This window comes from Acipenser ruthenus, chromosome 1, assembly GCF_902713425.1.
Source record: "Acipenser ruthenus chromosome 1, fAciRut3.2 maternal haplotype, whole genome shotgun sequence".
NCBI classification, from domain to species: Eukaryota; Metazoa; Chordata; class Actinopteri; order Acipenseriformes; family Acipenseridae; genus Acipenser; species Acipenser ruthenus.
Window position 1 is genome coordinate 33,769,961 of NC_081189.1, and position 288,358 is coordinate 34,058,318.

Sequence of the window (288,358 nt, forward strand, 5' to 3'; positions counted from 1 at the left end):
CCTGTAACTTCCTTCATTTCCGCTCACCGTAACTCCACCACACCCAGCATCAACAGTCCCTCATGAAGATTGCTCCCTGCAATATGCAAATCGACCACGCCATATTCTTAATCAAAATTGCTGGGAAAAACGCATGACTGGCTAAAGCCAATATATCAAACACATTTAAAATCATGCCCATTGAGCCTGTCCTCAGGGGATTGTATTTTTTATATTTCCACTTTTCTGTCCGGTCCGGTCCCCCCCCCCTACTAAACGCAATCTTCTGTCCCTCCTAGGCCATTTAAACTACATGGGAGCATGGGAGGATTTGCAAACAAGAGGAGGCCATTCAGCCCATCTTGCTCGTTTGGTTGTTAGTAGCTTATTGATCTCGGAGTATCATCAAGAAGCTTCTTGAAGGATCCCAGGGTGTTGGCTTCAACAACATTACTGGGGAGTTGGTTCCATACCCTCACAATTCTCTGTGTAAAAAAAAAAAAAAAAAAAAAAAAAAAAAAAAAGTGCCTCCTATTTTCTGTTCTGAATGCCCCTTTGTCTAATTTCCATTTGTGACCCCTGGTCCTGGTTCAAAAAGTCTCCTGGGTTGACTTTGTCAATACCTTTTAGGATTTTGAATGCTTGAATCAGATCACCGCGTAGTCTTTGTTCAAGTCTGAATAGCTTCATTTCTTTTGGCCTGTCTGCATACGACATGCCTTTTAAATCCGGGACAATTCTGGTCGCTGTTCTTTGCACTTTTTCTGGAGCAGCAATATCTTTTTTTTTTTTTTTTTTTTTTTTTAATGAAGTGTCCAGAACTGAACACAATATTCTAGGTGAGGTCTTACTAATGCTTTGTACATTTTTAACATTACTTCCCTTGATTTTAAATTCAAAACTTTTCACAATATATCCGAGCATCTTGTTGGCCTTTTACAGCTTCCCCACATTGTCTAGGTGAAGACATATCTGAGTCAACATAAACTCCTAGGTCTTTTTCAAAGATTCCTTCAATTTCAGTATCTTCCATATGATATTTATAACGCACATTTTTCTTGCCTGTGTGCAGTACTTTACACTTCTCGATTAAATGTCATTTGCCATGTGTCTGCCCAGTTCTGAATGCTGTCTAGATCATTTTGAATGACCTTCGCTGCTGCAACAGTGTTTGCCACTCCTCCTATTTTTGTGTCGTGTGCAAATTTATCAAGTCTGCTTACTATGCCATAATCTAAATCATTATGTAGATTAGGAATAGCAGAGGACCTAATACTGATCCCTGTAGTACACCACTGGTTACCTTGCTCCATTTTGATGTCTCCTCTTATCAGTAATTACAGTTGGGAGCGGCTGCTCCCGCGTTCCCCACCCTCCATCACTGCAGGCCCCTGCAGTGACCTCGCTGGCCACTATGGGCGTCCAGCAGGCCCCCATAGTGCTCCCTTCACCTCCAAATATAACCTTTCAGGTTACCTCTCCTCACTGCAGGCCCCTGCAGTGACCTCGCTGGCCACTATGGGCGTCCAGCAGGCCCCCATAGTGCTCCCTTCTCTGTCAAATGGTTTTCTACCAGCTGTGAGCTTCAACAGGGCCCCACAGCCCCTTCTATTCCTTACCTCCGCGGTCTTCCAAATGTAACCTTTAGGTTACCCTCCCCTCACTGCAGGCATTCAGCAGGCCCCTGCAGTGACCTCCCTGGCCGCCATGGGTGTCCAGCATGACCCCATAGTGGTCTCTTCTCTGTGAGATGCTTTTCTTCTTTCAGCTTATCTGCAGTTTATTCAAACACTTTCAAAACCGTTCCCATTTTTTTGAATATCAGTCAGGGCCGCAATACTGCATACTCTGGAGGCCTTCTGTTTTCTACATGTTAACTACTCCCTAATCCACGTGCATGCATTTCATCGAATCCCTACTGCGTTCAATATGAGAAATTAATCTTTTATGTGGGACTTTGTCAAAAGCTTTCTGGAAATTTAAATAAACCATGTCATATGCTTTGCAATTTGCACGCAATGAGGATAAATCCTCGAGGCAGAGCTTTTATCTCCTACCTTCTCTCTTTTTGATCCTTTCTGTCGATTCCCTCAATGATGTCATACTCATGGTTTGGTTCCTTTTTTTCGCAAGGAACTCCGCCTGTGGGAGCTCCTACTAAAAGAAAGGAATGGCAGTACTTTCTTTTACGACAACTGTCTCCTGCTGCACAAAGACATTCAGCCGTTCAAAGATGCAGCTCCCTCTCTTGGCTTTGGAGGATTCTACAAGGGAAAATGGTTTGGTTTTCTGCTCCATGGCCCAACGAATTCAGCATTATTCCTATAACCGATCACTCCTCGTCATTGCGCAAAATGTGTCCATTTGCTGTAGCCACACTCCTTTTGGGGGTCTTCCTGGGCTCAAAATCCATTCTTCTCCACTTACATAATTCACCTACAGTCTAAATCTTTAACAAGATCGTTCATTCTCCCACCATATAATGAGAATATTCAGAAGGATTACCTGTTTATCTGTTACTCATCAGTTCATTTTCAGAGCTCAACACATTCTCGGCCACATGAATATAATCGATTCTCTTTCTTGTTTCCAAACGCAGAGATTCAGAGCATTGGCTTCTGAAGATGACCTCCTGCAAACTCAGATTCCTCATTTTTCAGACCTGACATTCATGTGAGCCACCTGCTACATTCCCTGATTTCTGCAGGCTCAAGAAACAACTCTTCTCAGCATCACTCCCCGCTCACTGCAAATGTACTGGTCATCCTGGAATTGCTTTAAAATTTCACTTTGCATTCAACATTCCTTTCCATCATTTTCAGTGCCCGTAGCGTCATCCTATTTTATGTCCCTTAAGAACAGAGCTATAAGATTTGAATTTCCGGCATCAAGTTTTTCTACAAACTCAACTCAATTTCGGTGTCCCAGCTCTACACTGTGCAATTCACAAATTTCACTAATCCTGAAAGGGCTTCAACTATCAGAATCTCTTTCTCCTCCTGCTTGCCTACCTATTGCCATCAACGTACTCTCTTGGTGCCTCTCATCTGCTCCAGCTACTCCTGCCTGTTTTAGATAAAACCTTACAGCTCTTTCTCTTAGCCTTCTTGGGTTCCCATAGGTGCTGGGAGTCTACATCGCTCTCAAATTCAACCCCCAGATTCACCCCTTAATCTCTGACCTAGCAATCCCCTCATCTGATACCCTTTCCTTCCTGCTCAAAAGAAGTAAAACAGACCAGGAAGATTAGAGAAAGCTTTTCAATTTGTTTATAAATTAAACTCCCATGTTGGCCCATATGACCCCTTTCTCTCTTGTCCATCTCCATCTTTCTCAGGGCGCATCACCCTCAGGCCCGCTGTTTATTAACGAAAACTGAACAATCGTCACCCAACATTTGTTCTTTCACCTTTTCACCTTTTCAGCAGTTTTCCGGTCCTTCCTTCAGAATCGTAGCAGCTTTTTTCCACTGAGTTCCAGACTCTCTTATCAAACGGTTAGGTTGTTGATCCTCCAGTGCTTACCAAGTTTACATTATAACAAATATTATGGAGCCTAAAAAATGCTTTTACAGAAATGTGCTCTTAAGTGTTAGTAGCCTGCCTGGAGGAAGGGCAATCGAATCAGCCATGGATTCCCAGAGGTTTATTTCCCAAAAATGGGTTTTGTTTTCCTCTCCTGCGTGCTGATGATCATTTGTTAAAGGTTGGCTAAACCTTCAAGTGGGCTATATTCAATTCTAATTGTGGCATTGAGACCGGCTTGTTCTTTTTGGGGGTCTCAGCCTCGTCCAGTTGGCCAGGCAGCGAACCCTCAAACCAAGTTAGGTTTGATGCCAAATGAATGTGTATATACAGCATACTTTTCTGTTAAATCGCATACTCCGCATTCTCTACAATAAATATTTGTACTAAAACATTTTGTGATTGGTGTTTGTCCCGAACTACTGAAATGAAATTTATAATTAAAGTTCGGGAGGAGGGTCAGACACCAATCTCCGCATCACCAAATTGAATCATTCAATTTACACATTAGCTAATTTAAATTGTTAGCACTATAAATACCCTCTTCACTTATCTCTCAGTTGCGTTTTGATTTCATCGTAACCCACCACCTCCCCATCTCCACCTTTCTTAATAACAGTTTTTATGTTTTATCAAATGGGGGTCTCAGCCTCGTCCAGTTGGCCAGGCAGCGAACCCTCAAACCAAGTTAGGTTTGATGCCAAATGAATGTGTATATACAGCATACTTTTCTGTTAAATCGCATACTCCGCATTCTCTACAATAAATATTTGTACTAAAACATTTTGTGATTGGTGTTTGTCCCGAACTACTGAACAATAGTTAGATTGAATTCAGACACCAGCACCTGGGAATTTTAAGGACTCGCTCTTGGTTGTGCAGTGGGTCTCACTTTATAATTTGTTGCTATAGTTACTGAGCTAGCCCTACTCCCTTTTTCATATTCTTGTTACACTTTTGAAGGTGCAGTACAATTATAAATAAGTTTCACCCAAAAGAACAGGGACCTCACTGTATCTCTGGTTGTCAAAGAGACAAGGCCAGCTAGTCTCCAATTCCTTTCTTATTTGTCATTTCTAGGTCCTAGACATACATTATATCATCTACATATATGATAGGGAAGCACACCAGCCTTGCACATGGGAGAAGTATTGTTCACTGAAACCTGTGCAACGCTAGTGTGCTTTCTCACCTCTTTTCCGAAGCAATTTCTGTTTGAAAAGTAATTAAGGATGGCAAATGTTGATCTCAGAAGAAACAACGCCAGAAAAACATAGATAACAGACATATATTAAATAGTAGTAAGAAATTAAATATTTGTAAAATAAATATAGTATCCCCTTAAGGGTCTCATTGGCATAGTACATTACATGATACTACAGCTATGGCCAAAGGTTTTGCATCACCCTATAGAATTAACTAATTGTGCTTCATAAAGTTGAATAAAACCTGCTGAATAATGCTACGTTAACATATTGAATTATATACCACTTTGTAGTTCTCCATAAACCTAACATGAAATAATGTACTCCTATTAGTAGCAATATCATGTTGTAGTTTCTTTGATAACATGATGTTAAATAAAATATCTAAATTATGTTTATGTAGTTTTTTTTTTTTTTAATCCTAATCTCAATCCTAAAATTCTAGTTAATGCAAACCTTTTGGCCATAGCTGTAGATCTAAAGGAGGGAATAGTGGGGCATTTATATGGATCTGGTAATAAGGAGGGAGCCTGCTCTATGTACATGACCCGTCTGCCAACAAAATGAGGAGATAATTATAGCAAAGTGTATGGCGCTGCCATAGTTCTAACTATTATTATGTAAGTGTCATAATTTTGATTTAAATTAGGTCAGTATGTCCCAATACTTCCTGATGAACTGTATGTATTTTATAATATACATTTTTATTTTTTATCATCAAATATGTCTATTGTATGTGTTTTGTTCTTGTGATTAATAGTTTCTGGACAATGTGACAATCTAACTTGTTTTAGTGTATACTGAATCAAACTTTAAATTAAACACACACTTGATATGTTTGCAGAGGTATAAAGTGTTCTAGGTGTGACTGTTTTGATTCCACATATGGGATCTGTTTTTTTTTTTTTTTTTTTTTTTTGTTTCTTTTACAAATTTTATTGATTAAATTGTTCTTTATGAGTTCAAAACCCTTACCTGCCTGTCCAACAAAATATGAAATAGCCTTCAAAAGGTTTTATTATTAGAAACCCACATTCTTTCTGTTAATCCAGGCCTTTTGTATTGTAATACAAACACACACACACACACAGACACACAGAAAAGAGATGCCTGCTACCTGACTACATAAGAAAGTTCAATCCTGGGGTAAGCGGCTGAATAGAAAATTATTCAGAAACCAGACTCATAGTTATAATAAGGTGGTAGAATATTGTGATCTGCCCTTGAATACACGTTCACCCAAATACGTTATAAATCATTCATCTTTAAATCCATATATACCACAATCAGGTGCACCAGTGGGTACAGTAGTTGTAAATTATGCCTTTAAAGGAGTGATAACCTTTTTTTCCTTATTCACATTATCAACATCCCTGTCTCCTCTGTTCCTGTGCTGATTATCTATTTGCTTTTTATTTTACTTGAATGTACATCTGCATATTTTTCTTTAATGAGGTTAACAGCTATGATTAGAAGCTCTTTTTTAATTTTCCTGAAGCTAAGAACAGATAATGGCAATAGACTAATATCTAGTTTTGTCATCCGTAACACTCAATAAAGTAAAACTGCAGTAATCATGTTTTTAAGTGATAATAGTATGTGCAGTGAAATACAACATGGTTTAAAGACATTGTGGTGTGAAGAACACAAAACCCTGATCTGAAGCCTCTTATTTCTTTATGCTTAATTTAAAACCAGACTGATGAATTGGTAAGAAATCTGTTCAAGGGTGCGAGGTGGCACTGCAGGCTAATTCTCAAGATTAGCATGGTTTTCACCCTGAACCCTAGGTTCAAATCCTGCTCAGGTAAAGTGAAATGTGTTTGCCCCCAGTGGACATTAGTACACATAACAATCTACTCATTTCAAACCAGTTTGGCTTGAGAGAGGGTCTGGACAGCAGAGTGGTGTTCTTGTAGAGCTCAGGGTGACTGTCACTGAGCCTGATTGAAGCCAATGTCATTTTCCCACAAGAAATATAGGAATAAAGAACTAAGCAGACATTCACAAATGTCACCAAAAGGTTAGAGATCAAGTTTGTTTAGGTATCTGGTCTCCAAGGCAACAGCTGAGACACATGGAAGTGTCTGGACTGAGTGGGTATCTTTGTGGGATGGATGCAAAATGAACCATTGTAGGTGACATTGACCATGGTTTCCTTAATGTAGTCTGACACTTAATAAATGACGAAAGTGGCCTTTGTTAATATAGATTCTTCTAGAAATCCACTGAAAAAAGTACAGTATAATGTAAACAATGGTACTAAAATACATGTTTAAACTTTTTTTTTTTTATTAATAAAACCGTAATAAACTTCTTTATATACAAGATTATTTAAAAAAAAAAAAAAACATGTTTATATAAAACAAATATAAAAAAGTGAATTCATCATGTAAACACATTCAGGTATGACAGCTGAACAACAGTGGTTGCATCCTTCAAAGTCAAAGCAAATAAATACATTTTTAACCAGTGGGGTCCTTGTCTGTCTAACAGCAGCAACTTAATTTAAATAAATACTCTTTTTCTACAAATCATTTTAGAATGGTTGGTTGTTGTGAAAAAAACACAAGGGTGTAACTGCATATAAATAAATACATAAAAATACATGATGTAGATTTTTTTATCCATACTTTTGTCTACACTATAATAACGTAATTAACACTTTTTTTTCTAAGATGACATTTAAAGGACTAACCTACTATGTATACAACCAGTTTGAGAGGTTCCTAAGTGCGGCAGTGCAAAGTATAATGCAATATATACAGTATATATATATATATATATATATATATATATATATATATATATATATATATATATTGCATTATATAATCTGGTCAGTGTAGTTAGCTGAAATTTCAGTCTAGTTTGGAACCCATCGGAATTTATAGCCTCCACAAGGTTTCTTTGTGGTGAATGCATTCCCCTGAGGAAAAGCCAGAGTTTTGATTGTGCAGTGGTCTCTTATCGAGGTTCTAAAGAACATTCCGTCATCCATGTCACTGCCGCTCAGGGTGACTGAGCTACGCGTGGTACAGGTCTGTAGTCCATTGAAGGCGCCATACATATTTATAGTTTCCGTGCTTTGAGTTGAGTTTCCCATTTCATGCTGCAATTTTGGATGCTTAGCGTTGCGTTGTAAAGCTGCATGACATGTATCTGTAATGTCTCTTAACATATCATCCACAGCTTTACTGTCTGGGACGGGCTCGTACAAGTCTTCCAGCCTCTGTCTTTTCATGCCAGTCTTGGGTGGAAAATCTTCGACAGTTGTTTCGTTGGTATTTTTAGATTGCGTGATAAGTTTCTAGAAAGAAAAAGAAAACAAAAGAGACATAAGTACAAAACAAGAGCATTGCAATAATAAACACAACTAGAGAACCAATGTGATGGCAAGAACTGGTACACTGGGATTGCAGTACAACATCACCACCTGCAGTCGGCTCATGTAATTGCAGCTACATTTTACATTCAACACTTGTTTGTAGATTTAGACAAAGCATTGTATACATTTAGCACAACTCAAAAACTAAAAAAGTTGAATCATAATTTGATGATATGGTAAAAGGATTAATGTACCTTAGCTACATCCAGCCTACATGCATACAAATATATATTTTTTAGTGTGCAGGTTTGATCTACAAGTGCAACCTTTTAATATCCCAGTCCCAATTTATACATTAACAAAAACTTCTCACATTAAATATAACACTTACATCAAGTACTGAAGCCAAATGCTTGGCTTGGTTCGCAAGTTCCTTCAGTTTGACATTTCTTTCCTGCAATGAAGCAATCTCCTCTTGTTTTCTGTTCAATGTAAGGTGCAGCTGTGATAAAGAAAAAAGTGTCAGTACAGATAGACATGCATGCTTAATCGTCAAACGATCCAGCGCGACAGTAACTCTGGGTAACAACACTTGATTACTTTAAGACTAAGCTTACAGGTTTATAGTTTCCGTTAATTTTAAACATTATAATTGCACACTGCTTGATATACGAGTAAACATTGTTTTCCTCTTGTCATGCAGATACCACGCACATACCGGTACGTTGAAAATGAATTGTTAAAAACTGCTGCCTACCTGATTGTTAACCACCAAAGCATCCCCCAGCGCTTTCTGGTTGTGGCCTGCCATGTCCATCCAGTATTGCTCAGCCAGTGGTTGCACATTGTCATGGTGAACATGTGTAGGGGACGTGTATGACATGTTCCTGTTGAGGAGATGGTCCTGTGGAGCGGGGATAGGAGAAGTGATACAGGCTTCAAAGTCGGACACATCGCAGCTCGACATCTGCATGTCAATACCGCCAATGCAGGGCTGCATTAACGCAGGATGATCTGTGGATACATAAAGAGACAAATGAAGCATTGGTTACAGTTTTTATATTTATATAAGTTGGTTATAAATCAGTAACCTCCCGTGTATTTAAAAAGACGTAATTGAGGTATTTAAGCAATTTATTACAAAGACGGTCAGTATTTAAATATAGCCGAGTAGTATGCATTTAAATTTTAAAGATGAATGAACACGTACTTACCGGGAATGAAATTATCAACCGCATCCCTGAAGTCTTGAAGATCAAAATCCGAAGTGTCTGGCAGGCGAGCATTCTTTAAAATAAGATACATGTCAATATTATAATAAGCTGTAAACCAAAAGGGCAATCCATTTTCAGTTAATTTCGCTTTTAACTCAACAACAACAACGACAACAACAACAACGTTTAGTGCATCCAGTGGATCATACCTGGAATTCGAATCCCCATGATGGAAATTGCATGTAACAGGTCCGGACTGCCATGTCTTAAAGTTGTCGGAATGATTTATTTATTTATTTATGTATTTATTTATCTGTGTAAGAAAGGTCCTTTGATAGGTCCTGCAGAGCTGCCCTATCCCTTTTGGACGTGAACAAAGTTTTAGTCTACAGCACTAGTTCTAGCTCTATGCAACTTGTGCAAGCAGATATCTGTCTCTGGTTGTCAAAGGATTATATATTTGAGGAAGAAGCGTGTTCAGAGGTGGCACGCGTTGCACAAACTGCCACTCGTCTGTCTTTGCAGATTATACATCGGACCTGCTGTGTTCCTATAGGCTCGCCACACGAGCCAACCACAGCGCCCGACCTGCACATTCCTTCACTCCTTTACAAACAGTGAGATTAACCCCAACACCTCCTTCACACAAAAGAGGCAGACTTTACCTCGCGCAGCATTCCACCACACCCTTCGGATTTTATATTTGGTGTCGGATTGCTTACGTACTTCTCCTTGCGGTGTTTTAACTGCACTAAACAAAGAGTAACCGTGGAAAGGACGTTATGCTAATGTTATAGTACTTTCACATTAAGAAAAGTGTGCAGCAAAGACCTTGTATTAAAAAAAAAAAGAAATTACCGAACTAGTTGCTTCGCTGTTAATTAAGTGGCCTTGTGTAGCATGTGATAATAAAATTACAAGTAACTCCAGGTTTCTGTAGACCTCACTCTCTCAGTGAGTAACATACTTACAAAAACTGTCCCAAGTGTTAACCGACCTTTAATTGCCCATTCCCTGCATGAAAAGGGTTAATATGAATTGATCTACTGCAAATTAAAGAATGGGTATTCAGCCGAGGGGATGTTTGTTGATCTTTACTGTCTATACAAACGACACTTCTCAGCCTTGATAGAAACACCTGCAAAGAGCCACTGATTAGTACTTTAATACTGTACTGAATGTCATTTGCCATGTGTCTGCCCAGTTCTGAATGCTATCTAGATCATTTTGAATGATTTTTGGTGCTGCAACAGTGTTTGCCACTCCTATTATTTTTATGTTGTCTGCAAATTTAACAAGTTTGCTTACTATACCAGAATCTAAATCATTAATGTAAATGGGAATAGCAGAGGACCTAATACTGATCCCTGTGATACACCACTGGTTACCTCGCTCCATTTTGAGGTTTCTCCTCTAATCAGTACTTTCTGTTTTCTACATGTTTACCACTCCCTAATCCATGTGCATGCATTTCCTTGAATCCCCACTGCATTCAGTTTGAGAATTAATCTTTTATGCTGGAATTTTTGTGTTTGGAAATTTGAAAAAACACCATTTCAAAATTTTAAATGGGAAATTGTTTAAACAACAAAGGCTGCAGCCAAAAAACTGTACAAGTCAGGGTGCCTTTGAAGATATTTAATTAAAATGTAATCCTGCATTCTTAAAGGCTCACATAAATTAAGACGTCATTCAGGAGATTTATGCATTCATATTTGCGTATTGCATACAATTCATCAATTACTCATGTTTGAAAACACTGCCCTGCCCAGGGCGCAGGCTGCCACTGTGCCAACAAGCAGAATGAGAAGCGTGTAGCACCCACTGGTACCCAGGAGAAGGCTGGCTCCATAAGTCCATTCTTCACAACCCCCCCTCCAGCACCATTTACTGCAGGCAGGATTACTGACAACAATCTGATGCACACTTTTTATCTCAATCTGTCAACTGAAGGTGGAACATTTAATGTGCTGCACTGGGCTTTGCAAAACAATAATAAAAAATGACAGAAACTTAGAAACAATAATACAACCAGCACAGGGAACTATTTTGTGTGTCTTATTAATATCTATAATAATGTCATGGGTGAGTGCAACTAACCTCAGGCATTCTCAACCCTAAGATTTGATTTCTCAAATGGAAACTCTTATTTTTAAACTATAAATGAATCTGTTGAGCCTATTCCTGGCTGGGTATGCTGCCAAAAAAAAACTGCTTTTGTTACAGTTAAGGTTTATAATTCCTATGTGCGTTGGGAATAACACGACAAATCAATACAAGCCTATCATATCTCAATGAATTGAATCAATATGAAATGATTACTTTCTAAAACAAATAGTATCCAGTAACTTTATAAAGACACCAGATAATGGGTCAATTTATGAAATTGTCACTACAGTTGTGAAGAGTATACAGTACAAGAGAACACAGGAATCCTAAATAATATTTTGGATACTGCTCTTAGTGAGCAGTTTTATGTAATGTTCCATACTCCAACCCTGAATTGGTGCTCCAGTTTTCTTAAATTAATTACAATATATAACAGGTTCTTTCTTTTAAGGGGGTTGTATTAGCTTGGGATATACACAATCAGTTTACTGTTACATATTCTTTGTTCATATCCCTTACCATGGCTAAGGTTAAATGTTTTTGCCTAACATGTATTTAGGCAAGGTGAATATTAGCTATACTGTATTTGAAATGTATGCTGGACACTTTTGAGTCTTGGGAACAGCATTTCCTGTATGTAAATTATTATTTGTTTATTTAGCAGACACCTTTATCCAAGGCGACTTACAGAGACTAGGGTGTGTGAACTGCATCAGCTGCAGAGTCACTTACAAGTGCATCTCACCCGAAAGACGGAGCACAAGGAGGTTAAGTGACTTGCTCAGGGTCACAAAATGAATCAGTGGCTGAGGTGGGATTTGAACCGGGGAGCTCCTGGTTACAAGCCCGTTTCTTTAACCACTGGACCACACAGCCTCCTGTACTACTTAACTTATCTTATTTAAGTAGTACTATAGGCTAAAAAACAACAACTGACCACAATCTTGTGCACATTTACTGTGTATAAAGAAGGCAGATGTGAAATGATTAAAAACAATCTATTTCTTCTTTTCCCTTCTAAATCTTTAAGAAATACCTTTAAGTGGCATAAGAACAGCCAGACTTTTTTCTGACCCAAACCTTCAGATATTGCATAGCTCTGCCAGCAGTCCTCCTCAGAAGATTCTGTTTTCTTTGTATATCTAAGCACAGATTTAAAAAAAAAAAATCCAATGTGCTGTTGCTTTTTTGCACCTTTTCAAGATAAAAAGCACAGCACCCGACTTTGTTATATTGCTTAGATGTTCAATTCATTTCACAATGGGGCGATTCAGAATAGCTGCAAACAGCTTTGATAATGCTATGGTTTTATACTGGTTTCAAATCATTTCATGAAGTATAAATAGGAACCTGGCCTCACTAGAAAAGCGTCGACTCAGGAGCGCAATTTGTCTTTCAATTTACGTTCCTGTGAGCACGCATTCTAGCCGCTACCAACAATGCATCGCGGCTGTTTTTACCATGAAATCTTCGGATGTACTGCGAAATGAAACGAAAATCAGCCATTTTGCCCGCCGAATGTTTTCAAAACGTAGGCCTATATTCCAATTGTTGCATTTATACCTTGATGTTTTCAAAACGTATACTCCAATTGTTGCATTTATACCGATTATTGATTTGATTTAGAACGACCAATCTGTTTGCTTTTAAACCAATTAAATTGTTACAAAAAATGACTAGTCTATTCTATGTCCTTTCATTTTAATTCCGTACATGGGCTTGTTGTACTAGTGCTAAAATATACACTGGGTTTTTTCTTTATACATTTACACGAAACCTCGCTTAACATAATTGTAGGAGTGTCAGCACTGTACTTGCATCCAGAGCGCGTCTGCCGATGAAAGTAAAAATACGGGTAACAACAAAACAGTATTCGATTCAACAGAGACAGTCAGAAGCTTAAACACATTTAAGCGATGTGCTCCGTGTTTCTGCGTAGTTTGAAATTTGAATATGACGCTAGCTGCTTGCTCTGCGGCGCTCAGCCAATAGACAGGGACAGGACGCTGAAAAGAATTTTGGGATATGTGGGATCGAGTCATATAGAAGCAAAGATATATTTCAAGGTTTTAAAACGACATATTCCACAATTCTTTTCTATTAGCTTGCTATTGTCAATAAAAACAAACGAATAGCAAGCTATGTTACTCTGTATAGATGAGACCTTGAAGAATACCTTGCTAACAAGCTAGTTGGCTATCTGTATTGCTAGATAGCAAATTTGTTCTCATGAAACAGCTTTTTTCAGTTCATTTATTTTAATTATTACAGGGACAGGTGACAGATTGTGTAGCATTGCAGGCTATATCCCTGAAAAGTGAATTTGATTACGGGTTTTAATTTTAAATACATTTCTTAATATTTATATTCACTTTTAATTATTTGATTTTAATATATATTTACATATCACAGTTGCATTGGTTAGTATTATGTTGTGTACATAATTATATTGCTGTTAATGCAGAAGATAATTTGTATGTTGGTATTGCTGCTTGGCTGAATCTCCTTTAAGAAAAGGAATAATAATTGGAATTACATTTTTAACTCTTTATACGCGGGTTAATTCTGCCTAGTTGCAATGTTTTCACTTTATTATGTATATCTTCTCTGGTTTGTGCTACATATATGTTGGTCAAATGAAAGGCAACAAAATTAACTTTTAAATGGTGTAAGAGACAGGGTTGTACATTGTGAATACATATTTCTAGCGCTGACAAATGATGACGCCCTTCCCTGGCTGTGAATGATGACGCTGAAGTGTGTTCCAATTGAAACACTTTTGCGACCCTACGCCCTACTTCCCTTCGAAGTGATCACTCCTGGAAGTGATCACTTTAAAGGGAGTAGGGCATAGGGGCGAGGTTTTGGAATGAAACATAGCCCAGGTTGGAATGGGCGTACTGGAACTGAAGTAAAAGCAGTTAGCCACGCCTGTTAATTAATAGACACGTGTGCCAAAACTTCAACCCTTACACAAAATAATCTCAGATAGCCTTTGTAAAACTGTGATTTATGATCAAATATTCACTGTGTTTCCTGGTAAAGGTGACACATGCTGCTGCTTTGATTCCCGTTCACAGTCTAGAAACTAAAATCTTAAACATAAACCCCCACTAACGCCAAAGGGGATTAACAGTCATTTTTTATCAAGATACTGTGTTTATGGAAGTACCACATTTAAACATTTTTCATGACCTGACAAAAAGTTAATGTCATGAACTTAGAACAGTTCTTATCGTTTTACTCACTGGATTTCAAAGCCAGACTATTTTTCAGTAGCAATTTTATTAGAAGCCATGGCACGTCTGAGCCAACTGCTGTAAAATATTGTCCAGCGTTTCCACAGTTCAGCCACAAGTTCCTATAGTAACGCCTTGACTGTTTCCAAAACATTTACAGAACGCACGTGGAGCTATAGGGATTTAAATAACCTTGTTTACAACTGCAGGATTTTCTTTGTTCTGTGTTCATATGAACTCTTACTTTTGCATGTTGCTGTTTCCACCTGCTGCAGTTATTATAATCATACATGATTGGCAAAACAAAGAAAAAAAATACCCTTATTAGAAACAAGAATGCATATATTTGCAACAGAGTGGATGCTTTCGACCACTTCATTTTAGCTATGCGGTTAAAAGTTTAATGTCAGAAGACCTAAACATCAGTGATCTATACTATTTAAGAGACCATTGTATTGTATTACATATTTTGCATGTAGTACAATAGTTTTAAGCTTAGTATCGTACAATACTATAATAGGTAAACATTGCCAATTCTAAATAATATGTTGCCTTGTGGTTTCAAGTCTTGCCCAGTAGTAATGTCTTTAATTTAACAGTATACTACATTACGTTGTCTATCAGTTAGATATCTTACCTGCTGAATAGAGTTACTTTCTCTTTGAAGAACTGAGGTACAATCTTCTAAATCTTGCCAGGCGATCGTTGCAAAGGCTGAAAAGGAGAAATCAGAAGTTATACATACACTCGTCAAAACGAGACATTTAGGTCAATACATGTGCTGATAACAAAACTGTACCTTCATGTGAGATACTCGTTGTCTCTTCGATGTATATTGGTATTGGAGCATTGTTCGTGGAAATTTTTGGAACGTCCTATACAGATATAGATGGGTGTTTAGTAAAGCCACAATGTGATTTGGCAATCCATCATAAAGTTTTAGAAAGTAGGCTATATTATTATTATTATTATTATTATTATTATTATTATTATTATTATTATTATTATTATTAATATTATTAAAATATCCAACAGTACCTGATTATTCCGATCTTTTGAATGTTTTCTGTCTTGACCTCTAGCGAAATCCGCTATCCTGTTGGGGCAAATTCTCCCAAACGCTTTTCTTTCATTTTGCATTTTACTGCAAATAAAATAATAGGTTTCAGAATAAAATTATTATTATTATTATTATTATTATTATTATTATTATTATTATTATTATTATTATTATTATTATTTCCCAGTGGTTAATCCTGCACCATTTACCACGAGTTTCTGTCTATCTATTGCTCTTATACTTGAACAATTGTCGTTATTTTTTCTTAACCCAATCAACGTTCTTTAACAAGTCTCCAAGGTAAAAGCGTCCCTGGAGATTTTTCAGCTTGTGGAAAGCAAAGGCTAATCATTTTCACAACTATAGAAGCTGAGTGAGCGCCAGAGGTGGCGCCTCTTGGATGAGACAATCTGTGCAGAGGAGAGGCGCTAAAATTTAAACAGCCACATTGTCCACTGGGGATCACAGGAGACTATGGCAGTTTATTAATGCAAGCTGAAGATTATAGAGTGCGCCCTTTTGTCGTTTTATGGCGCGTGGTCAGCTGATTTCATACTTATAATATTAAACGTTTGCGTTCATTTAATAATACTATAATATATCATTATTAAGGCAACTATTAATTTCTTTTTTAAAACAACTTCTCAGTCAGGTATTTAATTGGTTTTGTATGTAGTCTACTGTCATATTATGCTAATTTCTTAATACAAAAAGGAACCGATAACTGAGAGTGACATTAACTGTTTTGTTTTTGTTGATTTAAAAAAAAAAAAAATTTGGTTCATGTTTGTCCAAAAGTGTTACCAACATAAACAATAATACATTGTGTTGCATATGATCTACAGAATAGCGTTATTGAACACGGTAAAACAGGCCTATCATTTATAGTGTTTTTTGTTTTTTGTTTTTTTTTACATGAGAGGGTGATATCAGTTTGAAAAACATATATAAGTTTTATTAATGTATGATAATGTGACACATTTCAAATCGAAAAGTAGACCACAAACAGAAGTTGGTGTAGCCTACTCTATACATCTCGGGTAAGGGTAATGGCATTGCCAGGTTGCCCATCCATGCAAGAAACTGCATTTATAGGAGATGAGAAAGGGAGGGTTATGGGGTCGCAATATAGTCTTGTGATGGTCGTTGTGTGATGTGGAAACTTACAAATTCATTCCAAATTATGACCTGGTCTAAAACAATCGTAAGACACTCGGTTACACTAAAAAACAAAAACAAAAAAAAAACCTTTACCCTCCAGACAAAAAATCTTTGTGTTGCTTAATGCACCTGTCTATCCTGTGCCATAAACAACTACTGTATTAGCCCTTTAAATCCTGAAGACATAAACGTACACTGAGGTACATTTTAATTATTATTTTTTTAATCCACACGGTCAAGCCAGCAGCTCGTTTTCTTACAGGCAGTCTCACCGACAGTACAATCATACATGAAGTGACCGAAGGGTTTAAATCCGTTGCATGTAACCTTTTTTTTTTTTTACACGTAGCCTATAGTAATTAATGTATTAATTTAATTATATGTTTTGATTATATTAGACAAAAATACAGATTTAAAATGTTATTCTTGTAAAACGTTTCAACTATGAATTTTTATTTGACAAAACACACTCAGATGCTTTCCTTCCCCCACCTCATTCTCTTCCAGTGAAGTATTTTGCTTGATTTTGTTGAGAAAATTCCAGAGGGGAATAATACCAATAAATAGATAAGGCGATGAGTTAGACTGTTCTATAAAGTACTGGTAAATTAATTGTTTAGAGTATTGGTCACATAGGAATTGCTCTACAGAGAGTGCACGTGGAGCAGTTATACAGGTTATGGGGAAAGCTTGAAGGAAGACTTTATACCCTCTGAATTTGCATTTGTATCTGTTTAGTGCCTCATTAGTGTTATTTGTCATAATTTATTACTGCAGCACACTTTAGTGTTTACCTTGTTTAACAAACTCACCAACATATTTATATCTTTGAGGCTGACTTTGAGCAAGCCTGAGCATGGTGGAATGTCAGTAATGAAGCCAGTATAAAATCACCACCAGATGAACACAAGGGGTATGCTCCCCTGATACTGTGAGTTTGGTAAAGACTTGCCGTGCACCCGTGGTCTTTTTTTATACTGGCCTTGATACAGAAATTCCATCGAGGCTTGATCAGAGACAGTCCCAAAGGTAAAATAAGCTGGTGACATCATGCCAACTATCCATGAGTCCAGAAACTGTAATAACTGGTGATCATGGGATAATAAACAAATAACATAGTTATTTGTATCAGTTTTGTTGGGTTTATTTCATTCCATTTCTTGTTTTCTTAATACTACTACGACTACTACTACTACTACTACTACTACTAATAATAATAATAATAATAATAATAATAATAATAATAATAATAATAATAATAATAATAATAATACATACATACATACATATTTTTTCACATTGTAAATAACCATTTATTAGAGTGCACTTCAAATTGAGTGCATAAATGTGCAAAAGTTTATTACAGTACATCATTACAAATTCAACATATTCACTAGCCTATAAATAAATATAAATATTACTATTTACAATGTGTACATTAGCCGAAAGTGTTATACAAGTGACAATATTAATTTCAGTGCTCCTCATTTAGGAGTTCTCTGTTTTTCTTCTCAGTAACAGAAAATAAATGAGCTATAACTATGGTAATACTTCAGGAATTCTGTACAAGACATTACACCATTGCATTCCTGTATAGGGATTGCATAATATACATTGATTTGAAATTAAACAACCAAATAAAACTTAAAATTAAGTCTACACAGAGTGTCTTAGAACAAGACTATTTTAGTAACACATGATTTACAACAGAATTCTGTTAGAATCTGCACTGTAAAATATATAAATTAGAACAAGTCCATGGAACATTGCATAAACAATATACATAGGTGCATTATAAATTATAATTCAGCCAAGGAATGTAATACTTCTCCATTGAGTGATACTAGCATCCTCAGACTTTCTGTACAGTCCTCCACCACACTCTCTGGATATCCACTGAGATCCTGACTGATCGTGTAATGAAGATCCATCATTTGGTCTGCCAGCCTTATTGAACAGATGGCCAGAAGGGAAGCAGGGTACCTATTAAATGCATAATCTGCCAGGCTGAGCTCAGCGATCGTCCTGGCCAGGTTTTTTGTTTGTCCTGACTCTGAGAGTCTTCGTTTGCATAGCTCATCACCACCCTCTAGTCTCTGTTTTGTGAAATGCTCGAGGAAGAAAGCCAGTGTCGGAGCTGTCAGGCTGAAGTTCAACTTGATCAGGATAATGCACTCTAGGTTGCAAAGCTGATCCTTTGTAAAAGCATCACAGCACAGGGCAAGCAACTGCTTTATCCGTGGTGGATACACCTCCACCTAGAAAAACAAACAAATAAAGAAAAAAAAAAACATTGGTCAGTTCCACAATATTAAAAGGGCAGCTAATTAATTAAGAAAATACGTTTATTATATGTTTATTTATTTTATTGTACTGTACAAAAGGATGTATTTTTTTGCATCACGTTTTCAGAAAGCTGCAACTGAATGCATACTTACTTGCTTGCACGCGATGAGCAGTGACGTGACGCCTAACAACTGGAAACAATCTGAGGCAACTGGCGTTGTCATGAGAAAACGGTCCATGATGTTGACTGCAAGGCAGAACGACTCAAAGCACAGGTTGAAATGTCTATGGACGGGGATCAGCCAGCTGATTAGCTTGCATCTAGCTTCTGCTGTAACCTAGAAAAATGTACCAGGTTAAAAAATATAAAAAATAAATAAAAGTTCATTTTAGAGAATGGAGTATTGGATAGACCAAATTAACTTGCATTGTTACTGCTGTTAAGACATGTTCTATTTTTCAGAATGTACTTTGTAGCAAAGACTATTACAGCATTTTAGACTACAAATAAATTAAACTACTCTTACTATTAAATTCACTATCGAAATAATCATAAAAAATGAACGGTAACTGAAATAAATGTACAGTTATAACAACAAAGGTATAGACCCGGCGTAAGTTTAATTCACAATTAACTATATAAATTGCAACTCTATATAAAACATTTGGTGTTTACCTGCGGCTGAAGAGATAAACAATTGACTGCACGATACCGCTCTTCGTTGTTCCTTTGGTAGTAGTAACAAGTATCGCCATATTCTCTGAAATTCTGCCAGTCTATTAGCGGTGTGGACAGGTGGGATTGCCCCAGCATCGGGCTATCACACCCTGCATCTGACGAAGGACTGGGACTAGGAGTCTCAAAATCTTCTTCAATGCCGGAGTCGCTAAGCATAGACTCTATTTTCTGCTTTCTGTGTCTTAGGTGCCTGGCTTTTTTCACGGGAGCCCTCATATTGGCTCTGCTGATGAGTGCTTCGACTCTGTCTTCAGGGGTTACGTCTTCGTTCCCACTAGCATTTCCATGCCTTTTCCTTTTACTGGGACTGATCTGCTTGGTTGTGCATTCATATAAAGTAAAGACGACCATTGTGCTGTCTTTTCGATGAGGACGGACTCGATTGTGCACACTGAATAAATGCACTCACAGAACCTCCTCTGTCCATATGAGTTTATTTACATTTGAAGGCACACTTTATTGGTTGCTGATGGGTGTTTTCTCCTGGATGACGTCAGATGAGTGGGTTTCCCGGTTAAGTCAGCGCGCATTGCCACTCATTTAGATATCTGATTACAGGACTCGCGGCAGGACCTGCTCCTGCCACGCGCCCTGGAGTTGCCAGAGTTACATGCGGGTGCCTTTATAGTTTTGCATTTTTTCTGTCATTTTTTGCATGGCAACATTATCTGTCCAGTATGCAAGAGTTATGATTGGAGAATAGGCTTATCTGCATCAGTGAACTTTGTTTGTGTTGTTAGAGTGTGCAAATGATGAAGACTGAAAGGATATCCTACCTCCCTAAAACAAGATTATTGAAACCATGAAATATGTCAGTCAGACACCGTGACTGTGTAGAGCCCCAAAATAGGGAAATTCAGTTCTGGAAAAAAAATTCAGAGAGTAAAATTTAAATTACAGTCGCATAATTTAAGGTAACAGATTAAATAAGGACAAGCACAGTACACGTTAACCAATTTTTAATAAAACAAAATACATAAATAACATCTAATTTTTACTGAAAAAAAAAACATGTTTCATTTAAGTATTCGTTCATGACAAAAGTATTGGCTCCCCTGTTTTAGTATTTCTTGTGTCCTTTTTTTATTTCAACTTTCAGAAGTTTATGGTCATTCTTAACCAGTATGTTAAATCTTGTTGGTTTCTTTCAGCTCAGTCAGATCAGATACACACTGTCCTTACAAAGGTAACATGAAATTCTCCTGTCAGGACACTGCACTCTGATTGGCTATCATATTATTGTTACTAAAACAATGAATAATCCTCTCCCTACACCGAAACCCTAACCTTAAGGTCAGTATCCTATACTGCAGTCATTGCACATCTAAAGTAGTTCATGTTTAGTAGTGAATAAGCGTTTTTGTTACTTTAAAAAAAGTGACCGGAGGTGCTCACTTCCTCAGTTGTCCTGACGGGAACATTTCGTGGTACCGAAATACTTTTATCATGAACAAATATTTGAAATTTCTCAACTGTTTTTTTTTTTTTTTTTTACAACGATTGTTTGTTAAACTGCCAGAAATTGTTTATTTTGGTCTTTGTCATATTAATTAGTGGCTAATGTTCCTAAAGGTTTTGTATTTAACATGTGTTCTTGAATTATGTTATCTTAAGTAGGGTGCCAATACCTTTGTCTGTGACTGTATTTATCAACGGTTAATTGATTTGATTCGTTATTATCAATAGTGTAAACATGTAGGCTGACAAATAGGATTTTACTTTGAGTGATATTAGAGAAACAGAAAGTTAGGTTGATCGTTTATGATCAAGCTAATATCTTATTCACATTGCTTACATTTCATACAAAATTACAACGAGGCACGAGTGGTTACGTTCTTGTTTACACACATGGTCTGGACGACTGGGACCACTCCATCAAGGTGGTCCAGACTGCTTGCTGTGTGGTTATATTGTGATTTCACAGCTGTATTATTCATTTTCTTGATGGCTAATTACTGTTTCATTTCCTCATACTTACTTTACAGTGATGTAATAAATGCCAGTGTTTATATCTAATAATAATGTGTTTCGGACAACCCAATCAGTTCTCATTCACTGGCCTGTGTACTGCGCAGTGGTCCCCACTCGGGGCTATTTAATTAATAGTGTGCTTGGAGAACTGATTTTTCAGTTGTACTGTCAGAAATGTTCTTTTTTCCATTGGGTAAATATTTCCTTTTTTAAAAACCTAACTTGTTGGTTATAAAGGGTCGTATTTCTGTTACGGGTCATGTGTAAAATTGGTAAATCTATAGATTAACTGGTATATGTGTAGATTTACCAGCAGTAAATTAACATTTGTTTTTTTCAAGAAACATTCACCTAAAAATTACTATGTTTTTTTTTTTTTAAAGAGTTCATTATGGAGAATGAAGTAGTCCATGGACCAATTGTTAGTGTTGATGGCTTTTATGTCAGCTACCTGTGTTACTTTGTAAGAGTACATTATTCAAACATGGTTTTACACATTGTGTATTAACTTATCTAACTATAAAAACATGGTAGTTGAAGTAAGTGTGCAGTTTTAACAACACTTCAAACTACGTCATTCAAAATTAGTCATTTCAAATTCACAATTCTTGTAAATATTAATTATCAGGCATTCTTAACATTTTTATGTTATGACAAATATGTACATGTTCTAGCACATAAATATAACTAAAGAAGTTGCAAAGACAAATGACAAGAAGATAAAAGCTTACTGATTTGGAAATAACATCGTGAACTGGGCAAGGTCATTCCTCCATGCTAAACCGTCCAGACGTATTCAAAACAATAGGGAAACCTGTTTTGTCAGAATGCATATAATGCATAAGGAAATGCATACTATTGCTAAACTAATATATATATCTCATTAATATTTATTCAATACATAGCTGAACTTCCTTATACATATCCTTTTTTGTTGAGAGTTAACCATTATTATTTTGAAATACATTTAATATATTTGCAATTGGAAATGCATTTAATAGTATTCCTGTTAAAACTTCACATAGTTTTTAAAACTCTCATTTAAATGAGTTGCAAACAAAAACGTGGTGGCAGATTTGCCCCTGTTTCCTTTTCTGCTTTTTGGTAATTTGTACACCCTGAAAACTAATCACTGCCCCCTTTGGTCCGCCATATATTGCACCATAGAATTTGCCAGAGTTAAACAACCAGTTTGGAAATGGTGAGAATTTCCATTTAAATAAAAAGCTTATTTTTTGTTACTAAATCGTAAATTATAAGGGTGTACAAAAGTACACATTTTAACAATTCAACTATACTTTGATGGATACGAATATGGAATTAACTGTCCATGACCTCAATTGTATGTTTTAGTATTTGTTTAAGGAGTGAACAGTATTCTGTTATTCATGGCTTGATTAAACTAGAAATTAGACATAACATATCTCATGTCGAATTGCAGAAATGTTTTACTGTCCCAAACACTAAGCAAAATCTTTAAAAATTAAACAGAAATATTATGCAACAGATTTTTAACGTTTACATAGTTTGCAATGATTATTTTGGTGACATTTGCGTTTTTGTGGGCCTAGCATATATTCTCAAAGAATAAAAAAAAACAATAACATGTGTTTAAAATCTTGAATTCCTAAATATCTGGATGTACTACTCTGTACAGTACAGACCAAATTTATTTAAAAATCCCAACATACTACTTTAATTACAATTTAGGATAATTCATTTGTTAAGCTTGCCCGTTTAGATTTCCCCCCATATTTAATTGCACACTGGCTTCTTTGTGCCAGCCTGTTCTAAAGGCCGCTGTATCGTTTAGACACCTATTGTGGAGGGTGACAGGCTGGTGTGAGCCTGTGCGATTTTGTAAAAAAGAGTAGATAGCAATATAAAGAGATTGGCGCGTATGATTGAGGGAAGGAGGGCTCTCCCGGGGAGTGATCTCACACTCCAGGCACGGCCATTCAAAGAACGCAGCCAGTTTGCAATCTGAACTCCCATTCACCACACATTAACAACATCTTAGTTTTGGATGCATTTCACATTTAAATACTCTAGGCAGTAAGCCCATCTATTTCCATACAAACTGTAGGTCTAATGCTCTTCACTGGATGTAGTTTGCTAAAACATTAATTAAATAACGAATAACATATTTTTAACATCTTTTCAAGGTATGTAATCTACAAGCAGAGTTAATGGCCAGCCACATTACCTTTACCCACACTGTAAAATTCAGAAATGTGCCTGGCACAGCATTATAATATGTTTTCAGATGCATGAAAAAATAAAAAGCATCCAACATCTGAAGTGCTTTAAACTTTAATCCAATGTTGTTGTTTACCTTGTGCTCCATTACCTGTAATGATTCCAAGGGAGTTGGAGGGGTGAATCACATCACAGATAAATGGTGGGGCTGGTTCCAGGCAAGGAAATACATGTAGTACATGAAGGCATCAAACCCTTCAGCTTTTGGAAGCTGACACCAGCAGCTTTCAAAACATCCACCATAAAACACCCTATGGTAGCATCTGTAGTAATATTAAGTTTATGTTCTTTTAGTATTACTACGGCTTTCAAAACTTGTAAACTTATATCATAGGAGGGATAACATAACATCCCCCTTGTCATGGTTAAGCAACCATCCCTAAAATAACATACTCCTTTATATGGTCACGCAACTTGCACTCCTCAATGGGAAACCCTTTACACAGAGACCACCTGCAGTAAAATGCAAGCCCTCCCACACTCTACTGATCCAACTGGGTGCATTATCCTTCTGAAGCCTCAGTATTCAAGATTATTTCTGTATCCAAATGTTTTGATAAAATTACTAAACTAGAACTAGGCTGTTGTTCACAGCAAGTCAATGTTAATAGACAAGCTCCAGACTATTACTGCCTAATTAGAGACATGCATGAAAAGAATACCCAGATATGCAAGCATTACGTTCTCTGCAGGGTTCACATCTTTCACAGCGTGGGAATAGGATTAAATCCCCACCACATGCCGCAGCACTGCAGTTGGGGCTCCAGCAGGATTAGTGTAGTTCTAGGAGACCTGAAACTCATGTTTTCAAATAGATTTCACACTCTGAATCAGGTAGTCTTGCCAGTACCTCAAGAACATGTAAACTGACTGCTTTCACTTTACATACAATCTCTTGCCAGCTTCCACATTCAATCAACAAAATATTGTCTGATATACACTCTACATGATATTGTGCAGCTGTATTTGTTTTCTATTAGGCAGATAGCATGTCATTGTTCGTAATGGTTTGATGAAGAAAATAATCCCTATCTTCATCACACCATTAGTGATTCATGTTGAAATTAAAAAAATAAAAAATGTGATATGGGAAAAATTAAGTTCTATAGCTCCTGCCTGGGTCAACATGTTAATTAAATAACATTAGGTTGCAGTTCTTTTAAAGGAAGTAAAAGAGTTTCACAACATTTTCAGTTTTACTTGATGCTACTAACTGTATTTTGGTTGTTTTACAGCCTACAGTCTAGACTTTGATCCACCTGGAAATCTATATTATTATTATTATTATTATTATTATTATTATTATTATTATTATTATTATTATTATTATTATTATTATTATTATTATTATTTATTTCTTAGCAGATGCCCTTATCCAGGGCGACTTACAATTGTTACAAGATATCACATTATTTTTACATACAATTATATTATTGTGGCAGAGCAGGGCTCTGCCCTTGTAAATATTGTCAGGGATGGGGTTAAATTCCCCTCCCTGCCCAGGTTTATTGTGTCAGGTGGCTGGGGGTTGATTGGAGTAATTAATAATCAATCGGCACCCAGCCACCTGACATAAAAGGCCTCAGCTCCTCATTAGAGAGAGGTAGCTGATTGTGTGTGCTGTTTTTTGAATTTTTGCAGTCCAGTGAAGGCAAAGCTCAGCCTGGAAGATTTATTTTCTGTAAGTTTTACTCCGTGTTTATTGTTTGTGTTTTAAAACTTTTGTTTGGCCCTCGTGCCTGTTTATTTTGTGTTTTTTATTTAATAAAAGTATTTTGTTTGAACTGCAGTCTGTCTCTGGGCCTCATCCCTTGCACCGCCCTGTCACAATTATTTTATACACATTATTCTTTATATACAATTACCCATTTATACAGTTGGGTTTTTACTGGAGCAATCTAGGTAAAGTATCTTACTCAAGGGTACAGCAGTAGTGTCCCCCACCTGGGATTGAACCCACGACCCTCTGGTCAAGAGTCCAGAGCCCTAACCACTACTCCACACTGCTGCCCTGTATGATTTATATTGTACCATACAGTATCTGAAAGTATGCACAAGACTGCCTAGCAGTAACATGAGAAGAAATGCATCTGTCCCTCTAAGAGTAATGCAGTCTCTCTGTCCACTTAAAATATATCTGAATCTAGCATACTTAAAGAAATGAGAATTGGTACCAAATCTGACGCTGATGTTGTAATGAACCACTAGTCCACTACTAGGTAAGAAACTCCCTGAAGTGATATCACATGTGTGCCCAGGAGCAATCAAAACCTAGTCGTAAAAGCACTTATGCAGTCCGGGATTTTTATTAACTCTGACGGGCTGCCATTGACAGATCATCATTAACACTGAAAGACCTTTCATTACCGTTCCCTAATTACTAGGTATGATAGTGTTTAGGAAAGCCCCTGTGTCATACAACAAATGTTTCTTTTTGTCATCAGCAGAAGTGCCCATCATCAGCTATACAGTTTACATGACATTTCTGATAGAAGAACAAACAGGGAGAAGTATTTTCCTTCTCTTTTTTGTTTAGAGCATTCATTATCTTCACTACAATGGCATACTTAAAATGTTTGGGATATATGGAAAACTGCTGGTTAAAAGTCTGTTTTGGGTTCTATTCCCAAAGCTTTGACTGCTGAGATATTAAAGAGTGTTTATTTAAATGATATCATGTTTGATTCATGAAACTGTTCTAAAGTATTGGTGGCTTCTTTGACAGTCTAGAAACATTTTATGAATGTCAAACTTGATCCCCAGTCTTTAAGGAATAAAGCTTTGTGAATAAGGTTGCAAATCTAAAATCATTTATTTAGTGTATATGTATTTTACATACCAGTAGTATAAGTTAATTACTAAAACTCTCAACACTTGTTGTATAAAACGATAGGCACTTTAGCAGATTAGGAAATACCAATACAACACATTTATATGACTATATAGTAATTTTTTGTTCAACGCTTGTTGTGGTTGCTAGGTGTATATAGAAAACTCTGTTGAGACAGAGTCATGTATGATTATAGAAATCCCTAACAACAGCACCCGCTAACAACTTTTACAGAAATAGCCATGCTAATGACAATGACTTCATTTAGATGCCATTGGGAATGTTAATTTGAGTTGGAATCAATATTTAACTCAACCTTCCAGTGCTAGTCATTGCTGCAATTTGGTCAGGCTTGGTGGTTTTCAGCTGTACAAGCTGTTTCAGACTTAGTGCTGGATGAGGAGTTCATTTAAGATACCTGTACTGTACATATCTAAAATGTTTGTGGTCTGTCTACACTATCAACACAAATCAATTTGCCTTAAAACACTGTCTGATTTTTTTTGTTTTTGTTCCAGTTTCCAGATCTTATTAGTAGCCAGTGCAAAGTTTTCCTCCATTTCTAAAAATAATAAAACAATGTAAATACTATATAGGTAACAAAAAAGTACTGCATCTGAGTTTTTTATACATGTGTTATAGTATTTATGTATTTTAATTAGAAAAAAACGAACTTTGCACACTTCTAAATCATCTTTATGTGTGTGTACAAGTGGGTAATAGTTGGGTCATTTTTATATGATTGTTGAACATAATTGAATAATAAAGGTTAATTTAAAACCTAAAAAAAAAAATCTATTTATCTATCTATCTAGTTAGTCTTTTCATTGTAACTGCTGGCAAACATAAAACACATTTTAATTTGATTTAATATTAAATTATATTTTAGAAAATATGTCCTGCTTCAGTTTGTTATAGCACATAAGTGATTATTATTATTATTATTATTATTATTATTATTATTTTGTGTTCATGAAATGTGAGGAACTGTCATTTGCGATGCTTGTGATATTTTTGTAATATGGACCACTAAACTAATTTAGCTTATTGCCTAGACTAGACTGAAACTAAAGTTCCCAAAGGTGAAACACTAGTTCATGAATCTACTCTAACCCCATGAATCAGGAAAGAGTTAAATAAATAAATAAATAAATAAATAAATAAATAAGGATGATAAGCAACTGCCTAAATAAGCACCATATGATATTATACAGCTTAAAGGGTAAAGTGGAGCCTATAATTGAAAAAAGTTGATTTGAGAATATAAAAATGGACAAAATGACCTTGAGGCTTACAGTTGCTGGAATGTGATTTCCATGGAAATACAATTCAACTGTGTTGCTATTGCTGGCCAATATCAAACTTGGCAAATTAACACAAACACTAACTGCAGGCGATGTGCTAATAAACCAAACGTTTAGGAATATAACATAAATCTTGTGCAACACAGTTTAAACACATATTCGTTATTATTTTAATGGTTTGTGAGTATGCATGTACTTTAGAAGAACAAAGAAACACCAAAATAAACATTACAGTATAAAGTACATCAATACAAAAATGTGTTACAAGGTTTGTACTGTGAACAAGCTGTATGATAACAGCACTGTACTGCAGCACTAGTGACCAGACAAGATTGTATCTTCTTCCTTGACACATACATGTAACTGCCCATTAAACTGAGAAATAATGGGCTGCCAATTCAAGTAATTACTACTGTTGATACTGTTTTACTGAGGGGTCGACTGTTTCATTCTTCCACACTTCAAGGAAAGCCACCACCCTTATTTATTTAAACCTGAATTGACTTCTCTTTTTTGTTTTATTTTCCAGGAAAAGTTCAGCAACTGGAAAGATAAAAAAGCTGCCGCCGACGCAGGTTTTTTGTTAACAAATAAAAGCTGGTGAAGTATGTGTGTTTTTACTATTCAGACAGAAACGTAGATAGACTACAGTGGCACACCAAACCAAAAGATTGTATTGTGTATTTAGCGCTCATGAAAGGTGCTGAGACTGACACTTGTGTGGTGGTTTTCTGAAGTGGAGTAATTATTTATATTGGGGTTTAGGTTGAGCCCACCGATTTCGTTTCACTTTTGACATGACCACAGATATCATTTCAAGCATCCAAAACCAGCCGTTGCTTTTATAGACACCACTTAGAAAGCTCATACCTTTTTCAAATGTATTTATGAATAGACTGGCAAGGTAGCCCCATTTTTTAGTGTAATCCCTAATCAATCGGAAAAGATGACCGGAACACAAGTTGCTCTATGCTGTCCTTACAAATATGATTGGTTATCATATTATGGTTAATACAACAATGAATAATCCTCTCCCAACACCAAAACCCTAAACCTAAGGTCAGTATCCTATACTGCAGCCATTTATACATCTAAAGTAGTTCATGAATAAGCGTTTTTGTTACTTTAAAAAGAAGTGACCGGAGGTGCTGACTTCCTCAGTTCTCCTGACAGGAACATTTCGTGGTACCTTTGTAAGAACTGCTTGCTCTACTTGGTGCTGAATTTATTTTCAAACAGGAAATTCCCCGTGGCTCTGTTACTATTCACAACGGGAGTAAATCCAAGCAACACCCACAGTGCCCTCTTGTGTTAATCAGGTGTAATGGCAATGAGAAAGCTGACGCACTGCATTATGTTTTTAAAAATGGTGTATGTATAAAATAATACACTACTAAAATAAATTCATATACATTGAAATGTGCTTTTGTTTCATCAATCTGACTATCCAGGAAGGGGCTCTAATTACACTTTTGTGAGTAGTATATAGAATACATCCTTGAAACATGACGTATATGTAATCTTTTCTTTGATATATCAGGCATACCAGCCACTGGTTATTAAGATTGGTTTGCTTTTAGCTCCTTGAGCACTATCAGATACAGCAAGGCACTAGCTAATGCTGAACTAACTGTACTTATAAAATACAATATAATTACCTCCATATCATTTTCTGGTTTCCTATCAAATATGCTTTTATGATTTTACCAGCTTCTGGTGCCAGCAAGACAATAGATAACACTGAGCTAACTGTACAAATCAAAAAAGTCAATATAATTACCCCAATATAATTTAGTGGTTACCTATAAAATCATGTTTTACAAGTAATTAAATAAATACAAAATAATGGTTAGAAACCTTGGTGGTCTTTATCTCACCCTTGTGTAAAAATAATGTAATTTTTAACAAAGGTGCACTCAGTGAAAGGATAGGCCTATACAGTAACAACATAATGCACCGTTAGATACAACACATGCATCTTTGTTCAGACTTTATCAGATACAAAAAAGGGCTAGTTTATTATGTCTTGAAGATGGCTGTCAAAAGGGAACAGGATATCACTGTGAGGACGGTGTGCCCATTGGTTATAGTGGCCTGGGCTTCTTTTTGTAGATGGAGTCCAAGCATGACTAGCAGTGGCAGTACAGGTCTAAAAGTAAAGTCTATTGAGCACAAACTATTTATATAAAAAAGGGGGTAGTAAACAAAAAGAACCACAACAAGCAAGGGCTTCATCAGAAAGCAGTTGCCAGTTCAGTGTGCTTACATTCCCCATAGCAGTTGACAGCCTAGTGTAGTTGCAATCCTTGCCACTACATCCCTCTGTAAGCCAAGCAAGCCTGCTTCTGCTACAGCTTGCAGCAGTAGTGGGTCATTATAGGACACAAACCAGAAATTAAAAAGGGTGATGCATTGCTTTGCATGGTACTGGAAACACAAATTAAGCCAATATTGCTTAGCATGAGTGTCAAAGTGAAAACCCTCCTAAATGTATAAAAGGTATTTTAAAATCTTATCATTTTAAACAAGCGTGAAAGAACAGATAACCTTTGAAAGCAAATAGTCAACACCATAAAGATACAGGTCTGAAAATTACCTGTTTGGAAAAGAAAAATCGAATCCAAGTGCACTTTGAACTGTAATGAAGGAATATATCTTGTGCACTATAATACACTAAATCATGCGATTCGGCCAATCACATACATTTGATCAATCTGGCATCACTAAGTGCTCAGTACTAAAACAAACATTAGGGTATGAAACCCACATCTCAGCCAAATGCCTAACTGAGTCATTGATTTGGCATTTTTTTATGTCACCATGTTCCAGCAAACCGGCAAACAATAGTCATTGAGGAAGTCTTGTAGGAGGGGAATATTATTTTATGTAAATGGACCCACAACCTAAAATCTCAAAGAATAATACATACATACACTTAATATAAGAAAACATGTTAAATACAAACAGTTAGTGAACATTAGCAAACAAATCAAGATCAGTTGGTTTGGACAAATGAACTGCAACCTCCTCTTGAGATTATGTACCAACCACTTCAAACAAAAACTGTGAATTACAGTTACCTTTTGTTGAAACTGCTAAAATTCACTGAAATGAAATTGGTTATTTTTGTTTGTTTTATACAGTAATTTTTGGTATTTCATTAAAGACACTATAAGGATAGCAGCCCTCAATTAAAATTAAATCCGGCACTAGTGACCACGTTTAAACAGCAAAGGTATTTAAATATTTCTGACCCTCCAGATTAATGATTAGACTTTCCTCCTGCTAAAGTGAAAATAACAGTCACTGAATGTGAAGCTTGGTCAGTGTCCTGCTAAGTACTGTATATTATTTACGTGCTCCACTCATCATCTACCTAAGCATTTCAAGTGTAAATACTGCCTTTAAAAAAGTGTAAATGACTTATTTTTGTGTGTCCATCCCGTAGCACAAGACTTAGGAGGTTATATTTTATGTCATATAAGAAGCAACTACTAAACTTAGGGTTTCTGATGTTTATTAGGGTTACCAAATATAAAAGTTATCTCATGGTTTTTGAGAAATAATTAGGTTTGTTTTACTAACAAGATATTGTATTTTCTTTTTATCCAACATTAGCAGGAAAACCTGAATAAAACCTAAAAGTGAGTATTTCATGTTTCAACCTGTAATTCAAAACATAGTCCAGTTTGAAAGAAATCCATCAGTTTACAGTGGTCTTCTAATTCTGTTCAAATGCAATCCAATACGTACAATATGAGAACTTTGTGCAGTTCTTTAATTTCCATAAATTGTCCTTGGAACATTACAAGGTTATATCAAAAGTATATGTAGACAGCTTCAGCTAATAATGCCACCCAGCTGTATCTAAAATCCATAAGGCATGCTTACACACACCCACGTAGTAAGATTATCCTCAGGTGGCAGAAAGTACTTTTTGTGGCATCTATTCATTGGCAATGTGCTATCACAAGATTTGTGGCAGAATCTGCTAAATATTACCCATAGTTTATATTTGCATACATTTATTCCCATTAAACCCTAATAACATGCAATTTATCATTCAGTAAAGGTTAACTATTAAACAGATATATTTACGTCATGTGTAGATTTAAAACAAGGACATTACGTATTTAAAGATATAATTGTGATATAAATATAATTGCTTTAAACTACATAATTAACAACAATGTTGTATGTTACTAGTATAACGTGCAGGATAAGACTATCCAGTCTATTTTAATCTTGTTGTAATATCTGATGAGTATCTTACAACCATGGTCTATTAATGAAACAGTTAGCTTACTGTAATGGATTCAGTAACAGCAATTCATAGAATGCAAAAATTAAGTCAATCTTATTTTTGCTGTTTTAAATAATACCCATTATTTGGTATTATTAGTAGAACAAAGGTATGAGTCACAAATATGAAGAGATACACTCACTGTAAAAAAAAAAAAAGCAAGTGCTTTTATAACAAGGTAGCGTCACAGCCCAGGCTGGTTACCGGCAGAATATAGACCCAGAGACAGAAAGCTGCAGTTTTAAAGCGCTGTTGCGCACTTTATTAAACAAAATAACACATAATTTGGCTCCAGCCACGTGGTATTTAAGGAGGAGAAAATCCTTTGTTTGGGGAGAGTCTTGAGAAAGGAGTTAGGTGAGTCTTGCTGTGTGCTGTGTGCTGTGTGCTTTTGTATTGGTCTATGAAGGTGACTGCCCAGCCAGACATAAGTATTTTTTTGTTTTGTGTCAACCTTTTATTTTGGCCCTTGTGTCAGTTGCTTTGTTTCTGTGTTCTTGTTTTTATTTAATTAGGTGTGCGCAACAGCGCTTTAAACTGCATCTTTCAGGTCTCATTCTTGACGCTATCCTGTTACATTTGGTGTTAGAAGCCCCCTACAGACTCAGAGAGGAACTGCAGGTTTTTTTTTTTTGAAAAAAAAAATGGTTATGGAAGACTGGAACGACCAGCAATACCATCTGGAGGCAGAAGGGGCTCCAATCTGTGCCACCTGCACAGAGTTTGGGCACCGCTTCAAGGAGTGCCCATATGAAGACCCCCTCTTGGATGCCTTCTATAAGAATGAGGTGGAGTCGGCTGAGGAATGGCTCAGCCTGAAGGTGCTCCAAACACCGGTCTCCAGCACCACATGGAGAAGTCCAGCTGTCTCCACCGCCACAGGGCACTCTGGCAGTGGCAACACAGGTAGCGATGCTGGGCACCGGCAGTGGACTCTGGACATAGACGTGCGGCTGGCTTTCGATGTGCTCCCCTCAGCAGCAGGTGTAGTGGCTGTTGAGGTTGGCTTCTCACCCTTTGACACTGGAGATGGCAACAGCTCCTCCCTTTCCAGCTCTGGAGACGGCAGAGTCTCCTCCACCTTCCGGCTCTGGAGACGGCAGAGTCTCCTCCCCCTTCCGGCTCTGGAGACGGCAGAGTCTCCTCCCCCTTCCGGCTCTGGAGACGGTAGAGTCTCCTCCCCCTTCCGACTCCGGAGACGGCATAGGCTCCTCCCCTTCTAGCTCCGGAGACGGCATAGGCTCCTCCCCTTCCGGGTCTGGAGACGGCAGAGGCCCCTCCCCTTCCGGCTATGGAGATGGCAGAGGCTCCTCCTCTTTTTGCACTGGAGAAGGCTGAGCTCCCCTTACGGCTCTGGAGATGGCAGTGGATCCTCCCCCTTTTGCACTGGAGATGACAGTGGCTCCTGCCCTTTTGGCTCTCAGGATGACAGCGCCTCCCTCTCTGGCATTTGGACAGGCAGCACCTCCCTCTCTGGCGCTGGCACCGGCTCCTTTCCTCAACCTCCGAGAATGGCCTCTTCTCCCTTTCTTTTTTTCTTTCGTTCAAACAAAAACAAAATAATACAGGCTGGGCATTCACCAAACTCTTCCAACAGACAAAGGATTTCGGATTCCTTTTTATGTGGCCACTTCCCAATTAGTACCAATTACCCAATTGGGGAATGGCCACACCTGCGATTGCTGGCAGGGACAGATTTAACCCCATTTACAGCAGCAGGACTTTTGCCCTGCCAGTTTTATTATTATTATTATTATTATTAAGGATTTACATCTTGGTAGGTCTTTTCTTCTGGCTTATCACTTTCCTGTTTTATCAGAATAATGATACCATAGCCTTGTCAATAATTGCCAGTTATAGACCCAATTTTCCAGAAAGCCTGTATTGTTCCTTAAAAGCCACCTGCTGATAAGACTATTTAAACTAGCTTTACAGTAATTGCCAGATAACCACCTGTAAGTGCCAGGACTGGATGATACCTACCTGTGGCTTATACAGTACGCAGAAATTAAAAAAATAAAGAACTTAACCATTTTGCCAAATAAAAGGTGCAAATATCTAAACGCTAAACAGTGAACGATAAAACGTAATACCCCGAGCAATTAATCTGTGTATACCACGTCAACATTTACATTTGCAGCTGTGGTTGCAAAGCATTTTGCTGTTCTTGCCCAGGTGAGCTATTCTTTTCATCAGCTATATTAAAGGTTATAAATGGAAGCAAAGAAACACATTCTGCACCCTAGAACTAAATAATTGGCCATTTAAACCAAAAGAGAACATAAGCCACCAAACAATATTCATGATTATGGTGGCAAGAAAGTTACAGCAATACCTAATATAATCTGCTTTTGGAGACATAGGGGACTGGTTTAATAACCTTTTGTTTTCATGCACAATTTATTTTTATTTCAAAATCAGAATATCATTTTATTTTTCCTACAATAAGAGCTGGTAAATTATTTTGTAATATCATCAGTTTATAAATTGTGCTTCTGAAGTAGAATAGATTGTTTAAAATACGTAAAAATAAAATAAAAATAAAAAAAGCATTTGTACCTTTAATAAAATGCAACAATTATTTTTGTATTGTTTGGCTCAAGAGTTGTAATAGCTTCTTAGAGGAAGCTTAGACCTTAATACCAACGGCGTTCACATACCACCTTGATTCAGGTACAAAGCAACTTATCCAGCTATACCTGCAAAAGTGAATCGGCAGACATCTAAAAAGCATGTGTTGGACAGTCAACCAGCAGCTAAAAATCTTTCTCAAGACAATAAAACTACAACAATCACATGTAACAGAGGAAAGTAATCATCAGTGTTCCACAATAATGTCTGATTCTACACCAAAATGTTTCCAACATTTTTTTAATAGTTCAGCCTTCTGTGTGCCTTATCAGAAAGCAGGCCTTGTTTGTTATGTTTGTTAACATTCCCCAAAGTAGATTAAACTGTAGGAAAACAAGCTTCTTCATCCATTGAAAACTGTTGGTCACCATCACCCTGAAAGCCAATTTGGCTTGTTCCTGCTTTATGCTACCAGAAGCAGCAGTAATAAGTGAGGAATCTCCAAGCTCTGTTATAACCTAGGGTGCATTGGGGCCCATAAGGCATGACTTGTTTCACCACCCTTTCTGTCATTACACTCGTTCACTTCTATTATTTACGTTCCTTAAATCGGGGGATTTAACTTGAATGAAGGGGTATTTTCAACGCAACTCATTAAGGGGAAGAGGAAAATACAGCCCATTATCTTATTAAATTGACTTTTTGGTATTTTAACATTTTAAAGGAAACACCAACAGAGAAAATAACATAGATTTATAATGTAAGCTTCTGAAATTTTGTTAACAATTTCAAAACCCAAATGGGATACTCCCCTTAAAGTTAGCCTTACCGTACCTGTGTGCATTTCTGTTAATTGGACAGATTCCTAAAGGATTTCTTCATCACACATTAGCTTATCTGCTAATGTACCTCTGCAAACACACAAAACAAACAGCTTGTGGCAAAGAGTCAGTTAAGCTTCTGTAATCAGTGTGAGTGCAGCCACCTCAATGTGTTTTTTTTATCTCCCTTTCTTTTGTATGAGAGAATTTACAACAGCAGAAGTTAATAAATGACGATTAACAGGAATCTGATGTTGAGGTAATTCATGTTTATTAGACATTAACCACATCTATCTACAAAGACACACATATTGTATATCTATCTAACTACATACATTTATAGATGGTATGTAGTTCTCGTCTCTACAACAGTAAAGATATGGTTACAATCCAAACTCAATGTAGCATGGACAACACTTAGTAGTGTAGAAGATACTGGTTGTACATTCCAGTCCAATGGAGAAAGAATGGGTATGAAATGTCTGTAAAATTGTATTTTTTGCATTTTGTGGCTTCACTGTTCATAGGCATTATTACAAGCGAGTGAAAATGAACCAATATTATATATATATATATATTATATATATATATATATATATATATATATATATATATATATATAGTGGCGTGGTAGCGTCACAATAGTTAGGGTTGAGTAGGCAGTTTAATGTTAAACCCCAATTTCTGTACTTTAATAACTTTGACCCTGTTCAATGTGGCCTTAATGTAATGGGGGCTAGAGGTTCTGCAATGGCCTTTCTGTATTGTTCTAGCATGGCTTGGGTCCCATCATCCAGAGACAGCACATTCTAAACCTGTCCTGTATCTCTTTAGTCATTTTTTTACCATGATTTAAAATCCCATTTTTGTTTTTCATACTGGATACACAAAAGATCATGGGATTTATTACTATGCTCTGGCCTTGTTTCGAAAGTATATTTTGCTGTTGCTCTCAACATGCTCTTAATTGAAACTTGAAGGATAAGGACAGGATTACCTGAAACTCAGTGGGAGCTGATATGGAGTAACAGGGGAGATAACCTGGATGACAGAAAATCACTAGAATTCTGAATGGGTTCCACTTTACTCAAATGAATGTGCTCGTAGCTGCACCTAACCCATAAAACTCTGGGTAAACATAATTTATTATTGAGGAGCCAAGAAAAGTCGAGTTAGATTAGAAAACCTTTTTTTTGTAACAGTTGCAAAGTTATAATACAATAAGGGACATCTTTAAAGTCCTTGATGACCATATCACTTGTTTACCATATCCTGTTCTACCTGCAATTACCAACTGGATATGGAAACTTTATTATTCTACAATCTTGAGACAGAAGCACCTTGTAATCTGGCCTCACCAAGTGTCATGGTTTGACACCCATTTATTTGACATGAGGAAAAATAGACAGACAGCCAAGCAGTATTTCAGATGGGTATATTGCATACGTTCCTTCTACATAAGATACCATCATTAATTCTAGAACATTGTTTTGGGCTTTGTTCTTTTAATCCATTCTCCATCAGCTGTAGAGCCTTATGCCAAAAACAGTCAAAATCCATTAAAAATAATAACAAATGGTACAATAACAATGAATGGAGCATATATTCAAAATATAATAATTAAATATAACATAATTACCATGAATGGTATTTTTTATGGCAATAGTAAGCCCACATACTGCTTCCAATACCTGTGGTTTATTTTGTTCTGTGCTACAGTGAATGCACCACAGAAGGCAGTTACAATATAGTAAACACTATTATTTTTCTCTGTGACTTTGGCAAGGTTTGAAGAAAAACATACAACACATACTCAATATATTCTGGATGTTTTAAAGAAAGTTGTGATTTACGGTGTCATGCTTTTTCTCAAAACTCTGCAGCATCAAGCTCAGCACGGTCATCACAGGACATTTTCACTTTTAATCAGTTCAGTTATAATCTGTATGGTCTTGTTATCTGAAATAAGGAAAGAACAAGGAAACATTTTGGGAATTTGTTAGCAAATAGAGGAAAAAAATGTTGGCAGTGCGACAATTCAGCAATTAGAAGCAGTGAACAATGAACTTGCAAGCAATATCTAAACCAATTAACTGTACAGGACCAACTGAAAATAAAATTGATAGAAAAAATATTAATACAATATTCTAATTACAACTGTAACTAAAAAAGAACAAAGTACCTTCGAGAGACATTTGGGGATTTTCAAGTTTCTGCTGAAGGACTGTGTCTATCAATGCTCTTAACTGTTTAAAGATGACTCCAATTCTCACAGGTGCCTGAAAATGTAATGATGGATAACAACAGTCAAGAGGAGATACAAGAGAAACATTCTGCTTGCTAGAATTTCCAAAGAGCTGCAGTGGACTGCTGAACAGCACGCATGCTGTATTCAATAAGAGGCATGTGCCAGCATAGTTTCAAAGACATGAACTCCCCAGTTCCTAAACAAGAATCCAACTTAGTGAGTAAAAAGAACAAATTACTCAGAGACGAGCAGATCACACCTTGTCCTTAATTAAGAGTCCAGTGGCTATTGAATTAATGGATGAAAAATCTGTATGAATGGTCACTTGAAATAAGCAGAACATTTTCTGGAAATTGAAATGTTCTACAGCAAAATGATATGGGTCGATAGCAAATGTTTTCAAAGAAAGATTTTCACTCAGTGCTAAACAGAAAGGTATTGTTTTATGACGTTCTTGCATTGATGTTTACATGAAAAGGTTTCATTGTTTAATGCACATAACACAGCTTTTCAACCTTAATTATTATACCTTTAGATGTCTGTTCTGATGATACAGCATGCCAACTACAGTCCCAAAAACCTTCAGATATAAATATTGTTGAAACACATTACTTCTCTTGAATGGGGAAAAGTATTTCCTGACCTGAAACTGGATCCAACTATCCACAGAAAGGAGTCTCTCTCGATGCTGCACGTCAATGTCCCATCCAAACAGCAGGATGGGGAAGGGTGATATCAGTGTGGTGTCCCGAACGTACACCTTGGCATACTTTACCTGCAAACACACAGGAATTTAGGCAAAGGGGGAAAAGAAATGTAGAATTGGAAGACAAGAAAAGCCATTGAATTAAACAGCCGAAATTGGTTCACTATACTAACCGATACAATTGAGAAAAAGGGTGGATACTTTGGGGGGGGGAGAAAAATTTTCCTGCACTTAAAATGTCTTGTGTTTTTATGTTCAAAACTCTTTCAGCACTAGCATATTAGTGACACTGATCCTCTGCAAATTGGCTGTAAATACACAATTAGAGCTCTCAGTAACATGAAAAAAGATTACCTTGAACAACTTCTTCAGCACGATTAATTACAATTGGACAAGCTGTTCTCTAAATATATGCCTATATGCGTACATATGTTCACCCGCCTCCACTTTGTCCAATCAGTCCTTCTGAGTGGGGTGTAGAATATCTCAAGTGCTTTTACTGTTCCACCACAGGGTAGCCATGCACTGCATCACTGAGAAAGGCAATTAACAAGCCAGCACAATGAAACAGGTCTCGAAGGGGATCTTCTTACCTTCTCCTGGTAAAGCAGCCAACCGTAGGTCTGCAGGACTCTGTTGACCGAAGAAGGATGGACCTGGGCTTTGCCTTGCGCAGTCTCTACAGTGCAGGCAGCTTTCTCAGTGACATCGACGGACGGGGTGTAGATAACCTTTCCGATGTTGTCATAAAGTCCAGCCGTCAACACAGCTTTCAAAAGTGAGATCTCCTTGGGAGACTGTTGCTCCTTTAACCAGTCGGCAGGCTGATCTCTGGACTTGCCTGGCTTCGATCTGGGAGACGAGAAGCCCACCACTTCAACCATCTTCATCAGCTCCTGTTTTACATCCTGTGTAGACACACAACAAACACATCGTTTTCATCCAGGCAATTTTTCGGATTAAATTTTGTGTTGAGTTCAGAGGTGTTTTTTCGGTTTTTATTTCGCAAAATTTGTTATTTTCGGTTATTAAAAATAACAGTCAAAACGCATCAATTTTCAGTTTCTATAATAAATTGCAAGTACGTTTTACTAATACATATACAAAGGTTAATTTACTGTGATGAAGTGAGATTGTCCACATTAAGGATTCAGGCAATTTAGAACTCTGGATGCATTTTGAATCCGAGAATAGAGCTATTTCGTTTTACTCCCTATACCGCCTGCATATCTATCACTGTAATGTTGGGGTTCGGCTGTGGTGAAGAAATAACTCTTAAACAATAATTCAGCTGGATGCAGACAGATTCCAATCTTACATTTGTATTACTGCAGCTCACACGTTGTACACATTGCTTTCCAACTTCCACTGATTTCCTGGTTTGTCAATAAAGCTTATTTAATGCATGACCCTTAAATAAAATGGGTTTAGAATTTAAATCTCTTACTTTAGAGAGAGTTCACAAGCCCTTGTTAAAGTTAATACTATTTAATTTCTTTCCAATTGGATATCCTTTATTATGCATAGTCTTTAGCTTAGATCCTAATTTGCCATGCTTATGAACTACTCTAACTATTCTGCTTGAGAGGAAGTGAGGTGGGGAAGCATATAGGCATCGTGCTGTGCTCTGCTGTCCATAATGAAGATGAAGCATTGTACAGTGAAGCCTGTGCAACACTGATATGCTTCCACACCTCACAAATCAGCCTTGTGCAGAGTTCTGGAATATTTAGCAAACATTTCAAATAATGATCTAGGCAGAAACAGCAATAGACACGCATTGCAGGATATTAAAAAGGAAAAGAAATTAAATATATATATGAAGAAGGCACTTGTTAAAACATCTGTCTACTGGGGCTCCCCAGTAAAAGCACTCGCTAGAGTGCAGGATGTGCTCTATAGCCTGGACGTCGCCGGTTCGAGTCTAGGCTATTCCACAGCCGACCGTGGACGGGAGCTCCCAGGGGGCGGCGCTCAACTGGTCGAGCGTCGTCCGGGGGGGAGGGAGGGTTAGGTCGGCCAGGGTGTCCTCAGCTCACCGCGCACCAGCGACCCCTGTAGTCTGGCCGGGCGCCTGCGGGCTTGCCTGTAAGCTGCCCAGAGCTGCGTTGTCCTCCGACGCTGTAGCTCTGAGGCGGCTGCACGGTGAGTCTGCAGAGTGTGAAGAAGCGGGCGGCTGATGGCACACGCTTCGGAGGACAGCTTGTGTTCATCTTCGCCTCTCCCGAGTCAGCGCAGGGGTGGTAGCGGTGAGCTGAGCCTAAAAATAATTGGGCATTTCAAATTGGGGAGAAAATAATAAAAACTAATTGGCAACGACTAAATTAAAAAAACAAACCAAAAAAAAAACACACAACATCTGTCAACTGTAATTTCTAAGTTTTAAAGTAGAATTTTGATTGCGCTTTTAAAGTTATGGCTGTTTTAATACAAAACATATTTAAAAGGATAAACAGTAGACATGCAACACGATATTTGATAGCTCTTACAAAACGTTTAAATTCAATCATTTGCAACCTTCTAAAAGAAAATAAAGTTATGTATATATAGTAAGCAGTAAGCAGCAACTGCAAACCTCAATTGTCAAAAGTGCTGTCCTGTTCAGAAAGTACTTCCTACAGTATGCCATTTCAGCACGAGACCCCTCACTGCGTGCATTCCTCCACCTTGAATTGGATAGAAGAGATAGCTTTTTTATAAATCTAACAATGTAGGAGACCATTTTAGGTTTGTAAAATCAAGCTTTACTTAGAAGTGAATTAGTTTAAAAACATGGAACATTCCAGTCTGTAGCCGAAGCAAACACCTGTGAGTGCATACATTCCTGAATATCAAAATGTGAAAAAAAAAAAAAAAAACCTTTCCACCCTAACATTGAAGAAAGTAGCTTAGTGGAGAGAAACACTTGCAGCTATGGCCAAAGGTTTTGCATCACCTACAATTTTAGGATTGAGAGATAATTAAAAAACAAAACAAAAAGAAACCTAATATATATATATATATATATATATATATATATATATACACACACACACATACACACACACATACTGTGTATGTATAAATATAAATATATATATATATATATATATATATATATATATATATATATATATATATATATATATATATATATATATATGAATAATTTAAATCTTTTATTTAACATATGTAATCAATTAAACTACAAAATTATATTGCAAAAGTCTACCGGAAGCCATTAGTACAGTATTTCATGTTAGATTTCGAAATGTCACATTTTTCAATTTTCGTTAAGTATATGGAAAACTACAAAGCGGTGTGTAATTCAATATGTAAACGTAACATTATTCAGCAGGTTTCATTTGACTTTTTGAAGTCAAATTAGTTAAGTCTATAAGGTGATGCAAAACTTTTGGTCATAGCTGTACCCCTATTGTATGCTTATTAATACATACTTTTACTGGACAAACTGGTCCAGGTTTATTAAAGCTTGTTCTATATATTACCAATTAAAATTTAAACATATATTTAACTGGGTATAAGCAACATAGAATTTAATAATGGAGCTTGATTACAGGTTTACATTTAATTTAGAAAAATAAATACATAAGTAAGTATACACTTTGCATCTGGTGCAAAACCTTAGTAAATCTGTGTCATTGTTCACTGTCTGTAGCTATCTTATGGTAAGGCAGCCAACACCCATAGTAAGCTTGCATTTAAAAGACAATAAACCAATCCTGGTAATTCTTTTACAGTTAAAGTTTGTTTTCAGATATAGAGCTAAACAAAGGGTTATTTTCTTGGTGCACTGTGTAAAAAAGATTATGGGTCTATATTTAGTGCTGTAAAGCTGTACTTTAACATGATTTAATTAATTTAAATATTGTTTTTATTGAATTTTAGAGAAACGTCCTCCCCCGATATCCCGTTCCACTGGACTGGTAGCCGTTACTTATGGAAGATAAGAATGATTTATAACACCAAGCTATGTGACTGTAATGACAAAGCAAACAGAACCTACCCTTTGTATGCATTGTAAATGGTCAGGTGATCCGAATTGGACAAAGCCAAGGCTGCCTTTGCCAGGTTTGCCTCATCTTTTCTATTCATTGGTGTAGCAAAGGGGGACTTTTCTGAAATTGCTGCTGCTATAATTGCCTGTAAAATATATGTATCAATGAGCATTTCAGCCGGTGCCAGCTGTATTGATATGAATATACACAGTCAAATACAGTATCTTGTCTTGCTTTAAACAAGCCAAATAACAAATAGAATAAAAGCAAATCTTACCAAGACAATCATCTTAATAACACAGTGCTTCCTCATTATTTCACTATTTGACAATTCACTACTTCGGTTACTTAATGGTTAAGCCATGTTGACAGTAAATTATACATGTACTACATTTTACTGTTTTAGGACCATTGACAAATTCATTATTTTCAACATTTCATGTTTTTTTTTGATGTGCAAGTCAGACAGCACAATAAAGAGGGAGCACTTTACTTAGTAATACAGATAATTTTTGTTTTGGGTTTAAATATGTTTTAACATTTTAAACTCCAATTAATAACTATTACTGCAAATGGGACAAGATAAGGTAAATTAAATGCAGCACAATTTAGAAATCTATAAACATTTATTTTGGTACCTCTGTTAGAAAAGGTTATAAGTTATATCAACACTGTTTAAAATTGAACACACATTTTGGTACAAATTGGATTCAAACATAAAACGTGCTTACAATTGGTTCTAAACAGCCAAATATAGCCCCGAAGACCAGCATTTTCCCGATTTTGACATTGACTGGCAGGGCTGCAAGGTGCTGTCCCAGTGGAGTGAGTTTGGGGAGGTCCAGCTCACAGGCCCCAATCCTCCTCAGCAGGTTCATAGCATTGCTGACAACCTGGGGCTGGGGAGGATCCAGAGCTCTGGAGAGGAAATCTTCTGGAGAGCCGTACTCACACTTCTGCAAGGGAAGAAATGCCAGAATTAATTTTTTTAAATATGAAAATGCTGCATTAATATAACAGAGCTATAATGACAATACATAAGAAGGCCCCAGTTATATAATGGGAATTCTGTAGTGCTGCATGAGCAACAAGAACAATAATTATATTTTTACAGTGCTTTTAATTTCAAGGCTTCCCACAGTACAGTTAAGTATCTAATTTCAAATGTGTGAAGGTCAGGTAGTTATAAACTTAGCATAACTTAGACTAATGATAAAAGCAAAGAGATTCTGGGTTGAAATTACTATCAATACCATACTGCACAATATAAATATGTGTTTTACATATCAATAATCACTGAATGGGACGTAAAAGAAACGTTACCATGATATGGAGACAAAGCTCTTCTAAAGGCACTCGTAGAATTTCTGGGTCTGAGTAATCGCTAAAGCTTCTATACCTGTAAAAGTATATAAAAAAAAAAAAACATTCAGTATGCAAGTACTGAATTTAAATCACCTTATGACGGCCACAATTAAGCCAGTTACATGATTAATCTTGCAATTGTTACATCTGTTGTGACAGGGCAGAAGCCCTGCAGAAGTAAATTGCGTGGTTTTTAAAGCTGTGTGAATAAAAATTATATATTTGGATTCACACAACTTCAAAAACCACACCATTTACCTGTGCAGGGCTTCTGCCCAGTCACACTGTTGTTGCTACTGTGTATAGTATAGTATGTGTTTATTGACAGAATCTGGCAGAATTTATGCTTGCTGTATTTTCTTATATTGCCATTTGTTTTGGATATTGCTTTTGTACTCCCATATCTGCATTTTACTTTCTGATTCTGTGTGGAAACAGTTTAAACAGATTTACCTTTCCTTGGTGAACAAGCGGAAACAAACCCCTTCCCTGACACGTCCAGCCCTGCCCTGCCGCTGCAGAGCGCTAGCTTTACTGATGAAGGTCTCCACCAAGGAGCTCATCTGGCTGCTTTCACGATACCTACACAATTGAGGCAGACAGGGAAACATGTCAGTAAATACCACATAATAATACAGTGACGATCATCTCAAAAGAGCACCCCTATTTAAATATTTGTAATCTTTGACCTTTGATGTTAAGAGTACAAAATTGATCAATCATGTGTGTAAATGAACGAGTTAACCAATAAGCACAGTTCGTTAATGCAGGTACTAGCAGCTGTATTATACTGCATAATATATACCTGTTCTCCTTGGTCTTCCCAGTGTCTATGACAAAGACAACATCAGGGATTGTGACGCCTGTTTCTGCAATGTTTGTAGCCAAAACAATCTGAAAGGAATTAGAATATTATGTAATCTTCAGTAAATAATTATAGTGCACATCTGCATACCAATCAAAGTTTGATTTCTTTAACCCACTTTCATCTATTCACAAATCCAGGGGAAAGGAGCAAGGGCGGTGTGGAAGAAGAACCTCAGGAATTGAAATGGGAGGAAGGTGGTTGTAACTTAGAAAAGAGGACAGGGTCTCCCCCTGGCTTGCGGAGAATGAGGCCGTTACACCCGGGCCTCTAAGGCTGGGAAATGAGCTTCACTTGCCCCCAGAGGGAGACTGTTGCAGAGGTGGCAAAGCATAGTGGAGGAGGAAGGGAGGATGGAGGAAATTAAAAAGCAGACAGTGAATAAGGGCATGACCTGAGGTCTAAATAGGGAGATTGACACATATTTTGGAGCAGAACAGGAGTGAGGAGCCCTAGCTCCTGCCTCTGAACCACACATATATACATATATACATATATATATATATAAAACTTAGTCAATCTCTATCAGAAACATAATTAACTCTACAACACTGCAGACCTGTAGAGGAAAAAAGGGAAATACAGTACCTCTGCTCAAAAAAGCAGAACAGCAAACTAATGGTATGTATACCCAGAAAGTACCTTTCTAACACCAGGAGGGGGCACTGTAAACGCTGCTGCCTGATCTTTTGATGAAAGTGTGGAGTGCAAGGCAATTAGTTTATATCTGTAGAGCAAAGCAAAACACAGAAAGTCTCAATACATCTAAACAGAGATCCTTTTCAGGTGAAGAGTATCTGCATGTTCCTTTTATAAAACATAAAAAAAACCTTACTGTAAAGTACAACACATGAAAAATACAATTTGCTATTGGCATCACATTTAAACATAAAACAGCACACAAAATGTACCTATCTTTCACCCGGAACCTCTTGTCTGTAGACAAGAGGTCATACAGTTGCTGTATATGTGCCAGTCCAGGCAGGAAAACCAGCACGGCTCCATCCACTGCTCTATACTGTGGACTCTTATCTAGAACATCAAGCAAAAACATGGGGCAAAATATTAGAAAGCATTGCCACATATTGCAAATACTTGTTTAAACACACTGCTCCAATATATAATGTGAAATATATAAAGGCTGCATTTTCTAGATGCCTTTGTAGCCAAGACCCATTACTGACATCAGAAAATAAAGTGATCACTATATTCTGGAGAAAATAAGGTCAATGTCTACCCCAGCTTCACTTAAGTAATTTGAGGCCACAATCAGTGAGGCACATATTCCTCCAGAACAATTTAATTAGGCGACTGTGTTTCCAAAAACATTTGTTCAAATACTCTTAAAATAGTCCTGCAATGAAATACTTCTAGTGTTATTAATTCTGTCAACTAGCTGTATGAAAGGCTATTATATACTATACACTCTACAGCAGTAATTAAAAAAAAAAAGGACTAAGGACTCTTTTTCTTAAAGGACTCTTTTTCTTAAGTGCCGGCGATAACAAAGGTTTTCTTTAATACAGAATAAATGGAGCTTAAGAAAGGTTTTTATGCCGTTTTTTCCCCCTTTTTAATCCATTCTTCATTTACAAACCTAAGAAGTCTAGCAGATCCAAGATGAGATCCATGTTGATCTTGTTTGGGTTCATGTACTGAACAGCATGACCTGTGCGGCTGCTGTAGTTCTGAAGATCCGATCCCAAATCCCAGATAGGCCCAGTGTCTTTAACAGTAAACTCCTGATGTAAGTGTTGAAGAAAGAAAAGACATGCACCTTTTCAGACAGCTACAGCAACAACTAGTAACCGTTTATGAATGCACTGTTAAAATTATGTTTATATTTTCTGTGTGTTACAATGATTTTAAATAGTAGACACCAACTCACTGGAACTCATGTTTGGCTATGCTGAGAAGTTTTTTTTTTTTTTAGTATATATTTGTTTATTTGTTGCTAACATCACACACAACACATGACTTGCATCTCATGGTTAGTCATTACCTGGTGTATCTGAGTTTTCCCTCCCTTTCCAGTGACATTCACATTGATTTCTTCTTCCTCTTCAAGAAATTTTTGACTATAATCAGAGTCTTGCTCCAAAACATAACCGGTTTCCTCTACCACATCTTCAAGGTTGTAAACCTGCCAGAATAAAGAACAGGATGCTGTTTATTTCCATGCAAGCAAACACACACACACGTAATGCTAAGAATTACATTTTCTCCAACACAGGAATGTCAAATTATTTTAAGTATTATTATCTTACCTCTACAGGAAATGTTCTGCCCGGAATTCTTACAACTGGGCATCGGTCAAAATAGTTTGAAAACTTGTCACAGTCGACTGTAGCACTCATTAAAATCAAGTGGAGGTCAGAGCGTTTGCGCAGAATCTCCTTCAGGATTATCAGCAGGAAATCTGACTGGACGCTTCGCTCATGAACCTGAAGAGCAGAAATAAAACTTAACAAACTGTGTAATTTCTTTTCAACACCTTTCCGTTAGTAGAATATGTCAGCAACAAGTGCCTCTTACAAGCTACACAAGCTACTTTGCAACCATAAGTAACTGGTTTACACTGTCTTTACTACTGTTGGATTACACCAATATGGGGCAAAAATTAAATGCTGGATGATCCAGTAAACCTTTTGTATGCTGAAAAGTAGGGTCTACGAGGTAGGAGCTAACATCATTAATACATAGTTTTACCTCCAAGTGTACTTGTTTTTTACCCACCTCATCAACAATGACATGCGAGACACGATCAAGAAGCCCATCCTGTTGCAATTTCCTGAGAAGAACTCCAGTGGTGCAATACAGCAACCGTGTAGAATCTCCAGCTTTAGTCTCCATTCTTATCTGATAACCGCACAACGAATTCTGAAAACAAGTTAATATAGTGGAACTCATGATAGAAATACAACAACAAATGCCTTATCACCTCACCAAAATGTTTTAGATCTGGGTACAGTAATCTAACATGATATAGTTAGTGTTCTGCGTTTTCCATTTATTCAGAATTTTACCGAAAAATTACAGGATTTTTTTTTTTTTTTTTAACAGGATGTCGGTTTTACTGATTTATATCTGATTTTTGTCTATTATTCCATATTTTTTGGTACTATTTTCTAGGAAATAAACAATATTTTGATTAAAATGCTGTTTTATTTTGACTGTGACATTGTAATAAGCAGCCCTACACTTTTTAAAAAAAAATAAAAACCAAAAATGCGGAACACTAGATATACAGACCAATTCCCTTATACCCAACTGGTGTTTTCCAATAAGAAACATGGAGGTTTAAAAAACGGACACACACATTAAATGTAAAGTCATATACTTTTCTGTAACATAATAACTTACTCTTGTCCCTGGTCCCTCTTCACAGCCAAGCTCCTCAGACACCCTGACAGCCAGACTCATCGCAGAGATCCTGCGGGGCTGAGTGCAGACTATTCTGCATTTCTGGGAGCCCAAACTGCCTGTCAGCAGCTCCTCCAAGATGAACTGAGGTACCTGAGTGCTCTTCCCGCTACCTGTCTCACCCGCCACCACAACTACACGGTTCCTTCTAATAGCCTCCAGGACCGTGTCTCTGTGCTGAAACACTGGCAGCTGCTCTCTGTCCCTAAGCAGCCTCTGAAACAAGGCAGAGGACTGCAGCTTCCTGAGCAGTGCCCTGGATGATTCAAGGTCATCTGGTTTCTCATGGTGGATAGATATTTTGCTGAAGTCCTCGTCTGTGATCAGGTCTTCCCAGGATTCCCCTGGCTCATCCGCAGCCTCCGATGCACCCTGGGATAGCTGCTGCTGCTGCTGTTGCTGCTGCTGCTGCTGCTTCAGCTTGTTAAGCAGCTTGGTGATGAACTGATCACGGGGCTTGTTGGTTTCAATTTTGGTTTGTTCTTCCTTCTTCTTCTCATTGTCCTTCCATTCCAGCCAGACTTCCCTGTAGGTCGGAGGAAGCAACTGATGCACTGACTGAAAAACAACGGAAAGCAAGAGTATAAATGCATTTTTAAACATCAAAGCAAAACCAAAATGCAAAAATTCAGGGACTAGGCATTATGTCAAAACGATTTACGATGTTACTGGAAAACTGAAATTCTAGGAAGTACCAGGCTTCATGTAGAAAAAACATTACTACTGAAAAATCACTTTAAAAAAGTATAAGGTTTTAAATGCCATGTTTATTACACAGTATCTATACAAAAGAAGGTCAGAGTCAAACTGCATTTTACATTTTACCCAGTGAGGTTCCATAACACTGGAAATACAAAGTCTTTATCTTAAATAGGGCTGCAACCTTACCTGCCCCTTAACCAGGGTATACAGTGCCAAAGTTGCCGCCACATGCTGGGCCTGCATACTGTCTTCAGTAAGGATTGTAGGGCATACTTCCAATATGCCATCTTCTAACTTGTTAACCCGAACTCTGAAAGAAAGAAAGATGTTAATATGAAAAGTCAATTAGCAATTTACCACGTAAGGCTTGCATTCAGTTTATTTGACATTGACAACTGACTGATGCTCATTAACTTTAATTTTTTTTCAATGAGAAGTCTGCCCTTTTCTGAATAAGGACCAGTGACTTAGGGAATCAGTAAGTTGGCTGTCATGACATACCTTTAGCTAATGGAAGAATGAAAGCAACTGATAAATAATGTACTTTTGAAACGTAACGAAACTGGAGCACACACAGTACCTGCATCTCCAGTGTCTGCCAGCAGGAACCTTTTCAAATGAAGGTTGTGGGCTTTTGGGAAGGTTCTTCCTGCACCAGTCAATCAGAAACTGTTTGGGAGTCTTGCCAGTCCAGCTTCGAGCAGCATAGTCAAAGTTTCTTATGTCCTTGGGCTCCTCCTTGTTTACTGTAATGCAAAGCAATTATTAAATGCATCTATTGGAACGGAAACACTGCAAGCTAATAAAATGTATACACAGCTTTTTCTTCCCCAATTTAAATGAACTGCAGTGCCTTTCCTAAAAACAAATACAATGGATCTTACTCGCAAAACTTTAAGGACTATTTTGAGGAATGTTTCTTTTAGGGATTGCTTCTTGAAGTGTTTATAAACAGTGCTTGGAAAAGTTAGCCCTCTCAAACAGTGGACCAAGGTTTCATGAAATTCAAACCTGATTTAGTTGATCCAAATGGTTTTTAAAAAAGCCTTCAACAAGACTGTGACAGGGTGACTGAGTCGTCTGATGTCAGGCAGAAGCAGGAAGGGAAAAAAATACTGACACCACCAGGCAAGTACTGCAGTTTAAAGTGGCGTTTGCCGTTTTATTCAGCCAAACAACAAAAATAAATAAAATATTTAAACAAAAAGACTTTGCTCACAGAGCGAAAATAAATATTTTAAACAAAACAAATCTCGAACACAAAATAAAACACAGGTCAGGCTGGGCTATAGCCTTAACTGATCCTGTATCTTTTTAAACTCCTTTTTCTCTCTCGGTTCTCTCCACTCTCGCTCTCTCCGCTCCTACAACACCCACCTCGAGTGCCGAGAGCTGCAGGCTTTTTATATCATGGCCGAGGGGTTTAACTAATTAGTAATCATCCTATTACCCCTCGGCCACAATCTGCACGGGTTTATTAATTGTGTTGTGGATGGGGCTACCCATCAACGCTAAACAAAACAATCGGCTACGCCGTCATTTAAACAAAACAATAACAAAACATACGGTGCTTCGCCAACATAAAAATAAACAAACACAAAACAATCTGCACAGGGGCGGAGGGGGAGACCCCGATCTAAAAATAAATAAACAAAACAATGTACAGGGCACCTCGCCCTGTTACAAAGACAAAAAAGGTTTGTGAATTGGGTAATATTGGATCTACTTACACATGCAAATCAGTCTATTCCACATTGAATGCAATAAAACAGATGCATGAAACAGGCTGACACAAGAATCTTTGGAGGACTGCCTACGTATCACTGTCACGTCTATCACACCTGATGTTCTAAAGCTGATCGCAGAAGGAATGTGCCATTTTTCTCATTAAATTTGTCATAACGCAATGAAGCATTTAAAATAAAAATGTATGCTACATTTGAATTTTTGTTTTATGTTATTCTGCGTTCCTGTCTATGTAGGAAAGTGCCATTTGACGTTGGTGTTTTGTAACTGAACTGTATCCCATTAAGACCGCACACGCAGCATTTGTCAGGCTGCACAAAATGTCAGTTTATCAGCCGAAATGATTATTGGTTGTCAGTTGCGTTGGAAATTAATTATATACTGTGGTTACGTAGTAAAGCCCGGCCACGCAGCATTTAACAGGCTGCACAAAACGTGACAATAAGCGGGATGATATTAAGACAGGTAAGTTTTCAAAGAACCAATGGTGCATGGCGAGTGTTTTTTGAAGAATCGTGATAATAAACAGGGTATAATATTAAGTGAGGTGATCTGTACTTTGGAATTGATATTGCAAATCACTTAATTTTCTGCTTACTGCAAGAAATGTAGGTCATACTGGTAATCATGACAGCCCCCTTGCGGCAATATTAGAATGAAGTTCCGCTCTTGCTCAGTCCTTGATACAGCCCTACCAAGGAGGCTTCCGCGGGCCGCCATTTGCTGACCACTGATATAGAGGATACTGGTCGATCGTTTGTGGTATGCAGTTTTTATTCGCCACAGGAGGATGTCCCAGTAAATCACATGGGACATATAAGGGCATCCTCCTAAGTGGAATGAAAACCATATACCATGAATGACCATTCAGTATTTGGTTTATACCACAAGTATATATTTAAAATAAATGTACATTTTTTATATTAAAATCAATTAATTCAGGAAATGCTTTATCTGGCAGATCTTTACTTTCATTGTCAACAGACTATAGTATGTAATTTCGAAACTTGTTTATTGCCTCTTCGCAATCGTCTTTTCAGACAGAAGCATGAGCTCAGTCTTTCAATTTGTAGTGTCTCTGTTTTGTATTAATATCAGTGTTAATGAAGGGACAACAGGCCATTTCCTTTACCGTATTTTTGTTTTCATTGGTTTTTAAGGATACTTTTCATTTTGTCAGTATCTACGATATAATTTTGTATTAGGCTGGTTTCTGTTGTTTCTTAATGTTACCTGTGTTAATGAAGAGGATACTTACAGGCTGTACTGACAAGTCAGACACAAGCAGATCCGTAACTGGCATTTCTTGACAAAACTTGTTCACAAGGAAATTGGGGTCCAAATCAAAACAACAATAGAAAGTCCCGGTAAGCATGTTTTCCCTCAAAAATGTACCCCATGCTAGACATACATATTTATATATGAGTCAGTGCTTGGAAATTCTGTCCTGTGATTGGTTAAAACCTCATCATAGGAGCAAAAATAGATTGAACTATTGCTCTAACATCCTTACACCTCCGAGCAATCGGTATGTTGAACATACTTTTGTCAAGGGAAAGTGTGTTTGAAAACAAACAGTGGATGTTCTTACAGGCTTTTGATACCATGGTAACTACACTCACTTATTTCTATTTAAATCCATGAATGTGTTGTTTACTACATTAATGATGTAACAATCGACTATTCTTCTTCTTATTTATTTCTTAGTAGATGCCCTTATCCAGGGCGACTTACAATTGTTACAAGATATCACATTATTTTTACATACAATTACACTATTATTATTATTTTTTTTACACATTATTTATTTATTTTTTTTACATACAATGACCCATTTATACAGTTGGGTTTTTACTGGAGCAATCTAGGTCAAGTACCTTGCTCAAACCCACGACCCTCTGGTCAAGAGTCCAGAGCCCTAACCACTACTCCACACTGCTGCCCCATGATCTATTTGCAATTTCTCAATTTGCAATTTCACTATTTGCAATTTCACTTTTATCGCTACAAAAATATTTTCACCCTTTACATGTGCTCTTACAGGTCTTAATGTTCTTTAATTCCTATGATCCGTTTATGTTTACTGTGGACCAAAATTTGCATCCCATCTAAAAGTCACCACCAGTGTATTTGGATTTTTTGGTGGGATCAATTGGGGGGAAAAATACAACCAAGGTGTATGTGTTGTTTTGTTTTTACTTCACATTTTCACACAAAAGGACAGCTCTGACCAATAATAAGGTGCGATTCGAAGCAAATTCCCCACTAAACTGTTTTTTTTTTCTCACCTTTCTCCTCTGGAGGTACCGCAGCTTTTTCAAACAAATCAAAGTTTAGAGCACCATTGTCCGCAGGAGGTGCAACAGGCTTCTTGGCTTCTTTTGGGGACTCTGTATATTTTAGGGTGGGATTAAACATAGGATGTGCTTCCAATGGTTTCATCTCTGGAATGGAAAAAAAGATGATTAGAATAGTATATGAACACTTTCAGTAGTTAAAAAAAAGAAGAAAAAAAACACAAGAACAGCAGGTGTACTTTCTTTTTTTGTATTAAATACTCAACTTCTCTCATTAACATGTGTTTGTCTCTGTTTTACAGTTTACCATAGTGTAGAGTCAGAGACACTATCTCTGCTTGTTGTTTTCAACACAATGAAAAAGGGACCAGTTACTTTGGACCGTGTTGTGTAGAACTACTCATGCAGTGAACCATGCAAAACTGTTATCTCACTGCTGAAATGAGTTAAGGCTGTGTTCACGTGCTCAGTACAGTTCAGACAGTTTGGAGTGTAGTGTGAACAACAAAGTTCACTTTGCAAATGAAACAAAGAGGCAGTCTCAGTTTGTTTGGCAAATTAACTGATTTCAGTTCACTTGCTAAACTTCAATATGAACAACAGGGGAATCCAATGTGCTTGCACACAGGAAACAATCCATACACTCTGACATTTGTACAGATATATGAGGTTATTTCATTGTATGCTAGGTTTGTAACATTGCATGTCTTGCGTCTGGTATTCTGCAAACATTTTAAGTATAAAGTCTGTTAGCAAATTGCTTCCCTGTTTTAAACCAAAGAAACTGAACTGAGACTGTTCACAATGAACCCAATGTGAGCACAACCAAAGACAAGGATCTAAACCCAGGCCTGCAAACACTTGTAAAATGATTTCAGCTGTGTCAGGCTTACCCTGCTGTATTATCCTAATCCTGTCTTGAGCAGTCCTTTGCCCCAGCTTGTCCTTTTTCTGTTTCGAGGAAACTGCCAAGTCTTTTGCATCTAACAGCTGAGCCGTGAGCCGCAAGTAACGGTCATTCTGTGCAACACAAAGGGACAGGCAACATGAAGCAGAAACAAGGGAGAGAGTCCAAACCTTCCAGTCAAAGAAAGCATACAAACTAAGATTAAAATAACTTTGTGGGAACAAATAATAATAAAAATGGAAACAGACAGTTAGAAAGACAATACTACAACTAATAATCACAATAATAATAACAACCTTCGAGATAAAAAGTAATGTTTTCATTATTCTTACTTACAACACAAATCATGTTATTATATATCTATCTATATCTATATCTATATATACTAGTAGTACGATACTATTTTGAATAACCTAACCATAGCATGTTTTTATGTTATAAAAGACAGCTGGTAAAGATAAATTGTGTTGTGGAAGATAAGCAAGGGTCCAATATAAAAGGAATTCCTGAATAGTATGCATGTTACATGTACAGTGGTTGTAACATTCGGCACAATGAAAAAAACAAAAAAAACAAAGGCCATCCACATCAGCAATCTGAAGGTGTTAGAAAAACAAATCTCTAAAGGGAATACATGTGGCCAAAGGATGGTACTTGATCTTCTTCAACAACAGATTTGCTAACGTACCTACTGTAGTTCTACATTTAGAATAAAAGTCTGTTATGAAGCTGGAGTCATTCTAGGGTTCACATTTAATAAGTCCTTGGGGTTTGTCCAGGTACACATATATGAATTGGGAAAAATTAAGAACACCTGCCATACCACTGTCAGTAGGGTGTATGGCCTCTATGATCAGCCAAGAATCAATTAACATGATGTGCAAGGTTTTTAAATTATTCTGAAGGGAACATGACCATTCCTTATTGATTACTGCCTGTAAATGGGGGTCAGGTAACTTACTGGATCAAAACGCTCTTCCTGCTCAGAGCTCTTTTTAGATTCACCTGGCTCCTCTCCATCATCTTCTTCACTCTCTTGTTCAGCATAGCGTAGTATCCACTCTTTCATTTTCACCTTCTCCTCTTTGACACTTGCCTGCTAAAGTAAACACCCTTAACTAGAATTATATAAATAAGTGTTACCCATGGTTTTAAAATCCACATTCTTACCTTTTGATTAACTTGAAATTGATTTCAAATCGTAAATATTTGACAGACTGCAGATAACGTATACAGTAAATGCCAATTATACAAAACATTTGACATACAATTGATCTTTGACCTTTGTTTAAAGCCTAGCTGCAGACTGGATTGTAGATGGCCGATAAAAGAGGGATCAGTAATAATGTTAATAAAGCTAGTAAACATTAGTTATCATCACTCCTTATATATTCTAAGTTTAATTTAAACTGATACAGTTGCCTAACAACACACTTCAAACAGCTTCCGAATTCCACGAGTATGCAAATGAGCATGCTCTTTGTGAATATGAAGCTTGAGTGTTTACAGTTTATAGGCCTTTACTGTAGATTGCATTTTGTAGTACCTTTGCCTCAGGTTTCTCGTCAACTCTCTTGGTCTCTGAATGTGGAAGTTCCTTCTTTTCAGGAGGCGGCTGAAACTGTGACTTTGTGATCTGTTCTTCCGTCTGCATTTTTTGACTAAAGCCTTCCGGAAGTTCATCTTGAAAATATAAAATGATTTAAAAATGATTTAAAGTACTGCAAAAAATGTTGGGCTATCTTCTTTAGGCAAATGTAGAAAAAAATGTACTGACACTATAAAAAATAAAAATAATTTTACAGATTTACAGATAGCAAACTAAACTGGCTGCCAGATTCCGAAATGCAGTGTAACAGGTACAGTATTGCATCAATAATGCAAACGTTGGCTGTATTTATTTTAAGTGATAAAAAATATGTATTTAAATTATTCTTTCAGAAATGGGAATTTTCACTGGGACCTACATATTACACAGCAATGTGTTAATTTCACAGAAATCATGACATCTGTGATAACCGTTAAAAAAAAATACAGCCTTAATGATAGTGTAACAGTTTAACTAGGTTCCAGAAAACAGGTGTAGGCTTTAAATTCAATGACTTAATTACAGAACTGTCCTTATAAGATATATATGTATATAGATATATATATATATATATATATATATATATATATATATAGATATATATATATAATCCTCTAGATTTTAATAAACTTAGAAAAATGTAAGTTGACAAAACTGTACTTTGTATACCTATAAACAAGCACCAACAACATACCATGCAAATTCCCTACAAAACTTAACATGTTCATTCTCAATTGCATAATAGGCTTTCTAGATACATGTAAAAAAATGAAGTGTAAGTGTATGCACACACTGGGAGATAATACCTGTTTTAGTGCTACTTCCAATATATTTGACATATTTCTAATTGATTGCAGTAGGAGTAACAGGTTCTCGTGCAGAATTGAACCATAAACATGCGCTACTCAGAGAGGTTTGATATCATGACCAATCAAACTGATTTATGCCTACTGTTGAGCCGCTTACTTTAAAAATGTACAATAAACTGCACATACACTAATGTCTTCTTATAATAATTACTGTACATATGGATAAATACTTAAATGAATGGGTAGATTATTCTCACCATCCCGAAGGTTTAAGCAAAGCCAATCCAGGGCAGAATGAAGATCACCGCCACATAAAACTGTGTTTTTCATAGCGTCTTCAATGTGTTCAGGCTTGAACGAAAACCCTTGTAAAGCCATGTACAGGTCCTACACAAAGAAGCAAAAAAAAACTGTATCTAGGAACTTAAGCAGTAATGTAACAGACACAAGTTATAAAAAAAAAAAAGTTTAAAATGCTTCTCAATGTAGCTGCACCAAATAATCTCAGACATATTAGGTCAATATTAAAATGAACTGATACAGCGGCACTATGTTTGCACCAGGTGATGATAAACCAGGATATTATTTTAAATGGCCTCAAGTACATCACTTAAGGAGGACACTGAAAATCGAAAAGGCTTTGCTGATCAAAAGGATTTCAGAATATATAACACACTCATTTTGATATTTGAACCCCAGTCAGGGATATCAAAAATGTCAACCAATAACTGAATAATTAAAGAAAACCACACATAATTCAAACAAATTAATCACACCAGAAGCTTTTTGGCAGTCAGTCTTCCAGATATGGATCCCTTGTCTCCATGTTGTTTCTTATAGTCATTGATCACATGTATTATTCTTTGCTCCAAGTTACTTTGAATCACCACCTTTAAAACAGAAGGGACAGGGTAGAATTACTTACTGATGCACGTCAAATGCACTTGAACTTTTACTGTAGCAAATGTTTTAAGTAAACTCAGTATCTAATATGGTAATTATCATATTTATTTATTTATTTATTTATTAGCAGACGCCCTTATCCAGGGAGACTTACAATTGTTACAAGTTATCACTGTACAAAGTATTACATTATAAAATAACAGATAACACCAGATATTACAATAAAATCAAACAAAACACATGCACGTTATTTGATCTACATATTTTAAAACCATCAAAATAGATCCAAGCTGATTACATGGGTGTGTGTTATTGTTGTATTAAACAAATCACTGCATTCTAAGCTTTTTTTAAACAATTGGTTACTACAGGTATGTCACTCTTACATTTTCACATGTAAATAATGTGGATGTAAGTCATGGTCATCTACTGTTTCATCATAGAGTGTTAGAGCTACTGTAGCAGTACTTACAGAGGTGGTGTGTATATGTATGCTACTGACTTGGTTATCCTATCCATGACAGATACATTTACAGTACCTTAAGAATAGATTTGTCTAGATTGGAAGCAGTCCCTGGGTCCGTTGGTGGTGCATTAGTGAAGCTGTAAGTCTTTGGACCTATACGAGAAAAGTAATATAATGAGTTTTCTTGATATGGTAATACACGATACAAACTTTCAAAGTGTTGTATGACATTACATAGGAGCAAAAACGTTATCACTAAAGCAGTTACGTGACACGTTCAAACATTTAGCACTGACACAATGTGTAACAACTATAACAAAAATCAATGGAAACGATTCCACATACCTTTAAGTAAAACTCCAACAGGGATGCTAATAAGAATTAGATTAAACATAAAGCGCTGTATACCTTTTGCTTTAATTTCTTTTGCGGCAGATTTGGCTGCAGGTTGCCTTGGATTTTTCTTCTTGTTCAGTGATGCGGTGGTACCTGAGGCTGCAGCATCACTACTTCCAACGCTGGCTGTGGCTGTGGCTGGTGCCGCCGGGGATGTAGCTGGGTGAGCTTCGGATTTCTTCTTCTTTCCTCCCATTATGAGTGTGAATCTGATAACACGTAGTATCGAATAACTTTCAAAAATATCAAACACTAGCGTACTTTAATGTTGTGTAGCGTTACAGGCCCTTCTGTATTGCACACAGCAAGAAATTAATATTTCCATATGCATTCAACTCACACACATTGTGTGTGTGTGTGTGTGTGTGTGTGTTTTAACAAGCTACATTGCAAGTTACATTATTTTGAGTTTGAGATAGGGATGGGTCCTAAAAACAAATCTGTTTTCAATGTTTCAATTTCGATATGAAACATATATAAATAACATAATGTATTTGTAATTTTAAAACCCAAACATTAGCGCTCTAGCACGTCATTGTAATTTGCAAAAACAGTTCAAATGTCAACTTGCAGGAAATTACGTATAACTTGCGAGTCAGACGGGGGAAGTCGCGTAACAGGCTAAAATAAATAAATAAAAATGATGTTTAAACACGTTGAAAATGCCCGTCAATTGAAATTGTAGATTGTAAGGTGTTTATTTTACAACACGTTCCGAAAGTTGCTTTATTTAAATTAATACAAAACATCCTGACTGAAACTGCTCAATCGTATCATCCTCTCTGGCTGCCGTAGTTAATTCAAGTTTCACTTGAAGAAGTGCATTTCGGGAATCTGTGTACTGCTGGGCTTCTCTCTGGAAAGATGGCGGACGCGTTTGGAGACGATTTGTTCAGCGTGTTTGAACAAGAGGAAAAAGCAAGCACCAAAAAACGAAAAGAAGTCGACAGTGGAACCAAGCCTGGGTATGGAAAGATATGCACACCTGTTGTGGTGTTTTTTTTTTTTTTTTTTTATGATTCCTGCTTGGACAACAGTAACATCCAATTTTTGTCTACACAGTTGAAGAGGGAGATGTGCGTTTAGCACTGCTGCAGTGCTGGATGAACACGTGTTGTTGTATCTTTATTTTTAAAACAAATTCTAATCAGTCACAGTAATAGTCATTTTCAGGTGTTAACATTTAATAAATAATATACTTGACTTTTATCACTGTAGACTACTACCGTACTCAAAATCAAATACGTCAACGTGTTGACGTAAAGAGTAACCTACCGGTAATCCCAATCATTTCATATTAGTACACAGTAGTACACGCCTGCTCCAAATACCAGTTGCTACTCTAACAGCTATACTCAAAACAGCTATACTCTAGCTGGTTTATAAAATATTAGTAATTTTACAATGCATATAGTCTACAGTATAGCACGAGTTGAGTTCAATAACTAGACAGTACGTGTCCCGCCATGCCATGGTCCTGTAAATCCACAGTGTCCAACATAAACAAAGCTGGTGCTATGGAATCTTTTGAAGTAAGAAAAACCAAGCAATAAAACAGTGAAATGCTTCAAACTATCAAGAAACAATATACTCAGGATAAATGTTATATTTGTAGCGGTTTAAGAACAACAAAAATACAGGATAACTTTGTTATTTAGTAGCAGCAGTCAGGATAATACAGGCATTAATCTTCTTTCCATAAGAGTGGCATTAATAACAACTAGTTGCTTTTAAGTCACCTTTTCACCAATTTTGTTGTTCACATATGATTCTTACTAGCCAGCTTTACCCAAATAGTTATTTGGACAATGTATTTCTTTCTTCTTATTTTTTTACCATTACAATTATAATTCCTTTCTGACAATTTAGTTAAATTGTATCAAATCAATGGATCATTTTGTTAAATACCAGTACATCACCTTGTACTGCACAGTGTGTATATACTTTTATTTTTTTTTAAAGGAAATCTCCACATGGCAAACCTAAAGCAGATAATATTGATTCCACTGCAAAAAGCAAGCGTGACCTGGAGAACGATGGAAATGATGAAATAATATTTGGGAAGAAGCCAAAGCTTGAGACAATATCTGCAGAAGAAATAAAGTAAGTTCATATTTAATGTGTTTTTTTTTTTTACTGTGTTTGCTTCAGTTGATACATGCTAATGATAAGATTTGCTCACACAATGGGGGGTCTTAAACATTTGTGTATCGTGATTTTATTCAAAAGGTGTTTTCTTTTTCTTTCATTCAGATATACATAAAATGAGATCTTGAAAAATAAATAAATAAAGCAAACAGATTTGCATTAGAATGTTGCTCTCAAACATTACTAGTTTTTGGCATCCTTCAATTAGAAGTCGCTAATCTGTAGAAGGCACTTTTACTGCTTACTTTGTGTGTGCATTGCATACATTGTGTATTTTCAATTTAGGTCCCAGAAATACAATTCCAACCATTAAAGTGATACTTAAAAATAACAAACACTGACTTGTTTTCAAAAGACTGCAGGAATCAAGATTTATCTGCTCATCGCAATAGAAGTAACCTGTCAGTGGAGGAGAACAGCAGGGTTAGCTTTTTTATGGAATGACTATTAACAATATAAGTTCTTAGAATCATGGTTGTTATGAACATTTGCATTATTATTTATTGAGATGCATTTAAGACCTGTGATTCTGACCACTGTCGAGAATAAAAGGATAAATATAGGCAAAAAATAATGCCTTGTCTACACATATGCTGATGAAAGGGACAGTTATGTTGTAGCCCTAATTATTATTTATTTCTTAGCAGACAGCCTTATCCAGGGTGACTTACACTTCTTACAAGATATCACATTATTTCTACATACAATTACCCATTTATACAGCTGGATTTTTACTGGAGCAATCTAGGTAAAGTATCTTGCTCAAGGGTACAGCAGCAGTGTTTCACACCTGGGATTGAACCCACGACCCTCCAGAGTCCAGAGCCCTAACCACTACTCCCCTAATAATACATGTTGCTGCCACAATATACAAAGAGTTGGTTCATAACTCAAAAGTGTTTAAGTCTTTTTTTTATTTTTATGTTCTAACAAAACAGGAATTTAAGAATACAGAATTTAAATTTTGAATATTTGTATGCATTTCATTTTGTTTAAGTGTATTAACACAAACTGGAGTCAACTTTTATACTGAAGTGTTACATTCATAGCTTAATTTGGAACCTTAAAGTGTTTCCTTTTTGAGACCCCTGCTTCACATGTAGGACGTCAACATGGGATATTTACTGGGCTTTGTCCATTTGCTAGTTTCCTATTACAGTGTTTAACCTGAGAAATCAATTTCAGTCTTGCAGATCTCATGCCCAAAGTTAAGGTGGAACAGGTGGAGACTGTAGAAGGCTGTACACATGAGGTAAGTCAATGCATCACAGTTATGCGATTATCCAATTAATGGTGAGACAAAATGGAACAGTAATATTCAGGTTTAAAACAAGACAAATTCATCAAGTATCATATACAACAAAAAATAATGGGGACTTTTACAGTATGTGGATCACAATTGTGCTATTTGTCATATTTTAACACCACGCCCCACATTAATCTGAGGTGATCCTTTACAAACTGTTACGCTGCTGGTATATCACCTTTCATCATTTAGTGTTAAAAAAAAATAAATAAAAAAAATACTGGTAAATGGAACACACAAAAAAAAAGCCACAGTGGTAAAAGATATCTCGTACTGCATATTAGTTTAGTGATATCCGTAAAATCAAATTCTTAACATTGGAGTTTTCTGGTGTTGGTTTTTTTTAGCCTTCTCCTTTTAGGTGCAAAGAATTGTTCAAAGAATGTTTGGTTATGCCCTCAATATTTCTGTATTTAGGTGGCTTTGCCTGCAGATGAAGAGTATACTCAGTTGAAACCTCGTGTTGGAAAAGCAGCAAAGGTATTAAACATTTTGTATACTTCTGTTTTTATCTGTTAAATTTGCTCTTTTCCAGATATTTTAAAATATTGTTTCTTAATTGGGCAGTAATGGACTCCACTCATGTACCAAAGGTGAGTGTGGCGTCCATTACAGCCCAGCAGATTTTACGTGAGTAATCTTTTTCTTCAGAATGTGCCTGATAGTAACAGATTTCATATGAAAATTGAGTAAATGTTTATTCAAACATGAACAGTCTGCAAGTAAGCAGTTGGTTGTATATCAATTTCTTTGATTAACTTAATATGAACAGCGTTACATTTTTCTGATCTTAATCAGGCTTAATAGCAATAGTAATTTTTTTCACAGATGACTGCACTAGATAACATCCTAAAACCATTAAGCAGGTTTAACATTACTGATAACCCTTTTGGGTGACTTACTTGACTACTGTGGTTCCATGAACAAGTGTAATATTAATATTATCAGGTGAGAATTTCGAGGGTTAAACCTGAGTATGAAACAGGAAGATAGATAATAAATGAGTATAAATCAGGGGTTTTGAAAGGGTGTTTTGCGCACTCTTGTGGGCACTTCGAAGGGTCATAGAGTGTACACAGGATGACTGAAATGCAAAAATGAAAGTGAAAGAAAGTAATCTTGACTTGATTTTAATGGTAATATATATTTTCTAAACCAGTGTGCATAAATATTTAGCAGCTCATAGGTTAGTATAGTTTCAAAATGATCATCCACCGGTACGCATGTGTGATTTCGATTGAGTGGATTTCCACTCTGATATTAGGGTGAGTGAAGCGGGCATCTGCCGATTGCCAATGAAGAGCTCTGGGCGTTCTGTGCTGCTCAAGAACTTTGCAGTTTTCAACTTGTTGTGTAATTGATTACTAATCAGTGAAGCACAATTTTTTGGTTTCTTTTTTAGAAGTATAAATGCTTCTGTAAACAAATAATAATCACAGTAATTTGACGGTATTTGTTTTATTTATTAGGCACGGCTGAATTTTAGTAACAGCAATAGCGGCTGGTTGAATTTCTTTTCGATAGAGTACATCCAGATTATCCTGTGTGTCATTTTGAGTCAACAAAGGATACATTTCCTGCTTGCGAAAGAAAAACGAAGGAAGAAAACACGAGTGCAGAAAGTGCAAACAGTCCTTTTGGTTGTTAGCGTTAATAAAACATTTTATTGTTAAGGCTGTTTTTTGTTTTTTTTTCACTGTTATCGCAGATTTCATGATTTCCGTGAAAGTATTGCCATATAATGTGTAGTTCCCTGTGAAAATGTCCATTTCTAAAAGAATTATTACTTGAATAAATACAGCAAACCTTTGCCTTGTTGACACACTACCTGTTACACTGCATCGGTTCAGTTTGTTTCTACCTGGTAGATGATTGAACTCACTTCATAGAGCTGCACGATTTCAATGAAAAAGACACTGGCTGCATCAAAGACCGGAAATAGATTGCTCTGTCCAGTACAAGGGGACCTTTCATGTGTTATTTTTACATATTTGTTTTTGTTTTGTTTTGATAATTCACTGATGGTGAAAATAGAATGTCTAAGAGGTGGACATTTAAAATACATTTTACAATTTAGCATTTGCTCTTTCAGGTAAGCATTTAAATATTTCGAAGCACTTGTTGTAAAATAACTGTTAATTGTTTGTTTTTTCTGCTTTAATAAATATTATATTCATGAAATATCTTGAAATACCTATTTTTAGACCATGAAATAAGACTACTTTTTTTTTTTACTGTGAACAAAATACAGCCCTAATTATTGTTAGTCATTATAGTTTTATCTTGAGGCTAATGTTTTTGTATTGTAAACATTTCAAATGGAACACAATTATGCAGACATGGGAAGTAAATGGTAACATGATAAACATTTAGGCTACAGTGCAGGCTATTTTGGATTATTTATAACAACTTTGCCGCATAGAAAGCGAGTACATGTGTTTCCGAAGAGATTCCTAAATACTGTCTCTTGATTCTGTGCATACAAAGTTATTAGAAGTTTTAAGAATTACTGTTTGGTATTCTGTTCTAAACCAGCAGTTTGTCAGTCCCAGATTGTTGCGACACAAATGTGTACATTACATAAACCGGGGGTGGGGGGGGTACATATGTTAATCAGATTATTCTGCCTTTTATTGCAACTGGAACCAACCATTCATTAGAGCAAAAATTGTAGAGGGGTACTTGAGCTGAAACCTCCAGACAATGTTGAAAACCACTGGTATAAACATTTGCCAACCACTGGAGGGTGTAGTTTACCTTGTAACCATATCTCACAGTGGCTTTTTTCTTTTTTGTAGGAGTATCCCTTCATTCTAGATCCTTTTCAGAGAGAGGCTATTTTATGTATTGACAATAACCAGTCTGTCCTGGTATCTGCCCATACTTCAGCAGGAAAAACAGTATGCGCTGAGTAAGTAATTTTTATCACTGTGCTACCATTATATATTATAATAGACAGAAATAACCTTATGTGTTGTAACTTGTAAAGTATAAGGTAATTTACAGTTGCCCATTTCTCTTCCATTTAGGTATGCTATTGCCCTTGCTTTGAGAGAAAAGCAGCGAGTTATATTCACCAGTCCTATTAAGGCCCTGAGCAACCAGAAATACAGAGAGATGTATGAGGAGTTCCAAGATGTAGGCCTAATGACTGGCGATGTCACCATTAATCCCACAGCTTCATGTCTTATTATGACCACAGAGGTAATGTGCTCCTCAGAACTGGTTTGTTGAGCATAAACCATACAATTGCTGACAGCACTGGTTCAAATCTGCTTTTGGCTTTATTTGAAACCAGTGTCATCCTTCATCAAAGGTTGTCTGAAGCAGTTCCGTTACTTCATGAATATCTGTTGTCATCTGTAGCCATTCTGTGGTATCTTTATTTAAAGTGGGCGCACACTCAAATGCATGAATTCTGCAGTTTGTTTTTCTAGATAGTGATTTCCAGAGTAAAGAAATGAAATGTTGCACTGTACATCCTCTACACTATAACAGTGCCTTAGAGCTATATGTGCCCTCCTTGTGGGATTGAATGTCTTTTATTGTAGCAGAATACTTGGTTCATCTGCAAGGTGGAATAAATTGAATTCATCCATGTCCCTATGATTACATATTACAGCACCAGTCTTCACAGTTTTACTTGGGATGTAAATGTAAAAAAATAAAATACTTCTACTGTATACCCATTAAAACAAGGGATAATAACTATTCAGTGCAGTGCTTTGTCATTTACTGGATTTCTATTGCATACAATTGTGCGGTATTCTTACAAACATCTAATCGCTATTGTTTTCCTCTGCAGATTTTAAGAAGTATGCTCTACAGAGGATCGGAGGTGATGAGAGAAGTAGCATGGGTTGTATTTGATGAAATCCATTACATGAGAGACTCAGGTATTGTATCTGCAAAGTGACCCATTTTACTATTTGTAAACAGTGTATCATACCTTGTCTTCAAGGAATAACGGATGAAGGCATTCACCAAAATGTTAGAATTTATTAGTTTTACCTACATTTTTAGAGTAGAGCATTTAACGTGATTTATGAAGAGCAAATATTTTGATTGTTCCCTGCAAAATTTAATTTAGCAACATTACAAGGTAGAGCTGAAACAAAACCATAAACCACTAGTAACAAATCCACAGGCAGGATTTGTGAAAATGAACTCCTAAAAATTAACATGCTATGATGCAAGATAACTTCAAGAGCTGCACCCTTTTGAATTAAAATGAAATAAAACGTAATCCTTCATATGGGGCAGGCACAGTGTAAATAAACTGGCAAATAGTCGATTACTGATAATCGGGATTTCTGCTTAAATGGGATGGGAGATGGTTCTTCCCAATGCTATTTATGTTGTTTAATTGGGACGTCACTTAATTTAATACAGTAAATAATGGGATACAGTATTTTCAAATGATGAACGGAGATCGCTTTTCAGAGGAAGACAGGTTTGCGTAGCACAGTGCAGAGATTATGCTGTGACTTGTGTAAACCATGATGAACTCTTGGAGGAGCTGGAGTCACCTGTGGTTTCTCAGGCTGCTGTTGCAAAGAAAGTTGGCGTATTAACATCGCAGGTGCCTTGACTTGTGATAAGATGTGATTTTCATCTTTATTTCAGTTAGAAATAAAAAAACATTTTGTTTAGGAGAAAAACAAACAATTGACTCATATTTTAAATGTTGTATTTAACATGTAATCATAATGTTGTGTGATGTCATTATTTCTTTTCATTTAGAAACAAAGTTTAATTGATACAGCTGCTTATTCTGGATATTTTTACTTCTCCTGAGGCATCCCGATTATGCCGCACCGACACTAGTAGTAAGACAGTAATACATAATGCTAATTATGCTTCATTCCATCAAAACTCTCCCAGGATACATTTAACTCCAAACAACTGATTAATAAAATATCATATCAAGAGAAATATTTTTAACTAGCAATACTTTTTTCTTTACATTTCTTCAACCTTTAAACTGCTGTGGCTTTTTCTTGTAGAGCGTGGTGTGGTTTGGGAAGAAACCATTATTCTTCTTCCCGACAATGTTCACTATGTGTTTTTATCGGCCACCATCCCCAATGCACGCCAGTTTGCTGAGTGGATCTGCCATCTTCACAAACAGGTATTTCACTCTTTTCTACTAATATGGAAACATTCTCAACCTCAATGTACAGTAAACTGCTGAGCCAAATATGTAGGGGTTAAATCCTGTGATTTTTGTTCTGATTGTAACAGCTTGTCTATATACACACTATGCAACAACCAGTAATGTGCTTTCTTTGCTGGGAAAATGACATGTTGCATGAAAGTAGAGTAGTGCGCATCTTTTACTGCCACTAAAAAACAGCTGCGTACAAGAAGTTGCGAAGGGTTCATTGTAGTTCACAGAGCAATTTGTTGCATGCAGCTTGATCTGAATGCAAGTAGTAAATGTCATGAGGTTCTTTTTTTCTTTTAATTGATCAAATATATTTTTGTCTTCTTGCAGGCCTGCCATGTAATATACACAGACTATCGACCTACACCACTGCAACATTATATCTTTCCAGCAGGGGGTGATGGACTTCACTTGGTTGTGGATGAAAGCGTAAGAACTTATATGTATTAAATGACATCAATCCAAACAAATATAGATCCTGCTTCTCCTTACCTCCAAATTAGTGAATATCTTTGGGAACATCTGCTTTTGTAGTAGGAGTGGGAGGTTTTGAGTTTAAACAGGAAGCAGTTCAACTAATACTTTTCTGTTAAGTAGATAACAGGCAAGTTTTTCAAATTGCAGGTTTTTGCTCTTTCTCGAAATAAGCCAGCTGGAAATACGAAATATGCCAAGAATATCCACTTGAAATAAAAGGGTTGAATTAGTTTGTGAAGCATAAGTTATAGCACTCTTTTTGGCTTTAAATTGCCATCAATATTTTGTAGTTGTGTGTGTGTTTTTTTTTTTTAATACATGATAATTTCCATCATGCTGTGATTTATGATGCTGCTTAAATAAACATTAAGAAGAGAGTAGTTCATTCCAGTCTGAGAGGGCAGCAAAAGCTTTCCTTCCAATAGTATTTCTCACTGTTGGTATTTTGAAATATTTAGTATCCCCAAAATGTATTTTTCTTAAAACTGACTATATAGATAAACCGGCAGCTTATTTGCCCCTTTTAAAAAATGATCTGGTTCCAGTGAAAGCTCCTTCTATTCTCAGGTGACTAAGTTTAGCCTGTTGTACAAAGTGAATGATGTTCTAATGGAGCACACTGAAGAATAAATCTTAAAATCCTTGTATCTATTTTCTTTAACGTCACTTTACTTCCGGTCATGTATATCACATCACCATAATCCAGAGTTGGAAACAGGATTTGATTAAAGTATTGTATTAAGCAGTGATGTAGATCACACAATAAAAGTTTTGCTCCACTTTTCCTACAACTAGCCTTAAAGTGCTTTTCAATTTTAAGTGGTGTATCAATATGAACACCTACATATTTAAAACTGTCATCTCCCTCCAAAGGAATACTTTTGTCAACATAAGTGACGATATTAAAATGTGAACGGATATTTTGCACCCTTTTCTCTGAACCAAACAACATGGCATTAGCCTTTTTTTTTTAAATTCAAAATCAGACCAGTCTTGAAGTTCAATAAAAATCACTAATATGTTGAAATGTCATGTGGTGATAACCTAATGCTTCCCCCCCCCTCCCCTGCAGGGAGAGTTCAGAGAAGATAATTTCAACACAGCGATGCAAGTGTTGAGAGATGCAGGTGACCTGGCAAAGGGAGACCAGAAGGGCCGTAAAGGAGGAACTAAAGGTGTGTAGAGATTTCAGTTTGGAGCTTATGTTTTCTGTCAATTTAATAAGTTCACCTATACTACTAAATTGTATCTTTAGGTCCGTTGTCTGTTGTAAAGTGGTTATTTACAACAACAGTGAAACAACGACTACACTGTTGTGTCACTCACTGACTGCAGAACAAACTGAAAATTGTAATTATCTAAAAATGTCTCATCGGTTATGAGGCTGTTCATTTCTTTAACGTAGGCGTACCTCCGACCTGTCCCAGTTTAAAAAAAAAATAATTATATAAACTACTTGCTGTTTCTAACTACTAACAAGTTTTGCTGGTGCGAGTATTATTGTCCCTGAAGTATTTTAGCAGAGAGGAAACCATGCAGTATTTACACAAAACACATTACTGTACCTGTGCTGTATTCCAGAATGTGGACTGTTTTTAAGGGAAAAAAATTCTCATGAAAAATTCCAAATTACTGACAAATGGTCTGTAATCTTGTATTTCTTCTGTGACAAAAATGGTTATTGTGACACACGATAGTAAGAGGCATGAGTGTAACATAGAAGCAATAACATAGATGCAAGTTTTCCTTTAATAGCTGTGTTTTTCTTTTGTAGGGCCATCAAATGTGTTCAAGATAGTGAAGATGATCATGGAAAGGAACTTTCAGCCTGTCATTATCTTCAGTTTCAGTAAGAAAGACTGTGAAGCCTATGCACTGCAGGTTTCTAAGCTGGACTTCAATACAGGTATTGACTTTTTAAAAGCACTTGACCTCCTGTAGATGGGAATGGAAAAACAGATTTTTGTTCATTGCTTTTAAGGTTTGATAGTTGATTTGCATGTGTTTTCTTTCAAGTCTTATCTTGCAACTACAAGGTCTTGCATTATGTCAAGACCTTGTAGTTTTTATTTTTCCCTCTCTCCTCCAAGGTATAGTATAGCAGGGATGTAAGTGTTTAAGCCATACCAGGTATTATTGAAAAGTTAATTAAACCTATCTTGTTACCTATACACCGGCAAATTATGCTCATAGTCAAACCTGGAATGGATCAGTGCTATGCAGTGGGTCTTATTTCTGACCATCTATAGCCTCTCGTGCCGAGTCTGGTACTGGCATAGAACAAAGCCACAATGATGTTGAAACCCATATGTATTACATGAGCCGTTTGCTGTGTTAACTTTATTAAGGGATACAATGCTGAATGTATGACTGAGATGAGGCCTCAGCTGTATAGCTGTTTATAGTTAATTAACAATGTGATCTGCACAGATTGGCCCCTCGTGTTCCCCGTGGATTTTTCTGAACCTGTACAATAATTTAACAGTCTATGCCAGCTAGATGAGCAACAGCATTTGATGAGCAGCAGCATTTGAAGATCTGCCTCAAGCGTCTTTGTCAGCCCTGTGTAATGCTTAAGAGTTAAATGTTCCAACCCCCAGTAAAGCAGTCTAACATTTACAATAGAATGCACTGTTCTGTTTACACCAAACTGCTGAAGCTGTCTTGCATGCTACTGCAGTTTTCTTCCTCTATGATCTGCCCATTTGTTTATTATTGTTTTAATAGTTTTAATCTTTCGTATTCACATATTTGTTTCTGTCCCATGCCTGTGTCATGTTGTTAAAAATCAGTTACTGTAAAGGCTGCCTAAAATCTTTTCTTGTGCTGTGCATAGGATTAAAAAAAAAAAAAAAAAAAAAATCCATCTCCTATTCTCCTTTTGCTCCTGCAGACCTATTTTTGGAAGAGAATTCTGTCAGGCTTGCATTTTACGCATGGACTCCCAGCTCCTAGTACTGTAATATGGAGATGATGTAAAACATCTGAGTCTGTTTGTTAGTATTGCCTATTCCATGTCCAGCATCCAAGAATGTTTTTGACATGCCAAGAAAATAATAAAAAAATAATAAAGTATGGTTTAGCAATTGAGGATCTTGGATGCAAGTCTCTATATAAAATGAAATACACAAAAATAAGACAGGAAACATGTTGCATTCTCCTGTATTGATTGTGTGTGTCCAGCATTGGAGGTAATGTTATGGCTATAGATGCATTCCATTAATATTAAATAACTTGTTGAGCTTGGAGGCAAAGCAGAATTATTTTTCCTACACACACTAAAGTTTCTTTCCTAATTTGAATATCACACTTTTTAAAAGTGTGAAGTGACAGTCTGTACCCACTGGTTAATGAGGTAGTCTGGTGCTGTATGTAGTAACGTCTTTTTTGGCAAGGAACATGTATGCCATTTCCACATTGGAGTTATGTGCAGGCCAGTTTAGAGTGCTTCTTTCTATTCACCATCTCTAAACATACTGTTGTGCTTTTACTTAAAAGAATGCATTGGCCGTGATACCTGCAGGTGCCTCTTGGGCTTTCCCTTGCATCTCTGCAGACACACCTCAATCCTGACCTGAACACCTCCATTCACTCCTGGCCCAGAGACTGACATATTATGGTGTAATGTGATGTCCACTGGTTTCTGAGTTGAGGAACGTAGATCTCAAAGTTTAAACAGTAGTTTTTTGGTTTTTTTAAATATGTTTAAATGCCTTTTTTATTCCATTTTGTTTTAATACAGAACTGGTTTGGATAGCTATACAATATTTTACTATATGCATCATCACTTTCAATACTACTCTGTCTCTTCGTCTGTGCGTTCTCATGTTCAATTTTAGGCAGTTAAACTTAAAGCATTATTTAATCCCCTAGTAAAAAAGTAATAATGTAGCTTGTTGGTTCACAAAGAGCTGTATTTTCAGATTGAGATCCCATGCAGTACAAACACTGGATAATAACTAGTATTTTAGGTGGTCCCTTTAGGTTCTTGCAAGTGGGGTTTGACCACACATCAGCTAAGGCCAAAAACAATATCAGTGGAAATAAAGTACCAACTTTAACTCTTAGCAATGCACTATTTGAAACACCAATATTGAGAAAGCATACAACCCTTTAGGGAGATTAATTTTCAGCTCCCTCTAAGTCAATATTTTAATACCTTAAATGCCTTGACTTTAACATACAATAACTCTTTGCTGAACAAAACCCAGGAGGCAGCAAAGGTTAGTCAGTGCAGAAAAGCCAAGTGGTTTATGAGCATGACCTCGAAGCATGCAGCTCAATTTTGGTAAACCTAGAGGTTACTCAGTGTAGATAATATGGATACAAAAATGAAACCAGCTATATATTAAATGCACATGCTGAAATGTATAGAATTAGTCAAATGCATCCATGCCTAATAAAAGAAATCATTTTTAAAAAAATGTCACACGCATGGGAATTTCCTTTGTAATTTATTTATATAAACATAAGAATGGGGTTGTTTTTTTTTTTTTTTTACATCAGTCATTTATTTAGTAATGAGTTCAGTACGCTGTTAAATGTGACTTGCATAGTCACCCATGCATTTGTACATATAATTGTTTGCTTGCCCTAAATACAGTACAGATTAAGATTTATTTGTAAGTGTTTGTTTTGTTTTCTTGCAGTAAAGTCATTTATGTGCTTTTCATGTACTGTCATATACAGTACTAAAATAAGTGCAGTATATTGTTGAAGGGTCCTTACATCAGTAATGTATAATTACATCTACAATTTATATGTCGAAAGGCCTTGCTGTCAGTTGTGGACCTCCATTTTAAATCTGCCTACAATTAACTGAGCTGACTTGTCAAAGAGCTGTACTACTACATTAACAAACAAGCTATATATATATATATATATATATATATATATATATATATATATATATATATATATATATATATATATATATATATATATATATATATATATATATATATATATATATATATATATATATATTTTTTTTTTTTTTTTTTTTTTTTCCAGTGAAATCAAAGAACCAATTTAACGGATTTCAGTCTTTGAAAAAAAATAGTGCTGCTGATGTACACATTAGTCATCTGAGGCAAAACTAGTAAAATAAAATCAATTTCAGAGTTTTGACAAAGAAGTATCCCATATTGGTAACTGTAAATTACGTACAGTGTTTGATTGTAGCTAGTACTGGGCAACAGTGTAAAATATTAGAAGGAACCATGCCCAGGCATCTCTTTATGGTGCAGGTGTGTGATTCCCTAGAGTAACCTTCGCAGTGCAGTGTTTTTCTGATGAAAGCCTCAAACAAATAAATCGGGAGCAATATCAAAAATACATTTCCTTTTAAAACGGGAAACTAGGCTCTGCTTTTAGATCAAGGTCGAGCTTTTGAAATGGGTTGTAGCCCTTTTCCCAGAAGAAGCGGCTACGACAAAATTCACTGCTTTTACTAAAAGCAGCTGCTCTACAGTTGTGAAACTTCAGAGATTGAGCTGTAGTACTTCTGATTTCCTTTGGTATGTGTGCCAGTGACATTATTTGGCTGACTCTTCATCAGCACCATGTGTTCTGTCATTTACTTACTGGTTATAAATGTCAGTATTCTTGCACAAAGTGGTCTTGTTTACAATATTTCTTGTTTTGAAAAACTCTCTTTGTGAATGAAGAAATGACGCACATATAGCTTCCATATTTGCAATCTTAGTTTGGTACAAAACTGTGTTCTTTGATTTTCTTGCTTAAGATACATTACTGATGGTATCCATAAAAAATAAACCTATTCACTGCCAGATGTTTTTACCTCTGGCAATATTCAAGATACAGACGACATATTTTCACACAACTGTATTTTATCATTCTCTGTTTTATTACAGGTGGTTTCAAATTCAAATGAACCATTTCATAGCAACATTGTTAACTTCTGGACGACATGATGAGACAGTTTACAAACCATTTAATCTGACATTCCATATTATGCCCAGAGAATGTCTTGTTTTAGTTCACAAAAACTTATTTATTTTAAAATGAATGTTAAGTGATGCATGCTAGCTTCTGTAATTAATCCATAATTAATAATCTGATTTAAAGTGTGTGTTCCATTTCAGAAACACAATCTGCATGCAATGCTGTTTTCCTAAACTACCAGATGTATAAATATGCCATGATGCTCAGCATGATTTTATCGGCTGTTTTCTTGTATACATGGAGTACCTTGACAGAATAGTTTCAAGATCAGTTGACAAGTAGTATGCTAACGTGACTTTTTACATAGAATTGCCCCAAACAATTGAACTATTCTGATTTATAACTGATGTCTTATAGATGAAGAAAAGAAGCTTGTGGAAGAGGTCTTTAACAACGCCATTGACTGCTTGTCGGATGAAGACAAAAAACTTCCCCAGGCAAGTCAGCTTTCTGTTTATCAACAGGACTATGAATAATTAGTACAGTTGGTGAAACGTTTGAGTTGCAAATTTAATATAATGCTGTTCTTGTTACTAACCTACGACAGTGCCTTAACAGTTCAGTATTCAGCAGTCAGTCACTGTGTTTCTTGATTATAGGCCAGGGCAAGTTCATTAATTTTTTTCACTTAAACCATGGGAGTTTGAACTTTGAGTTCTCTCAGACCTCCACAATTTTTTTCTGCATATATTGCCATCTGAACATGTGTGTCCTGTCAGCCAAATGTGGTTCTTTGTTTGTTTGTGTCCCAATGTCTGTCAATGTTATGTTGCTCTTGGCAGGGAAAGGGTGACTAGAAGTTTATAAGCCACATCATAGACCTGAAAAGATTTTCCTGTGGTGCTGTACTGATTTATAGAGTATTACATTAAACTACTTTACTCATATTTAAATATTTTCAAATAGTTCTCTTTTGATTTATTTTCATCTTGCAATGTTAATTTGTTAAATACATTTCCTGTTGGTTCTTCACTGCTGTATGGTAACACACACACCAAAGCTGGGAAGTGGTTATTTTGTGATGAAACATCAATCCCTCAGAGAAATGCATAGAAATTGTATTTTAAAATGTGTTTATTTATTAGTGCTGGGACGAACAAAGCGGATTTTCATGTTAGGATATTTGCTTATAATTGAATTATACGTTCGTTCTCAAAGTAATAAAATCCATTATATTGCTCTGAATGCAGGCAGACACAGCATAGCAGGGGGGGGCGTGGCCCCTGTGTGTGTGCCTTTTATTTTACAGCAAGGCATTACACTATGTAACACATTAAAATAAAAAAAATATCCCAGGAGTAGAGAATACGTAAAATTGTTTAGGCCTTTACCCCAGTGAATTACGTAGATGGCTTACGGTATTTTTCTTTTTAACCAAAAAAGATTGCAAAATGCACATTATAGTAATCTGTGGCAAAATATCCCCCCGAAAGAGGGTAAATTAGTGGGGTTTAATTTTTATTTATTTTTTAATCTGTGCCGTCCCCATTATTTTTTACCCACCCACCAGATAATCGTAAACCAGCATTTTTTAGTCGAATGCCTGCTGAATAATGCTACGTTAACATATTTAATTGCATTGAGTCGAAATTACGCCTTTATTATCGCATCTCCAACTCCCAGCATAGCAAAAACATGACCTGAACACTGACCTATTGCCAGAGCGCTCTCTCTGCGTCCCGCCTCCAGATAGACAATCTGTCAGCTGTGATTTACGAATTTGTGTTTGATTGTATTGATTGTATTGTATTGATCCGCCAATACCACCTTGCTATGTTTCTTTTCTAATCCCAGTGGAGTAGACAGCACCTATATATTTTCTTTACGTTGTAGTCATTTAAAGTGGGCTCAGAAAAAACACAGGTGGCCGTTATCTGCAGTATTGAGTGACCAAAATGTCACAAAAGAAACTCGGCACTTCCTTGATCTCAAACCAGAGCAATGGGATCTTTTAAACAAGCTGCTTAAAGTGTTGTCCCCAATGGAGAATGCTACACGTTATCTCAGCAGTGAGTGCAGTCTTACGCTGTCATCACAAACTTGGTTGACAATTAAACCAGCAATGAGTGATTCAACTGCTGTTAGACAAACAACAACTTTGATCAAAATTGATCTGGAGAATCGTTTCTTAAACAATTTAAATTCAAAATCTGTACAAGTGCTAAAAACTGCTCTTGATCCCTGATTTAATATGCTTAATTTTCTTTCTGATGTGCAAAATCAAGAAGTCAAGAGAGAATTGGAGTCCAGATTAGGATGTGCACGCAACCCAGAACTGCCAAATACTGCTCTAGCTGGAGTCTCAGGTGCTGTTTTGGATTTGGGAAGCGAGACAGAATCGGGATCGGTTTCTGTCTGCGATACCGATGCACTGACCTCATTCCAAAATACCTGTGGCCCAAAGAAAACATAACATTACAGCTGTTTGGGGACGAAGATGAGGAACTACCGAGTTGCAAGAACCCAAACTATCTGTCACAGAAGACCCGCTCTTATGGTGGAAGCAACATGCCTCGCATTTTCCATCACTGTCCCAACTTGCAAGGGATATGTTTTGCAAAAAAGTCCTACATAACGTATTCATACTCCTTGAAAATTTTTCTACTTTAAATAAAGTGTTACATTTAATGGTGTTTATTCCCTTTTGAAAACTAACGAATATCTAAGTCTTGGACAGACATAAAAACACCATGTTCGTGAGATTCTGACTCTCTCTAAAGCAGCACAACGCCTTTTTGATCCAGGTGGCCTTAGAGATCACTATGCCTATGCGTGCATAATCTGGTTTGTTTTACTTTTTGCTGTCTAAACTTTGAGGCTCAAGAGCTGTTGTGTTGATTTTATTTTTTTTATAATATTTATTAATCTCACATCACTGAGCTCTTTTTTTCATTTGCCATTTTTTAAATTGTCACACAACTAATGGCGAGGTGGTGAAGTGCAAGGTATTTTTGTCATTTCTAGCGAATACGAACATTTGATTTCTGTATCTGAATACATGTAGTAAAAAAAAAAAAGAAAAAAAAAAAAAAATTGTTTGATTATTCGGATATTTGTCCCAGCACTAATATATATAAATGTATTATTTCAAAGGTTGAGCATGTGTTGCCACTGTTGAAAAGAGGAGTAGGGATTCATCACGGCGGTTTGCTTCCTATCCTGAAGGAAACTATTGAGATTCTGTTCTCTGAAGGCTTGCTGAAGGTTAGTTGTAAAGTCTGTTATTTGCAATTACACAGTACACACGAGAAAAGAGTTCCTGCTATCTATTGCAACATATACCGCAGTGCCCTTGCAGTGTGTAGCACACTTTAGTGTAAATGGGTTGCCCCTTGTAATTTGTGTTGCAAATGAAATATTACATTTGCAAGTAAGTTTGTCATAAAGGGCAAGAATACTTACTTGACAGACTTTGATAGAGGACGAATAGGAAACTGCTTGGTTGGCAGTGAAGATTATATGTCCAACTCTTGCATACTGTAAGTACATAATAGTTTGTTTATTTGTCTATATATTTAAACTGAGCCATGCTAACATCTAAATAATGGATCCTGATTTCTTTGGTTGTTTCAGGCCTTGTTTGCAACAGAGACATTTGCCATGGGAATCAACATGCCAGCCAGGACAGTTTTATTCACAAGTGCCCGCAAGTTTGATGGAAAAGATTTTCGTTGGGTAAGTGAGGAGCCTTTTGGTAAATTGTTTCTGTTTCAAGCTCTATTAACAGCCACTAACCGCACCCCAGAATAGCTGTTTTATTACTTTGTGGGAGGGGTGGATTTAGAGTTCTTAATTATACTTTTTGTTTTTTGATTTAATGATCTAGATTACTTCAGGTGAATATATTCAGATGTCTGGGCGAGCTGGCAGACGTGGCATGGATGAAAGAGGAATAGTTATTTTCATGGTTGATGAAAAGATGAGCCCAGCAATTGGAAAGCAACTTCTTAAGGTAAATAAGAAATGGTGAGCTCACATTTTAGAAACCACGGAGTGGTGATGTAATAATAATATTCAGCCGTTTTGATTAAATATTGAAAGTACTGGCGGTCCTGAAGGAAGCTGTTTTGTATTGATTGTCAGCCAATTAAGACATAAACTGAAGACATTAACTACTGGTTTAAGAGAAATGCATTAAAAGCAGTTTCAGTAGCATAAGGGATTCAGCCTCTCCCCACTGATTTAAGATTGTAGCTGACCATCATTGATGCAGCAATTAAAAAAAAAAAAAAAATAATAATAATAATTCTTATTAAACAATAAGGAGTCATAGAAGTAGCACAGAATCCTGGCCCCTTTGGCTATCTAATCTACTGCACTACAGACCTTTTAAAGCACAGAAGTTGAGGGTATTGGGGTGCAGAGATAGTTTAGTTATTGTCTGAGCAGGGATTTGAGCCCAGGATCTTCTGCTTAAGACCCTTACTCTGATTATTAAACCAAAACTGCCTCCAAGTCCCTTGCTTGTGAAGCAAAAACAATGCGAATTAAGTTATGCTACATGCATCATGTTACAGTGCAAACCTACACACAGCTGTTTATGGAATTATGTGCATGTAATACATACATGTTTGGTTTGTTTTCTTGCAAGAGAAAAAGTAGTTGGTGTTGCCTGAGCTTTTGTTTGTGACTCATTTCATAATGAAGTGTGTGCGTGAGATCTGCAGACTTTGTGGTGCCTCTGGTGAGCTTAGCGGAAGGCACCCACAAACATTGAGCACAAGCTGGAACCAGGCCAGATTAATGAAGGAAAAAAGAAACAAGATCTCTCATCGTAGTGTAACTTTTTTTTTTTTTTTTTTTAAACTTTGCTGTGTACACTGTTGCTCCTCTCTATAAAGGAGTTACATTACTAACTAAATTTATAACGTAACTCCTTAACATTCTTAATTAAATGATCACGTCCCCATTAGAACCTAATAGTAGCAACTACAAGTATCACCACAAGTAGTGTCTCGCCCTCAGAATGTCATTGAAATTCATCATATTTAGCACATTTAATATTTTATATAAGCAGCTTAAATTAAAGATGCCACTTTGCTACTTATCAATTCCAAAAGGAAAAAAAAATAGGTTTTATAATTAGTCATCTGTCTTCTGAGCTTACCACATTTGTTTCTTCTGTATGTGGTGCATATAGTATTTAAGCTGTTTATAAATCTCCAGGTGTTAAAGCAATGTTTCCTGCTCCAGGCACTTAAAACATCCGCTCATTCAACATTTTCAAGTTTGCCGAATCTCCCATAGTCGTTTTGAAGTGATTCAACACTTGGATCAGTATTTAGGAATGTGTTTGTGTGCTCGAGGAAGGACTTTATGCTTCATTTGAATTCCTTGCTAGGACAGAAGTCAAAGTTCATCCCCTTGGAGATCTACAAGGGTGGTGGGACAATGTTGAAAAAAAATGTGGTTTGGCAGTATGAGTGAAAGTCCCATGGCGGTTATATATCCTGTACTTATTTCATTATTATAATAGTACACTTTTTATATAGCAAAACATTTCTGCTTTTTCCTTGCCAAAAACATTTAATAAAGGCCGTGGATGGTCACCAATCAGTCATTTTGATTGGATCCTTGTGACATTAATCAACACATTTTATATATCACTAAAATGACAAGGAAGCCATTGAAACCTCTCCAGGCTTCATATCTTTACAAAAAATAGTCCCCAAGATACAGCGACAGCCAATGCATCAAATTGAATAATAAGAAGGAACATGTCAGGCTGCATTAGGTTACAGCTTGTAACAGCAAGCTAATCATGTAAAGTTATTAAGGAAATGTGTTCAGGTCAAGCCATTGAGGGAAAACTGCAATTGGTTGGTAAACTGATACTGGTTTAAACCAGTTTCAGTTTTTAGAGTTCAAAGGGTTACTGGGGCTCAAAACAGCAATAAAAAAGGAAAAGGTTAGGCCTCAAAGACTTGAAACAGGAAAGTAACTACCTTACATTGTTGAGCATGACGGCTAGGAAATGAAGGCACTCGGCCAATTGTGTTCCAGTTACTGAGCTTTTGTCACCATTTGTATCGTTACTGACAAAAACATTCATACGCTTTAGTAGTAAAACATTGAAGCAATGTGTCTTTCACTGTCACTTTTGGTATGCGTTTAATTGACTACAAATAAAAACACTGAAACGTATACATTAAACTTAGGATTTTAAAATGTTCCATATAGTCTTCCAAATTGTATTTAATTTTTGTAAATCAGCCAAAAAAAATATATATAGAGGCTTTGTAGTCAAATGGTTAAAGCCAAAATATTAGAACATTCCAAGTTTGGATGGGCTTTTCTTTCCTAGCTATAAAATTGTGTAGAAGGAGGGTTCCACAAAATATTCGTTGCAGGGGTCTTGGGGGCAGGGTATTTTTTATTTATTTCATGGAAAATGTTGTTGTAAATGCAGTGTGGTGCCAATGTTTTACAGACAGGTTTCCACATGTGGTGCATACATAATCGCTGCTACTAGCTGCTCTACTGTAAACCTTGGGTGGTTTTAAAAATGTAAAGTTTAAAGTTAAATCTATATAATGTTTAATTGCAGACACACCTCTCTTACCACAAATATGTTTTTCCATGGCAACTCTATGGCTGCTTAAAGATACCAAAAATACAACCTGTAATACTTCCAATACAACTGTCCTGTTATATAAAGTGTGCATGTTTTCAGATGATTGCAATGTGTTTGTTTTCTAGGGTTCTGCTGATCCTCTCAACAGTGCTTTCCATTTGACCTATAACATGGTGTTAAACTTGCTGCGTGTTGAAGAGATTAACCCTGAATACATGTTGGAAAAGTCTTTCTATCAGTTTCAGCATTACAGAGCCGTCCCAGGAGTAGTGGAGAGTAAGTATCAGCCTTAAGTAACAGCCGAATGGCTGAATGCACAGTTTTCATTGTATTGGAATTTAAAGGTCATTAGGGGTCAACTATGGATGGGCTGTGTAAGTGGCATAGCTCCTGTCCTCCACTCCATGAAAGGAGCAAGGTTTTGCTGAAAACTGCAGAAAGATATGAGCTTTGTTAGTATTTTACTTTTTAAAATACAATAACGTTTTGTAAATTGAAAGTACTGCATCTACAGTGGCGCTCAGAAGTACTCACCCCCCTTTTCCACATTTTATTGTGTTACAACATGGTATCAAAATGGATTTAATTAGGAGTTTCTGCCACCGATCAACACAAATAAAGTCCATAATGTCAAAGGGAATAATAGTCATTTTCTATACTTTTGAGGCATAAGCAATTAGGAAATAACACTACCCAGGAACCAAAAAAAAAAAAAAAATTGTTACACGGTGTAATACATCGTAGACAATCCAAAACTTCATATAATGGAGAGTTTATAGACTTTTTTTTTTTTTTAAACGTGGAGATAGTCTCCATGTATGCATGTTCTTCCTGCTTCTATAGCTGAAGTTTTAGGGTCTCAAATTTTAGGTTTGCAATGGGATGTATAAACTATGCTGCCACTTCCTTTCCGTAATTGTGTCCTTTCTGCAGACCACAGATTGAGAACCACTGCTATAGATAATGAATGATCCCTTGTGTTTAAGATGTCGGCAATCATTTTGTTGCACCAAAATTTGTTAAATATTTGTTTCACTATCATTCAACTTTCAGCTTAATTCCCTCATCTCTGTCCGACTGCCTGTTATGTGCTATAGTATGTAAGAGTTTGCTTGTACAGTATCTAATCAGTACACGTTCAGACAGATGGTATACATCAACTGGTTTTCATGTTTTGATTACATTGTAATGCATTGTAGATTAATTAGTTGGCTCCAAACACTGTACCAGTGGTTTCCCTTCACAAAAGTGTTAATGACATATTACAGAAACCAAGTCTCTGACACTGATCAAATACGAGTGTGTGTATATTTGTTAAACAAAAAATAAAGAAAGCAATAGAAACTGGAGCAAACCATGGAAACTATAGTTCCTCTGAATGCAAGAGGATGTTTTAAGGTACCATGCTTAAGCTGTCATAGATGCTGCCATTTTTTTATCCTAGATATGCCTACCGGTGTAACTGGTGTTAGAATCCTTTTTTTATTTTTATTAACTATATACATACCGAATTACTTTGAATTACCGCTGCCGTTGAATAAGTGCTGCACTCGGATACCATATTTGTAATACACGCCACCCTCATAAGCAGCGCTCTCTATAATGAAACACATTTTTTTTCCAAAGCACAGTATGGCAAAACATTACAAATAGAAAGAAAATGTGTTGAATACACTTGAATAAAATGTATTTTAATACAGTTACAATCTGGAGCATACCAATATTCTACTGTAAAGTTTATGGAACCCAAACAAAAAAAGAATACCGTAGGTACACAGCACTACGTACTGATACTAATGTAGGAGTAAATACAGCAGCACTAATATATATAACACACAAGCATAACAATAGTGTGTAACGTCTTCATGTAGGGTTTAAAAAACAAACAAACAAACAAAAAAATTGCTTCAACTATTGCTTCAGCATTCTCCTCTGCTGTTCTGGGATTTTTTTTGTTAAATGCCCAGATGACCGAAACAAGATTTCCATTACACGAGAGTAGATGTTAAAACTTCATGCTGATTTGAACTTGGCTCTCGCCAAGATAAGCACCACCTAAGACGTAGCTTTACAGTAAACTAATGTGATCCATATGTGTCTCCATCCATTTACGTTTCCTTCCATATGATAATGTAGATATCCTTCTGTCTGGTGTTAATGGCTGAAGTGTAATGCTGGCTCCAGGGATCAGCTTATTTTGCCTCCCTGGCGCATCAGCACACACAGCGGCTGCGATGCTGGCTCCGGGGATCAACCACAGTGCGGCCTCCCCAGCGCATCAGCATGACAACCGTCTGGATTGAGCTAAGTAGGGTACATCTCTGGAGTTTTCAAGTGGGCACCTTCCATCCTCAGTGTTTCGTCGACTAGCCCACGACACCTCAAGAGGGCTCGACGGTGATTCTGGCGTCCCAGCATCACCCCCCTCCGTCCCCCACTCAACTCAGCCCAGCTTACTTACCTGTACATCAGCGTTTCTTTCTTTCGTGCTTGAGATCCCCAGCCAGAATCTTTCCGTCTCAACCGCAGCCAGTTGCTGCTCCTCTCTGCTGCTTCAGATAAGTTCTTCACTGTGCGACGCAACTCTTGGCCACTGAATCCGACGTCTCTGAGAAACCGGGTTGTAGAGTGTGCCACAAATCCTCGACAACCCACTTCCACTGGGTAAACCCGAACTCTCCATCCTCGCTGTTCCGCTTCAGTGGCTAGTTGAGCATACCGCAGTTTCTTCCTCTCATACGCCTCATCTACAGCATCCTCCCATGGCACTGTTAACTCTACCAGGTGAACAAGGCGTGCTGATCCAGACCACAAGACAATATCTGGTCGAAGGTTAGTGGTGGCAATCTCAGGTGGAAAAATAAGCCGTTGACCAACATCTGCCAGCATATTCCAGTCTCTAGCAGCTTCCAGTTGTCCTGGGCGAGGATTGGTTTTAACACCTTTTCTTGGTGGTTGCTCTCCTGGGCGGAGGAATGTTGTCTTTTGTGTGTAATGTTTTGATGGAACAGGTGGCAACTTATTGGTCATGTTACGCTTGTCTTCCAATGCTAAGGCCAAACATTGCAGCACCTGGTCATGGCGCCAAGTAAACCGTCCTTGGCTAAGAGCCACCTTACATCCTGTGAAAATGTGCCTTAATGTTGCAGGTGATGAACACAAAGGACATGAGGGATCCTCTCCTACCCAGAGGTTTAGGTTCTGTGGTGATGGGAGAACATCATATGTTGACCTGATGAGGAAACTGATCCTGCTCTGTTCCATTGACCGTAGGTCTTGCCAGCCAATCTTGCGTTGTTCCACACTCTCCCATCTCATCCATTCTCCCTGCTTGGCCTGGGAAATGGCCTTTATACACCTCATCCTCTCCTCCTGCTTTTGCACCTCGTTGACTACCAGCTTCCTCCTTTGAGCTGGGGCTGCCTTGTGCCATGTAGGAGGAGCTGAACTGAAACCAAGACCCCCTCTTCCATGCTGAACTTGCCCCATGATATCACCAATTCGAAGGGCAGCCTTTGCATCTTCCACAGCTTTCTTTGCCGCCCACTTTCTTCCAGTTTTCAACACAGGTGCTGCCTCCCTTACGCACTTATTGCGTGACTCTACTAATGTCATTTCCAGTCTGACCTTGGCGCACTTAAACTCCTCGGTTAGAGCAGAGACTGGTAGCTGCAGTATTCCTTTACCATAAAGTCCCACTCTGCTGAGGCAGCGTGGAACTCCCAACCATTTCCTGATGTATGAACTGATTAAAGCTTCCAGCTTCTCTACTGTTGTCAAAGAAACCTCGTACACAGTCAGTGGCCACAGCAACCTCGGCAGTAGACCAAACTGAAAGCACCAGAGTTTTAGTTTACCTGGTAGAGCGCAGCTGTCTATGCTCTTCAACCCTTCCACTGCTTGTTGTCTAACTTCTCCCACACGAACTGTGTCCTTTAGATCCCCGTCGTACCATCTCCCAAGACTCTTCACTGGCTTCTCAGACACTGTTGGTATTGCCTCACCATTAATGAAGAATGTTTTATCTACTACTTTGCCTTTAATTATAGAGATGCTCCTTGATTTAGTGGGCTTGAATTGCATTCGTGCCCATTCAATGTTATTGGTTAATTTGCCCAATAATCGATTAGTGCAGGCTACTGTTGTAGTCATGGTTGTCATGTCATCCATGTATGCTCGAATTGGTGGTAGTCGCATTCCAGAAGCCAAGCGCTCTCCTCCTACTACCCATTTTGATGCCCTAATGATTACTTCCATTGCCATGGTAAAAGCCAGTGGAGAAATGGTGCATCCTGCCATTATTCCAACCTCTAGGCATTGCCATGTAGTGCTGAATTCTGAAGTTGAAAAACTGAATTGCAAATCTCCAAAATAGGCTTTCACTAAATTTGTTATTGTCATCGGTACACTGAAAAAATCAAATGCTGCCCAAAGTAGTTCATGTGGCACTGAACCATATGCATTAGCCAAATCCAGGAATGTCACATGGAGCTCCTTCCTCTCCTTTTTAGCTGATTGAATTTGTTGCCGGATCACATTGATGTGTTCTAAGCAACCTGGGAAACCTGGAATGCCCGCTTTTTGTATTGAAGTGTCAATGAAGCAGTTCTTTAATAGGTAAGCTGACAATCTCGGAGTAATAATGCTGAAGAAAATCTTGCCTTCTACGTTTAATAGGGAAATGGGACGAAACTGACTGATGCTTGTAGAATCTTTTTCTTTAGGTATAAAGACTCCACCTGCTTGGCGCCATGCTCTTGGTACAACCTGTTTTTCCCATGCCACTTTCATCAATTTCCACAGAATTTGTAGAACTCCTGAAGCACTCTTGTACACTCTGTACGGAACTCCATTAGGCCCTGGAGATGATGAAGCCTTTGCTTTTTTCACAGCTTGCTCTATTTCTTTCCACTTAGGTGCACAGTCCTCCATTTGGTATTCTGGTGGATTGATAGGTGGGATGTCTGACGGAACTGACATAGGCTCCTGCCTTTTTAAATCTGTATGTGTTTCCTCCAAATATCTCTCCAGCTCAACCTTAGATGCTTTTAGTGTGCCATTCATCTCACTGGTGAATAACTTCTTTACAAATTTGAATGGGTCTTTATAAAAGTTGAATGCAAACTGTGCAAGTGATATATCATCGAGGCACAACCAATCTCTGGGGTCATTTGACAAGCGTAAGTTCATATTATTCCTTTGGTAATGTGTTACGAACCTTCAAAGGTCAAGATGTACCCTTTGTTGCAGCCCTAATTTAAACACTAAGCAGATTCATTTATTCAAATTCATTCAAAACCAAAATGGCATTTGCTCAGGTGCAAAGTTTGCACCACTTGAAATAACATTTAGCATACAAATACAAAATACAACCAAACAAGCCATATTTTTCCCAAAAGGAATCAACCGCTAATGCTTAATAATGGTATCTTTCGACTCCCATTCCAGCCGACAGTTGCAAAATCTGCACATCATTATTTTGTCACCCACCGTCAGCTGCAAACATCCCCTCATGCTAATTATTTGCAGCGTCGTTTAATTGTTATGCATGGTTTAGTTATTTTAGAAATGTCTCTTCTCTTCTATCACAATTCTCACTCCAAATTCTACATTTGCGCAAGTTCTAGACAGAGCTTCCCTTTCCCTTCAGACAGCATCTATGGTAATGGCTGAGCCTTGACAACTACGATTACAAGTATTTATTTAAAGTGTTTTTTATATAAACCTCCCAATTTAAAAATGTTATTCTATGTTTGCTTTATAATTTTTAGTTATTTCATTTTTATATGTTGCATATAGTGTTTTCGCATTTTGTGAAAAAAACAGGGCTCTAGTTATGACCTAATTATAGAATGATTGATTCCCTTTAGTAGACACATTAATAAAGAGCAAGTAAGAACTATGACTCAAGTTAGATCTTTGATAGAACACCCTCCCACTATGGTATCACATCCTTGGTAAAAAGGATTAATGGGACCAATTAGATATTTTTCAGGTACTAACAACGATTTGCATAAGAGTTGGAAAGAAACTATGCTAATAGTATTGTCACTACAGTAAACAAATAAACAGTACAGCGTGTCAGTGGGGAGAGTCTGGTGTAATTGCTTAAATGTACTTGTGGCTTACCCAGAACGAGTGTGTGTGTGTGTGTGTTGGCGGCTATTGTTTCAACATTCTCCAATGTGCATAAATGTCAGGAAAGAGACAAAGATAAATAAAGGTTACAGACTTTCAGTGGAAAAAATGAAAAGGTACACACAGAAGGACCATCTTGAGGGTTGAGTGATTTGTAACGGATAGAAAACTTTAAACCAGGGAAAAGCATTGTTGGCTTAGTTCATAATACACTCTCGCCTACGAGGTCAGAAGTGAGAATCTGTACTAATAATTAACTGTAGGCAAAGTGACTCACCGTGATGTACTGTAGGAGGAATGTTTCTAGAGGGTTCACCTTCAGGAAAATTCATAAATACTCTTACTACCCTATTACTAATTCCTAGAGCTTACCAAAGAAACACAGTAATGACCTTGGTTCTGTACACTTTTTATTATTCCAGTGGGGGAAGGGAGCTTCAGCTAGGGAAATTTATGTTCTGACATAAATTGCATAACTTTCTTTTTTTTCTACAGGGGTGAAGAAACTAGAAGAGCAATACAATGAAATTGAAATCCCCAATGAAGAAAGCGTGGTCACCTACTACAAAATCCGACAGCAGCTGGCTAAACTCGGAAAGGAGATTGAGGAATACGTTCACAAACCAAAATACTGTTTGCCTTTCCTGCAGCCTGGAAGACTAGCCAAGGTACATTCTTAAGCTTTTCTTTTTTTTCATATTGGTTCACACTGATCATAAGCCCTGCCCCCACCCCACAATCCAATATGTTGCTTGATGAAGTACATTTTCTCCAGTTATCACATTCCAATACAGATCACATGTAAAATATTATGTGCATCAAAGATTAATGGTGAGCAAGATAAACAACTCAATTTGAATCCCCTCTGTAAAAGGTTGAATTTGCATGCTGTGCTTCACAGCATATCCATATTAAGCCTGTGACACAGAAGGCAACTTTCAATCAGTTAGTCCTTTTTCACTAGACATTGAAAAAGACTTCTTGTCAATGTTTGTCATTGAATTTAACTTTCTTTTAGTATTTTGAAGTGCAGCCCTTTAGTGTTTTGAGGAAGGCACTAGCCTAGGGGTGTACAACTCCAGTACTTAAGGGGTGTTCCATGTCGGGTTTTAAAATTTGTTATGCATGTAAACAACTGTTTTACTTATTTATTTTTGAATTTTGCTTTGACCCCCAACTAGTACAAACAAATAAGGTAACAAAAATAATTAATATATTTTGTAATTACTTTAATCCATTTAATATGCATAATAGTTTTGAAAGCGTTACTTGCAATGTTACACAGTAATCCACAGCTCCACATGTGTTACTGCGTTTTTTTTTTTTTTTTTGGGGGGGGGGGGGGGGGGGTGGTGTTACCCTTTCATAACATCGATGCATCTGCTTTTTTGTACAACAATATGTCGATAGTGAAACTTTAGGCATCGCCCCAGCCATAAATTCAACCCCAATTATATTTCGGTCCCACTTGTGGTTTGTCAGCTTTAATTTATTTTGAATTTTATTATAATTCTGTCGTCCTTTTTATTTTCTCAGGTAAAAAATGATGAAGACGACTTTGGTTGGGGAGTGGTTGTAAACTTCTCCAGGAAATCAAATGTGAAGGTAATTGTGCCTCAAATGCAACATTTTCAGTTTTCATTTGTTGATCTTAAATTCTGAGATGTCATTATTAATGCTCTGAGATATGCTTGTCGGCAGTATTAGTGAATTAATTATGAAAAATATATTGAATTAACTACATAAGAACAGGTTTGAGAATTTATCATTAACTTTTATCCTACAGTTTTATGGTATGGGTTTCAATCGTTTTGAAAGACCACACACTGGCGTAGTCTTGTTTTTGGTAGATACTGTACCTGTATTCTAAGATTATTTCAGTCAAGTTCCATTACCTGTTGTGCCCACTAAATATGAACCTTGTTTTAACATCTGGCCATTTCTATTTTTTGCGGATCTTTTTCACATATCAATTTTGACTTTCTGATGTAGTTTCAAGCACTACATTTTCCCATATGGGATGTGGGTGCTTTATGATTCAACATATCAGTAATAAACTCATTTCATGGTTAGTTATCTGTCCTTCTATATCTTTGGACATTTGCAGCCTCCTACGGCAAGGTTATCAATCTTATTTTTAATTGGTGATTAGTCAATGTATCTGATCAATTAAAATTGATCATGGAATTTAATAGGAATCAGACTGACAGGGGCCACTTTTTGTATTTTATTTTTTAGTTTTGAGTGTTTGAAATTATATGTATTTTCTTTCTACCTGAGCTCCATAATGGATGCAAATAAGATGATCTGCAAGTAGGCAGTTTTTTTTAAGATTTGTCTGTCTGTCTGTGGAAATGTTGGAAATTGTGTACAACGGAATTGTTTGTATTTATGCCACAAGATGACGGAAGGATCGGTCCTTTTTTAATGTCTTTTTTGCAGATTTAAATCCTAAGAACTTGAATGTGGTAATGAAATGGCAACATGCCAGAGCTGGTTTATGTGCATATTGGAGGCAGGGTGGAAACTAAGTGTTTTTCCCTCTGCAGCACAGTGCACTTACCACTGGGCTTCATAGGGAACACAGACATAAATACTGATAGTATGTTAAAGAATTCTTACACGTAGATGTGTTTATTTATTTATTTTTTTGCAATATATGTTGGGTCTGCATTTGGTTATCCTCAGTGGGGTCTAAGTCAACAGCACTAGATTTTACTCTGAGTTGGTTTTCTGCATGTAGGATTCATTACCTGACACTGGTGTATTGACTGCAACTGACACAAGGGTTTTGAAACATAAATCAAACCAGCTGCTAAATAAATACCTGTTGGATTTCAAGCCATGGATAGGTGCAAGTTCAACAGAAGACTCTTTCTCCTATTTTAAAGAATATTACATTTCTTGAACTTGATGCATGGTTCATTTTAGTCAAATACAATTATATAGTGCTGCCAGAACCAATCATCACCTCTCTCCTGTGACCTAGAACAGATATTAAAATAATATTGTTGTAAATTTGTTTTGTATTTTTAGTTTAGTTCACCTATATACATTTTTTTTTCCCCACACAACTCTTTACTGCCCTTTTGCAAATATGTGTAAGTAGCAAGGGTTACTTTCCCAAAAATTCTCAGGGTATGCTCCCTCTAACTGACAAAGTTGGTGCCTCTAATATCTAATCTATTGTACATGGGTTAGTTTTCAAATGTTTATTTGTTACAACTGTTTAGAAAGTCTGTCAGCTAGTTAACCGGCATTACAATTATCACAATCTTTGAGCAGCAGGACAGACTTGTTGCAATATTAACCCTCATCAAGGCGCATTGAAAACTGTATAGAACTGGGCACCTGGGGTCTGTTTGGACCCCAATTTAGATATTGTATGCAAGTTACTTTTTTGAATTGGGGGGGGGGGGGGGGGGCAAATACTTCAGATGCAATCATGAAAAAGCTGCCTGCACACAACCTTATAGGGACGACCGAAGTTAATTAAAACATTCCAGCAACGTCATTGAAAGGTGGCGTCAGTGGGAAATAAGTTTGTATTGTACACCTCCAAGTATAAACTAAAGTGTATATATGCAAAACATTGGAAAATGAACAAGCAGAAGAACGAATCTGTATTGCAAAGCTCAATTGCATGTACCACTGTTAATAATAATATAAACAGAAAATCCACTAGACAGCCCGTAAATATTGAAACATAAGGTAGGCTTGCAGCACAATAAATTTAAAAAAAAAAAAAAGGTTTTAAAAGTATTAAAAGCAATAAGTATCATCTTTATTAACACTTTATATTTATTGTTCACCCTCAAAACGTGTACATTGGTAAGCATGGCCAATCGACGAAAAATTAACCAGCAACGAATCTTCTTTGCAAAACAACCGCATGAAATACTATGTTAATACAATGAAAATGCAACCCTGTAAATATCGAAAAATAAGTTCATACTGTTGGCCCACAACAAACAAACTCGAATGCTTCAAACTTTAAGATTAACAATAAAATCAATACAAGTACCAGTTTTATCACAAAATCAAAGCAAAAGTGACTAATTTGTTTTTATATGCCAGCATCCTTCTATTTGCCCAGCGTCTGTAGGGCAAGCTTCGCTCCTGGCTGATGGATACTCCTTGGGTTTTGCAGACTCTAACACTAATTTGTGAGTTCATTCCCTAGCTGCAGTAGAAAGTTATCTTCAACCCCTTGTTTTTCAGCCATGTTGGTCGCAAAGATAGCCACGCAACCAGGGCAGCCACTCCAGCTGAGTCGAGCTTTTTGTAAAACAGGACCATTGGCCATCTGTTAGTCTTTCGCAGACAACTGAAGGGTGTTACCAGATGATCAAGGTTGTCTACACCTCCCTTATTCTGATTGGCATCGTAATGCTACGTTGATAAAACCACAACAGCTTTGCCTTTTAAGAACGTATGATGCCATGGTGAGGTTGCCAGCGAAACCGAACACTCTGCTCTTTTCTTCTTGTGTTACTAGGTTTCATTTCTTTTGGTAATTCTGTTTAGCCATGGCCGAACAGTGTTCATGACCACTGTTTTTCCAACTGCTGTTTGTCTCTTTTCTACTGGTTGTCTGCCTAGATACACTTCACCTTTCATTCATTTTGCTGTGACCAAAGGGAAGACAGGGGTTCAGGTGACCTTTGTTAACTCCTGCAAGTAACAGAAGTCCAATGAATACCTTCACTTCAGTAATATTTGTCGCAGTCCACTGTTTCTGGTTTTCTGGGCGTGCATCATTCCCCTGTTTGGACACATGTCTAGCTTCTCTATTTGTCTTACAATTCTATCCAGTATTTCAGGGGTAATGAAGAGCTCATATGCCGCCTTGATGCGTGTCACTTTCCCATCTCTAGTAACACCTTCCTTGAGGAGGAGGTTCCTGACTCCAAAACTACAATAAAAACATAATTCACATTTTGAATAATTTTCATCACATAACACATTTTCACTCTACTGCAATGTTATGCTGTTGTCCGGAAAATTCAGTGCAGACAAACAATTACATACCTTCCCATTGCGTCCAATCATTTCTGTGAGGCTGTTCCACATCTCCTGCATCTACAGCAACTCGACGACCACGTCTCCTAGCCCTCCCTCAGCCTCTTCCTCTGCCCTGCAGTGGTGCTTCATTTGGAGGTGGACCATGTTGCTATGCTTGCATCACCCTCGTCGCTATGGTTACCACTGGTCTCTGGCTTATTAGGTTCAGTGTGTGTACCTGACTGGTGATCCTTGGCTTCAGATGTCTCATCTCTTGTAGGTTCAAACTCTTCATCAATGTCAAAGTCACCATCAGACTCGCTGTTACCATTTAGATAGAATCCTCTGCAAAGTTTCTGCTTTTGTATATCTTGCTCAGTGTGTAGCCATATTCATGACCTATAAGAGACTGACTACACACGAGTCATGCTTGTTTTTCTAGAAACCCAGCAGATTTTCAGGAAATCACCTTCGTGATTTCACACTCAGTTTTTGGGAAGCTGCCTTTTTGTAGTTTCAGTTTTTGGGGAAATATCGAAGAATAGTGAACTCTTTGTTAGCAAAATGCATGGCGGAGGAAGCAGAAGATCCAATAAAAAATAATTAATAAAAAGTTTAAATTGATCCACAAACCAAACTTTCTATAAGAACACTGCAGACATAGTTTCTGACAGACTTTAGAAGTAGATCATTAGAAATGAAAAAAAAATGTACTGCTGGGGTTCAAAAGGACCCCAAGTGCCCTGATGAGGGTTAAATATGTTTGTTATAAGAGAATTGTACTGTGAAATGTGATTTATTTATTTATTTTTATTTATTTATTTATTTATGGTTAAACATTGGTATTGTAATGGTTATGAGAACCTGTGATGACTAAAGTTGCTTAGACTGCAAGCAAAATGCGTGTTTTAATTGTTTGATTTCCTTGCAGTTGGCATTCACACATGTTCTGTATGTTGTAGGCTAGTACTGGAGACCTGGACCCCTTGTATGTGGTAGAAGTGCTAGTTCATTGCAGCAAGGAGAGTGTGAAGAATGCTGCCACAGACGCTGCCAAGCCAGTGAAGCCAGGCGAGAAAGGGGAGATGCAGGTTAGTGTCTAATAACTTCAAGGTCATGTCACGTTGTGTCCATTGGTAATAAAAATGTATACATTTTAAATATCCAATCCCCTATCTGAATATGAAACCAAGCACATGGGGTGAAGATTAAAGTACATATAACTAACAGAATAATGGCAGAAAAGAATACCTTTATGTTTTGCCATCATTTTGTAGGTCTCATGTTTTCCTAAAGTCACACACACATGGTAAAGGTGATTTTTTTTTTAATGTATTTATTTTTATTTTTTTATATGTAAAAGCTAGTGCTGATAAAATGAATTGAAACATCTTTGCAAATACTGGGAGTTTTGAGTTCTTATACAGCAACTCAACCATGATGTCTCGGTATACTGTACAATAGCTACTAACTTGAGACTCAAATTTTCACTGTTGACTGTTTTCCTTCATGATCAAAAGTGAACCACTGGAAGGCATTGCCAATTGTTTCTTTGCCCAGTATTGTAATTTGAATTTAACCATAATGTGTGCATCTTTCATTTTGGATAATGTACAGTGAGATCTACAAAGGGCTGGTAATAGTTATTGGGTAAGATTTACTGGAATCTTGTTAGCTTTATTTATTTTAATAGTAAAATGCATTGTCAGGTGGTGCAAGATATTAAGCAGAAAAAATGGGAATTTCTTAATTATAATCTGGGGAAAATAACTAAAGAAAAACAGGCTTATGTGACTGCAGTGCCCTCTCCAATAGTTGTCCATATGCAGTGAAATATGACTAAGGATGCCTGTGATCCTGGCATTGTCACTACTTCCTGTACTTCTTGCACTCAGTTCTGTGATGTTGCTTGTCTGTTGGCCCTTTGGGAGTGAGTGTTTATTTATATTGGCTGGAAGAGCTTCTCTTTATGGAGGGTCGTATTTATGTTACTAACTCTCTTCTGCTGTGACTTCTGACAGTTTTTGTTCTGCTATTCCCTTTTGGCAGCCAGCAGCTCCGTATGGAACTGAGATAGCAAGGATTGCTTTGGAAATTGTGTTGAAGGAACCATTGCACAATACATAAAATTGTTTCTTGAAAACCCTTCAGTGTTCTCCACAGCTTTGACTAATTTGAGCTAGGGATGTGTGCCATTTTATATTTAAAAACTAAAAGCAAATGCATTTGAATAGCTGGGTAATTGGAATAGATTTTCTTTGTAAGAGTAAACTTAATGTCTTCCTCCAGGTACAGAACTCAAGTTTTGGTTCAGTCTAGCTCAGCATATTTATTTGAAAAACAGGCCCAGGTGAGGACCTATGAATTTAACCAGGTTATTCTCCTATATAGGTAGTGGTAAAATGTAGTAACATTAGTGTAGATTAGTGTAGTAACATTTCTATTGCTCCCTAGAGGCCAGTTTTATCTAGGTTTTACACCATTTTTGCTAATTACACTTTTAAATAATGGAAACTAATTATTACAAACCTATTGTGCACACATATCCCTGTACGTCATTTCCATACATATAGCTAACTACTTTCACAAGAAAACAGATGTAAAAGAAAAAGCAGACTTTTGTAGTTATATTTAAACAAAACACAACAAACTTTTTCATTTATTGGTCATTTAACATGAACATGTTTATTAAATGGTGCAAATTGTACTTTGACTAAAGACGCTGACAGATCTCCCAAGATGTTAAAACAAAGCATGCATGTACAATAGAAGACATCTTCTAAGATTTAAAGCTCTTGGGCAATCACGTATGAAGAAGCAGTTTTGCAATAAGTGTGGTCTCAAGAAAAAATGAGTTGCACATTTCAATTGTATAAATCTTTTAGCACTCCTATTTAAATGATACTAAACATTTACGCAGTATAAGGCTTTTATTGTCAAATCTATTGAAAAAATACCAGACAGGAAAATAAATTGAACATTTGACTTCCATGCTTAATGTTAGACATTATATAAATGCTTTGTTTTCTTCCAGAAAGTGAGCCAACCATACTTTTCTACAGTAATTGGTAATGTAGTACTTTGATTAAGCTTGTTCTGTCACTTACTGTATGCCTTAATGCTGCTATTGAAGGAATCACAACGAGCTACTGTAGTTTCCCTCGTCCTTTCCTAAATCCTAGCCTGCCTTATACACTTGGGGGTTTAAATAAATACTGTTAACTATACTGCACGTTGCAGAATTTGGGCATTTCGCAAATTAGTGATAATGGGAATTGGGGGTTATTTATTCCATCTTGACTGTTTGTTTTGTATTGGGTTTTTTTATTCATGGTATGATTTTTTTTTATTTGTTCATTTTTTTAAAATAATTCTGTCCAAATGGCTTGTGGTTGGCATCTTCCTTTTCCACTGCATATTTTGGTTAAGCTTGATTTTGTCTTTGTTTACAGTAACCTAAAAGGTAGTCGATCTGCAATATGCTGCAAAGTTTACAATTCCACCCTTGGAGTAAGTTTCACATTATTCCATACGTTTTAAGGCATGTCGGCTTTGAAGAAGTAGGAACTAATGTTACGTTGTTAAATGCGGAACACAGGGATGGATTTTCATTAAAATTAAGTTATATTTTATTATCAAACTGGAAAATATTGACCACAGTGACACACAAAACATGCTTCACAGACCACAATTAGCACTGATCTTGGGCTACCTAATATGTCCTTAGATAGGGTAGTCCAAGGTTGGTGCCAAGTGGGGGGTCTGTTAAACTAATATAGCTGATAAACGACGTAAAACCGGGAGAAGTTATGACATTTTTACTGTTTGCACAGATTAATTAAACTTCTTTGTGAGTTTGCAGATCTGCTACGGTACCAACTGCTTCTGCAGTACATAGTCCTAATAGTTAGTAAACAGTTGTACTGTATGATCCCCTCAAATAAGTTCCTTTACATCTGATGTCCTTGGATCTCCCATGGAAGTGCCTGCAGTAGCACAAAGTTATGCACATGCAGAGCTACCCTTTGAGCAGCCCTATGTCTTGATAAAAGCCCAGCCCCCCATTTTATTGTTTAACCATTATTTTTTAAAATGGCAATTTATTCATGTAGCTTTTTATTGCATTCACTAATCCATCAGTATGGTGTATTTTAAGAAGTAGGTGGCCACATATTAAAACCATTGAACTTTGACACATCTGCAGTTTGTTGATAAAATGTTTGTCCCTGTTAATATTATGTACAATTAATGTGTACTTTATCATCTAGAAACTTACTGTAGGTCTGGCTTGCATATAATAAATATGAATGATTTTCAACTTCCAACCTGGGTGGTAACTGGTCACTACAGTATATAGCAAATACCACCCAGGCAGCTTGAGTTTGAAAATCCATTTCCTGTTTTTGGGGAGTAAAGATGGTCTGATTTTGATAGGTTGATCCTCGTCAGTAAGAGGAAGATGGGCTGGGGGAGGTATATAGCCAGGAACAGGGTTAACTTGTTGAGTGACGATTACTGGATTATGTTTATCCTCAATTTGTTTTTAATATTGCTGCCAATTCAAGGCATATGGGTTCCCCATTACTTGTTATGGTGTGGTGTAGTGTAGTATCTAAATCCAGTTTGTTGGCGGTTGTATTTCTTCTGCAGCATGTATTCACTTTGCATTTTCAAACCGAAAGAACAGTACCATCTAATAAGCTTATTAAAATATAACAATGTTCCTCGTTAAGGTTCAAATCAATCACTCAGGTCTGACTGGCAAAAAAAAAAAGTTAATGTCAATTGCTATTCACTATGCTGATTTGTTTTGACACTTCACCTATTGAGACTATTGCTGATGTAATGTAATGTTCAGTAATTTCTTTCTACATGCTTAATCGCTTGAGACTAAGTATTTCCATGCCCTCCGTCTCTGTACCCTTGGTTTCTTCTGCAAGAACGAGGTTTGAAAAACGGGAAACTTTTTTTGGTTTTATTTTAAGTTTGTATATTGGTGTAATCTACCCACAGTGCCTTGTTTTTGTAAGCATGAGTTGCTGTTGATTTTATTTACAGATACAAAATTAATCCAAATGTCCAGCGGTCTGCACATGCATATTTATGTAACGTGTAGGTTAAAACCTGTGTGAAATAAATACACCAAAAAAATATGAACTTGTTGAACAGGGCGTCATGCATACCTCTTGAGTTTTTATTTCTTATGGTTTAACACATTGACTGAAACTCTACAGCATTCACTCAAATTACTTCCGAAAGCTACATTTCATTTCCAACTATAATGTCACAATTTTGTTTAGGAGTAAGTTGGCAGTTAGACAGCTTTTTTTTACTCTTTGTAAAAAAATAAAAATAAAATAAAATGATACTGGCAACACAAATATGAATTCACAACCCAAAGTGAAAATGAAAAAATAAAACCCTGCTCTTTTGTTTTCTGAAAATGCATTAATGTCAGGAAGAGCTCTTTTTGTACAGAGCCTTACTGTGCCAATATTGTGCAAGTAAGGTAGTTTCCGTCTTGTGGACTTATGCAACAAATCTGATTAAAATGATAATACAAACCAGCACTTGAAGGATATCCACAAATTATGAAATCTTGCATACTGAATTCTCATTTGTTTTGCTTTTATATTCCTCTACCTACATATGCGACTGGTTCACAGACCCAAAATTAACACTAATCTTTGACTGTCGTAACGTTTGGTAATTCCACGGTTAGTGCTTATCTGGGTCTGTGAAACTAAATAGTGTACACCTATTTTTTTTTTTTCTTTGCCTGTTGATTTGGTTAAAAATGAGTCTCCTGACTGTGTGTTTAAGATTGTACTGTAACAGGGAGGTTAATATTAGAGGTAAAGTTTTTCCTAAATTTAACCAGTCAAAAGCAATGAATTTATTTATTTATTTTTTTGTTTTTATAAAAACAGGCTGAAAATTGATGTACATTTGAAAGGGCCCCAATGTGCACCTACATTTTTATTTTGAGAAATACTATTACAATTCCTAGTAACATGATATAATTTGGTTGAATATTAACCCCAGCCTGTTTAATGGAATTAAATTCTGTTTGGGTTAACTAGCACAGTTGTAAGTTATGTGCAATCACATCTAGGCTACATACAGCCACAAGTAAATTAATCCTTATATTTTCTTTTATTTGCATACTCGGGCAGTGGTGTGTTTTTTTTTTTTTTTTTTTTCATTGAGCATCTCAGTTGCATCCCAGAATACAAAACTTGCTTTGTTCATCACAGTTTTGATGTTATTTCCTCTTAGTTTTTAGATATTGACTCCCTAACTGAGTGATTGATCTTGAGACTGGATTGTGGTCAAAAGGATATTCATCATCTTTATTGAAAGTAATCTTCCACCTTTAAATTAGGATTGCTCCATGTGTGAAAGTCTATATTTTATACATGTAGAATATCCTAATACAGGAAAGTAGCACACTTCTCCATATCTAAATGGTTTACAAGTCCACATAGACCTCAGTGTTCTTGCTTAAGCGCGACTAACTGTATCCCCCACTACTACTGCTAACATATCATATGTGTGGCTATATTATTAATGTGCAAGGAAATAACCCCTTTCTCTCTCTTCTATTTCCAAGAAAAATATAAAAATAAATAAATTTGATTTCACTCTGCCTAGGAATAATATTTTCAAAGAGCCTACTATCCAACAACTTGCAGTGAGCAATTATCATCGAAATATTCCCCTTGATACATTCTAAAAAAAGCTTTCAATGCCCGAGAGAAGCCGAAAAACAAGAGGCGGATCTGAGCAATACGCGTGACTACTGCAACTCCCTCCTGGCTGGCCTCCCTGCGTCCGCCACCCGTCCGCTCCAGCTCATCCAGAACTCTGCTGCCCGCCTGGTGTTCTCTCTGCCTCGCTTCGCCCACGCTACTCCACTACTCCGCTCGCTCCACTGGCTCCCGATCACCGCTCGCATCCAGTTCAAGACTCTTGTACTAGCCTACAGATGCCTTGACCAGACTGCACCCAGCTACCTCCAGACCCTCATCTCTCCCTACACCCCCACTCGACCTCTCTGCTCCGCCTGCACTAGAAGACTGGCTCTACCTCCGCTACGCTCCCCTGCCTCCCGAGCCCGCTCCTTCTCCACCCTTGCTCCGCAGTGGTGGAACGACCTTCCTACAGATGTCAGGACTGCCCAGTCCCTGACCACATTCCGGCGCCTCCTTAAGACTCACCTCTTCAAACAGCACCTGTAGAACTCCTCTGTTGTATCCTGGGACACTATCACCCTTCATTTAAATGTGCTTTATTTTGCTCTTATCTGCCCCCTATTTTACTGCATTTAATCCTGTACTTCAGAATATTGTAATCTGCCAAGTGTTTAACCTGTAGTATTTTGTACTTAATCATATCCTGATGTAACTATCACTATTTAATCATACCCTGATGTAACTATCACTATTATCTGCTGTATTATTGAATTGTGGTTTGTCACACTTGAACAAAAATTATTGTATTTCTTGCTCTTATTGTAACACTTGAATGTATTTGCTTGCGATTGTAAGTCGCCCTGGATAAGGGCGTCTGCTAAGAAATAAATAATAATAAATAATAATAGTCCCTTCACCACAGACAGACTTAACATGGACATAAACAAACAAGATAGTTGCTTCTGCATCCAGCGCTCAAAGTATATTGCGGAAATTCCCCAAGCTTTTTGAGATGTTATAGTAATAAAATAATGACTTGGATAGCATTATTGAGGAGTTTGGTGATAAAATGAGTGATCAGGAGATGATTTGTCAGTATGCACTACTATGAAGAGATATGTGATAAATACAGCGAACAAGAATAACTGGACCACAAAGGGTTAATCCTATAGAGGAACAGGAACTGCTGAATTTATCCTGAAATCATGTGAATCACTACAATTTAACACAGATGGAGGCAACTTAACTTGTGTGTGATTTAAAGGCGACTGGTTACACCTGAGCTAATTTAGGATTGCTATTACAAGGGGGGTCGACACTTATCCAACCAAGCTATTTCAGTTTTTATTTTTAATTAATTTTTTGCAAATTTCTAGAATATTTTTTTCACTTGGAAGTTGTGGGGTAGGATCTGTAGATAAATGAAAAAAAAACTATCTTAATGCATTTTAATTCCAGCTATAAGGCAACAAACATTTTGACAGGGGGTGTAGACTTTCTATAGGCACTGTATTTACTTTTGTGTCTAGAGAACAGCTTATCCAATAGTGGTAAAACTTGGTTACTACATTCCTCAACACAAGTTTTGAGAATATTTGGAGACATGCCTGTTTTTAAAACAAATTATTAGCCATTGCTGGAGTTATTTGACCTTGAAAAGCAACCCTGTTTGCTGCATGAACAGATTTCTTTCTTTTTTTTAAATTGCAATTTGTAACACTGATCTTTTCTTCAGTATAAACTGTGATCACCTCAGTTGGCGTTGCTCCATTTTATTCTAATCAAAAAATCTAGAAATGATATAATTTCCAAACAGTTTTTATATTGGGTATATATTGTTTGTTTATCTACAGGATATAATGTGTGCGTATTTAATTTATTTATTTCCCTTTTCCTTGAACAGGTTGTTCCTGTCATGCTGCATCTTCTCCGTGCAATCAGCTCTGTCAGGCTATACATTCCAAAAGATCTTCGTTCATTTGACAACAGGCAAAGTGTGCTCAAGTCCATTCAGGTGAGAGATTTACCTACTATCATAGTTTTGTTGTTTTTATATGCTTAGTAAATCAAGACTAATAATAAGGAATTTAATCTCAAACCTTCTGGGACATAATGTAGCTTTTTGGCACACGTTTTCTGGCAGTGTGTAGTTACTGTTAACATGCTGGCATTATATAAAGTATCTCTAATATTTACTATTGGATAATCTTTGTGCATTACACATTTAGACATGTGATACCTGCTAACTACAAAATTGTTCTTGGCTGACTTAATTATAACCTTTTTTCAAAAGTTCTTTGGGAGATTGTTGGTAACTTCCACATATGGCATGCAAGTGATCTGTCTTCACTCAGATAGGGCAAAGGAATGATTAAAATATGGTAGTTTGGTGTATATAAGAGTGCCTTGTTGAGGTTGAGCTGCATTGGCAGAATTAAGAAAAGAATGTTGGGCTCTGACTATCTAAACAGTTCTTTGCCAACTTTCTTGTTGATTTTTCCTGTTTTAAAAGGCAACAAGACACAGATGCAATATAGATTTATTTGTATCATTCTGTTAGCATAAACCTTTATCCTACTGTTCATAAAATAGATAGATAAATAGATAGTTTGTGAATCGGCACTGCTCAAGGGAACCAACGAGGGTTACTTGACCCCTTATGCCGACCGTTAAATATTGGGTCAAATGCTAATTTTACCTCCTTTAGACACTTTTTTTTACCATGTGTGGCATGCATTACACAGCTGTTGTGCATTCATAAAACATGTGCTATGGCACCATTTTCTCAGTCACTTGTAACTTACAGTATGTATCCTTCACCACAAATAGAGGAAATACTGTTCCTCCCCAGAATTTGTTTCACTTGAGCAGGAAAGACCCATTATATTCATGTTCATTAAGTGTTTATTTATAATTATTTCTAAGAGATTGTATATATTGTAAAACTTCTTGATTTGCATTTTATTTTGTAGCACTGTATTTCTTTTTCACTTTTAGGAAGTCCAGAAGCGGTTTCCTGATGGAGTACCCCTGTTGGATCCTATTGATGACATGGGAATCAAAGACCAGGGACTGAAGAAAGTGATTCAGAAAGTGGAGGCCTTTGAACACAGAATGTACTCCCACTCTTTACACAATGACCCAAACCTAGAGGCTGTGTACAATCTCTGTGAGAAGAAGGCACAGGTAAAACATAAAATGCAACACTACTGCTAAGTCTTAGATGAGCAGAATGTTGTTTGGATAAAGGCGTCTGCTAAATAAACAAATAATTAACAGTTAAACACCTAGTTATAGCTCCTTGGCCTAACTTTAATTTACTTGCATTCTACATAGGTTACTCAGTATGTATACTGACACATACAGTATGCATACTGTTTGTTAGCTATTGTAAATTTTACTGTATAACAGTTGAGCTTTAAAACAGTAGTTTCAATGGAAGAGCGAAGAATGTGTTCAGGGGAAAAAGTGAATGTAGGTTATAAAATCAACATTTTACTGGGTTATACCAATATAAAAGACAGTGGGACACATGTTTGGAGAATAAATTGTAGACCGTTTGAGCATTTGTGGGGGTGTTTCTGTTAGTGTTGTGTGTGTTGTGTTTTTTTTTTTTTTTTTTTTCCACTACTGTAACCTCAATTAAATTTGAGTGTGAGCCATCAGGCCCCTGTATATTCTTTCCCTATAGCTTCAAGCTTATGGAGGTGGGTGACACTTATTCATCCTGTGATAAGTGTGATAATTTCAGAATAGATTTAACAGGGCACTGATTGCTCAGATTCTTGCCATCTGGTCATTTCAATAACATACCTAAATAGGGAGAGTTCTGAATTCCAGGACTGGATGCAGGGCTAGTATGAATTTCAAACCCTACTACATTTAAGATTGACAGTTCAGTTTAATGGATGTGGATAATAGAAAAATAAGTAATTTTAAAATGGTAACTATTGTATAGTAAAGGACAATCTGAAATGGACATAACTGCAGAAATTGATGAAACAACAAATTAAATAATTATGTCTTAATACCTATCAATAGCAATAACAATTATCACAGAATTCCCAAACATTCCTTCTGTGCTTTCACACAGAGGAGTTATGACGGTTCAGAACCGCCACTGAAGCAGCTTATAGGTCTGTGTGAATTGCCTATACTGCCACAGAACCGTCATATTTTATGCCGTCTCTAAACCACCTCGCGAGGTGGTTCAGAGACGACACTGAACCGTCATAACTGCCTGTGTGAAAGGCTATACCATCACTGAAGCGCTATAGTGGGTGTGGTTTCAAAGTCAACATGCAATGTCAGCGTAGGTAGGTAAGGGGCGTGCATGCAGTGCTTAATTTGTGCCGGGGCACAGCCCTGGAACCTCTGGGCATGTAGAGTCATAGCGCCGGTACCTCTAGTTAAAAGTCTCATAAAATGCTTTATTTTTAAATCTCAACACAGTTGTATTAAGTTTGCAAGTTCTTGCGTGCGTGCTAAAGATACGCTGTATGCTGCCACGTTTTGAAGATTTCAGCTTGAGTGTCTTTAAAGATGACACTGGCTGCAACTCTATTGACATTTTTTACGCACAAATAAGCTTACTTGATTTGAAAAGCGTCATGAACGATACAAGCAACTTCTTACACTTCTTGGTTTGATTAAATGAGTAGTACACAACAAAATATGAATGCTGAACGTTAATTTTAACAAAGAACGAAAACTTTTTAATGAAAACAAATATATTGTAGCCTTCTTCAATAGGAACATTAGCCTGCTATATTATATTAAACCAAAACAATAAAAATAACAATCTGGTTCTCTTGCCTTTTTCAATGAATATAATTTAATTAAAAGAAAATAAAAACATACTAAGTTAACAACTACCTAGCCTAAGTTTCATTAATCGTTTTTGTAATCTACCAGCGGTTTCTGTTGCATACACATCGCCATGGGTCAAACCAATGTTCGTGTTGGGGTGCGTTTTTTCATCAATGTTGTCTTTCTGGAGTGCCTCTGAATGCCTTTTTAATTTGTTTGTTTTTTTAACCATTTAAATGCAAAACCATAAAAAACATGTATACAGGCTGCTTTTTTATTTAATTATTTCTCCTGCGGTTACCTTTAATTAATTTCTCTGCACACACTACTACTTTGTATATGATGTAGAATACGTGATTGTAAACATCTAACACAAGTACGTACAATACTCTTTCAAATAAACATGTTATGATTTTGAAAATGCACTTCTTAGGGTTGGTATTATTGTCATTGCTTGCGCCCTGGCACCTCTTTACAAATTAAGCGCTGCTTGTATGTGTTAGGTCTTGTCAGTGTTTCAGATTGTACGAGAGTAGTCTGTTGTTGCCATGAGAACAATCTGTTGATTTGACAGGTTTGAAAGTTTGGCTGTGTGAAAGGGTTATGACGGTATTACACCGGCATAGATTGCGCAATTTCATGCTGTGTGAAAGGGTATTTTACACACTCGTTAAAACGTTTGAGATGGCACAGTAGCTGCGTTTCTGTGTGAAAATGGTGATTCCTTATTCCAGTAATAAGGCGTGATCATCACATGTTGAATGGCAATCCCATGGTTTCATTGTGTGTGATATTGTATAGTGTGGGTAGAGTATAAGATATACAGTGCTGTGCAGTCCTCCAGTGTAGGTGTTCTTTGAAACACTGACATTTATTGGTGCATTTGCTCTGCTATTAGTTAACTGCAATGTGATTTTGAAATGTTCTACATTCATTTATAGTTAATGTTTAGCGTTGGTCTCCCTTTATTCTCGTGTCTACAGTTGTTGGTCCTTTTTTTGAGAATATTTAGGAATTGATATGACTGTAAAACATGTTTCGATGTCAAGCACCTTTGTCAAAATTAGGTTAGATTTAGTGTGGTGGGACATCACTTAATAAAATATGCTTTTTTTTAAACCATCAAGCTTGTTTTGTATTAATATTCTGTATCCTAGCACTCCCAAATACACCATTAATTGTGAAAACAGTACTTTTAACAGGCTGTCGTGTTTGCTCTTAACTTATATCAGAATCGGGGGGTCATCAAGGATTGCAGTTTCAACTAAATGCATAAGCATGTGTAAAAACAAATGTTCATTTAACTTGTTGTTGAAAGTCTTTCATATTACCATCTGCGTGTTGATGATATATAAAGTGATCCAAAGATGAAAAGTGAATTAGTTATTGCTTTGAATAGTCCATTTTAATTTGAAGAAAATGTAAACGTACTCCTAGTAAAGCAGGGTTCCAAAACTTCCTTAGTTCAAGGACCCCCATAACTTCAGGCATCCAGAGTGAGGACGCCCCATCCCACCCAATGAATACATTGCTTTAGAATGGTTTGGTTTATGCTACTAAACCGACCCATTGTACATTAAGATTTATAAATGTACAATAAACTTGAGGTCAGTGTAGTAACCACAAGCTCATAACAGCAGTGCTCATGTAAATAAATTGATCCCCAGGCTTGGGAAACTGCGTTTATCAAGGTGGTTTTGTCCCAGGATATCAGTTAAAGTATGTATTCAAGGTATTGCTTAAACTTGCTGTTTGTTTCAGATTGCTGGGGACATTAAGACAGCGAAGCGTGAGCTGAAGAAAGCGAGGACAGTTTTGCAGATGGACGAGCTCAAATGTCGAAAACGGGTTCTAAGAAGATTAGGGTTTGCAACGTCATCTGATGTCATTGAGATGAAAGGGCGTGTTGGTTGTGAGATTAGCAGGTAACTATCATTTTGGGGTGGGGGAATATTGATAATATTTACTATTTTATAGACTTATTATATGAGTAATGAAATTAGAAAATGTGTTTGGAGGGGTAAGGGGGAACAAATTCATCTTTCAGTCACTTGTTCAATGTCTGTGACCCTGTGTACATTTTGTAGTGTAAATTGTTTTCCCTTGATTACTACTTTCCTAAAATTGTATGGAGATGATTGATTTGGGATCTTAGTTATCACTAGTTCAAAGGGAATTAAATCAAATGAACAGAAGTCCTTTGGGTCGCAATATCATGTTGCCAGAAATAAAGAGCAACAACAAATCTGGGTCCAAAAAGCAACAGCTGTGGTGGTGTTATTTTTTACTAAGTCCTTAAAGGTCTATGATAGGAGGCATTGTGACTCAAATGATTCATTGACTTCAAACACAGAATAGTAATCTCTGTTTTTTATGATGCTTGATTTTATAACTGAATAAATCTGTAGTGTAATAATAATGTAATAACACATACTTGTGGTCTCTCTTATATGGGTACTTTTAATTTGTCTGTTTAACGACACATTTTAATTATTTTCTACCTTAAATAACATCCAGTTTTGTACATTTTTGTCTTTCAGTGCTGATGAGCTTCTCCTCACCGAGATGATCTTCAATGGACTCTTCAATGATCTTACTTCAGAACAAGCCACGGCTTTGCTTAGCTGTTTTGTATTTCAGGAAAATGTAAGTTGCTCCTAATTTCTGTAGAAAATTGGCTGTTAAAGTATGCATTGATGACAATTATGTTTACATATACTTTATACCTGTAGATTGCCAATACAGCTGTAATATTGTGTAATTAGTCCAATTAGCAACCATTTGAGTTAGCTGTTATATAAAGTTAATATGGGAATGACAAAAACTAACCAAAAAAAGCACAAGCTGTGGCCATATCCCAGATTTAACAAATTATTATGGGCAAATGATGTAGTAATTGTAGCCATATTTGTGCTACTGATATAAACACTAAGGTCAATTTTCTCACCAGTAATTCAAAACTATCTAAAGTAGTTGTCTGTTCAGTATAGCTTCTGTTTTACCTCATTTCGGTCCATGTGAAATGTTTTGACTGTCCATTTCAGGTAAGTAAGGCTGTTTTGAAAGTAATTACTGACAATGTATGTTAGTCCACATATTGGTGCTTGACAATAATCTTAAATTATTACCTTTTGAAAAAAGAAAATAGACAATGCTGTATCATTTATTTTGGGGATGATGCTTAATGATGCATTTACCACTATTAAGTCTCGATTTAAAATAAAGTTCATATTGAAACAGTTTTCTTCAGTTCCCCACCTGTGGTAACCAGTTTTAATAGATTTTTAAAAATGCCAAGAGAATACATTTACTTAAGTTTTGTACAGTATATGAGACTGTGAAGGATTTCATTGTCCAAAGTAAATATTCAATAGTTCACACAGAGTGCTAAGCTATAAAGTTGGTGAAGAACTTAATTGGTTTCCTCAGCTGACCCAGTTGTCATAGGTAATCTTGAATGTGTGGATTATAGTCTCGGCTCAGCTGGCTGTGTGTCTAAAATGGCTTGCATAATGTTCTGATCATTTTTTGGAGTTTCGAAGCAGATGTGTTTGTGCAGCTGGAGGAGGAAGGCTTCTTTCCATAAGTGGTTAGCAGCATGGTGCAGTGTTGGTCCACACGAGACTTGTATTGAAACAGGATCATGTGAGGTTCAGGGTCCTAGGACTCAGTATGATTATGTATTCCCCTGAGGGGAGCTTGTATGTTTTTGTAAACCCACTGCTGCTGCTTCAACTGCTAGTCTCTCAAACCTTTTGAGATTCATATTTTCAGTTTCATGGAAACAGCCATATCTTCTTTCAGGCAGTATTACACACAATCTGTATTCTGTGATTCTCCATTACTGGTTCCAGTAAAAATGAGCTCAGTGCCACATTCCTTTAACTGTCAACACCATGTCACATACTGTAGTTTCCAATTAGAGCAATTTTCCCCCAGTCAGTGGCCTGAACACTGGCGAGGAGCAAGGAGTAAAATGGAAATATTTCAATGAAATACGTAAGAGGGTTAATGGTGTTTTAATGTTGGAATCAAGAGAGATCAGTCTTCTCCGGAAATAGCTTAAGCATTAGAGTTGCGAATGACAGAGGAGAAAATAAACTTAGGAATGCTGGCTGAAATTGAAATGGGTTGTAATAGCTGAGATTTGGTTTATAGAAGATGAGACAATATAACAAAAATAAGACATTAATGAAGTGGGTTTGTGAGTTCACATATTGTTCATAGTATTTATTAATTTAAAACAAATACTGAATCATACTAACTTCCAATTTTATTTTTGTAGAGAACCATAAAAAATAAGGATGATTACGAATTGTAGAATTACAATTGTAATTGCAGTTACAAAGTAATTGTAATTCAACCTTGGCACACCTGTGTAATTGTAATTGTACCACACAATTTATTGATTACAGTTCAGTTTCACATTTGTCATACAATCATTCTTGTATTTTAAACACTTAGTGAGCCCATTTGTTTAAAAAAAGTTATATATTATGTTTTCATATTTGTATCCGATTTATAAAGAGTAACGTTAATGTGTGTAGTTTGTTACTTTTTTAGTGTAATTTAATTGAATAAAATAGCATTGTGATTGCTATTTCCATATTGACACTGAATCAGATTTTAAAGGTGCAGCATTTGAGGCTACTGGATTCCTTAGATTTTGTCCAGCATGTGAAAGGTCTTACTCATAACCATGGCCACACTATAGAGTTCATAATTTCTCATGGTTTAGTTGTTCAAAAGATCCTAACTATTGACTTTACCATTTCTGATCATCTGGCCATTGTTTTTGAGGATTTTTTTACCATCAGCTACTAAAAGCCTGGAACGTACAATTAAAACTCGGGCGGTTAATTAAACAACTCTGGTTAAGTTTTGTGAGGCTTTTAACTCGCCTCTATCTACTGAGTCAGTATCACTGCATGAGTTGGTCAACACTTATAATGACTAGTATTTTTGATTTTGTAGCACCAGTTAAAATGCCATGGTTTAAGTTGCCACTCGAAAATAGAAATGTGAGGGATGTAAATTGGACCGTAGATGGAAAGATTCTAGACTGCATGTTCATTATTTGGTTTGGAAAAGTCATCAGGTGAAATATAGGAAGGCTCTGGCCAGTGCTAGATCTTCATACTATTCCAATTTAATTGAAAGAAATAAAAACAATCCTAGATTTCTTTTTGCTTCTATAGATAAACTAGTAAAATCAACCCCTAATACTTCTACCCTTACTTACTACCATTGGCTCCTCCCCATAGCTGTGATGACTTTTGAATGTTTTTTCAAAATAAAATTCTAGATACAGTACACCCTCTCTAACACCCTTCATTATAATGAACGAATTAAAACATGAGACTAACAGGTTCATGTAATTCTACTTGTATTCACAATCTCATTTCATTAACTTACACCAACGGTTTATCATTCATTGTGATTGTCCTTTCGCTATAACGACCCCCTCGATATAACGAACAAAAGGCTTGGACCCCAGAAAGCAAAACAGAAGATTAAGGTCATAATGATTAATTATATGTTACTAACTGTAAAAGTTCTGTTTGAATTAAGGTAATGTTTCTCTTTCAGGCCAGTGAAATGCCGAAACTGACCGAACAATTGGCAGGACCTCTTCGACAGATGCAGGTAAAACAGAACTTTGGAAATAACGTGTGTGTGTGTGTAAAATATCTATATATATATATATTTTTTTTTAATGAAGTATAGTTGGTAAAGCAGAAGTGTTTGCTTTAACTGTATGTATTGTGTGCATCTTGAAAGATGGAAACTTTTAAATAATATTGTGACATATTTACTAAAATACAAAAACTATTGCAAACAGCATATTTCCATGTGAATCTGAAAACACTTCAGCACTGGAACTAAAACCTGGAAACGTTGTTGTTTTGTTTTTATTATTATTATTTATTTATTAGCAGACGCCCTTATCCAGGACGACTTACAATTGTTACATATACAGTAAACTAATCAAGTCAATCAAACAAAATAGAAAGTTGTCTATCTTTGTATTTAAAACACACAATATAAAGTGTTTTGCTGTTCTAATTAACGTTCAAAACCCCATGTCTAAAACTTTTTTCAGGAATGTGCTAAGCGTATAGCCAAAGTATCAGCAGAAGCTAAACTCGAAATTGATGAAGAAATGTACCTCAATTCATTCCGTCCCCACTTGATGGATGTGGTCTACACATGGGCCAATGGATCCACATTTTCTCAGATCTGCAAAATGACAGATGTTTTTGAAGGTAATCACAGTTTCTGAAATGGGTTGGTGTATATTTACCCAGCTTAAGACTCCTGCAGTGAAGTTGGTGTAATGCAAGTTTCTGTACAGTTTTAACCCTTTTGTTGCTTTTAAAGTTGCTACCTGATGACCCATAATCCACTTCTGGGCAGTTCTGTGAAAAAGCATCCAAAGAGCTTTTGACTGATCTTTGATGGTTAGGAATTTTTAAAGTTGGTAATATTTAAGCTTGTGGCACTTTCTCTCTTCTCTCTCTCTTTCTCTCTTCTCTCTCTCTGTCTCTCTCTCTCTCTCTGTCTCTCTCTCTCTCTCTGTCTCTGTCTCTGTCTCTGTCTCTGTCTCTGTCTCTGTCTCTCTCTCTCTCTCTCTCTCTCTCTCTCTCTCTCTCTCTCTCTCTCTCTCTCTCTCTCTCTCTCTCTCTCTGTCTCTGTCTGTCTGTTTAGTTTAACACTCCAGGGTGTATATAATTCTGTAGATTATTCCGTAATACAACACAAGCCAAGCCATTAATCATTTTCTTGTAAATAGAAAAAAGGGGTGCACAGAGTTCATGAGACATGGGTCAAGGCAGTGCTATAATTGATATCAACAGTATAACCTCTCCATGATGTTTCAGAGATCACCTATCCTACAATAGGTCATGCAAGTCTTTGAATTGCACATGCTCTTAAGATTCTTAATGTTTTTCCTTTAGTGGTTCTCTGCAGTGTAATAGGTGATTAGCTTGTCGCCCATGAATGGTATCCAGGCATACCCTTTTTGAAAATCTCAAGAAACATTAAATGAATAGAAAAGGCAATTGACTGACTGAGCTGTAATACCTGGTGATGCTCTGTTGGGTTGACAAAATTGGGTAATATAATTGCATTACTTTACATATATCAAAAATCTAAATCCAACATGTTTTTTCTCCATTTGCTTTTGTTTTAATTTAAGACTGAAATAATAGTTTATAACTCTTTGCTGATTTAAAAAAAAAGCTAGATTCTAGCACTAGCTTTGTTGAGATTTCTGTCCTTGCTTTCCTGTTCCATTGTGCAGGAACTGTTTTTGATTTCTTTAGCTACCATCTGGGACTTGTCCTGATGCTTGCTGGCAAAGGAAAGGCAATTGCAGTGAGCAGATCATGTTACTGCGCTGCTAATCTAACTTCCAGGAACAGTGTGTGTGTTTTACTTAGTAGGCAGATAGTTCTCGTCAACATAGAAATGGTGTTAGAGTATTTGGACAGGAATCTGACATTTAGCTTGATCTGTTTACGCAGGTCAATGCTCTTTATTTATTTTAATTTTAATTTTATTTTTTGCTTTTACGCTGTGAGATTTTCATTTATTCTACAAAAGTTGACCTGAACAAATTAGGTTTTTTTGCATCCAGAGAAGGTTTTATAATTGATTTAGTTCTTACTTAGGTGATATTTACAGTCAGTAATAATTGCTGTAGTGTTCCCCAAAGTGATGGGATTACAGTAAACAGAAAAAGGATCTGACTCTCTAGTATTATACGCAATACCTTTTTCTATAGGGAGCAAAGCCTGTAGCCTTTAACCTTTTGTGCTACTTTCAGGAGTCTTAAAGTGATACAGTGCTGGTTTCTCAAGATTGTGTTTACCTATATCAAGTACGACAAGAGCCTTTATGTTTTGTGGTACTATTCCTGTAGCTGTAGGATTTACAACTTTGGACCAAAAAGTCTTTACTAAAATTGCATTAGTCATGGGTTTTATAAAGCATGTTGGCACTTTATAATACACTCCTATTTCGTGGTTCCTGGGGTCAGGGTTATACATTTTATAGGAAAAATCTCTGGAATGGCACCCAAGACGGCTGTGTGTAGTAAATAGCTGCACTACATTTGAGAAACACTGGACTAGATGAAATATATATATATATCAGATATATTTGTTTGTTTGTGATTTGATTGCATAAAAGATTCACAACTCCCAAGATTTATGGGGAATTTAGTTTGGATAAAAAATTAAAACAAATAATTTGAGCATATCGAACCAGCTATGAGGATGTCTGATTTAACAGGAAAGCCTTTCATCTTATAATTACATTTTAACTTAATGTGACTTGGCAAATTGTGTTTGAAAGAACAATTCTCAGGTATGTTCAGTTTCACATGGCACAAAATACTTGGCTTCAAGCACAATAAACATTGAGTAGTGCTGTAGTGCATTGATAGTTAGAGGCCTAATGATACCAGGGATCAGCTTTTTGGAACAGTATAATGCTATAATAAATTAATCGTGTGTATACTGCGAATTATAAACATTGAGGCAACAGTGGCAGTCAAGACCCTTTTGTATTGTGTGTAAATGGGTGCATTTATTTTCTGTCTAGTTGATGAAAGCAGTTGGTTAAATAAGTTAAAGTGCTGTTTTAATGGAAGTAAAACATTCAGTAGTTTAAAAAAATAAAATAAAAAAAAATACATATATAGAAAGGGAACTGAACTATATTAGGGATGCAAGTCCAGTTATGATGGGTTCAGTTTATCAGCTCTTTCAGAAGTTTGACGTCCAATTGGTTTTCAGTTTTTAAAACCGAAAAGATGTGTTTAAAACTATCCTCACGTTCCCACAGGTAGCATCATTCGTTGTATGAGGCGCTTGGAGGAGCTGCTGAGACAGATGTGTCAGGCTGCAAAGGCCATAGGAAACACTGAACTGGAAAACAAGTTTGCAGAAGGTACAGTGTTTTGTTTGTTATTGTTTCCAACCAAATTAATTACACTAGGCCTTATTTGAAACCACTGTGATCTGGTATTTCAGGTAGTTAAGGAAGTGGTGTTCACTTGATACAATTCTGATTCAGTTCTATTGCACACGTACTTTGCGGGGTGAAGTGGTTTTACTCAGGTTTCCTTTCCTACACAGTCTAATCATTTACAGAAGTAAAAAAAAAAAAAAAAATGATGTATGTCAAGATTGTTGTGGTGTTATAATGCAGAACTTAGCCGTTCTGATCAGTGAAAGTTTGATGTTTTTACAAGGAAAAGTTTAATATTTCATTAAATTAATTCTAAAAGGTATATTTTTTTTTCCTCCCAGGTATCACAAAGATCAAGAGAGACATTGTGTTTGCTGCCAGCCTTTATTTGTAGAGATGTTGCTTTTATCTGAAATCAAGAAGCTAGGGGGGGAAAGCATTTACATATTTATGGACTGTTTGGGTTTTCTTTTTTTGTTTGTTTTTTTAAATCAATGATACCAGAAAAAAGTTAGTTCAGAACTAGTTTATTTTATTTTTTTTTCAGTTAAGAAGCACAAAGCTCAAACAGACATTTGTACATAAAAAGCTTTTACCACAATTTTTAATAAACAAAAAAAAATGCATTTTGAATATTGTTTGGAACACTTTTCATAATGATTAGATATAAAAGGATATACAAGTGTCATTGCTAGTACATGTACATAATATCGGTATTGTGAGATACATGGAGATATACTATATACACAGTGGGCTTGGAAGTCACATAGCAGCAGCAGCAGTCCTGCCAAGGCAGTATTTTACATAGGTAATCAAACAGTCATAAATCAGACCATTCATTCTCTGGGCTCGAGACAAACCTTCTTAGAAAAACAAGAAGCAGGGTTACATTCACAGGGTGTCCACATCAGTCATTTCTTGCCTAGTGAGTACTACCGTAGTGATTTCCATTTGTGGGAGTTTCTTGTAAAGTTGTGTGGGTAATGTCCTCCTCTTTTTGGGGGAAGGCAGTAACGCGTGTCTTGAAGAAGTCAGATACAAAAACCACCTGGATGGGAGGGGGAAAACAGCATAAGCTGAAACATGTGGGGCAAGTCTATCATAAACAGCCACACATCAGGTTGACCAAGTTAGTACATATCCAAATCTGGTAGCCACTTCAGAATTGTAATTGGCTACTGGATCACAAAATAAACACCATCTCTACTAGGCTGGTAATGTAATTTATGGAATTTCTTAATTGCACTCCAATATGTATCTATCAAAAAGTCTACCCTAAGATAAACAGTAAAGTAGTACAGTTTTATACTAAAGTTTAATCATATGTAGACCAAAATATGTAAACTCTGCAGTAATTTTAATATATTTTTTTTTTAACTAAACAAAAAGAAAACACAATATTAAACAACCTTTTGCTTACTTGCACGCTACTTGCAATTGAACTAGACCTTCAGAATTATCAAACATTAGTTTTCCATAACGAGAATTTGAAGTCTATCTCACAGTTTGAGATATAAGCTATCGAAAAAGCGGCAGACTACTCTATCCCACCAATTTACATGTTAGTCCTACTGACAATTCTGTCAAGAGGAAGCCTGATCCTCTGTGTGGTACTTCTCATGTAGGTGTTTGAATGAAGTTAATAAACTACATCAGTACAGGTAAGCACCTCCATACACATGACGCACAGTGATGATTAATTACTTACAATCAGTGTTGCAACAATCGCTCCCTGGATCAGTCCGGTCAGCACATCACTCCAGTGGTGCTTGTAGTCAGAAACCCGAGAAAGGCCGACGTAGATGGATGCCGCAACCAGGAAGAACTGGATTGTGGGACGCAGTAGTCTAGCCCAGTCTTCCACAAGTCTTGCTTGAACATAAAGCTAAAAAGAGGGGAGGGGATAAAACACCCAAAAAGGTACCAAGTAATTATTTTAGCAGTTCATGAATAAAACCAATATAAATATATGTTAAACTCCTAATTCTACATATGTTGTTAATCTAGAACATTTGCAACAATTGAAAAACTCTCACAATAAACACAGAAATGTTTAATGTTTTACACTTTTGTATGCTTTAAGAAACTTGTGGATTATTGCCCAAAACTAACTTAAACTTAACTTTCTCACCACAGTCTAGAACTAGAACTCTTAATGGGTGACTCGCCCATAAACTTCTTTATTCAAGGCTTGGTAACCATATCATAGTCATCTTTGTGTCATGGCCTTCATTGTTGGGTGGGATGCTTCCACAATCCGTGGAGGGCTGTACATACAGTGCCATGAAAAAGTATTTGCCCCGTCTGATTTTCTGCATTTTTGCATATTTTTGACACAATGTTATCAGATCTTCAACCAAAACCTAATTAAACAAAAGGGACCCTGAGTGAACAAATAATACAAATTTGATACATATTTCATTTATTTATTAAAGAAAGTTATGCAACACCCAATGCCCCCGTGTGAAAAAGTAATCACCCCCTTAGACTCAATAACTGGTTACGCTTCCTGTAGTTATTGATTAGTCTCTCACAGCGCCGTGGAGGAATTTTGGCCCACTCCTCCATGCATGAACTGCTCGTTTCAGGTCCTGCCACAACATCTCAATGGGGTTTAGGTCTGGACTTTGACTAGGCCATTTCAAAACTTTAAATTTCTTGTTCAACCATTCTGATGTAGACTTGCTTGTATGTTTCACATCATTGTTATGCTGCATGACCCAGCTGCGCTTCAGCTTCAGCTCCAGCTCACGGATGGATGACCTGACATTCTCCGATACAGAGCATAATTCATGGTTCCTTCAATAATGGCAAGGCGTCCCCAAACTATGACACTACCACCACCATGCTTGACTGTTGGTATGAGTTTTTTACGTTGGAATTGGGGGGGGGGGGGGTGAATTGCTTGTTTTTTGTAACTAGTGTTGCAGGCTTTTTTTCTCTTGGCAAGCTGGACTATTTCACAAGTTTTATTTACGATGCAAGTTGATAATACACAACCAGATAGTTATTGTATAGGATACAGCAGATGGAGTCAAGCTGTTTTTCTGATTTGTCACATTTGCACTTTTACATGCACAGCCATCACAGCTGGAGAATTTGTTTTAAGTTGTTTGTTAGTGGGAGTCCATATTCGGAAATGCCAAGCAAATACAAAACAGCCCCAATGAAATGATTTATGTATTTTCAAACAAAACTATTAAACTGTTTATCATTATATTAGTTACAGAATTGGATGTTTCAAGCCCATCCAATACTCTTGCCAAAAGTACATTCTTAGAGCTACACTTACTTTACAGTAGGTAATTGTTTAACTCTGAAGCATGCTACTAAACTCCCTAACCAAATCTTTAGAATAAAAAATGCGTAACTAAACTTAAAAAAACAGCTGATATTAGTTTATATTACAATTCTATTAAAATACTATTTATACATATAAAAGCAGGGACTACTATAGACTTTTAAGAACATGTGTGAATACAATTTACAGAGGATGAAAGCATTTAAAATTGCTAAAAGAAATAAAGCAAATATATCTTCAAATACAATTAGCCCACCTAAACACATCAATGTCACACTCCATTTAATTCTTACATTATCTCCCAGTGGTCTTGATTGTATCTATACTCACATATATAACACATTTACTGAACTAAACATACAATATCCAACTGTGTCAGGTCATAGAATACAGTGCCTATAGTAAGTATTCACCCCCCCTTGGACGTTTTCAAATTTGTTGTGTTACAACCTGAAATCTTGATGCATTTAAATGGGATTGTTTTTTTTCCTTTGATTTACACAACCTACTCAACACTTTCAATGTAAAAATAAAAACCTGAAAAGTCTTCATTAGATAAGTATTCACCCCCTCTGCTATGACACTCCTAAATAATCTCAGGTGCAACCAATTGCCTTTGTAATTCACACATTAAAGTTAAATGGATTTCATCTGTTTGCAATAAAGGTGGTTCACATGATTTCAGATTAAATACACCTGTCTCTGTAAGATCCCACAGTTGGGTCGTGCATTTAATGCAAAGATACTACCATGAAGACCAAGGAGCTTTCAAAACAACTCTGGGATAAAGTTGTGGAAAGGAACAGATCAGGGGATGGGTATAAAAAGATTTCAAAGGCATTGAATATCCCTTGGAGCACAGTCAAGTCGATCGTTAAGAAGTGATAAACGGCACCACCCAGAATCTGCTTAGAGCAGGCAGTCCTCCCAAACTGAGCAGCCGGGTAAGAAGGGCATTGGTCAGACAAGCCAGCAAGAACCCAACGTCAACTCTAAAAGACTTACAGCGTTCCATGGCTGAGTTGGAAGAAAATGTCCATGTGTCAACAATAGCTCAGGTACTCCACAAATCTGGCCTGTATGGAAGAGTGGCAAGAAGGAAGCCATTTCTGAAAAAAGCCCATGTAAAATCCCGCTTGGAATTTGGAAAAAGGCATGTGGAAGATTGAAAAGATGTGGCAAAAGATTCTGTGGTCCGATGAAACAAAAATTGAACTATTTGGCATAAATGCAAAGCGTTATGTCTGGCGCAAACCCAGCACATCACCCAGGTGACACCCATCCCTACTGTGAAGCATGGTGGTGGCAGCATCATGCTATGGGGATGCTTTTCATGAGCAGGGACTGGGAAGCTTGTCAGGGTAAAGGGCAAAATGGATGGAGCAAAATATAGGCAAATCCTTGAGGAAAACCTGCTTCAGTCTGCATAAGACCTGAGACTGGGACGGAGACGGAGATTCACCTTTCAGCAGGACAATGACCCCAAGCACACAGCCAAAGCAACACTGGAGTGGCTTAAAAACAAGAAAGTGAATGTCCTAGAGTGGCCCAGTCAAAGCCCGGACTTGAATCCGATTGAGAATCTGTGGCAAGACTTGAAGATTGCTGTCCACCAACGATCCCCATCCAACTTGACAGAGCTTGAACAATTTTGCCAAGAAGAATGGGCGAATATTGCACAATCCAGATGTGCAAACCTGGTAGAGACTTACCCCAAAAGACTCACATCTGTAATTGCTGCCAAAGGTGGTTCTACCAAGTATTGACTCAGGGGTGAATACTAATCTAACCAAGACATTTCAGTTTTTTTATTTTTCATTAACTGTTGTTTCACAATAAAAATTCTCTTGCCTCTTCAAAGTGTTGAATAGGTTGTGTAAATCAAAGGAAATAAAATGCCATTTAAATGCATCAAGATTTCAGGTTGTAAGACAACAAACTGTGAAAACGTCCAAGGGAGGTGAATACTTACTATAGGCACTGTATATAGTTATAGTTAACACCTCTCCCTCCCCCGCACCCCCTCCTGCTCCAACCCCTACACCCATTACATCCCCTACTAACTCGCCCTCCCTCTCCACCTTCTTGCCCCTCTCAGACTCTGACCTCTCCTCCCTGCTCCAGGGTCACAAACCCACCACGTGTGCCTTGGACCCCCTCCCCACTCACCTCTTTCAAGCTGCTGCTCCTGCTCTACTCCCCTTCATCTCCTCCCTCCTCAACACCTCTCTACTTTCTGGCATCTTCCCCTCTGCCTTCAAAAAAGCCTCTATCACTCCCCTCCTCAAAAAACCTACCCTCGACCCCACCTCCCTCCAGAGCTACCGTCCTGTCTCCCTCCTACCCTTCCTCTCCAAAACCCTCGAGCGGACTGTACACCGCCAGCTCTCTGCTTTCCTGTCCAACCACTCTCTGCTTGACCCTCTCCAATCTGGCTTCCGCTCTGCTCACTCCACTGAAACCGCCCTTCTCTCTGTCACCAACTCACTTAAGTGTGCCCGAGCTGCCTCTCTCTCCTCTGTCCTAATTCTCCTCGACCTCTCTGCTGCCTTTGACACTGTTGATCACTCTATTCTACTATCATCTCTTGCTGACCTGGGGATCTCTGGCACTGCTCTGGCCTGGTTCTCCTCCTACCTCTCCAACCGCACTTACCAGGTAACCTGGCGTGGAGCAACCTCCACACCTCACCCTCTCTTGACTGGAGTCCCCCAAGGGTCAGTCTTGGGTCCTCTCCTGTTCTCTCTCTACACCCGCTCCCTGGGCCCCCTCATCGCATCCTATGGTTTCTCATACCATTTCTATGCTGATGATGCTCAGATTTTCCTCTCCTTCCCCACCTCTGACTCCACCATCTCCTCCCGTATCTCTACCTGTCTGTCTGCTATTTCCTCCTGGATGCACTCGCATCACCTCAAACTCAACCTCTCTAAATCTGACCTCCTTTTCTTTCCCTCCTCCTCCCCCTCCTCTGATCTCTCTATCTCTGTTCCTCTGGAATCTACCACACTCTCTCCCTCTTCCTCAGCTAAAAACCTTGGAGTCACCCTGGACCCCTGCCTCTCTTATTCCCAGCACATCTCCACTCTGGCACGCACTTGCAGATTCTTCCTGAGCAACATCCGAAGAATCCGACCCTTCCTCACCAACTATGCTACCCAGCTCCTGGTCCAGGCCCTGGTACTCTCCCGCCTAGACTACTGCAACTCCCTCCTGGCTGGCCTCCCTGCGTCCGCCACCCGTCCGCTCCAGCTCATCCAGAACTCTGCTGCTCGCCTGGTGTTCTCTCTACCTCGCTTCGCCCACGCTACTCCACTACTCCGCTCGCTCCACTGGCTCCCGATCACCGCTCGCATCCAGTTCAAGACTCTTGTACTAGCCTACAGATGCCTTGATCAGACTGCACCCAGCTACCTCCAGACCCTCATCTCTCCCTACACCCCCACTCGATCTCTCCGCTCCGCCTGCACTAGAAGACTGGCTCTACCTCCGCTACGCTCCCCTGCCTCCCGAGCCCGCTCCTTCTCCACCCTTGCTCCGCAGTGGTGGAACGACCTTCCTACAGATGTCAGGACTGCCCAGTCCCTGACCACATTCCGGCGCCTCCTTAAGACTCACCTCTTCAAACAGCACCTGTAGAACTCCTCTGTTGTATCCTGGGACACTATCACCCTTCATTTAAATATGCTTTATTTTGCTCTTATCTGCCCCCTATTTTACTGCATTTAATCCTGTACCTCAGAATATTGTAATCTCCCAAGTGTTTAATCTGTAGTATTTTGTACTTAATCATATCCTGATGTAACTATCACTACTTAATCATATCCTGATGTAACTTTCACTATTATCTGCTGTATTATTGAATTGTGGTTTGTCACACTTGAGAATTATTGTATTTCTTGTTCTATTGTATGACTTATATTGTAACACTTGAATGTATTTGTATTTGCTTGCGATTGTAAGTCGCCCTGGATAAGGGCGTCTGCTAAGAAATAAATAATAATAATAATTATTCAGCTGTGATGACTTATACAGTTTTTTTTATTGTAATGAGAGCTAGATTAATTGAATCTTGCTACGCTAAGTTAGAGACAAAGAACAAAAATGGAGATTGAAGCAGGGCTAGGCAACCAAAACTGAGCAGTTAAGCCAACTCTTGTTTTCTCTTGGAAGGGATGGAATGTACAGGGCTGTGGTTTTCTACACAGTCTCTTTCCAATCAGCCTCAAATGTGGCCTGAGGTTGTAGGACAACATGTTTGGTGTTGGCTCCTGATTTGTGCAACCTTGTCATCTTAAGCCAAACTGATACTCAGCCTGTTAGACAGTGGCATCCCAAAAACCAATAAACAAAAACCAACTCACACTACAAACCACTTCGCTCCACACTGGGCACACACCCTTCAGCTACTGGACTCCATAACACAGGAAGATGCCAGAACCAACACACAAAAAAATATCTGCGGTATCAACATGAGAAATAACCTGTGTCTTTAATCAAAACTGGATTGTACTGCAGTTTCCTTTCTAGATCTTTACTCAAACTAGTAAAAAATAATTATATATATATATATATATAATCTATATAGCTTCTCGTTAGCATTCCTGTTCTATACATTTGAATACTTATTTTTTAATTTATAGGTGTCAACAGTACATAAAGGGGCTCAGTTTTTTAAGCAATAAAAACTCCCAATTCCCAATAGGTGGTAGGTTCTCTTAGTGACCATCTACAGTATCTTGGTTAGCCTGTTGCTAAGTAATGTAAATATTTCTAGAGTAGGTGAAAGGAAGAACTGTAGGCTCTGAATGGCAGTATGGGGCACAAGGAAGACATGACCATACTGCCTCATAACTGGTTACTCAATAGAGGATGATAGATAAAGACATATACAATATATGTCAACCGCCGCTACTAGATCTGTTTCCAGGGTTATGCTTTCTCTACAAAAGTAAATAACTGGAACTCGCTTTGATATATACGTTTTTACATCCTCTTTGTTAATATAAAATACAATTCACTTCCCTTTCTATACCACAACTACACACTTCCACACACAACTTGTAATTGATACAACACATCTTTTGTTTAAAACAGTCAACAGTCTGCAGGCATTCACTGTGGCCATAGTTAAGAGTAAGTCTAAGACAAGGGCACTACAATAGTAAGTTATCAACAATATAATATTGCAGTACTGTACTACTTGATTCAACTATATTGTTGAATGAATTTGTTTTCTATCAGATTTAATTTCACTATGAAGAATAAAGAAATAAGCAGCATAAAGTGTTTCGGTCACTAGATGGCGCTGGCTCCTACTTTTATAAAGACCTCATCGCTGATCAAGCCCATGTACATCTATGGCAGACAACTGGAGCCCAGCTTCTGAACTCAGGTGAAAGCACCATAACACAAACAGTACCAGAGTACAGGAATTGCAATTATAACCTCTCAGAATGACTGCAAACGTTATAAAAGGGGACTGTAAAAAAGAAACTAGCTACTTACTATTTCATATCAGGGTACAGAGGTATATCTGGTCATACCTATGATTTTCAACTCCTATTTAATTTTTTATCAGGCGATACTCAATCTGTTCCGTTTTAACTGTATTGGTTTTACCAAAGAATAGCTAAACTGAATTGCAACTACTTAAGAGCCCACAGATGGTGGTGAATATACTACACAATGTTGAAAAAGAAATCTGCATACAGAGTAAAAATAATAAAAGATTGATGGTTCCAAACCACAGTTCACGTAGGCTTCAGAACTGGTCACAGAACGTACAGTTAAAATAAATAAATAAATAAAAAATAATAGAAACCTTATGTGCTAAAAGCAGAAATTGTTTCCCATAATCTATGTAACTAGCTGCTGTAATCCAATCTGACAATGATTCAGGCCAAGGCCAATTTCTTCAGTGTATCTGGTCTGTTTTTGGAACATTGCAATCCCCTGTGATTTCCTAGGCTATTACCCAATTATTGCGTGGCAGTAAAATATATACAACAGCACTTCAAAAAACAAATGTCTGTTTGCAGGAAAAACTGCAAGCTGGTTTCCTTTGATTTCACAAGCTTAAAAACAGCCATACTGCTGGGACCATTCGTTAAATTAGCATTCATTGAACAATACAAAAATATTTTAAACAATAAAGAATTCTTTCTTCCACAGGAAAACACTTTGAAAACATGTTTTATGCCCCCAATCCACCCATGCTGTGAGTCTATAAGTGTTTGAGGCTGGGGTAATCCATGACATTTCTACCAAATGTGGAATGGCATAGAAGGCAAAAACACATTAACAGGAATTTCCTAATGCAGTCCTCCAGAATAGTTCTGCCTATCCTGCAAATGCACATGTATTTAGAATGCATGTTTACTATGTGAATACCCTTTGAAATGTCAGGGTTTTTTTTCTTAATGTTTGTATTTAATGTACAATACCCTGTATTTCACTGTATTTAATGTATTATGCATTGTTCCTCACTATCTTATAAAGCGCTTTGTGATGGTGGTCCACTATGAAAGGCGCTATATAAAATAAATATTGATTGATTGATTGATTGATTGATTGATTGAAAGCTTGTTTCAGGCCTACAGTAGCAGCACTCCTTACTTGTGGCATGAACAGTTCTATGGTTTGAAGAAAGTAGCAGGCTTGTATTGGAGTACTGAATCCTATATTTTCACAATGAACTCAATCTAGGATAAGGGTTCCAGATAGTATTCTATCAGCTGTGGGGTTATGACTGTTTGGGTTTATAACAGAATAAAGGTAACTCTGAGTCCACATTTTGTAATTATAAACACTGCAGCTTATTAAATTATTCAATGTTTTATGCCAGACCTTACCTTATAACATAAGTCAGTCCTGTCGTAACCAGTGAAAGTGTCATAAGAGATGGGAGTAACAGTTAATGTTGCATGTACTGTGAAATGTTACAAGTATAAGATGACAAGCAGGTTTTCAGAGCTAAAACTACCTTTGAACAATTTAAACAATGAACCTTCACAAAAGTACACAGGGGATAACCTATGGAAGAATGTAACGCAGACACAGGTTATTTAAAAATATACTAATTCTACTGTAACATCACCAGTTACCACATGGAACTTCTAAGAGCAAAATTGTTTTAGTGTCTCTTGACTTTTTCATTGGATTGGCAGTTATAATTTAACGAATGCCCGAAGAAAACAAACCCACTGGTTTATATAATAGACCATTGTTGGAGAACAAAAACAAAATGTGTTTACCCCACTAACTATGCATGCTTTGCGGCTTATTAACCTGTCAAGTTCAGAAGTAAAAACTGAAATTTCATTAATAGAGAGAGGAGAAAAAAGGCTAATGGAAACATCTGATCTAGATGGCAGTGGTTCATTTAAATCATTGTTGTTCTGAATTAACATACAGCAGGATCAAAAACCTGAGGGGATCCAGCATTGGCTTCTTGAGGCACCGAACATTAAAACTTTCCATTTACTGTAAGACACTCCCTATTCAAAATAATCAATGTCTCTAAACATGGATTAGCAACAGCGCTGTTCCAAAGCAACAGTACTGTGACAACATTAGCCAATATATCCAATAGCCTAACAATGTCATTGAGTAAAGGTCATATGGCAGAAGTGATTCATATATTGATTTACCTATGGCAATTGCACATTTGATTACGAGGCACAATGTTGCAAGCTGCAATGGTTTGATCTTTTGGTGCTCCAAGTTGAATGCTTATTGATTTGTCAGTCTGCCTGCTACTAATATAGTGCTTGCAAACGGTGCAGAGTCAGCTACCACAGAGGAATCACATGCACAGGAGCTGAGTGGGTGCTTCAATCTTGATGCCCAGCCTTTTACAAAGACTGCAAACAAGGAGCCAATTATTGCCAACATAAAGTCTACGGTGACTCGTCGACTGTGTTATTTAACCTCCACCTAACATCAAACAAGGGCATGTCATTTCTGAGGTTTTTGGAATTGATTTGACTAAATGCTTCCTTGTCAACGGGCTTCTGAAATTCACACAGTTTTTCCATTACATGTCTGACAAGATAACAGTTATCAATGGCTTGTTACGTTTATTGTAAAAATGTAAGTATGTTACATAATGGGTACTAAACTAGGCTGACGTTCGCTCGAGACAGGAATGCCGTTGGGCAGTATTTATTCCATAAGCGCATGTTATGGAAAACTTCTAGATCAGTGCTGCCCAAACCAGGTCCTGGAGAGCCCCTATCCAGCTGGTTTTATAGGTAACATTTAATCATCAATTTCTTAACACCTGGAACAATTTCATTGTGATCAATTAAGCAGGTGATTTATTAAATGAAGTCATTTAGAGACAATTTGGCACAAAAAATGAACTACCCTTTTCAGCCGTCAATGGCCTGGATTACATGCTGGGAAAATGTCATGACTTATCTGTCTACTGTCATGACTTATTTAAGGTGGTACGGCTATATTATAATTTTAGATAATTTTGGTTTGTTTAATTTAACAATTCCTGCTTTGAAACTTCATGTTGTATTTGATTTTTGTATAATGTATTACATTTGTATTCAAACATAAACTAAACATAAACCAAAACTAACTAAAATTGTAATCCAAACTGTACCACCTTAAATAAGTCATAACAGTAAACAAGTCATGACATTTTCCCAGCATGTAAACTGGCCCAATGGCCAGAGTTCCCTTAATTAAACATAAGAAAGTTTACAAACGAGAGGAGGCCATTCAGTCCATCTTGCTCATTTGGTTGTTAGTAGCTTACTGATTCCAGAATATCATCAAGCAGCTTCTTGAAGGATCCCAGGGTGTCAGCTTCAACAACATTACTGGGGAGTTGGTTCCAGACCCTCACAATTCTCTGTGTAAAAAAGTGCCTCCTATTTTCTGTTCTGAATGCCCCTTTATCTAATCTCCATTTGTGACCCCTGGTTCTTGTTTCTTTTATTTGCTTAATTGATCAATAACTTCCATGTGTTCCCAGTCTTTAGAAATTAGCGATTTAGGGTGACCTACAAAACTTACTGGATAAGGAGGGGGCTCTCCAGGACCGTGTTTGGGCAGCACTGTCCTATATGCTCGACATATTTATGGTTTGATACACATTTCATTTTTTCTAATTTTCTATTGCTGCAATAGTTTACTGCAGGGGCTAAATTAATGTGCCTTTTTTATTTAATTTTCTTTGAAATGTATACAGAAATATAATGGCATGACTTAGTTTATTATTTGCATTATTGGTTTTATTTCTGTCATAATGTCATTTATTTACTGTGCGATAGGCTGCCAGAAACAGCAGAGTCTGGCAAAGCTGCCTTTTACCTTGAATCTCGACACTGTCCATTCAAAGCATTGCAGAACACTGAGTACTTTTTTTAAAGTAAATTCTTTGATCTACTTGACTTAGTTTCTGATTGTTTTTGTCTCAGGATTATGTTTGAATTTATGGACAACACACACACACACACACACACACACACATATATATACATATATATATATACACATATATACATACATACATACATACATACACACACATATATATATATATATATATATATACACATATGTATATATATATATTATATATATATATATATATATATATATATATATATATATATATATATATATATATATATATATATATTATATATACAGACGTGCTCAAATTTGTTGGTACCCTTACAGCTCATTGAAATAATGCTTCATTCCTCCTGAAAAGTGATGAAATTAAAAGCTATTTTATCATGTATACTTGCATGCCTTTGGTATGTCATAGAATAAAGCAAAGAAGCTGTGAAAAGAGATGAATTATTGCTTATTCTACAAAGATATTCTAAAATGGCCTGGACACATTTGTTGGTACCCCTTAGAAAAGATAATAAATAATTGGATTATAGTGATATTTCAAACTAATTAGTTTCTTTAATTAGTATCACACATGTCTCCAATCTTGTAATCAATCATTCAGCCTATTTAAATGGAGAAAAGTAGTCACTGTGCTGTTTGGTATCATTGTGTGCACCATATTGAACATGGACCAGAGAAAGCAAAGGAGAGAGTTGTCTGAGGAGATCAGAAAGAAAATAATAGATAAGCACGGTAAAGGTAAAGGCTACAAGACCATCTCCAAGCAGCTTGATGTTCCTGTGACAACAGTTGCAAATATTATTAAGAAGTTTAAGGTCCATGGAACTGTAGCCAACCTCCCTGGGCGCGGCCGCAAGAGGAAAATCAACCCCAGATTGAACAGAAGGATAGTGTGAATGGTAGAAAAAGAACCAAGGATAACTGCCAAAGAGATACAAGCTGAACTCCAAGGTGAAGGTATGTCAGTTTCTGATCACACCATCCGTCGCTTTTTGAGCGAAAGTGGGCTCCATGGAAGAAGACCCAGGAGGACTCCACTTTTGAAAGAAAATCATCAAAAAGCCAGAATGGAATTTGCTAAAATGCATATTGACAAGCCACAATCCTTCTGGGAGAATGTCCTTTGGACAGATGAGTCAAAACTGGAGCTTTTTGGCAAGTCACATCAGCTCTATGTTCACAGACGAAAAAATGAAGCTTTCAAAGAAAAGAACACCATACCTACAGTGAAACATGGAGGAGGCTCGGTTATGTTTTGGGGCTGCTTTGCTGCGCCTGGCACAGGGTGCCTTGAATCTGTGCAGAGCACAATGAAATCTCAAGACTATCAAGGCATTCTGGAGCGAAACGTACTGCCCAGTGTCAGAAAGCTCTGTCTCAGTCGCAGGTCATGGGTCCTCCAACAGGATAATGACCCAAAACACACAGCTAAAAGCACCCAAGAATGGATAAGAACAAAACATTGGACTATTCTGAAGTGGCCTTCTATGAGTCCTGATCTGAATCCTATCGAACATCTATGGAAAGAGCTGAAACTTGCAGTCTGGAGAAGGCACCCATCAAACCTGAGACAGCTGGAGCAGTTTGCTCAGGAAGAGTGGGCCAAACTACCTGTTAACAGGTGCAGAAGTCTCATTGAGAGCTACAGAAAATGTTTGATTGCAGTGATTGCCTCTAAAGGTTGTGCAACAAAATATTAGGTTAGCGGTCCCATCATTTTTGTCCATGCCATTTTCATTTGTTTTCTTATTTACAATATTATGTTGAATAAAAAATCAAAAGCTGATTTCTGATTTCTAGTAAATATGGAATAAACAATGGTGGATGCCAATTACTTTTGTCAGTTTCAAGTTATTTCAGAGAAAACTGTGCATTCTTCGTTTTTTGTGGAGGCGTACCAACAAATTTGAGCATGTCTGTATATATATATATATATTATATATATATATATATATATATATATATATATATATATATACACACACACACACACACATATATATATATATAAAACTGGATACAATAATGCAGGCCTATAAACAACAAACACTGGATGCAAGTCGTTGGCGTTTCCGATTTGCTCAATACCCTGATGTCGAGGATGCCTTGCTTTTGTGGTTTAAAAAAAGCCCATGATCAGAATGTGCCTGTGTCTGGGACCACTGTAAAACACATATCTGAGAAATTAGCATAGCAGCTGAGACATGCAGATTTCAAATGCAGTTCAGGGTGGCTTGAACGGTTTAAAAGTACAGTACTGCACATGCATATGCTGTAATTTACTGTTTGCATACTACTAAAATGTATACTTTTAAAAAGTTCACTTACAACTGTATTTTCAATAATGCACACTACATAAAAATGTATAATACTTTTTGTTGTATTGTAATTGAAATCAGATTTCAGTGTTATTGCAACTTTAATAAAAGCTGACTGTATGCATTTTGCTCAAGACTTCTGACAATAACAGGATTGAAATCCACCGGAAAACTGTTTCCCCTCATAGAGATTCCTTCATTCAGCCTTTGTCGGTGCTAAAAGGAGGGCGCCACAGCTGCTCTGTTTATACAGAATGTATATTTAAGCTGCCGGCAAAACAATGCGACAAAGAAAATAACGTTGTGTCGGCAGCTTCAGCCCATACAAACTCCTTTATTGTCAAGAGCAGACACACATTTGACATTTTCTGACAAAGAATGACACCAGTGTGATTCACCTAATTAAAGTTATTTGTAGTTTAAAACCCACAACCACAACGAACATTTCAAAAGGGACATATGTGTATTATCGTTTTCCGGTTGTATCCACCTCATAACGTTGTTTTAGGTTTACGCCCATCTCCTGGGGAACCCCCTTCTAATTTTCTGGGAAGCTGCTGGAACAAGTTAACTCCTGCTACTGCTTATGAACAGTTAATTCCAGGTGCACATCTGAACATTCGGGGTAAGAAATGAGTAGCAGCCCAGCACCAACTCCTTGGTTTCTGCACTAGGCCTGTCTAGGTGCAGTATACAGCACACGTGGGGTGGGAGTTTAAGAAGACAGGCCTCCTCCAAATCTCAACTGATCACGCTTATCACATGAGTTTTAATAGTAAGAAGTCTCAGGTGAGTCTGTAGGCTATTATGTGTTACCCATGGTGGGTCTACCAAGCAACTATGGTGATTCATTTATCTAATTTAGAGCAGATTTAACAGGAGCCTGGATGCTCAAATAATACCCCTTTTTATTATACATTGAAACCCTGTGCCTTACAGTACGAGAGTGTTTTGTTAGCAGTTTTGCCTTCTACTGTCTAAGCACTACACAGTATTGTGATTCTGTTTTTAATAAAACACACATACTGGCCAATCTAAGCACAAATTCACTTTTGTGATCTGATGCTGTTATCAGTGTAACATTCCATGCTTACAAAATTACAGAAACTGGCAGTTTAACTTGACACAAGTGATCAAGACAGCAACCCCAACAGGACTGTGTGCCAGATCATGTTTGGGAGATGATGACGATGATATTGTCTGTCTCTGTCTAGTTTGAAATTCAGCTCTTGCAATGTTCAATTAGATAAACCAAATTAGCAAGACTAAACAAGCCCTGTTTAGTTAAAGTCATTTTCAAGCAAACAGACATGATGTGAAGTCATATTACACCTACATAATTGATGACGTTTAAATACTAGTTTAAACATATGACTGAACATTAAATCTACTTCAGCAGTAGATAAGTGAGAGATTAAGGCTTTCGAATCTAAACAAAACAGTACTGTGCCTTAAAGGCCGACAGTGTCCCATACGTACCACTCAAATTCAAAAACCTTTATATTTAGAATAAAATAATTTGTCTGTCTCCTGATATTTACCTTACTACACAGGCACACATGTAGAGAAAGATTGAGTCTCTCTCTCTCTCTCTCTCTCTCTCTCTCTCTCTCTCTCTCTCTCTCTCTCTCTCTCTCTCTCTCTCTCTCTCTCTCTCTCTCTCTCTCTCTCTCTCTCTCTCTCTCTCTCTCTCTCTCTCACACACACACACACACACTCACACACACACACACACACACACACACACACACACACACACACACACAAAAACCTGTGCATCGGTACATGCCATAAAATAAAAGGACAGGATATACTTACTGCTAGGAACACCATGCAGTACATTGAGAAGGAGGAATGTCCCGAGTAGAAGGAGAGCCTGAAATACAAAAGCGAAGATGAACATTAGCATTCAGGCACATCTTAACACTACCCTGGAAGGGACGACCTGATTTGAAAGGCTTGTGTTTATGTAAATAGCAAATGTTGTTTTATGTTTTTCTGTTACTCATACTATACTATAGTATAGAGCAGGGGAAGCCAACCTTGTTTAAAAGGCCTCAGAAACTAACTGTTTTGGAAGTAGAAGTTATTTCAGGACAAAGCTTTGGAAAATTGGCTGTGCAAACACCAGTCAATAGCTTTAAAAATATTTGCTGTACAATATTTTAAACAGGTATGGTAAACAAAAATAATACAACTGTAAGCTTTATGACATGTATTAGGAAGTTTGTGGCCATAGAGGCAATATGATCCCTGCACTACAAAGTCTTGTTTACATGTACACTGACAACAGAGAACAGCTGGCATTGGATTCTGTCCAGTGATTCCAATATCTCAAAAATCTCAATGACATGTATATTTGAAGATCAAAGTCTTTATAAAAACATCTGAACAAGACTTTCCTGATATACAATATCAGCCAGAATCAATCATTACACTGTTGCCTAACTAAAGGTTACAGCCAGACATAAGCCATGATAAAGCTAACAAAACAATTCCATAAATAGTACCTGTTGCGTCATACTTCTATTCACTATATGCAGTATTGAAATGGGCAGTTTTAAAAAGAACATGTTATAGCACTAGTGTTACACTTCGTTAATGTCACCAGCGCCTTGGGGTTCAAAGCAGTTTACTGGCTGCAAAGCATGTCTGTCAATAGGAAAAGCTGCTAATGACAGTTTAAACCATGGGAGTGCGAAACTTGTACAGCGAATTGAAGTGCATGAAGATTTTATGGAATTATTTAACCATTTCAGCGATTCTTTTTCTACTCTAAAATAATAAATACTTTAATTTAAAAAGGGATTAGATGTATTATGCTGTGCGCTGTCAAACCTTATCAAATATGGTTCTATGCAATAAACGAGATTACTGCTAACTCCTTTCATCATCTGTTACAGATTAATTATTGATTAACACGTTTCTTGTGCTCTGAAGAGAATGGAACATGAATCTCCTTAAATCAAGAGCTGTGTACTTTAATGCAAGCCTGTATCACTCAAAGTGTGTGACATTACATGTGTTACTGCTTTAACAGCTGTGCCAAATACACTGTCAAAAGAGTAAATGGGGCTCTGTTCTTCATACTGGAGCAGCGCCATTTTAAATGTGTGAGGCCCCCTTCACTGAACTCTTAATATGGATACTGTCTGCTACAGCAGGAGAAAGGGAAATCTAAACAGAGTTACTCAAAGCAGTATTGTCGTGGTTTGTACTTTGTTAAACATCTATTTAAATCACAAAAGGGTGTGTCACAGTAAATTGTGCTCAAGATCAGATTCAGGTGAACAGCACTGGTGGGGTGAGATAAAGATACAATACTAATATTCTTTATAGAGGGTTATATGTTTTTTTCAGTTTGATACAGCAGCAACACATTTTTTTTTCTTAAAGAAGCACTAACCAAGGTTTTGAAATCAGTTCTTACAGTACCTGTTGCTCTTATTAGCAGCATTATCACTTCTCCCGCTTTTCTTGTGTTGAAGATTATTTGCTACAGGGAGCAACAGCTTTTTCTTTGAAATTCCTCCATTTTCAAAATGTAAGTATAAAATAGTCAAAGAACTAACAGATTTTCAACACAAGAAAAAGGGCCAGCAGTGAAACTTTTGCTAACAAAAGGTAAGAAAAATGATTTTAAACCTTCCCTATTTCTCCTTTAACATGTCACAAATAAACCACGTTCACAAATGGCAGGAGTAAAATACTATTATATAGGAGCGGTTAGGTAATTCCAATGGGATGTTCAATGAACTGCAATATACCCCCCTTGTGAGTGAATCAATCACATCCAATACCATGGCATCATAATATACATTCAACAGAAAAAGTAGCTTTGGATTTAGTGGCTCATCACTGGGCAAGTACCGTGCAACAATCTTTCAACGTGTACTGTACACAAAACCTGTGCACGCTCAGTTATTCAACTCGAAAACACCTACAAATGCATCAAATTACAGAATCAAGCGATAAAGCAAGCTGACATTTCTTTATTTCAATGAAACACACTCCAAGATGATTATGTGTGCCTTTAGCTATGGCCTAGATAAATTCATTCCAGACAAGGACTGAGCTGTGTTATAAATCTTGGTGGAAATGTATCCTGCAGACAGATGTTTCTGTTTTAGGATCCTAAGTTAATAAGAAGAAGTGGAGCAACTATACAGTAAACACAACCCTTTTTATCACCAGCACACAGTTTGTATTTTCTTTTTCTATGATAATTGGCTATTTACGATGTGCTCACAGTCATGGGTTACTTAAGGATAAGGTCCAAAAACAAAACTGGACTGTTGAAGAAACCATCAGAAAAGGAATCTGATAAACATTTTCACAGATAAAGTAACGATCTGCACTTTATTAAAGTCAGAAAGAGTGGAATACACTGTTTTTAAATATTGCTATGTGGAAAAAGAATCATGTCCTTTTAAGGTGAAAATATATTACTGCCTCTCATTAGCACAACTTTCTCACAAGTCCCTCGTCACGTTGCGGAATATCATTTTGTTGTCTAGACTTCATTTTCACTTCAATTGGAGGATAAACATTCTAGTACCATATTATCTCCAGCATTTTCGTGATTGCAGGTTCCAGATATTAAACTGGCAATTCATTAGGTCTCTTTTGCTAGACAGACTACTTTTAATTGTCAGTTTTACTTTTCAATTAATTGAGTTGTGTCACTAGACTGCAATTGTTTGCAACTATGGCACAATCTAGAACTGTGTTAAAAAAAAAAAGAAACATTCATCAATAACTGTAAAGACTCATCATACATTCTAAGGCAATACTTCAAATAAAAAACAAAAAGTCAAGTCGATGTTTCAGCAAATGATGAATGCAGCACAGAAAGTTTGTAAGGGACAGGTGTCAAAACCTGCTGTACAGGACAAACAGGAACCAGAGTGTTGCAGACGGTTTTTATTCACTTAAGTAAAAGTCAGGGAAATTAAATATACAGCAAAAAAATTGCAAATAGCCTGCTATGCTGGTGACAGGTAATGCAATGATTTAAAATCCACTCTTAAATAAACATGCTTTCAGACACAAGCACCTTGCCCAACAAAACAGATTATCTCTCAGATATAACTAGCCTAGGTGGCTGGTTTCCAAAATGAAATGTATGCACTTCATGTATAGCTCTATGAATAGCTCTTGTTCTAAGCTTCCTGATTTGCAGTGTCAGCTAATGGGACGTATGAATCAGCACATGGCTTTCAACTGAACATGCAACTGCAAAAAGACAGCCTTCTATAATCTGATCAAAAATGTAAAATAAAGGCCTATGCCTGAAAGAAATATATATTTTTCTACCATATCCAGTATATGACCCTTTAGCTTTGTAAGATTTCTTTACCCCAAGTTGTTTAGAAAGCCATTACGACAGTAATTTTTTGTCAGTGTCTCCCGTGTATGGTCATGTTGCTATGGTATTGCGTTGCTCATAACAAATCACGTCTGGTGACCAAAGGAAACTATGTGGAGTCGAGTGGGATCCTATACCTGCAGCAAAGGAAATGATCGGGGAAAGAAAAACAAGAACTTCTATCAAACTTACAATGTTGTTTAAAAGATATTGGGTTTTGGTGGTAACAATGAGCCATGTATTGCATCACTGTAGTTCTTTAGGTAAGTGAGATGGTCGCTGTATTCTAAAGAACACAAGTGAAACACGACTGAATGGCAGGATGGGGTTTAGTTTAGGATTGAGGTGCACTCACACAAACAACATTTGGAAATTTAGAAAAACATAGTTTCATTGTATTTAGGGAATGGACCACACAGGTATTCAGTGTTGGGTAGGTGTGGTAACTAAATCCACACCCCTCTTCATAAATCACCCAGGCAACTGTGGAAATTCAAAACCAGTGGCAGCACCAGCAGATGATAGGGACCATTAATATATTAAAACAATCTGTTGTTGCAGGCACTACGCCAGGGAAAGAAGCAAGATGCTGCTGCTCGAGCTGCTGAACAGAGCTCCATTAACTGAGTCAAAAGCCAAATCAGTGAACAGCAAAGGCTTTGGAAGCAGTGATTTCAGTGAGTAGCTGAAGTTCCGGTAGGGTTTGGTTTCCCTTTAAGTCTACAAGTGGGACTTGAACTCCCAGCACTGGAGCACAGTGCAATGATACACACTAAAACACTGTTTGGCCTGCCACCTTTTTAAAAAAAAAAAAAAAAAAAAAAAAAAAAAAAAGCTAAATGGCTAGTCGGGCTTTACATACCATTTGACGAATGTCAAATTACAATTAGTTTGCATTTGAAGTAAATCCACGTAACGAAAATTCACCATCAAAAAATACTACTGTTGTGTAAGGTATTGTCTGCAGATGCCAGAATACCATGGCTGTAGTTTATGTTAAAATGACATTAGGCTTCTCTATATTATTTCTAATAGACCGGGGCCTACATCCTTTGGCTTCCTTCTTCTCTTGTTTGACCTCTAATTTCTTTAGCCCTCAAACATATACAATTGAATTTGACTGGCAAAACGAGAGCACATTTCCGGTAAATTTATAAAAAGATCCTGACTGAGGGAAAGCGTCTTTCAGTTAAAGACTAAATAAACCCAAACAAATCCTTCACCTAGGATAATAAATGTCAGACAAACTATTTGTCACGTCCCTCCATTAAAGCTTAGCGTTTTATCCAATTTGGTCCAAATTGAGATGAATAAATAAAAATGCAGCTATAATGCCAGTGCAGTCAAATCTAATGAGTAAAAAGGGACTGAAGACTTTTTCAAATGAATCCTGTCGTGAATCAATATCTGTCTGACCTATTAGTGAGCTTGCGCTGCAAAAACAATGCCAAGTAGCCTAAAACCCATTAAAATGTACATTCAGTCACATCCTGCTACAGTATATGACAGGCAGACTGTTGAAGAGAAATCCAGCCCTGGCGCTTCAGTAGTGTCTGATGTAGGCTACACAAGGGTGCAATCTGAAATACAATCCTATGCATTTTGATAAACACTATAGATTTCAATGTATAGAAATTATGCAAACAACTGTGTTGTCGCTTTCTCTTTTTTTGGTGTGGATAAAGCTAGCCTAGGGTTTAACCTGTTGTAGAAAGACAGGTCCCATCTACTGACATCAATATACAAGAAAAAATGTCATTTGAATTTAATTGATGGCCTATCATTCGGGAGACCAGTGAAGAAAAAAATGATTGTGTTCCGTTTTATAGGGCATGATATTCTGGCAATCTATTCCTACGCCACCTTATACTCCCACAGATATAAATATAACTCAGAGGGCTCCAGTTGACTGCCAAATGCAAATGGTTTGTATTCCCATGTGTCTTTATAAGGCTGTGTGGTTTAATCAGTTTTGCCAGAATTCCCCCCGACAAAAAAAAAAAAACCTCTAGATGAACACAAGTAAACCTTTAGAATTGCCCCTAATAGAAAAAAATGTGCTGAGTGAAATGACTTTTTTTTTTAGTATGAGTTCATGTTTTTCTAATTGTAAACACAAACAATTAGGCTGGTGAACTGCTCAACATATACTGAATTTATTAAGAGACAATTCATGCAAGTAGCACTGAATCCAACTTTAAATAATACCCGAATCACATCATATTGAATCCTATTAGTCGATTCTTGTTAATTGCATTGCCCAGGTGCCTAACAGTTTCATGCAATTAACCAGCATATGCAATTATCAGTAACATATATAGTTTAACACATTTAATAGTATACATTAGTATACCTGATCATTGCATACAATTGTGAAGTACATTTGTTTTGAAAATGTATGTTCCTTATTCTGGTGAAATGCATAAAACTGTTAGGCACACAGATATGCCTGTTTGGTCACCAGACGTGATTTGTTATGAGCAACGCAATACCATAGCAACATGACCATACACGGGAGACACTGACAAAAAATTACTGTCGTAATGACTTTCTAAACAACTTGGAGTAAAGAAATCTTACAAAGCTAAAGGGTCATATACTGTATATGGTAGAAAAATATATATTTCTTTCAGGCATAGGCCCTTATTTTACATTTTTGATCAGATTATAGAAGGCAGTACTCCTTTATTTAATGACCATGAGTATAATTGCATTATGGCCAATTGGGTTAAATGTGAATGATAAATCGATTGGAATTCACAGCTTCAAATGTCTGGAAATAGAATTTATCATTGATCTCTTACCAAATCTGAATGCCATTTTGAAATTCTACGCTACAAATTCATAAAGAAAAAAAAATAAATAAGTCCAGTGTTCCAAAGCATTACAACAAACCATTTATTCACCCATCTCCACCATCCCCACTTCCTAAAGTAGGCTGTCAGTTTCTGGTAACATGGTAGGTCAGTGTAATAATCTTCCTAATAAGCCACCTGCCATTGTTTGGCCAAGATGGGTGTTAAAACCTTCCCAGCACACTGCCCAAGTCACAGCAGATGACTACTCTGTGAATGAATGTACCCAGAGGTTTGTGTGTTTTCTAATACATCCACTCAGGCTGGCCTCAACACTATTCATTTTAAAAAGAACTGGCACATTTGCTTCCCAAACCAAATGTTGGGTGACAAACAGCCCAGGAATGGTTTTCCAATCATTACTATCTAACCGCAACCCTGCCTGCAAGGCTAAATGACGCTGTAAGAAAATTGTGAGTTGGTTGTTTTCTTCTTCCTAGACATTACTATACAGGACAAAAAACACTCAGCTGTACCACTAATACATATGGCTGTTACATACATAACGAATAGGCACTATTTCAACACAGACAAAAAAAATAAAATGACTATCAAAATATGGTAGCTATGTTATAGTTGCTACCAGGTACAATTTTACCACAGGAGGTCTTCTTAGTCACTAGAAGCATCTCATTATTTAGTAAACTGCCACTGAATAACAAAACACTTCAGTGAAGTGCTTTTATTTTGGTTGTAAACAAAATAAAGCTTTTTTTTTGTTTTGCTGCCAATACCAAACTTTTTTGTGGCTAAGTACCAGAACACACCAACATTCTATTCAAATTAAATCTGCAGCAATTGAGTAACTGTGTTAAGGAAGGCATTCTTGTAATATAGCATAATAGGCACAAAAAGGGTTTAATGTTGAGATACATAATGTGGCGCCTCAGACGTATCAGACGTCATTATGAGTGCTTCCATTGTGTCAAAGAAATGCCCAATGGCACTTGATAATCAACAATGGCAGCGTGGTGCAACAGAGTAGGCGATATGCTGTACTAAATGTGTGTAGTCTTAATGTGCTTAAGTAACAGATAGCAATGTTTCACATTACATAAAGCATTCAGTATCTTTATAATGCAGAGTGTACTGTTTGAATTTGTGAATTTCGGATTAACCTAGGAATGTCTTGAAACCACAGACTCCTGGTTAAAAGGTATGATTTATCCCCTATCAATGACTTTTTGATGGGAGCAGTTGTCTGTTAGGATGTACCAGTTCTTCATGTTGTACCATATCTTGTGTGGAAAGAAGTTAGCACATGCAATCCTTAGTAAAAGGGGTAAAAACATACCTTGCTTCGTTGACGATCCACGTTTTCCCTGTGCACGTGAAATTCTCTATGTAGCCCGCTTGGCAGTTGATTTCCGTCCAATTCAGCTTGCACACATCCAGGAAGTGAGGTCGTAGCCGCCCGATAGAATACTTGCCGATGTCAGTCAGAGACTGGCTCATGGCAGCGCCAAACAGAAAAGTTCCAATGGCCTTGTAAAGGCAGGCCACATAATTATTTCTGACCGAGGAGTTTGACTGTAAGCGTTTATAATGGACTGAAAGGCACTCCCCTATGATCATCTGTGAAAAAACACACAAGGGTTTATTCAAGAAAACAACTTAAGATTACATTGTTGGTTTTGTTTTGTTGAAAGCCAGACAAATAGATCTGCAGATTGTAATCACACATATGAAAAAGAAATATAGATGGAATTAAAAGAGATAGATAGAACTAACCATTTATTCACCCATCTCCACCCAAAAAGTCAAGCACAGTTATAATTGTGTAAAACACAGAACAACTGTGTAAATAATCCATGTCAAGTTTTACTCATTGTTTTAGTTAATTTAGCCACTTGGATTTTTACTAGTTTTTTTTTTTTTCTATTGCTACAGTGGATAAATGCTTCAGTTGGACAAATCAAAATGGATTTGTGCTTACAAAGTTGTACTGTGTTCCATAATGAATGCTTATACTTATGTAACAAACACTTACATGATAATTAACAATACAATACAAAAGACAATTAAAAAAAACTTAAAATCGGAGAAGGAACTAAATCTGAGTGGTACTTGAAAATGCAGCTGACATTAAAACTAAGTCTAAAGTCTGAACTATGACCAAAATAACCAGCGATAAGCCATTCTCATAAGCCAAAGAATGTGCGTGGCATAATAGTGTTTGAGTAATAAATGAATAATGGCAACAGAAGCCAGTACACAAATACAATCCAATGAAAAGTGTATGGTAGCCTTGTATCTTCGGGTTCTTTCGTTGTTGTTTTATTCTTTTTAAATAAATACCACCAAACCTACAGTATGTGGGGGAAAATAAAAAAAATCCACCACAAAGTTTATATGTTTGTTTTATAAATGGTTTAGCAGAGGAACAGGCTTGCTAGTTGCGCAGATTACGTAAGGAATCTTATTTGACCAGACAAAAGTACAGGCATGCAGACCAAATTTACCTTATGCTCTATAGAAAAAAATGTGTGGTGCCTCCATATACCTGTATGTGTGTAAAGGGCTGCCATGGCACCTGTCAAGATTCTTCAGTGATTTTTATTTGAAACCAAGGCCCCAAATCAAAAACTATTACAGAAAGTTGTCTTTGTAGACAACATTTTATTTATTTATTTATTTTAATTTATATTATGATTTGCGTACAATTATGGATACATTAAATAAATTAATAAAGTTATTATTACAGTGATATTTTTTAATAAACCAGTTAGTAGAACACAAAATGCTGTAAAAATATTTAAGAACCCTTAAGAAAAGTAAACTTACTTAAGAACCTTATTTATAAGTTCACTTTTCTTACATTTGCCTAAATATTCTTAACTGTATTAGTAAGAGACAAGTGGTGCAGTGTTAATCTGATGGCAGAACTGCATTATTTAGAATAAATTGCATTGTACTGTTAATTAAATAATGTAATTGTATGTAAAACTAATGTGATATCTTGTAACAATTGTAAGTCGCCCTGGATAAGGGCGTCTGCTAAGAAATAAAATAATAATAATAATAATTAAATCAATCAATCAAATGTATTTTGTATAGCACCTTTCATGCCAAGGCATCCCAAAGCGCTTCGCTGATTAAATTAACTAAAAATGTATTTCTAAAAACCTACAATCACAACTACAGTACAATGGGGTGAGTGAGCAACAAAAGCAAGAATGGTGTGGTATAAAAACAAAATTCACTTACAACAATAAGAGTGAAAGGAATCATTATTCCACCTAACAACTCATAGGAAATGGTGTCTTCTTTCAAAGGGTACTTGATGGATTCATCACTACAGAAAAATCCTCGTTTGAATGGATTATGTCGTGGTGTGAGAATTGCAAAGGGCAGTCCAGCTAGCAAAAGCAATGAGAAAATAAAAGCAGCATTAAAAATAGACGCTTTTAATACAAGACAGTTAGGTTTTCCCAACGAAGAAAGAAATAATCTGTGGGGTTGACGGTTATTTGATCTTCTTGACTTGCCTAACAAAACATGTGTTAATGAATGAAACAAAAAGCAAAAGCACCTCACCACATCCAATTATTTTAGAGATTCCCAGCCAAACCCCATTCTTTTACACTATCAACCAAAATACTTTGTACCAGTTTGACGTCTCTTTATATGCTAGGTGTCAGCTGAGTAAAATCCCATAGTTGGGTGTTTTAGCTCCGACTGGAAGGGAAGTGCACCAGCAATATTAGATGCCATAGAGTCCCAAACCAGCAAGGGAGAAAGCACCAAGATACAGCATTATGGCCAATCAGAGGACATTTCTTGTAGCTAAGCAAGCTCATAGCCATTGTCAGTTCTGAGCATGCACTTATAGCACCAGCACCTAGCTTTACTACTAATGTAATGTGTTGTTTTCTTCAGAACAATGATGAAGGTGTGGTTATTTGACTAAAAGGTGCAGTGTCCCTTTGTTTAACCAGCTATGAATCTGTGTTTTCCTCTTACTGTGGCTACCACAAACTTCTATATACACAAACATGGAATTCCCTACATTACAGATAGGTCACATGGATAAAACTCAGTATGTCACCCATGCAATCTTGGGTTAACCATATAGTATGATTCACTTATTTGCCACAAACAAGAACATTGTTCACAGCTCTTGATAAGAGGAACCAATTTGGGTTCCATGATACAATTTTGTTTTAACATGTGACCTGTGGAATATGGAGAACCGGGGCAAGTACTTTTTCCTTTGTGGGGGGCTACTATGAAATGTATATAGTGATTGAACCTGAATTCACATCAGTGTTTACTGTGGTGCACAATAATTACTTGGTAGCTATTTTATTTCCTAGTCCACTATGTTAATCCTGGTCTGACCCATATGAAAATACAGCAGAAATCTCTTGAACTAGCCAAATTATTATTCACAAAATAAAAGGAGTCTGCTTTGGGGTTGTCAGACGGGAGATTTGCAAGTCAAGTTTCAAGTCAGAAAACTGGTGAATTAACTTGATCTTCAAAGTTATATTAATAGCCTTTCAAAAACTGATTTAGTTGGTCGTCAAGGCTACATGGTTCAGAAGGTAAAACTAAAAATGAGCACTGGTAAAATATGGTGATCAGCACTTTACTGTACATGGTTATGAAACTGTAAATGCCTGACTTGTGTATAGAAACGCCACATGCAAATGTCACATAATGCAAATGTTATGCATATATTTGCAAACTAGTTTTAATATTGTCGGCCTTTCAAAAGTAAGAATAAATTATGTGTTCCAAAACCTTGTACCCAATAAGAATAGTCGATTTAGTCATATAATAAAATACATGTATTATTCAAAAACTATAAAAATGAGGCCTAAAAAAAACTGATACACATGATTTTGAAAGGCTAGTAACCATATGTATTGTAATAACTGTTTACATTAGAAATGTAGTCATTCAAACATCACCAGCCTATAGTACCACCATACACCAATTTGCAAATGCTTAAGGAGTTTTGTTGTTTAAATTTAGTAACTGCTATTGCCTCTATCAATCATTGCATTTTCTTTTTTTTTTAATTATAGTGTTACACTTGCATCTTCATAATTATATACCATGATTTCTGTACACGCAAAATCAATTATAAAGTAAAAGTAATTCAACAGAGCAATTTCTTCAATTAAACACAACTTTGTTTCCTATATTCACTTTTTTACATTTATTTTTTAATTGGATATCAGACATTAGACTGATGTAGGCCTGACACTTCTCTTTTCAATAATTAATACATACGAGGCTATTCGGAGTCAAAGATCTGTGCCAGGTTTCATAATACAGTAAGGAAGTAAATCTGAGATTTGTGTCAATCCAAATTAACCTCGATATTATCTTGTAATAATAAAAAAAACAGATTGCATCAATCATGTGTTCGTGAGGAAGAGAAGGATCCCAAGTTCTTGCTGGACTTTAAAGAAATGCAGCAATACATTTATGAATTCTGTGTTTAAAGGTTTATGCGAGCGCAATCAGAGTAAGGTTAAGGGGTTACTGCAGACGAGACTATAGATTTGAGAAATTGTGTAACCTATATCCAGCATTATACCCTCTTAATTCTGATTGTGTCTAATGATGGCTTTAGAACTGCTTACATTAATAAATGTCATCAAGGCAGTCAGTTTAATAGAAAATAGGATGTTGGATGTTTTCATATGGCAACAATAGGTGTCCACCTCACCAAACCTTTATCAGGCATAAATCCAGGCTTGTGCGAGACACCCAGGCTTCTAACCCCAAGTGAAACAGTTGACTGTATTTCATTGTATCACTTTCTACATTCTAAACCCCAAAAATCAATCATTTCAGTTCTTGGACATCCAGTACTATATTGGGATCTTAACTTGAATCTTAAATTTCAAAGCCATGGTAAGAATAACGTTATTAATGTTTCTGGATCTTATAATTTCTTTAATAGAATAAGGATGAAGTTAAACCCTTCAAATGCTACTCTTGTTTCTGCATTTTCCTAGTTTCCTCTAACTGGCTTTAACTAAGACAAGGCCAATACCCAGTCATGCATCTTAAATGATTGGAATAATATCAGATTACCAGTTTTAAAAAAAAAAGTACTAAGATTTTCCAAACCATTTACGCCCTATAAAAAAGGAAGGCAAACAAGGGAAAATAGTCAAATGCCAAGGGGTCAAATGAGGACTTTGTTGAGTTGGCAGGGGAAGATATTGAGTTTAATTCCCATTTACTTTGATGCCGGGTTTTAGAAGTTTGCAGTGGTTGGCTGTACCTTATCTGCAGGTCTTGGCCCCTCATTCTTTAAGAAGGAAGCACTACTGTAGACCAGCACCCCACATGGAGCAAACACGTAGCTAACAAAAAGCAGAGCAAAACTCTTTCCTGTTTATCTGTCGCTGCACTGAACTCTCACGACTCGCAAAGTGGAGGCAAAAAGAAACTTGCAGCTGGAGCTCATTCAAAAAAACAAAAATAAAATAAAAACCTACAAATTTAAATAGCTGTGATTCTCTTGTAAACCCTAAAGCTAGATTAGAAACACTAATGTCGACCACCAACACCTAAATACAGGCTGTATGTTATTTACAGGAGTGTCCTTGGTTACTGCCTAAATGTCCCCTGAGTTTGCAAAAAGTCAGTATGTTGCAAGGCTGATCTTATGTTCAGTATAATGTTAAGCTTGCAGTTCGTTTGCTTCAATTTACATTTTGAGACTGTAGCTTAATGCATTTTGACCTGTGGTTGCAATTAGCTTGGTAATAAAAAAAAAAGTTGAAAAAAGTGAACATTTCATCATCATCTTATTTAGACTGAATTTGGGTCTTGGGAGCAGGATGAGTTAGTTTCTATATTCACTTTGACTACAGTAGTTTAATTATTATCTCTTTAACGGTATCAGTAATTTAGTACTGTCAATGAACACCAATGAGTAAATATTAATGGCAAAACCATAGCTGGTTAATATACATTTTTGGCCCCTCTCATAATAAATATTAAACTTTTCTACACTTCACTATCATTATTTTTAGACATAATTACAAATGACATTTTACATTTCAGAATTGCATTTCAATGTAAAGTAAATCTGGCCCACAATTTGGCAGTCAAATGCTTTCCGTCTGAATTAACAATAAACATATGTTCGGTTTCTGTTAAAGGACAGCAAAAAAAGGATATGTCTAATATAAAAAGGGAAATACGAAGTTACATTTTTACAAAGAACAAGTGGACTGGTTTTTGTGGGGTGGAACTCTAAATTTTACTGCTTCACTTAAAGCCACAACCCTACAGTATCATCACAGTGACAATGAAGTTTAAACTGGGAGCTGGAGGGCTTACTCTGTGTGTGTTCAAATCGGATGCATAGCTGTTTTTATTAAAAGGTCAAAACAGAATTGAGAACAATGGCAGACAAACAGTCTTGGCATTAATGTTACATAACCCTACACTGCAAGTAACATCCTAGGGTGTCACACCCGCAAAGTTATATCAAAAAGTTAAATCACTTTAGCTTCATTTTTATGTGTCTTCATCCGTCACGTACAGTATTCAGTTAATTCATGTGTGCTGAATGTATTTTAACTTTAATTAAATACGTATTACATTTACTTGACCAGGAGTACTTGTGGTCGTTTGATCTCTGTTCTGTGCTTTGGGATCATTGTTCATTGTTTAAATGGTATGAACAAGATTAAACTATGTTTGCCAAATGTAAATGAGGCAAGAGTTGGAAGGGATATTTTCCTAGCAGGTCGTTTTTGTTTTATGTTTTGTAGAGTTTATTGACATTTTAATTAGTATATGTACATGTGTAAAGTGCAGGGAAAAAAAAGTCTTATTTCCATAGCAACCAATTGCAACAAGGAAGATGTCATACTATGCCGCTGGCTGTAGTTTAAAACATACAAACTAATTTTGAACATCTTTGCATCACAAGTGTAAAAGCATTAACATGGTAGTAGATGCAATGCATTCACTGGCTTTCTACAAACTTTATTAAGCAGCCCTGATGTGTATACAACATATCTAATATAGTGATGCTTACAAACTAATAGGACAGGAGTTACAAACTGCCATGACAGAATGTTACTGGCCCATCAAGAATTGCTGGTTCTAAAAGAATTACTGCAGGAATGAGATGACCTGGTTCATAGGATGATTTTCACAGGACTTTTATTCTTGTGGCCTGGGAGTATATTGTTAGAAAACATGCGAAAGTAGCTTAACATCACATGAACAAAATATAAAAAAAGAAGCTTCTCCATTTGCGGGTGATATTAATTACCTTACTGATAAATTTGCACATTATCGCCCAACCAAAACAGGATACTATGTCTACTAAATTGGCAAAACTTTGCAAGGTGAAACTGGGGCAAAACGTTACACTGCGAATTAGTGACCCAAGACGTTTATTATTACCATTATACCAAAAGTTAATTTCTCTCACACCACACTGGTTGATACTTACATCTCATATCACCACACCACACTATATTGTTGTCAAGAAAGACAGTATCATGCTGGCAAAGACCCATATTTAATGCAAGCAGTCCAACTCACCCAGTAGTTGTGGGCATCAGTATTGAATTGCTGTTATTAATAATAATAATAATAATAATAATAATAATAATAATAATAATAATAATAATAATAATAATAATAATTCATATGGCACTTCTGATTGCTCCATATCCAAGAGTATTCTGAGTGACTTAAAAAACAAACAAATGCAAAGCAAATGTATTACTGTATGTGCTGTACCAATGTATGTATTGTCTCATCACTGTCAGTAAAAGCTGCATAAAGTACCACTCAGATATGTATCACTTCCATTACATGAGTTTAGCACTGTTTCTATGGTAACATTTTTATTCTATTTAATACAGGGCCATTCACATCTTCATCAAGAGTTAAAGATCAGGAGACCATGACTGCAAAGGACCCCAGCCTAGACCAATTTCAAGGTTTAATGGCAGAAGCAATGCTGCGTTCTTCATCAAACACAATGCAATTGAACTATAAACTTCCACTGTATGCAAACAGACTTTTCTGCCACTCGAACCCTCCTCATGTGAAACTATGATTTCCTTTCTCTTGTGCTTCTGGGTTGATCTGTCATGTCTTCTTGTACCGTATATACTGTAGATAAAACTATACATAAAGCTGCTGTTTTGTCAGATATAGAAAAGTATATGTATGTTTCCAGTTGGGGATCTGGACTGCTTGAAAAATCCAGTACCACTGCAAAATGTTTCTCTACAGCAGAGCAATTTCAATAGTTGTACTTTATACGGGTATCTGAATTTGGGCTGCATGTCAATTTTCATTAGAGTTTAAATGTTTTGGAAAAAAATATTGTGTCACTGACTTCAGCCGTTACTTTACATGGACATTCTTTATCTTAGCCGAGCTCAGGAAATGCACAAAAAAAGTGCATTACTGTCTGCAACATACTAAGTTATAAATATCGAAATGAAATGTTTTTGAATATGGTTGCATTGCCTCATTGTTATTTGACTTGAGGGGAGAACAGTAAACAAGAATTAAGAGGACAGATGAACCAATAGAATACATTGGGCATGGCTTGTGACTGAGGAAGAATGGAAGGATGTTGGAGGCTTAGACAAAAAAGCTGGATAAATAGGTTGAAATATGTGAATGGCCCTAAATCTCCTAAATATAGTCAGCAGTGAGGACTGCCTAGGCCTTACATATTTAAAGAGACCTAGACTAACAAGAGGCTCAAATAACTTTTAATCAACACGAGGACCTGGACATTAGAGACACAGTGTTCTATTCACATAGTTTTATATTATGTTCTTCATTCAATTGTTTTAGCTTATGTGTATTACATTGGGATTAACAGACACAAAGCCACATTTTACTGTGAATTTGATTGACAGTGTTATTCTTAAAATCAAAACTATTTCTGTGATTCACAAAACCAAAGTGCTTGAGCAATATAAATGTAGATGGCCCTCAGAACTAGTTATTTGAGCCCCTGGGTCCCTCCTGCCTGCTAAACAGAATTACTTACAGAGCAAATGGGCAGTGTGAACCCCACTGTGTACAAGACAGTGGAGGTGATGGTACTGTTATGGAACGGATATCTGATGCTGTCATCGTTACAGAAAAAGCCATTCTGATACGGCTTTATTTTGGCCAGGTTAAAAACAGCAAGCGGCAAGCCAGCTGTAAAAAGAAAGGGTAAACACAAGAGTTAACTTCTTCATCAGTCTGGGTGAGCACTCCATGGCATGCAGCCTCCAGCACTTGTATGATTAAAAAATAGTGTCATATATATATATATATATATATATATATATATATTATCTATATCATAGTCCAATGGAAAAGGCTGTTTTGAAATAAAGTAGCAGTGCATTTCTATCATCCAACTAGGATTGTGTGGTAAAAAATGACTCGCCCAACTCAGTTACAGTACGTCCAGAGAATATTTGTAATAAAATTCTTCTTGTTCTGAGAAATAAGCCCTAACAGTCTCATTATGGTAAAAGTTCTGTATGTGTCAGTATCTAATGGGATCTTATGGCACTCCTAAATCTGCAGTCCAAAAACGGTCTTCTGTGCTGCTGATTAATAAGTGCATTTAGTACATGTTTCAACAGTAATACAGACAATTTCATAATTATACATCTAGTTCATAATTTACCACCACCTCTGATGTGTTGCCGTCACCTGCAAACAGCCTCATGTTTCAAGAGTATTCTATACAGGCAATCACTTCATTAGACATTTGACTCCATGCAGTCAGGCACAAGTCATTAGATAGTGTGAGTAGTGTGTTACTCAGCTTGTTACAAATCCAACAGCAGTTTAAAGTTCTGAAGCATGCTGAACGAACCTTTCAAATATACATTCAGTTAAGTATATACACACATTTTCATGCAAAGACACAAGCATGCAGAAAAAACATATGCACACAAACAGCCACACGCAAGCACATACAGTATGCATAAATTCCCTACATGCTATTCCTCTTTCAAAAGATAACAAAACAGAAGTACTGCATCCTATTACTGCTGTCGACAACCCTTCAAGGAACATGAAGTGTCAAGAGAGATGGCAAGTTAAAGGCATATCAGTAGATTAGTCATTGCTGCACCCTCAATAGGCCTAAAGGGACATACTCTTTTCTGACTGATCATTATGCACATTTCTCCAAAAAGCTTGGACATAGAATAACAGGAGCTATCTATTACAGGACAGGCTTACATACACATAACCTATCCAGAAAAAGATATGAAGGCAAAGAAAAGTGGAAGACGTCTGTATGGTGTGTTGGATTAGTTTTACCAAAAAAAAAAAAATATATATATATATATATATATATATATATATATATATATATATATATATATATATATATATACACACACACACACACACACACAAAATAAATCAGACAATACTGGCCCACTTTTCATTCTGTTTTCTGTCACATTTCAAACTTGAGCACTATGCAGCTGGTTAAATAGAAACCACTCAGTCTAAGTAACTGCAGTTGTTGGTCTAGTAAGCCTGTGAAATAGGCTTTTGGTTTAATGGCCCTGTGAAGTATGTGGGTGACTTTCAGCTGACATTTCCAGAGAGAACAACAAAGTGATGTTGAGAATGAAACACCTTGTGGTCAGAGCAATTGCCATTTCACATTGCTTTGGTGGTCAGATCGTTTTAAAAAAAAAAAAAAAAGGTTTTCATTTCTCACATCTACAGAACATTTTATTTTAAAACAAGCTGTTGCTTGTAGCTGCAGTAAATAAGAACAACACTCTCTGGTTTATGACACTTTGTTTTGAGCCATTGAAGAATGGCAGCCTTTTATCTAAAGCAAGTGGTCTTTCTGGAATCATAGTTGCTGTGTTTTTACTCTTGTTAAGAGATGATGCGTCTTGACACTGTCCGTGTCAAGACAACACAAACCCAGACAACAATCAGCGAGCTTGGAAGCCTAGACAAGCCTGTCATATTTAAATGCAGTTTGCACTCTGTGAAGTCCCTAAGCACTGTAGTCAGGGTTTCCCCTGGGTTCTAGATTTTTGTAGTCACTAGTGACTAATACTTTCTAAAAACATTAGTCACTCCAGATATTCAGTAGTCACTACTGGCACACAGCTCAAGTTTTCAAGGGTGTTATGAGTCCTGTTTTTATTTTATACCTTAAATCACTGTATTGACCAAAACAATTATTGAATTAAACCATTTTAATAATGCTCTACAGTTTAAATGAATTGGTAATTTACAGCTGTAAACTTTTAGAACATTAAAAATCAAGAACCAGATTTATTTGCCCTGAAAAGCTACAGACACAGAATGCATTATGAATTACTTATACCATGTATGTCTTTTTACAATAAAAAGAAAAAAAAAACAGTGTTAGAATATTATATACATCCCATGGAAACAGAGTTTTGCAATAAGGCTGAAACTTTGCTGCTTGTTTTCCTTTTCTTTTATCTGACGCTTGTGAGCTTGCTTTGTTTTTTTTCTGGTGTTCCGAATCCAAGTCTTCATCTTCTGCAACTTGTTGTTCTGTTTGTTCTATTTCACTCTTGCTGAAAAAACGTGTGGATTTTCTTCTGCGACATTTTACAGTATTGGCTAACAGTTTTGTTTTTTAATTTACGCGCACGTTTACCGCAATCTCATTTATATTGATGATAAAGTTATAGAAAAGAAGGCAAAGAAAAGTTCACTATCCACGCATCTCTACAGCTGACCTCAATACGAAAACATATTACTGGCATTTTTAAATGATTGGTGACTAAAACGTACAGTACTGATGCTAATTAAAAAATAATAATAAAACGCTTACCTAGTATCAGTGTAATGGATGTCCCTGCTTGTTACCACACAAATCACTGATGATGGCAGGGAATATATGTATGTATATATATATATATATATATATATATATATAATTTTATCATGCTCGTTATAGGCCTACTGGCGAAATGGTCAAGAGACAGTTGGTGCTTAACACATACGGAATAATTTTGGCCCTGAATTTTAGCATTTTTTATTGAATTTTAGCATATTTTATAACATTACCGTAGGCTACTTTTTTTTTCTTAGGTAATGATGCGTTTTCGTTTCACAAATCTTCTGCACACAGTATTTCTAAGCACAACTGTAATAACCTATATTTCAACAGTCACTGCCGAAACTGATTACTTATTCTTCCAGAAGTAATGGTCGGGTGTAACAGGGATACGAGGTTATATTTGCGCAATATGAAACTGAGGCGCTGAATGGCTGACTGCATTTACGTCGCCTACCACGGGATGAGAACGTTGCAGAGTCAATGAATCGATGAGGCCGAGGCGCTGATCTGATCAGAACCAGTGACTATGGTTTAGCGATCCCTTCTTTTGAAGAAAGAGACGTTGTGTGTGACTTTAACAAAAGGGATTTTTTTTATAGTACAAACAGAAACGATCGTCACTAGAGACGATTCCACATTTTTTTTTGTCGTCACTTTCAAAAAACATTCGCAAATTACGAGAGTGACGAGCGACAGCGAACCCCTGACTGTAATCAAACCTACAGTAAATGCAAAACTTAGTGTGAACATGTGAGTTATGACACAACAAAACAAGCAGTGTTGTTAGAAATGGAGGTGAAGCTAGTAGTTACCACAAGTCCAATATGTTCCAATTCAACAATATGCTTGAGCACAGACACTTCAAAAAAGTAAAATGCCTATTATCATTCTCTTCTTCCATAATCCCCCAAAGCACAAAATAACATTCTAAGCTTTCTCAGCTCCATTGGTCTACATTAATTTCTAATTAAGTAACATGATGTGTTCTGCGTTTAATGAATTAGAGATGAGACAAAGATATTTTACTTTAAATACCTTAATTTTTTAGTGAACAAACTGATTTTTATCACACTTCTCAAACACAGTTTTCCTACAATGGGAATTTGGGAGCACATACTAGTATTCACTGCCAATTCAGCAGCAACTGGGGAACCTAACAGGTCGACTAGTTTGTCATTATTCCAAACAATATTACAGTATTGGTTTTCCAAATGTCAATGCCCAGGGCCTGCAAAGGACTTAGTTTTCCATGTGGCAACCCTTTTTGGTATATACTAGGGTTCATAGTAATCCAAAAAGTCAACCTACTGCAAGCCAACAGAAACATGTGTTTGTTTGTCTTGCCAAGTCATGTAAACCCCTATTAAAAAGGAATATACATTAGAAGTAAAACCTCATTAAACCCACAGAGCCAATAGAAAGACTGTAACTGCATTTTACAGCAGATACAACTGTAACTTTGTACAGTTTTCAATCCAATATTTGTCAGCTGATAAGGCTGTGTGGAAAGCAGGCAGAACATCTTGTTTGGGTTGTTAAGAGAGCACCGGTGCATTACAAGTTAAGCTGCTATGGATTCACTCATGACTTTACTCCCCTTTAATTCTTAATGTTACTTCTTTTGGTTACAGTTAATCATTTGGGACCCATCAGCTGACTGATCAGATATTATGCATCATTAAGAAGAGCCCCATACTTCAGTTCTAAAGGTTTGCAGTCCTTTGCTGATGATGCCTCCCTCAGCTGATTGCAATATGAAACATAGGACTGAACTAGACACCCAAACATGTGTAGCTGGTCAAAGGTATTATGTTGTCTTGCTCAGTATTATAATAGAGCTTTCCCAAATGCCCATGGTGACATAGAAACAACTAATGTAGATTAGAATTGGAGTATACAGAAAAGAAGGCTGTGAACCTTGAACGAAGCTGAAAATCAAATAAAAAATTCCTTGGCCCACGACGCATCTACCTGCCCCACTCATCCATCCAAAAATAAATAAATAATCCCTAAGAACGAAAGGGAGTTAATGCTTTTCCATTGATGAATACAAAATCAAAACATAAATGTACACTGCTTGTACTGTGTTAACAGAGTGCTGTTGCAAGGTATGATATTTCAGTTCACGTGAGAGTTTTGTTGCTGATTGTTTTAAAAAAAAGGAGAAAAAAGAAAAATGAATGGATCGATTTGTGACGTTGTTCAGATATCACGTACCTAACTTCTTTGGGGTGCATTGCATAATCCACCTGGAGGCACTTTGTGCAATGCTAGACAAAGGAGACTGAAAGCTGTGATGGACAAAGTGGTGCATATTGTTAATTTTATAAAAGCGTGACCATTGCACCACCAGCAGTTTATCGAACTTCTGAATCAACTTAATAGTGAATATGGGGACCTCATCTTACACGTGAAGTACGTTGGCTAAGCAGGGGAAAGGTACTGGAACGTTTCACTGCACTACTCCCATCTATCCTCCAGTTTCTTGTTCAGTGTTCCCATGCACAGGCTCAACTTGACGATGAACAGTGGGTGCTGGAATTGGCTTTTCTCACCGATATCCCTGGACATCAACACGCTAAACCCGGCTATGCAGGGGACAAATCACCTCCTACCTACCCTATGCCAGCGGCAGGAAATTCATGCTACAGTTACAGGTAATGTCATCTCTGCTAAAGTCTCCCCCATCTTAATGACGCAATGAACTGTTCTGATGTGAGCGAGACAGAGTATGATGCATCCGTTCACGCAGGCATGCTTACTGGACTGGAGGAGCGTTTTGAAAAAAAGGTTTTCATCACTGAATGAGCTGAAGCCTAATACATGTAATAATTAATGTTGTGATATACACAACTTTAGAATTACATTCACTTAAAAGTATATGCATGCATAAACAGTTTTTTATTTTGTTATTAGGGCAATGGTGACAAATATGAGTGATTAATATTGTTCTTTTTAATTCTAAATCTGTATTGTGAACGGACACACAATGTAATAATCAAATCTAGAAGGTAGGGAATGCCTGTTTTTATTTTATTCCTTATTTTTTTCACTTTTACTGTATATATATTTATGATCTTACAAAAAAAAAAAAAAGTTTGCTTAGGGTGAAAATGTACAGCTGTAGTGTGTTCTGGTAAGGGTCTGGAAACAGAAAATACAATTATGTTCACTATAAGTTTTTTATTGCCCTTTAATGAAAGTGTGGTAAAAACAGTCAAATAAAAAAAATTAAAATGGCTGTGGGTTGACATCTATAGCAAAAACACTGGCTGTAAAGGGGTTACAAGCACAGTGCAACTCCAGGCCATGCATTCCCTTTGCCACATGCTTCATTCAACACGGTCACCATGTTAAACTAAAAACAACTACTCAGAATACCTCTGATCTCCACATACAGTCTCAGTCTCAAATAGTCATCAGTGTTCGGCATTCCCCAATACAGTACTTTTTTTATTTAACCATTTGCTTTCTCAAGTACAGCGCAGCATAATTTACTTTCCTGAACACCCAAAGCAAGGATGCATTCAAAAAATATAATCCTGTTTTGTTCTTGCAATTGGAATCCATTAAGAAATATAGAAAATGGGGACACATACTGAAATGGAGTATGTGCTTGGTGTAACGTTTTCTTCATTTTATTATTCTTTTGTTTTTAATTATTGAATATTTTACAGGTTATACCATTGCCATTCCATTACGACGAAAGCACAGGAATTCAATACACATTAGGTTTTGCTTCCCTCATGAATTGTAATTGTATTACTCAGTACTTGGTTGGAGCTAAAAACCGGTCCATTGCTGGCATTCCAGTACTGAATGATTTTGCCTCCCTAACCTTTAGAGCCATTATGACACTCCCTGTAGAGTCCCCAGAAAAGAAAGTGAACTTCACACACCCAGGACCTCACGCACCTGACTGTATGACTCACAACTACTAACATTAACACATATTGTATTCTTCTTATTATTTTAGATGTTGTCTTATTACAGGTATTCAGATATGACCTTTATATCTCCTTGCACAGCTCATTGTTAATGGGGCGAAGAAAGGCAGAACAATTAAAGAGGGTGTTCCTTAAAAAAAATGACTGGGAAAAGCAGTCATCTAATTACTAATAGTTTTTTTCTCTCTCTCTCTCTCAACAAAGCATTAAGTAACAATGCTGTTGGTAAAAGTTCATTACGAGTTCACTCATTTTCCCTATGGAACCTTTTGTCATCCACAGACAGTCCAACAGTATGACCAGTTCAGGTTAGGCTTCCAACATCTGTCAATTTTTAACCTGCTGATTAAATCCACAGCAACCACTACAGGCCAAAGTCAATGCCAACAGTGGCTGCGTGCAGCCCAGTGTAGTTCTGTTTATGAGTCTGCTGTGCCTCGCATTATTTTTCCATGTATGACAACATGTAGGTAGCAACTGCCTGATCATGTTTCTGATGACTTCATAGGCTCCATTGATCTGGAGAAGCCAGCACTCGTTACAGCTCTCAGAGGTTTTATTTATAGCTCCATCGAAAAGGGCTGCGGATTAAGTCGTAATTGTTCCTGCACTTGGCTTTGTCAACCAACTTTACATTTTGTTTCTGTCCTGGTTTCTGTGTATGGGGCGATGCACTGGCTAGTTTTGATTCTACTCATAAAAAAAAAAAGACTTAAAATAAAATAAAATAATATAAAACATAGATTACTGAAAGAATAAAATGTTTGCTTATTTTAAGTCTAGTTTGATGATTAAAGTTTGGCTATACTGGTGGCTAGCCTTAAAGAATGCCATCTGTTTCTAACACTGAATAACAGCTATTACTGAATTATTATAAAACACGTGCAACTTAATACCTCAACTTAAAACTACAATAACTGGTATTTCAGAGAACATTTGATATTGGAAGTGCATTTACAAACGTTTTTAAAATGATTCACAATTGGGTTTTAATTTCCACAGACTTCTTTGGAGAAACATAAAAAACAAGTATCCACTCCCTTCAGTGGCCGCCTAATCCCTTTAATTTAGATGCAGAGTTTATTAAAGGTATGTTGTGAAAATTCATAAAATTAAGCATTATCCAAATTCAGTTTTCATGTATCTTGGAGCGCCGCAAGAACTGCAAAGATGCAGGTTCTAGTTTTCTACTGGTGCCTTCTACTAAAGGTTTAGGTACAAGGAAGCAGTATAGAGTACAATGAAGGTAAGCTTCAGGAACACGCCAGGGGTATTTAAAATAAAATATGTACAGTAAACCTGCAACTAAATCTATCATCTCTCAGTGCTTTAAAGCACAATTTTCAATTTTTAGGCAAAGGAAATTTGTTAATGTTACAAAACTAAAACCACCATTTCATAATGTTAATTCAGTGACTCAAAGAGAGTATAAATGTCTAACTAATTTTGTAATATTACCGGTTTATTTTGCACCTTCATATAAAGACCTATCTAATTTATTGTTACAATTTAAGAACAAACCTACACAAAACTGGTGCAACCCAATAAGCATGAAACACCGCAGTAACAAAATGTAGCGTCACTCTCTAGGGAAACAGATATGAGGTGGACTATTATTACTATTATGTCAGTAAACTAGGGTTTGATAAATACTGTACCTTGGTTATTTATCTACAGTCCAGCTATTTCTGTCTCCAGTGTAATGGGTTATTGGTGGCTACAATCAACCAATACACACAAAATTATATTGATAGCTTTTCACAGATGATGCAAAACATTTAGGAATTCAATTTAACTGAATAATATTAAGCCAAAATAATATGCATGAATTGATGATTTTCAGCCGTTTTCACATGTGCTGAAACCAAATTATACTTCTCTTTGCACACGGCGAGTTGAATTGTATTATGGGGTTCAACGCTAATCTTGGCATTATGTAACACTGGCTGTTAAAACATTCAGATTTAAATCAATGTAGATACATTAACAATTACTACTGACTGACACATCAGAGGTTGCCTTGGATACCTCTAGAAGAGGCAAAGCATTAGGTTCTGCTAGGATTGTGAAATGAAAACAATAATTATGAGCTCTTGGCTAACAAACCACAGCAGTACAAAATTAAATAAGGGCAGAATCCTACAATGTCAAGCCAGAGCAATTGCTGGTACTCTGTAGAAGAATAGGTATCATAACATTTATGATTTCACCTATTTGCTCCACTTCCACACCTAAAAAGTTGCATTTCTGTCATCAGTGGGGTTATTCCAGTTATTATTTTTTCTTAAACCTACTTACAGACTATATAGTCAAACACGGATATATTTGATAAAAATACGACATTAATATCTTAGGAACACAAATGTTACTTTGTTTTCTTAATGTACCCAATGCAATGGCCTAGTTGAAAGCCTGTGAGAAGTTCTGACATTTGTTTTTCTTTGAAGTTAAAAGCCTGCCTCTTTATAGAGTTAAGCTTTGTTCGTTAGGTGACATACTCCTTTAATGTTAGCAAATATGTTTAAGTGAGTGGGAAACTGTGGCGAGAATGCATTTTGGGCCTCCTAAATGCAATATTTAATGAAGGAATAGGAAGCAAACTGGGATCTGGCATAACTTAAATTATGATTTATTTTCCAGAGAAGTCGTCATATTTTTGAGCCAAACCAATTACCCCCTAGTAGCAAGACATAACCACCAGAGAATGGAAAATGGAAAATACTACACAAAAGCAATGAAACACCAAAGGAATTATGCACATTAGGCAGCAAAGACTGGTATTTTAAACCTTTACTAAAAACAAGGCCTTTGCTAAAGTTTTATGTCTTTGACAGCGTTGGTTTTGTTGGTAATAATGGAACATTGTAAGTAACTCTTCTCTACCACGTCCTGACTGAAAGGTGCACCCAGTCTTACTGACAGAGGAATTTCAAGCGGACTCATTAAAGTGGCAGAAAACTCATATACCCTTGGAAAAGACCTGCAGAAGTGATACAAAATATAGTTTCTGCCAGGAGTACCAGAAAGAAACTCATTCAGTCGCTATTAAAAATAAATAAATAAATAAAAAACCCTACATTGCTTTTCTCCCTGCTTGCCACTAATTTACTGTCGATAGCTTTTTTTCCCCCATATGCAGTTTGAGTCTGCACAGAAGAAATTTTAAAATTAGCCAATGTCTCTTTAGCTAACCTGCTCCTGCTCCACTCCCGTATTCGAATGCTGTGTTCTTTATTTCATTGAAGGCTAAAATCCATAACTACAGGACCTAGTAAAAATACAATGGTAAATCTGCAATTCAAACTTCATGTAATATGTGACTACCATAATTCCTTTAAATGTATGCCTTTCAATTCGAATGTCTTTTGTGAGCAAGAGAACACCTAAAGGGGTAGATGTAAGGATACGTGCAAAGTGATTTGCTGGTCCAAAACTGCCATAATGCAGCCGTAAATAGTGTTTGGCAGCCGTCAATCAACCGTGATTTTAGCGGCCGCTAAAAATGCAGCGTATGTGAGAAGGGTGTCCACCATTGCACTTTGCCACCATTAAGCCATTAAAATGATACTGAAATGCATTCAGAAGAAAACAGCATGGAATTGGGCAGGATCTGGATACTATGCGGGCGCAAACATTATAATGTGGTGTAAGGATTTTGCCTTGCACTTAGGCAATTGCTGACCCTCCAAAAACTTTACACCTCTTCTTACAAGGTGCAAAACCGCAGAGACCTGTCGTTGGCTTCAGGACGGCTGCTGTGGTACATTTCCTGATGCACCGACACTTGGCTCTTGTTGAGGAAAGACAGGAACACGTTCGGAGGAGAAGGGCAAGACAAAGAAGACCCGGCATATTCAATCCCAGGGTCACTTTGTTTGGGATGCCGGAGGTTGCGGTGCTAAAGTGTTATCATCACACTACGCAAGTCATCCTAGACCTAATAGCTGAACTGAGGGATGAGCTAGACCCCAGCATCAATCTTGGGAACGCTATCCCTGCACATGTGATAGTGCTGTGTTCTCTGCAGTACTTAGCCTCTGGTTCCTTTCAGACCACAGCTGGAATGCCTGGAGGGATAGCACAATCCACCTTTTCCAGAGTGCTTGGCAAATTTCTGGATATCATGCTGAATAGGGCAGGCCAATACATATAATTTCATAAGGATACTCGCATAACTGATGTTGGCTGAGGCTTTTCCAAACAACTCTGTTTCATGCTGAGTGACCTCAGCCGTAAGGACTCTCAGCTCCTTCTCAGAAAACTTTTCTTTTCTTTTCCGTGTGCCAAGAGGACTTTGCTGCCCTTATTCTCACATATTTTTTATTTTTTTTGGTTTGTATTTTTGTGCTTCACAAATGTCATACAGCGCCTACTGCTCTCTGTACTCCTAACTCCCTCACCTCTGGGCTGCAAGTGTGGCTTCTAAATAGACGATGCGCTCATTGAGACCCTCATTATCATAATTGCTGATCATTATTTGTGCGTGTTGAGTAATTTGCATTGCTTTTAAGCTTACATAGGGCGCAGTGCAAAATAATTGCCTGGCCGCAATGCAATTATAATTTCGCATCCGCAATTATTTGCATTGCACCTATACTTGCATATCCCCCAATATGTGCATGTGTTTATATACTGAAAAATGTGCAATAAGACAAAGACAGCTTCAATAGCTCAACCAGTCAAGTTTCAGAACTTGTCATAAACAACAACATGGATTTTTTATTTCATTCTAACATAGCATATCTGAAGAGGATACCAATTACATGTAAACATCTCCATTCAGTTTATTACTAATAATCATTTAGAAAATCCATAAACTATAAAAGAACAATGAGTTGTTGACAAGTCACTTAATATATTGTATAAATCAGCCATGGTCTTCTAAACTTCCCACCCAGAACCATCTGTCAGTTACAAAGGAAATTGCATTATATACCGATTACTAGTAAACGTCAACTGCTGTAAAGCACTCATTCCTAGTTATTCGATATTGGCTTGTTTGTTATTTGTTTATTTCTTGGTTGATATGGCCTATGCCCCGTCCATGTTATTGTACATTTCACTGCAGATGGATTAAGAAAAAATGTAAGCATTACTTAAGGATTTTTTAATATGCTTTTACTATAGGGTGCATTTTCTTTTCTAATCACTGTTTAATATTTTGTTTGATCCACACTGTTGTTGGCTTCTTTAACTATAGCCCAGGAAAGTTTTGTGTATCAATCTCAACCCTCAAAACCTCTTGAATTAAAGACATGCGACTGGTGGCCAATGTGTAACTAAAGCATATTAATGTAGAGTCTAATAGCTGACTTATTAATGACATCTTTGATCCTTCAAAATCTGTACGATTATGAGAATGGAATAGCTGACATCTTCCTGATACTATTACTTTGCAAACAAGGATTACCTTGAATAAAAGGTTAACTTTGAAATGCAGTGTGTTTCATTTACAATATGATCATTTACAGATGGGAGGTTTAACTAAGTTGTTATCTTAGAGAAAAAGTATTTGTATTTCAGGGAGGCTGGGGTACCAATACCCTGACTTTGCCACGATTCCCTACACTATAGCCCACATACAGGACCCCATAATAAAACGATGCCCTCTGCTGGACGATAGGTGTTTTTGTTTCATGAAAAATAAACAACTTACGACCCAACATGATCAAGCCTACAATCTGCTTTTTATTAAGTCTTATTAACAACATCTGTCCTTAGCGCTGAGGCACTCTGGTTAAGCCGTGTGGGGCCAAGTAGAAGAGAAAAAAAAATTAATCTTAAAATTTACAATCTGTTACCAAAAATGACGCAATACCCACTAGCTCTGCAACTGGCAATCCAGTGTGGAACTTCGGCGGAGGTATGAGCCATTTGCCAATTGAGAAAATTCTCTGGCACCCATGTGTTAAACAGATGCAAGTTATCTTAAATAAACAGATAAAAGGACAAAATAAAAAATAAAAGGGCAAAATAACTACTGCATAAATTCAAGGACATTGTAACCCTTAGTCTCAATTCCTTGCATTTCAAAGATAAGCACTGTACAAATGGATAGCTTTAATACAACAGCACAGGCAGAACGTGCAGTCGTGAACAACACAAATACAGAGGCTGTGTTGCAGTACATCAGCTCTCGTGTTACATTTTCCATGCTGGATTAATAATGTAAAAATTAATACAGATTCATTGTTTCTTCCGTTTCTGGTCAAAGTTGCATAAGCAATGATGAATAGGGGGCTTCTATGTTTCCAGGATGTCTAAGTCACAGTAACAGTATTTTGTATTTACTCCAACATCAACATGATGTAATTCTGCACAAAATCAGCAATTAAAACATAAAACAGTGCAAATGGTGAACTGTTTAACTTCAGCACATAGCAGCTCAGAGGCTTGGGGAGCCCATATAAGGTGCACAGTGACTAAAAACAAACTTCCTTAGATGGGCATGACAATGTTTGAATGTGTTGAGAACACAATATAGGGGGATTATAATTAAAATACTTATAATATTTGTAACAATTGATTCAATCAATGTATTTATTAATTAAACTAAGCTTACTGTTTAAAATACAGTAGTTCTTAGATTTACAGTAAAACATGCAACTGAATCCATACATCAGTGACTATGGGCCACATTTACAGGCCAAAGGTCTTCAATTCAATTCAATTTTGTGAAAATTCAAAACAGTTCAGAATTAACCTGTTTCAAAATTAAAATAAAATGTGCATATTTTCCCAATGTGCTCAAAATAACCACAAAAAGTGAATTAACAGGATTTACAGACATTCTTTCAGATGTCTACAAAAATGTATACAATACCCCTACCACACATACTGAACGGACAGCTTACAATATAATTAATGGAGCATATAGTTAGCCCCTGTTTATCCTACACAATATATAGAAAGTACATGTTTGTTTAGTTGATAGGTGCAATCCAGGTGCAATGTGCTTTTAAACGCATTATGAGGTTAGGTGCTGCAGATCTCATTAAAGAACAGCGCTGTCTGGAACTTGGGAAAATGAAAGTTTCTTAGGTTTGCATTGCTGAGGTTGGATTACTCGATTAATCAAGTCTCAACTGAAGCCTAAGTACAACAAACATGCTTGCATAAACAGGTTCATGGTTACCACTTTTAAAACCATCTGTGATGTTTAATTTTATTACATGCACTTATTTTTACTATCCTCTATCTATCTAGCTATTACTTCTCTATATGTACAACATTCTTCAAATTGTAAAGAGCTCAAGCCGCAGCGCAATTTCAATGCAATATTCTCTCACTCTAAGCAGCTGTAAGAAACAAAAATGTATCTAATAACCAACATCATCCGGTCCTTGGTCATAAACAAAATTATGGGACACACACATAAATAAGGCACCGGTATTTAGCATACATTATTTTATTTATTTCAATTATCGATGAATGTATTCTGTTGTAAATAATAATAATAATAATAATAATAATAATAATAATAATAATAATAATAATCCCCCCCCACACCCCACCACCCCACCATCATATGCATTTTTCATTGCCCACAATAACATAGCGTGACAATGCACGCCTATACATACCTAGGACAACGCAGACTATATCAAGGACAATGAATGGGACTGCTGTTCCGTCAAACATGTTTTTCGTCTTTTTCTTGTGTCTTTTAAAAGGTAATTATGCTCCTTGTTGTGAGATTTCTGATTCCCACCCAAAATCTAAAGGCAAATACAAATTCTTATTTGCGTAAAAAAACAGGAGGCTAACAAGCAGCTTAATATATCGCCGTTTGATTTGAATACAGTTTGCAGTCTATTAAAACATATACAGGCAACGATTAGTATTGCTTCATTAAAGCTTCGTTGAAAAAAGTAATTGCCAATGGCCACTACCTTTAAAAAAAGATATTGGAGCACACCGGCGCTAATCCCTGCCGACTAACTTTACCCTCACCCTATCTCATCTACGGCCTTTCTTTGGTGTTGATAGTGAGGGCAAATCCTACCCTGCTACGATATTTCTGAGACTGGATTTCAGAGTTGTCATAATGAAGATCAGATGGAAGAGCCTATAGCGTCACTGCCAGCACAATACGAAACCCCTCGCCACGTCTAAAAAGCACCGCCTCCAAATCCTGCGTATCATCCAGCAATCTTGGTCCTGCCCATTGCCGAAACACTCCAACGTGCCTATACGTAATATCCCTCCCCACCTCACGTGATAACCTTATGAATGTAAACCCTTTGTTTCACCCTTACTTGATGTCTTTGTCATGGCAAACTGCTTACTAATATAATGGCAAAGTAGTACATCTTGAATCACGTTTTCTGATCAATTGATTTTTTACATTTTTTTTTTGTTTGTTTTTGTTGAAAAGTACAGTACAGCTGCAGGCAAAAGTATTGGCACCCAATGCTTATTATACCATAACTCAGATTAAATACAAGCATTTAGTAAACCTGAACCACTTTTTAATAAAACAAAATACACAATTTCTAGTAATTTAACAACTTATTTTTATAAGAAAACAAACAAATGTATCTCATTTTAAAATATTCATTCATGACAAAGGTATTGACACTCCTGCTTCTTTGCTTTTATTACGGCTTTCAGAAATTTATGACAATTCTTAACCAGTATGTTACATCTTGTTGGTGAATCTTGGGACCAGTCTTGCATATTTCCTTCAGCTCAGACACATTGGATGCACAATGCTTGGCTGCAGCTTTTTTTTCAAACGTGACTCCAACTCTTTTGTCTTGACCATCATCTGCTGTGTTGCCAAAACATTCTTCAACAGATGCTGAAAACAATGACCTCTTTTTCTGAGCATTGACTTTATTATACAGTTTATATTGTGTAATGTTTTTTTTTTGTTTGTTTGGGGGTTTTTTTAATCAATGAATATATTTAATTGGTTCTATTGTTTTTTGTTTCTTTTTTAGTGACGGTTAATGTAATAAAGGTGTCAATACTTTTGTCATGAACAAATATTTCAAATTGATTGTGCTTTTGTTTGCTTATAAAGTTTGTTTGTTAAACTACCAGCAATTGTGTATTTTGGTCTTTGTCAAATTATAGGTAACGTTCACTAAATGCTTGTCCTTAATCTGTTACCTTTAATTATCTTATATTAAGTGTAGGGTGACTATACTTTTGTCTGCGACTGTAATGGGTGTTCATTCTAAATTGGTTGATAGTGTTATTTAGTTTGGGACCCATACTTACATTATCTCAGATAGAAACATGTTCACACAAGTATGTTTAATTATACATTGTAAATTTAAAATGAGTCTGTTTCTGTGTATACACTGTACTGTAAACACATATATCATAATAAACAACAACATCATATGGGTCATCGTAAGATTTTAAATATGATTTGTGTCAATGATAATAGCAGATATCCAACAATAACTGTGTCAAATTGTGCGTGTACTGAGCGTGAGACCTGCAAACCCCTTTTACTTGTGACCAAGGCCATATTAAAATAGTTACCCCCAGAGATGACAGTAACCCAGCAATAGCTTTTATTCATGATCAGGCAACCTTGTATAATTCTGTTAGACACATGACTTTGAACTTCTCATTATTGCTGTCATAAAATGTTAGGTCTTGCAAGTGTAGGCCAACACATTTTAAAATATAATTTAAACTCAAGTAATTTGTTTTATTTTATCATAGAAGAATGCAGCATTATAACTGTATATTGTGGTTGCAAGTGGAACCATGTTATTGTGAACTGTCTGTGTAGTACTCTATAAAGGTTAAATATACTGAATATTTAATGACAGGATGGCTAGTATATTCACCTGCTACATTCAAGATAAGAAAGTGGATAAAAACAGAACCGTTGAACAGGCTGTTAACTATTTTTGGATTGCTTATCAACAGGGCCGGATTAACCTATAAGCAAATTACGCTATAGCACAGGGTCCCCAACAGAATTGGGGCCCACGCGAGTTCGATGTTTTTGGGACATTACAAAAAGTGCATGTGGGCGGCCGGGACCACACACACAGTAAGACAGGCGCACAAAAACTTGCTTTCGGTTATTTTTTTATTTTATTTTTTATTATTATTATTTCAGTAGTTTGGGACAAACACCAATCACAAAATGTTTTAGTACAAATATTTATTGTAGAGAATGCGGAGTATGCGATTTAACAGAAAAGTATGCTGTATATACACATTCATTTGGCATCAAACCTAACTTGGTTTGAGGGTTTGCTGCCTGGCCAACTGGACGAGGCTGAGACCCCCATTTGATAAAACATAAAAACTGTTATTAAGAAAGGTGGAGATGGGGAGGTGGTGGGTTACGATGAAATCAAAACGCAACTGAGAGATAAGTGAAGAGGGTATTTATAGTGCTAACAATTTAAATTAGCTAATGTGTAAATTGAATGATTCAATTTGGTGATGCGGTGATTGGTGTCTGACCCTCCTCCCGAACTTTAATTATAAATTTCATTTTATGACAGCTAAGCATGACTTTTCGATTACAGCATATCCATAAACTACAGCAAATCAACATGCCATTTCTGATTTAATAATAATAATAATAATAATAATAATAATAATAATAATAAACGGTTTCCTATGTGAGACAATTTCTGCAAATGTCTGCAGAATTTTGAATTCTGTAATCATTTCTGTGATCGCAGAATTGGGGAATCCTGTCAGGGTTAGTGATTAAACCTGTTCGTTTATGATTAAAAAATAGTGTAGTGTTGGATGTAAAGATGTACGCAAAATAAAGTAGGTGAGTAGAAAACGTTCTTATTACGTACTGTTTCATACATGCTAACATTCTGAATTAAATATAGTTAAATATTGAACACTTGATTTGGTATGTTTGATGTTTATAAATAAGGGTTAAATTAACGTTTGGGGACAGGCGCCCACAATTTCCTCACAACTTCCTCCGCCACTGAGCATACCTGGTCTGTCTCTCAGGCAAGCAGCGTACCAATGCTCCACGCCCACTACCTCCTGGGAAATATCCATCCAGAGTTCTCATCAGAGGTGTCATTCTGCGGGATAAAATGTATCAGTTTACGCATTGATTTATTTCAGTTTTAGAGCCAATTTAAAAACCAGTCCTGTTTCAAATGTGCACAGCATGCCTCTTTTTTTTTAAATTAAGGGGTTTATATTTTAGAAAAAGAGGCAGGTAAAGGTAAACGTGTATAATGCGGGAGGCTACCCTTCTTTAGCCGGGAAGAAAGTTAACTTTAAGTCCATAGCTTTTGTTTCTCTCCCTTTATATACCTTGTTTTTTTTAATATTCTTAAAACAATAAAAATACATTATTTCAAAATTGTTTGTATTTCATACACAAAAAATAAATACATAAATCACATTAACTAAACAGATCTGCTGTGTGTCTGCGTGTAACATTTGCCATGCACATAGTGCTGTGCTGTGATTATGTCATGTGACTACAGTATATGCAATCTAGACGGGAAATTAAAATACTACATATTACTGTGAACAATAAAATGGATGTCTCTAAAAATGTGTCTGCAGCAGGTCGCGTAAAGCAGTATCCAGCAGGAGTTTTACACAGCGATGGAGGTAAGCTCTTCTGTCTGTCCTGCAACGTATACTGTACAGATCACTATCGAAAATCGTCTGTTGACAAGCATTTAGATTCCAGTATTCACCGAAAGAGAAAGGCGGAAATCCAGAGTAGTACTACGACTGCTTTACTTGAAAAGAAACAAAAAACGGTGACTTCCATGTTCCAAAAGTCCACTGAAACCGAGAAGCACGAAACACATTACATTTTGACCTGACAGAGGCGTTTGTTTGCACAAATATCCCTCTTTAAAAAGTGGACAACTAAAAAGTAATTTACATTCTTCAGACAGAGTGTAGCAAATTGTTCGAACGATTCCTTTATCAGCCCAGCTGAGACGTGAATACTTACCTAAAGTTGCCGAGTATAACAAGCAGGAGATTATGGAATTGGTAAATTGCTTGCTTGTCAGTTGTCACAGACGGACGAGTTGCCTGATGCCCAAGATCAGTATGGGTTACACATTGTATTTTTTTTGCAAGGTCTAAACGGTGAACATGCATCTGACCTAGAACCAAAAGCTTTTCTTGCAGATACACTTCACCTGCAGACTGTTAATTACAACCCCGTTTCACAAGCTATTGTGCATAGGGCCCCCAAAATATGGGTTAGCGTAGGCTGTCCAGTGCTTGGCAGCCTCCTAACAGGAACCTATTTAAAGTTACATGAAGGCCTTTATTATTGAAAATATATGCAGTGTAGTATATACAATGGAGGACAAGAACTGTGTAGCCTTCTGTCCAAAGACCCTGCCAGTTGCTATACTGTTGCGGCCTCCTTCCTTCAGATGCAATATCCTTCACAGCCTTCTTCTTACCTTGAAATATGGTCCTGACCTTCTGTGCCTTACCTAATATGTTACAGTGCCTTGCGAAAGTATTCGGCCCCCTTGAACTTTGCGACCTTTTGCCACATTTCAGGCTTCAAACATAAAGATATGAAACTGTAATTTTTTGTGAAGAATCAACAACAAGTGGGGCACAATCATGAAGTGGAACGAAATTTATTGGATATTTCAAACTTTAACAAATAAAAAACTGAAAAATTGGGCGTGCAAAATTATTCAGCCCCCTTAAATTAATACTTTGTAGCGCCACCTTTTGCTGCGATTACAGCTGTAAGTCGCTTGGGGTATGTCTCTATCAGTTTTGCACATCGAGAGACTGAAATTTTTGCCCATTCCTCCTTGCAAAACAGCTCGAGCTCAGTGAGGTTGGATGGAGAGCATTTGTGAACAGCAGTTTTCAGTTCTTTCCACAGATTCTCGATTGGATTCAGGTCTGGACTTTGACTTGGCCATTCTAACACCTGGATATGTTTATTTGTGAACCATTCCATTGTAGATTTTGCTTTATGTTTTGGATCATTGTCTTGTTGGAAGACAAATCTCCGTCCCAGTCTCAGGTCTTTTGCAGACTCCATCAGGTTTTCTTCCAGAATGGTCCTGTATTTGGCTCCATCCATCTTCCCATCAATTTTAACCATCTTCCCTGTCCCTGCTGAAGAAAAGCAGGCTCAAACCATGATGCTGCCACCACCATGTTTGACAGTGGGGATGGTGTGTTCAGGGTGATGAGCTGTGTTGCTTTTACGCCAAACATAACGTTTTGCATTGTTGCCAAAAAGTTCGATTTTGGTTTCATCTGACCAGAGCACCTTCTTCCACATGTTTGGTGTGTCTCCCAGGTGGCTTGTGGCAAACTGTAAATGACACTTTTTATGGATATCTTTAAGAAATGGCTTTCTTCTTGCCACTCTTCCATAAAGGCCAGATTTGTGCAGTATACGACTGATTGTTGTCCTATGGACAGAGTCTCCCACCTCAGCTGTAGATCTCTGCAGTTCATCCAGAGTGATCATGGGCCTCTTGGCTGCATCTCTGATCAGTCTTCTCCTTGTATGAGCTGAAAGTTTAGAGGGACGGCCAGGTCTTGGTAGATTTGCAGTGGTCTGATACTCCTTCCATTTCAATATTATCGCTTGCACAGTGCTCCTTGGGATGTTTAAAGCTTGGGAAATCTTTTTGTATCCAAATCCGGCTTTAAACTTCTCCACAACAGTATCTCGGACCTGCCTGGTGTGTTCCTTGTTCTTCATGATGCTCTCTGCGCTTTAAACGGACCTCTGAGACTATCACAGTGCAGGTGCATTTATACGGAGACTTGATTACACACAGGTGGATTCTATTTATCATCATTAGTCATTTAGGTCAACATTGGATCATTCAGAGATCCTCACTGAACTTCTGGAGAGAGTTAGCTGCACTGAAAGTAAAGGGGCTGAATAATTTTGCACGCCCAATTTTTCAGTTTTTTATTTGTTAAAAAAGTTTGAAATATCCAATAAATTTCGTTCCACTTCATGATTGTGTCCCACTTGTTGTTGATTCTTCACAAAAAATTACAGTTTCATATCTTTATGTTTGAAGCCTGAAATGTGGCAAAAGGTCGCAAAGTTCAAGGGGGCCGAATACTTTCGCAAGGCACTGTATAACTGTTAATTGTAATTTACGAGGTTGTTAATCAATTTCATACCACAAGGCACCTGTTATGTGAATTGTTCCGGGGCCATTTTGTGTACTACATGTATTTAAATAAAATGGGCTTGGGTAGGCTTGTATTGTCATCAAATCTGGTTTCTATCCATCAGATGAAATATGTGTATTAATATCCTATTTACTGTTGGAAAATACAATAATACTTTGGCACATGCTCACCTTGGGTGGATTTACAAACAATATGTTGTTGGGTGCAATCTTTTACTAAGATTCAGCACTACCATTTTTAGCATGTTACTGTGTATGGTGCAAAAACATTACACAAGGGGTAACTAGGCAACAATACCGGAAGAAAGTAAAGAGAAGCCTGTCCAGTGAAAATGAAGTCCCTTTATTTGCAGTATATACAGTATATACTCACCCTATAAAGGAACCAATGTGGTCCTGACTCCTGAATGCTTGTACTATAGTATGAATAAAATCAAATAAATCACTGTAGGGAGCTTAAGATCATTATTCAAATGTGCAACACACATCTGAATAACGCACCAAAACATATTCCATATTGCACTGCCAAAAACAAAAACATCTCTGGATGTGCAATGTAAACATAACATTCTGTTCAGCAATATTGTAAATTCCTTACAGAGTAGTCCAAGATGTTTTTATCTTTATGTTTTGAAAAGAAACATCTGCTCAAGGAAAAACAGCTGTTCTTTTTAACATGGGGTTTTGAGAAAATAAACCATTTTAGGTTAGCCAGAGGGACTGGCTGGAGCGTGAATAGTTCTAAGTATATTTACAGTATATTTACTTTCATGTAAATTCTGACCTGGCTCTTGTACCAATAGAGCCTGTTGTCAGTGCAATGATTAAAGTCCATATATACTGTACATCCTAATTCTACCAGGTCTATGATGGACCCCTTTCCACTAATCGTATTGTATTTAATTGGTAATAAGGGTGTGTAACAGGGGTGTTTTGTTACTGTGTTGGTGTCCGCTGATAGACGAGCGAGACACACAGAGGTTTTATTACCAAATTTACAGGGGTGCAGTGGTAGGTGGCCGCCACTAGGGTACCAGCAATAGCAACCCTGGTGCGGGAGGACATACACACAAGTGTACCTAAATACAAAAATGCAAAAGAAAACAATTTGCAAAACTAGAAAATAAAAGCTGACCACACCATTGTTGAGCACTACTCCCCTATAAAGGAGGTCCCGCTCCAGGAACAGTCTCCCTGACCTTCCTCTCTAGACGGGTGGCATTAAAATCCCCAAAACAAATCCCTATGCCACACACTAGGATCCCAGTTAACACACACAGTGATCCTAGTTCTGATGATCACGGTTAACACACACAGTGATCCTAGTTCTGATGATCACGGTTAACACACACAGTGATCCTAGTTCTGATGATCCGGGGACCATGCATTGGTTGCCTGGTTTTGGTTCACTCCGCCTGGTTCAAACACTCAGTCGTGAAGCTTGTTGAAAAAGAATGACAAAATGTAGAACGAAGTAAGAAGGCCTGGCTTTTCAGACACTTTTTTAAAGGCATGTGGCCAGGGTTAATTGATAATCAATTAGTCAATCAACACCTGGCCACATTCTGCACATGAATTTCAATTAGGTGAACTCTAACCTCCCAGCCCTGCCATATTTAATAGAAACTGTATTTGAAAATAACTTTCAAATTAAACTCATTTTATTTATAAAGGGTGACAATAATATTGGAAAATATTAACATGTTTTTATGCTTTCCCGAGCGCAGGAGCACTTACCCTGCTGCAGACACTGTTCCCCTATACTGGACTAATATTGGTGCAACCTTGCTCCTGCCCTGACCCCTACCAAGGCTCCCATGGATCATTACTGCACCTAGCAGGAGCCAGGGGAAGTGGGGCTGATAGCAGCCACTGATTGGTCGAGGTCAACCTACAATGATACAATATTGTAAGAGTTGTGGAATATAAGAGAAGCAGCCTGCGTGTTAGCTGGGTGTGGAGAGTTGGAGAAGTAACCTGTGTAACCTGGCTTGCTTAGAAGTATTGCTTTTATGCAAAATGAAGTGATTGTGCTTTTGAGGAACTCCTGTTTCATGTTTCTATTCTTACCTAGTCATTGCAATATTAAATCTGGTGATTGTGTGATGATCACACATTCTTTAGCTAGTAGAATCCGGTACTAATGTGCAAGAGATCAAAAGAAGCATCTGTGCATGTATGTTGTGTTTAAAAAAGACAACTTAAACACGCAAGTGAGAACCCCCCTTGACAATTAGAAAACATGAGTTATTGAGATCATTGTTCAGCTCATTTTCTCTTAACTGCTACCATGTGTTTAATGTCAGATGTGAACTTTATTAACAGAAACACTTTAAATCATGGAAAAGAAGGAAAATAAATATGACTAATAATGCTTCAGTTCCAACAAAGCCAACTGTTAACAAGGCCGCCAACTAAAATAAGAGTTTTACTGGTAGAAGAGCTATACAGCCAGGTGCATGGGAACTAGGGTTGCTATTGTAAAGAAACTTTTTTTGTTATAAACTGTCCCACCTGTTTATACAAATAAACGTTTGCAGTATTTAAGTGGATGATAACAGTATACACTACTTTCCAATTTGTTTGCATTATGGTAAGCATGTTGTAAACATTTTAGCAAGGAATGGTAAATTATTATTTTTTTTAAAACTTAAAATAGATAAACAAGTGTTGATGCTGGCTTCATTTTATTAACATGTGTAACAGGGTAGTACTGTTACGGTGTGGGTATCCGCTGAGAAACAGGAGACAGAGGGTTTGTATTTGAAAACGTCACTCAGGCATCCAGGTTTTATTTAAGCAGTTGCAGTGTTGGTGGCTACCACTAGGGTACCAGCAATGGTAGCCCTAGGGCCAGAGGATATATACTTGGTAGTACATGAATAACAAAATGGAAAAATAAAACAGTTCAAAAACAGCTAAGAAATAAAAGGTGGCCAAGCTTGGGCCATGCATTCCTCCTGCTACACAGGGAGGTCCCGCACTAGGAACCTTCCTCCTAACAAACTAAATAAACTGTGACAGGATTAAAAATCCCCTAAAATAATCCCTACCATAAAGTCCACGATCCTGGTTAACCACACAGGAATTGTGCTGAAGCTCACCCTGGTTCCACACGCAGTTGTGAGGGTTCTCCTCCTTCACCTCCAGGCTGTGCAGACAAACCACACAGTACCAAGAAGAACAAAGAAACTGGCTTTTCAGCCTCTTTTTAAAGGTAGATGAGCAGGGTTAATTGATTGTCAATTGTTAAATTCCTAACCACCCAGCCCTACCATGCAATTAAACAAATTAAACCCATTATTATTTACAACCCAACCCCAAACCATATTTTATTTAGAAACCCAAAGCAAAACAGGGGCAGACTTCAGCCCTGCCACAACATGTTTAACATAGTAGCAACGTGGGTTACAGTTTTGTTCAAGGGCTTTCAGCACCCCCAAGAAATGGTTCCAGCACCACTGTGTAAACTATCAATTGCTAATACAACTATGAATTGCTAACACACTGTGACCTTTGTGGTGTCCATTTTAAACCAAGTACAAGTACTGTGTTTGCCGGCTATTGACAGGAAAGCATCATTTACTTTGCAATTCTTTAAATAAACCGTCGATAGAGCAGCAATGGAAAAGGACACCTCCGCCCTTAAAGGAAACATAAAAACCAACGTGTGACTGTGACATCACGTGTGACTGTGACATCACCCATGTCAACAGTACGAAGGTCACTCTTGAAATCAGGACTTAAATGTTGTGTTACCGTAAGAATACCTCTGTTAAGAAAGGGGAACAAGACTAAAAGGCTAAAATATGCACAAGAACACAGAAATTAGACTATGGAACAATGGTCAAAGGTGCTTTGGACTGTTGATGGATGGACAAGTTCTGTTGTCAATTAAACGCTTGTCTTCTTTCTATTCCTTCAGGATATTATCTTCAAATATTGCTTATTCTTGTTAGACAGCTGTGACAGGGTAGCATCGCGGGCTCAGATGTTATTGGCAGGCAAAGAGATTCAGAGGCAAGGAAACTGCAGTTAAAGCGCTTCTGCGCAGTTTAATAAACAAAAGGAAATCAAAAAGTTTAACAAAATAAAAGGTCAAACAAAAAACAATCTCGCACACAAACACTTACAAAATAACCAGCACAAGGGCCAAAACAAAAGTTTAAACAAAAAGAAAACTGTTCAGGCTGGGCAGAGCCTTCACTGAACTTGAAGTTTGTCAAAAAAATACAGCAACACAATACCAAACTGTTCACTCACCAACTCCCTTTTCCAAACAAAGGATTTTCTCTCTTTATACCATGTGGCTAGAGCCTAATTATCAATTATTCAATCAGCTCCAGCCACATTCTCACATGTATTTTGGCAGGGATAGGAAATTTATCCCATCCCTGCCAACCACCACCAAATCACCACACAACAATAATATTATTATTTACAGGCAGGGCCCTGCCCTGCCACAACAGCTTTTTGGGTCTTCCAGTCCTGGGTTTGTCAATTACAGATGATGTTTTACTATACTTGTTGATTATGCTTCGGATACCACACCTTGAAAATCAAGTGATGCAAGGTATTTCACTCAGTTTTTTTCCTTCTTTATGCAAGTCAATGTTGTTATAATAGTAGAAAACACTAGGGTTAGGCTTTGAGTAAATAGTTGATTCTCATAATGCATCAGAGTAAAACAATGCAACATGTCTAAGACTTCTGCACGGCAGTGTGTATATGTATATATATATATATATATATATATATATATATATATATATATATATATATATATATATTTATATATATATACTGTATATATAAGGATATTTTTTTTGTAGTAGTAGTAGTAGTTTTTTTTTTTTTAAATGAAAATGAAAAGCCCTAATATTATTATAGTAATTTAGATGGTATGTATTATATTGTGTATGCGTATTATATGTTTATTATGAAAGCATATATTAAAAATAACATTAAAAATAGAAACCTGTATGCTAGGGTTACACAGACAGTTGATAGGTCTGGAAGGGGTATGTGATAATCAAAAGTTTGGGAATCGCTATCATAGACAGTACCTTAAACTATGAGCCTTTTAAACATCATGTTAAATAAATGAAGGAAATTACAGATGCTTTGACTAACAACAGTCATTATACCAAAATATACAAGTAAACTACTACATGCACTGATCTGAAAACAATTTTGTACCCAGGTTTACATGTAATTTGTAAACCAATGCGTTGGGAGTCACTGCTAAGAGAAATTATTCAATTCAAGTTGGAAGAGAAAGCCTGGCAACAAAACACCAATGGAAAATTCCGAAGAATAAACAATCTGTTTTGTGTAAACAAGTCTTGTTTGTTTTGGTTTCCTTTAAATGAGATATTTATACAGGGTGTTGCAATTTCAAAAGCCACTTTACAACAAGGCCCCACTTTTTGTGCCACACACAACATTAATTTAGAGTTAGATTTTTACAAGTAGACTTTTAACCGGTTCTGCAGTGCGTAATTGGATTTATTGAATGACAGCTAACTTGAGAAAATGTGCGTTTGCCAAAACAGAGACTCAATATTTGGGATTTATAACGGGGAATGGAAGGGTGAAACCCGTTGTCACCAAAGTCCAGGTTTTGGTGGACGCTGCAATCTCCAAAACGAAGGCTCAGGTGAGGTCTCTACTGTTGTTGGCCGGTTATTACCGAAGATTCATTCCCGAGTATGCCACAGTGGTCAATCCCTTAGTTGACCTCACCAGAAAGAGTGCTCCAAATTTGATTAAGTGGTCCAGAGAATGTCAGGGGGTGTTTGATACTATTAAGCAAAGACTCTGCCAAGCCCTCACTCTCATCACACCAGATTTCACCAAGAGATACATCCTCCACACCGATGCGTCGGATGTTGGTTTGGGTAGACGGAGTAGAACACCCGATACTGTACCTCAGCAAAAGATGCTCCCCTGGGAGCGCAACTACTCCGTGGTCGAAAAGGAGTGTTTGGCCATTAAATGGGCTACTCACTCTTTACGATATTACCTGCGGGATATTCATTCGATCTTGTCATAGACCACGCCCCACTCAAGTGGTTAAGCACAAAGAAGGACAGCAATGCCCGGATAACTCAGTGGTATCTGGTATTGCAGCCCTTCCTGTATCATATGATTCTCAGTGCAGGGAAAGAACACCAAAACGCAGATTATTTTTCCCGGGAGGGAGGAGTAATGGGAAAGGTAGATTCAGCCAAGCATTCCTTCGGCTCCACTCTAAGCGGTGGGATATGTGACAAAGACAGAATGATTCTTGGTGATAAATCTCCCTCCCAACCTGTGAGGGTGCTGTGTAAAGGGAACAGAGTGCCCTGGACTGGATGGCCAAACAATTAATTCCCAGGTTTAGGCGGAAGTTGGCAACCTAGAACCAAGGGGTCATGATTGATGGTATATAAGGGGACGTAGCGAAGTGATCTGTTCCTTTGTTATGGTTCACGCTAACCGGAAGTAGTACCGTATTGTGAATCGTGTGTGTTTTGTTTGTTTTTGTCGTGTCTAATTATACTTGTTTGTTATTTAGACGGCTAACACGATCCGGAGTTGTCGCTACAGGCCAGCATAAAACCCAAACAACACTGCAGTTTGTTTCACGATAAATTGTATTTGCACCACGAGCACTACAGCACTCACTTTGAACTGGTGACCGTGTTTGTATATTGTGTGTGTATTGGGTTAAACTGTGTTGTATACAGCCTTGTGAACTACCATTCATTATTATTTACTGTTTGTCATCAGACTTTGGATTATAAATAAAACACCATTGCACCTGGGTTATCATTGTCTGTCTGTTATTGATCACCGCATCACTCCTGCACCTGCACACTGTTAACCACTTTGCCACACACCTTCACTTGGGTTATTGAAGAGAAGCATTCAAAATGAACAATTATATAATTTAAAAAAATCCCTGGGACCTTGCATTTTGGTAGCCTCTATAGCAGTATTGGGCAATTTACTTTTAAAAAGTAATCTGTTACAATTATTACTTTGAAAAAAATGTTACAGTTACAGTAACAAATATGTACTTTTCAGGCACAGTTTATATTTTACAGACATTTTTTATTTTGGTTTGGCAAGGTTGCAGCTCGAATTTATTTGAGGATCCAGCTACCGAGCCCACTAGTCCTTCCCCTGACAAGCAAAATGATATGAAACACAGGTTCATGTGAAATGTAAGGTCTGGCTTGCACTGCTGAAGTGCTTTCTGATTTCCACATTGTGCATTAGCCATAGTCCTTATTTTTTCACATAAAATACAATCCGTTACCACATTTCGTTACCTGTCTGAAAAAGGAACCATTACAGTTACAAGTTACTGAAAAAAGTAATTAAAATTAAAGAAATAATAATATTCCTATCCAATTTTAAATAACTTTAGCATAACAGAGGCAGAAGTGTTAAAGGGACTAGGAGCTCTTAAAATAAACAAATCCCCTGGGCCAGATGAGATCCTCCCAATAGTACTCAAAGAAATGAAAGAAGTTATTTGCAAACCGCTAACCAAGATCATGCAACAGTCTCTTGACACAAGGGTTGTACCGACAGACTGGAGAATTGCAAACGTAATACCGATCCACAAAAAGGGAGACAAAACCGAACCAGGTAACTACAGACCAGTAAGCCTGACTTCTATTATATGTAAACTTATGGAAACTATAATAAGATCCAAAATGGAAAATTACCTATATGGTAACAATATCCTGGGAGACAGCCAGCATGGTTTTAGGAAAGGGAGATCATGTCTAACTAACCTACTTGACTTTTTTGAGGATGCAACATTGAAAATGGATAATTGCAAAGCATACAACATGGTCTGTTTAGATTTCCAGAAAGCTCTTGACAAAGTCCCGCATAAAAGATTAATTCTCAAACTGAACGCAGTAGGGATTCAAGGAAATGCATGCACATGGATTAGGGAGTGGTTAACAGGTAGAAAACAGAAAGTACTGATTAGAGGAGAAACCTCGAAATGGAGTGAGGTAACCAGTGGTGTACCACAGGGGTCAGTATTAGGTCCTCTGCTATTCCTAATCTACATTAATGATTTAGACTCTGGTATAGTAAGCAAACTTGTTAAATTTGCAGACGACACAAAAATAGGAGGAGTGGCAAACACTGTTGAAGCAGCAAAGGTCATTCAAAATGATCTAGACAGCATTCAAAATTGGGCAGACACATGGCAAATGAAATTTAATAGAGAAAAGTGTAAAGTATTGCATGCGGGCAATAAAAATGTGCATTATAAATATCATATGGGAGATAGTGAAATTGAAGAAGGGAACGATGAAAAAGACCTAGGAGTTTATGTAGACTCAGAAATGTCTTCATCTAGACAATGTGGGGAAGCTATAAAAAAGGCTAACAAGATGCTCGGATATATTGTGAGAAGTGTTGAATTTAAATCAAGGGAAGTAATGTTAAAACTCTATAATGCATTAGTAAGACCTCACCTAGAATATTGTGTTCAGTTCTGGTCACCTCGTTACAAAAAGGATATTGCTGCTCTAGAAAGAGTGCAAAGAAGAGCAACCAGAATTATCCCGGGTTTAAAAGGCATGTCGTATGCAGACAGGCTAAAAGAATTGAATCTATTCAGTCTTGAACAAAGAAGACTACGCGGCGATCTGATTCAAACATTCAAAATCCTAAAAGGTATAGACAATGTCAACCCGGGGGACTTCTTTGACTTGAAAAAAGAAAAAAGGACCAGGGGTCATAAATGGAGATTAGATAAAGGGGCATTCCGAACAGAAAATAGGAGGCACTTTTTTACAGAGAATTGTGAGGGTCTGGAACCAACTCCCCAGTAATGTTGTTGAAGCTGACACCATGGGATCCTTCAAAAAGCTGCTTGATGAGAATCTGGGATCAATAAGCTACTAACAACCAAACGAGCAAGATGGGCTGAATGGCCTCCTCTCGTTTGTAAACTTTCTTATGTTCTTATGTTCTTATATCTTTGTATAGCACCTTTCATAGACTTTAACCACTGGACCACGGTGCGTTACATGTAATGCATTACTCCCCAACACTGATGACAAGTGTAAAAGAGAGTTTTCTGTTTGCTTGCGTTGTGTTCCAGGAAATCTACACTTGTACTTCCTAGATTATTTCACCTTTGCAGTTTTTACTGAGTCTTTACTGTAGCTCAGTTTCACTCCAATGGTCTAGCTGCAACCTGGCCATGTGACCTAGTGCACAGGAAGTGATTAGATATCAGGAAGATATTTTATTTACAATATCTTAGTGTTGTAAATCTGTATATCTAAAAAAAAAACAAGCAAACAACCAACAGATCCATTGATAATGCTATTAACACATACTGGTATTTAAGAGCTAATACTCTTGTATATAAACCAACTGCCTTGAAGTTACTTAGCTGCTAAAAGTGGCCTGACATAATCATTTTGAAACCTTTCATTGCTTAGTCCATGGCACTAAAGTACAACACATGAAAGAGATTGAGTTCTGATATATATTTTTTTAATTCCTATAAACAATCAGCCATAAACCTTCACGTAGCTGCCACCTAGTGGTAGAAACAAAAAGCTTCACATATTATTATCTATTTCTTAGCAGACACCCTTATCCAGGGCAACTTAGAATTGTTATAAGATCTCACATTATTTTTTAACATAGATTTATACAGTTAGATTTTTTACTGGAGCAATCTAGGTAAAGTACCCTGCTCAAGAGTACAGCATCAGTGTCCCCCACCGGGGATTGAACCCATGACCCTCCGGTCAAGAGCCCTAACCACTACTCCACACTGCTGCCCATAATGTAACATTTTGAAATGTACCAGTCACTATTCCTTTTTTTATAGTTACCATGACGTGGGTATCTAATATTCCTAATTTCTAATTTTTAGATTAAAAAAACGATTACATTATCCGCTAATGAGGTGATTTGATCAACCTCTACCTCGCTGGGATATGCAGCTGATTATTTTTTATAAGACCATGTTACAGCACTGGTGAACCCCCAAGGGTTGCATCACCCATCTACAGCTATGGCCAAAAGTTTTGCACCCCCCTATAGAATTAACTCATTTTGCTTCATAAAGTCGAATGAAACCTGCTGAATAATGTTACATTAACATATTGAATTACATACAGCTTCGTACTTTTCCAAAAAACTGACAAACATTGAAAAATGTGACATTTTGGAATCTAACATGACATACTATTATGGCTTCTGCAGCACTGACTTTTGCAGTATCATTTTATAGTGTCTTTGATTACATGATGTTAAATAAAAGATCCTGTATTTATGGCTATCCCAATTTTTTTCAAAAAATAAAAACAAATAAAAAATAGTATGAAAACACTAGTTTCCTATAGTATACTGGAATACATTAGTATATACAATAAATTATACTGTGTTTGGACAGTACTACAGTATTTTTTATATGGGTAAAGCAGGACACATTGTGCTAATTAAACCAATCTGTACATATTGAATTTCTGTCAATATATATATATATATATCTCCAGTAAGCACAGTCAGTCTAAGAGCGTCAATTAATATCAAAGGAACACATGCCAGGATGAGACATCTTCCATTCACTGACAGAATAACCTCCAGCATATTTTGGCACAGATTTCCAGTCCCTGTTAGCAATTCTTTTTATTTATCTATTCTCAAACCTTTTAGTGGTTCAAGCATTGTACATTTTTCATGCATAAACTCCGGTATTTAAGAACTCCTGACAGTTTCAATGAAATCATACTGGAAAATATGTTTATGACCCATGGGGAGCAGTGCCTTCCTGTGAGTCATTTTGGATTTGCCTGTTGTCATTGAGTAGTTCAAGAGGTCAAAAAAGAGATTAGAGCACTATAACTAACTGTCTCTAAAACAGTCTTCAATTGCTCAGCTAGTCAGGAGCTAAGGTTCTGAAAAAGCCATGACTTCCATTCACTGTATATGGAATAACTTCTGTTACAAATGTTACAAATCCCACTTCTCTAGCTAGCAACATCATGAAAGGGTTTCTTAGCGCCAAGGTGATTAGCAAATTCTAAATGTTTGCTGGTTTCTGTTTAGTCATTCAGCTGGTTTGGTGGTATGGGTGACCTATTACTGAGAAGCCTCTCTAAATAAAGCATGTCAGATGCCTAAACCAGGACTAGCCTTCTAGTGAGCTCCTTCAGTATCAACACACTGTAGTCCATACAGAATAATAATCAATAATGTCCCACAGAACAAACCACAAAACCATTTGTGCAGTTTTAGTTTTTTTTTTTTTTTAATCTAAATCATCAAGAACCCCCCAGCTTGGAGAAGACATATTACATAACTACAAAACAAGAAACACTTACCTGCTAAAAAAAATGCCTAAATGAATCTTAAATGGAAATTTGATGTGTGTATGAAATATCAATGGTCCTAACTATGTATTTTTAGATTCAATTTGTATCATTTTCAGTCATCACATTAATGTCTTTTAAAGCACACACATTACCTAAATACTACACCTTTATCCAAGGCGACTTACAGAGACTAGGGTGTGTGAACTATGCATCCTGCAGAGTCACTTACAATTACATCTCACCTGAAAGACGGAGCACAAGGAGGTAAAGTGACTTGCTCAGAGTCACACAATGAGTCAGTGGCTGAGGTGGGATTTGAACTGCGAACTTCCTGGTTACAAGCCCTTTACTTTAACCACTGGACCACACAAACTGGACCCTGAAGCTACAGGGTTTCTTGAGTTTTAAAAAAGTCACCAGGGTGTGAAACGAAAAAAAAAAGTGATATTTTATACACATAACAATTTGCTCTTTTGAGATCCATCTACATAAACCTAATAGCTATACATGATATCAAGATGATAGACAACATAAAGCAAAAAAACAAACATAAGGCACAGAACACAAAAGGCTTCTAACATCTCTGTCCACATGAACTCGATTTCTGTTCAGGCTTTTCAAAAGCAATATGTTTAGATGTTTGAAAACGTAGTAACTGTACTTCCCTTATTTGTTTTCTGTCATTTACAAACATTTAAGACTAGGGGATGTGTTCTGAAGCAAGTGCAAAGGCGAAGACACAGTTTCAATTTTCACAGATGCAACAGCTTCAAAATAACTCCCTAGATATCAAGGGCCAGCTATCACAAAATATATACAAAACTAAATTTGTTCCACTTTAAGAAAGAATGACTTATATCAGTTTAGTTTCCTGTAAATACTACATCACATCTTTTAAAGCACAATACATTCTCAAAAATATATCATATTACAGTGTGCAGTCTTTGGTAAAAGACATATAAAGACCGGGCCTTACTTTGTTATTTAGTGTCCTGAGTTTAAAAATAATAATTGGAGAACTCAGTTTTTCAATTCCAATACAGACAAATGGGTTTGTCCCTTACCTGTTGATGTGCATACATATACATATATATATACATATATATACAGTGCCTTGCGAAAGTATTCGGCCCCCTTGAACTTTGCGACCTTTTGCCACATTTCAGGCTTCAAACATAAAGATATGAAACTGTAATTTTTTGTGAAGAATCAACAACAAGTGGGACACAATCATGAAGTGGAACGAAATTTATTGGATATTTCAAACTTTTTTAACAAATAAAAAACTGAAAAATTGGGCGTGCAAAATTATTCAGCCCCTTTACTTTCAGTGCAGCAAACTCTCTCCAGAAGTTCAGTGAGGATCTCTGAATGATCCAATGTTGACCTAAATGACTAATGATGATAAATAGAATCCACCTGTGTGTAATCAAGTCTCCGTATAAATGCACCTGCACTGTGATAGTCTCAGAGGTCCGTTTAAAGCGCAGAGAACATCATGAAGAACAAGGAACACACCAGGCAGGTCCGAGATACTGTTGTGGAGAAGTTTAAAGCCGGATTTGGATACAAAAAGATTTCCCAAGCTTTAAACATCCCAAGGAGCACTGTGCAAGCGATAATATTGAAATGGAAGGAGTATCAGACCACTGCAAATCTACCAAGACCTGGCCGTCCCTCTAAACTTTCAGCTCATACAAGGAGAAGACTGATCAGAGATGCAGCCAAGAGGCCCATGATCACTCTGGATGAACTGCAGAGATCTACAGCTGAGGTGGGAGACTCTGTCCATAGGACAACAATCAGTCGTATACTGCACAAATCTGGCCTTTATGGAAGAGTGGCAAGAAGAAAGCCATTTCTTAAAGATATCCATAAAAAGTGTCGTTTACAGTTTGCCACAAGCCACCTGGGAGACACACCAAACATGTGGAAGAAGGTGCTCTGGTCAGATGAAACCAAAATCAAACTTTTTGGCAACAATGCAAAACGTTATGTTTGGCGTAAAAGCAACACAGCTCATCACCCTGAACACACCATCCCCACTGTCAAACATGGTGGTGGCAGCATCATGGTTTGGGCCTGCTTTTCTTCAGCAGGGACAGGGAAGATGGTTAAAATTGATGGGAAGATGGATGGAGCCAAATACAGGACCATTCTGGAAGAAAACCTGATGGAGTCTGCAAAAGACCTGAGACTGGGACGGAGATTTGTCTTCCAACAAGACAATGATCCAAAACATAAAGCAAAATCTACAATGGAATGGTTCACAAATAAACATATCCAGGTGTTAGAATGGCCAAGTCAAAGTCCAGACCTGAATCCAATCGAGAATCTGTGGAAAGAACTGAAAACTGCTGTTCACAAATGCTCTCCATCCAACCTCACTGAGCTCGAGCTGTTTTGCAAGGAGGAATGGGCAAAAAATTCAGTCTCTCGATGTGCAAAACTGATAGAGACATACCCCAAGCGACTTACAGCTGTAATCGCAGCAAAAGGTGGCGCTACAAAGTATTAACTTAAGGGGGCTGAATAATTTTGCACGCCCAATTTTTCAGTTTTTTATTTGTTAAAAAAGTTTGAAATATCCAATAAATTTCTTTCCACTTCATGATTGTGTCCCACTTGTTGTTGATTCTTCACAAAAAATTACAGTTTCATATCTTTATGTTTGAAGCCTGAAATGTGGCAAAAGGTCGCAAAGTTCAAGGGGGCCGAATACTTTCGCAAGGCACTGTATATACACACACACACCAATAGGTAAGGCAATGGTGCACGATTCTAAACAACTTTATTTTGAATTATCAAGGAACCTGAGCAGTTAGATAACCCAGAATGCATTGTTGTGTATTGTACCAAAGGAATCCGATTTCTGTTGATTGAACTGGGTGGTGCTGATGTTGCTAGCTGCTGCGTCCTCTTTCAGAAGCTACATATTTGGTCTTTGAAAGAATTAACAAAAAAATACAACACAAGCTTCCAAAAATGTTGCTTAGTGATAAAAAGGCTTGTCATTTAATACTCATTACCAAGCAAGCAAGGAAAGTGCACTTATGTATAGTGATCTTGCTGTTTAATTTTGGAACACATCATTTCGCCTGAGCCCAACCCTCCTTTTTAAATCCAGTATGTTTTTTTTTACAAAAGCAATACTGGTTGACAAGACAATAAGAAAGTCTTAAACAGACAAATCAACATGATTGAAACAGATACGGTAAACAAACAAAAACAATGTCAATGTGTTCAGGAATATCACTGGAATGAATTGGGCCATTTCTTTCCTACCCTTTCAATTGCAGCTATAAAAGGCTGTAGTTTCTTGATCTTACAACCATCATAAATAATATATAGACCTTTTTTTTCAAATGTCTGTATAAATAACAATATATTTCAAATCTAACAAAAATCAAAGCTACTACCAGATCCTTCAGCAATCAGTCTAACCTTTCATAGGCAACACATTTATTATATGGGGCACACATATACATATAATGTAATATATGTTTCATATAAAACATACATGTATGAAAGAAGAAACTTGAAAGGGGTGATTCAAGGCAAAACATGGCATATCTTCATTTTCGATTCATGCCACACATTTATTTTCTACATGGGGCCTGTCCCAATGCTGGCGTCATTGCGATTCTGTTCTATTTAATCCATTGAAAGCCTCCACCTTGGCTATGCCACCCTCCTGGTATTGTTGTGCCCTCAAGTCTTCTTGAGGCTGGTCTTGTGCTTCTGTTTGCGCAGGTGGGCCTCGATCTCGCGTCGGAAGACCAGCATGCCGAGCTGGCCATGAGAGGCCTCGTTCATTGCCTTGGACTGCATGCACATCTTGTACTGCTCGGCCGTCAGCTCGTCCACGCAGCGCTTCTCATGCCACAGGTGGAGGAGGCCTCGCACCGGCGTCCGCACCACCACGAGGTTACTGTGCAGGTACTTCCGGTAGAGGTGCACGTCCTCCCCTCCCCAGCCTTTGATGTCCACATCAAAGCCACCTGTTGGAGACACAAACATTATTTAATTCTTTGGAAAAGAGCCATAACAAGAGTTAGAGACTTGGGGGGGCGCAGAAAGTCCAGAGAGGTAGGTAACAGGAACAGTTTGTGAAGTAAGCGGTTTCAGCACGTTGGCGATCAAAGCGGATTTAAAGCGCATTGTGTTTAGGTACTGTAATACAGAGACTCTACAGGTGGTGAGCTTGTCTCAATCTGTTTCTGTACAACAGAAGCTGTGTCTCCCTTTTAAAAGTCTGAAGACCGCAACCTGTCGGCAAACAATACAATTGTTTACATTCAACGTATTTGTTACCTGCTTGCCTGCCTGACCTGATCTTCAGAATATATCTTCAGAGTACATTATTCTGAATTTCATCACAGTCAATTAAAAATAACTTTATGTTCTGTTTTGCTCGGTTAAGTTGTGTAAATGTGCAGAAAATGTGAGTTTTCTTTTTTAGTTCCAGAACTTTGTTTTTGAAGACATGTACCCAACATAATTAACTGAGCTTTACAAATACTCCCCGCAGTTCTAAGGTACTTTAAAAGCAGAAATTCATTCACCATGCTGATTTAATTTTTTTTTTTTTAAAAGGTTAACGTTTAGTTTTCCTTCTGGAAAAAAATATGCAAATCATGCACTGGGGCAAGTATTTGGTGAATCTGGCCCAAGGAATGAAACAGTAAAATGTCTATTCATAATACACTGAATTTTGATGTAATAAGAAGACAAACAATTTGGCTCATGCATTCATCCGTATAAAGCAGTACAAATTATACTGGAATCAAAAAATTCAATTTGCAATGTGCTTTACGTACCATTAGATGGCAGTATATACAAGCAGACTTTGTTCACATTTGATACATTTCTACATGTATTGATAATAATAAACCATGGAGAAGGTTCATCAATTTTTTTTTTCTCGGTTTAAATTTAATTAAAACATGAAATAACAAATTAAATACAGGCTCCTGGATTGCTGCTCATTTCTTATGATGCAATCAAATATTCTCATACATTATATAAAGTATGATTTGAAACAAGAAAGAATTAACTCTACAGATGCATGTTTGCAAAATATACTGTACATCAGATTCTCTAGAAGTGTATGGTTCTTTTTTTTTACACATTAACATTCTTATAAAGGATAACTGGTATACTATGTAATTGTGTAATAAAGTGTAGTAAATCCAAGTAAAACCAAAGTGAAATCATGGTAAACTACATGCAAGCATGGTAAATCACAGATGCAGTAACTATGGCCACGCAAGGTAAAAGCAAAGTAGACTAAAACAAATCAATGTGCAAGTTGACAGGATACACTTTTATAAGAGTGCACTATCTTCTGCCTGTAACAGATAATAAAAAAGCATAACTGCAGTGTGTCTAAATAAACAATTAGGTCAGCTCACCATAACAAGATTATGATTAAGCTGACTTTTGAGAAACAGCATTTTTACATCACTGTTACATTTTTTAGTAATTTGTGAATTGTAAAGGAAATGTTTGGAAAGTAGAAAGCCAAGGAACTGGCGAAAATACCAATGTCAAAAAACACTGTCAAATGACGGATCGCTTTTATGTCAGAAAACATAGTTTCGCAGTGCAGTGATCGGCTGCGTGACAGTGGGTGCAGAGTCATGCACACAGAGGCAGAATGCCAACCCATATATTTAATCTCAAGGAAGAGTTACGTACTTTCTTAGCTGATAAGAAACCCAAACTTGCCAAAGTGCTGAAAGATGACGTGTGGCTGGCAAAACTGGGTTACCTCGCAGACATATTCAGTGAAATGAATGAGCTGAATAAAACTATTCAAAGTGGGAGCACTCATTTTATTGCCCAGCGTGAAATAATTGATGCATTCAAAAGGAAACTACAACTCTGGAAAGTGTGTGTCTGTGGGGGGACTACTGATATGTTTGAGCTCTTACATTCTTTCATTCAGGAACGAAACATTGACTTTGACGTAATCAAACTGCAGCTGGCAGCGCATCTGTCTGGTCTACTCAACAAATGTAAAACTTACTTTCCTGAACTCACGATGGAACAAGCTCCTACAAACCTGTGGACTACAAACCCCATTAGTGAGAATATTGAAGCTAAACTGCCACCCTCTGAACCATCAAAGCTGTTAGAAGAGCTCATTGATATTTCATCAGACAGCTCCCTCAGAACCAAGTTCAGTGAAATGCCGCTGGAGACATTTTGGTGTGAGTGCTCTGATGAATACAGCACTGCTTCTTCTGCAGCATTGAAAGTGTTGGTCCCATTCAGTACAACCTACTTATGTGAAACTGGATTTTCAGCCATGACATCGATGAAAACAAAGTACCGAGCCAGGATGAACACTGACCATGTGTGTGTGCTTGGTGAAGACAGCTCCACATACCTCCACGGCCACGGGGGGGTTGGGGCTTGTGGCCTCAGAAGCAAAAAGGTTGAGAACCCCTGCTACAGTACCTGGTTCTCAAAAAATGTCCCACTGAGATAATGTAATTGAAGGCTTCTGCTGGGATTAGTGCATAACTTAGAGGTTACACTCTTGTACCTGTCTGAGATGTGTTTGTTTGTTCAGGAATTAAATGTATCATGCATTTAAAATGAGATTCATGAGATGCAACATCTTGTTTCTCAGCACTGACCTTGGAGGAACACACTGAGCCACTGCCAGGCATGACAAGAATCAACGTTCTTATACCAATCACGGAATTAAAAACAAACACTTCCATTATTATCAAATGGAAAGGCAGATTAGTTGATCAAACAGCTTCTAGAAATGTATTCGACCTGATTGAAGGAAAGGACAGTGTAACAAACTTTTTTTTTATCACCTATCCCCTGTGATATAACAGAGGCGTCTGTGTCTGTGCTGATGTTTTGGTACACTGTGCTGATTTGTAGTGTTTTCCATACTTTCTTTGTTTTGCCTCATTTAACATTGTAGGCATTCATTCAAGTTTTAAATGTTTAGATTTGCCTGGAAAACTGTCTGACCGGGCTGTTGGGAATATCATCAGCATGCATGTGTTGTATTCTCCACCTACAACCTCTAGCAGTTTGCTTCCATTTCATTACCTCATGTACAGGTTTGTTATTTTTTATATTGCACAGCACCCAGTAACAAATGCAACAAAGCTTTTCCCTGTAGGCACAAGCTTACCTATATTGATGAAATCAGATCTATACTGACAAGTCATTCCAAATCCAAAATCTCTCCAGAATCCTGTGTCTTTTTTGATGACCTATGAAAAGAAGAAGACAAAAAATAGTTGAAAGTGATATCACCATTGCAGGAACACATTTCTTGGGGTAAAATGCAATATGCCACCTACTCATTCTGTATAGGTAGTAATAAAAAAAGTGTTTCCAGGAAGAGAGGCTGAGGCACTAGGCACTTGTACCCTGATACAATATACACAGTCACATGAAAACAAGAACAGAAATATCTAGTCAACCATTCAGGAATGGACAGGAAGTAAACAATGTTTGTCAAATCCAATGTTAAGTTAGCTTATTTGTCTTCAAATCAAGGCTGATTGTAAAACAAATTCCCCATTCCACTGGGATTTGTCTGAAATCATTTGTAATAAGAAGTCAGTTTGATGTGGAACAGGTTTATGCTTTTAACAAAATTGTTTAATACTAAATTAGCAACAACATTTTCATAATACTACTATATAACATCATTTGTGGCTGTGAGGCTATATTTGAGGCTACATTTTTTCCCCAGTACTGCAAAGACCAGGGTCCTCTCTGGCAGTGTACGTAATTAATCCACTTACACTGAAAAACAAAATAAAAAGAAAAGATTGACATTTACTATTAATATTCGAATGTGGAGAACTGTCAATACCGGAAGGACCTCTTCAATTAAACCCGAGTTATTTACCTGAAGTTTTTTAACACCATTGGTGGTAAATGCTTTGTGTAATGTGTACTACAGCACCAATAGATGACAAGGACTGGATCAGTAAAGGATAAACACTTACTAATTGCTGTTCTATTGGGGGTATTGCATCATGATGACCGTAGATTAAACCAGGATTGTACTGACTGAAAAGGACTGGATAGAAAACCCTTTTGCCTAAAAAAACAACAAAAACAGTAATAGTTTCTGTCAGCAAACATCAGAAGAATACAATTATGTAAAGATGAATGTGGGTATATAAAATAGTATAGGCACAGATAAAAGCCAGATCTGACTTTTCATACCTTGTTTTCTAGAATAATGATATGTACACCATTTTTTTTTGTTTACTCTTTTTTGAAAGGATAATTACAATTTTCTTTAAACATTTTGTTTTGACAAATGCTTCCATGGACATGGTGCATTCATTATACTGAGAAGTCATCAAAATCAGACTGTCTGTGGCTTGCCAGCAGTCGAATATTGATGACTCGTCCAATGTAGCAAACATGTTCTCAAAATGGTCCTTCTGACTTTACACTGTTCCCAGCCACACCTGGCTGTGTGTTTAGTCTGCAGGCGTTGAGGAACTCTGAGGTGAAGTAGATATCCACGTCACAGAAGAAGAGGAGAACGTTGTTTCCTTTCCAGGCCCGGGCGCCCACGTCCAGTCCCTTCCCTCGCGAGAACTCTTCATTCAGCTGGATGAAGGTGTAGTTCTTGAAGTTCACCACCCTTAGTGGGGACAAAACACATCATCATTAACAGACTTCATTCCCACCAACCGTCCCTGATTAATACTGACAGCACAATGACTGCAGTCTGATTCACATCAAAATTCATGGCACTGCCATAGCTTTACTTTGTAACTCTTGTGTTTATTAAATAGAATGATTATGTATATAATGCAGAGGAGACAGTAATTGTTGTGTTTATTAAAGATAATCATTATGTATATAATACAGAGGAGACAGTAAATGTTGTGTTTATTAAAGAGAATGATTATGTATATAATACAGAGGAGATAGAAATGTTGTGTTTATTAAAGAGAATGATTATGTATATAATACAGAGGGGATACATTTGAGTTGATACATTTGTATGTGTTTATTTCTACTGGAAATGATTCAATTGAATTTTAGCGGAAGATATAGAAATCCTGTTGTAGTTTAATCTTGGACATATTTAATTAACAAGTGCAAAATGCATCTCAACAGCTGTCACAATTTATTAAAAAGGTGCACCTGGCTAATGCCTTAACAACTTGATGTATTTTCATGGTGTTATTTTTGCCATATTTTAATGTTTGCTCCTTTACTTTTGGAGTAACATACAATAGAAAAAAAGGAGAAAACATGTGAGAGAGCAAGACCAAGTGAGAGTGAGAGGGTGGGTGGTTACTGAATACTTACAATGGTTGATATTGAATAGGACAGAGAGATAAAAACTTAAATCAGGGTTCTCCCCAGGCCTTTTCCGACAGGCGCGCCGTCCGGCTGAAAAAAACCCGACCCGCCCCTCTTGCAGATGCTACTGTGCCTTTAACAATGAGGACTGATTGCGCTTCTAGCAGACTAGATCACTTGCGTGTTTTTGGGTGAAAAAAAAAATCTTGGAACCACATGACTGCTTTGTTATGTCCTGACACAACATTTAACCAATCAGAGAGTTGAAGGGGCGGGTTCTCTGTGTTAAAATGTGTTATTCTCAAAGCTAAATGACAATTAATGCAGGGTTTTCAAAATAAGCCAGCGGCCTCAATCCACCACCTAATACTGTATCTGCACCGGCTACTTTATTAAATAACATATTTAAATTATTTTCAGGTATTATCATTTGGTCCATTTTTTGTCGTATTATTGTACTGTAAGGTTATATATAGTACATAATAGCTATACATATGCACCAAAAAAAATACCTTTTGTTGTGATATTGTAAAAAATATGTTCCCAGGTCCTTGTGAGAGATATTGGGGGTTCATGTATAGAGGCTGTACGCCTTTAAGAAGAAAGGCATGATGGGGTATCAGCTGAACACTTGTCAGCTGACATACAAATGCTTAAGTACAGAGGTGCTGGATTATTACACTCCGGTTTCATGCAACAGTTATGATGGTGACGAAATGTGTGTGAGTACTGTTGTGAAAAAAAAGGTTAAAATGAACAGTTGCATTCAAAAAATGTAGAACAAAGAAAAACAAAAATGGATGTGCATTAACAAAATGCCCTGAAAACCTAACATAAAGAAAACCATTTAAATGAAGTAATAAGCTCAATAATTAAGCTAAAAAGGAAGTGAAGAGGTTATCATTTTTTATTTTTTTTGTCAACTCCAATAAACCTACGATATCTTTCCCCAGTCAGACAACAAGACAACACATTATTCTAATTCTTTGTTGTATTATATATTTAAGGTAAGGCAAGTGTATTTTTCCGTTAAAAGTGCTCCCAGCTATAATGTTCTGCCACCCGGCTGTACAGAATTCCTGGGGAGAACCCTGTTAACGTATAGTCATTGAAGAAAGGTGACATTGAGAGACTGAGGTAATATATTATAGGTGGCTATTGAATAGGAGAAGAGAGAGAGAGAGACAGAGATGGATAGGAAGGAGAGTAATTCTTGTTTTTATTTTAGCTACTGTACTGTATCAACAGTATAGACATACCCTGAACCCCCTCAGCATCACTTCAACTGAGGGTTTGCATTTTAAAACAACATAAACACAAACTATTTAGCATTATTAAAATATGATAACATCAGCTACACTTATTAATTAATCCCCAAAATAACCAAAAATAACTGGCATGTTTGAAAAATCAACAGTTTCAGAGACAATCTCGAGTACAATAGTCAATAGTCAACAAAACAAATGGAGGGAATCACAAAATGTTACTTGATGGAGTCATGGCTTCGTGATTTGTGGGAAACTGACTGATGCACTGAAGTTTTTCTTTTTTTCTTCTGTTTAAAGCCTGGCACACTTATTTATCATGGTATGCAATCAAAGGTCTTCTAAAGCTGTAGTGATGAGGCTGTCAGAAGTAGCTTTCCAGTGACTGGGTGTTGCTAGCTATTTATTCCTCATTTAAACTCCTGAAACACTAATGCCTTAAAAGAATGACTTCTCGTAGTTTATTTTTCAAAGTGGATGCTATTTACTCTCATTTCATAGAAGTAGAAAAACATGTTTTTATTTTAGTTCAATTTACTGTAAGGTCTCTAAAGCACATGTTGTTTCATTCTCATTTTGTAACATTAGCAGGCACAAAACACGGGTTAATTAACTGTTGTGTTGATCTAAAAAGTGTGGAAACTAAATATTTATACATTTATAAACCTGTAGTTTCATCGACTGTTACTGTATTTTTATTGTACATAGTAATGACAATAAATGGCTTAAGTGTGTGTGTGTTTAAGACAGTGTGGATCTTATTGACCATGGCAAGTCTGCAAACTTTTGTTAAATAGTACAGGTGTCTTAAATTTAATTAAACTTGTTGTAAAAATTGAATTACACAAATGCTTTCAGACTCCTACTGCTATCAATCTTCTGCAGCTGGGTTAAAATCCTTTGTGCATACTGTAAAAAAGGAAATTGAATATCTGCTATGTCTGCTTCATGATTAATAAATCAATTAATCTGCCTTTCTTAAAATGTAACAAAGCAGTCCATTTAAATGTTCTTTTTAAGTAAAAAAAACACATCAGTTTATTTTAAGTCAGAAATAAAGTATTTGTCTTAGTTTTCTCCACTTGCTTCATTAATAATGCAGTAAAAGGGAAAAAAAGAAAGCCTACGCACCCCAAAATATATATTTGGTGTTGGGTTTATAATTATTGTAAATAGTTGTGTTTAAAATAGGGATTGTATATTGAATCCCTGCATTGTGTCTAGTTCACCTCAAACAGGCAGACAAGCCAGCCAAGTGAGAATGTGTAACATTTATTTACTAAAGGACGTTAATTTTAGTGCATGCATTAAAGTGATCATTTATTAGTGCGTATGGAAACCAGGCTTTAACCACTGATAGGCACTATTTTTCTGGCCTGAAAACTAGTGATGTGCGGTTCGAGACTTTTGATTCATTTGGTTCATTCAGTTTAGTGGATCAATTCAACAGATTTGTTCGTTTGATTCACTGATTCACTGACACGAAATAAATACATCTTGCTGAATTACTTGGTTATGAAAATGTGTTTGAACAGAAAAATCTGGCAGCAAGGGTCATGCAAGTTAAGACTGTTCACTTGGTGGTCCGCACCATAAAAATGATACACACACACGCACGCACGCACGCACGCACGCACACACATTGTAATGTACATGAAAATGTCTATATAAATTGTATGTAGGCCAATATACTCAAATAAACTGCTTAACACAAAACACATTACCCCCACTGCACGATTCCTAGTCATCAATAAGTATGCAGGCACGGTTTCAATCAATTAATCAACATATTACTGAATGTATTTTATAATAGAAAATATGCAGATATAACTAGAAGCAGCTTTCATACAATGCTGACAGAAAAAAAATATCTGCAGTCAGTGCAATATGTAAAATAATAACCTTCTCATTAGGTTTATGTTATGCAAGTATTGCTGAATTTGCAATACGTAAATGACTGCCGTTCTATACCAAAAATGCTATTACTATTGCGATTCATATTTAGGCAGTAGTATGATATAAATGTTGGTTACCACCACCGTTATTATTACTTAATAAGCAGAAGGTATTGTTTTTGTGACTCCCTTGTTTCAGCAGCACACTGGTAATTACAGCTATAGCAGGTGTAGAATGCTATTAAGAGAAAAAAAAAATGATATTAATTCACATACAGTAACACGTCAACAGATAATTTGAAAATGTCTGATCTGCCACTTCTGGATGTCATTGCTAAAGGGCCTCTTGGCGAGAGAGAGCATTTTGGGATCGGTGTGACGTATTCGCAGCAAGTTCAGAAGAACTCTTCACAAGATACCGTGTTCCAAAGGCAGTCCTAATGGAAAGTTGTGTCCTCTGTACATTCAAACAGACCAGCAGATTGGAGTAAAAAGGGATTTTCATTCAATTGCTGGGTTCCCCAATACGATCAGTGCTATAGACTGTACTCATGTAGCAATTAAAGCACCAAGAGTGAATTAATTTAATTTTGTGAACAGGAAACAGTACCATTCAATGAATGTGCAGGTTATATCTGATGCCTGTCTCCATCTACTAAATGTTGAGCTTAATGGCCAGGCGGAACCCATGATTAATTTATTATTCAAAACAGCAGTGTGGGCACTCACCTAGAAAACAGAGCAGTGACAAACAGTTACATTGACCATTTCTCTCTATATAGGGATGGTTTAAATGCAAATTTCTACATGCAAACAACTTTTGTGACATTAAGATCTATTAATACCTATTAATTAGAAATGTGAGTGCAAGTGCCTTACGAAAGATTGATAATTTGGGTTTAATTATGCATGCGACAATTCTTAAACGTAATCCGTACGAACAAATCAAGAAATGTATTCACGCACGAATGATAAATATAGGCTCAGGTTTGTGTTTTGAAGGTTAATCAATATATTATTTCAGGTCACATTGCTAAAAAAATAAATAAATAAATACAAAATAAACAGAATAGCTTTTATACCATTGTCTTCTGTGAATTGCTGTTGTAGAACCATAAAACTAGACAAAGGATCAAACATCTTTATAATTAAAACTTTAGCACTGGCCTCATCTCCATAGCAACACTGATAAACTCAGAGGTTTAGCAACACTGATAAATTCCAACGCCCATGCTCAACCAAGTTTAAAAAAAAAAAAAAAAAAAAAAAACAGTCAAGGTTACAGGAAAATTATTTATCTTTGTTTTGAGTTTGTCTAGTCAGTCAAAAAAATGGAGAGCAGCTTTTAACAACTTGAACTGCTAGCTGCAAAACACCCAATGATTCAATAAACTTGGAAGAAAACTCAAAAATATTGTTCAAGGACTTAAAAGAGCTCCATTAACTGGGCTCGTCATTGAAAAAACAGAAAGCGAATCATTAAAGAATGAATTAATGGACTGAATTGGCCAATCTGGAATCAATCCATTTTAGCGGAAGAATATCTGTTCTTAATAAACAAAGGCTGAAAGGGGCACCATCCCGCCGAGTCGCCTCACACTGTATCAGTGCTGCAATCTGAATGAAGTATTTTCTCCACTTGAACTAAAGAATACAGAAACTATACTTGGGGAATGTAATAAATATATATATTTGCAGAAAGGTTGGTGATGTGAAATGTGAAGGGGTGGGTCATACTTTGCTTTATAACACAAGGGCTAGTTTTAATCTTTCATGAAAGTAAATTGCCAGCTAAACAGCTATATCAATTACAAAGCAATCTATGAAACTGAATAATAGGTGCTGGTTTTTTTTAAGAATAAATGAATGGGTGTTATAGCTGTGAATTCTAATTTTAATAACACATAGATAAACAATTGATTGTGATTTTGTAATCTCCCATTCAGTAGAATTCACTGAATTTATATTAATGTATTTACTGACTCATATTTACTCAGACAGTTATACTGTTATATACTCATGTTGTCAATTTGCTAACTTGGAAGTGTTGATGTTATTGTTGAGACAGTTTACAGAGAAGTTAATGAAAGCTTGCTTTTGCACAAAGCATCTACACTGAAGCTGAGATATTACCTGATTATTGTTGCATTGAGATTAATGTGTTGATTTATGCTGTTTTGATATTAACCTTCTATTCTACTTTTGTACCGTATTTTATTTACAAACATTTGATAAAATGTATAAAAGATATACCAGTGTTGTGTGTTTTATTGTGCAGTTGTTTCCTCGCCTTGGGTATGTAAAAAAATAATTTTACATACCCATTCACACAGCACAAAATTGCGCAATCTCTGCCAGTATAATACCGTCATAACCCTTTCACACAGCCAAAGGGATCATGTGAGCACAACTTTCAAACCTGTCAGTCAACAGATCGTTTTCATGGCAACGGCAACAGAAACAAAACAAAGCAAATAAATATATAAATAAATAAATAAGTCATAATAACGTGGGCAAGCTACCTAAAAACAAAAAAAAGAGTGGTGCTGGAGAACTGTAGTGTACTGTAAACTTCCCTGTGCTCGCATTGTCCTCTCTATTAATATATATATATATATATATATATATATATATATATATATATATATATATATATATATATATATATATATATATGTGGAGAATTTTAATAAAAATATTTAAGCGGGGATGCATTATTAATATTATTTTCATTCAGCCGTTTGATACCAACTGCAGTATATTAAAAGTTGCAGGCTTGTCAACCATCAAAAAAAAAAGTTCTACCTATTGCATATAATGTTAGCAGTTACAAAAAAATTGCAGATGCATTGTTTTTATATATTGTAAGGTATTGTAAGGGAAAAACTTAAAAAACTGAAAAACTTACCATAAAAGATGGTAAATACAACATAAACAAACTGGTTGGTACACTTCTTTGTACAAAGACAATACATGGGGGGCATTAGGACCATGGGGGAAACTACTGGAGTCAGGGATGGCTCCAGTTCAATTATTCAATTTAATGTCAAGTCAATTGTTGTTAATGATGTAATTGATTTAAAAACTCAGTGTTTGTGAGTGTTGGATGAGGGAGAATGAGGAGTTTTGTTGGTGACTGGGTGACTTTTACTTGATTTACTGGTAAATGAACACTGAAACAGGTATTTGGATTTTGACTTCGGATTGTGATTTGGTTTTGACGATGAGGGAACAGACTTAGCCTGCCTTGTATTTAGATAATATCACCACCTGTTTAGGTAGGGCCTGAGAATGGGTTAGGCTTTTGTTTTGTTTTCATTTATTTTGTATATTATAAATAATAAACACATGCTATGGTGTTTCACTGCATTCTGGCTGTCAAGTCTTTGTTTAAAGGAGAAAAGATCTATGACTGGAAGGCAATCCATCACTATATATATATATATATATATATATATATATATATATATATATATATATATATATATAAAACAGTCTGTTGCTTGATTTGAGTTTCCTCTGCATTCTTGAAGTCTCCCGATCACATTAACTGGATTTGTGTAGGGTCTGCCCACAAATTCTATTGTACAGTTCAAAGTGCTGCAGCTGTTTAGTAGCTGCCTGTGGCAGGGTGTATATATCATGTATATCATTTATATCATATACCTCTGTGTATATATCATGATTTATTGTATAGATGATTGGTGGAAAGCCCATATGATTATTGAGTATTATGTATGATTTAAAATGCAGGACGAGCAAGGTTCTGTCAGCCATGTTAGTGTGTGGTTTTGTTTTTAAAAATTACCTTGTGGGAATGCGTGACTGATCAGCTACTGAGTGTTTAATTTGCTGACAGTCACTCATCTTTAGTAAACCCGTGCACAATGTGACCGAGGGATAAGTTAATTGCTAGCCAGTTAGTCCCTCGGTCACAACTTTAAAAGAGCTGCAGTCTAGCTGCACGGAGGAGAGTGTTCGAGGCGGGATGTGAGTCTGAAACGAAACAATTGCTGCTATAGATTTCATTATACTTGTTACTGTTTCTTCCGTGTTTTGTTTAACTGTTTTGTTTTGGCCCTTGTGCCGTTTTGTTTCGAAGTCTGTTTTTTTCATTTCATGGTTGCGCTCAGCATTTAAGTGCTCAGTTTCACCAAATCCAAGTCTCAGTGTGTTCCATCATTTCCTGGTTCTGATAATATACACAGAGGACGGGCACACTGCCACTCCTAGAATTGTGAAGTTAACAATTGCTTAATTTCTACCGGTCTCCAATTACTACCTTGTTCTTGATCAGCCATTGTATTTGAAAAAAATTAGTGTGTAAAACAGATGATTAAAAATACCCAACAGGTCTGGTATACAGTACCATGTGATGTTGACTTTCAACCCATGCCCACTATAGCGCTTCAGTGCCGGCACAACATTTAACACAGGAGTTAAGACGGTTCAGTGTCTTTTCTGAACCACCTCGCGAGGTAGTTAAAATATGACGGCTCTGTGACGGTATAGGCAATTCACACAGACTAAAATGCCACATCAGTGTTGGTTCTGAGCCGCCATAACTCATCTGTGTGAAAGGGGTATTAAGAGGGCTAAATGAATTAAACCATTACACATGTTACTTAATTATCTTTAATTGGGTATCTAAACACCAATTCTCCCTACACTGTATAAATGATTTACATTTTTGAATGTCAGCAATTTAGGATATGTAATTAAAGGAGTAATTTAAAATTTACTGAATAATTCACTCTTTCTTTCTGTGTTTTTAATTGTATCTGAGAAGTCCTGAACAGTAATTGATATATTTTGAGCCCACCTAGCGAGGACAATTTTGCAAAGAGAAGTGGCATCTTAATTGAGAACCCTGATTTCAATAAAACAATAAAAGAAAGTTCCCCCCCTCCAAACCATGCTGGAACACAGACCTTGCTGTGGTCATAGCTACTTTTTTTTTTTCCTGTGAAGTTATTACTTTAACAAAAAAATATTAGAAAAGGCTTGCTTTTCCTCAGCTTGCATTTCAAAGATATCTGGCAATATAACATTTAACACTGGTGAATCTAGAGCTTCCGTTTTGAAGACAGCAAGGGAAAAAACAAATCAGTTCCTTTATGGTACATTTCCTATGGAGAAGCACAAACCAATTACGCACTGCCATGTTGTAGCATTAACAATGAAGCCAAAGTCCTTATGTTATTCACTAGTTACGACCTTTTAAAATAATAATGTAGTTTGTTATGTCTCTCTCTTCCAGGCATGAGCTGTTCTTTCTATTCCAGCTGCTTCTAAAAGCACCGTACTGCCAAAAGATGTTTTGGAAACTGAATTTAAGTGCAATTTTTGTGCCAGCTGTACATAACCACTAATTACTAATACTTTGCAGAGCAATATTCTTCCAATTTTATACAGCAAAAAAAAACATTTTACAATTGCAATTGCTTTCAAAGATATTTAAACAGACCCCACTAAAGGAAATTAAACCTATGAATCTTATTCTATCATATTCTATTTCCATGTCTGTTGATTACAGATTGAAGCAAGAAAGCTTAAACTGAGAAACCTTGTGTGCCTACAGCTTAAACAACCTTGGGGAACAAACAGGACAGCCAACAGTCTGGTTTCTGAAGAAGTACAGTGTAGTGCACAGAATGTGGAAATAACAGTGGTTATTAGTCACACAGGAATCACTTTAAGTACCAATAATGTTTCAGGAGAGGGCCTGCTAGTTTGCAACAAGGTATAACAAAACCAGTACTTTGCAAAGGATCTATTTATGAATTGCCAGGTGGACACTCCTTTAATACAGCCCCAGCTTTCTGCAGATCAAAGAGAGTGAGAGTGTATTTTATGGTACTCCCAGCCTCCCACTCCACAAAACTTAAACTTATGAGTTACGAGGTGCCTGGAGTTCTGCACTGAAATTTACATGAAAGACTTCAGAATAATTCTCTACTTGAGCCCCCTTCCTCTCGAGGAGTAATTTGTGACAGAATGTACTGTGTCTCTATTTACAGTTTAAAAGGGGGAATGGTGTTGGATTGCATGTAGTAAAATGGCCTTGGTGCTTAAGTGCTTGGTTGTGGTAGGAGGGAAATAGGTTTAGTCACAGTCCATAGGCCTCATGAAATAACGCTGCTGGGATTTTTGTTAAAGTTTTAATTTGTTTTATACCGCAATACTGCATATATTCTCCTTTCTAATATATTGTGACAGGGTAGCAGTGTGGTGACGTCAGGCCAGATGCAGGAAGAAAAACAAACAAAAATATTGCTGTGTAAAAGGCGCGGCGTGCGCCATTTTTATTTTTATACACAAAAATAAATAAAATATTTTAACAAAAAAACACTGCTCCCAGAGCAAAATTAAACAGTTAAACAAAAACAAATCTTGAACACACAACAAAACTCCTCTCACTCTGTTCCTCCTCTCGAACACCCACCCAAAGTGCAGAGAGCTGCAGGCTTATATGCAGGTGACCATCTCCCGCAACAATTAATCACTTCATTAATTCAGGAGATGGCCACCTTCTACACAAGGTTTTTAATTACTATTGGCAGAGGACAAGCTGCTGACCTCGCCTCTGCCAGAACACATTTAAATAAAAATACCGAAACAAATGCACGGCTACGTCGTCATTTAAAAATACATATAAATAAATTATAATAATAAACAAATATAAAAAAATACAGCTGCACAGGGGAGGAGGGGTACCCCGTTCTAATATAAATAAACAAATACATTTGTTTAAATAACAAAACAAAACAAATACAATTTATGGCAAGATATTTACAGCTTGTAGTTTAATTATAGTAGTGAAGTATTAACAGTGTAATCCTAAAAGGGGAAAGCAACTCCCCAGGAGGGTCTCTAAGTTGTTGCAGAGCTTTAAGATATATTGAGGGGTTACAGAACATGACTGCGCGTCTATCACCGCGTGACCCAGTACAGCGCAACCCCACCACCACGTGACCCAGTACAGCGCAACACTTTGTTTTGACTTTATTTTTTTTATTTTGGTACTGTATATCAAATAATAATAAAAAAAGTGCTTTGAACATGAATTGCTTCTGAAGTGTCCTTTATCGGAACTCTGCATGGAAACAAACCATGCAGCTACTTCACAATAACTTAAGACCCTGAATGCATCTCGTGCAGGCAGCAAGTATAGCTACAAAGTTGTGTGCGGTGATGCGCTGTAACGGGGCTCACAGTGGTGGTCTGTAGCTGTAAAGGGGTCCCGCGGTGGTGGGGTTGCGCTGTACTGGGTCACGTGGTGGTGGGGTTGCGCTGTACTGGGTCAAGCGGTGGTGGGGTTGCTGTAATAGACGCGCTGTAGGATCCGGATACGAAATTGATGTCCATCCAATTAGTGGCAGATCTAGATACTGACATGATTAAAATTAGGCTATTTTTGAGTACCTGACAGAGTTTGGGCCAAAATAAATGTTACGCAGACTTATTTGACAATAGCACCAAATCAAGTACATTTTTAACACCTTCTTTTCTCTTCCAAACATGCAGTCTGAAGGCTTTGATCCTACTACCCGCGCATGTCATTATCTGCCACTTCAGGACCCCCACTTCAGTCATTAACACTTAATCAAAGATTCTGTACAGAACCAAGATTATCTGCACAGTACTTTCATACACATATACCGCATTGATTCATTCTGAAAGCACGTCATAAATAGTTTAATGCATTGAGTGGATTAATAGACACAAAGCTACTTAATAATTTAAGTCTTTTTAAAATGTCAGTCTGTCAGTATTTTCCCTTTCAGTCTTGGTTATTAATTTTTAAAAAAATCTGATATTGATCTTTCAGAACTTTAGTAATATCAAAGTTGCTTCATTTACTGAACATTCTGTAAGAAGGTTAGTGGAACAAATCGCAAACCTGCACTCTATGTTGAGCCTGGATCCTTTAACCCTTTGCGGTCCTATGTCTGGTCTGACATTGCAGTTATTCCTACCCAGTCCAATATCATCAAATCAAAAAAATGCAAAAAACAGGCTTCTAGTCGTTTTTTCTCCGGAAAAAGCCGAGAAAACCATTCAATGGCCGAGTGGGAGCGACAGGAGCCGAGACAAGCCGAAAAAAAAAAAAGGGCGTATCTCGTGAATAGTCATACTTTCCCCTGGCATCAGATAGGGGCGGCCATAAGGAAACAAGCTGGCTGTTACTGAATCAGCACACAGAGAATATCACAGACATTTGCAGAGCTTTTTTGGGATGTTATAGTAATAAAATAATGACTTGGATCGCATTATTGAGGAGTTTGGTGATAAAACGAGTGATCAGGAGATGATTGATCGGTATGTACGATTATTATTATTATTATTATTATTATTATTATTATTATTTATTTCTTAGCATATGTGAAAGCGATAGTGAACGAAAGGGTGGGGTGGGGCTGGAGATGCCCAGTGAGTGCTTTGTTGATATGCAGGGCCTTTTAAACCCGTTTGACTGTGGAAAAAAATACTTTCAAACAGCGCGTCTAAAATTAACTGCGCGTGTGAAAATAAATTGGACCTGACGCGCACTTAACAAATGGACTGCAAAGGGTTAATCGGAAAACCCTCTCCTCTTTATGGTTTTCAACATGGATTGTAGGCTTTACTCTGGTATTTCTGTGATTAAAAATGATATGTTGTAAATAATGTTTGGTTTGCGTGTTGGTAGTGGTGGTTGGAAAGGATGGGGTTAATTCCTATCCCTGCCAAATGCACGTGAGAATGTGGCTGGAGCCTTTATTGAATAACTGATGCTTAATTAGACTCCAGCCACATGGGATATAAGGGAAGAAAATCCTTGTTTGAGAGTTGTTGGGAGTCGGTGAGTGAACACTGTGTTGTTTGTTTTATGGCTACATATATCAGTGAACATTAATATTGTTTTGTGTTTGGGACTTGTTTTGTTTTTTATTTATTTTTGTTTAATAAATGCTTAAACCCGCAGGTACTCTCTGAGTCTCTCTAACCCTTTGCCATCCTGTCACAGGCAGTAAAAGGGTTTGTGGCAGAGCAGGGCTCTGCCCTTGTAAATACTGGCAGGGATGGGGTTAAATTCTCCTCCCTGCCCAGGTTGATTGCGTCAGGTGGGAGCAATCAATTAATTATTCAATTATCACCAACCACCTGGCATAAAAGGAAGCCTCAGCCACCCATTAGAGAGAGAGTTCTAGAAGGAGAAGAAGGTTTTGGGGTTTGCTGTGTTTTGTTCATTTTTGCAATAGAGTGACGGTAATACTCAGCCTGGAAGCCTTAGTCTTATAAGTTGCATTTTGCGTTTATTTTGTGTCTTAGAAACCTGTTTTGTTTGGCCCTCGTGCCGGTTTATTTTGTATTTTTGTGAATTAAAAGCTTTATTTTGAACTTTTCACAGTGTCTGAGTCTCAACCTCTGTTTTCCTGTCACAGGGTTATTAACCTAGGATTCTCTGTTGTACCATTGTGTTTTAAAAGAAGTAAGTAGAAACATGCAGAACCAGTACATGAGGCTGGTGTTCAGTTACAACTAGTTCTCTTGATGCTTCTATTCCATCTCCACATCTTAGAAGGCCTCATTTTCACTGAAAAGCAGCCATTGCAAAACCAACCACCACTGTATTTGTTATCCCTATCTCAGTACTTGTGGTAGGGTAGTGTATAACCTCATTGGCATAGTAAAAATAGAATGAATGTGTGTTCTTCTTTTAAAAGGTTACGGTACTATGGAATGCAACATTGCTTCTGTACTTTTTAGAGTGTGGCACTAGAATAACAATGACATCTTATAATCTCTGTTATGTACTTCTGCCTTGGAAATGTGCTTACCATACTGTACCCCCCAAAACTCAAAACAAATGCTGCAGATGGGGATCTGTGTGGTTTAGCCAAACCCATATGTGTGTGGAGATCAAAATCTCTCTTGGATTACTTTTTGTCACAGCCAAGTACAAAGATCTAGGACTTCTTGGAAAGAGTAACCGATTTCCTCCACAAGCCATTAAAAATTCAGTGTGGTCTTGTCAAATATATTGTGAAACATACAGTGTGTTAGTTACGGATTGAAGCAAGAAAGCTTCAACAAGTGAGAAAGCTTGCGTGACAACAGTTCAAACAACCTTGGGAAACAAACAGGACAGCCAACAAGGTCTAGTTTCTGAAGTGCACAGAAGAGTGCACAGAAATAAGCGCGGTCTCGTTAAAATAAATAAATAAATAAATAAATAAAAAAACGCCTATGTCTTTTGGGAAGCTGAAATCTTGTGAGATGGGCTTAAATGGAAGGTTTGTTTAAAATACAGATGCACAGGGTAACTGCAATGGCAGTATTTTCCTGCTTAATGAAACACCTAAAACTACACAACTTAAATGTATAACGCACACATTAGAAATCATCTTTCTTACAATACCATTTGTTATACTGTAGATATTTGTAAGCGGTCAGGATTTGACAGCTCTGCTTCTAAAACTGACAAGTGTATTTTATATGTCTTATTTAGTTTAAGTATTTTTATGAAAACAAAAGATTTTACATTGGCATCTTTTTTGTGATCAGCTTACTTACTTGGTATTAAATGAAGTTGAACCCTAATATTTATATTGTCAAACATGAAAAAAAGGTTGTAACTTTAAGTTTAAAATTAATCGACTACTTTGATCAATGTCATTTACATAAAACCTTCTGCCTTCTTAAGCATCAAAAGACAGAAAGCATGCAGTATTTTACCATGAGAGAGATTCTTTGAAGAATCTGAAGTAAAGAATGTTGTCCTTTTAAGTTTCTGAAAATATATGGAAAGATGTAGATTGACGGATGGATGAAATTAATATGATATACATATTGAACTTCTTGTTTCATGAAGTAAAGGTCATCTGTTCCCAAGATACCCTTGATTAGTCCAATGAATAATAGCTGCCACTGTAATTATGCTAAAAACTGATGGCAGAGCAGATTTAACTCTTAACTCACAAATGGAAACTGACAGGAAAATTTATTCCAGTTTTGTAAAAGCCACTTAGTGCACAAAGTAGCCAAATGCAGTCTAATTAATAGAGAGAGCATTCATTCCGAATTAGTAGCATGAAAAATGAACTCATAACCTACATCCACTACCCATAGCCCCATATTCTGATACTCTCAATGACTTGTCCCAAGCAAGTTTCTAGAAGGTCTGTTTTTATTATTAAACCAACTTTGTTTGAATATAATAATTGGACTGCCTGATTATTTATCCTGCCACATGACACTCCTATACTAATAAGCAATGTCATTAGCACACGGTATTCATTTTGTCATTGTTAAAAACATTTTTTCTTGAGAAAGATCATGGGAACCCCTGTAGATTCAGCACAAAAAATAATCATTTCACAAATCAATGTAATCATATAATTCCTGGTGTTTTGCTTGAACCCTATTAATGGGTATTATATGTCAGTGTCATTTTGCACACTGTAATTGTATTGTAATTGCCCCTTTCACACTGGCATGCTCTACCCCGGCCAGAACCCGGTGTCATGCGTACCGACTACGCAATTTCACACTGCTTTTGATAAAGCAGGGTTGACCTGGGTGACAGACGCAAGGACACAATGCGTGTATCAATGCATCAATGCCCCGGAAGCAGCTTGTTACAGATGCTTCCATCCAAGCTCCTCTGGATTGAACCGTCGGCCCAAATGTTGATTAGAGCAAATGTATGCAACAAAAATATGGCTAAACAGAATAAAAAAAGTGAAACCTTCACGCAGGTGTGGCAGTTTGTTATTTTGTCGGCTTAAGAACATTCGTCATACATTTTGTCTTGCTCAACCCTGGTCAAAGTGTGTAGACCCACATCCTGGTTTCACACTACATGGGATTGTGACCCGGGTAACCAGAACCGTCAATACAAAATATAATAGTTAGTGATCTAAGGCACATACATTTGTAGTTTTCAATGGTTTCCAATGGATTCTGGTCTCCATTTACATACTTCTTCGTCTTGTATTTACTGTACTTTACAAAGGTGGAAAGTTAAAAGATGTGAACAAAACCTATAGTAAGTCAGTGGCTGAGTATTTACCAGGCTTCTTATTTCAAATAGCCACATTGTGATGACCTTGACCACCTGTCACCTGCAGACCACTCTGCCCAGCCATGCATTGCTGAAGACGCTGCCAGATGGCCACCTTTGTGGGAGTCACCTGTCTGCAGGGCCAGGAAAACACAAGAGCTCTGAGTAGACAGAATCATCTGTTTAATCAAGCTCAAGGAAAGCTTGATTCATAAAACAGGGAGCCTGGCAGCACTTTTCAGAGAGAATATTACATTTTTACAGACTTGTGTATTAAATTCAAGTACAGTAAGCAGTCTGATATCAGTCTTGACCATATCTATGTGCTGAGGGCAGAGGTCCTCTTGTTTTCCAGAGAGGCAAGTAACACTTAATTGTTTACCACATGAACTTGCACATATTTATCACAAAGCTATCTTACATGTTATTGCAATCTGAATTTGTCCAAAATGACAAAAGCGTTTATGGTACTTGAAGTGGATTTTGAGTTTCCTGTCAAGATTTTACACGGTGGCACTAAATGCGAAATTAAAATCCCAATGATTAAAATAACACTATTTCTAAGTTTTTAAAACACTACACACTTTCATTCCTACCATTGAAAATGCATCACTAATATTAATTTTAGATTATTATTTTTTTTATTTAATCTGTCCCATGCCTGCCAAATCCAATAAACAATAACCACATAAAATGCATTCAGTAAACATGATACATATGGGAACTATGTGGCTGATAAGGAGCATAATTAAAATTGATTCACTGCTACTTTCCTTGCTATCCTTTAAAAATAAAATGAATTATATTAAAATAAATGTAAATCACTAGGAGAGAAGATTTCAAAAGAAACCCATACGCTCAACAACAAGGATTATAATTAAAATGTCAGCAGTAACAAAAAAAACATTCAAATGACTCTTCCCAGCTGAATATTCTTTGGAACTTTGTCTTTTTGTCTGTCAGTTTGTAGCATGCAGCATAATAAGTTTGCTGTCTACTCCTCTTAATTGAGTGGTAGTATGCCTGGCCAGGCTACATGCATATATTCCTATTATATTCGATCCTGTTCTAATAATAAGAATACAAAAAAAAAACCCCTCTCTGTGAAAATAATACCATCGTTGGTGTGTTAATGTTATATATATATATATATATATATATATATATATATATATAAAGAAATCCATTTGGCTCCGGTCTGTGTTTTTTGCCTTGCTGAATTTCAGTGCTGTTTTAATTCTCTCCATCTTTCCAAAAGCGTTTTGCGCAGGTCCTTTCCGGTTTTCCTTAGTTTGTTAGTGATTTTGTCTTTGCATAGTGCCGGGTAGTTTAAAAGGACAGAGAAGATACAGTAAGGAGAGCTGACTTTCTTTTGTACTTGTGTGATAATGCGGGCTATAGAACTATGGTTTAGTTTACCCATCCATTTATACAGCTTGTTAGTCTGTGTTTTGTTTTCAGGTCTAATTAGTAGTCAAACATATTCCCTTCTTTTCTTTTGAATTCAATTTGGTTTGACTTTAGATAGTGACATAAACGCAGCTTTTACTTTGTATTTTTTGTTATGATTTGTTTTTTTTTTCCAACGGATCATCCACACAGCCGCCAGCCTACCTACAGCAAGCGGGGTGAGATCTATCCAATTGTTATCTTTTTCAATCTGCTGCTGGTATATGTATTTTTTTTGTGTGCGTGTGAAGTATTTTTGTTTTTTTTTGTGACGAAGCTCGGGACTTGGACATTCATTTTGAACTTCTTTTTTTGCATTATTTTTCAATGTGCTTTACAGAACTGCATTGTTTATTTTTGTGTTTGTTTATTTCACCACTGTGTGATGCTGTACATTCAGTGTATTAATTCTGCTGCTAGCTTTAATAGTACAATTTAAGGATATACCTATTTGTTTCATTGGGTCTATGAAATATTGTCCGAGTAGCTAAAGATTGTTTAAAACCACTGGCTTCTTTCTCAGTACTCTATATTACTACAGTGTGACGGGTTACTTTGGGCAGTCTATTCTACTATACTACAAAGTGACATTTTGTTTAGTTTTATATATATATATATATATATATATATATATATATATATATATATATATATATATATATATATATATATATAATGATTTCCATTACACAAGAGTAGATCTTAAAACTTCATGCTGATTTGTACTCGGCTCTCGCCAAGATAAGCACCAACTAAGATGAAGCTTTACAGTAAACTAATGTGATCCATCTGTGTCTCCATCTATTTGCGTTTCCTTCCATATGATGATGTAGATATCCTTCTGCCTGGTGTTGATGGCTGAAGTGTAATGCTGGCTCCAGGGATCATCTTATTTGCCTCCCTAGCGCATCAGCACACACAACAGCTGCGATGCTGGCTCCGGGGATCAACCACAGTGCGGTCTCCCCAACACATCAGCATGACAAACGTCTGGATTAATCTAAGTAGGGTACATCTCTGGGGTCTTCAAGTGGGCACCTTCCATTCTTGGTGTTTCGTCGACTAGCCCACGACACCTCAAGAGGGCTCGACGGTGATTCTGGCGTCCCAGTATCACCCCCCTTACTTTATCTAATGGGTATTTTGAAACAATTAATAACAAATAGAGGATATTCAAGTATTGTATATCTCTGTTGGTGACTATTGTAGTAGGAAGCAAATACATTTTTGTCACTGGCATTTACCGAATTTAAATGTTTTCTTTATTGCTGTACCTGGTTGCTTCATAAAGATTAAGTAATCCGTTACAAGTTCTGTATCGGCTTAACGGAACTTGACAAAATGCTGAAGATGCAGCTAAAGATACTTTGAAAGAAACTCAGCACAAACAACAAGAGAAACTGCTCTACTGAACAGGTTTCTCATTTGATAGATCTAGTAGCAATACTGTCTGATATTACGGGATTTACTCCCTCTTGGGTGCAACTCTTCCCCTTTTGTGTACTGGGATTGACATTAAAGATTCAATCAAGCAGCAGAAACCACACTGGTCTTTGGCAGCAACATTGCTTACTAAACGGTTGACTGTCAGATATCAGCAAACTGTCAAAAAAGGCAACCCTCTTTATACCAGACTATAATTTGCTTGTTCAGTTCCCATCCAACCTTGCATCCTGTTCAGGACATTAAAAACATATTGCAAACACAAACACATTTTTAACCACATTCAAGCAAATTGTTATCAAGATATAACCATCATAGCCAAAGACAACCAAGAAATCACAAATAAGTACAGAAACACCCTACTTACAAGAATTTGACAAATGAAGTCCATATCAAGCTTTATCAGAATTGGATGATCGCTTATCTATATACAGTGGCTCTCAAAAGTATTCACCCCCCTTGGACTTTTCCACATTTTATTGTGTTACAACATGGAATCAAAATGGATTTAATTAGGAGTTTTTGCCACTGATCAACACAAAAAAAGTCCATAATGTCAAAGTGAAAAATAAAATCTACAAATTGTTCTAAATTAATTACAAATACAAAACAGAAAATAATTGAATGCATACGTATTCACCCCCTTGAGTCAATATTTGGTAGAGGCACCTTTGGCAGCAATTACAGCCATGAGTCTATTTGGATAAGTCTCTACCAGCTTTGCACATCTGAACACTGCAATTTTTGCCCATTCTTCTTTGCAAAATTGCTCAAGCTCTGTCAAGTTGGATGGGGACCTTTGGTGAACAGCAATTTTCAACTCTTTCCACATATTCTTAATTGGATCCAATTGTAATTCTCAATTGGATTAAGGTCCGGGCTTTGGCTGTATGTTTGGGGTCATTGTCCTGCTGGAAGATGAATCTTCTCCCAAGTCCCAGGTCTCTTGCAGACTTCAGCAGGTTTTCCTTCGTCTTCATGATGTAGTTTTTGTTAGGAAATGTACTAACCAACTGTGGGACCTCCCAGAGACAGGTGTATTTAACCTGAAATCATGTGAAACACCTTAATTGCACACAGGTGGACTCCATTCAACTAATTATGTGACTTCTAAAGACAATTGGTTGCACCAGAGCTTATTTAGGTGTGTCATAGCAAAGGGGGTGAATACTTATGCAATCAATTATTTTCTGTTTTATATTTGTAATTAATTTAGAACAATTTGTAGATTTTATTTTTCACTTTGACATTATGGACTTTTTTTGTGTTGATCAGTGGCAAAAACTCCTAATTAAATCCATTTTGATTCCATGTTGTAACACAATAAAATGTGGAAAAGTCCAAGGGGGGTGAATACTTTTGAGAGCCACTGTATTTATACATCTAGTGGCATACAAGCACCTCAATATATTCCTACTAAAGAAAAGTTAAGAAAAGTATTCATATTTGGGAGCCAAGCTTTTTTTTTCTTGTAAATGTCAATATGAGAAAAACAATTGCTGGCGTGGCTTCAGAGTAAATTTACTTTCCTTCACTTTTTGAAATCTAAAGATATAACAGTCTATTGCTTTTTATTTCATAGCCAAATAATTGATTGATGGCAGAGTCAATCCTGAACCACAGGGGAAGATGGAAGAAGTTTCTTTTTTCTTGACTATCAGAAACATAATGTACTTTCTCTACAAAAATAAAATCCCTCCTGTGGTTGCAGAGAACAACAGGATGAACAACAGGATGCACGGAGTGAATCATTGTCTTAAGGCACCCCCCAGCGATGCTTTAAATGTAAAAGATAACTTATCACAATAATACAATCTGATACTTACTTTGAAGTATTTTCCAGTATTGCTTTAACCTCGCTCACTTGATCTTTTCCAAAGTAAACCACAGTGAGGTGGATCCTCCCATCCTGTCTGACACAAACTTCCCTGAAAGAAGAACAGCAAATATTAGTCTATGGGCATCTAGGACCTGCCTCAATAGATCCATATGGCTGTCTTCTTCAGCCCCAATGACTTCCATTAGACACAAATTCTCAAAATCACTTGAAACAGAGTTTCCTGATACAAAATGTCTCACCTTTTTCTCACACTATTTTGGTAGTACATTTTGAGTAATTTGGGTTTCCATGTAGTTTTCTTTTAGGGAAAAGAGAGAAATTCTCCTTCCAAATGCAAATGACCTAATTAATATTCAAATACGGGACTACCGATATCGTGCAGCTTTCTTAAACTGCAGCCTGCCTCATTTGACCACCAAAGAAATGAATAAAAAAAAGCCTTCTTTCCTTTGCTGTTTTCCACAATGAAACCCTTATGGTCACAGGCATATTATTCTCGGATTTGTGTGTGTTTACACATTGTTTTACATTTCGCCACAATTTGCAATTCTGTTTTAAATTCGACAAGCATGTAAATCAACCCGATCGAACTGTAATATAGCTTTAAGTTTTGTGAGCAAGAACAATGCTCCATATTAAATTGTAATCTTGTTTTAAATCTCGCAAGCGTGTACAGCCCTCCAATAGAAATCTAGGAATTTGCTGCCACTCAGTAGTTGGGGTGGGTTTAAAGTTGGGGTGGGCATCGATATGAAAATTGTATATCGATATCGTGCACGTATTTCGATATCGATAATATCAAAGTCTTCCACTTGGTTATTATTTATTTCTTAGCAGACGCCCTTATTCAGGGTGACTTACAATTGTTACAAGATATCACACTATTTTTACATACAATTACATTATTTTTTACACATTATTTTTACATACAATTACCCATTTATACAGTTGGGTTTTTACTGGAGCAATCTAGGTAAAGTACCTTGCTCAAGGGTACAGCAGCAGTGTCCCACACCTGGGATTGAACCCATCACCCTCCGTTCAGGAGTCCAGAGCCCTAACCACTACTCCACACTGCTGCCCTAAACTGCTGCTTCCAAAACAGTATATTGTGTTCCTAGCTCTGTTTTCAAGTTACAAGCACTTGAACACACCTACAGATTTGCTGCTCATCACAACACTGGAGCACTGAATGAGGAGGTGGTAGAAAGTACACATACGGGCATGCCTGACATTGAAACCGGAACGCTATCTGTTGAAGCAACCGAGTAATAGGCAACAAACGAAACTTAGGAGCTGACTCATGTCACATGACTCAAGCCCTAGTTTCGGTTTGCTGCAGTATCACTTACACTATTATGGTGCCTGAGATATTCACGAGAGAAGGTCGGGCCGGCGATACACTACACCTGGGCTCCATACGAACTCCAAAGCTAAAACAATTTGGGAAATTCAACCAGGCTACCTGGACTAGAATTATCCTTTGCATAGTGTAACAGGATGGGTGCCTGGAAGCATTTTGTTCATTATATCGAGGGGTTCGTTATAGCAAAAGGACAATCAAAATGAACCATAAACTGTTGGAGTAAGTTAATGAGATGAGATTGTGATTAAAAGTAGAATTACATGTACCTGTTCGTCACATGTATCCAGTATTCTCTTTGCTTTATTCTATTCTTTAAAGAACTAAAAAGAAAAAAACCTGAATCGAAACTGAACTTTTACTCTAAATCAATCCATTTTTTTATTGTTTAGTTGGGATCCAGAACCCAGGTTCGTTACTGCCGGAGGTTTGTTATTATGAAGGTTATTATAGTGAGGGTGTGCTGTACCTAAAAGGAAACAAAAATCAAGTCACTAAATCCACATAACTGATACTAAAGCACTGTGGGGTCTGACTGGACCCCAGGTTACCTTATGAGGGTTAAGGCAGTTTACTAAATTGCTCAACAAGTGTATTAAAATGTTGGATGCTGTGGGTTTTAAAGTTGGCATGCCTAAAGGCAGCTCTCATGTGAAAAGTCTGGGGTGGTCAGAGGCTACAGGAGCTACAAGAGCAGGAAATATTAATGCATATACATACATTAAATGTGCATCAGAATTGTAAATTGTACACTTTTGTAAGCATTTCTAGTATTCTTTGGATTTTAACATGTACAAGTAGCAACAACAGTTACTTGGCGATATCAAATAAATAGTAAGACATAACACAATGTTGCTTATCTGCACCCTGCCAATTGCTATGGGAACAAAGACAAAGGCAGAGGGTTTATTTTTCATTTGCAGTACAAAATTGTTATAAGAGTTAAGAATGCCTGCTAGGGCACTGCCACTGACTCCTTGACATCAGCAAGCTGTTATTCTGAACTTCCGAGGGAGGCCACAGCAGGAAGTATTTTCACAGCTTAGAAACTACCTAAACAACCTAAGTCAGCTTCAGGCACAACACTGAATTAACCAAAAGAAGGCTGAGAAAACAGTTATGTAGAATATTGTTTGAATACAGAACATATTGCATTGAATAAAATGTGTGTTTTGACTCATTTTATAGTGCTAACCAAGGTATTTTTCTTGCATGTTCTTATTTGCAATATTATCACTGGTCCCTCTTATTCTGTTGAAACTCTTTTTGTTCGTATTTTGAATTGAAATGTCTTCAAACCCACTCCCTTGTCCAGCTGAAATCACGCCATGTGACCTGCAGCAAATTTGCTGAGATGCAGCCGTTTATCTGTAATGCTGAGTTTGAAATTAAGTGAATTAGCTTAAAAAACAAGGGAATAGCCAAAGGAATACATTTGTGTACCAAGTAAGAAGTAAAAAGCCAGTATCTTAAAGTGTTAGGTGTTTATCTTCCGGAGATAAAGAAGTCACATGTGGCAGCCATCTAAGGTCACAGGTGAAAGAGAAGGGTGTTGTTAGATGTTGGCTGAGGAGTTTCCACAACACTGAAAATGTGAAGTTGCTAGGTGAAATGGTTTATGAGATAATAGCAGGTCTAGTTGCCAGCAGATTGGCAAAGTCATACAAGCTCCCTGATCTTGGTAAGAAAACTGATATTAAAACCATGTTTGCCATTATTTAAATTAATATGGCATACTGCCTCTTTAAAGATGGGAGTCTTGGAGACCCAGATGCCACTTACAGGTAGGTGACACTTATGGAATGAATACTAAGCTGTACAAACTGACGCCAAGCACAGGAGCAGAGTGGAAGGCCACACAATGCTCTTTTCATTGGGGGGAATGGAAACATGTCTGCAGAATCCCTTGTGATCTCACCAAGCCCCAGTGAAATACTACACTAACAGTTAGCAGCTACTTCCTGAAATTCACGGCTGCTGACCTCACAGATTCTGAAGAATTTACCATAGTGCTGTGGTCCGTGCATTCACTTTATTATAAACCAAGCCACCAGCATGAAGACGTCTGGATGCATAAAGATTCTAAAAAGAGTGTAGTGCTTAAACTGTATGCCACTGTCAATAAAATGGTATCTAAATGCAAGCAGGCCAAGCCAGTTCAGCAGGGAACTCTAAATGTACCTTTCCTTCAAGCTCCATAGGATATAGAGGCACTTGAAATGACTAATGTAGAATGTGGAAAATGAATGCGAACTTCAGAGAACTTATTGATAGTCACAATAACAACAGTACCTTGGGTCCTAACTTGTGCAACAGACTGGAAGAAAACACTTTTTTGGCTAGGTTGTAACCTTCAGTATTGTCAAAAGGATATGAAAGCAATCACCTCTATGTTGTCAGTTCTATTCCAGCCCGTTAATAGAAATTTCCAAATGGTGGCTGATGAGATATGATGTGAAATGAGTTATGGTTACCTAAGCTCAGTTGCCAGGCATCAGATGTCCAGTGGCAGCTGGCACTGAATTTGCACCTTTGCTGAAAGAGCATGGTGACTGAACTACCTTTCCACCACTTTTAGAGGGCAGCCTTACAAGAGCACAGCTTAACTGCTTTGGTAAGGCTCTGCATATTATCGGATGTTGTCAATGTACAATGCTGTCAACCCAGCACCTTTCATTTGAATTATTAAATCACAAGAAAATCAAAGCAAACAAAAACAAACAAGGAACCAACCCATAATAATAATACTACTATAATAATAATAATCTTTATTTTATATAGCGCCTTTCAAGTGCACATCTCAGGGCACTTCACAAGAATAAAAAAGCAATTTAAACAATGACATTTACTTACAAAACAGACGACAATGTCCAATAAAACAAGAAAAACAATAACTACATACAACAACACATAACAGGTCAGACAATAAAAGCCAAAGTATAAAAGTGGGTTTTCAGTTTAGATTTAAAAATACTAACAGTATCACTGTCCCTTATGACCTTCAGAAGGTCATTTCACAGCCTAGGTGCTATACAGGAAAACGCTCAGTCACCAAAAGAATGCTGCTTAGTTCTAGGTACTGATAGTAGGCCAGAGTCAAAAGATCAAAGGCTACGCATAGGAGTATATGGTGAAAAAAGGTCACAGATGTAGTTTGGTGCTAACCCATGCAGAGCCTTTAAAGTTAATAGTAGGATTTTAATTTTCACTCTGAACTCCACTGGAAGCCAATGCAGGGAAGCTAAAACTGGTGTGATGTGATCATAAGATTTTGTTTTAATTAGAATGCGGGCCGCTGAGTTCTGGACATATTGCAACTTGTTAAGAACATTTTTTGAAACACCAGCGAGCAAAGCATTGTCTATACGGGAAAAAACAAAAGCATGTATAAGCTTCTTTGCATCCGGCTCAGTAAGACAAGGGCGAATACGAGCAATATTTCACAGGTGGAAAAAAGACACCTTAGTAACATTGCGAATATACTCTTCAAAAGCCCAATTTAGATAAAAAATAATACCAAGATTCTTTATACATGTGCAAGGCTGGGTTTCAAGTCCATCAATAACCAGTTTAAAATTTTCGCATTCATGAAGCTGATATAAGGAGCCAACCAGCATTACCTCGGTCTTAAGGATTGTCTCATGGTGACATTTACCTGCATTGTTAGAATTTAAAAATACTAATACTTTAAACAACCTATTGAAATATAAATTGAAATTGTGTTACATGACATGGCTTTTTTGTGTTGTTTTTCATCCAGATGCTTCCACAAGACTATGAAACAAAAAATACATAATTGTAATTCATGGCAGAAAAACTGTGAGTTGCTGGTCTACAGGATAAATAAAAAAATTAAAAAAGCAGCTTACCTGAAATTGTGCATGAACTGTCGAAATTTGTCTGCCCTTTTGGCCAGAGGCACGATAATATTGATCTGCATGTTGGAGGTGTCGACTCTTTCATTCTTCACCTTCATAATGGGACCAAACGGGCGGAAGAACACCAGCCGTTTAAATTCATGACTACGGTCACCTTTGAAAGTCAGTTCGTACAGAGTGCCTTTGTCCCTCTCTGTGCGGTAGATGCCTGCCGAGGAAATTGTATGTGGAACACAACGTTAGATGTCTAAAATCTATCAGAGAGCTCACACACTAATAAAAACTGTGTTGTGGAGCAGACATATAGCTTTCTTTTTTATTATTTTTTTTCAGGCTCGATTTGTAATAGATTTCAAAGTAAATGGAGCATGGAAGGCCTGGATAAATAACTTATCACCACAAATCTATGATGTTTGTGGATCCTACTGAATTTTGATAAATCTGTATATATCCCAGTATGGTGTGTGTGGAATTTACTTACAGGGGTGTATTTGGCTAAAAGGTAAAACAACACTTTTGCCAGGACAACCTGCCTCAGAATTTTACAAATAATAGAAATAATCAGAAGCATTCAGGAAGCCCAGAGCAAATCCATTACATTATCACAGTGTTTCTCCTAAATATGACGACCACTTGCTCATTTACTGAAGGTCAACAGGACAAAACAGTAGGCTTAATTTGTGTCATATCCTGGATATGGCTCCATAGTAACTTGCAAACAACAGTCAAGAGGGTGACAGTCTAGGTAACTGTTTTAAGGCTTTCTCAAGCTGCATTTGATCAAAACTATCAAATTCCACAACTTCAAGAGCATTAGGCGATTTTCTCAAACTGAATTGCATAACAGAAAAAAATGTAAAATCAATTTTCTTTATGAAACTTGAACATGTGAACGTGTAATGATGTTGTATTTAATGAATACATGCTTGTCTCCTCCGAAAGATCCACCAGTTTAGCCCTCACTGTCAGAGCCTGTGTTGTGCAGACAGGAAAAGGGATTCTTAAAAGAAAGGGTGGGGGGGGGGCAAGCTCTGGAGAGGATCCAGAGTAAACAGCACCCTGCCTTTGGGCCTCGGAAACCCCACATGGAAATCAAGTCATCAAAACAAATACGGTCAGAATCTTAAGCAGCTGCATTAATGTCCTTAAGTACATCAGCGTAATACCACCAACAGGATGTCACAGGAAGTGATTATTACGCACAACTGGCTTTCTGATATCATTGAACATAGCGCTGTCTCCTTGGGACTGCCCAAGGATTGAAAAAAAGGACCCTGACAGATTACTTGCAAAATCTTTAGACCTAATCCTACTTTTCAGCTGTATAGGGAACACAGACCTCTACACTCAGACTAACAAGATTGACTTTATGCAACGTCACACCTTGTTTATTATTGACAGTATTTGAAATATCTGTCACACAGCTGTTCTTGGGGTCTGCTATTTATCTTTCTACTGCTGAGTATAAAAAGGATTTCAAGGGATGATGAAAAGAGGGTTCCCTTCAGTATAAGGGGGTTGTACTGGAGCAGAGTCTGCCCCAAATCAACCACAATTGAAAAATTCAGCATATTCTCATCAGAAGTCCATGGTGTCCTCCAACATTGTGACCTACATACTGTAGGCCCATTTACATTGCTTGTTGATCTCAAGTGCAAGCGTGGATAATCAAAAAAGCCACACTAACCATAACATTCGATTTGATATGGTAATGCGGATTCAAGAAAATAAAAGGTTGAATTTAAGACGGATCGGACATTGCTGCAACTAAATCAGTGCACTTTTAATTTTTAATTCTTTTGCTTTAATAGTGGTAAACACAGCAATCGTTGCAGATTACTGCATGGAAGCCAAATGGTATGACAAGTGATTCAAGTACAGTACAACCTGACCTTTAGTCTTGCAGTTCCTGGTTCATTTCTTTTCAAAGCCAGTGTTATTAATGTCTGGCAGCAAGAAACCTCTGCCGTGGGCTGTTGATTAAAGTCAAAACCAGCAGTGAGGAGGAGACTTCCACTTTATGACACTAATTTATCACTGGATATATTACAAAATGAATTCCGGTGAATATATTTTAGTCATGGCTCACTGCAATACAATCATAACTGACACTAGGTAATATCATGGATGTAAATGAGCTATTTTACCATTATTAACCTCATTCTTAGTACTGTATGTACAATTCAATTGAAGGATAAGGGTCAATACAATGACAGTAGATGAGCATGCATTACCTTAGTCATCAATTAAAACAGGGATACATTAATAATAAAGAGATACAATTACAACATGAAATGATATATTAGGAAAATGTCGGAATGGATACTAAGCTGTACAAACTGATTCTATAATATATGTATTTAAAAAGTATCCTTTTAGGCAACAGCATTTTTGTAAACAAAGAATTCCCTATGCACAAGAAAGGGCATTCGCTTACTGAGCCTCACTCGCTATGAATTGTGATGCAGTATGTTAAGAACACAGCAAGACTGAAAAGGGAAGCCCTGTTTTTCATTGAGTCAATGATACAATCCAGTAAAGAAGAGAGTGGTTTTGGCATTGTGAGCCACCACATGCAGCAATAAGCACTAATTGCTCCACAGTTGTAATGGCAGGTGTAATCCATAACTATTAAACACTCAATTGTGCTGAATGAAGAAATACCAAATTAAACTAAAATTCAATGAAAAATGTTTTGACTAGAAGTCATTTTCAACGTCTTCTTCCAGATGGTGATGGATTGGTTTCTATGAAGCCTGATTTGTATTTCTGTTTCTTCAGTAATGGGTTTTGGATGACCTTTTATGTCTTTGTGGTTTTAGCTTCTTTTACTATTTCATAATGACTGGTATACAGAAAATATTATTTTTGCAATTAGTTTGAGTGGTTCTTAATTATGTTGCTCCATATATTGAGATGCATTTATTCTCACTAAAGTGTCATATGTTTTTTCTGGAACCATCAATCACAGATATATGGCCAGACAACAAGGGTCTCAAGAAAGTTTAAAGCCAGTTAGAAACTGTACAAGCTATATAAAAACTAATAGACCTCTAATGACTGTAAATATCACATTCAAATAGTTAAAGGAAAGGTTGAATTTGTAGCTATAGTGGCTGGTTTCATAGACTCCAATTAGTACTAATCTTGTATTACCTTACTTATTGTATAGATTACCTTACTGTAATATAACAACATTAGGCTGTGAAACAAACCAGCCATATAACATAAACATACTGTATATGTGGCAAGGAGGGTCAGTAGATAATTGACCCTCTAACTGATTAATTATAGAATATGCCACTCCCAAACAAGGGTGGGAGACCCTATCTATTAACAATGAAACCACAACAGTATATCCCCACTGCAGATACTATTCAATTAAATTAATATACAGGGACTTGAAATAAAGAAAATATAACAATTTTATTTATAAATTCACAAAAGATAAAAGCATGAGCCAATGATGACGAATGAGTGAGGTTGCAGCACTGTAAACTAAGTTCCAATATAGTATAGATGTTATTCTGGTATTACACCGTATAAATGTAAAATTAAGGGGCTTAGTAAGGGGGGGGGGGGGGGGGGGGCTTTCTAATTCTCAAGCTCCAAACACAATATCCATTAATTAATGCAGAAATGGTTCAAGGAGTCGCATACCCTTAAAAATAAGACAGAGTGATCAGTTATTCCAAATACACACTATTTACTGTCAAATAGCAAAGGGCAATGATTAAACATACAAGTGTCCCATTTAATTTGAAAGCACACCTCAATTATACGCATAGATAGTTACCAAACAAAAAGAAGAACACCCTCTCTTGCAGAGAGATTATACACACATTACAGCCCAACATTATACACTGTGAAACAAGAAAAACAAAGCATACCTGCTTCTTATACATACATTCACCAATACTGAATCGTCTCGCTATCTCAGTAGTAAACTAAATCACAGGAATAGAAAAACAATACAACAAATAAAGTATTTAATCATTACAACAAAAGAATAAAAACAAAACACACATTTGCATGCACAAACAGGAAATGACAAACAACTCTCGTGACCTTCAGGAATCCCGTTACCACCCGCTCGTTACCATGCTCTTCAAGCGCAGGGATCAACAGGGTCCTAATATCCTACACGCTAAATTTATACTGGGGCATGACTTCATTGTTGAAAGTAATGCCATGCAGTTTACATTACAGTGACATTCATTTATTTAGTTAGCAGCTCTGATGAAGCATGAACACACAGCAAAAACAAACTGTTCCAAAGATGCCAAGCACTTCGGAGGAAAATTTAAACAAGCCACACACACACCTATTCTAAACTCCCACAGAAAAGAAATATTGTTGTAATTGAAAAAGGCATGTTAACCTAACATGTTTATACATCAGGGACAGACTTTTCACAGCCTTGGTTTAAACGAGGCAAAGAGAGGTTACATTCCTCCGGTTTAATGGGCTTTTATGGAACAGAGGCCGCTAATATATCTGGTTCAACTACTGCATCAAATGTATCATTAAATACATGAAAGGGCGCAAAAAAAGTCAATAAAACACTTAAATTAATAATGATTTATATCGCCAGCATTTCAAATGAAACAAGACAAATAGGAATCCTGCAATGACACTTTCTCCACTAAAATCATCAAGCTACAGTAGGCCAGACCAAACAGTTTGAAGCTCTGCTTCCAAGTTTATGACATGACTAAACACAAGGAGGTCAAGCGAGTTATTCAAAGGCATTGAGGGGGTTGAACCCAGGATCACTTGTTTCTTATTGTGAAACTGTGCTATCTAAATGCCATTTAATCAGATTCACTTTCCAATTACATTAAAATTTCCGCTGCAAAAAGTATATCAGTGTTGATAACAAAGCCAACAGGCAAGTTGAAATCATGCAAAGGAAGGTAAAGTTGTAAATGCGGCATAAGGATGTACAGATGTATGTCTTAATAGCAAGTTGTACTTGTTTATACAAAACCACTTATTAGTGACTGATGCAGCTGCCATCTCACCCACAGCTCAAGTCTGTGAGCGTTTGCTTCTAATTCAGTCTGTACTGATTTCAAGATAAGGAACACCTCCGCCACACCCTCTAGCAATAAATGGTTATCAAAGGATCATTATTGAAACGTATGTGTATGTGCAGTTTTAGCAGAGATCGTGTTAGGATGTGACTCTGGTTCTAAAACAGCACCCTTTTGACTGTTTCATGCACTTAAAATTATAAATTAGTATTTCAAAAAAAGCTCGAAATGTACATATATGTACATACATGGCTCTTCATTGAAATGATTCAATTGTTCAATTTGCAAAAAGTCAATTTATTACAATACAGCAACAAAGCAAAATGACTGTGGGTTCAATTTGTAGGTTTACAATATGTATGTTTTTAAATAACTTTCTAATATGTGTAATATAGAACCTACAGCTACACTTGTTTCTGTATAGTGGTAAAATGTTGCTGATTAACAAAATACTGTAATGAGGTGAACATGTCAATGAAGTGTGTTTATTAGAATTCTCCATTACCATAGCAACTCACAAGCGACATGAAAATCAATATTAGGCTTAACTTGAAATGCGTCTGTTTAAACAATAGAGCCCTGATTACAGGATGCTACTGTCTGGTAGTTGACTTTGTCAAAAAAATAGAAACTACCAAGCTACAGCCTTCTAATTCTTAGATTTTCACTGGTCATAAAAACTAATAGTGCAAAGGTACAGACACGACAGAGCAGTTAAAAGATATACATGACATATCCACTTTGAGAAACTATAAGAAATGTTAACAGGAACAAAAGAAGTTTGTCTTTAAAGTGATGAAGCTGTCCTATAGACTGGAACAAAGTGTGATGGTGTTGCGTGGAGAGCACTGACGTCAAGACAAAAAAAAAGGAAAAGGAAAGAGCCAAAAATAAAGATGTTATCATGATAGGCTTTCCGCAGGAAATATCTCAGAAGACAGGGAGAGAACAATGACACAACATTTTCAGACGGGAGCTCTTTACTTCCAGCTTGCATTTTACCTATTTTAACTGCTTACACATGGACCACTATACACATGGATATATTCAATTTGCTCTAAAACTCATCTCAAAGGTAGCTTTATTAAGTTATTTATTGATGGGTTGAACTCCCTACTCCACTGTACAGGTATTGGAAAACATGCCTTCCTTGCAAGTACTGTAGCATTGTTATCTTTCCCTCTGGGGTACTGACTATAACATGTTTTGATGAGAACATGTCTTGGCTCTCCTAATTGCATTATAAAACACAGATCGTTGTGTTACCAGAGGTTTTTGTTTTAAAGTAGTAATTAAACCATATTAGTAATAGAAGTACCCTACGCATTGCTTCTGAGTTTTTACAGGGAATGATGGCCTATATAAAAAAAAGCCTTTTTGCTCCAAACCAAAATATGCACCAACCTGTAGGGATAAAAGTAGGAAGCCATTTTTCCAAATCATTTTGTTGTAATTTCTGATAATGCATGGACTGCAAATGGCTTTGTTGGAGTTATAAATGCATTGATTTCATGATATTCCAATGATGCTTTTTGTTTTAAACCTTTAAATGAGAAATATCTCTAAACAAAATATATCTGATACTGTATGTACATAATATGTGTGTTAGAACAACTTAGCCAAAATTAATGACACAATTAAAGTCAATAGAAGCTTTTACTGACACATAGTCCTACTCATAAAACCGACAAACTGAGTCTTAATTCCAACCATTATCTGTGATATCATTATCAGTCATATCTATAAACCATAATGTATTTATTTATTGTTCCCTTTTTTGCTTTTGCTTTGTTGAATTCATTAGCAATACCATCTTCTTCCTCTTTGTGGCTGATGCCAACGTTCACATCTGCAGAAGAAGCCTGAATAACTACAAACTGACCTAATTTTTCCCAGATGAGAACTCATTGTTCCTCAAGCTGGAACTGTGAATCCATCAAATATGTGCAGCTGACTGACCCTCACTTAACAGTGCCACGTGGTTTTAATTCTAGGGGGCTACATCAATCTCTCCACCTCCTACTGAAATCTCCTACTGCAGAGAAAATGCTGATTTTGATTACCTGATGTTAGCATTCATATGTGCTTAATCTTTGAAACAGCCAGGATTGCACAGGAATGCAATTAGTCTTAGGTAATGCAACCATTAAAAGGGATAATATATGTTCATTCATTTTTTTTAAAGGGATCTATTTAAACATATATTCACACAACGTGGGTGTCTGCAGCAGAACACTGAAAAAGATCATATATTCCAAACTAAAAATATAAAATGGCCTGTTCAACTTTTTTCAAAAGCTATTACCATTTCCCAATAATAAACAGTACAGATATGTATTATTTTATTTAATAACTCTCAAGAAAGCCCCAGAGACAAACATTTGTAATTGTTATAAATGACATAAAGCCATGGCAATGAGCAAACAGCTACATTCTACAGTAGTTATTCTCTACAGTGGTAATGTCTTCTCCATGCTGTGTACTACTAAAATGGTAAGCAGCATGATTTTTTATAAGTGCTTTTATACCAACAAACAAAAAGTGATTATTGGTGTAGTATTGTATTTCATTCATGATTAACAAAATCATATTTAACACACAATATAGTCCTTACCTGTCTACTTCACAACAGTGCACTGGATTTAGTCTAATGAACCGATTACCCATTCAGAGCCTCGCAGATTAAAAAAAAAAAAAAAAAAAACATGTTTGAATAGAGCATGGATGATATCTCTATTCATCTTTATAAAAGACGACTGCAGAATAGTGTAGGCAGATAAGTGGTTTTTAAACAGTACAAAATACAAAACTAAATACTTCTTTAAAACATGCATTGTTTTCCAGTGCACATAAGACAGCACTTACAGACTCGAGACTTTAAACAGCAGTGATTGCTCTATATTCAATATTTCTCACCTGACTGAAATACAAATTAAAAAAAAAAAAAATCTGGTTTAAAGAAAAATACTGGGCTTGGGGCATCCTGAAAAGAGGTAAAGATAACTAGATAAAACGGAAGCTTTCTCACATTTAGTTCTCTGTTTCTCCGCTAAGATGATGGACCACCAGACTCATCTGTTACTGTGCTTTGTTCAACTTCATACAGGCATGTAGATGGTGCTTTAAAAGTGGCTTCAAAAAAGCTAAGACACCAGTCTTCAAGATGCCATATCAGGAGTTCACAAGTCAAAGATGCTATATCCTCTATCCAGTTTAGAAAGTGTAATCCTCAGCTAGGACTAGAGTGGTCTTGCACTAGGGGTCAAAATCAAACTGAGAGTCAAGAGTAGTGGAGCAAAGGTCCCATTAAAAGAGGCTTGAAAATTAATTCTAAATGAGGACCTTTGGTTCTCCACATCAGGTGGGCCCTTTAGCTATAGCATGTGACATTTACAGCAGAGCTTCTCACACATCTTTAAAACTACCCCCACAATTTATATAACATAAAGAGCTCTTACACCATTGGGGTTCATAGGACTAAGAGACTAACTCAAGATTGTACAGCAACCAAGAAAGGTTTGCCTTCTTCCTGTGCAGGTACAAAAACGTCCAATGTTCTTACAAGCCATACAAAAAGCGTTAAGAGTATCTAAGATTTCCTTTTGTATCTTTATACCCGAGAATGTCAGTTTTGCTGAGTGCTGATGCAGTGCATTGTGAAAAAGACATTACATCACGTGTTGAAAACCTGCTAATACTTCCTATATTTCTTCATTCTAACGATAAGTTGGAACCTGCTGTACAGAATCAAATGAAGAATGGATTATCTTTGGTTTATATCAACCCTTAATGCAATGAGATAGACCGACAGCGAGATGAGTCGAAATGATCCTTCCCCACTTTCTCATTTGCCAACAAGAAGGCAGCCACTGGACTCTACTGGCTATTCAAAACTTCTGAAAGACCTAATTAACCACCATAACAGATTACATAGTACACCGTTTTTGGACAAATACCTCCTTCTTCCTTTATGAAAATGTGTTGGGGGAATGCCATTTCTGATAAAAGTTGCTCCTAATTGTATTAGTTGCTCCTAATTGTATTATTACTTGTACTGTGATTCTTGAAGTGTATTTTTGTTTACGACTGTAAGTCGCTCTGGATAAGGGTATCTGCTAAGAAATGAATAATAATAATAATAATAATAATAATAATAATAATAATAATAATAATAATAATAATAGGTAAAATTAACTATGTAACCTTTTTATAACTTAAAAAAAACAAAAACAGAATTGACCTGTGATATTATTCTGATTCTATTTCTTTTTTTAAATCCCTGTTTTACCAAAGTTAATTTTAACTTCATATCTACAGTAGTTCAAAACAAAAAGACTGGGCCATTGGGGTCCATACATGTCTTAACAATATTTCATTTTTCAAACTAACTGCTGGAGCTTGTATCATAGCAAGCCTCTATGTTTCCAGCAATGATACTGCACTTAGGAGCTATAATTCTTCAATAATTAAGAACATAAGAACATAAGAAAGTTTACAAACGAGAGGAGGCCATTCGGCCCATCTTGCTCGTTTGGTTGTTAGTAGCTTATTGATCCCAGAATCTGTCAGCTTCAACAACATTCCCGGGGAGTTGGTTCCAGACCCTCACAATTCTGTGAGTAAAAAAGTGCCTCCTATTTTCTGTTCTGAATGCCCCTTTATTTAAACTCCATTTGTGACCCCTGGTCCTTGTTTCTTTTTTCAGGTCAAAAAAGTCCCCTGGATCAACATTGTCAATTAATAATGGAGCTTTATAACGCAGCATATTTTATTAATAGGGGATTTCACAGTTTAACTTAAATTGATCTATTATACTAACTTAAAACAGACAACCAGCTGTAAAACAGGTACAAAGAAACAAAAGTGACAGACAGTGAGTCAGTTGCTGACTTTTTTTTTTTTTTTACATTTTTAAACATGGAAAAAGTCCCACATTTCCAGACATAGAAGGTCTGGTATGTTTCTGTGGTCAAGTTAAACACATAAGCCAAAATCTGTTTCTGGGAGCTTATGTCCTCCTGGCACTTCTCTAACCTCAAATTCAGTTCAGTGACTTTTAATTGTTGATGTAACAAACTCCATTAAACACATCTCTGCCGATTTTCCAGGGTTTATGCCGATTTTCCACAACGACTGCATTACCAGTGAGGTAACCGATCCTATTGTAATATTCTTGCTTGCAATTACACATAAATGAGTCATTAAATTACATAACTGTACAATGCAAAAATAAAAACCACCACTCCAGTTCCTTATTTCCATGATTTAAGGTTATTTCTCCCCTTTGGGACACACAGTACAGCTTGTATTCCGTATGCCTGACATTTTCACAAAAGCAGAATGTTCTGTCTTTCAGTTCCTGTCACTCGCAATGCGAGATGAACAGTAACAGTACCGGCACTGAAAGAAACCCTGTAAAATGGGGTCTACAAAAAGATTTTTAACTAAGGGGTGCTTTGCATTTTAGAGCACTGAAGAATCCCCTGGATTTAATTAACCACCAACTCTTGTGTGGATGTGGTTATCCATTCAGTAGATCCTGAAGAATCTCCTGGATTGGATCAACCACCTACTCTTGTGTGGATGTGGTTATCCATTCAGTAGATCCTGAAGAATCTCCTGGATTGGATCAACCACCTACTCTTGTGTGGATGTGGTTATCCATTCAGTAGCTCTGTATTGCTATCTCTCCATCAATATTTTCTTCCATACTTAGCAGGGGAATTAATTATGTTCACCCTTTATAAAAGTTTACTACAGTAGTTTTTGCATGGTATTTTTGCAGTTCTCCAATGCTTTCCCTGTGGTTATATTATTATTATTTGTTTATTTAACAGACACCTTTATCCAAGGCGACTTACAGAGACTAGGGTGTGTGAACTATGCATCAGCTGCAAAGTCACTTACAATTACATCTCACCCAAAAGACGGAACACAAGGTTAAGTGACTTGCTCGGGGTCACACAATGAGTCGGTGGCTGAGGTGGGACTTGAACCGCGGACCTCCTGGTTACAAGCCCTTTTCTTTAACCACTGGACCACACAGCATCCTGAGCTTTGTATTATGCATTTACCATTGTTTACCATGGGTTTAAATATGCTTAACCACACCTCTGGGGTTTACAATGCTTACCTGTGCTTTACCATCATTTCACTATACTTTATTACACTTTACTATACTTTAACTACGGTAAACTTTTTATAAGGGACTATAGATTATATACAACATGTAAATAAATAACCTTACTTATTCTGCAAATAGAATAACTGAGCATTGGAGCTCACACCACAGCATTATGTCAGCTATATATATATATATGTTCTGTACTCAGATCCAAGCTTCAGCTTTACATGAGTTCACTCATCTCACCATTGTTTGTTTTTAGATTCATTAAGAAGTTGTTTCCAGTCCTGTGAAAATCCCTTCGTCACAGTTACCTTCACACATTCCCTTACAAATGTCAAGTTGCCAATGAGGCTGGCTTGCAGTTATTCACACAGCATGGACCCCTCGTGCACAGATAGCTGCATGAAGTGAAGGGATTCCTGTAAAGCGCGTTTTAGAAAGCTGGACTGCTCATTCAGTGAAGGCTGAGACTGAATTACTCGGATTAGCATATCAAAATGTGAAATAATTCCTGTGTGTGATACTTAAATCTGTTTTGGAGCAGCAGCCATCTCTAACAACACAAACACAAGCCCACAACACTTATTCACCAAGTCTCTGAGAAAAACAAAATGCTATGCTTCTATACTTTTGTATAACAGGACTAAAATATTGATCAAAATGAACTAATAACTACCAAATCATGTATTTACAGTTTTTAGACCATTATCAATTTTGGCAGAAGACCCTTATTTAAATAAATAAATAAATAAATAAATAAATAAATAAATAAATAAACTTCCACAGTGCACCACTGAAATGTGATGAATTCTAAAAGAATACATCCAATAGGTTGAAGTATAGCTGAACATAAGTGTGTTTCCTTTACTAAATACAGTAATACATTTCACAAAATTGAATTTTGAAAAAGGCCATCCCCTTTTTCAGATTCTGTTTTTCTTATTAGGCTATGGCACTGCTTGATTATGTCACATATAACATCCTTCTGCTGCAAATAATAATAGCAGTGATCCTATTAGGCCCATACTGGGACACAGTTGGGGGAGAAGCTTCATACAAGTGCCCTTACAGCTTAAACTGATGCAGTACAGTTTGTAAGATAAACATAGCTGCCTGTCAACAAGGTTTGCTTTCTGACAAAGTGAACAGAAAGCTTTTGAAGAATGTAGTAAACACCAGTAAAATGGAACATTGTGAGACACTGCGGCTTTAAGTAGACTAATATGGATATCCCAAAGGGAATTACGGTGTGGCGGTCTGGTCACTGTCTGGTCATTCCTCATCTAATTGTAATATAACAGAAATACAGTAAATAAGCTATGTGTTTGTGAAGTGAAAACAGCAATCTTCATCTGCCTTTGATCTTTGTACCCACATACAAACCAAAAACTGGACCCTTTGTGTGAGTCTTTCAAAATGAGAAACAACAGTGCCCAGGAATAAAATGTATGATTAATTTAGTCCCAGTTAGATCTCAATGCACACGAATGAAACAGTGGGTCAGCTCAAATATATCGCTATATTAACTGTAATTAAACATCCACCAGCAAAAGAGGGTCTGATATATCGTATCCCCTATAACTTAACTCTTTTAAAACTGCAGACCTTAAAGTGTTACTGGTAGTGAGCCGGTTGTACAGTTTAAAGCATAACGCATTACTTTCCCCAGCTTTCTGCTTTGTTGTACGCATTCCTGCAATATCTTTTTTGATGTTATTATTAACATATCCCTGGTCATAAATCAGTTTTGACCAGTTATTTTCGTTTCACATCGGTTACGCATTGGGTCTTCCTGTCAAAATGTCTACTGAAATCACATCAGCAGCTTCAATCTGACCTCTTCAATCAGAAACATTTCATTGGGTCCCGACTCCTTTCTCAAAGTTCAGCATTTTGATTGGTTCATCTGTCCTACCTGCTCGCTCCAGCACAGTTTCAAGGGGTGGGAACAGGTTTATGAACAGGTTTTACAACTGATGTACATACAAATCAAACATGTAAACCGTCATGGAAATCATGTAAAAAACATGAAAATAACACCTTTAGTCTAGTAAATGACAGACATTGAAACCTTTCAGCGATACGTACTACTATTTGTAACTACATTACAACAGGCAAATATGTTAGAAAAACCTAATATTCAGGTTACAACAAATCAAGAACCTTAAACCCTGAATCAAAAGGTAAAAACAGCTCTACAGTAGCTAAGTGCAGGACAAACCAATATAACATTTTAAAATCCCAATACACAAGCTCCCAGCAGTGGAAACCAATCATCCATTTCTTACATAAAAGTATTTGGAATCTACAGAAGTCACTAACACCATGGTTACTTTCCCATTGGTGAAATAGTACAGTAACTGATGGATAACTATCTTGCTGATGTGCCATTGTATCTGGAGTCAGATTCAGCGATTATATGTAAATGGATCTTATTATCTCTACACCAAATATCATCTAAATTTATCACAAACACAATCCCACTCTAGTCTAAAACAAAAATGTTATACCCAGATAACTAGGTCTGGTTATTTTAGAATTGAATAAAAGCTAAGAACATGTGTACAACAAAAAAATCTGTCCCTGTATATTTTAAAATGATGTCCAATTATTATTTAGTTAAGAAATGGGATTCAATTAAGTTAACGGGATGAAGGGAATTGCTGCCTAAATATGTTTTTTATATCTTTTAAATATGTCATTTATCTTTAACGTGATCCCTCTCAGCAGCAGGTCCCTTTCATCGTGTGTTTAAATGAACATCCGTCCTTTAACTGAGTATTTATTAGACCTGATTACAACACATATGTTGCAATAGTAAGCAGTGAGAATGTTGTAAAAGTCAGTCATGGTGTACAACCAAGGCCTACATAAATTAAGTGTTGGTGGTGCTACTGGGGTTTCTACAAATTAATGTTCTTTCTTTGTCTGAATAAATTAATACAAAACTGTGCAAGAACTTCTCTTTAGTTGATGACTGAGGATGTGGTGAAGATGCAAGTACATATGGGTTGTGTTAAACGATCCCGCAGACATACTGTTATCAAAAATAAGTCACACTGCTATTAGCCTCCACATAAGATTCCAATACATAGGCTAACATCGAGGAACACCAATCCAGTCATACATTATTCACATGTCTCTTCGCCTTCCACTGTAAATCCAAACCTGAGACAAGGCCGTCCAATTCCAATAGATGTTAGTGCTTGCTGATTTAATGAAGCTTCTGGAACGTATGAGTTTGGCTTGGATTTAACCTCTATTCTGATCAATACTGCAGGAAAGACACGTGACTTTGCTATTTAAGCACTGCAGGGTTTTAAATAAGCCATTGGTTTTCAAGACTGTTAATGACACAAGCGATGGCTATCAGGAAAGCCTAAACTGTCCTCCACCATTAACAGTTTTGTACTGATTTGATTATAGTCTCTGTATCTGCCAATTTGTGAAAGTTATTGTCTATGATCAATGAAGCTAATCAGTGAAATTGCTATGATACTTTGTGTATGTAATACTGAAACATACACAGCAAATTGGCCAGTGTTGAAATCCCAGTGTTAACCGTTAATGTTGATTTTAGGTGTTGTTTCATATCTAAACAAAGGTATATTTCACAGTGTAAAATAAAGTACACTAATCCAGGGTAATAATATCAACATCTGGGATTTTAGTTGGCGGTTTCTGTAATGGCGCCGCTTCTGCCCGTGCTGGAGAAGTTCAAGGTAGGCTAATATATTGTAACGGGCCAGTCTCCACAAATATGTTAATGAGCAGCAGAGGATGCTGGGAGTGGGAAATAGGGTAAGGGAAATACTGTTGTCATTGTTGTTATAAATGTTGTGATTATTGTAAGTGCGCCTATTAGTTATTTTGCCATACCCTGTAACTGTTGAACCCTTCCTGTGTTGTTTTATGTACTATGTGAATGTCCACTTGAGAGGCAGGGTAGTGCTCTGGGGTGGGGAAAGAGCTGTCTGTGTTTGGATGGTGCTGACTTGTTGTTGGCTGCCTAAATAAACCATGTTGTATCTGTGAGCCTTGGTTGTGTGTCTCCAATTATTCCTCTGCTTGCTACAATATTTTCATTTACTTTCGTGGTAATGAAACAATTTTTGACAAATTATAAAGATACTAGTTTACACTTGTTAAGTGTATAGTTTATATACAGAGAGTACAGATGTGTACTCATTTAATTGTACTCGTTTAGTTTGCTGTTCCCTTTTGGTGGCAGTACAGTTCAATATTGTTAAAGAAGCCTGCAATCATACAAATGTGACAGTACTTACTGACAGCACAATCGGTCTATATAATAAAATAAGACACACACAGACGTGCACAGAACACATATATTCGGTGCGTAATTTAAATGTGTTGTAGGGAGGGTTATAAATATGCCATTGCCTTGCTGGGCAACTCTATTAACCTGCATCTCCAGTGACAGTATGAATTTTATTACCTGTGACAAATAAGCAATAAAAAGCTGTTATTGGATTGTTATTGGAAATAAATGCCCTTAATGCCCACTTATTCAATACCTCTTAATCCCTTCATAGCAAAGGGGTACTTGTTAACTCCGGAAATTACATTTTATACAATTTGATACAGTACAAGTGAGATAAAAGAAATATATAATATGTTTTGCAAGATGTTACATATTATACACACATATTTCACCTAAGTTTTTCTTCTCAGGAGACAGACACATTACTTATACAATAGCTGCATGGCTCTTACCAAAAATATATTCCAAACATCATTGAATCCACTTGGCATACATAAACTTTAATGAAAAAAAAAAAAAAAAAAAAAATTATTATTATTACATTTCTTAGCAGACGCCCTTATCCAGGGTCCGGTCAGGAGTCCAGAGCCCTAACCACTACTCCACACTGCTGCCCTGTAAGACTAGTTTTAAAGGTTTTTTTTTGAGGGGTGAGGTGGGGTGGGTTATGAATTGCTATATTAGTAACCACAACCAAATTCTTACAGAACCCCTATTTACAGAATTAAGATTTTAAAAATGTACAAATATTGCATCTAAAGTTTTCACTCACCTTCAATGAAGTCAGAGGCTGCATACATGCGGCGGTGGATGTTCCCTTCCTCCTCAGGGGAGTTGAGCGTCTCCAGCGCCGTCTCGAGTGCCTCAATCAGCTCGTCCCGCTTGTCCTTGCGCACAGGCTTCTCTTCGGGGTGCCGGGTGAGGCCCGTCTCCAGCTGGTACACCTTCTGCAGAGTGAAGCTCTCGAAGGGCACCACGGCATACTCTGTGGGTATCTTAGTGCCGGCATGCACCTCTGCTCGGCTCAGCTGGGACCTAAGAAACTCCATGAGGTCTGTGCGGCTCCTCTCACTCATCCCATCATCCCCTCCCATTAACCCTCCAACACCGACACCTCCCGCCCCAAAGCCCACCCCTCCGTGCTCCAGGGAGCCCTGCACGGTCTTGAGTTGCTCGCTGCGCTCCTGTAGCTCGTCTTTCAGCTGAGAGATCTGCTTCTTCAGGCTGCTGATATAGTGTCGATGCTGCTCCTCATGCTCCTGGAGCAGGGCCTGGTAGCCCTCCTTGCCTGTAGGGCTGTTGGCCCGGGGGAGCGGGACCTGACCATCGTCTGCCCGTGGGCTGCATGCCAGCATGTAGATCAGCGACAGGCAGCAGCACAGTAGCACCAGCAGCAAAGCCACTCGGAACACCCAAGCCAGCAGCCCCCTCCGCAACATTATATTTGCTCAGGGGCTACATTTGGCGCAAGCCACTCTCTAAAATGCCTCCTTCAAAAAGCAACGTTAGCTTGTTTCAATTTTTTATTGTGCGGCAGTTCTGAGTTTTTTCCTTTTTATTTTTTACTTTAAAAGCTCACATCCAAAACGAAAACTGTTTTTCAATCCTTAGTAGCATCAGCTGGTCCAATATTTGCACTTAAAAGGCCACAATAAGTAAACAGTGTCTAAAATATATAGTTATGCAGAACAGAGTATAAGTACCAATTGTAAGGACCACCAGCTGCTTTGGTCACCCTCTTCTTTTGGATTTGAAAGTAGATAATGCCAGACACAGATCCATAAACTCACATCCAAATGTCAATCATAGAATGTGTTCTATAAAGTACAAATCTAGTTCTCTTGTCAGGTCAGTGGCATGTTTTGCAGTACAAATCCTGTCCTTTGATTCAATTGATTTGACAAATGTCTCCCTGGTCCCATCTGTAGGAAGTCAATTTGCCAGTCGGCATGTTTCCCTCCGAAACTGGCTAAATATTCAAGCACCAATAATCTGGCAGTTGTGCTTTATGCAAGTATGCATGAATAGCTGTTATAGTGCAGTATATGACTCACTTAAAGAAGATTACATAGAGCAGCTCTGTTGTTCGGTACAGTACTCCCTTAAGCCTGACATACTCTTCCATATATATATATATATATATATATATATTCCTATTGAGATCAATCATTATAGAACATGTAAAGTTTAAATATCACACGGTTTCCTTAAGGCAATGATGGCATAATTGCTAGTTGATTAGATCTCACCCTGAAGCATCAACACACCTTGCAACTTCTTAAATCGTCATATAAAGATGCCATTTCTGACCCAGAAGCAGCTTTATGGAATGTGTTTTCTCAGTACCTGCCAAAGGCAGTTAGGCATACAAGTGTTTTTTTTTTTATATATATATTTTCAGTACTTGCTCAATGGTCAGTGATGTTTTGGATAATCCATTTTAAGCCATTGACATATTGCACATAAAAGCAGCTGCTATCAGGTTAAAGTCGTTGATACCTTCTGTAGTACATATACAAAGACCCAGTAAAGTAGCATCTGAGTAGTATTTTACATCCGGTCCAAAGAAGGTTAGATGTAAAGGTGCAGGCTGGTCTGTGGTTCTGTAAAACAATCTTCTCATCTGGTTAAGTTGTTTATTCTCTTGCATCTGACCCACCTTAATGGCAACTAGCGTTGCCTATGCTTTGGATCCAGTTTCAGCCATTGTAGTTTATCTGCACAGGGGTTCCAAGGTTTAGATTGATGAAAAGACTTGTATTAAGACATAATTTCCTCTTCCTCGCAATTGCTTCAAGAGCTGGAATGACAGAGACACACAAACTAGTTAGATACGAGCTGTTAATACCTCCTGGAGTAACTTCAATGAGCACTTTCTAATGTTTCAAAGGAAAAAAAAAAAACATGTGAATTCTCAAACTGCAGATGAGGTGTGTAGCACTGCATCTGTAAATGAAGAATGTGAGGTCTAGTGGGCAATTCACCAATTTCAATGGGCTCACTTATCTTCCACCAGGGAGAGAGTCCATTCGAAATGCAACAGCAATTTAACAACAGGGACCAACAACAATGTAACTAACATGACTGCATTACACTACAACTGCAGCACATTACAGTACAATGCAGCTCATCTGATTTTAAACAGGAGTTACTATACTGTACCATAAACAGAGATCATCAATTGCAAAATAGTTAATTTACTCTTCTTGCTCATACATTATAATAATTAACAATAACTATAGTAATTATACTGTGGTGTGCAAATATGTTGTAGATACAGTGAACACATTTCATCTCATTCATGGCTGTGAAAATTATGCCTGTTATTTAATGACCACTAGTTAAGTTTTCCCACTGGATCTGGTCAGATCGTCTAGTCTTTAGCAAACATACAGTTCTGTTAATACAGTGCAAACAGACATACTGGTCCACGCTTGTGAACAACTGTGCTCATTCATTAAGTGAAACCTCTGGCTTGAAGTCAATACAGTCATGTGTTCTTTCACAGTAGCTTACTATGACTGCCTTAAGTGAAACCCCTTCAAAACGTAGGCCCTTGTAGTAATCTGCTGATACTACTAGAAGACCATTTTGTTATATACAGTAGTAGACACAAAATAGAATTACCCTGTGACTTTTACAACAAGCACCAGGCAACCAACTTTTGACAAACACACAGACAACTTAACTTTTTGTTGAGCAACACAATAATAATAATAATAATAATAATAATAATAATAATAATAATAATAATAATAATAATAATAATAATAATAATAATAATAATACAGAATTACAGCCTTATATGTACAGTGTTGGTGTATATTATTTGGTGAAATAACAGACAGAAATTGAAGAACTGATTATTTTAATAGCAATTTTAGTTTTAACATTTGAAGAAAAAGTGTTGACATAAAATTGGAAACCAGAATGTAAAAAAAATGTAAAACACAACAAATAACTTCAGTATTTTTGTTTTATTTTATATCTGTCTGTCGTCTGTGAATAACATTTTAGATCTGCAGGCTGTTTGTTTTGCAACTGACTATTTTGTTGTGTTCATATACTGGTGGTAATAGCTTGTTTTAAAAAAATGAGGTTAGCAGGTTATCATCAACCTTTTTACAGTATACACAGGCAATCTTATTATACACAGGTCATCACCATTTATAATATGACTGTAAAACACCAAACTTTATAGGAAACATATCTTTCACCATGTATTATAATGATAATAATACATCCCAAAGTGATATTTAGTAAAACAGCTCTGGTTTACAAAGGGACAACATGTTTATCAAACAGGAATGCTTTCATTTGATGCATTTTGTAGTTAATAAGTGAACACTATTTAATGAAGATTTCTGTTCCAGATTGTCCACCCCTGGTGCAAGATGACTTGTCACATTTCTACTGTGGAATTCCTGCATCCTTTATTTATAGCTGGGTTGTGCTGAAATTGGATTTGGGAATCATGCTCTTCTGGTGTCAGGTCTATTTCACATCACCCATTCAAAACCAAATTTTTTGAGAAATATTTACAGTGCAGCCTCTGTCAATGAATGTGTACTACTACTATGTCAAGTTTTTTTTTTCCTCATAAAAGAAAGGACAAAAGTTCAGATGTTCTGTACATGTTCTCAGAAGTCCTGGCAAAAAATAATTACATTATGCGATGTCTAGCATTGCTGAAGAGGGTAGAAAGAACAGCAGTACTGTACTCCATCTAAAAAGGAAGTCAGGAAGTCAAAGCTTTACAGTAGCACTGTGTGTATGCCCCAGTTGACTGAACACAATTTGCCATTTTACAGCACCGTTTTGGGCTTATTTTAGTCAAAGGATTAGTTGTGTTAGTGTTGAACACACTAAACTACATCTTAATGAACTGACAAACACAACATTTTATTCGGATTGAATAAGAGCAGCCTGTGTTAAATCTTAACTGTATTTTCGACATTGCCACTGCTTGGCAACCCCTTCCCCTTCACACCAAGGTAATGCACACACTTCTTTGAGAGCCTTAATATAATTCAATAGGTAGATCACAGTGAAACCTGGTTTGTACTTCAGCCATTATTAATATAACAACAACAGTACTTCATTACAATATAGTCTTTAAAGCATTATTTATACTTAACTCTGCAAAGTATATCCAATGCTGATTGAGCTAACACGGTTGTTTTTGTTATCTTTACAGACTACGCAGCATTCACAAAATATTTTTTTTTCTAGTATGAAAGACTAATTTTTCTTTTAAGGGTCAAAACCAGTAAATGCCACAATTGTCATTCTTTATCTCATTATAAAGATTGTTCACCAAACAGGAGCAAGGGCTGTGAGGAATAGTTACACCCAATAGCTACAGCTATCATGTGAAGGATGATCAGTACGGACAAAAATTTGCTGTTGAGGTTGAAATAACTTTTTATTATTATTATTATTATTATTATTATTATTATTATTATTATTATTATTATTATTATTATTATTATTATTATTATTAAATTGGAATTAAAATAAGTGTACATTTTTATTATGGATTGAAATGTTAGGTTCCTATTTAATATGCCACATTAAGTACATTGAGGAATACATCTGTGAAGAGGAAGTAATATACTGTATATGTGCAAAAATGTCACACCAAGCAATGTGTATTTATTAAATCCAAATCCGCAGATTCTTGACTCACGTACCGTACAAAATATTAGCAGTTAAAACCGCTGACTAAATAGTAGCTATAGTTTTTTCAACATTTGATTCATTATTAAAACCTTGTATATGTCTTTTGTCAAACCCTGACTAATGAAAATAGTTACCAGGCTTTCTAGTCAGGCTTTCTATTCTAGTCTTTCTAGGCTTTCTAGATGAGGCTTTTGTTTCACAACAGCAATTCATGTCTTGTTAAAGTTTCTAGACAGAACAGGGAAAACCCTTTTCAAAGGCTTAAACACCTTCGAGGCCAGTGAAGTCAAGATGCTAACCAACTAATAATGTATATGTAAGAATACAGTATGCATCATTGCCAGAAAGCTGTTAGGCAGTGGGTATCAAACCTATAGAGTTTCTTATTGCCTGTTACCTAGCAACCAGCAAGAGTTCTTGTTAATGAACAGGTGATTTGTTTTACTTTTTACTTTTAACCCAATGTCTCATTTCCAAAGAAGCAGTACAAACTGTTTATAAACTGGGAAACAACACAGCACTTCTTGTTGGAAAAACAAAGAGACGCTTAGCTGACCGGTATGTTGAACATTTAAACATCAGGATTTACACCACATCTGCTGCTGCTAAACATTTTACCACAGATGGACACACCACTGATGATATCACAATGTGTGGAATGTACCACTGTATAGACAACTAGGAAACATAAGGAACACAGGTTTATCTTTGACAGGGTACCTCGGAATCTCTTTGGATGAATATACTGCCCTAATCAAAACATTCCCTGATGCCATGATTCATAAAACTGTAATTTGAAAATAAACACCTACTGCACGACATCCAGTTGAAGAAGGACATGACTGTTGGAAACATCCTGAACTTTGATAAATCAGTTAATGTGCATTTGAAGCTTTACTTCTCCTTCTTTTACAACTTTATATACACATCATTTTAACCATCCTTTTTATATATTAGTATTTATGTATATTATATGTAGTTTCATCTATTAATCACGTTTCCTTTCTTGATTGAGAAATATGTAATAAGATATGATACCCAGGAAGATAAGGACCTGAAAATGATATTGATACAGTATACATATTTATTTTTAACACCTAGTAATTCTGTTGGGGAGAAGCTACCGCTGGTGCTGCAACAAGGCAAGATCTTGACTGGAAGCCAGCAATCAAAAAAAGATGAAAGACAAACTGACCTCTGAATATAGGTGACTGAGATGTACAATCATTTTTTGAATTTGTGTTACCATGGTGACTGAACATTAAATAAATATATTTGTCCATTCCACATCCTGTCACACTGATTGACTGCTGTCATTTTATGTATGTTATGTAAAAATACAAATGTCCAGCACTGATCAATCCCAAAATAGTATTTGCCAAATTGTGCTGATTTGAAAAATATTTCCTGTAAATTTCATGGCAAGACATCTGGGAAATGCCTAAAAAAGAACTGCCTGTCACATGTGAGTGTATGAAAGTCCTCATCCTCATTAGAACAATACCCATGGGTGCCAAGTATGTATTACAAAGCTCTAATGAAGGTGATTAAAACTGACTCAGATGTGGAAGAAAGCCATGGGATGTCTTGCATTTGAAAATCAACTGTAAGACCTTCTGAGTGGGATGCCTAAAAATCAGTGAAACAAATGAATGGTTTGGCTGTTAACTGTAGCATCTTGCTTCAGCAGTACTTGCAGCTGAATAATAGTACTGATTGTGCTTTGGTGCAGTATAACGTCATGCTGACTTCAAATAGCCTATATCTGATTAAAACCGGATTCTACTTGTTATATATTTTTTCCGCTGTTTAAATACAGGTTCACCCATCTTTGAAGTATCTTTTACTTCTGATAGGCTACTCCAAAATGTATCTCCATAACTTTAAACACTTTAAATTCTCAGGTAAAACTATAAGAAACTAGGTTTTGGCTTATGCCTTCACCACTGGCAAGACATTTGTCTTCTTTAGTTGAGCTTATCAGATGCACTTTATGCTAGTATTAATAATGGGTACTTGTCCGGATTTTATAAAATATTTCTGCATATATTTCATTTCTTACCCTATTCACTGTACCCCAGATACTGTGTTGCAGAATTCTCAGTTTTGGATACCAGGTACATTTTTCCATGTCATGTACAACCCATTGCCATAACATGTACGATATAAACATAGCTGCATTTTTTCTTAGGAAGCTGTCCCATGCTTTCAAAGAAGAATATGAATGGGATAGATTTCCATTACATGAGAGTAGATGTTAAAACTTCATGCTGATTTGAACTCGTCTCTCGCCAAGATAAGCACCAACTAAAACGTAGCTTTACAGTAACCTAATGTGATCCATCTGCGTCTCCACCCATTTGTGTTTCCTTCCATCTGATGATGTAGATATCCTTCTGCCTGGTGTTGATGGCTGAAGTGTATGCTGGCTCCAGATATCAGCTTATTTTGCCTCCCCAGCGCATCAGCACACACAATGGCTGCGATGCTGACTCCGCGGATCAACCACAGTGCGGTCTCCCCAGCACATCAGCATGACAACCGTCTGGATTGAGCTAAGTAGGGTACATCTCTGGTGTCTTCAAGTGGGCACCTTCCATCCCCAGTGCCCACGACAGCTCAAGAGGGCTTGACGGTGATTCTGGCGTCCCAGCATCACCTCCCTCCATCCCCCACTCAACTTAACCCAGCTTACTTACCCGTACATCAGCGTTTCTTTATTTCTATTGTGCTTGAGATCCCCAACCAGAATCTTTCCATCTCAACCACAGCCAGTTGCTGCTCTTCTCTGCTGCTTCAGATAAGTTCTTCACTGTGCCACAAATCCTCGACAACCCACCTCCAGTGGGTAAACCTGGACCCTCTAACCTCACTGTTCCGCTTCAGCGGCTAGTTGAGCATACCGCAGTTTCTTCCTCTCATACACCTCATCTACAGCAGCCTCCCATGGCACTGTTAACTCTACCAGGTGAACAAGGCATGCTGATCCAGACCACAAGACAATATCTGGTCGAAGGTTAGTGGTGGCAATCTCAGGTGGAAAAATAAGCCGTTGACCAACATCTGCCATCATTTTCCAGTCTCTAGCAGCTTCTAGTTGTCCTGTTGTCCTGGGTAAGGCTTGGTTTTAACACCTTTTCTTGGCGGTTGGAGGAATGTTGTCTTTTGTGTGTAATGTTTTGATGGAACTGGTGGCAACTTATTGGTCATGTTACGCTTGTCTTCCAATGCTCAGGCCAAACATCGCAGCACCTGGTCATGGCACCAAGTAAAGAGTCCTTGGCTAAGACCCACCTTACATCCTGTCAAAATATGCCTTAATGTTGCAGGTGATGAACACAAAGGACATAAGGGATCCTCTCCTACCCAGAGGTTTAGGTTCTGTGGTGATGGGAGACATCATATGTTGACCTGATGAGGAAACTGATCCTGCTCTGTTCCATTGTCCATAGGTCTTGCCAGCTGATCTTGCGTTGTTCCACACTCTCCCATCTCATCCATTCTCCCTGCTTGGCCTGGGAAACGGCCTTTACGCACCTCATCCTCTCCTGCTTTTGCACCTCGTTGACTACCAGCTTCCTCCGTTGAGCTGGGGCTGCCTTGTAGCATGTAGGAGGAGTTGAACTGAGACCAAGACCCCCTCTTCCATGCTGAACTTGCCCCATGATATCACCGATTCAAAGGGCAGCCTTTACATCTTCCACGGCTTTCTTTGCTGCCCACTTTCTTCCAGTTTTCTTCCAGCAGTAAAACAAATTAAAACCATTTGTCTATGTATGCAAAGTCTTGTTGTCGAACCTGTTTCCCAGCTAGCCTAGTGATCGAAAAAATTGATTCCTTCAATGAACACCCCACTCACCTCGAACCCCCATTTTATTGGAGGTTAGCGGTGAGTGGGGTGTTGCAACAAGGCTATAAAGGCTATACATCTTAATACAAAAATGCTTATATTTGTTATTATTTTTAGAATGATCTTTACAAATTATTTTGTCAGACTAATAAGATGCTGCAGAAAAAAATATTAAAACAATGGGGAAAAATACAGTTATCTTGGTGTACTGGTGTATTTACCTTAAACTAAGACAAATATGTTCTATGGTCTTGACTTCAGTCTTCTAAGAAATAACAGCTGATCGAGGCTTGACCATGAAAAGAAAGGCTAGGGAGGAGAACAAAGCAGAAGGGCTGCCGGCATGTGAATTCTCAGCAGACATAGCAGCTCACTCAGTAATACGATAGCTGGAGTGTTGTAGAATATTTCCACAAGGCTGTACATATTCTGTGTTACATTCAGTCTTCAGTTAAATAAGTGTTACAGCCTGGCCTAACACACATGGGTATCTAATTAGTTGAATACAATGACATGTTATTAATCAGCCTAATGTACTTGTGCTATATATATATAGTGTCTGTTTAAACTTGATTTGTAAATGTTGTATTTTTATCCAGGTCACTGACATGTTAAGGCCTTGGCTGAATGGTAAAACGCACTTAAAAGCTACTCATCTAAATTAAAAACTTAAAGGGGAAGTGAGGCTACTGTATAAGCATAAGGGAGAGGTGTTCTTTGCTGGCAGAACAACGGGATACAGATTATAAAGGAAGTCTAACTTATTAATGAATAAATTATGTATTAATAGATGAACAATTCACCAAACTACTGCAACATTTTCAAGTAGGCTTCTGGGAAAAAGACAGAATTGAACCAAGGGCTGTATACCTTTTTTTCTTTTTACAAACTGAAAACACTTGGGAGAACCAAAATGCAGTAAAATACAAAATATCAGGAATTACTAAATATCGTTAACTGTGAATTCAGGTCAAATAGACACAACCTCACAAGATTCCCCTTTAAGTCACACAATTAAACAACAAGATCATTCTTTGGAGTATTACTCCAAATCTGTGCTTTTAATATGTGTGTCAACCTATATGTGTATACTTGAAAGTACTATAGCACTGAAATAAAATGTATCTGGTAAATGTATCTCCCACAGGGCAGCGGTGTGGAGTAGTGGTTAGGGCTCTGGACTCCTGAGTGGAGGGTCGTGGGTTCAGTCTCAGGTGGGGGACACTGCTGCTGTACCCTTGAGCAAGGTACTTTACCTAGATTGCTCCAGTAAAAAACTCAACTGTATAAATGGGTAATTGTACATAAAAATTGTGTAAAAAATAATGTAATTGTATGTAAAAATAATGTGATATCTTGTAACAATTGTAAGTTGCCCTGGATAAGGGTGTCTGCTAAGAAATTAATAATAATAATACAGAAATTACACATTACAAAGAATTTAGGATCAGTATTCAGTATATCAATGTACAGTGTTGCAAAGACCAAAGCAACAAACTGACCAACATATTGTCATGAAATAGTATTGGGAAAGTTACTTTTAAAAAGTAAACTGTTAGTTACAAGTTACTTGAACAAAATTGTAACTTATTATTTTGAAAATAATGAACTAGTTACAGTTACAGTTAACAATAGTTACTTCTCAGGCACAGTTTACATTTTACAGAGATGTATTTTTTTTTTTTTTTTGATGATATGAAAAGTGCATTCATGTGACATTTAAGGTTTGAATTGAACTGTTAAGTTCTTTCTGATTTCCACGTTATGTCTTATGCGTAGTCCTTTTTTTAAAAAGTAACTAAAAGTAACTACTAATGTGTTAACACATTTAGATATCTGTCTAAAAAAGGAACCATTACAGTTACAAGTTACTGAAAAATGTAATCAGTAACACTGTCAAGTAACGTGGCATACATAATTTAATGTTGTGAGTCCAATAGTTCATTATGGGAGACAAAGAAATACAATTCAATGTATCAGTAACTTTTAGCATACTATAAGCCGCTGTAATTACAAGGGAGATCCTCTTTCTCCAGCAAATTTTACCAGGAAGGGTGAAAACTGACTAATTTGCATAACTGGAGTTGAATCTTCTTGAAACTTGGATATGAAATTAAGATATTTTTCCCAGGCAGCTCTAAAGTTAAAGTCACCAAAGACAAGGACAATACTCTATCCCTCAGTGTGACGAGACAAGAGGCAAAACCGCCAGGTCAGCAAAATAAATGTTGATCTTAAAAATGTACCAGTCCTTCAGAAGCCCAGCTTTTCATTGTTGACATTTACAACTTTTACTGCAGTTTGGATGCTAATGGGACATAAAACATAGTGCTAGTTTGCAACATCTTAACACACTGCTGGAGCTCAGTTCTTTTCCAACTCCGGGACCGCAAACTAAATTAATGAACTCCATTGAATGCTTTGATCTGCTCTTTTATCACTTAGCATAAGGCTGACACCTACTCAACCACACTAATATATTCTCCGTAGTTCAAATGTATCTGCTAATTCATATACAGGTTAACAAGACTTGATTAATCTATAATTCAAAATACAATTATAATTCTTCAGTGGTTTTCAGGTATTGAGAACCACTGCAACTACATAGTAGGTTGGGGTAATTAAGCCCACACTATACATTACATTTTAATGGACAGGATTTCGAGGTCCCAATAGAAAATCTGTGATGCTTTTAATAAAGTGATAGTGCCTGTTGATGAAGGCTTACCATTTGGTAGTTGACTGTAATGGGAGTTATGTGTCCCCAGCTGAAGATGAGAGTGCTAATGAAAGTCAAGGTTAATTACCACAGGGTACAGCCTTCATTGATAGGGTCTATCGCTATTAGAAAACTATTTTTCTCATTATTGTCTTTAAAACTTTTAATGAGAGAATAGTTTTAGGAAAATAGTGCAAAAAATGTTCATAAAGGATTGCATACATAATGATATAGATCTAAGGATACGTGCAAAGTGATTTGCGGGTGCAAAAACCCCATAATGCGGCGAATGTAAAGAATGGTGTTCACCCGGCATTCTGCACCTGCTATCAAATTTGCCATCATTAATCCATTAAAAGTATATTGAAATGCATTTAAATGAAGAAAAGGGCATGGAATTCGGCGGGATCTGGATACTAAGCGGGCGCAAACATTATAATGTGATGTAAGGATTTTGCCTTGCACTTAAGCAATTGCTGACCCTCCAAAAACTTTACACCTCTTCTTACGAGGTGCAAACCACTGTAGAATTGAGTAACTAAAAGCTGTACAAAAGCACACACCTGCAGAGACCTGTCATTAGCTTCAGGATGGCTGCTGCGGTACACTTCCTGATGCAGCGACACTTTCCTCTTGTTGAAGAGAGGCAGGAACACATTTGGAGAAGAAGGGCAAGATGAAGAAGTCCCAGCATATTCAATCCCAGGGACACTTTGTTTGGGATGCCGGAGGATGCGGTGCTAAAGCGTTATCGTCTCACTCCGCAGGGCATCTTAAACCGAATAGCTGAATTGAGGGATGAGCTAGACCTCAGCGTCAATCTAGGGACCGGTATCCGTGCACATGTGACAGTGCTGTGTTCTCTGCACTACTTAGCCTCTGGTTCCATTCAGACCACAGCTGGAATGCCTGGAGGGATAGCACAATCCACCTTTTCCAGAGTGCTTGGCAAATTTCTGGATGTCATGCTGAAAAGGGCAGGCCAATACATATAATTTCCTAAGGATACTAGCATAACTGATGTGACTGAGGCTTTTCCAAACAACTCTGTTTTATGTTGAATGACCTCAGCCATAACGACTCTCAGCTCTTTCTCAGAAAACTTTTCTTTTCTGTGCACGAAGAGGACTTTGCTGCCCTTTCTCTGACATATATATATTTTTTTGGTTTGTATTTTCGTGCTTCACAAATGTCATACAGCGCCTACTGCTCTCTGTACTCCTAACTCTGCAAGTGTGGCCGCTAAATAGACCGATGGGCTCATTGAGACCCTTATTATCATACTTGCGGATCATTATTTGTTCATGTTGAGTAATTTGCATTGCTCTTAAGCTTACATAGGGCGCAGTGCAAAATAATTGCCTCGCCACATTGCAATTTGAATTTTACTGCACCTATAATTACATCTACCCCAATGAGAGAAAAATTAAAAAAAACCTTTATTAAACAAATAACCTTTCACTTGTCAGAGCTGCTTATACTGTAGTATATCTGGATAGTGGAGCAATATTACAGTACTGTCCGGGCCAACTGCACCGTACCACTTAAACCGGTTTAATTTTGAGGTTTAAACTTCAAAATGAGTTTTAAAAAAGTGGTCTATGAGCTCAATTGCAACATACTAATTTAGACCACAAGGTGTCAAAAAGCGTTTCCAATTTCAATGTACCAGCAGTGGCTTAACTTAAGCCCATTTTGCAGCCTATTTTGGACCATGTAGCAGCAGGTTTAACTGTGGGTTTTCTGACTTTGAAGGGGCAGTATTTTCATCACAAAGATACTTACTGATATACAAATAAATTACAACTGCAGGTAAGATGTTCATAAAACATACTCATATGACATTTTTATTTTATATTACAAAATTCTATAGGGTTGGGTATAGCTAAATGGCATTGGCATCACTATGTGGTGTTAAATATTAAGAATAAAATAGTTAAATATGTCAAACTGTGGCAAAGCGCCCCGCCCCTGTGTGCATTTGTGTTATGTGTTGTATGTTGCGTGTGTAAATGTTGGTGTATAGATTGGTACACGGGATATAAACGGGTCTGTGTTTCACGTGTATTTAAAGTGTAGATTTGTATTTAGGCACGAGGAGAGCACAAATCACTTCACGTGCTGGTTAAATGTAATATGTGAGCACGGGGTTGCACAGAATTAATTCACGTGCTGGGATTCAAGTGAATTAGTTAATTAGTAATTGAATCCCAGCACAACAGTATAAATAGGCACATTTTTAGTCAGTCAGGGTTAGGTGTTCGGGAGTGGAGAACGGGTGAGAGAGAGAGAGGAGTAATTGAAAGTAAGAGCGTAAATATAATAAGTGTTTTGTTTGTACTCACCGTGTTTGTTCGTCTCCGTTTCACCTGTGTGTTAGTGTTTAGTCGTTTTGTATGTCTGTTTATTTTGGCGCAAGTGCCGTGTCCCGTGTTTTTGTCTGTTCAAACCTTTTATTTTCTGTGCTGTTTTATTAAATGCTGAGCGAAACCATTCGCTCAGCTCCACCAAAACCCCAAGTCTCTGTCTGTTTACTCCCTGCTTCTGGTCTGACGCCACCCACTCCGGCCGTCTTTGTGACACAAACGTATTGAAAATCTAAATATTTTAAAACAGGATTTCATCATGGATACCATATATAGTTATATTTCCCACTCAATTCATAGGGTGCACATTATTAGATTATCACTGATAGAGATACTGAGAAGGCAGCATAGAAACACCAGGAAACCAAATTATGTACAGTTTGTTAAAAGTTAGCACTTCACATCACACCAGACAATGCTGCTGAACTGTGTAGAAATGTATAATATAGTAACTGTACCATTATCACATGGATCGTGTCAAGATTGCAGCAGCCACAATTAGTAACACTAATGTATTCACCCTAATTGCAGTTCCGGAATTTTGAAGATATTGAAAAAGACTTCTAGTCGAAATGTTTGTCATTGAAGTTTAGTTTATTTTAGTATTTCTTAGTTCACAAAAAAGGAAACACAAAACAGGATGATGTTTAAAAACCTGTAAGTCTCAACACAATGCTCTTTTACATCTACTGACTGTTTCTACAGCTGCTATCAGCCCACAATATATTATTATAACAAGGGTGTACTGTATATCAAAAATGAATCAAACAATATTATTAATACTAATAAATATATACACCAATAAGTAAAAAAAATACCAAACCATATATATATATATATATATATATATATATATATATATATATATATATATATATATATATATATATTTAAGACTATCAAACACAAATATCATAAAGATACGTTATTTATACTGCTGCCTTACAGAAGCGAGCCCACTGACATTTTCATCATTATGGCTTTCAGTGCAACTCTTTTTTCTAAGCTAGAATTTGAAGGCTTTCAACCCAGTCACTTTACCACAGACATCATAGATTGATAAGGATTGTCCACACAGTTTAAAATAGAAACAAGATTAAAAAAAAGGTCATGAAGCAAAACAGTAGCCTTGTCCAACCCTCACCAGAAAAAACACTCCCATATGACAACCAAATCAAATTTATACAGAAAAAAGTATGTATTTCTGAACTACTCTAACTGATTTATATGACAGCTGAATTGCATTGGCGTAGCATGAAATACATTAATTTCTCTAATAACCTTCTATCTTCCAAAACACAATTTATTCCTCTCGCCCCCTCCGCTCCTCCACTATCAGAGGCCGCTTCTTCTCCACCCTTGCCCCTCAGTGGTGGAACGACCTACCCAGATATCAGGACTGCTCAGTCTCTGACCACCTTCCGGCACCTTCTCAAGACACATCTGTTCAGACAGCATCTGTAAACCTCACATCTCTCGACTTTACTGGACTATATAGCACCCAGTTGTACCAGTACTTGCATCAGCTTGTACTTGCACTGAACTGCTCCATACCCTGCCGTATTCTACTACTGCTCTTAATTATAACTACTTCATGTATCTTGTATTTGACTTCACTGTTATAGGTATCCGTATTCATGTTTTTTTGTAATTGCTCTTATTTGAAATCATTGTCATCCATTCATCGTACTTACTATGTGCTCATACTGGACTTTACTCATATAAGCAAATATTTGTAATATATGTTAACTGCTCTTAGTGGAACCTGCTCTGACATGTAATTATTTACTGTAATCTCTATTTTATGCTCTTATTTGAATTTGATCTTTTGCTACTCATTTTATTGTACTTTACTAGGGGGCTCCTGATTTTCCATTCTTGGGAATGGCAAATTCCATTTTTCAAAATAACCAATTCCGTTTTTTTCTGTTTTTACCAATTTATTAAGAATTAAAAATGTAATTTGAACATAAATAACATTTTTACATAAATAATCTTTTGAATTCATTTTTCATTTTTATTTAAGTCCCTGAGATACTGTAATTTTCAAGAAAAATCTTTCTTAAGCAGTCCACTAGTAACAATGTACTGTAGGTCAGTCAACAAATAAAGGTGTTTTGAAAAAAACAGCTTATTGCTGGCATTACAATATACAGACTAGTCAAAAATGAGGGGCATGATTACAAAAATATACAATTTTCATAAAATTACAATTGAAACACAATGTTCAGTACTCTTAACTCTCCCATCTGTAGTTTCATCTGCAACAACACAGACTGGTTTATGCTGTTCTTGCTGTAAAACTGCTTGCATGTGTTTCTCGTATATATCCTGGACAGATAGAGTTGCCTTAAGGGCTCTTCAACTAGTTTTTTGTAAATTTAAGGGGGCCAGATTGGAAAAAAGTTAGGAGTAGGTGGGTCAGAGTATTTTACTCTGCACATTTTTAAGCAATGATAAATATTACATAACTTAATGTTCATATATTGAACAAGACACATTTTACCATATGAATAGTACTTTAATAATAGAACAGTGTGAGAATTTAACAGAGTTTCATTACAAACCATTTTAAAATGTATGTGACATATTAATAGAATAACTGTTAAGAAGCGATCAGCACTTCCACTTTTGAGCTTCTAACTTCTGTGCCCTCTGGATACGTATTAAAAAAAAGTAAAAATCAAAAAAAAAAAAAATCACTCTGAGTACTTAGTATTATTAAGGAGTTAATGATAAATTAGAAATAATAAGTTATAAAACTAAATGTTTCACCACAACCACCGTGTCATTTCCTTGTGCTGAGCAGGTGATGGAGTAACGGATTTGCGATAATAACTAAATAAATGAATACAGAAATTAAATTTTGTTTTTTTAATCAGGGGTTGACAATCTTTTTTTTTTTAGGTACTTCTCACTTTTCTGTATATACAACTCCAAAATGATTCCACAGAATAGAACTCATTGCAAAACAGCAAATTGCTTTTTTAAACATCTCGACTCACAGCACACAGGCAGCTCCGCAACAGAGACAGATAGTCCATCAGCGTAACGCCCACACAACCACCTGTTTTTTCATTATCCAATGATCCAAATAAACATACAAAAATGTTTCATACAAGCGTCATTGCTGGGCTTCTGGGTAGTGTAGTTTTTAAAGCAATCCATTATTTTTTATAGGAGAATAACAGCAGTAAAAGACTTTGCAGTTTTTTTTTTTTTTTTTTTTTTTTTTTTTTTAGGTGCAGTTGCAAAGCAGAATTCCATTCCCAAAATGCCAATTCCATTCCCAATGCCTAATTCCACAATTCTGTCCGTGATTCCGCGATTGTGGAAAATCAGTAGCCCTACTTTACAACTGCTTCTATCTGTAATATGATACTCTGTAATGTGATATTCTGAAATGTGCTACTTCACAATGTGATATTTTGTAACGTGATACTTTGTACTGTGATATTTTGTAACAATTGTAAGTCACCCTGGATAAGGGCATCTGCTAAGAAATAAATAAATAATAATTTTGTAAAGAGGAGGGATGCATTGGGCACATACTTGTTATTGTCACAGAAGACAAGCACTCAATCAAATCACCAAAAACAATCAGTGCCTCTCATCTGACCACATTCTGCCTCACATTAGGCAGGGAAGACACTTTAATTCCTTGGAGGGGGTTTTCCTTAGTCTCTTCAAAATACAAATGAACATACTGTATCACATGCAGTATGTTTTATTAGTTGGACAATATTATGTTTTGTGGGGGGGGGGGGTTGATGGCATTTATTATTAGGCCTGAATTATGCCCCTGATTTCAAAGCTGTGTCGTTAACATTACTCCTGGTATAACACAAAGTAAACCATTATCCCTGGCAGCAGCCTGCATCTATAATTTATAAATCCATACCCTTCCCTCATATGAGCATCCTGACAACATAAGCTTGGCATGGCTTGTACTGTATCAGAATGGATACACCTAAGCTGAAGAAATGAAGCACAACTATAAAACACTAAATAGTGGTAACTTTAGAAATGCTACCAAAATTAAATGACACACATTTTGTCTAAAAGTTTTTCTCAGTGTCTTCAATTGTCACTGAATGTATTAAGTTTTTGTTTTTGTATTTTCAAATGTTCACATAACCACACTGCAAACCCTTGTATTCAATACATTATTAAAAGAACAGCTGGAGCAAGGATTGAATCATGCCTTGGTGAAGAAGCAACACAGGTCCATGGAGAACAATGCAAGCTAACACATCATCCGCCAGCAGTCAACACACAGGGCAACATATAACCTTTTACTGATAGGACTCCCTTTGAAAGGGTTTTGATTGGAACTATTTTTTTTTTTGTAATTTGCTGTAACACAACCAAACAAATCTCCGTTTTAAAGTGTTCACTTGAATCTCAGAACATTAAACAGAAGTATCTGCTCATACATTAATTTGCTTTTCTGAATGGTGTGTGTGCATGTTTTACTCTACATGTTAAATACATAGGCTATACAAAAAGAAAACCCTTTTTCATGACCAGCAAAGGACTGGCAGAAAATAATGTGTAGTGGGATATTACATTTAATATTATTGTTGCCTTTTAAGCATATATTTTTTATAGGTCTTCATATTGGTATCATCTAGTATCTCCTGTACAGTACTGTACAATATAAAATAGATTCAGCAGACTCCTGAGGTCTGAAGAGGATATAAATATGCATGTGTTGAACTGTATATCCAGGTCCAGTCTAGCTTGACAGCCATCTGATTGAGTTGCATGCCTTCGCAATTTGTTTCCTAATCAAATAGGATTTGTCAAAAAGCCATCCCATTAAGAACCTGATTATATATAACTCGGAATATGCATAATGCCAGCACCCCAGTGACGATGTATGCTGCAGCAGCGCATTCTCAATGGCTACTTAAACTGTAATTATAAATAACATGCCTTTGCTGTGCTTTACCAGCCGATGAAATGTTACACCAAACTAATGGACGTTCTATAGAGAAGCTTCTACTGCAACTCCTATTCTTGTGCTGGAAAATGCATTAAAGCTCTTAAGGACAAAGGGACCAGTATGACTGAAAATACTGTTTTTAACCAGAATCATTTTAAGACATGAGCTGACCGTTTTTACATGTTCATGCTGATCTCATATACTACACATTCTCAATAGACCAGCACAACGGAAGAACAACACTATCAATCCTTGTTACGTTGAAAAGCATAACTGCACATTTCACGTTAATGACCAAGAACGACGGAGGTGCTTTAGAAATAGATCATCCACAATTTCAAACACGCAATCATAAATTCTGAGGTAACACTAAAAACAAGTACGAAAACATTGCACTAAAAATAGCACATCTACTTTTTATTTTATTTTTTAACCTGAAGCATCTTATTTTGAGATTCTCTTAGTAAATGCTATTAATGGCAAGCGTGTATCTTCACATTATTCTTGTTCTTATTTATTTTCTTTTAATATTATTCTTATTACATTTAAATAGGATAAGGTAACTTTGCCCATGCCTTTGCCCTAACTCCCCTACAGCAAAGCCAAACTGACACATACGTAATCAATATATAAAGGAAGCGTCCAGTGTACGAGGAAACAACAGTCGTTGGAGTGGATAAAATCCAAGACACAGTCTGATATTTTTATACCAGCGAGGGAGACTTCTGTATCCAAGAAGACCTTATGTGCTCCCTAGTTATAGCTATTATGAGATACGTGATGTGGTCATTTTAAGGTCCTGGATTTGAAAAAAAACATCAGTTATCAGTATGCTGCTTTTTCTCTGACTGACTTCAACAGAACCAGTTGCTCAGCATACGGCTGTGACTGTGAACCAACGAGGCCTTAGTGACCTCTGTTAACTTAACATGCAGTGTTCCTTGTTACTATTTGCCAATGAAAGTGAATGGTAGAGAGATTCTACTTGTCATGATCCGGTAATTAATAATTAAATAATAACACAGTTCACTGACTTTCTATCTTCTAAGCAGAGCTCTCTGTTTATTACAACAGCTGCACTGCATGTAGACTGATGGAGTCAATTGTAACAAACTGTATTCAGTATGCATATTTCATTTTGCATTGCAATATGTTTATTTGTATCAAGGTTAATACAAAAATAAGTAGATCTTATATTGTGCTTTTCATACGCCAACTCCTCTTTGGAGTAAGCGCACATAATCTCATTTGCAGGGCAACTGTAACATTATTAGAGAGATCACAGGATAATTGGCTTGAAATGCTGCAATAGAAAAGACTTGAAATGATCATGTCATGTCTGTACAGCTTTAAAAAATTAATTCCCTGATAAAAACAAGTGAGAAAAAGTTATCTTATTTTTAGGACTTGTTGCAGAAACATTCCCCTTCCACTATCTATAACGACAGGCTTATCTTACCCTGCTCAGAGAGACAACTATTTCAATGTGGTTTGTGAGTAGCTGCAGTTGTCTACGCTTCTGTAACTCCTTCAACACTTAACTAGTAACATGGAACAAAAACTACCGCTTATGGTACCATAGACTTTTGAGAAAAAAAGCTTTATTATTGCCCTTTAATATTCCCAGGCTACTACAGTACATAAATATCAGGTTTCAAACTGAAAATCTGACACAACAATTAATTTGTCTCATGCAGTATGCAAAAAACATTCTGTCTGAATATAGTTTGAATCTGGCTTATTTAATGTTGGATGCACTAAAATATTTTAGATTTATTTTTGTACAGCACATTAGTCTATTTTTAATCAATATATCTTAACTAGAGGTTCTAGTTTTCTTTTTTACTGTTTTTAGATTGAATTTAGATTTTTTTTTAATTCTCACACATACACAAAAATAGCAGAAAACACAGTGAATCTGATTCTATTTTATAATACTTGGAACAAATAAGAGTTGATGAAGAATCATACAAAAAAAGGCAGGCTTAATAGTAGCAAAGACATTTTTAAAAGAAAAAAAGAGCTAAGGTTTAACTAGACTAAACACTACCCCTAGAATTAAATCTGAATTTGGCTTCTACTATCCTTACACCAGCTTTAAAAATGTAACATTAACTAATAAATAATTGCTCACAGTTATCATAGTTTTTATTATTTGGCACTTTTTACAAAGCAGCTATAAGGATAATTGGTACTATAGTTATATAATAAATAATAAATAATTTCTTTCTTAGCAGACGCCCTTATCCAGGGCGACTTACAAGATATCACATTATTTTTACATACAATTACCCATTTATACAGTCGGATTTTTTACTGGAGCAATCTAGGTAAAGTACCTTGCTCAAGGGTACAGCAGCAGTGTCCCCACCGGGGATTGAACCCACAACCCTCCGGTCAAGAGTCCAGAGCCCTAACCACTACTCCACACTGCTGCCCTACTCCACACTGCTGCCCTAGTTAAAACCAAATCAATGGTGTTGTAAATGTCTATCAAAGACTACCAATTGTCCTTTCAGTCTTTTCAAACCCTTAACAGCCTCAAATGAGACTCTTCAGCTCAGCTCAAAACAGCCATATTATTTAGCCCAATGAGTAATACATTGTGACATTGTGCAAAAGCCATCTGTTGTACAGCTTTGACTTAACAAATATATATATATAATTAAGACTTGCGTTATTTTTTTATTACTCTGTTACTAGTGAGTCTGAATACTAAGCTTCATTCATTGAGTTGAATTTGAAAGATAGTCATACTGACGGGACACAAATAAAAGCTGTAAACTGGATTCATTCTCCTGCGTCTTTCTGAGGACTACTGTATAATAATTTATAGCACAAAACAGAACTCAGGGATGCTACATACAGTATATATATTTTTTGCCCCAACATATTGGGGCCAAATAAATTAAGTTTGACATAGCACTAACTTGTACTTTAAAACGTTATGCCTATTTAAGCAAATTAGAAAAACAGTAAGGATAACAAGCTGCACTGTTTTTTAAAACCTTTAAATCCGTTAACCTGTTCTGCAGTCCTACAGTACCTACACCAATTTCGAACACCATTTCCATCACTTCACACCAATATAAATCAATAATTAATACGGACTATTAAGCTTCTAAACACGCACTTACTATCATACTTACAATCAAGGGGTATTCAACGTATATTTGCAAAAACAAATAACTGCACTCTTACCATAAACTTTCGAATATCCATATGGGGCTCAGATCGATGGGAAGAATGGACGTTAAACCAGCCAAGCACTGTCTCCTCGAATGACATTGAAATACCAATCTGTACTACAGTGTTAATTTTGATATCCCAGCTGCTGTGGTGATCTGGCGGGTGCGTAGTAGGAAAAGGAGAAATATGTTCGTTACACCTGCTTTGCGCGCTTGCGGGAAAAAAAAAAAAATCTTCTTATCTCACAAATATTTTTTGTGTTGGTCAGAACAATTTCTTGTGAGGGTTTGGGCAATTTATTTTGGGGAGGCTTTGCCTCTTATATGCGCCGCCTATGTAACGAATATATATACACAGTCAACCTCGGTTAACTCGTCTGGTGGGTAACTTGACACCTTCGCTTAAGTCGACAGACAGTCTTGGTCCCGAATTTTCTCCATATAAAATATATGCATCCTGCCTCTTTTAATTTTTAATCCGACGCCATACTTTACTTATAGGTCGACATTTATTACCGGTACCGAAGGGATTAAAAACTAATAAAACTAGTGGATAACTCGACACTGACGTTTCACGTGACTGATCTATGACTGGAAACGGATCATTCATTCATTCATTCGCAACTACCAAGTGCAGCTGGTTACAGTGTCAGTTCATAATGAGTGAGAAGCAAAAAATTAGTTCTCATTTAATTGGCTTTAAAGCTCAGAACTTTCAAAGCGTGTGTTTTTGCATGCGAAACAATCGCCAATGTTTGATTTCTGTGTGAAACTGTAAGTTGTTTATTATTGTTTTTGTTCATCGAGTTAATTCAGTATAATGTACATTTGTTAACTTTTCCTATTTAAGCCATCAAATTAGACAGTACAAGCAAATACCTAAAAGTACAGTGAACAGTTTGTGCATAGTTTGTGGTTGGATTGTTTTCATAAAAATAACCCTGTAGTTATTTTAATTGAACTATATTATTTGTTTATTTAGCAGACACCTTTATCCAAGGCAACTTACAGAGACTAGGGTGTGTGAACTATGCATCAACTGCAGAGTCACTTACAACTACGTCTCACCCGAAAGATGGAGCACAAGGAGGTTAAGTGACTTGCTCACGGTCACACAATGAGTCAGTGGCGGAGGTGGGATGTGAACCAGGGACCTCCTGGTTAGAAGCCCTTTTCTTTAACCACTGGACCACACAGCCTCCTATAGGAGGAATTGTACCGAGTTTGTACAGTACTGTATACTCTAGTATACCATTTTCATAAGGACATTAAATTAAAAAATAAACTTGTAAATACTGTAATCGTGTGAGTTCTGTTACTTATATGCATGTTAATGCCGTGGCTCGTGCACCCATGGTTAACTCGACACCTTGGATAAGTCAACAAAATGGCATCCCCGTGGGATGTCGAGTTAACCAGGGTTGACTCTCTCTCTCTCTCTCTCTCTCTCTCTCTCTCTCTGTATATATATATATATATATATATATATATATATATATATATATATATATATATATTTGCTTCCCTTCAGAAGTTCCACTTCAATAAAAGATGCAGTCCAAACAAAAAATATAATTGTATCTGGGATATAGTACTATCCACCACAGCAGCTGTGGATCCAGGCTACAAGGGTAAAACTAGGCTTTCCTCCCAGGGACATTGGATTATATAAGAGTGAGGTAAACCTTCTCCATTACAAAGGTTGGCTGCACACAGTGCCAAGCTCGCCTACACTGTACTGTTAGACTAGTCTCTAATGCTGCAGCTCTTTTAAATTGATTAAAATAAGGGTACATGGAAACAAATCGCTGTGTCATATGGAAACCAACCAGGGTTATGAGGCCTGTTTAAAGCACAATTTAGTAAATTAGGATAAACAGGGATCACTTTAAATGAATTCATGTGAGTTTGCAGTCCTTGCTAAATATGGACAATCTTTTGATGAACAGAAATGCCCTGGTAGTGTAGAACTGGATGATGGGTTGCCATGGACAGTCCGATTCAGCACATAGAAAATAGTTCAGTCCAGCATAAGGTAAACAATGTCAATGTAATAATAATTCTGTCTGTCAAGATGTAATGGGGAGCTACCAGGTAATCTGAGAAAGATACAAAGGTAGACTGTCAGCACCCCTGCTAGAGACCGTTAAATATTTCACCTAGAGGTCTGAGTGAACCATGCTCACTGAGCAAGCGGATCAAGTGCTATGCTTTACCAGGCCAAATGGCTTGAGGATTGCATGATTCTGTGAGATTCAGTGACACTCTATGGCGTGTCTTAAGAAAGTATAGCCAATGACTTTAGCATGCTTCAATACAGTTTCATTGGATGTCATAGGCTTAACATCTCAATAACTCATTTTATATTGTTATTCTGTAATGCTTTTTCTAGTCCAAAATATCTTTGTTTTTGTTTTTTTAAATGTCAACAAATTCCTAATGAATTCAAGTGGAACACCACAGGTTTAACTGCTAATGCATTGTAATTCACAGGAATTTGCAGCTGTTATTTTGTGACTAAAATAAAATATTTCAGACTTCATTTCATAAAAACATAATAGAAGATTGTTAGTTACAATTCAGTATCAAGGATTTAAGATGTTGTTGATTAGCGTTGTTGACTGAAGGTCAGTATTATATAATGAAGTAATGTTTTTTTTAGTATTTTTCTGTGAACTGTTTAAACGAAAATAAATGTAAACAACAATACACAATGCAACAACCTGTAACGACAAGTAGAAAAAATAGGGACAAAAAAACATTTGTCTGTTCTAAATTCTATTTAATTTAAATACATTTTGAAACTAAAAAACATGTTCTAAATCATATAGAAGTGACGGTTTAGCTGTGTGGGTGTGATAAATGATAAACAAGCGACACTTCACACGAGTCTGTATCCATCCATCATGAGCAGTACATTTGAAATTGTGACCAAATTTCAACATTAACAACTCTGTAAGACAGGCCATTTTTTTCACCTGCAATGGAATTCCCTTCTAAAGGTTCTTAAACTACATACAAATCTCCGAGTTTCTATTCAGTAAGAAACGTATCTGCACACAATGTAATATTAATGGTTCTGTCTGACTTGCTCTCAAAGCCACATGCCTATTCAGTTGCATTCAATCTGCCAGTTCTAAACCATACTGAGAAATTAGCGGTCCACTGGGAGGTGTGTGTCATCTTTACCTCTTCAACGCGAGGCTATCAAATGCCCCTTTACCTGCACTTTTAAAGTACATTAGTTTTACTGGCTCGATACACAAGTGCTGCAAAAGGCAACAGTACTACAATAAAATGCTTGGAACTCCCACGAGCCACAAGTACCATTTTTAATGGAATCGTTGTACGACATGCAAGTGCACACAATGCAAGGTATTTTATCTGAAATATTTAGACATCCATTGCACTAAAGTATTGCATGAATGCCTTTCAGAAGGCCAAAATGCATTTAAATAATCCAATAAATATTGTCACTCAGACTGGTCTGTGCGGATAACCTGAAAACCAAGTATTAAAAAAAAAAAACTATTTGCAGAGAATGAAGTTTGAATAACAACATTTGTGAAGTGGACAGCTTGACAGCGCAGCTGGGGAGCAACCAGAAAGTCATTGAAAAGAGTCTTGAAAATAAAACTTTAAATTCATGCATGTGTGAATATAACTTAAGCTTTAGCCAGAACAAGCATGCAATCCTACTTGATTTCGCATGTAAACACTTACCTCAAGTGATACACTGACACCCAGCCCTACACCCACCGAGTTCAAAAGATAGTTACACGGACAAAACACCTTTAACCAAATCAAGTATCTATTTATCCAGTCTATTTTGCAGTCAAATTCCTTTTTGTGCCGACTGCAAAGCTCTCCACTTTTATCTGTCAGCTCTCCGTGTCTGCGAGCACAAGCAGCGCCAAGTGAGTAAAGCACACACACTGTGATACTGTAATTCCATCTCTAGCGAGTGCTGAGAGAGCCAGACTCCTCCCACTGCTGTATTACACAGGCACTGCTCTGTTACCTGCTATAAGAACTGCTAACCGATGAACACTTGCTTTATCAAGAGCTCGGACGAACATGGTGTTTTCAAATTGAAATAATTATTTCAATATTCTTTCATTTTGAATCAGCTGGGAAAAAAAAGATACTATATTTAGAATCGTTTACTGTGAGGAGTAGAGAATGAAACAAGTGTCCCTTCAAGTTAAAATGACTTGATAAACAAAATAAATATTGTACCTCACTGCCCTGTACAGGAGAGTGTGTGTGTGTGTGTGTGTGTGTGTGTGTGTGTGTGTGTGTGTGATTTTAATTTTGTCAGTAGTTACAATTACTAGGTATTTCTACTACAAATTCTCTATTAGGCATGCATTTTCTCAGGCATTTGCTAAATTACATAGACGTTTGCTAAAAAGGGCAACACGGCTTCAATGTAGTTGTTTCTTACTAATTGATTATATATAAATGTGCACTAAAGCTAAACGCCATGTTTCAATATCCATAACTTGTTTGAATTGTGTAGTTCATCCAGCTGTACTGACTGTGAAAGGATAAAAGATAGCAGCTCTTTCTGTGTCAGTCACTGCCAGCAGTGTCGTGTTCCACTAAGCAACACATGAACACTGAGAGGGGTAAGGGGAAACTAAATATTCAAGGTAAATCTAATAAACCTATTCATGCAGACAGATATAGTTCTGTTGCATACATTATTCAGCATACTGTCCCTATCAAATTCATGTTTTCCGATGTTCTCCCCAGTGCCCCCTGCTGGAGAGTAAAACCAGGCAAGAAACTTGTGTGAACATCAGATTAGATTGTGACTATAAATTTTGTATTTGTTTTTTGAAATCTGCAACACACTTGTAGGCTGTAGGTTTGACTCATCTGTAAGTAGTTTTGATTCTGTATGTAAATAGCAGTGTTATCCATAAAATGTGGTGTTATCCCTAAGTTCACCAGTAATTGTGCATGTTATTTACTATACATGTACCAGTGCTTTGCCATACTTTCACTGTGCTTTAGTACACTTTGCTATGCTTTCACTATGGGAAACTTTGATAAGGGATTGCTCAGTTCATTTTAGGTAAGAAGGATTTACCAACAGTAAGCACAGATGGACTGTCGTCCACAGAGTTCTGAAAATAGTAACGTTTACATCCTGGAGGATCCCAGGATAGTTTGACAGGCTGCTGAAAATACACATCTTTCGCTTTGGACCCCATGCAGTGTAAAGCTGTTAAGATCCTGGCCTGGATAAAGCTGGTCTACTGCATGCCAATGTTTTATCTGCAGCAGCAGAAAACTGTCTCTGGGCTGTCAGTCTTTTACAAGATCATTACTGACTTAGCACTTCCAGAAATGTCAGCTGTCAGGCCAGGCATGTGTTCATATGTCCAGACTATTAGAAATACTGTACATCAGCTGCTCCCCAGCACATATTAGTCTACATCAGAAAACAAACACACAATTAGGCACGACAGTCCCTGCTCAGAGTCCCAGGAGTGTTAAGGTCAGGAATGAGGTGCTGATAATCTGCAGTAATATGTCTAAAGATTACTGAGTTACTGAGAAAAGTGAAGGGTGTTCCTTTCTCATCACATTCATTTCATTGCAGTTCTGTACATTCATCGAATCATTACATTCAGACAGAATGTATTTTAAAGACAGAATGTATACCATTGGACAGACGTCTAGACTTACGATAATTTTGCCTGAAAGGTAATGTAAAAGCCTATCAAGGAGGTAAAACTAAGTACGTTTTAACTAAATTGGTGTTATAAATGGGTAACCACAAAGGAAATGTTCACTTTTGATAATGTGAAGACTTTTATATCTGAGGGATGTGATACTACGTATAAAACCAACTGCAACACAAATATTCTAACTGTATACGCAAGAAAAATGAAATAGCTCCTTTCTGGATACTTTTCAACAAGCTGTCAAATTGTGTATATGGAAAAAGGTTGTATAAATATTTACTGATCCCTCCTTAAGGCAATCTGTTATGTTTTTATTATACGTGAATATATCAGCTAACACAAACACAGGTGAAGAAGTTACCAGATTTATGTTGACTTGATAAACCTTTACCCAGATGGATAAATGACTGCTGGATTTTATTTACAGCAATGGGGAATCATCCCCCTGAATTTCATCAACCCATTCATAGATATCCTGGGATTACCCCTAAAAATAGGTGGTTTATGCAATCCAGAGGGATTACAAAGTACTGAAAAGTTCTCAAATAAAATCCAGCTATGGTTCATGGTGGCAGGGTACAAGTTAAAAAATCCACACCTTACAATTGTGAAATGACTATTTCAAATGACATTGATATTTTAAAGCTCCTCCATGGTTATAAATATATCATTACCACATCCATCATATGCACTTGCAAAAATGTAATTGTGTCATACAGAGAAGCCTCCATATACCCCCAAGAGGCTGATTCTCTCAATTACTTGTGCTAAAGAATATTCTGACCCAATGTTTATCACAACAAAAAAAGTGTTTTTTTTTTATATATGTATAAATGAGATGCCTCTGAAATGACTGAAATGAAACAATCTGCATCTCGTTACTGCAAGACAATATTAGTCTTGATAGATATTTTGACAGCGGGCTCGCTCAGTTGGCAGGACATTCCATATATCCAAGAATACGCAAATTACTGATGTTTCATGAAGAATGGGTCAAAAGTGCTGACTCTATGGGACATTCTAGAGAACTGACTACAGTGCATAGTTGCAGATTTCCACTCCTGAAACTGACTTCCCTGAAGAAATTAGTTGGTAATCATTAAGAAATTTTCATATATTCCTCCAGAAAAAATGTAACTCCTTGCAGCTTTCTTAGGTTAAATCAGTGCCGGTCATCCTGCCTATCAATTGTGGTATTTGTATTTTTCTAATTTATTTTAACTGTTAAAAATGTTCAAATATAAGAAGGGATTTGTTTAAAATCTTGGCAAGACCAAGTACTTGATACTGTTCAAAAAACAGAAGCAGCCTACTGTTGATATGTCTTTTAAAAGAAATGACTCACTGCATTATGTCAAGCCTCAGCATAAGACTCAGTCTTGTGATATCTGAATGTAGTGAATACATTATAACAACAGAAATGGAAAGACCAAAATATCATCTTTATGATGACAGCCTCTCCACAAACAATGTTATTTTCTCATTATTATTATTATTTTTTTGTGCTTGTTGAAGACACATTAGAACCAACATAAAGCTGTATGTTGAGTCAAGTGCAGGGGTAACATGAATTGGGGATGGGAAAGAAACTGAGGGTCCACTTCACATAGGTGGGGAGTTTCACTTCTCTTTCTGGTTAAATGTTTGGATTGGAACCAGTATTTTCAATTTAAAACATATGATTCCTAAAAGATTTAAGTCAAGTACAATCAAACTCACTGTTAAAGCCTTGCCCCAAAAGGCTTTTTGGTCCGGTCAGATTTTCAAATTGCATGCAGTCTTCACAGATGGCCATTCAGCTGCTCACCTCTGTTGATGCTGTTGTCAAACTTTACACTTCAACTCTGGCACAGCCTACTGATGAGTTGGCATATATGAAAACAAATCGCTCCCCTTGGATCTCAGACGGACTTTGAATTTTAAAATCTGTCAGTTGGAGAATTGAGTTCCAAAGCTCCTCGTACATTTTGATAATTTGATGGAATATGATTCTAGTTTTGTTACAAACATTCAGACAGACTGCCAAAAAATGTCCTTTGGTCATAATTTAAACCAAAATGTGGGTTAGCATTAAGCAAGGATAGACATAAAACAGCAAAATATGACAACAGTACTTAGTTTTTTTTAAATCACAAATGAGCAGCTAAATGTCCCATTACCAAGTAAACCCAAGAGACTTGGGAAGAAAAGATGCCTTGCCAAACCAGTAGATGGGTTTGTTGGCAAATGCATGGAAAATTATATGCCTAGAAGTATTTCCTAAAGTTGAATTCAAAGAGTGAGGCATGGGGGCTCCCGAGTGGCTCATCCAGTAAAGGCACTCCGCGTGGAGTGCAGGATGTACCCTATAGCCTGGAGATCACCGGTTTAGGTCCAGGCTATTCCACTGCCGGACGTGGATGGGAGTTCCCAGGGGGCAGCGCCCAATTGGCCGAGCACCACCCCTGGTGGGGAGGGCTTAGGTCGGCCAGGGTGTCCTCAGCTCACCGCGCACCAGCGACCCCTGTAGACTGACCGGGTGCCTGCAGGCCTGCCTGTAGATGGCCTAGAACTGAGTGGTCCTCAGACGCTGTAGCTCTGAAGAGTGAAAAGAAGTGGATGGCTAACAGCTAATGGCACACGTTTTGGAGGACGTGTGTGCTCATCTTCATCCCTCCCGAGTCAGCGCGGGGGTTGCAAAGCATAGCTTTGAAAGATGAATACCAGTAGATTTCAATGAAGGTGATGGTGGGGCAGAGGAGAAAGACTTTCAGAATGCATTGGGAAATGTGGGCTTGGTCTTTTTAAGATTTCTTGGAGAAGTGGGGTGGAGCCTTGTCCCTAGATTTGCAGCAAACCTCCAATTAAAGATAATATGGATTGTTTTGTTTTAGTCTATGACTACCCTAATGAAGTAATGAAGAGCAGGCATCATTCATAATACAGTCATGAATGGTGAGAATACACTGTACACAACTAAATAGTTAACTAGATATAAGTATTTCAAATGTTTGCTTCTTTTCAACTATTGAAGAAAATGTACATTTTGTTTAGTATTTGACGTGTACATTTTTTCAAATATCCTGTATATCCAGATGACTTTAGTTACAGTAAGTGAACAATACAATACCATTTAGAGGACATTTTCAATTTTCCACTTCTTGAAGCAAATAGCTGGCATTGCAATGAACATTTTGAGGATTATCTCCAATGACACCAGACTTGGTATTGAAAAATAATTGCCACCTCTGACTATTTGACAATGTACTTTTTTCACATTAATTATAAATGGTATATTACCTTCAGTGCATATATGTCAATTGTAATAGTTTGGGCTAATGTCCAGTAGTGTATCTTTTAATAATTCCTCCCACTGAATAAATTTGATAAGATGCTTCAAAATCCCTGTAACTTGCATAATATGTTCATAAAGTTGTTAATTTCACTGCAGTATAACAAATATATCACACTGGGTCCAGTGTATGTGATTCACTGTCAGGTTTATGTCATTCAGGTCATGAAACTACTCTTCAAGTTTCATAAAGGAAAGATAATTTTATGTTGCAGGATTTTCAATGTCAAGGGAGATTCACTTTACTTAATTGGTTTGTAGTTCTTTTATTCCCTATAGCAAAGACAATATACGTTAATTAATTTCTGTGGTTTTCTTTACATCAATACTGCATTACAGTGAAAAATAGTAAATTAATCTAACATACATATTAAAATTATATTTTATTAGAATAATCCATCATTGTTTAATGCTTAATCGATTAGTATAATGTCCCAATGACCAATGTTGTGTTACAGGGAATGTTGTGGTATTTTAACAAATTTAATTTGTATCTGTGAAACAGCTCAAATAAATCCATATATTCTTGCAATTTTATAGTTTTACTAAAATCACTAAAACAGTTTTGTGAAATGTTATGTTGTCTCCTCCCTCACAAATTGGCAAATTACTTATTGCTGTTGTTTCACAAAAAAGGGTTATATGACAAATATTATTATTATTTATTTCTTAGCAGATGCCCTTATCCAGGGCGACTTACAGTCATAAACTAAAAATACATTATAAAAGGTATATATCATACAAGTGCCATTTTATGTCATTGATGACCGTGACATATATCTACAGTATACACAGAATAGTATAGAATATGAATTACCATGACACTTGGATAAACGATTCTCCAGTTATATAGTAATATGTAAGCTGTACGGACAGATATCCCTAGAATCTGCCATTATCAATAATATAAGCTAATTAATGTTAATACCAACGTTCAAAACAATTGGATAAGCGGCTTTCCGGATATATGGATTAATCTATGAAGTGAGATATACGTACATACTGTATATACGACTACCTACACTATATCCCCTTCACAGGGGACTTTATCATTTGAAATGAATACCTAATGCTTCAATACAAAGGAATACCAATACAAATCTCAAGTTTACTACAGAAACTGGACCCCTCAATATTTCTCCAAATCCTCTACCTGTCTTTGAATACAACACTTGAGGTCTTAAAAATGCACTTGGATTTATAAAAGGCTTCCATTGATCAGTGAAACAGTAATTCATTGCAGTGTTCATTGATATAGTTAGAAATGTATTGAGCGCTGAAGGTATCAATTACTAGGCACCCCACAGAGTGATAGGGAATAGACATTTAACCACGTATGTGGCTACATTGGAATTACAGTGCCTTGCGAAAGTATTCGGCCCCCTTGAACTTTGCGACCTTTTGCCACATTTCAGGCTTCAAACATAAAGATATGAAACTGTAATTTTTTGTGAAGAATCAACAACAAGTGGGACACAATCATGAAGTGGAACGAAATTTATTGGATATTTCAAACTTTTTTAACAAATAAAAAACTGAAAAATTGGGCGTGCAAAATTATTCAGCCCCCTTAAGTTAATACTTTGTAGCGCCACCTTTTGCTGCGATTACAGCTGTAAGTCGCTTGGGGTATGTCTCTATCAGTTTTGCACATCGAGAGACTGAAATTTTTGCCCATTCCTCCTTGCAAAACAGCTCGAGCTCAGTGAGGTTGGATGGAGAGCATTTGTGAACAGCAGTTTTCAGTTCTTTCCACAGATTCTCGATTGGATTCAGGTCTGGACTTTGACTTGGCCATTCTAACACCTGGATATGTTTATTTGTGAACCATTCCATTGTAGATTTTGCTTTATGTTTTGGATCATTGTCTTGTTGGAAGACAAATCTCCGTCCCAGTCTCAGGTCTTTTGCAGACTCCATCAGGTTTTCTTCCAGAATGGTCCTGTATTTGGCTCCATCCATCTTCCCATCAATTTTAACCATCTTCCCTGTCCCTGCTGAAGAAAAGCAGGCCCAAACCATGATGCTGCCACCACCATGTTTGACAGTGGGGATGGTGTGTTCAGGGTGATGAGCTGTGTTGCTTTTACGCCAAACATAACGTTTTGCATTGTTGCCAAAAAGTTCAATTTTGGTTTCATCTGACCAGAGCACCTTCTTCCACATGTTTGGTGTGTCTCCCAGGTGGCTTGTGGCAAACTGTAAACGACACTTTTTATGGATATCTTTAAGAAATGGCTTTCTTCTTGCCACTCTTCCATAAAGGCCAGATTTGTGCAGTATACGACTGATTGTTGTCCTATGGACAGAGTCTCCCACCTCAGCTGTAGATCTCTGCAGTTCATCCAGAGTGATCATGGGCCTCTTGGCTGCATCTCTGATCAGTCTTCTCCTTGTATGAGCTGAAAGTTTAGAGGGACGGCCAGGTCTTGGTAGATTTGCAGTGGTCTGATACTCCTTCCATTTCAATATTATCGCTTGCACAGTGCTCCTTGGGATGTTTAAAGCTTGGGAAATCTTTTTGTATCCAAATCCGGCTTTAAACTTCTCCACAACAGTATCTCGGACCTGCCTGGTGTGTTCCTTGTTCTTCATGATGCTCTCTGCGCTTTAAACGGACCTCTGAGACTATCACAGTGCAGGTGCATTTATACGGAGACTTGATTACACACAGGTGGATTCTATTTATCATCATTAGTCATTTAGGTCAACATTGGATCATTCAGAGATCCTCACTGAACTTCTGGAGAGAGTTTGCTGCACTGAAAGTAAAGGGGCTGAATAATTTTGCACGCCCAATTTTTCAGTTTTTTATTTGTTAAAAAAGTTTGAAATATCCAATAAATTTCGTTCCACTTCATGATTGTGTCCCACTTGTTGTTGATTCTTCACAAAAAATTACAGTTTCATATCTTTATGTTTGAAGCCTGAAATGTGGCAAAAGGTCGCAAAGTTCAAGGGGGCCGAATACTTTCGCAAGGCACTGTATACTACAGTAAGCATTGTATCAGCTTTCTGCTTTTCCTGTGTGCACCACACAGTCTAAATGTTTGTAAGGTGTCTCTTTTTGTGAGCAGATCAGAACATATTGCAAACATAGAAAAAAATTCTCAAAGACCTGAAAGTGTCTTACCTTTAGTGCAACATCAATCACTAACAAACTCATTTTGTCAATAGTTGCTTCTTTCTATTCGTACATAGTGCTGTTTCACCTCTCCGCCACATCTAAACAACAAAATCTCTTACCCTATCACCTAAAATATAAAACTTGACTGGTTTTATGCCAATTACTAAAATCAATTAATTAATTTACATGAGTAAACTCCTTCCAGACTAGATAAAGTCCAGCACATAATTTTCATGAACCTAAACCTAACAAACTAAACCTAACAAACACTTATATATAGTCTAAATGTTACAAGTAACCGACTTCCCACTATCATGGCCCTTTCAAATTTTTAAATAAGCTTGTTACATATGCTGGACTTTCAATAACCACCTTTTTGTGAAACAAAAATGTATATCTTCATACTATAAGTAAAAAAGTTATGAAGTATATTGGTAACATACATTCCCTGTCATGGTTGTAATTTTAAACGTACACACAGACAGACAGGCATGTTTCTCTATATATCCCCATATTCTCATACTCTCCATAAGCAGCAGTAAAGAATTGGGGACCATTTTCGACTGTAATGTAATAATAAGGCATGACTATTTATTTGGGAAAAACAACTGCTAAAATCATACTTTCTGTAATTACCTGTACATCTGTTTCATATGGTCCTTTTACTCTTGATACTGTTGATAACAAAAATGAAGAGCATTTTCCACTTAATAAAGGAAAGAGCAAAATCTAGGTCATGTAACCACATTTTATCACAACTGGATTAGTGATGACAAGTACATGCCTACAGTACATGACAGGTACCTCCTTATATACCCAGGACCTGTGTGATGTACCGACACCTGCACTATACCTAGGGCTTCTGTTTTTCGGTTTTTATTGCTGTAAAAACCTTTGTATAAGTCTATTTTCTAGGTATTTATAAGGGGTCCTAAAAAGGGGGGAGCAACTTATACACTGGTGTAATCTATAGGCTTTTTCCTGAAATTGTTGTTGCAAAAAGAGGGGGCTGACTTATACACCAGTTTTTACGGTAATTGTATTTTTCAGTGCTTATTTTTAGCTATTTTTTTGAGTTTTATGTAACTCTTTAAAATGTTTTTCTGTCAAAATATGTATAGTAACTCGACAGTACTTGCACACTTAAGTTGTACCTTCTTTCCTTTGCTGTCTTCCACAATGAAATCCCTATGGTCACGGGCACATTCTTCTGGGGTTTTTGTGTGCAGGCATTGTTTTACATTTCGCCACAATTATGTTTTAAATCCTCCATATCTTAACTGTAATACAGCTTTAAATCCCGCTAACAAGCCTACATTCCTGATTGTACTCTTGTTTTAAATCTCGCAAGCTGAGTCTCCAATAGAAATATAGGAATGTGCTGTCACTCAGTAGTTGGGGTGGGTTTAAAGTATTCAGAACGAATCAATGATAGATACAAGTCAGGAAGGCGGGACATTGCCCAGCAGCACTGGGAAATGTATTTATTATTATTTTTGTAGTAGGTTTTATTTTTTAACGGGAAAAGCATAAAGTCAACGCAAATTGATTAACCATTTACACAGTTTTTCCGGTGTTTTCTGGTTTTATTGGCTATCCACCGATTTCATTTTTTTTGTATCGGGGGTGTTTTATCGGGTTTTAGCGGTTAAAACCGAAAATCAGAAGCCCTAACTATATCCCCCACTCCCTGGTGGGGAATAATACTTACTGGCTGTAACTACAAAAATCTGGCTGCTCAAAATAGAATCTATGAAAGTAAGAATGGCATGAACATTTGCTTCTGTGGGAAAAACCTGAGGTTCAAAGCCCTTACCAATAGATATAGATTAAATGATTGAACTGTGTCTCCTGAGAACTACCGTCCCGCTCCAAGAAGCTATGAGAGTGCAAAAATTCATCCTATTTGCTTCTCTGGGAACAACAAGTTCAGAGCAGATTGAGGGAGACTTTCATCAATCTATACTTCATCAAACTTCAGGGGAATTTCATAGTGCAGTAAAATGCTTGAATCCAATCCAATGGTAGAATCAAATCAACCCCTGAGGTATAAAGATTATATTGGGTTCATGAATGTTTTTTGAAGCCAGTCTACAGTACCCACTATTTTGAACTTGACTCAATTTAACTAAAGTTGCTGTGAGATCTCATGAGATTAGAAAAGCCCCTTTCACACTGGCACTCCTACTTGGATCCTGCTTAATGTGAAACCTTGTATCTGGGTCATACACAGGATGACTTAATCGGCAGCGACACACCTCAGGATGTGGGTCGGCGCACTTTGACCCGGGTCGAGCGAGACAAAATGCATGATGGGTTTCGTAAGCGGACAAAGTAACAAACAGCCGTGCATGAGTGAAGGTTTCACTTCAGTAAGCAACATTTCTGTTTAGCTATATTTTTGTTGATTGAGACACACTATGAGCCAGATTACAGCAGGGATGAAGAAACATTTGCTCAAATCAACATCTGGGCCAACGGTTTAATCCAGAGAAGCTTTAACGGAAACGTGTGAAGTCACGTAGCCGACCCGGGTCCACAACACATAGAACATGCCAGTGTGAAAAGGGCTAAAGACACAAGGAGATCATAACAGGACCCCACAGACTAGAACGTTTCCCATAGTAAAAGCATAACAAAGTGTAATAAATCTTAGTGAAAGCATGGTAACACATGGTAACAATCGTAAAGTACAGAGAGGTATGGTAAAGCCTAATACAAAAAAAGGTAATCTTTGGTAAATGCATAGTATAACCATGGGAAAAGCATTATTACCTATGCAAAATTTAACATTGAATTTACAGTGGTAACCTTTTTATATGATTTTACTTTGATAATCTAAAACAATATTCAGTACAGCTGGAGGGATAAACCAAACACTGAGCAAAAACAAACCAAAAGGTTATGATGTAATAATAATAATAATAATAATAATAATAATAATAATAATAATAATAATAATAACAACAACAACTTACCAGTTCTGAGTTTATTGCCTTAATAAGGCATAAACTCAGAAGTGTTGCACTAACAACAAAAATAAAAAATCATATTATACTATTAATTTTCTGAAAATATAATGTTTTTCCTTAAATAACACATAGAAACAGAAATGTTATAAACTTGTTCAGCCCTCCAGAGATCTTAATGTGATAGAACCTTTTTGTTTAACTGAAGTAAAATAATTGCTTAAACACTCACCTATCAAAATGCTTTGGTCAGAAGTTCAACAGATGACTTATAATCAGTATCGTGTCACATATGTAACTGAGATGGATTCACCAGTGAGCAGGAGGATGATGGGAAATGTAGTTCTGAGAGGTCCATGCCAGTGCATGGGAAGCCATCTTCAGGCAGGGAATGCAATGTAAAAATTTAAAAAAGTGGTCAAAATGTAAAAAAAAAAAAAAATTTTAAACAATACACACACCTTACATAAACAGATGTAGCAACACATGGGAACATGTAACACAATAAAATAAAAAGGTCCTTATGTACCCTTTAAGCACAACATTGCAAAAGGAAAAATATATGTGCTATTGCCATTACTTACAGTGAAAATCATTGCACAGAGGAACTCCATCAAATTAACCAGTGACTGGCCTCGCAGCTAGAGAAACAGATTTTTCTCTGTGTAAATAGCACTAGTGTACAACGGAAATAGTGTCTGTACAGTACACCAGTTGTAGAAATTGGCTGAATATGTCCTTTCAATATGCGGTTAGCATCGTCTGTATCCCTGGGTTGGCAAGCCCGCTCCCCCGAGAAACCAGCTGATGTGTTTCAAGTAAACTCAAGATTGAAGGTTGCTGCGTACTCATGCAATTCGCCTTTCTTTGGCTTGAGGTGGAATTTAGTCCTCCCTAGTGAAATGTATAAATTGCCTGACAGTTTCCAAAGACAAACTCTCTTTTTTATACTCAGAACATCAGCACAGCTCACTAACAACAAAGTTACTGTGCGATTCAAACACTCCACTCACACAACTTGAAACACAGAAATATGTGTGCCCTCAGGTAAAGCTTATTTTACTTAGATCCATGATGCTTGCTGTCTACATGCGTTTTTATAAACTTTCTGTTTTCTGTAGTTGTTCACGCATTTACAAAAAAAACTCCAGTAACACAGTGAATATATTTATTGTTTCAATAATGCATCCAATGCAGCTTCCCAAGTTAAGCATGGTTAACAAAATTGTACCATAATATACATTTCTGTAAAGTACCGTGGTTTTACTATGCCTTACTACACTTCGCTGTGCTTTTACCTTGGTAGACTAGAGAATCACAGAACTTTTTTGTAAAAGAAGGATGGATTATAGTACAAGATGTGCATTTGATTTCACTGACAATTTCACTGGACAGTTTTACAAAGCACATCGTTTCGAAAGTGTTGTTTTTTATGTCATGTTCAAATTTCAAATCATAATTCAATTGTTTAAGTTGTCCTTTTAAGTCAAGTAATGGTTGTAAATTGTATTAAGAATGTAATGAGACAACTTAAGGAGACAAGACTACTTAACAAAAACCTAGAAGAACAATTTAGTATAATCATAAGTGTGTAACATTCTTGGTTATGTACAAAAGTGACAGGTTAATGTATTTCATTATGACCTAGTTTGAAACTCTCTGCATTCTGTTTAAATAACCCAATACTACTACAATAATTTTTCACGGGACAGGAGCAAGGGCTGCATGGAGGAAGAACCTCAGGAATTGAGAATATGAAAGAAGTGCTTTGTGACTTAAAGAGTACAGGTTTTCCCCTTGGCTAGCAGAGAGCCGCCCTCGCAGAGGTGAGACTAAACCTATCGGCCTCCAAGGCTCAGAAGCAACCATTACTTCCCTGAAGGGGAACCTAGAGGGGAGAGAATGGGAAAACGAAAGAGAGTTAGGATAGATCTGGCTGGGGGTTGCCTCTGGCTCACAGAGAAAGAGGACCCCCGGCTCCCCACAACTGCACCACCAATGCAAAGAAAAAAAATTGAGGTTAATTATTATATATATATATATATATATATATATATATATATATATATATATATATATATGTTGTTTTTTTATCAGTGAAGAGGAAAAACCCTGTTAGGAAACCTCTGGAGGTCCCGTCAGAGAGATGGCCCCCACTCCGGGCATATTAGCAATATTTTGTTGGGCAAAAGATATATCGTGGAGAGAAAAGCGGATGCAGTGAAAGACCTTACTTTTGGCTGCTGTTGCTGCAACAATAAGGAATGAATGGGGGGTATAGAATTGGGGAGGGAAGACCAGCTTTAGAAATGAGTAGAAAACAGTTTTTTGTTATCATAGTATGGCTTGCATTAACCCTTTCCAGCCGTTGCGCTTTAATTTCATTGAAAAATTCATGATGACATTTCTCAGCCGTCCAACCAGCTATCTTGTTTTTTTGTGTGTTTGGTTCATTGCCATGACCACGGGCCGTGTCATTATACCATTGGTTTAAGGCTAGGATGGGTGTGGCATTGTAGAGTGGAATCTACAATTCCAGGACTGATATTCAGCACATAATCTAAAAGGTAAATACTTAAAATAATTAGTTGTATTGTTTTTTTTCCTTATTTTGTTTTTAAAACTTTATATTTGTTGGCTTTACAAAAAAAAAAAATACGCTGTGTCATGTCTGTCTGTGTGTGTATGTGTGTGCTTGCTTGCTAGGCAGGGCTAACTTTGTAAGATCCAAATAAGAGTAACTACTGTATTAGCATATAACAAAAATAAAATAAAAATATTTAAGTTAGTTTCACTTCTGTTTGTGTTCATTTTAGTTTCTTTTCCCCCTTTTTTAAGTTTTTTCTCCTGAGGAGAAAATAGACATACAGCGTGCGATACGAAACTACATCAGCAGTACATGTTGAATATTCTTTCGATATGTTTTGTTTGTTGTTTTTTTTTTAGGACGTATCATTCTTAGCTGTAACGTTAGTCAATATTATTATTATTTAGCTGTTTTAATTTATTTTAACTTCCTGTAATTATTTCGTATTTTATTAGGATTTTTTTTTTACTTTGTATATATGTGGGTAAAGAAGAGAGAGAGGCATGATTTATCTGTAAGTTAGTTATTATTATTTCGCCATGTATTTTATTATTAGTTTACTTTTTTATTTTATTTTGTTGTTATCAGTTTAATTTTTCTGTGTGTGGAAAAAAGAACTGTTTATTATTATTAATTGGTATTTTAATGTTTTGTGTGGGTGTGTGTGCAAAATGTTGTTTTTATGTATATATATATTTTTTGCAATAAAACATTTCCAGTCTTGATTTATTATTTATTGTAGTTTTGAAAATAAAAATCTTAAATCTTAATTTTGTCTAAGAGTTTATTTTACCTTGAAATTTGCATCTATTTAAATAAATAAACATATATATTTTTTTACTTAATATCTTGTGTGTTGTTGCTTCATTTCTATACTTAAATATAGTTGTATCTCAAACAGGGTAATAATGTTTCCAATAAGTGTTTGGCAAGTCTTAGGCTTGGCCGACATTTGCCATTTCACAGGTTGATTTTTTTTTTTTTTTCCAAAAATTCCATACATTAAAAAACCGTATCTAGCTCTGCAACTGTTCAAGACATTTCAATTCTGATTTCAGATTTGAAAACCTTGAGAAATTGTGAAGCTACAATATTTTCTATGAAACTTGGAAAGAGGTTGAAATTAGCAGTTTTTTAAATGGTTTTATTAATATTTCATATTTGCCATTTCCAGAGTTGATTTTTGTAAAATATTTGGTATTATAAAACCTTATCTAGCTCTGCAACTGTACAAGATTATTAAATTCTGATTTCAGATTTGAAATCCTTGAGAAATTGTGCAGCTATTCTTTTTTATGGAATACTTGGAAAAAGGTTGAAATTTGCAATTTTTTAAAATATTTTGTAAAAGAATTGCTACCACTCAAGGTTCGTTGCCCCTTTAAAACAGACCCAGGACACAGGAAATTGAGGTTTCTAAGCACTTACACGCTATTTTAATAAACCAAACAAACAAAAACAAAATAACCAAAACAAACACCTAGCTCTTTTTTGAGCAAAAACTAACACACATGACGGGAACCTAACTATAAAACAGGACAGCTAAGCTGTTTCCCTGCAACACAAACCAAAACAAAATGAACACAGTTTTAACACAACACTAACAGGTTTCACACTACCTTTCTTTCTTTTTTTTATACGCCTGCACGCACTCGCAAGCGGGCTCTTCACACAGCAGCCCCGAGCAGACTGGTTGCCTCCCTTTTATACCCAGCACCAGGCTCTAATTTACAACAATTGCCTGGTGAAGGTGATAATTAAACAATAAAACAATTAAACAAAATGTGCCTACGGACATGTTTTATCCAGGGAGGAATCCGGTCCTCTCCCTGCTATCTTACAATTTGTACATTTTTTTATTTTTCAAAGAAAAATTATGATTAGTACCTCATATGGAAAAAAAATAAATAACCCCACAACAAAATAAACCACATTACTGGAGGTAGAGGAGACAGCGAACTCAGAACAGTGGAGAAAACCGAAGGCAGAAAGGCAAAGAGATTCCAAGACTAGATCGATAAAAGGAAAGAAACAGCCTCGGCGGAGGATTGTGATAAGGTGAAAGAGAATATCAGTGGTAATGGGTGGATAGCAGGTGGAAGGAGGAAGGGAACACTTTGTCATCCCCCAAAGAAGGCAGACAGCAGGGATGGTTGAGAAAGGAGGGGAAGAATTACAGGATAGGAGATATTGGCTTTGAATGTCTTCTAGGTAGGTTTTGAGAGTTCTCAAGGAGAGGTGTAGATCACTTTTGTGTGAACTAGGAAAGACAGGATGAAGTCCTGATTGAAGGGTGTAGGGGGAACCGATTTTGCTTGCAGAAGGTTGTGAAGCCAGACCAATCAGTTGCGTAGGAGGAGCGAGCGATGGAGCGAGTAGAAGGAACGAGGGCGGCGACCATGTCATCTTGAGTGGATGTGAGGAGATTGCAAAGGGATGAATTTAATTGAATATAAGATTGCTGAATTGAGGAATTGGCAGGGGGAACATATGAGGGAACCAAAAGACGGGGGGGGGGGGGGGCATGCTTCGAAGCGGAGAGTGTCCAGGGTTGTTGCTTACGAACTGTATTTAGATTAGGGCGCTTCCCTTAATGAAGTTGCCATAGCTACATGTGGAGTCTTTACTGGTAATGGTTAGGGACTAGAGAATATTAATGACAATGATAATAATAACGAGTAAACAATAGAATAGTTTAATGATCGTTTTTGTAAACAAAGACAGTATTCATGCAGGTTAAACAAATACATATACATAAGAAACATGTGTAATGTAAATTATATGAATGTTTATTGTAAATGGAATGAATGTTAAATAATAGAGTTTATTTTTGTATAAAATGATTCCAGGTGCAACCGGTTATTGAATAATTAATTATTATTTAATGCCATGTCTATCCTTAGGAAGGAGCAGTAGTATTAGGTAGTCAGTCGGGACCTTGTCCTGTGAATGTCAGTCATTGTGTACAACCTGTTAGTCATTTGGTCCAGAATCAGCTTGTCTCACTGTTCTACTGCAGCCACTTAAGAGCGAATGAGACAGGTTTTGAAACAGAAGTGCATCCCTTTCCAAAAAAAGATTTGTGTAAGGCCACAGGTACTCTTTATTTGTTTGTTGCGATTGAGTTTTATCTTTTAAATAAATGTTTAGCTTATGTTATATTCTTTGATTTGTGATATATGGGTCTAAAAATAAGAACTGTTCCAATTATAACATCAGAACAATGATGGTAAATGATACATGTCACAGCTCTGTACACCTGCAACCCATGTGATTATGAGTTTTTCATTGCTTACCTGTTTGCCCGCCATGTTTGTTTCACCTTATCACTTTTAGATTCCCACACCAGCTTTGTACATATCAGACCCAGCGTAATTCTGCTTTGTTCTATGTAGAAAAATGCTGACAGGACTGAGATGCATTTCTTTTGAATGCATTCTGTATAACCACACGGGATGTGAAACCTAGGCTCCTGAATAGTGAACATAAACTTACAACTCACTGGGGCATCAGGACTTTACTCTTATATCTACTATGGAATAAAAAATTGAGTGAATCAAGCATGGTCAATCATGATCTAATCATGGTCAATGCATTGCACAGACCTCAGGCACATACTGCAAACATACCAGTCACATTTATAATTGTATACTTTTATAAGGTATAGGCATCTATGAGGTAGAAATGTTTCTAAGTGGGTCAATTAATCACCCCTGGGTGAAAAGTTGGATTAATAAAATAGTTAAGAGCTGTGCTATTTAGATTCGATCCACTAGACCCCTGTTTATTACTGTTTTTGCACTGTTACAAAAATTATATTTATGAAATTGTATTAATGTATAACCTCAAAATGGCATCAGCTAGACATAAAATAAAATGTGTTGCCTTTTCCTACTCTCACATCACTACTATTTGCCTGCAGGCCTTTTTAAGACGCTCACACTTGTAGTTTTTTTTGTCCACAAACTGCTTTGCTTATTGAGGAGAGAATACAGTTACCTCTTAACCAAAGCAACTCTTATCTCCATCTTCTACCAAATGGTTTCAACAGGGAATGCGTTGACTTACTGCATGTTTACCGTAGGGCAATTCCAGGACATTTTTGGTTCAATTTTAACAGAGCTCCTGGCTAATCCTTGACACAGGACATACATCAATGCTAACAGCAACATAAGAGTTTTGTACTGACTGCACAAGCCCGATATTGTGCACTGGATGCCAGTGGGAAATTAAGACTGGCAGAAATACAATTTCACCCAGCAGTGTTGTAACACAGATATCCATTATAAGCAGATTACATCACACTGTTGCTGGCAACCAGCAGCACTCAGTCAGGGCTGTCCATGATTTGATTAGTTCCTGGAATGTCCCAGGCAATTTGGACTAATGAAGACACCATCCTGTACCTGAACAGATATAAAAAAAAGCCAGCAGGGTTACGACCCAATTATCTTCACACAGCCCTGAGGTTACGCGCTCCTCAAGTTTTGACTTCGATAGGCCAGAATCAATATCACTGGAATGAATGTTGTATTGTATTTCAGTAATTGTACTAGAGACTGTCTACAAGTGCTTTGCCCCTTCTGGGGATAATTGTAATCAGTACAATTCAGCAAATCATTTTCATTTGATACTGATTCTTTTTTAACTAAAGCAATTTCAGCTAAATCTGTTTTCTATGTATCTTTTATAATCCATTTCAAGATACAGTATGTGACATTTTCCTCTGTCAGTGTATAATTTTACTTTCTCTACTCCTGTAAAATGCCACTCACAGAGGAGATTTACAAAACCATGCTCAGCAGCAAATTCTCCCATTCTTCATACACTGTGTTATAAATCATGTACGATACATCCACCAATCACTGTTAGATTAAGGGTTTGTCAACATTCCAGTGCCTCTTATCATCCTGTGTGAAAGATGTCACCCTGTGAATACAACATACAGTTCAAAGTTACAAATACAGTTTTTTTAATGTTTACTACTAATTAACAAGTGTGTTTTTGTGATGTATAAGTTAATACATGGCATGTAGGGTTTCTTTATTAAAACCAAAATCATTTTTCATAGTTTAAGCAGCCTTTGCTTTGCAGTTCTCTCGTCTATACTACACAAAACTAGACACAACATATTACCTTATACATTCTCTACACCTTTATAAGCTTAAGGTATACTCAGGAGACAACTGCAACCAAATGTGTTAAGCATAGCATGCAAGTAAAAAAAAAAAAATGAAAAAACTCCAAGCAGTCTTAACAGTAAATTGACAGAGCAAAAACCTATTACCTGTTCACTGTTGTTACCATCATAGCCCATCTAAAACTGTTCTCAGTTTTAAAAATATATATATATATATTTTATGAAGTACTTACTGTTATGATTTCACGTTGTACAACTTGAGTGTTTGAGTGAATGGAAGTGCATTTCCATTTACATTGTTGTGTAGGTTGTTAAAATGCTCGCTGCCACCGTAGCTGCATTTCTAGCCTCTAGATTGCATTTAAGCAAAAAATATTTAAGTACTCATAATGACGGCTTCAAAATATATTCTACTTGTGCTTGAATGTAAGGAAACAGGAAGGTATTACCTGTATAGGGTGAAGTCTGAATGAATCTCTACCCAATAGCAAACTATAGAATGAGCTTGAACTTCATTAAAGACTGGTCACCCTTTAATATTTGCAGGAGAGTGGAACTATCTCATTCCTATCTACTATCTCTTAAAGTGGATGCAACTAACAAAATAATTCCATGAATCTTACATCACGTCATGCACGTTCATTTGCTACTTTACATAGGTCTCAAATGTGCAATTTTGAAAAGAAAGAAAAAACATGTTGTATGAATCACACATAATAATTTATTATATACACTGAGTTAAAGAAAGTTATCATTTTCCATGCCATATTTTGAAAGCATGTCAGTTAATATGGAAGCAACTGGTTGGTTAATGGCCAAGGAAGTAAAACTATAGCTTCCGCAAATAGAGATTTCTTTAAAACTAGTGTAGTGGCTCCCGAGTGGTGCATCCAGTAAAGGCAGGATGTGCCCTATAGCCTGGAGATCGCAATTTCGAATCCAGGCTATGTCACAGCCGACCGTGACTGGGAGTTCCTAGGGGGCGGCGCACAATTGGCCGAGCGCTGCCCGGGTAGGGAGGGCTTAGGTCGGCAGGGGAATCCACGGCTTACCGCGCATCAGCGACCCCTGTGGCCGATAGGGCGCCTGTGGTTCTGCAGTGGAGCCGCCAGATCTGTGTTGTCCTCCGGCACTATTGGTCTGGTGGCATTGCTGTGGATCTGCAGTGCGAAAAATGACGGCTTGGCAGGAGCACGTTTCGGAGGACGCGTGTTCCAGCCACCGTTTCCCCAAGTCGGCAGGGGGGTTGCGAGCGGTGAGTCGAGGATACAGATAATAATTGGCCATACTAAATTGGGGAGAAAACCGGGGTAAAAAATTGGCGACGACTACATTTATAAAACAAACAAAAAAAAAAAACTAGTGTAGTTCAACCACTATAAAAAAGAAGTACAAAGCAACAAGGAAAACAACAAGATGTGGTATCATTATAAAGGGTAAAAAAGAAAACAGTGGAAGTAATTATGCAATCATCTTATGTGTAGGTTGTCAAAATGCTTGCTGCCACTGTAGCCCATTTATAGCCTCTATAATGCACAAGCACAGAACTTTTAAAGATCAATACTTGTCAACCACATTCTAGGTTAATGTAGAAATCCAACAGTGATAATACTGTCTGACTGGAGAAATGTATTTCAAATATAGACCTTTACAGGCATTTCAGTAAATGTCAGTTTCAGTGAGATGTAATTACCATCGCTCAAGTTTAACAGCAGGAGACGTGCTGTTTCTTTTTTAGGGATTGACAGATGTTTTAGTTTGCTCGTGGTCAAAGCCTTGTAGAGTGTGCTCGTGTTGTTTTATTATGCAAAAATCATTGCGGGATTTAAAGGGACTCCAGCAATTTCTTTACTTTTTCTTCCCTGATAAGTAGTGCATTTAGGTATCCAAAATAATATAGGAATCAATGTATATTTGTTTGACCATGGTATAACATATTAGAGCTGAACACTTGTTTCTGCACCAATTCGAACTGAAGCATACAATACTGTCAAATACATATTTATAATGTCAACCCAAGATTCTACATCAACCTGGGGTCATTGCGGGGAAACAACTTGTTGTTTAAAGTTAGGAAAGAAGGGGTTGAAGGGTTGAGGACAAGTTCACTCTCCAAGGATGTATAATGCTACGTGAAAGCATAGCTTGCAAACAGATATTTTAACCTACTATAGTGTAGGACCAGATATTGGGCAAGATTCACATTAAGATCAGAAGTTGAGAAGCACGTTCTTGAAATAGTGAAAGATCCTTCAGGGTTCTGCCTTGACCAAATGTGTCAAAACAAAACTGTTGTGCTGTTGGAGTCCAGTGAAATGCTATAATGTTGCAGCACATCAGTAAACGCCTCAGCTGCCTCTACTTTCCTAAATGTGCATAAGGCCTTAAACAAACACACAAATGCTAATATCTATGTATGTATGTTTTCTCATGCATCACCTTTTGTAATATTATGTGTATGCTCTACATGGCTTTTAGATCGTCCATAACAAGGTACTTCTTTTCTAATTGATAGATTGTCTTGTTTCGAGTTTCTTTAACCAAGGGTTTGAAAGCCATTTCTAAAACAACTTGACGATGTTGGACTATTTTGGATTATTAAAAGCCTTTACTAGTTTGAGCCTTTGTAAACTATGCCTACTCTGTACTAGGCATTATGGGATCTTGTGTCTGTGACAACACTCTTTAAAGTGGTTGTCCAGCTACAATAATCCACTTACTGCTGTAACATGCCTACTACTATAGGTCTATACACACGACGGCAGCTATGCACAGGATAAGATGTGCTGCAATCCCAGAGTGATTGGTTGAATTATCAAATATGAGTTATGTATGATAATTCAACCAATCATTGAAGAAGAAATGTGATTATTTAAATAGTTTAAAGTTCTCCTTTTTTTACCTTAAATCTCAAATGTACTGAGAAAGTGCATGTAAGCATGTCATAACCACCCAACTATTGTATTGATTTACTTTGTATTCAAGTTCTTGCGTAGTCCAGCTTCAATGCAATACAAGTTCTACTGTACCTCCAAACAAACACCAATTTGGACCTGGACTTGTACTCCAATCTGTCACATGAATGTGAACAAACCTGGATTTCAAAGTGTTTCTAAGCAAAATGAACAGAACGATAACCTTAATTTAATCCTGTTATGTTGATGCTCAAACTATTCCAGGTATGAGGTATCAAGGTGCATTCAAAATCTTAGGAGCTATGCACAATAGGAGATTACACCACTCAAGGTCCAAGCTTCAAGCCTCTGCTTCCAACTTGAAAATGGTACTATGTGGTACTGTACATCTTCTCCTTGTACCTCTATTCTGTCAAATTAATTAATTGCTTTTCCCTTTTCATTCTCTAGGATCAGCAATACATCACTGGTTACATTTGTGCCCTGTCAAATTATGTAATTCAGGCCAGGAAGACAGTCATATTTTTGAGGTTATATGATGTATATCGGATGGATTGCATTTCTGCAAAAAACTTTATTTATGACATTCTGTAGGCCATTTGTCATAATTGCTGTCAGATGACAAATCTGGGTCACTGGTGCTGCCTAGGAGTTCTTTAATTAAGATATAATTCTCATACAACCAGTAGGAAACCAGCCCTGATAAGTCACATCAGATTAAGGCAATTAAAACAATGACTTATTACTTAAAGGAGATGTGGGCACTATGGCTGGTGGCGCTGGCATTTCATCCATAACTATAAAGCAATCAATGGTAGTATATGTAGAAAACTAAAATAAACACTTAGAATTCAGTGACAAAAGTTTTGACTGTAAGTGTTCCTCAATGTCTTATAGTTAAAAGATGTGTCATTGAATATAATTAAGCTGATATTATCCAATTATTCACCAGCTTTGGAAGGAAAACAAGTGACCACAACTTCTTAAACTCACCCTAATAGCTGTTGGAAGAGGTGTACATATTGTATCTCTGCTTAAAACACCCTGCTTTATACAACAACAAACTATAGTTAGTGTACTTCAGTAGGTTTAGTAACATTTCCAGACAGGTATAAACAGATGCAGATTAGAGCTCTTTAATTACCCTTGTTGTTTGAACCTAGTTTTGAAACTACTTTTCTTCCTGTTTTGTTTTTATAATTCTTGTTTTGATGGCTTAAATGTATAATTGGCAGTGTAATTTTTTTGTTTCAGTTTTCCCAATTGCCGGAATTCAACAGGATATGCATTTTATGTCTCATTTGGGTGTTCTTTTTTTAAATGTCTTCATAAAAGTGGATCCTGCTGTGCCTACAAAGCATCTTCTCTGGATTTATTTGTGTCTCTTTAGATTATGGGCTACATTCTCAAAGCACATTTTTTTGCCATAAAAGTTACCGAACAAGAAATAAACAGCTAATACAGTATATTCAAATTAAATTATACCTTCATGTAGTATTAAAGTTGTTTATTTACTACTTAAGAATTCAATTGGTGTTGTTTTCTGTTTCAGAAAAATAAGGCTAATAAGGACTTGGAGATATTTTTTTGTATGTATTTTAAAAGTGCCTGCACTAGTTTCTGAGGCTGGGCTTGGCAGTGGTACTCTAGGTAGACTGTGGTTCTTTTTATATATAGAAGCTTTTTATCCCACGTACTGTATATTAGGTGGAGAATGCATTTCCTGGTAATTTACACCAGGTGGGCCAAAACACTATTTTAGGCATGTCAACAAATACTTCTACTGTTGCTCCTCTTGCAAGTTATGGTTCGTGGTCTGTATAACTCTGTCACACATCTCCAAACATGTATGTATTCTTTTTATTTTGACTTTCAGACATCATGGACAGTTATTTAATCAATTTCACATGAACTGTAAAACATGGTGTATAATTGCCTGTACTATAAGCCAATGTACACTGATGAAACTAGCTACAGCTTACATATGGTAGGCTTAAAGTACTTAGGCCAGCCAGTCACTAAACACATTAACAACTGTCCCAAGTTCAACCAGTCCCTTTGGCCCACCCAAGTTCACTCTCCTTAGCGGTTTAAAAAAAAATAATAATAATTTTAAACCGCTAAGGAGAGTGCGCTTGGGTGGGCCAAAAGTGTATATTATATTCCCTGTTTCATTTTCAAATTTTATCCGATGCATTTTTCAACCTGTCACCAGTATTTACAAATAGTTCTTCTGTCTGACACGCCTGAATGTAGATACTCGCAAATCACATCAAATTATTCCAAAACTACCCACTACCCTATTTCAATTTGACAAATTTTAAAGCTCACATCGAGTTTAAGAAGCCTTTAGAGAGAGTGAGAGAGAGACGTAGAGTAGTTAAGAAAATTTAACGGAGAGTGAAGAAAGAGGTTAGCAAATTGAGATTAGTGCGGTTCTGTACAACAGCTGAAATTGAAACTCTTTACTACGAAGGAAATACATATTTTTTGCCATTCCTTCATTTTATTTAGTCATATCAATGATTTTGCGTTCAGTTTTATTTACTGACACCGGGACCCCATCTTACTGTAGTTCTGCATCACAATGGATCGGTTTCTCGTTAGACAAAAAGAGCCTCTGCCTCACACTAGCACTGTTAATGAAAGTCTGTCACAAAAGGAAACAGAGGAAAATAAACTAAAATCTGCTGTTGCTTCTAGTTCTAGTGCAACTGCTGATGACAATCTTAATAAACAAGGCAGCCTGTTTTAAAATCCTATCCACATCGACGTATGTTTGGACAGTGAGAGAGAAGCTTTAACACTAGTTGCTATAAAACGCGTCCCTGGCTTGAGTATTCTGTAACAAGAGATGCCTGCTTTTGTTTTCCTTGTCGCATTTTTGGGGTAATAAATGACAGGGATACAGTGCTTACAGTACATGGGTATTAAATTTCTGTTTTTGATTTCTGTATTGGATTTCTGTAATTGTAAATCTGTGCTTGAAAGCGAAAGGGGTTTTCACAAACATGCCATGAGTCGTGCTCATTTTCAAGCTGTTGCCGCTTGGGGTCAGTTTAAACAGAGACAGGCAATGGAAGAAACCATTGGTTCTCTGTTAGGCCCCAAACAAGTGAAGAAAAACAGGCACTATGTTAAAAGCATTGGAGAGATAGGAGTGCATTTTCTTGTTGTCAATGAACTCTCCCTTCATGGGATAGTGATAAAATGGATGTGGACTGTTTTACAAGTAGGTTTTGAATCCACTCTACAGGAAGACCCTACATTAGCAGAGATAGTTAAGACTATATCACATAATGCAAAGTATACATAAAAGACATACAAAATGAGGTGATAGAGACATTAAGTAAAATAGTCAAATTAAAGACAAATATATGCATTCTGAATCTAGTGGGCACTGTATCAAAAGTGATGGGACACAGGATAAGTGCAATGTAGAAAATCTGTCCATCATGGTAAGATTTGTTAGTGATTGGCTTGCTGAATTACATCAGTTGGATGCAGAATAATCACAGCTCAGGTACTTTAATGCTGACAACAGTGATGAGTGGTGTTAATGGCTAGTGTACAGGCTTTGCTGTAAAACTAGGAAAGCACATACCGTACATACATTGTTACAACCATCAGCTGCACTTAGTAGTAGTGCATGCATTTCAGAGTGAACCATGTGCAAAGAGATTGTTTTTGTCTTTGTAATTCTCTGTATGTATTTTTTCATTGCCACTACATTACTCAAAGGTACAATGGCCCTACACTAAAGAGATTTCTGGAAATTCACTGGACAAGCCATTTTGAAGTGACCAAATGTGTTGTTGATAATCAGGATATTATTCTTGATATACTGTCAGTCTCAGAGGATGCTATTGCTTCCATAGACTTATATACAGAAGCATCTGGACTTTTTTTCTCAGTTTAAGAGACAGAACATCTTTGTTTTTGGAAAGTTCCTAGTCCATATTCTTGGTATTTTAAAGCCAGAAAAGCTGCTCTTCAATCTGTCACGAGTGACCCTAACCTGTCTTCCCTTGTACAAGGTGCGAGCACCTTTTTTAAGGGAAATGTGTAAGTGGCAGAGATGGATGGCTCTTTGATAGAAACAGCTTAATTTATTTGAAGTCTTCCCACTGATGATAGGAATGAGAATGTTGAGATGGGAGCTCAGCTAACAAGATTTACATTTTTTGCAGGTATCTTTTAAAGGTAGCTTTTAATGACTGTCACCCACACCTGTGGTGGCTTTGACAGACTCACTGAGAGCAGAAACTGATCCAATACACACAGCTACTGGCAGCAGGCTGATCTTGGGATACAAATTGAACATTTGTGAAACTGTAACAAATATTGTAATGACTAGAATGTATTTTAAAGAATATAAAATCAGCAGAAATATTAAACAAATTGTTAAAACACACAATTCAGAAAAAAATGCTATAATGTACTCTGTATTAGTCTATGATCATATTGTAGGGTTCTATATTCCTGTTTATAACAGTAGAAAAAATATTTTTATTATTTGCTGAAAGTTCCAAAGCTCCCTTATCAGGCAAAAGCATATTTTTTAATTAGAAACATCATATTTGAACTAACAAGTGTTTTTGCCTGTTTGGGGCTTTAGTGTAATAAAATAGTAATAACAATAGGAGTATTAATAATGTTGTTATATTTCTCAATATTAACATGCTTTAATGGATTCACAGTCAAGTTTCTTATTTAGAAAAGAAGTAAGCTTGATCTGAAAGTTGTCTTTAAGCTAAACACAGGTATTCTAGAATAATTCAAACAGAATGTAAGTGTAAATGTTTTATTAAAACAGAGGAAGTGTTTTAATAAAAAAATCTCTGAGACACCAACACAAGAAAAGAACATGGAATTTGGTGTTGATACTAAGTGGGTGCAAACATTATAATGAGATGTAAGGATTTTTCCTTGCACTTGCTGACCCTCCAAAAACTTTGCACCTCCTACAAGATGCAAAAAATTCTAGAAGCGAGTAATTAAGAGCTGTATAAAATCACACACCTTCAGAGACCTGTCTTTGGCCTCAGGATGGCTGCTGTGGTACACTTCCTGATGCGGCGACGGGGATTGCACTTCCTGATGGGGAGGTCGCGTAGCAACAGAGCTGTGAAACAAATCCATTGCAATCACCTGCAGGGTCCACAGCGAGTGGATAGACCGGGATGCTGAGCTGACTGCGGGGAGGAGTTGCGCAGTATTAAGGGGCTGCAGCTACGTGAATACGGACCCTTAAATTGATGACTAACAAACAGGAGCGCTGTGTTTTTGTTTTGTTTTGTTTTTGCTTATTATTGCAGAGAACGAGTAGCACGGAAGCTGCCACCACGGAGCCAGCTGTTGATCACCACGCACAAACCTCACCACTCTACACAGGACACTTATACAGCACCGGAGCGAAAAGACCACCTTGCCGTGCATGACCGGATGCAAATGTGTGGGATTTATAATTTGTTTATTATTGTTTCTGGGACTATGATCCTTTTTGTGTGCTCCCTACCATCGCGTGGTAGTGGAGCAGATTATTATTTAAGTGCAGGACTGTATCCTTTTTTGTACACGCTCCCTACCATTGCTGGTAGAGGAATGTATTATTATTTGTTGATTGTTTTTTCTTTTAGAATAAAGTACCCCAAGGGGTTTAATAATTGCAAGTGCTGACTGGACATTGACTGCTTAACCCTCACGCACCACTCACATCCTGACAATGACCATATGGCCTCTTTGGTAACATAGCTGATGCTGGCTGAGGCTTTTCCAAATAACTTTTCTTTTCCAATGCGCCAAGAGGACTTTGCTGCCCTTTTTGTTTGGTTTGATTTTCGTGCTCCACAAATCTCATACAGCGCCTACTGCTATCTATACATCAGGCCCTTTGTGTGATAATGACCTGGTCTTTGTCCTGTGTTATAACATTAACTAAGATTATGAGAAGCAAGGCACCTCCAATAACGTGCCACCTACCACAGCCTTCAGTAACGTGATGGTAGAGAGAGAGTGTCCAAGTCATAACATTATTATATAGTGTTACATTATTGTAAAGCAGCCACATGTTTTGTGCTTGAACTATCTACTTTATTTGCCGCAACTGTAATATCATAGGGAAATTATAGATTGCAGTTGATAACATAATTCCCTGCACTCCAATTAAACATCTGAATTTGAAACAGATGGAATAAAAGATCAAATGTGTTTAAGCCTGATAAGACAATACAGAAAACAATTTAAGCTGCCAATTTAGTTCTGGCAATGATTGAGTATAATTAGAAAACATTATTGGAGAGATACTGAAATGCAAACCGAGATAACTTCTTACTCTTAAGAATAAGAAAACAATGGAGAAACAGACATGTTATGCTGAAAAGCACTAAAACACTATCATGTCAGGTTTGGTGTAGATCTTATGATACAACAGTGAAATAATCTGAAAGCAAGTTCTAAACCAGACCCCTAGTGAATTCAATTAGGAGTTGAAACACATCTGGAGACACGTTCTGTGGAAGTTGGAGACTATCATTGGCAAAAGTTGCTTTTATGATTCTCTCACAATGTGGTATAGGTTAAAGTTGTTTCTGGTAAGTGACCACTTTGGTCCGCTTGGTTTGGTAGCTTACAGTAGCAGACAAAAGTATTGTCACTCTACACTTAATATAAGACTATTCAAGAAAACATGTTAAAAACAAGCATTTAGTGAACATTAGTCACTAATTAATATGACTGTGAGCGGTAGGTGTCAAACAGGAAAAAAGACAGAATCCGAAGTTCAAGTTCAAACTGCATACAGTGTATCTGAGAGTGTATAGAATATTTACAATATGTACAAAACAAGACTTTTAGAGCCGTCAGTGGATACCGGAGCCAGACGGGTCGTGAGCTGGCTCTGTAAAAAAGTTCAGCGTTCGTACTTCTCTGGGTCCTTGGTCACAAGGAGTCTTGTTTCAGGAGTCCTGGTTACAGGGACAGTACAAGTTAACTATCATATTGTCTTCGGCTGTGCTCTCGACCTCTTTCTCTCTCATTCCTCAAGTAAACCTAACTTCCCCCAGCTAGCATAGATTCCTATATGCTCCAGACTCCATCAATCCCACAGCAGACAATCTGTAGCAAATTGGTCTATTGCTTAACCAAGCTATTGACAGAGTGGAACTGGGAGCGCCTGTGTAGCTGCCCTTACCAAGATGCCTGCCACAACCTGACTATAGACTTATTGCCAGTTCCATCTTGATAAGGGCAAGGAAGGTAGCCTCACTAGCACCTCCGTCTGTCGGGAGGCAAACTTCACTCCTTCTAATAACCCTCACCCTGTAACACCACAATGACAAAGATCAAAATACACAATTTCTGGTAAAACAAGCAATCTTTATTTAAAAATAAAATTACGGGTACAGCAGGTAGGAGAATCATCTGAGCAGCAAATAAAAAATTCAAGATTAACAGCCAAGGACTTAAATAAAGATTTAGAAGCATGAGGCAAAATAGTACATAAAAGAACTGTACAAAGAGACCAGAACACAGAAAAAACACAGAGAAAAAAGGGAAAGCCTTCAATGAAGAAAATCTTGTACCTACAGTTAAACATAAAGGTGGTTCGATCATAATATGGGGGTGTTTTAGCAGTTCAGGGACTGGAGACATTCATGTGATTGAAGATTGAATGAATGCAGCCATGTATCAAAACATTTTACAAAAAACAACGATGCCATCTGCTCATAGGCTGATTAGCATACGGGTAAGTCAACTCTGGAATTATTGAAGAAAACAAAGATGAAAGTTCTGGAATGGCCTTTGCATTCCAATAAAAATGCTTTGGACAGATCTGAAAAAATCTGAAGCCAACATTATGTATCCAATCTGTCTGAGCTAAAGGAAATATGCAAGACAGGATGGGCCCAGATTTCACCAACAAGATGTAACAGTTAAGAATGGTTAAAAATTATCATAAACATCTGAAAGCCATAATAATAATAAACAAAAGGAGGACACGCAAAATACTAAAGCAGGGGTGCCAATACTTTTGTCATGAACGAATACTTTAAATGAAATAAGCTTATTTGTTAAATTACTATAAACAGTGTATTTTGCTTTTAGTTTTATTAAAAAAAAGTGGTTAACATTTTCTAAATGCTTGACCTTAATCTGTTGCCTTGAATTCTGGTATAATAAGTGCAGGGTGCCAGTACTTTTGTCTGTGACTGTAGCTTGTTTTTCCATGATTTGGGATCTGGCAGATTACAAGGTTAATACCTAAGAGAGGAACTTTTAGTTCAAATACTTTGCGAGACGCTTTGGCAAGCTTCCATTGTTCAGCAATCTACTGAAAGCCACTTAGTTCTGTGGAACTTGCTGTCTGTGATGTGTTGATTGCAACTGTGTTGTTGCAGATGGATAGGTTTCTCTTTTATAGTGTACATCATTTACAAATGCAATGCGCTCCTGACAAGAATGCAGTTTAACGTAGGATCTGATTACGTCTGTGTACATATATTTGATAAATAACATACTCATATGAAGTGGCAGGCTTAGTACAGATTGGTGGTGCTTTCAATCATTTGAATGGCAGAGAATGTATAATGTTTGAGTGCTTCTAAAAGAATGCGTAAATGTCATGGATCAATTTTCACATTAAGGTTTATTGAAGCACTCAGCCTTGCACTGGTGTGGCCTGTCATACAGGAAGGGAAAACCCAGCTGTTCTTCCCTAATCACAGTTTATGTAATCCCACTTTTAACCAGACCCAACATAATGAGATAGTCTGGTTAACCAACTTGAATGGAGGTTAAATATGCAATAACCAGACTGACTATTAAAGTGGCTTTTTACATTGGCCTTTTGCAAGTGAGACATTCCCACTTTCTACTTATAATTATACACAATATGTATTTAAAGTGATTGTACAGTAGCTAACTAAATATATGATATACATCTTACCTGTTGTGCACTTTCATTTGTTATCTATGTCTCAAATGTCTAGTTTCGAAAGCAGCACATTTTACTGTAAAAATGTATTTTTTGTATTATTATTTTAAAACATAATATCTGGTACAACGCTTTGTTAAAGAAACATCTTTGTCCCCACCCCTTTAATGGCTTATTTCCTGTCAATAACCAATCAGCTGCTTCCCTGCTATTCATTGACATGCTTTCAGCCAGTAATATGCTTTAACCAGTCTATGAAACTCAATACACTTTTTATAGTATCCCATAGTTCTGCCCCTTTATTACACTTATACAAGGCAAAGTGTTGCACAGGGAAAGCTTGCGAACGTTACCACATATTTGAATGACTTCCTGATACCCCTTACCTGCACCAAGAATAAGAGTACAACAACATGGAATGATTATTTTGCAGTTGTCAAACTGGTTATTTTTATGCAAAGTGTTTGTAAATGTTAGAGAAATAGAAAAAACAACTGGAGAGTGCTTAAGGGACCTTTTAGTCAGATTTCTCAAGGTATTTTCTCAAAAGTTTGACTTGGAAAGCAAAGTAAAACTGTTAATGTTCCAAAACTACATTAGTGACAAGCTGTTTGAAACATCAAAGGTTCGATTTTCCTTTCAGAAAAGGGTGCGAATTGTACTTAACAGACCTTGATAATGATGGCCACTTGAATTACTTTATTGTTTGGTTTCTAGTCTTGTAAAATTGTCAGGTATTTTTCTTCTTTCAATAAATAGTAATTAATTGCCCAGAAATATCTTAATTAACCAGATACATTTTTTTTTTATTTTAAAAAATGACCTGAATTGTTTGAGAGAAAATTTAAGCTAAATGTTGAGTTGCATTTTGGGTGCTAAAAGTTTAAAAACTATTAACCAGGTAATGAGAACAGTGAGTATTATCTCAATCAATATTAACACTGCCTCCTTTTTTTAGTTAAAGCCAAGAAATGTTGGTTATTTTTTGCTCAGGTTTGTTGTTCAGTTTTACTTCAATTGGTTTAAATCAGGCCATGTGACCAAGCAGGAAGTAATTAGATAACAGGGTGAAACGTTTTGTGCTGTACTTTATAAAAAAAAAAATACAAAAAAAAAAAAGAACCAAAAATCTTCAACACAGGACCTTTGATAAATCTGCTACTGTTAACAACCTGTAGCCAAGTTCATGAAGTGCAGTGTTTGTACAATTTTTCCCTAGGTTTGGTAGAGAACCTTCTGATTAAAATTATAGTCTGACATTATTTTTAAAATTAAATGTAGTCAATAAATGGGATTATTTTATTAGCAATGGTTTCTGCTTTTTTACACAGTAATTATTGATTGAATATGTTTGTAATTACATGCTAATGGCCTGCACCCTGTTCAGGGGTGCAAATCATTTTGAATGTTTAGCACCAGACAGCCTCCTGGTGCTAAATTATCAAACCCTGCCCTGCAATTTCTACAGTTAAACTTCCCACATGACGCAAACCTTCTCTCCTGTGTATGTGGATGAGTGTGGGTGGGTCATGTGAGTAGTCCAGACTCAATGAGAAACTATCATCATCTAAGGTTGAGGTGCCTGTGCTGCCTTAGGGCACAGACAGGGGGGGTTAAAATAACTGTACAGCTTTTAAAAAATGCTTTGTGTTGCTGGAGTGCTGCAGCGTTACAGGCCATTGAGTTTCCCTGACTCACTTAATAATACAACATAAAAATATATATATATATCTCTTACCCTAAATAAAATGTCAAATGAACTGAAGCAGCAGTCAAATCTATTAGCATTTGGATTTTAGCCAGTAACTGAAAAATAAAGAAATGTGTTCACTTCACTGGATTTTTTATATAGTTGTCTCATCTGGTGTTAGACTTTCAAAACAGTTTAGCACCAATTTTCAAAACGATTTGCACCACTGGGTATTCTGGATACTGACCAGAATGTTCTAACCATGTTTTTAATTGTGTTGCATTAATTAAACCCGCATCCAGGTCGTAAAACAGGTACAGTAACTACTTCATTATACATATTACACCCAGAGTTGTCCGTGCCAGATTTAATAATCTCAAACGTGATGCTGCTTCTGTGTAAAGAACTGCACGGGGCTCATAACTTTATTACATGTGCTACTAATTGCAGGTTTTCCACTTCTGTATATGTGTCCTGGTAAATTATAGCAGTAAAGCAAAATAGCATAGGCAGTCCCCTTTGCTTCCTGAGCTATAAACAAACTTGAAGATGGCATTTGCAACTCCCTACTGCTGCAAATAGTAGCAAATGCCAGCCTATTTGTCACGTTTGCTTTTTTTCGTTGTTGTAAAAATTCAACATCATTATGTGACACTGCAGCTTTACTTTTCCCTGTGGGAATGAAACCATACATAACGTCCTGAGGCCAAAAAAGAGGCCATTTGAAAGTGAAAGACATGATATTAGGCTTGAAGATGCCTAACAGCACAGGGTCTTCTTAGCAGACTGTACTTTAGAACAATAGTTGTAACAGTTACCAATGGCCTCCGTATCTGATGATAAGGGCTTGATAAAGTTTCATCTTTTCTATTCAAAAGGTATGTTATCAGTTTCACAATCTCTCCCTCTAATCCAGTCAGTAAGGACTTTCAGTTTGTTACCTACCAGTAGAATTTCACACTTTCCCGTGTTTCGCCAAGTTGCATTCGTCTTAGCTTCAATACAAATTGAAAAAGCACAGGCCGACTTGCAATATCCTGGCATTGAATACTTTTCAACTGTTTCCATTGATCTTTAAAATTTGATATGCTGCTCAATGGGAAGCATAGAAAAAATCTGAATAATCTCCAAAAATAGAAATAAAAAGGTACAGGCAACTGCAAGCGCCACTGTAGCTCAGGGAATGCAAAGAAACATATAAAGAAATGCAAAAAGGTCATCATGTCCCTGGGAGCCTCATGTATGCTATATTGATTCTGAGTAGTGTAACAGATCAGGCAATTTAAAGGAACTTATTTTTCAGGTAAAAAGCCTGCATCCAAGTCACATTGGCTAATATTCAGTCCCAACAAAAGCTGACAGTTTTTTTTTTTTTTGTTTGTTTTTTTCTTTTAAAATTTAGTCGTTGCCAATTTTTTTTACCCTGGTTTTTCTCCCCAATTTAGCATGCCCAATTATTATCTGTATCCTCGGCTCTCCGCTCGCAACCCCCCCACCGACTCGGGAAACGGAGGCTGGAACACGTGTCCTTCGAAACGTGCTCCTTCCAAGCCGTCATTTTTCGCACTGCAGATCCACAGCAATGCCACCAGACCTATAGTGCCGGAGGACAACACAGATCTGGCGGCTCCATTGCAGAACCACAGGCACCCTATCGGCCACAGGGGTCGCTGATGCGCAGTGAGCCGACCTAAGCCCTCCCTACCCGGGCAGCGCTCAGCCAATTGTGCGCCGCCCCCTAGGAACTCCTGGTCACAGTCGGTTGAGACATAGCCTGGATTTGAACCTGCGATCTCCAGGCTATAGGGCACATCCTGCACTCCGCGCGGAGTGCCTTTACTGGATGTGCCACTCGGGAGCCCTACTAAAGCAGACTGTTTTAATAAAGGTTTCCTTTAATTCCAGAGGCAAGGTGACACCCTGCAACTTTCCCTCAATGGTTTACCCCAGTCGTTTAAATTTGGACTTACCTTTTTTCCTTCTGTTATGACATTTCAATTCTCCTCCCATTCACCTCCTTTAGCAGTGGATCCCATCCCACCCAGCCTTTCCTGACCTCATAGGAAGATGGATCCTGTCAGGTCGAAAGGTGCAATCCTGGGTCACACCTTTCCTATAATTTCCTGAAATAAATATTCTATTGCTTAATTGTGCTGTTGCTTCTCTTACTGAATGACCGTACTTAGTTCTAACACCATGTTCACT

At 36.9% G+C, this 288,358-nt stretch overlaps 6 protein-coding genes across 12 annotated transcripts; 1 reads left to right on the forward strand and 5 right to left on the reverse strand.

The window, feature by feature from the left end:
* Positions 1-7,542: 7,542 nt before the first annotated feature.
* LOC117420673 (multicilin) lies at positions 7,543-15,837 on the reverse strand. Of its 2 annotated transcripts, XM_059024004.1 has the most exons (7): positions 15,637-15,837; positions 15,398-15,473; positions 15,236-15,312; positions 9,251-9,323; positions 8,794-9,050; positions 8,428-8,538; positions 7,543-8,018 (listed from the first exon to the last, which is right to left on the reverse strand). In XM_059024004.1, exons 1-7 carry the CDS (start codon positions 15,736-15,738, stop codon positions 7,575-7,577), a joined length of 1,140 nt encoding a protein of 379 aa, XP_058879987.1. In that variant the 5' UTR covers positions 15,739-15,837; the 3' UTR covers positions 7,543-7,574. The 2 variants fall into 2 exon arrangements, with proteins under 2 accessions (XP_058879987.1, XP_033890093.3); XM_034034202.3 differs by lacking the exons at positions 15,236-15,312; positions 15,398-15,473; positions 15,637-15,837 and adding an exon at positions 9,460-9,756.
* A 2,335-nt stretch (positions 15,838-18,172) lies between these two features.
* Positions 18,173-20,252, reverse strand: LOC131740226 (cyclin-O protein B-like). Its single transcript, XM_059035852.1, has 3 exons — positions 19,782-20,252; positions 19,258-19,443; positions 18,173-19,077 (listed from the first exon to the last, which is right to left on the reverse strand). Exons 1-3 carry the CDS (start codon positions 20,193-20,195, stop codon positions 18,619-18,621), a joined length of 1,059 nt encoding a protein of 352 aa, XP_058891835.1. The 5' UTR covers positions 20,196-20,252; the 3' UTR covers positions 18,173-18,618.
* A 15,898-nt stretch (positions 20,253-36,150) lies between these two features.
* Positions 36,151-58,862, reverse strand: LOC131696544 (ATP-dependent RNA helicase DHX29-like). 3 transcript variants are annotated; one of them, XM_059024033.1, is made up of 27 exons: positions 58,335-58,862; positions 58,000-58,079; positions 57,334-57,447; positions 56,815-56,944; positions 55,707-55,843; positions 55,122-55,259; positions 54,147-54,273; positions 53,245-53,400; positions 49,791-49,956; positions 49,397-49,520; positions 48,449-49,066; positions 47,822-47,965; positions 47,353-47,529; positions 47,088-47,228; positions 46,683-46,827; positions 45,997-46,117; positions 45,728-45,812; positions 45,026-45,114; positions 44,674-44,802; positions 44,179-44,254; positions 43,587-43,811; positions 42,864-43,000; positions 41,433-41,523; positions 39,451-39,765; positions 38,795-38,926; positions 38,086-38,182; positions 36,151-37,862 (listed from the first exon to the last, which is right to left on the reverse strand). In XM_059024033.1, the coding sequence occupies exons 1-27, from the start codon at positions 58,516-58,518 to the stop codon at positions 37,807-37,809; spliced, it is 4,134 nt and encodes a 1,377-aa protein (XP_058880016.1). In that variant the 5' UTR covers positions 58,519-58,862; the 3' UTR covers positions 36,151-37,806. The 3 variants fall into 3 exon arrangements, with proteins under 3 accessions (XP_058880016.1, XP_058880011.1, XP_058880002.1); XM_059024028.1 differs by having other exon boundaries at positions 55,122-55,256; positions 58,272-58,862; XM_059024019.1 differs by having other exon boundaries at positions 58,272-58,862.
* A 121-nt stretch (positions 58,863-58,983) lies between these two features.
* LOC131737120 (exosome RNA helicase MTR4) lies at positions 58,984-112,219 on the forward strand. Its single transcript, XM_059024048.1, has 27 exons — positions 58,984-59,287; positions 60,285-60,425; positions 61,656-61,722; positions 62,194-62,256; positions 64,575-64,687; positions 64,806-64,980; positions 65,582-65,672; positions 66,783-66,907; positions 67,274-67,372; positions 68,493-68,595; positions 69,195-69,326; positions 73,745-73,824; positions 76,481-76,591; positions 76,961-77,062; positions 77,214-77,339; positions 80,087-80,237; positions 86,595-86,767; positions 87,636-87,704; positions 92,066-92,194; positions 99,702-99,812; positions 100,796-100,984; positions 104,369-104,532; positions 105,148-105,253; positions 108,197-108,253; positions 108,711-108,873; positions 111,461-111,565; positions 111,928-112,219. The coding sequence occupies exons 1-27, from the start codon at positions 59,187-59,189 to the stop codon at positions 111,978-111,980; spliced, it is 3,099 nt and encodes a 1,032-aa protein (XP_058880031.1). The 5' UTR covers positions 58,984-59,186; the 3' UTR covers positions 111,981-112,219.
* LOC117421166 (phospholipid phosphatase 1) lies at positions 112,097-159,689 on the reverse strand. 2 transcript variants are annotated; one of them, XM_034035201.3, is made up of 6 exons: positions 159,163-159,689; positions 144,825-144,979; positions 136,107-136,387; positions 128,408-128,465; positions 113,295-113,471; positions 112,097-112,634 (listed from the first exon to the last, which is right to left on the reverse strand). In XM_034035201.3, exons 1-6 carry the CDS (start codon positions 159,218-159,220, stop codon positions 112,509-112,511), a joined length of 855 nt encoding a protein of 284 aa, XP_033891092.3. In that variant the 5' UTR covers positions 159,221-159,689; the 3' UTR covers positions 112,097-112,508. The 2 variants fall into 2 exon arrangements, with proteins under 2 accessions (XP_033891092.3, XP_033891093.3); XM_034035202.3 differs by lacking the exon at positions 144,825-144,979 and adding an exon at positions 138,020-138,171 and having other exon boundaries at positions 159,163-159,685.
* Positions 159,690-179,748: 20,059 nt separating this feature from the next.
* Positions 179,749-265,193, reverse strand: LOC117420659 (chondroitin sulfate N-acetylgalactosaminyltransferase 1). 3 transcript variants are annotated; one of them, XM_059024077.1, is made up of 8 exons: positions 265,119-265,193; positions 227,780-229,807; positions 211,554-211,770; positions 206,308-206,409; positions 185,531-185,709; positions 185,057-185,151; positions 184,228-184,309; positions 179,750-181,063 (listed from the first exon to the last, which is right to left on the reverse strand). In XM_059024077.1, exons 2-8 carry the CDS (start codon positions 228,444-228,446, stop codon positions 180,774-180,776), a joined length of 1,632 nt encoding a protein of 543 aa, XP_058880060.1. In that variant the 5' UTR covers positions 228,447-229,807; positions 265,119-265,193; the 3' UTR covers positions 179,750-180,773. The 3 variants fall into 3 exon arrangements, with proteins under 3 accessions (XP_058880063.1, XP_058880060.1, XP_033890070.2); XM_034034179.3 differs by lacking the exon at positions 265,119-265,193 and adding an exon at positions 253,484-253,685; XM_059024080.1 differs by lacking the exon at positions 265,119-265,193 and having other exon boundaries at positions 179,749-181,063; positions 227,780-228,454.
* Positions 265,194-288,358: the final 23,165 nt, after the last annotated feature.

Excerpts from the sequence above, each read along its gene's own strand:
- LOC117420673 (XM_059024004.1), bottom strand. The coding sequence starts at position 15,738 with ATGCAAAATGAAAGAAAAGCGTTTGGGAGAATTTGCCCCAACAGGATA. Across the intron at positions 15,474-15,636 it reads CAAAAGATCGGAATAATCAG|GACGTTCCAAAAATTTCCAC; the intron begins GTACTGTTGGAT and ends ATATCTGTATAG. Across the intron at positions 9,051-9,250 it reads GGTTGATAATTTCATTCCCG|ATCATCCTGCGTTAATGCAG; the intron begins GTAAGTACGTGT and ends ATGTATCCACAG.
- LOC131740226 (XM_059035852.1), bottom strand. The coding sequence starts at position 20,195 with ATGGTCGTCTTTACTTTATATGAATGCACAACCAAGCAGATCAGTCCC. Across the intron at positions 19,444-19,781 it reads GTTTATCTCTTCAGCCGCAG|GTTACAGCAGAAGCTAGATG; the intron begins GTAAACACCAAA and ends ACATTTTTCTAG. Across the intron at positions 19,078-19,257 it reads TGCTCATCGCGTGCAAGCAA|GTGGAGGTGTATCCACCACG; the intron begins GTAAGTATGCAT and ends TTGTTTTTCTAG.
- LOC131696544 (XM_059024019.1), bottom strand. The coding sequence starts at position 58,518 with ATGGGAGGAAAGAAGAAGAAATCCGAAGCTCACCCAGCTACATCCCCG. Across the intron at positions 55,844-56,814 it reads TTGCTTAAACCTTCGGGATG|ATGAACTTCCGGAAGGCTTT; the intron begins GTGAGAATAATC and ends TATATTTTCAAG. Across the intron at positions 43,001-43,586 it reads TTGGCTGTTTAGAACCAATT|GCAATTATAGCAGCAGCAAT; the intron begins GTAAGCACGTTT and ends TATATTTTACAG.
- LOC131737120 (XM_059024048.1), top strand. The coding sequence starts at position 59,187 with ATGGCGGACGCGTTTGGAGACGATTTGTTCAGCGTGTTTGAACAAGAG. Across the intron at positions 60,426-61,655 it reads ATATCTGCAGAAGAAATAAA|TCTTGCAGATCTCATGCCCA; the intron begins GTAAGTTCATAT and ends AATCAATTTCAG. Across the intron at positions 100,985-104,368 it reads TCTGTGAGAAGAAGGCACAG|ATTGCTGGGGACATTAAGAC; the intron begins GTAAAACATAAA and ends TGTTTGTTTCAG.
- LOC117421166 (XM_034035201.3), bottom strand. The coding sequence starts at position 159,220 with ATGTTTGACGGAACAGCAGTCCCATTCATTGTCCTTGATATAGTCTGC. Across the intron at positions 128,466-136,106 it reads TGGATCGTCAACGAAGCAAG|GCTCTCCTTCTACTCGGGAC; the intron begins GTATGTTTTTAC and ends TTTGTATTTCAG. Across the intron at positions 113,472-128,407 it reads ACTGCATGGTGTTCCTAGCA|CTTTATGTTCAAGCAAGACT; the intron begins GTAAGTATATCC and ends CCCTCTTTTTAG.
- LOC117420659 (XM_059024080.1), bottom strand. The coding sequence starts at position 228,446 with ATGTTGCGGAGGGGGCTGCTGGCTTGGGTGTTCCGAGTGGCTTTGCTG. Across the intron at positions 185,152-185,530 it reads CAGACTAAACACACAGCCAG|GCAAAAGGGTTTTCTATCCA; the intron begins GTGTGGCTGGGA and ends TTGTTTTTTTAG. Across the intron at positions 181,064-184,227 it reads ATCTGATTTCATCAATATAG|GTGGCTTTGATGTGGACATC; the intron begins GTAAGCTTGTGC and ends TGTCTCCAACAG.